Source organism: Gobio gobio, assembly GCF_949357685.1.
Source record: "Gobio gobio genome assembly, chromosome: 8".
Taxonomy (NCBI): domain Eukaryota; kingdom Metazoa; phylum Chordata; class Actinopteri; order Cypriniformes; family Gobionidae; genus Gobio; species Gobio gobio.
This window is the reverse complement of record NC_137114.1, coordinates 55,613,244-55,898,243: the sequence shown is the minus strand read 5'-3', so window position 1 is coordinate 55,898,243 and position 285,000 is coordinate 55,613,244. Positions and strand designations below refer to the sequence as shown.

At 40.7% G+C, this 285,000-nt stretch overlaps 4 protein-coding genes across 6 annotated transcripts; 1 reads left to right on the top strand and 3 right to left on the bottom strand.

Annotated features, from left to right (window-relative positions):
• Window positions 1-7,540: 7,540 nt before the first annotated feature.
• otx5 (orthodenticle homolog 5) lies at window positions 7,541-15,917 on the top strand. The gene is made up of 3 exons (XM_079823010.1): window positions 7,541-7,910; window positions 8,943-9,094; window positions 12,429-15,917. The coding sequence occupies exons 1-3, from the start codon at window positions 7,814-7,816 to the stop codon at window positions 13,071-13,073; spliced, it is 894 nt and encodes a 297-aa protein (XP_079679136.1). The 5' UTR covers window positions 7,541-7,813; the 3' UTR covers window positions 13,074-15,917.
• Window positions 15,918-32,930: 17,013 nt separating this feature from the next.
• Window positions 32,931-68,123, bottom strand: LOC307130042 (NLR family CARD domain-containing protein 3-like). 3 transcript variants are annotated; one of them, XM_079822903.1, is made up of 9 exons: window positions 67,833-68,123; window positions 66,576-66,672; window positions 55,635-55,730; window positions 53,777-55,504; window positions 52,717-52,788; window positions 51,037-51,210; window positions 36,733-36,906; window positions 36,030-36,203; window positions 32,931-33,545 (listed from the first exon to the last, which is right to left on the bottom strand). In XM_079822903.1, the coding sequence occupies exons 2-9, from the start codon at window positions 66,623-66,625 to the stop codon at window positions 33,527-33,529; spliced, it is 2,487 nt and encodes an 828-aa protein (XP_079679029.1). In that variant the 5' UTR covers window positions 66,626-66,672; window positions 67,833-68,123; the 3' UTR covers window positions 32,931-33,526. The 3 variants fall into 3 exon arrangements, with proteins under 3 accessions (XP_079679029.1, XP_079679028.1, XP_079679030.1); XM_079822902.1 differs by lacking the exon at window positions 67,833-68,123 and adding an exon at window positions 66,958-67,181 and having other exon boundaries at window positions 33,079-33,545; XM_079822904.1 differs by lacking the exon at window positions 67,833-68,123 and adding an exon at window positions 67,098-67,165 and having other exon boundaries at window positions 33,079-33,545.
• A 26,636-nt stretch (window positions 68,124-94,759) lies between these two features.
• LOC307130047 (NLR family CARD domain-containing protein 3-like) lies at window positions 94,760-111,916 on the bottom strand. Its single transcript, XM_079822909.1, has 6 exons — window positions 111,742-111,916; window positions 111,343-111,439; window positions 100,392-100,505; window positions 100,037-100,132; window positions 98,103-99,830; window positions 94,760-94,894 (listed from the first exon to the last, which is right to left on the bottom strand). The coding sequence occupies exons 2-6, from the start codon at window positions 111,390-111,392 to the stop codon at window positions 94,819-94,821; spliced, it is 2,064 nt and encodes a 687-aa protein (XP_079679035.1). The 5' UTR covers window positions 111,393-111,439; window positions 111,742-111,916; the 3' UTR covers window positions 94,760-94,818.
• Window positions 111,917-128,191: 16,275 nt separating this feature from the next.
• On the bottom strand, window positions 128,192-253,477 carry LOC307130416 (uncharacterized protein; the record flags this gene model as incomplete). The annotated part of the gene is made up of 13 exons (XM_079823380.1): window positions 128,192-128,637; window positions 128,957-129,130; window positions 171,130-171,303; window positions 216,289-216,462; window positions 227,171-227,242; window positions 227,991-228,911; window positions 228,944-229,441; window positions 229,804-229,917; window positions 233,575-234,435; window positions 234,661-234,757; window positions 245,892-245,949; window positions 246,208-246,334; window positions 253,338-253,477. 13 exons carry the CDS (start codon window positions 253,475-253,477, stop codon window positions 128,613-128,615), a joined length of 3,435 nt encoding a protein of 1,144 aa, XP_079679506.1. The 3' UTR covers window positions 128,192-128,612.
• Window positions 253,478-285,000: the final 31,523 nt, after the last annotated feature.

Sequence of the window (285,000 nt, the reverse complement as noted above, 5' to 3'; positions counted from 1 at the left end):
AGGACATGTGTCAATAATGATTTACTGGTAACAAATATTGTTTTACACACTGTAAAAAAAAAAAAAAAAGTTACCTGGTTGTCTTAAAATTTGAGTTAAATGAAATAAAAAATTTGAGTTAATACAATGAACATTTGAGACTCGACATCACCCTTTATTCAAATATTATGAAAAGATTTTGTAAGCATTGCGTAATTGTGTTTTATTTGTAAAAATGCAGTGAAACATGCCAAATTGTGCTATTTTCATGATTTATCACATTTTTATTTTATTTATGTGGTTCAGATACAATAATATTTTGAGTTTCTATTTATTAAACCAATTCCCTTCATTGTATTAACTCAAAATTTTAATTTAAATGAACTCAACATTAAGGCAACCAGGTTACTTACTTTTTAAGTTAAACCAACAATATTTCTTTGTTACACCTTACATGTAATTATTGCACTTAATTAGATGGATTTAAACCCTAGTAATAACAGTAATGCATACAACTAACCCTCAACCAAACCCTAACCCTATAGTAAGTACATGTAGTTAATTATTATTACTCCGTACTTAACTGCATAATTACACTGTAACACGGACACATTCAAATAAAGTATTACACTTTATTTGTGTTATTGTTACACTTGTTACATGTACTAACTGTAATTACTAAGTAAATTGTGCATAATTTCATTCACTATAGTAAGTAAATGTTAATTAATATCACTCAGTACTGTAAAAAAATAGGTTACACTTTATTTTAAGGTGTCCTAGTAATTTTAGATGTTAATACTGAGTAATATTAATGAACAACATGTACTTACTATAGGGTTAGGGTTTGTTTGAGGGTTAGCTGCATGCATTACTGTTATTACTATGGTAAATACATGTAATGTGTAACAAGAACACTGTAAAATAAAGTGTTACCAAAATTTATAACAACACACGTTACATGTAGTTACTTTAGTAATTACTATAAATTGTGCTTAATTATATGAAACTATTATTGTTACACTTGTTACATGGACTTACTGTAATAATTACAGTAAATTGTGCATAAATGCATGCACTATAGTAAGTAAATGTTGTTAATTTATATCACTCAGTACTGTAAAAAATTGGGTTACACTTTATTTTAAGGTGTCCTAGTACTGAGTAATATTAATGAACACCATTTACTTACTATAGGGTTAGGGTTTGTTTGAGGGTTAGTTGCATGCATTACTGTTATTACTATGGTAATTACGTGTAATATAGTAACACTGTAAAATAAAGTGTTACCAAATTTTGTAATAACACGTTACATGTAGTTACTTTAGTAATAACTATAAATTGTGCTTAATTACATTAATCTAACCCTATAGAAAGTACATTAATTGTTATTAATCAGTACTTAAATGTACAATTACACTGTAACACAGACTCCTTAAAATAATGTTACACTTTATTTTAGTGTTACATGCAGTTACTGTAATAATTACAGTAAATTGTGCATACTTTAATGCACTATAGTAAGTACATGTTGTTAATTAATATAACTCAGTACTGTAAAAAATTGGGTTACACTTTATTTTAAGGTGTCCTAGTAATTTTAGATGTAAGTACTGAGTAATATTAATGAACAACATGTACTTTCTATAGGGTTAGGGTTTGGTTGAGGGTTAGTTGCATGCATTACTGTTATTACTATGGTAAATACATGTAATGTGTAACAAGAACACTGTAAAAAAAGTGTTACCAAATTTTGTAACAACACACGTTACATCTAGTTAATTTAGTAATAACTATAAACTATGCTTAATTACATTAATCTAACCCTATAGAAAGTACATTCATTGTTATTAATCAGTACTTAAATGTATAATTACACCGTAACACAGACTCCTTAAAATAGTGTTACACTTTATTTTAGTGTTACATGTACTTACTATAATAATTACAGTAAATTGTGCATAACTTCATGCACTATAGTAAGTAAATATTGTTAATTAATATCACTCAGTACTGTAAAAAATTGGGTTACACATTATTTTAAGGTGTCCTAGTAATTTTAGATGTAAGTACTGAGTAATATTAATGAACAACATGCACTTACTATAGGGTTAGGGTTTGTTTGAGGGTTAGTTGCATGCATTACTGTTATTACTATGGTAAATACATGTAACAAGAACACTGTAAAAAAAGTGTTACCAAATTTTGTAACAACACACGTTACATATAGTTATTTTAGTAATAACTATAAATTGTGCTTAATTACATTAATCTAACCCTATAGAAAGTACATTAATTGTTATTAATCAGTACTTAAATGTATAATTACACCGTAACACAGACTCCTTAAAATAGTGTTACACTTTATTTTAAGGTGTCCTAGTAATTTTAGATGTAAGTACTGAGTAATATTAATGAACAACATGTACTTACTATAGGGTTAGGGTTTGTTTGAGGGTTAGTTGCATGCATTACTGTTATTACTATGGTAAATACATGTAACATGTAACAAGAACACTGTAAAAAAAAGTGTTACCAAATTTTGTAACAACACACGTTACATATAGTTACTTTAGTAATAACTATAAACTATGCGTAATTACATTAATCGAACCCTATAGAAAGTACATTAATTGTTATTAATCAGTACTTAAATGTATAATTACAATGTAACAGTGTCCGAGTAATTATAGATATATGAGTAATTGTGCTTAATTACATGAAACTAACCCTAAACAGTCCTAAATATAATCTTATAGTATGTACATTTAGTTAATTATTATTACTCAGTACTTAAATGTATAATTACACTGTAACACGGACACCTTAAAATAAAGTGTATCTGATTTAGGTTAGGGTTAGTTGCGTGTAATTATGCATAATTTACTGTATGTAACGGACGCATAAAATAAAGTGTAACTGATGTATTTATAATGCGTTAACCAACACTAGTCAAGAACTAACCTCAGCGTTAGTTCTTTAGCATTACACTGACCTGGATCACTAACAAACGCACATGTCAAGATGTCTAATAAACACACAAACCGCCACAAGCACAAAACATTGAGTTTGAGACGGTCAAACACGAGGTGAATAAGCCCCGCCCACCCTCTTCCTCTTCCTCCGCTCGGCCCTTTTCTTCCATCTCGACACACATACCTGTCAAGCTCATCATATCTGTCTCATGTGCATCTCCTCATGTTGTACCAACACTAAACTCCACACAAACGTCTCAGTCAGGTGTGTTTCTCGTCCCCTTTCATTCTCGCTGTCTGTCTGCGTCCTCTGCTCACAATCTCACTACAAATGCCTCTTTCCCCTCTTTATCCCGAGGTAAGATACTTACTTTTCAGATAAAGCATATTATGACAAATCGGCTGAACCGTGTGTGTGTGTGTGTGTGTGTGTGTGTTATGCGTGTGTATCCAGTGCGGTAAATACCATGATAGGGTGTTAGAGAGAGCAGATTTACACAGCTGATGCTTGAACATTTTGAAAATGTTCCTGTAGCTCAAACATGGCGCTCGCAACACCAAAGCCATGGGTTCGATTCCCAGGGAATGGGAAGTCGCTTTGGATATAAAATCTCTCTGACACATTTACAGTTATGCATTTGGCAGATGCTTTTATCCAATTGCATTCAAGAAATATGAGCATGAATTCCCTGGGAATCAAACCCATGATGTGAGAGGCAGAAACACTGCAAACCATTAAACATGTGCTACTGTAGCATCTTCACAGCCTTTTGCCATTATAATGACCATCATTTACTGGTCAGGTTTCCAGGGGGAAGTTCTGAGGGCTCCCGAGGGCCCTGAAAACACCAGGCCCGTATATGAGACGCGAGACAGGCTTTCACACACATCTACTGACTCACATTATAGAGAATCAGCATCAGAACCGATCAAAACACGACAAAACAACATGTGCCTCAGGAACTGGAGGATCTACACAACAATAACAAGAGTGACCGGACAATTTGGTCCAAGCATGTAGCATTAGGAGCTGTGTGTGTGTGTGTGTGTGTGTGTGTGTGTGTGTGTGTGTGTGTGTGTGTGTGTGTGTGTGTGTGTGTGTGTACGTACGTGTGTGTGTGTGTGTGTGTGTGAGTGGTGTTTTTTAGGACCTGCAGATTAAATACTGTAAGCTTCTTATGTGGTGGATGTGTCCTTAATTTCAGTCTCCACTGGGTCCTAGTGCCACACGCTCAGGAGACATGGAAAATTCCAGTACAAATAACCATACAGATAGACAGACAGACAGACAGACAGACAGACAGACAGACAGACAGATAGATAGATAGATAGATAGATAGATAGATAGATAGATAGATAGATAGATAGATAGATAGATAGATAGATAGATAGATAGATAGATAGATAGATAGATAGATAGATAGATAGATAGATAGATGGAAGATGGATGGATGGATGGATGGATGGAAGATGGATGGATGGATGATAGAAGATGGATGGATGGATGGATGGAAGATGGATGGATGGATAGAAGATGGATGGAGGGATGGATGGATGGATGGATAAATGGATGGATGGATAGGTAGGTAGGTAGGTAGGTAGGTAGGTAGGTAGGTAGGTGGGTGGATGGATAGATGGATGGATGGAGGGATGGATTGAAGGATAAATGGATGGATAGGTAGGTAGGTAGGTAGGTGGGTGGATGGATAGATAGATGATGGATGGAGGGGTAGGTGGATGGATGGTTGGATGGATGATGGATGGATGGATGGATGGATGGATGGATGGATGGATGGATGGATGGATGGATGGATGGTTGGTTGGATGGATGGATGGATGGTTGGATGGATGGATGGATGGATGGTTGGTTGGATGGATGGATGGATGGTTGGATGGATGGATGGATGGATGGATGGTTGGTTGGATGGATGGATGGATGGATGATGGATGATGGATGGTTGGTTGGATGGATGGATGGATTGAAGATGGATGATGGATGGATGGATGGATGGATGGATGGATGGATGGATGGATGGATGGTTGGATGGATGGATGGATGGATGGATGGATGGTTGGATGGATGATGGATGGATGGATGGATGGATGGATGGATGGATGGATGGATGGATGGTTGGATGGATGATGGATGGATGGATGGATGGATGGATGGATGGATGGATGGATGGATGGATGGATGGATGGATGGATGGATGGATGATGGATGATGGATGATGGTTGGATGGATGATGGATGGATGGTTGGATGGATGAATGGTTGGATGGATGGATGGAGGGTTGGATAAATAGATAGATAGATAGATAGATAGATAGATAGATAGATAGATAGATAGATAGATAGATAGATAGATAGATAGATAGATAGATAGATAGATAGATAGAGTTCCAGAAAGCATAACTTTGCAATAAAAATAACAAACATTACTTCAAGAAATCTATTTTTTTCGTCTTTTAAATTTGCTAAATAAATAACTTTTTAAAAGTAAAAAAGTTTTAACTGTGTGCATTTCTACAGGAGTTAATAGAACAGATTAAAAGAGGGCGTGTTATAAAGTTTGCGACAGAAAGTGTTGACTAATGCAGTGTTATCTATAGTTCACATACAGCGCGCGACAGGTGTCTGAGAGTGAGCGCGTGCGTGCGTGCGCGTGCATGCCCCCCAAATTAAAACTCACCAGTTTCCCGATGAAGATGCTGAAGACGCTGAAGACGCGGGTTTCCTCTGGTGTATTCCGCGGCCTGCTGCAGATATGACACAGATATGATGACACAGATATGACACAGATATGAACGGTCTGAACTCAGGCGGTTATACTGTCCGTGTGTCTTTATATCTGCAGATAAACCCCTTATAGAGTTTCTGTGGATTTGAAACTAGAAGAAATCCGATTCAATTAACAAGCGCAGAATCCGCTTTACACGCGCTCATTTACATCCTGACAATCATATGACAATAGTGGGAGATACACACACACACGAGTCTGAAATATAATAATGCTATAGCTTCACACACAGCAGGCGAAAGATCATCAGTTTTTGGATTGTGTTTAAAACACGCGCGCAGTTTTAAAATGTATCCAGTTGAAATGTTGCAGCTCGTTTTTCCGAACGTTCAAAGAAACATTCAAGAGTTCCGATAAAGTGTGAAGGATGACGAAATGGAACGTTCGCTTAACGTTCGAATAACCAAGAAAATCATAATAGCACAAACACACAAGACAAATGCGTTTTTAATTCTGGACATTTCTAAAGTGGATAGAAAACGCGCGCATTGCGTGACTGAACTCAAGTGTAAGGCGAATATAAAACAAAAAAATACACAAATGATGAATTAAAATGAACATTCATTAGAGGCTATAATTCTATATATATTGTGAGAGAGAGAGAGAGAGAGAGAGAGAGAGAGAGAGAGAGAGAGAGAGAGAGAGAGAGAGAGAGAGAGAGAGAGAGAGATGATGGTGGATATTTGTGGGATTTGTGAAACACTGGGTCCTTTTGTTTCTTTAATCCCGTTTGGACGCGCGCACCCAACACACACACACACACACACACACACACACACACACACACACACACACACACACACACACACACACACACACACACACACACACACACACACACACACACACACACACACACACACACACACACACACACACACACACACACACACACACACACACACACACACACACACACACACACACACACACACACACACACTCCAATTATTCCAGTATTCTGCAGCGATGTGAAATAATGAAATGTGTTTTTGCGCGGCTGTGACGCGTAATCTGCCCCGTGAGCTCTGAAACGGAGCCGTGAACGCGCATCACAGTTACGAACACACAGACCATCATTAAACTTCATTTTGCGCTCATGCGATGTGAATTTCGTTTTTTATTGAGAGGCTGAACGATTGAATAAAATGTGTCAGATAAACATCTTAACAGGTCAGACATATAAACAGGAGAAATCATTAAATAGCGAATAGGAAACGTTCTTCCTGTAAGGTTAATAGAACGTTCGTTCACAGTGATCTAACGTCATTCATGGAACACTGGAACACAAAAACGAACGTTTTTAAATGTTTTCGAACATTCAAAGAAAATTCAAAAATAACTGAATGTGTGAAGAATGACGAAATGGAATGTTCGCTTAAATCAAAGAAACAAACACGTTTTTAATTCTAGATAAAAATAAAAAAATTAAAAAAAAGAAATATTCCCTTACGGTTTTTTTTTTTTACAACGTTTTCACAACTTGCGTTTGCAAAAATGTAGGCATTTTTTTTTTTTTTTTTTTTTTACATTTATTGCGTCTTAATTCAAGCGAGTGTTCGTTTAAATAAATCTAAAACTAGCGCAAATAATGTGAGCAACAGCACATATTTTATTCAAACCAAATACAGTTTTTGTTTTGTGGTTTTCAACGCAAATATATAACTTATTAAATCTGAGCGAGAGAGAGAGAGAGAGAGAGAGAGAGAGGGAGGGAGGGAGGTTTGGAGGGAGGGGTTTGTTCAGGTCTTGTCCTTCTCTAATTAGCCGCCTCCTCCTCCTCCTCCTCACTTCAGCACTATCAGACGGAGACGGAGACACGCGCACCGACCGAGCGCAGCCCGAGCTCACCGAACACTCACACCGACCACCGACCGCCGAACGCCCGCCGGAGCCTTCGGAGACAGACCCTGTGTCACAGCATCCCAGAACAAAACCTTCAACTGACAGACACTCCGCGTGCGTAAAACTAAAGGTCCATTTCAGACAGAAACAGACAGAAGGAGAGAGAGAGAGTGTGAGAGAGTGAGAGAGAGGGAGAGAGAGAGAGTTTATAGTCATGATGTCCTACATGAAACAGCCTCATTACTCTGTCAACGGCCTGACCCTGTCCGGCACCGGGATGGACCTCCTGCACTCTGCCGTCGGATACCCCAGTAAGTGCTTATTATTTCACCCTCTTTGCATTTTTGAGTCATGTGTTTTCCATGTCATAGCGAGAATTTGAAGATGTGATGTTTAAACCGCGCGTAGAAATGATATTTAACCCGCGCGTAAAAGTGCCGATCGGCTTTCCCGTAATATTTATATTATTTCACTAATTTAAGAAACGACCTGAAACTGAGATGGCTAACAACTTAAGCATTTATGAATATAAATGTCATTATATTTTCACGTTATTTGTTAATTATAAATATGATTTACACTCCCTTTTGTTTTTCGGAATGATGCGAAAATATATTTGGCGTTTATTAAAAGAGTATCACGACTAAACACAGATACTGTGATCGAAAATATATAAAGTTGGTCGATTAGGCCTTTATATCGCGCATAATATTGCATGTAATTTTCGAATTAATTTGTTAAAGATCGAACGTTAAATCAAAGAAAGGAAAATCATTTTAAAATGAGCTTTTAAATTATGAGAATGAGAGCCAAACACAACCAATGTGAACATTTGTATTTTTCTAATAAAATAAATAAATTAAAAAGTATAAATATGCGATGGTTTATTTCGTCTGATAATCGGGGAGCCAAACGCGAAATAATTATCGCAAACTCGGATAAATATCATAATCAAAGCTGCTAATTGAGATTATTAATGCCCGTTTAATAAACTACATCTTTATTAATCCACATATTCAGAGAAATTAGACTATTTCGCGTTTATGGACTAAAAAAACAAACAAAAAAACACACATTCGGAGATATAATTATAATTTTACAAGTGTATAAAAGCTGATAAGAATAATACAAAAATAAGATTATAATTATATTTTCGAACATATTGTGGAACGATGGATAGAAAGATGGATAGAGAGATAGATAGATAGATATAGATAGATAGATAGATAGATAGATAGATAGATAGATAGATAGATAGATAGATAGATAGATAGATGCATGCACATTGAAGACGAGATGATGATGATGAAGATGATGATGAAGTGTATGTGGTTTATTTTCAGACACGCCACGCAAACAGCGGCGCGAGAGAACCACGTTCACGCGCGCGCAGCTCGACATCCTCGAGGCGTTGTTCGCCAAGACGCGCTACCCGGACATCTTCATGAGGGAGGAGGTCGCGCTCAAGATCAACCTGCCCGAGTCCAGAGTCCAGGTGAGGCGCGCGAGCACGCGCACACACGTGCACACGCACACACTGTATTACTAAATGTTGGAATTAACTAAGCTAAAGAGTTGCTTTAAATGTGTTGTTCATTGTTAGTTAATACACTCTAAAAAAGGCTGTGTTAAAAACAACCCAAGTTGGGTTGAAAATGGACTAACCCAGCAATTGGGTTGTTTTAACCAGTGAACAGGTTGTTAAAACCCAGCAATTGGGTCGTTTTAACCCTGCGGTTGGGTTCAATGTTTGCTTAAAACAACCCGATCGCTGGGTTAAAACAACCCAATTGCTGGGTTAGTCCATTTTCAACCCAACTTGGGTTGTTTTTAATCCAGCATTTTTTAGAGTTTATTAAGTAAAGTTAACAAAACAAACTTATTGTAGTGTCACTATATATCTATATATATGTCAAATCGATTAATCGTGATTAATCAATTCTATAACATAAAAGTTTGCTTATATAATATATGTGTGAGTAGATATATAATTATATATATTATATGCTTATGCCTGTTTATATATATATGTACACACACGTATCACTGAAAAAAATGATTATGGCCCGATTAAATTAAGCATAATTAATTTGTGCTCGTTTAAATCATTTAAATTTAGTTTTTTGATTTTAATAAAAAAAAAATGATTTGGTTCTATGGGAATTGCATGTGTATTTGTTTAAATTGAGATAAAATAAATTGATTGCAACCACTTACAACCACTTTTTTTGTAAATTCAACGAATAATTTTTTTAGTGTATAAACAAAACATTTATGTTAGATGCGATTAATCATGAGTAATACTCAAAAAATTGATACGTTGGATTTACTTAATTTTTTATGTCAACAGGTTCCATGTAATTAGGTTATGTTGAATTTAATCAACATTGTTTATTTCAGTAAACTTAAGTTTTTTTTACGTAAGTTTAATTCAATGGCATTTAGTTAAATCAGGTTAACTTTCATAATTTTTTCCAAAACTATTCAATTTAATTATTCTAAAATGAATATAAAAAACAAACCAAAACTAGTAATCCAGTTTAATTGATTATTTTTATTTAGTTAAATACTATTTTTACAACATTTACAAAACCTTTAAGCCAGAAGATGGTTTTGTTACATCCATGGCATGCTCAAAGTAGTTTATTATTATTAAAACAGCTTTAATTGTTATTCGCAGGTACTCAGCCCAAGCACATGCTAACATAAAAACACTAACATAACAAAAACTTTTAAATACCAACATAACAAAACATTAGGCATTAAAAAGTCTCTCCATTTTCTCATCAAATAGCACTTTATTTAAACATCTACTCTCCGATATCAAATAAGATGAATTGCTTAAATAAAGTGAAGAGCATCATAAAATAATTTTTTGAGTGTACTATATATATGTATTTCTTGTGTCCGAATTCATTATTTTCCTAAAAAGAATTGTAATAAACGCATGTCATATATCAAATTGATCTACAATATTTCCTTTATAAGAAACTCTTTTCATTTAAAAAAAAAATTCAATTGACTTTTTGAGTTGTGGTGTTTGAAAGACCAAAAATGTCTGGACCGTCCGAACGCACAAGCAGAAAACAAAACGATTTATTTTCTCAGTCAAATTCCTAATCAAATAGTTTGATATGATTTTACGTTAAATTCCTTATAAATGAGGGAAAATAGTGTATCAGTCCTATTTCAAAACTATTCTATTACTTAAAAAACTTTTGTCGAAAACTTTACTTATTGTCAGAGACCGACAAAAAAAGGCCATTTTATGCAATATTACTTTAAGAAACCCATGTGACAGGATATGACATCACGCAGAAGACCCCCTTTGATGCAATGTTAGTCACCCTCCAATAAATATCAGATAATTTTGAGTAATGATGAGGTTGAATCAACTTATCATGTCAGGTGGTGTGACCCCTGGAAAACTTTGAAAATGTGTTATTATAAAAAAAATTGTATTTGATTTTAAAAATGTATGAGCATATGGTCAAACATTTGTATAGGTGTCCTAGTTAATGCCGGTTAGATTTGAATTGATTTTGAAATGTCAGCAAATGTACATTTAAAACTACCAATTCCCAATGCAATTGCAAAATTAAGTAAGAAATATAACTGTAAACCGTTATGTAATGTATACAAATCATTTTTACAGTTAAAAACAAAAAATAAAAACTCCTTTTGGGTGTTTGTACACATAGAAAAGTGTCTAAAAGGGCAACACATAAAGAAATGGAAAGGGCATTACAATGATTCATATCTACAAGGTTTTAGCACATTAAATGAATATATGGTCGCACCACCTGACATTTTCTGGGTGGTTAAATCAGATATTGTGTTTAATAATGAATTAATGCTGTCTTACAAGCTGTATATGAATCAACACCATACATTTTTTGGACAAAAAAATGCATTTAAAAACGGTTTTGTTTAATATTATATTTAAAAAAAATCTTTAAAAAAAATATTTGTCATTGACCCATATATATATATAACGCATCACGTTTGCGCTTCTCAAGAACCGATGAGGTTCATTCTCGTGTTACGCATCACGTTTGCGCTTCTCAAGAACCAATGAGGTTCATTCTCGTGTTACGCATCACGTTTGAACTTCAGTGAGAGCCAATGAGGTTAATTTTCGTGTTCTTGAGAAGCGCAAACGTGATGCGTAACACTAGAACGAACCTCATTGGTTCTTGAGAAGCGCAAACGTGATGCGTAACACGAGAATGAACATCATTGGTTCTTGAGAAGCGCAAACGTGATGCGTAACATGAGAATGAACCTTATTGGTTCTTGAGAAGCTCAAACGTGATGCGTAACACGAGAATAAACCTCATTGGTTCTTGAGAAGCGCAAACGTGATGCGTAACACGAGAATGAACATCATTGGTTCTTGAGAAGCGCAAACGTGATGCGTAACACGAGAATGAACCTCATTGGTTCTTGAGAAGCGCAAACGTGATGCGTAACACGAGAACGAACCTCATTGGTTCTTGAGAAGCGCAAACGTGATGCGTAACATGAGAATGAACCTCATTGGTTCTTGAGAAGCGCAAACGTGATGCGTAACACGAGAATAAACCTCATTGGTTCTTGAGAAGCACAAACATGATGCGTAACACGAGAATGAACCTCATTGGTTCTTGAGAAGCGCAAACGTGATGCGTAACACGAGAATGAACCTCATTGGTTCTTGAGAAGCGCAAACGTGATGCGTAACACGAGAATGAACCTCATTGGTTCTTGAGAAGCGCAAATGCATCTTTCATGCTTCAGAGAGGCATTCTCGGCGTCCTGGTCCGTAACCCGACTGTGTTTTTTTGCAGGTGTGGTTTAAGAACCGCCGCGCCAAGTGCCGCCAACAGCAGCAGCAGCAGACCAGTGGCCAGACCAAACCCAGACCCCCGAAGAAGAAGTCCTCGCCCGCCCGTGAGCCCAGCGTCAGCGAGGCCAGCGCCAGCACCAACGGGCCCTACAGCCCTCCACCACCACCACCACCACCCGGCACATCCATCACCCCGAGCTCCAGCAGCGCCACCGTGTCCATCTGGAGCCCGGCCTCCATCTCTCCGCTGCCCGACCCGCTCTCGGTCTCTGGCACCCCCTGCCTGCAGCGCTCCAGCGCCTACCCCATGACCTACACACAGGCCCCGGCCTACGGGCAAGGCTATGCCACCTCCTCGTCATATTTCACTGGGCTGGACTGCAGCTCGTACCTGTCCCCCATGCACCCGCAGCTGTCGGCCACCGGGGGCGCTCTCAGCCCCATCACCGCCTCTTCCATGAGTGGTGCTCTCAGCCAGTCGCCCGCATCGCTGTCATCTCAGGGCTACACCGCCGCTTCGCTGGGCTTTGGCGCCGTCGACTGCTTAGACTACAAAGACCAAACGGCGTCCTGGAAACTGAACTTCAGCGCCGCGGACTGTCTGGACTACAAGGACCAAAACTCCTGGAAGTTCCAGGTCCTGTAGGGCGTTTAGAAGGGAAAGGCAGGGCACTCTTAAAAATAAAGGTTCCAAATGGGTTGCCATAAATGAACCATTTTTGTGAACGGTGCAAAAGAACATTTTAATAACATTTTGTGCAGTGGAAATGTTAAAGGTTCTTCATGGAGCCATCGATGAAGAACCTTTATTTTTAAGAATCGGGGTGATCACGTCATACCCATATTCATGCACAAATGAAGCGTTTGTGTTCTGGACAGAAGTAAAACTGACGGTAGGCCCGTTCACATCAAGGACAATAACTAATAAAGAAATGGCTTTATAGTTTATAGATAACGACGACACAGTGGAATAATATCATTGGAATCCTGATTTTTTTTTTCTTCAGATGATGAATGTTAAAAACATTGACAGCCAATCAGAATCCATCCTGCTTTCAAGGGTTAGTTCACCCCAAAATTCTGGCATTAATTACTCACCCTCATTGGTTCTTGAGAAGCTCAAACGTGATGCATAACACGAGAATGAACCTCATTGGTTCTTGAGAAGCGCAAACGTGATGCGTAATATGAGAATAAACCTCATTGGTTCTTGAGAAGCGCAAATGTGATGCGTAACACCAGAATTAACCTCATTGGTTCTTGAGAAGCTCAAACGTGATGCGTAACACGAGAATAAACCTCATTGGTACTTGAGAAGCGCAAATGTGATGTGTAATACGAGAATAAACCTCATTGGCTCTTGAGAAGCGCAAATGTGATGCGTAACACCAGAATAAACCTCATTGGTTCTTGAGAAGCGCAAATGTGATGCGTAACACCAGAATAAACCTTATCGGTTCTTGAGAAGCTCAAACGTGATGCGTAACACTAGAATGAACCTCATTGGTTCTTGAGAAGCGCAAACGTGATGCGTAACACTAGAATGAACCTCATTGGTTCTTGAGAAGCGCAAACGTGATGCGTAACACGAGAATGAACTTCATTGGTTCTTGAGAAGCGCAAAAGTGATGCGTAACACGAGAAGGAACATCATTGGTTCTTGAGAAGCGCAAACGTGATGCGTAACATGAGAATGAACCTCATTGGTTCTTGAGAAGCGCAAACGTGATGCGTAACACGAGAATGAACCTCATTGGTTCTTGAGAAGCGCAAACGTGATGCGTAACATGAGAATGAACCTCATTGGTTCTTGAGAAGCTCAAACGTGATTCGTAACACGAGAATAAATCTCATTGGTTCTTGAGAAGCTCAAACATGATGCGTAACACGAGAATAAATCTCATTGGTTCTTGAGAAGCGCAAACATGATGCGTAACACGAGAATTAACCTCATTGGTTCTTGAGAAGCGCAAATGTGATGCGTAACACGTAACGACACAAGGGTGAGTAATTATTGACAGAATTTTCGGGTAAGAGCGCGTGGACACTAATGTAGTTATCGTTACTGGTGTAAACAGACCTTTACTGTCTGTCTTGATGATTTCGAATGATGTGTAGCTATAGACGATAAATAAACAAGCAGGTTCTTGAAGATCAAGTGTTTAGTGCGTTCAGTTAAGCAGTGACTCGATCTGACAATCATCATCATCTGTACCGCAAAGGCTCGTTTTAGGAGGTGTATCATTATCATTAGACTAGATGATGTTTCATCCTTCAGAATCCCATGAAACATATTCTCATATGTTTATGAATAAGCTGCTTTTGATACTGAAGAACGAAGATGAAAGTGCTTTTGTGTCGGATAGATGAAACGCGCGTCCACGGACTCGTCTAGAGCCCATTTTGTGTTTTATATGTTTCTTTAATTGATATTATAATTAGATCACAGCATCTGTTGTTTCTTCTGTTCGAGACGTTCGCCACACGCTCTTTCTTTTAAATGTCAAACTTTACTTGAATGAAATCATGTGTCGAGTAACATGGACTCTTAACGTTTAGATTCTGCCAACATTCAGTGTTTGTTTTGTTCGTCAATCTCAGGGGTTTCGCAGGTTTTATAGGCTCCAACGCTCTTAATGTTTGTTTGTACAAATCTTTTTTTTTTTTAAACACTTTTCTTTTCTGTCTTTGTTTGTAATGTCCTGCTTTTTCATTGTGTTTGCTTCTAGAGTCTTTTAGTTTTGAGACTTTCAATGAGTTATAAATAAACATTTCTTTCCATAAACGCTGGACAAGTCCTTTGGGTTTTGTAATGAAAGTCTTTTTGTTTTAGAAAACAAAATTTGATCCTTTCAAAACAGTAAAACCAGTGAACATGTAAACGGTTAAATATCAAAACATTTTAGGACCATTGAGACTTTATTGGGACACTATATTCCCTGGTGGCTGTGGCTTTTTCATCAGAGCACAAATGCTTCAGGAATGGTTTGAGGAGCACAACAACGAGTTTAAAGCGTTGACTCTGCCTCCAAATTCCCCAGATCTCAATCCAATCGAGCATCTGTGGGATGTGCCGAACAAACAAGTCCGATCCATGGAGGCCCTGCCTCGCAACTTACAGGACTTAAAGGATCTGCTGCTAACATCTTGGTGCCAGATACCACAGCACACCTTCAGGGGTCTAGAGGAGTCCATGCCTCGACGGGTCAGGGGGACCAACACAATATTAGGAAGGTGGTCATAATGTTATGCCCGATTAGTGTATTAAATGAGTACGTACACACATACATAAACAAACAAATAAACAAACAAAAGTTGTATCTTTTAAAATTAAAGTTGTATAATTGATCAATAATAAAAAAATAATAATAAACGCAAACTATTTAAATGGCTAAATATCTCAATGGTCCTACAATAAACTCTATTTTCTTTATGCATAAATGGTTACTTTTGATTTTGTGATTAAATATGAGTTGGATATGTTTTTATGAGATTCGCCAATTAATACGTCTGCTGTATGCACACACACACACACACACACACACACACACACACACACACACACACACACACACACACACACACACACACACACACACACACACACACATACGTGTTTGTCCATCATGTGTTCTGAAAGAGAGATGCAAAAAGAAACAAGTTGAGATGGAAGAGTCACAGAAGTGTGTGTGTGTGTAATCTGGGTGGATGCAGCATATGGCGTGTTGCAGACGGGCTCAGAGACTCTCAGGACTTAAAATATGATTCATTTCTTTCCCTCTAATCCACGGACACATCAGAGCCAGAGTTCCTCCAATTTGCCTTTAATCGATTCCTAATCCCCCCACCCCCCTCCTCCACACACACACACACACACGCACGCACGCACGCACGCACACACACACACACACACACACACACACACACACACGTGGGGCAGAATGACAGTAAATTAAAAACAAATATGTACACAACATTCTTTTTTGTAATAATGCCATTGATAGAAGAACTCAAAAGAACCTTTCAGTGATTAGTTATCAAAATAATAGTTGTTTTCTTAGTGTGACACTTTGACATGATACTGTGTGTGTGTGTGTGTGTGTGTGTGTGTGTTAATTAAGACTGAAGAATATCTATTTATATTTAAACACAGATATAAACACACATAATACCTGACATTATAAAGCACTTCTTCACTCAGGCTTCAACTCATCTGGTAATCATTCTTCCCAGATCCCATGGAAATGAATCTGCAGACACACACTTTCATATTAACTTTATCACATCTAAACAATTTTTCATCAAAGCTAAAGCGTTTTTTTTTTTGGTTGGCTAATGTTAACAGTGATCAAATATCTCCATCAGTCTTATGATAATCAGTGTTAATTTCTGTATGTCTACAGTGTCTGTCTGTCTGTCTACAGTATCGGTCTGTCTGTCTGTCTACAGTATCTGTCTGTCTGTCTACAGTATCTGTCTGTCTGTCTACAGTGTCTATCTGTCTGTCTGTCTATAGCGGCTGTCTATCTGTCTACAGTATCTGTCTGTCTGCCTGTCTACAGTGTCTGTCTGTCTGTCTACAGTATCTGTCTGTCTGTCTACAGTATCTGTCTGTCTGTCTGTCTGTCTGTCTGTCTGTCTACAGTGTCTGTCTGTCTGTCTACAGTATCTGTCTGTCTGTCTACAGTGTCTGTCTGTCTGTCTACAGTGTCTGTCTGTCTGTCTACAGTATATGTCTGTCTGTCTACAGTGTCTGTCTGACTGTCTACAGTATCTGTCTGTCTGTCTGTCTGTCTACAGTATCTGTCTGTCTGTCTACAGTGTCTGTCTGTCTGTCTACAGTGTCTGTCTGTCTGTCTGTCTGTCTACAGTATCTGTCTGTCTAAAGTGGCTGTCTGTCTACAGTATCTGTCTGTCTGTCTGTCTGTCTACAGTGTCTGTCTGTCTACAGTGTCTGTCTATCTGTCTGTCTACAGTATCTGTCTGTCTGTCTGTCTACAGTGTCTGTCTGTCTGTCTACAGTATCTGTCTGTCTATAGTGGCTGTCTGTCTCTCTACAGTATCTGTCTGTCTGTCTGTCTGTCTACAGTGTCTGTCTGTCTGTCTACAGTATCTGTCTGTCTATAGTGGCTGTCTGTCTGTCTGTCTACAGTATCTGTCTGTTTGTCTGTCTACAGTGTCTGTCTATCTGTCTGTCTGTCAGTCTACAGTATCTGTCTGTCTATAGTGGCTGTCTGTCTGTCTGTCTGTCTACAGTATCTGTCTGTCTGTCTGTCTGTCTACAGAGTCTATCTGTCTGTCTGTCAGTCTACAGTATCTGTCTGTCTGTCTGTCTACAGTATCTGTCTGTCTGTCTGTCTACAGTATCTGTCTGTCTGTCTGTCTACAGTATCTGTCTGTCTGTCTGTCTACAGTGTCTGTCTGTCTGTCTACAGTATCTGTCTGTCTGTCTGTCTACAGTGTCTGTCTGTCTGTCTACAGTATCTGTCTGTCTGTCTACAGTGTCTGTCTGTCTGTCTACAGTATCTGTCTGTCTGTCTACAGTATCTGTCTGTCTGTCTATAGTGTCTGTCTGTCTGTCTGTCTACAGTGTCTGTCTGTCTGTCTCTGTGTTGGTTTGCAGTTTGTTATTTTTACTGATCTAATTTAGAAAATGTTTCAATCCTCTTACAGTCCAGTGCTGTACAAAGTGAATTAGTCTGGATTACTGTCTCTCTCTCTCTTCACTCTTTCTCAGGCTCTTTCACTCTCATGTTGTCTTTTCTTCAGTGTCTTCTGGAGAATCTGATTCAGAGCAGCTTTGTGTTGGTCAGTGAGTTTCACGAGTGTCTGACATAACGTCAAAATAAAAGTAAAATTAGTGTTGTCAAATCGCCAACCACCAATATATTACTATTGTATATAGCCAGAAGTATTGTGCCGCCCCCCCCCAAATCCCTGAGACAGCCACGAAGTGAAATCACAGAGCGGGGTCAGCGCATGCTGAGGGTCACAGAGCGGGGTCAGTGCATGCTGAGGGTCACAGAAGTCGTCAACTTTCTGCAGAGTCAAGAGCTCCAGACCAAACCATAAGTCGTAGAGACTTGAAACTTTGAGGGCTGGTAGTACCCTCATGTCTACATCATCACCAAAAGCTCGCCCCAAACGGCTTGACGGTGGCACTACAGCGATCAAAAGTATGTAATGGCTCATAAATCCTAAACCGTTTGTCACAGGCTCAAGTGTTTTATATAATTTGGCTCAATACCGACATTTTCTGGTATTTTGAATTTTTTGGCAAACTAGTCCTAGATTTTTCACTCGATCAGAACCAAACCAGTGCAGAACGACTCTTTGGAGTGTGATGTCCGCAATGGGACGCCAAAACGTAAGAAGTGGGCGTGGCTACTTTTACTATAACGACTATCCAGCAGTCGTTTGGCCAGCAGCCATATTGTAACGTACTGCTCCGAGACAGAGGTTGAGAATCCAAATGCAGCTTTATTTAGAGGGTAATCCACACTCGTAGTCAACAAACAGGCAACAGGTCATACACAGGCAAGCAGTCCAAACAGGCAAACAAGGCAGGAGAGACAGGCAAACGGGTAATCCGGGAGACAGGCAAGAAATCCAAAAACAAGAGACATGAAACCAGGGAAACGCTCAGAAATGCAGTAGTAACACTAAACAAGACTTGGCCATGACTGACAGAATGAACAGGCTTATATAGGGTGAGCTAACTAGGAAATGGGGTGCAGGTGGATGTAATCAATGGGTGTTGAAGAGTCCGGGCAAAGGATTATGGGTGATGTAGTCCTTGATGGAGTGACAGTCTGGAGTGCCCTCAGGTGCTTCTCATGGGCACTCACACAGGACGAATTGTGACATAGCCCCCCTCCTAAGGAGTGGCTTCCAGACACTCCTATAATAATACTCCCGGAGGGAGGTGGAGCGGAGGCGGACACGGGGGTGGGATGGAGGGCCAGGAAGGAGCAGGCTGAAAAGATGACCAGGGTGGTGCAGGTCAGACAGATGACCAGGGTGGCGTAGGCGGGACAGATGACCAGGCTGGCGTAGGCAGAGCAGGCAGCAGGGTGGAGCAGACGACCACCACAGCAGCGCAGACGGTCTTGAAGCCCCCCACGGCGGAGCAGACGACCACCACATCAGCGCAGACGAGGTTGAAGACCCCCACGGCGGAGCAGACGACCACCACATCAGCGCAGACGGGTTTGAAGACCCCCACGGCGGAGCAGACGACCACCACATCAGCGCAGACGAGGTTGAAGACCCCCACGGCGGAGCAGACGACCACCACATCAGCGCAGACGAGGTTGAAGACCCCCACGGCGGAGCAGACGACCACCACATCAGCGCAGACGGGTTTGAAGACCCCCACGGTGGAGTAGACTGAGCAGGTGGCCCGGTCGGAGTCCTTCCTGTATTCGGGACAGGAGATGGAGTCCTCTCTGGACTGGTGACTGGAGGCGGAGTCCTCTCTGGACTGGTGACTGGAGGCGGAGTCCTCTCTGGACTGGTGACTGGAGGCGGAGTCCTCTCTGGACTGGTGACTGGAGGCGGAGTCCTCTCTGGACTCGTGACACGGGCCGGAGCCCTCTCTGGACTCGGGACACGGGCCGGAGCCCTCTCTGGACTCGGGACACGGGCCGGAGCCCTCTCTGGACTCGGGACACGGGCCGGAGCCATCTCTGGACATTTTTCAGTGGCCGGAGCCATCTCTGGACGTTGGTCAGTGGCCGGAGCCATCTCTGGACGTTGGTCAGTGGCCGGAGCCATCTCTGGACGTTGGTCACTGGCGGGAGCCATCTCTGGACTCGGGACACGGGCCGGAGCCATCTCTGGACGTTGGTCAGTGGCCGGAGCCATCTCTGGACGTTGGTCAGTGGCCGGAGCCATCTCTGGACGTTGGTCAGTGGCGGGAGCCATCTCTGGACGCTGGTCAGTGGCGGGAGACATCTCTGGACGCTGGTCAGTGGCTGGAGCCATCTCTGGACGCTGGTCAGTGGCTGGAGCCATCTCTGGATGCTGGTCAGTGGCTGGAGCCATCTCTGGACGCTGGTCAGTGGCGGGAGCCATCTCAGGACGCTGGTCAGTGGCGGGAGCCATCTCTGGACGCTGGTCAGTGGCTGGAGCAGCCATCTCTGGACGCGGACGGAGACATGAGAAGTCACTGGGCTCTGGACGTTGACTGGAGATGAAGAAGAAACCCTGATGCAAGAAACCCTGGACATGGACAGATGTCGTCGCTGGACCCTGGATATGGACAGGAGATGTCGCTGGACCCTGGACGGCAGCCATGACAGGACGAGACTCTGGAATGGCGGCCATTATGCACGAAGACAAATGCATAGCAGATGCAGTGGGTATGTCACTATCCTCCTCCATGATACCCACTTTAAAAGCAGAACCGCTCAGTTGCAATGCAATGTCAATATACGTCTTTAGAGACCAATTAGGATCATGCAAAGGCATGATTGAACTGAGCGGCTCAGATAGTCCTCCTCTGAAAAATATCATGAGACATACCCCGTCCATCGAAGTCAAATGTGCCAGCTCAACGAAGTCCTCTACATAGTCCTCGATAGGACGATCTCCTTGACGGAGACACAAGATTTTTGCTGCTTGATTCATGGTGGCCAAGTCTTCTGTAACGTACTGCTCCGAGACAGAGGTTGAGAATCCAAATGCAGCTTTATTTAGAGGGCAATCCACACTCGTAGTCAACAAACAGGCAACAGGTCATACACAGGCAAGCAGTCCAAACAGGCAAACAAGGCAGGAGAGACAGGCAAACGGGTAATCCGGGAGACAGGCAAGAAATCCAAAAACAAGAGACATGAAACCAGGGAAACGCTCAGAAATGCAGTAGTAACACTAAACAAGACTTGGCCATGACTGACAGAATGAACAGGCTTATATAGGGTGAGCTAACTAGGAAATGGGGTGCAGGTGGATGTAATCAATGGGTGTTGAAGAGTCCGGGCAAAGGATTATGGGTGATGTAGTCATTGATGGAGTGACAGTCTGGAGTGGAGTGCCCTCAGGTGCTTCTCATGGGCATTCACACAGGACGAATTGTGACACATATCACCCTGTAGCCCAAGACTGGTTTCCCACTGAAGCTAAGCAGGGCTGAGCCTGGTCAGTACCTGGATGGGAGACCAACTGGGAAAACTAGGTAGTTGCTGGTAGAGGTGTTAGTGAGGTGTCCTTCGGATGAGACGTTAAACCGAGGTCCTGACTCTCTGTGGTCATTAAAAATCCCAGGATGTTCTTCGATAAAGAGTAGGGGTGTAACCCCGGCATCCTGGCCAAATTTACCCATTGGCCCCTGTCCATCATGGCCTCCTAATCATCCCCATATATATACTGATTGGCTTCATCACTCCGTCTCCTCTCCACCAATCAGCTGGTGTGTGGTGGGCGTTCTGCAATTGGCCACATGGTGATGCTATAAAAGGAAAACCCTCTCCCACAAAAACGACTGTAGCTAAGCAACAGCAGTGTTCATTTTGTTGACGAATAATTTTTGTCAACAACCTTTTTTCCCTGACGAAAACGAGACGATAACTAAATAAAAACTAGTGTTGGATGACAAAAACTATGACGAAAATCAACTGTCATTTTCGTCAACAAATAAAAACGAGACAAAAAAATGTTAGGGAGGGTGGATTAGGGAAGAGATCAGTGTTAATTTTGACAGCAAATTTTTATTTAGTTTTTAGTCATATTTTATTCACCTGAATTGTTTTTAGTTTTAGTCTAGTTTTAGTCTCCTAAAATCTAATGAGTTTAGTTAAATTGTAATACATTAAGCATTTAAGCGTTACATAACCGACTGTCACTTGAACTGACATTTGGACATTTTGTTTTTGACATTTTGACAGGGGATAGGGAGATTGATATTGACATAAGTTGAAATTGACATAAAAAGTCATAATTATGAAATAAAAGGTTGAATTTATGACTTAAAAAAGTCTTAATTATGATATTAAAATGTTGGAATTGACAAAAAAAATCATAATTATGACATGAAAAGTTGAAATTGACTTTATTTGAAATTTAATTATGACTTACTACGTCTGAATTTTAATTTAAAAAGTCGTATTTATGGAGTAAAAAATGTGAAATTATGATTTTTAAGTAAAAAAACTCCCAATTATGATATTAAAAAGTTGAAATTGACAAAAAGTCAAAATTCTGACTGAAATAAATCAGATTATGTAAAAAAGTCTAAATTATGATGTGCTAAATCAAAATTATGAGATGAAAAATCTAAATTTTGACTTAAAGTCCTAATTATGACATTAAAGTTGATATTCAGCCTAACTAAAACAGAAATACAAAGTTATAAAAACGATAAAGATGTTTAAAAAAAAAAAAAAAGTGAATTGAGCGCTTTTGTGTATTTTTTATGTCAGTTCAAGTGACAGTCGGTTATGTAATGCTTAAATGCTTAATGTATTACAATTGAACTAAACTCATTCGATTTTTGGAGACTAACACTAGACTAAAACTAAAAACAATTCAGGTGACTAAAATATGACTAAAACTAAATGGCATTTTAGTCAAAAGAATATGACTAAAACTAAATCAAAATTTGCTGTCAAAATTAACACTGTTAAAAAGTCATAGAATTTAGACTTACATCCTAATTATGATATTAAAAAGTGTAATTTGTCATAAAAAGGCATAATTATGACATAAAAAGGTGAAAATATGACTTAAAAAGTCATAGAATTTAGACTTACATCCTAATTATGATATTAAAAAGTTGAAATTGACATAATTTATGATTATTACGTAAAAAAGTTGAAATTATGACTTAACGTTTAGACTTAAGTCCTAATTATGATATAAAACTAAGTTGAAATTTTGACTTAAAAAGATTGATATTGACATAAGTCGAAATTAACATAAAAAGTCATAATTATGAAATAAAAGGTTGAAATTATGACTTAAAAAAGTCTTAATTATATGATATTAAAATGTTGGAATTGACAAAAAATATCATAATTATGACAAAGTTGAAATTGACTTTATTTGAAATTGAATTATGACTTACTACGTCTGAATTTTAACTTAAAAAGTCGTATTTATGGAGTAAAAATGTGAAATTATGACGTTTAAGTCGAAAAACTCCCAATTATGATATTAAAAAGTTGAAATTGACAAAAAGTCAAAATTCTGACAGAAAAAAACAAGATTATGTCAAAAAAGTCTAAATTATGATGTGCTAAATCAAAATTATGAGATGAAAAATAAAATTTTTGATTTAAAGTCCCCATTGTCTATGAGGACATTCATGCATCTGGAAAACATGGCCACCATCGGCCAATGAAGTTCGAGTACAAAACTCGCTGGGCCTGTTTGACTCCCGGCCCTAGAGACACAAACTAAACCGCTAAATCTGTTTGAGTGAGTTCATATGTTCAACGTGTCTCGCTGTCGTCTCACTCGTTCTCTTTTTCCTCTTTCCTTTCTCCTCCTGTTTTCTTTTTTTTTTGAGCACCAACAGCTCCTAATCTCTCCATTCTCGCTCGGTCTAATCCAGGCCTGACCTCAATCCAGTGATGTAATGCGTCATGTGACACGGACGGGCGGCGGTTTCCACCAATCGGAGCGCTCACAGCAAGACTACACGAGGAGACAAAACCTTCATACAGGGACGCTGGAAACTGAAAACACGCTTCATAGAGAATGATTTTACATGCATGTGTTTGGGTAACTCTATGATCGTTATAATTGACTTAATACAAAAACAACATGAACTAGTTCGCCACTGGATCGACCAATTAGAAAACAGCACTGGAGTATGAATAGGGACTTCTCATGTATCAGTGTTATTGCTAACATTTCCTTGGCAAATGACTGAAATCAAATAAGCTCTGAAGTCAAAATAAACTATATATTTAAAATAATACTAATGAAAATGACAAAAGCACTTAACAAAATGACTAAAATAAACTAAAAGACAATTAATATTCAGTAAAATTGATCTGAATAATGAGAAAAAGTCCTACACTGAAATGAAAAACTAAGTGGAGAGACTCCTCCATCTGTCTCTAGTGCTGAGTGACCTGTGACACACATGGAGCTTACACACACACACACACACACACACACACACACTGGTACCAGTCTCTCTCACTGAAGTTCTGTTGTAATATTGTGTGTGTGTGAACAAGGTTAATCTCTATCGTGCCCTACACACACACACACACACACACACACACACACACACACACACACACACACACACACACACACACACACACACACACACACACACACACACACACACACACACACACACACACACACACACACACACAGTGATGAGATCGTAATGTGTGTAACTATTAGTTTTCTTAAAGTCCCCATGAAATCAAAATGGACGTTTTTTTTGCCGTTTAGTAAGAATATGTTAGTCTATAAGCTAATGCGCTCCAAAACAATGACAAAATTCCCACTTGGAAGATATAAGCATTCAAAACTCACTGTCTCTCATGGATTGATGATTTTAATGACATCACTCAGCACTTCAGGTTCTCTTCAGATTTTCTGTCCAATCAAATGCTCTCTAGAATTCGAAGCCCCGCCCCCTACATTATAAACAGACACTGAAGGTGTTTCTCAATGTCAAGGATACTTCCTCTCATTACGTCAGTGAAAAGGTCCGTTAGCCATCAATAACGTAATTTGTTTAATATCAATACGGTAGTAATTTGTACTGGCATTTAAACGTTAAAATTTACTTATATTTACTACGGTTATAACTAATGTTTCGTAACGTAAATACTTACACTTGAAAGCATATTGCCCCGTTAACGCTCAGACTCCGGCAACGTCCGATATTTTGTATTTTTTGATTGCAAAGCTGCGCGCATAGGATTGTGGGTGATTTGAGAGCGTGAAGAGCGCAAAGTCTACTCATATGCATCCTTTCCTGTATATGGCATATTTTTCGAACAAAGAACTCAGACCTTGGTTGAAATTCCGAGGATCCTCAACATAGGAACAGCCCTTCAGCGGACGTCGATGACGTAGCATCCTCAGAATTCTAGCTTCCGAGGATCCTTCCTTGACATTGAGAAATGCCTTGAAACTGCGGCTGAATCGGTCACATGTTCACACATTTACTATTTTCTACATGGTGAATGACACAGTGCACTCTATAGGGGATAGGGAACGATCAGACAGTGCACTATATAGGGGATAGGGAATGATCAGACAGTGCACTATATAGGGGATAGGGAATGATCAGACAGTGCACTATATAGGAGATAGGGGAATGATCAGACAGTGCACTATATAGGAGATAGGGGAACGATCAGACAGTGCACTATATAGGAGATAGGGGAACGATCAGACAGTGCACTATATAGGAGATAGGGAATGATCAGATAGTGCACTATATAGGAGATAGGGGAATGATCAGACAGTGCACTATATAGGAGATAGGGGAACGATCAGACATTGCACTATATAGGAGATAGGGAACGATCAGACAGTGCACTATATAGGAGATAGGGAACGATCAGACAGTGCTCTATATAGGAGATAGGGAATGATCAGACATTGCACTATATAGGAGATAGGGAACGATCAGACAGTGCACTATATAGGAGATAGGGAACGATCAGACAGTGCACTATATAGGAGATAGGGAACGATCAGACAGTGCACTATATAGGAGATAGGGAATGATCAGACAGTGCACTATATAGGAGATAGGGAATGATCAGACAGTGGACTATATATGGGATATGGAACGATCAGACAGTGCACTATATAGGAGATAGGGAACGATCAGACAGTGCTCTATATAGGAGATAGGGAATGATCAGACATTGCACTATATAGGAGATAGGGAACGATCAGACAGTGCACTATATAGGAGATAGGGAACGATCAGACAGTGCACTATATAGGAGATAGGGAACGATCAGACAGTGCACTATATAGGAGATAGGGAATGATCAGACAGTGCACTATATAGGAGATAGGGAATGATCAGACAGTGCACTATATAGGAGATAGGGAGCGATTCAGACAGTGTAAATATGCTTTCCATTGGGGTGAATGAAGTATGGTTTCACGATAGTGTCAGTGAACTGCTGAAGGGGAGGAGCTGTTCAATATGTCCCGCCCTGTCTTCTTGTTTCAGTGGAAATTACATCAACACATTGAATAATGCCGTGTGTTTCAAAGCATTTCAGAGGGACTTTAAAGTATATCCATATATCCCAATTGAATGCGTTTCAAACAAGAACAAATGTAGGGCGGGGCTTAATTTAGTTTGTGGGGAACTGATTGTACGGTTGGGGTTTGCTGTTGGTGGAGCTCATGTGAGGGACAGGTTGCGCCTGAGAAGAGATGAGCTGTTATTCTGATTTAAGATTACCAGCAATATTAATTTAAAACAATCACAGATAAATCATTTATAATAAACACTGCAATACTCCATAAAAAAAAAAAAAAAACCTTCATGGGGACCAACTTCAGTGGTTTGTTGTAACTGGACAGTGGACAAAGGATGTGCATATGCATCTCTCTGTTCTTTTAAACACCTCAGTATCAGCGTGTGATCGTCTCGCCTGTCTGTCTCTCTGTTAATCTACCGTGTGTCTGTCAGCACTTTGCAGATGCAGACAGACGGATTGGACTTAAATCCCCCAGTATGACACAGATGGACAAACCACACAGACCTTGGAGAAGGTGAACACTCACTCACACACACACACACACACACACACACACACACACACACACACACACACACACACACACACACACACACCGAAAAGGTAAACTCAGTCCGCTTTTACAGCCTCATTATGCTCATACAGAGGTGGACAAAGTACACAACTCCATTACTTGAGTAAAAGTAAAAGTACTATTGATTAAATATTACTCCATTACAAGTGAAAGTTGTAAATATAGATTTTTACTTAAGTAAAAGTACAGAAGTACTTGCTTTTAAAAGTACTGAAGTATCAAAAGTAAAAGTAAACACGTTATTTTATTATCATTTCATTGTTGTATGAATGCACGCTGTTCCATCATGGTGGTTTAAGCCAGTCATGCTCCATCTGACATGCTAGCATACCTTGAACTCATTTAAATACTTGTTTAAAAGTTACAAAGCTCTTATCAAAGTCAAAATCATACTAGAAAAGAAAGGTTTCTACATTGCGTTTATTTGACAGGATTATGTAAAAAAACATTTCTGAAAGGACTTCAGTTAACATTATTAGCCCAACTACGTTTTTGCATGCTAACTAATATCATTGTCGAACGTTATGCGTTAGCGCTGTATCCACAAGGCTATCGCAACTTGGCGGGTAAATCTATAAAAATAATTTGACCGACCATATTTCATACCAGTGTTAATTTTGACAGCAAATTTTGATTTAGTTTTAGTCATAGTCTGCGCACTGCATCTGGGAACTGCCGCCTTCTATTTTGCCATCAATTGATTGGTGTTCAAAAACTGCTTAAATATCATTGAACTTCATGTGATCCTACAAGAGTGATTACTGATAGGCTGGCTGCAAAAAAAATCACATTTTAAAGAAGAAAACAAATCATCCACTGTCTTTCAAAGTGGCTACGACTTTCTACTTCGAAGGCCTTGATAGATATGTAGTGGAGTAAAAAGTACGATATTTCTCTTTCAAATGTAGTGAAGTAAAAGTCATAAGTTTCCAGAAAAAATACTACTCAAGGATACTCAAAAAGTGTACTTAAGTACAGTACTCAAGTAAATGTACTTAGTTACTGTCCACCTCTGTGCTCATAATTGTGCTCTTATAAACTATTCTAACTCAAACGTTCTGGGAAAATGTTTTGAGATAAAAACTGAATGAGTTGTTGGAAGTCCGTTTATAGCCTACCTTTAGCTTTTACTTCTGGCAAATGCATTTAGGCTTCACAATTCATAAAAGTTGTGTTAACACTATATTGCCAAACATATTGGGATACCCCTCCAAATCATTGAGTTCAGGTGTTCAATCCCTTCATGGCCACAGGTGTATAATTCAAGCACTAGTCATGCAGACGCTTCTACACACATTAGTGAGAGAATGGGCCGTTCTCAGGAGCTCAGAGAACTCAAGCGTGGTACCGTGATCGGTGGCCACCTGTGCAATAAGTCCATTCATAAAAGGAAATATTATAACAAAGTGGAAGCAATTGGGAACAACAGCAACTCGATGAAGCCATAAAGTGTTAGGCCATGTAAAATCACAGATCGGGGTCAGCGCATGCTGAGGTGCACAGTGCGCAGAAGTCACCAACTTTCTGCAGAGTCAAGAGCTCCAGACCTCCAAACTTCTGTGGCCTTCAGATGAGGTCAAGAACAGTGCGTAGAGCTTTTCAATGATTAGTTCCAGTGAAAGGAACTCTTAATGCTTCACCAAGACATTTTGGACAATTTAATTCTCCCAACTTTGTGGGACCAGTTTGGGGATGGCCCCTTCCTGTCCCAACATGACTGCGCTCCAGTGCACAAAGCGTCGCTCCATAAAGACATGGATGAGCGAGTTTGGTGTGGAGGAACTTGAGTCCTGACCTCAACCCGATAGAACAGCTTTGGGATGAATTAGAGTGGAGACTGAGAGCCAGGCCTTCTCGTCCAACATCAGTGCCTGACCTCACAAATGCACTTCTTGAAGAATCCCCATAAACACACTCCTAAACCTTGTGGAAAGCCTGCCTAGAAGAGCTGAAGCTGTTACTAACCCTAACTGCATATTAAACCCTACGGATTAGGAATGGGATGCTATCAAAGTTCATGTGCATGTAAAGGCAGGCGTCCCAAAACTTTTGGCAATATAGTGTGTCTTTATGGACAAAACGTGCAAGTATCATAAACTTTTGTTGATCACACAGCTTGTTTTTAGCGATAATCCAAAAGCCTATGGGAAAATCCTACTGGGTTTTTGTCGAAGGAACCAGTGTGATGCCGGCTGGCCAACAACGTGAAGTCATACCTGCACCACTCGGTAGAGCAAAATTAATTGTACTTTGGTAATTGTGGTTTTAATGTGCGCTTAAAACGGAGGAGGAAGTGAAAGAGGAGAATATGGACGAGGACATGGCTGGGGAAAATATGTGAACTTTGCATGCCAATTTTGCAAATGGAGCTCGAGGAAAGTGTCGCGTTTTCATGTTGCATTTGTATTGGCTAGTCAGTAGACATAGGTCATAGCAGCAAACACAGATGATCATGACACTGTCAGAAAATGATCGCAGGCTATCTTTGGTCACAAGACCGTGACAGCGGCCGTCTTTGAACCTCTCTCACTGTACGACGTTTAGGAACCACAACCACAGAAATCTCCACGATTGTTTCACAATGCTCATTTTTCGTCTGGGACAGCCCAGAATAGCACAGTGTGTACCGGCATTAGATAGAATAAATATTTTTGTGGGAGACTTTGAGCTTTGTAACTTTGCAGATCTTGTACATGCACAAACAGCTACATAACACACTAAAGAGAAATATGTCCTAACCCCTTTAATATATTAATACAAATGTAATACAACTATTATTATTATAAACATGATTATACACTCAAGCTTCCATTGTTTGTTTTCCAAAAGTGAGCTTGAACTGTTTTCTTCCCCATAATGATAAAAAAAAGAATCTTTCATTAGTCTTTGTCTCCCTCTGCTGGTACAACACAAACACATTCAGGCTCTATATTTTCTCTAACAAAACCTCCAACCTTTTTATTATGATGAATTTCATCATATTATCACCATTTTAACTGCAGAGAGGCACTAGGCAGGGATGCCCACTATCTCCGTTACTTTTTGCACTATTTATAGAACCATTGGCAATAGCTATCAGACAAAATAACAACATTAAAAGTTATAAATCAAACAATACTGAACATAAAATATCATTATATGCAGACAACATTATACTATACATACAGAAACCAGAAAAATCATTGTCAGAAATCATTAAACTACTACTCATCAACTACTCAAACATATCCGACTTCTCCATAAATTGGGATAAATCAGTAATACTCCCATTATATAAAGACTTCGGAAGCACCATTATTTAAAAAAAATAATCAGTCTAGGATAGGTAACATTACATATTTAGGAATACACTTCTCCCCAAATATATCAGATCTGTTTGATCTCAATTTCCCCCCAGCATTAAAAACGACAGAAAATGACCTACCGCTATCAATTATAGGAAGAATAGCCACAATCAAAATGTCTGTACTACCGAAAATAAACTATCTTTTTACACTGATTCCTATACAACCCTCTAAAAAATGGTTTAATACATTAGACAGCATAATAAACTATTTCTATTGAAAAAAATCAGAAACCTAGAATTGCATTACGAACATTGCTAAAATTTAAAGAACAAGGAGGATTATCAGCACCTAACTTTCAATACTACTATCTTTCAGCACAGTTACAACACCTAACCAAATGGATAAATAACGACCAACACCACAACCCATGGATACAATCCCAATATCCGAACATACCATTAAAAAACAGTCTATATCTAAACACCGCAATCCAGACTACACTAATGGCTTGGTGGAAAACTAATAAAATAACCGGTCAATCTCTATCACCGCACAATCTTTCACCAATCTGGAATAACCCAGACTTCACCATTAATAAAATCCCACTTGTCAATAAAAACTGGATGGAGAAGGACGTTATATATTTACATTATCTATTTAAGGACAATACATTTATACAATTTGCAGAGCTATCAAAAAACACAATCTAGATAAAAAACACCATTACTTTTATTTACAAATAAAGAGTGCAATCACTACTAAATTTGGTCACATACAACTACAACAGGCACCAGTACAAGACAAAATTGGCATGAATAGCCAATCATCGAAACTAATAAGGAAAATATATGATTTATTAACCTCTGCAGATAATACACACTCTGTACCAGTTAATAAATGGGAACAGGATCTCAATATACACACAGATATCAATTTCTGGAACACAATCTGTACAAATACATTTAGCTTCAGTGTAAATAAAAATATTCAATTAATCCAATACAAAGTAATACATAGAACACACTTAACTCAACATTTTTTTTTTTTTAATGGGTATAGCTGAAACAGAAAAATGCATAGACTGTACACTCTCTAAACACACCAGACACATATCTTCATGCGCTATGGATATGTCCGTCTGTCACCCTATTCTGGAAGGAAATTATCAAAACCATTTCAATAGTTTTTAACTGTAACATCCCTGTCTCCCCATCACTATGCCTGTTAGGTGATACATCAATAATACCCAATACAATAGAACAGGGGTTTTCAAACTTCAGGATGCCAAGGACCCCCAAATATGATGGACCTTTATGAGGGACCCCCTTCCTAAAATCCATCAATCTTTATGTACGAAAAAACATTTAAACTGTTACATAAATAGTAAGTGTGACATTATAAATACAACATATTGTTTCCCAACTTAAATTGGCTATACTTAATGTTGGATGTATAAACCCAAAGAAGAACATTTTCAATTCAAAATTATTTGTATAAGCACCTTTCACAATAAATGTAAGCAGCTTACGTACCGTGTTAAGAAAACTGCCTTAAAACCCCAGTGAGTGAGATAAAGGGGACTAGTGAGAAAAACTCACTAGAAAGATACAAAGCAAACATATACAATTCTGGAATGTATACGGCAAGAAAGGAGAGAAACATTTAGAAATGAAACCGTTAGAATATTCGGTAGATTTTATCCATTTTTGCTTTGTCTTTTTATTCTCTGAAATTTTCTGGGGACCCCTTAGAACCTTCTGGAGGACCCCTGGGGGTCCCCGGACCCCAGTTTGAAAACCCCTGCAATAGAAAACACTGCTCCACTACTCCTGTCTCTAACCATTGCTTAGAAAACAAATTCTCTTACACTGGAAAGACAAAACAAATATCTCTATTACACTGGAATAAATTATTAAGAAACATATAACCTATGAAAGACAAACTGCAATAGCAAAAAAACAATTGGACACATCCACAAAACAATTCACCCCCCCTTTTTTAAATCTAGATAAGTAGATAGTATCCAGGTTTTTTTCAATTATTATAATATATATATTTTTTTCAATTATTATATCTAAAATTACTTAATTATATAATTAGATGCTACAAATGAATTGATGCCCCAATAGTAATAGTAATAGGAATGTCATTGTCTTGTACCAAGGTACTATATAAATATTAGTTTAATACACTTCTACGTATACACTTCTACGCATATATATATATATATATATAGTTATGAACATTTATTAGGTATATATAATTATGAACATTTATTAGATGCACATAAGTAAAAAAAAAAGCGAGCGAGGGTTTGGTTAGTGGGGGCCCCTGGCGGAGGCGTGCTGTTCTACCCCTGGGGATGTGCGTGGATAGACATACAATATAAAAGGAGGTAATCATATTAACATCGATATTGTTGCTGTGTGAGGGACGAGAAATGAGAGATGAATGAGGGGGGGTAAAATTTATAAATTACTAAAAACCCTTTAAAATAACATCTAACTACTCCCTAAAGACATATTCTAATTACAAGATCTTTCTTTTCACTACCTTTTTGTTTGTTTGTTTGTTTTGTTTTTTCTCTCTCCTTCATCTCCCATTATATAACGGTTTGTCTATAATGTTGTTTTTTGTGTTATTTCTCAATATATGTATTGTGTACAATTACTGTATGTATTTTCATGAATTAATAAAAAAATAAAAAAAAATAAAACAGCATTACAATAAAATAAAAAAAATAAAACATAACAAAACCTGCAACCTTTTTGAGTTTATACTGTGCGTTTATACAAATATAATGGTTAATCTGTGAATGAGAAACTGTGATTTGCTGCTGTGAAATAAAAGGTGTTTCACTGCCGCCTCATCAGGTCTGTCAGAGAATCGTTGAAATCTAAATGAAGTCTTAATTTATAACAGTGAAGTACTGTATCTTCAGTCTCAGTTGATTCTGTTGACTGTAAGGATCCACTACAGAGACTCATTCACCATCAGATGATCAGCAGATGATCAGCAGAACATCAGACTGTCATCTGTAACTAGCAGGCCTAAAATAAAACACACACACAGTCACATATGCAGTATGAGACATTACGTCTGTCACATCTTTTCATAAGAAAACTGAGCACTAACTAGATAAGCTTTATTAATTCATTCTCAAACATGATAATATAGCTTCTATCTGATGCTCAAAGTCACTTGAGTGACTATGAGTAGAAGTAGTTGTTCAGCATCGCCCTCTGCTGGACACCATTTTCCATTTAACAACCATACAGGATCACGCAAACCGACAGCCAATCCAAACACAACATTGTTTGGGTGACCATGCACAGAACTGATTAGTTTAGTTTTTGCTCATCATAGAGAGATGGTCCGTGTGTGGTTCTCTCCTAATTCCTCTCAGTTATAATAATAATTTGTTCCATTTATAAAACGCTTTTCTGGATACTCAAAGTGCTTTACATATAGAAGGGGGGAATCTCCTCAACCACCACCAATGTGCAGAATCCACCTGGATGATTCGACGGCAGCCCTATTGTGCCAGAACGGCCACCACACACCAGCTGATTGGTGGAGAACAGACAGAGTGATGAAGCCAATCAGTATAGGGGGATGATTAGGAGGCTATGATGGACAGAGGCCAATAGGCAAATTTGGCCAGGTTGCCGGGGTTACACCCCTACTCTTTTTCCGAAGGACATCCTGGGTTTTTAATGACAGTCAGGACCTCGGTTTAACGTCTCATCCGAAGGACAGGACTCATGGCGTGAACTCACTAAAGACGGACATTGACATAATTTTTTGTATTTGACTGTTTAAGGAAACTTTGGAATGCGCAAGCTCTTTACGAGCTTGTCTGTGTGTTGTTGGAGCGCAAAGAAAATTCTCTCAAAGAGCTCCCCCATCCCATGTATTATGAAATGCTATAAAACCGCTTGCATGTTCAAATTTGCAAGGTTTAAAAAGACACGGGCAAGTGATTTCCGTCAGCTGTCCAGAAACGAACGTCAAAATGTTGAATCGGAACGCGCAGATTGCTTTTATAATGCAGGTGTGACGTCTTTTGAAGCCAGAAGCAATTTGCTTATTTTGAGAGATAGAGATGGGAGACGCACAGTATTGCTGAAATTTCTTCTCACAAGAAAGTTTTCAAATGACTGATTTGATGTGGTAATTTCCCAATTTTTTAAACCCAAAACTTGCAAGAATGTGTAAAATTATGCGCTAAAATCAGATGAAATTGAATCAGAATTGAAACCTGTAAGGTATCAATTTAATATTGATACTTCTATATTAGATTGTGGTACCGTACCAAAGCCAAAATTGTGATATTGAGCCATCCCGAGAAGGTTGTTCTTCTGGAAGGTTCTCCTCTCTCTTCAGAGAAACACTGGAGATCTGTCAGAGTGAGCATCGGGTTCTTGGTCACCTCCCTGACTAAGGCCCTTCTCACCCGATCGCTCACTTTGGCCGGGCAGCAGCTCTAGGAAGAGTCCTGGTGGTTCCAAACTTCTTCATGTACGGATGATGGAGGCCACTGTGCTCACTGTGACCTTCAATGTTGCAGAAATTTTTCTGTACCCTTCCCCAGATCTGAGCCTCCATACAATCCTGTCTCTGAGGCCTACAGACAATTTTTTGGACTTTATGGCTTGGTTTGTGCTCTGACGTGCACTGTTAACTGTGTGACCTTATATAGACAGGTGTGTGCCTTTCCAAATCATGCCCAATCAACTGACTTTACCACAGGTGGATTCCAATCAAGTTGTAGAAACATCTCAAGGATGATCAGTGGAAACGGGATGCACCTGAGCTCAGTTTTAAGTATCATGGTAAAGGTTGTGAATACTTAGGTACATTTTATTTTGAATAAATTTGCAAAGATTTCAAACAAACTACTTTCACGTTGTCATTATAGGGTATTGTTTGCAGAATTGAAGGAAAAAAATTATGAGTTTAATCCATTTTGGAATAATGCTGTAACATAACAAAATGTGGAAAAAGTGAAGCACTTTGAATATTTTCCAGATACACTGTACAAATGAACTCAAAATGACCGTAACAGGGGAGACAGACAAGTGGCGGGAAACTTAACAAAAATGAAACAAATTAAATGTGACAAATGAAAAGCAAACTGAAGGTCCAGGAACGAAACTAAACAGAACGTTAGAAAAAGGCTAATATAGGTTAATATATAAATTTCTTAATTTTGCCCTTATTTTGTCATTCTTAATTAAAAATAAATATTATATGCTTATCCATTTCTGATAATTCCAGGTTGCTATGGGTGTGCAGGCTGTTTACGCATTTAAATCGCGGCCACAAGAAAAAAACACATAATTCCCTCAACATAGGAACTTGAGACCAGTTTATATGTCACGGCCACTACAAAACTAAGTGAACCGAACATGTCCCCTTCTCAGTCACCGTAGTTACTGAACCTGGAACAATTTCCTTTTATTTCTAGTGAATAACAGCCATTAGAACTTTAAATGAAAATATAAATGATGAAAATTGTTAAAAACTATTACCAGAGTTTCTCCAGTTTATAACGTGGATCCTCCTTCAGATCAGAGAGCAGCTTCACTCCTCTGTCTCCTAGTTTATTCCCAGACAGATTCAGTTTGCTTAGGTGTGAGGGGTTTGATCTCAGAGCTGAAGCCAGAGTAGCACAACCTTCATCTGTGACACCACAATAAATCAACCTGTAGAGAAGAAGGACACACATTAAGTCTATCTCCAAAGCTAAACATGACCACTTAAACAGTAAATAACATAAAGCTGTCAATATGAAATACATACACATTAGTTCACATTGTTAAAATACATCAGTTAGGATTAAGGGACAGAATATACAGTTTGAACAGTATAAAAATCACATTTTAGGGTGAAAACATTTTAAACTCTAGACATTTTGAGGCAATGTTCATGCTTTAGCAAGGGTGGTTCTGTTTGCACAAGAATTACAAGGTTAGTTGATTTAAAAAAACAAAACTATTCACTGTAACCTGCATCGGTTGTCTGGATTGTAGTTTGTTTGGTTATTTAACAGTTAGTTTTACATTCTAATAATATATTTAGATCTAAATTTTCCTTTTCGGGTAGACTCCTCATCCCTGCCTTCTACCGCCGGCAGGACTGCCGGATGGGGCTAACACTAAAGGATATATTGTATGTACTATTTACATATGAATCCTTATTCACTACAAGTCTTTATGGTAGAGATAATCTTACCACAGTCTCTCCATTTTACAGTGAGGATTCTCCAGTATAGCAGAGAGCAGCTTCACTCCTGAGTCTCCTATATTATTCCCAGACAGATCCAGTTGTCTCAGGTATGAGGGGTTTGATCTCAGAGCTGAAGCCAGAGCAGCACAACCTTCATCTGTGACATCACAATCCCACAACCTGTAGAGAACAATGACACACTCTTCAAACTCTCAAAAAAGATCAACAAGGACTCTCATGATCACATTCAAACTAACAGTTTGATGTTAATGTGAGAGACAATGAGAAACAAATTAATACTTTTGAAGATTAATAAAATCAGATTTCAGTGGGAGTTCACATCAGCCAAAGCAACAGATTTGAGCTGCATTTTATTTATATTCAGCTAATTTCAAGATCAAAGACTGCAGAAGGAGAGAGAGCGGAATCAGCACTGGTTAGATCATTTAGTTTATACTTTTAATGAAGATGATTGAAACTGAAAGTAAGTATTAGACACTCAATTCCATTTGCGTTAATTTGTGCGTTGGCTTGAAGAGATTCTCAGCTATTAATCAGCAGCAATGTGTGTTGCAGTAGCGCTGACATATCTGGCCAAATTCTTAATGTTTCTTTCAAGGGACAGAGACTTGTGTTCTTATGATACATGATGTATTTAGCTGGTGGTGGTCTGAGGATTGCTTTTCATATCATTGTCTTCTCATGTTTGAAATGCTCCTTCTAATTCAATGCATATTTAAGGTCATTAACCCTTAAAGACCTAGAACATTTTTGGGGCCCCTGACTTGCCTCTAATTTTCTTTGATTTTCTCACCCATTCTAGCAGTTAGCATCAAGTTTCATATATAATTTTAAACAAGAGAACATGAAGTTTCCATCTAGCTAATTTGAAGTCCCAATTTTACATTTATTTAGTCTGAGAATGGATTAAATTAATACACTTTTAAGAAAAACGGCAGCAAAAATGTGGTATTTTTACTGTGAACTGATTTTTTTTTCCTTTAGAAAGTTCGACTTGGTTGTTTTAGACTTCCAGATTAAATGTTGTCTACATGTAACAATCCCTCAGCAAGTTATAGCCATTTATTATAATATTATTCTAGGCGTTTTTGAGTGAAAACAGGTGTATTTTATTTACTGACAATGTAGAAGTGTCCAAAAAAGTTGAGGGAGTAAAATAAATAGAAAGATTGTTATATAATAACAGAACACTGAAACAGTGTAAAACACAAACTACATACAAATAAAGAAATATACTGACTTTTGTGTGCTGTGCTATGTGAAAGAGTGCTCTGCATGCGTTTATTTCAGTATTTTTTCATGCACGCAAATACACACCCACTTTCATGTTGTGTCAGAGAAATGTGATTGGTGGTTCAAAAGAACAAACAATATGTTTATTGGTTGAGTTGATGACAGTTTCAACGAATCTGGCCATGAGGGGGGGTGGGACTAATGATCAACAATCGTTTCTGTTTGGCTCAGGGGAACAACCCACATGCATTTCCTTGATGAATCAATGCTGCAGATTACAGCATACAGATTGGATTATGAAGTTATTAAACATTTTAGAACGATAGTTATTTGTAGCCGTGGGCGGCTGTCTAGGTCTTTAAGGGTTAAAGAGCATGAAGTTGTTTATCAAGTCAAGTTGAGCTTTATTGTCATTCTGCTACATATAGTGACATACAGTCGAATTGTCGTGCCTCACAGGACCACGGTGGTACATAAATACAGACAGTAAAAACCTATACACAACTAACCTACTGAGAGAGTCAGACTATAAATATACTATATATAATATAAATTCCATAGCTCCACTATATGTATGAGGTCATATGGGGGCTTATATTCAGTGGTTAGTAGGGGTGTAACGGTACACGTATTCGTACCGAATTGTTTCGGTACAGGGCTTTCGGTTCGGTGCATGCGTATACCGAATGGTTTCCGAATCCAATCTTTAACAGTTAACAGACTGTACACACTTCCAATCCGAGTTCCCACCAGAACATATTATGTATTCAGTCCATTTTATCATGAAATTCAAACAATAAATGCTGTTTTGATGCTCTTTAATGTGGCGTGACTGATCACAGTTCAAGCAGCCGCGCGAGCGCGATCGATCATCTCTTCCTAAAGATTCATAAACATGAAAGAACATTCGAAGGTATGTTGAGGATACATTACAACTTACTGTCACATATTATATGTGGTGTAATCGCTCAATCAGTGTTTCAACGGCGGAAAGATGTCAATATAACTGCTTGTAAACTAAACAATGTCATGTAACGTTAGCATCACATTTACCTAGGGCAGTTATTCAGTGTCCACAGAATTTTATTCACTAGAGAAATCAACTCTTTCTCTAAATATATGTACTATATTAGCCTATATATTCATTATATTAGCCTATATTCTACTTAACCTGTTAGTGATGTCTTGATTATTTCATGTATGTTTAAATAAACCTGTCATGAAAATGACAGACACTATGTAGGCTATAAATTATTATATTATATATATAATTGGAGAAAAAACTATTTTACGATTCAATTTAGAAGTTATTGCAAAAACTGCCTTATGTGAAGTTTACATGTTTGCGAACTATGTTATTTGAGTGTTGATTATTATACCTAAAAATAAATAGCAACTGAATTTAGGCTAATAGTTTGGACTCTGTTGTTAACCTTTAATATTAATGTGCAAGTAAGGGCTCCCTATATAGTTTACAGCAATATCTTCAATAAACTTTTAGTTATAATTTAATTAATTTAAGAACAGACACTCCCCCCCCCCAGTAAACCACCGTTTAATAAAAATAAATAAAAAGCTATTTTGTAAAACTGCTGTACCGAACCTGTACCGAACGGTGACTTCAAAACCGAGGTACGTACCGAACCGTCAGTTTTGTGTACCGTTACACCCCTAGTGGTTAGAGAGAATTCATATTTAGTTTCTTTTCACTCAGCATTAATTTCATAAATTTGTAATAAATTACTCTTTATTATATGAGGACACTGGTATCTTCTTCGGCTTCAAGATATGTTACAGGTCTACCAAAGAAAGCCCAGAAGTTTGGGAATACAATCGTGGGTAATTCTCTTAAAATTTGGCATGATGTCTGCAATTTTATGGGAAGCTCTGTTTTTTTTTAAAGTTTACAATTGAATCCCCAATTTGGTATAATCATTACTTGCTATCTGGTAACAAACCTTTTGTTTTTAAGTCAACGGTCTGATCAAGGTGTACATGTTCTGGGTGATATATTTAACAATCAAGACTTAAGGTCCTTTCAAGATCTGAAAGAGTGCTGTAATCTTCCTGGTCATTCCTATCTTTTTTTTATTGAAGCACAATGCGTGCATATGGAACTGTAACCTGGACTGTTATCCTCTGATTTTTTTTCAGGCACGTGGAGCAATGTCATATATCTACAACAGATTACTCAAAACACTGCTGTGGCACATTCCCTATTACCACTATATGGGTACCACCATATTCTTTTTTGCACTTTTGTTTCGGCCATCGTCCTTTCAGCCATCACAGGACTTTCTAAAATGCTTAACATGAAAAACCCTTAACATGCCTTAATGCACTAAAACTGGGGTCACATTAACAACTAGCAGAACACACTTAAAGACTGTTACCATAAACTGGGGCAGATTTGAGTCTTTTACAGTCAGAGAGGCACAAACCTAACGACTGAGTCAGTCCTCTAACACAACACACTTAACGATTAGTGAGTCACGACGGGACATTCTGCCGAACTTAACTGTGCCGGATCAAACCATCAATGTCAACAGACAGTGGCCACTACTTATTTGCTGTGCAAATTGTGCTGACAAAAAAAAAAAAACAGGAAAAAAACCCTGCCAACACTGGTGGTTTTATTTATGAAACGTTGAACATAAAGATTTTTTTTATTCAAGTCTTTAATTTTCTCTTTCACGTTTTCTTTTTGCCATTATCGCCCGAGTAGACACATTTAGTTAACTACAACATTTCTAGTGCTATTTTTTAAACCTATACATCAAGCAATATGTAGACTGTTATTCTCAAATCAGGAATTAAAAACGAATTGGTTCGTTCAGAACAAAAACGCTGGGCTATTTTTTGGTTCCATTTACAGAGTTAACCATTACCGTTTAAGAACGAAATAAAATACTGCTTTATTTATTCCAAAACAGAGGTAATTCAAAATGTAATTTGTATATTTTCATTTGATCAGTCTAAAGTAAATGTTACTATTTACAGTTTTTTTCTGAATGCTTAAACCCTAACCATGATTCTTATAGCACAATTTCTAAAACTATTAAAACTTATAGCAAAACCACTTACTGAGTTTTTTGAGGAAGAGGACGTGGAGGTGAAGAAGTAGGAGGAAGAGGAGGAGGAAGAAGACGTGGAGATGAAGAAGTAGGAGGAAGAGGACGCGGAGGTGAAGAACCGAGAAGGAAAAGACGACAAGGACAATGAGGTGAAGTTAGAGAAAGAGGACAAGGAGGAGCAAGAGGAGGAGGAAGAGGAAGGCAAGGCAAGGCAAGTTTATTTGTATAGCACATTTCATACACAGTGGCAATTCAAAGTGCTTTACACAGAAATGAAGTTAAAATATTCATAAGTAAATAAAATAAAAATATATATAGTATAACAATTATAATAGGAATTAAAAATATATATATATATAAATAAAAAGTATAATTAAAAAAAAAACAGGTTAAATTGAAACACATAATTAAAGTGCAAGCAGTTCGGACAAAGCACAGAGCTCATTCAGTAAATGCATAAGATAAGGTGCAATCAGTCGGACGTACAGTGGCACAGCTCATTCAGTAAATGCACAGCTGAACAGATGTGTTTTTAATCTGGATTTGAAAGTGGCTACTGTTGTAGCACATCTGATCTGTTCAGGAAGCTGGTTCCAGCTACGGCTGGCATAATAGCTAAAATCAGACTCTCCTTGCTTTGAGTGAACCCTTGGTATTTCTAATTGACTTGATCCTGATGATCTGAGTGATCTGTTGGGTTTGTACTTTATCAGCATATCTGCAATGTATTTTGGTCCCAGGCAGGGACGTCACTAGGTTTGGAAGACAGGGGGGGGCTTAGCCCCCAGGGTATTTGTAACTTGCGTTTGCAAAATCTTTGCTACACTTATGAGTTACTAAGCAATGACTTAAATGCTATCTGTCTGCTAATGTAAATGTATGATAAAGTAATAGCATACTATTCCTCTCTATATAAGATAAGTTGTCCACATAATGCTATTTGATTACACAGAACAGCATGTATTCAACCCATTTTTGAGCTAAAATACAAATATACTGCTAAACCTAAATTGAGCTAAACCTATAGGCTACAAATACCACAGTTGTTCAATTTTCACACCCTATACTAAATTTACCCTATACAATAGCCTAATGACATAACATTATTTAATATTTTAATCACAGCTTCTATAGTGTTTTGACATCGACAACCTAAGTGCATTTTACCTCAAACTTGCGACGAGTTAAAGGGTTAGTTCACCCAAAAATGAAAATTCTGTCATTAATTACTCACCCTCATGTCGTTGGACACCCGTAAGACCTCCGTTCATATTCGGAACACAAATGAAGATATTTTAGTTGAAAGCTGATGGCTGAGAAAGGCTTCACACAGGCCTCCATTGGCATTCAGTACATTGACACTTCCAAGATCCATTAAAGGCACTTAAAACGTCGTTACAAAGTCTATCTCACCACAGTGGCTCTACAATAATCATACAATGCGACGACAATAGTTTTTGTGCGCAAAAAAAAATCAAAATAACACCTTTATCCAACTTGTTCTTGTCTTCCGTGTGCGCCTCCACGACGCATGCGCGAGAATATGAGGTAGCGCCGGTGTTCGGGAATCGATGAAATACACACTTAAGCTCCATTTTGAGCACTACGCCGAGACCTAAAGCACGATCAATGTAGAATCCAACAGCTTAGACACGCGCGTCTTCCTCTGCTCGTAAACAAATCGCTTCTGGGTCATATGTCCGAACGCCGGATCTGCGTCATATTCTCGCGCATGCGTCGTGGAGGCATACACGGAAGTCGAGAACAAGTTGGATAAAGGTGTTATTTTGATTTTTTTTTGCGCACAAAAACTATTGTCGTCGCATTGTATGATTATTGTAGAGCCATTGTGGTGAGATAGACTTTGTAACGACGTTTTAAGTGCCTTTCATGGATCTTGGAAGTGTCAATGTACTGAATGCCAATGGAGGCCTGTGTGAAGCCTTTCTCAGCCATCAGCTTTCAACTAAAATATCTTCATTTGTGTTCCGAATATGAACGGAGGTCTTACGGGTGTCCAACGACATGAGGGTGAGTAATTAATGACAGAATTTTCATTTTTGGGTGAACTAACCCTTTAACTTTCTAAAGTAGCAATCGTTTCTCGGTTCGACATTAACACACTGACAAAATTATATTCTGAATTAAAAATATTTTTATCCCACTTTTTAATGTGTGATTGTGTAAAGGTGTTCACGAGATACCAACCTTTCGCGAACTTGCTTTCAACGTCGAAGTCGAACACTCGTTCTCATGAAGACGGCGGTGTGTGTGTGTGTGTGTGTGTGTGTGTGTGCGCGCACGTGTATGCGCGTGTATGTGTGTGTGGCGCGCGTGTATGTGAGAGAGAGAGCTTGAGGGAACGGAAATGCATCTGAACGTTATTTGCTCTATGAAAGACATTGATAAAGACGAAAACTAAGTACATTTAATCTATAATTTTATTTTAGTTTTGCCAAACACACATTAGCTACAGATTTGGTTAGTTATCGTTTTTTTGTAATGCCTCGTTTTTATTTTTATTTCAGTTAACCACAACCCACCTAGTTTTCGTTCATTTTCGTTAACGATTATAACTGTGGTAAGGACGAGACGAGAGGAATCAGTTTCTTGCAATAGCGCTCCGGTCTGGAAAGCTCTGAAAGCTGCCACAGTTCACACCAATGCAACGAGACGCGGTGCATCATAGTATAGCACAACGACTCTTTGTTAGGCTACTTCTGTCCAACTTCCGACTTTTCGGCTATTTTTTGTAGCTGAATATATCATTTGTTGTGTCTAAATATGAATGAGGATACGGTTATTGATTAATCAAATTGTTATTGTTGTTCTTATTATCATTTAGGGGGGCTTAGGAGCATTTTGGGGTAGCTTCAGCCCCCCTAAAATAGGCCTAACGACGTCCCTGGTCCCAGGTCATTGAGTGATTTATATACAAGTTATAGTACTTTAAAATCGATACCTAAATGTAACTGGAAGCCAGTGTAAAGACCTGAGGACTGGTGTGATATGGTCATATTTTCTGGTTCTGCTCAGAATCCTGGCAGCAGCATTCTGTATGAGCTGCAGCTGTCTAATGGTCTTTTTGGGAAGGCCAGTGAGAAGACCATTACAATAGTCCAACCAGCTGGTGATAAAAGAATGAACGAGTTTCTCTAAGTCTTGCCTGGAAACAAAGCATCTAATTCTTGCAATATTTTTCAGATGATAGTAAGCTGATTAAGTTATTGCTTTGACATGACTACTGAAACGCAGGTCTGACTCCAAAATCACACCAAGATTCCTGACTTGATTTTTTGATTTTAGACCTTCAGCCTCAAGATATGCGTTCACCTTGAGTATTTCATCTTTGTTTCCAAATGTAGTGATTTCAGTTTTGTCTTTGTTTAACTGAAGAAAGTTTTGGCACATCCAACTGTTAAGTTCATCAATGCATTTACATAGGGAGTCAATGGGGCTGTAGTCATTAGGGTATAGGGCTAAGTAGATCTGGGTGTCGTCAGCATAGCTGTGGTAAGCCATTTTATGATTTTTCATTATTTGGCTCAGTGGGAGCATGTACAGGTTGAATAGGAGTGGTGCAAGAATTGACCCTTGTGGGACTCCGCATGTCATGGATGTCCACTCAGACTTATTGTCACCTATACTGACTATATAACCTCTCCCTTCTCAGTATGACCTGAACTATTTGAGGACCATTCCAGAAAGCCCAACCCAATTTTCTAGCCTGTCAAGAAGTATGTTGTGGTCAATAGTGTCGAATGCAGCACTGAGGTCGAGTAGTACCAGAATTGATGTTTTGCCTGTATCTGTATTGAGGCGAATATCATTTATTATATTTATAAGCGCTGTCTCTGTGCTGTGATGCGGTCGGAAACCAGATTGAAAAGTATCCGTTTGAGTTCAAGAATTTGTTCAGCTGACTGAAAACAACTTTTTCAAATGATCTTGCCTATGAAGGGGAGATTTGAGATTGGTCTGTAGTTGCTCAGTATGGCGTTATCCAGATTTCTCTTTTTCAGGAGAGGCTTAACTACTGCGGTTTTGAGGGAGTTTGGAAAAGTCCCAGAAAGAAGTGAGGCATTTACCACTTCTAGGTGATCTGCTTCTAAACAGTTAAACACACTTTTGAAAAAAGAAGTGGGGAGTGTGTCAAGGGCGCAGGTTGATGTTTTAAGGTGCTGTACCGTTCCTTCTAAAATTTTACCATCAATTGCTTCGAAATCAGTCATAGTAACTTTCTGAGGTTGTGGTCTGATCTGACTCACCCCAGAGACACTCAAGGATGTGCTGATCGCATTTCTGATATTATTGATTTTTTTCGGAGAACAAGAAAGCAAACTTACTACATTTGCTGTTTGAGAGCATTTCATTGGGAATGTGACTCGGAGGGTTTGTTAGTCTCTCTACAGTAGCAAAAAGCGTGTTGTTTATGTTTCTGTTTATAATATTTGAAATGAAGGTCTGTCTAGCTTTGCCTAGTTCCACATTGAAAGCACGAAGACTGTCTTTATAGATGTTGCATTGGACTACAAGTTTTGTCTTTCGCCACATGCGTTCAAATTTCCTGCATTGTCTTTTCATTAATTTCACTGCTGTTGAGTTTCTCCAAGGTGCTTTGTTTGCCACTCTTTTTTCTGACTTTCACAGGAGCAATATCATCAATTACACTCTTAACTTTTGAGTTAAAAGAGTCAAGGAGAAAATCAACAGAGTCTGCAGATATGCTTGGTGTTAGAGATATAGCCTTCATAAACAGCGCACTAGTGTTCTCATTTAAGCATCTCTTTTTGACAGAGACAGATCTAGTTTCAATGGCAGGAGAGATTGATATATCAAAGAAAATACAGAAATGATCATACAGTGCCACATCCTTAATAACTATCAATGAAATGTTTAGACCCTTACTAATACTAAATACTATTACTAATAAGTAAGTACTAATAAGTAAATCTAGAATGTGTCCACGATCATGTGTGGGTCCGTGTACATGTTGTGTCAAATCAAAAGTGTCAAGAACAGTCAGGAGATCTTTTGTTGTACTGGATTCAGCATTGTCAATGTGAATGTTAAAATCCCCAGCAATAGCAAAACAGTCATACTCAGATGTGATTGCTGATAGCAGCTCTGTAAAGTCATCAATAAAGGCTGGACAATATTTTGGAGGCCTGTAAATAATGATAAGCAGGATGCGTGGAGCACCTTTTAGCACAATGCCCAGATATTCTAGAGACAAATAGTCTCTAGGTAAGGAGAGTGAGAAATAGAAGTAAGAGTTAGAAGGGTAAGAAGAGTAAGAAATATAATTACTGATGACATCAGAGCTACAATTGTGGACCATGTAATCAACCATGGAATGACCCTGAGGGAAGCTGGCCAACGGGTTCAGCCTAACTAAAGCCACTGCCCCTCTGCCCTCGTCGGCTGATGTGCCCCTCTTGCCCCCCTTCCCTCCCTCACCCCCAGAGGATTCTCATAAAAGTGTTCTGTTCCGCTAAAGATCCTCTAAAATTCCGCTAATCCGCTCCGTGTTTTCCCGCTCGCTCCGCGGCGTCGCTCAGTCTGTGGCAGTGCCTGCTCTCTGTGGAGACGGCAGTTAGATTAAAGATTACAAACTAACGTACAATCCACATTACAGACAGTGGTCGATCCGCGGAATTAGTAGTTTGTTTTTGTATTTATGTTGGTAATGTTTTGCTCCTGGTCCTCTAATAGTGCTAACAACTTATGCAAAGTATTCACGTTCTTGGAAGATAATTAATTGTCAAATCAAATTATTATACCTGATCTGAGCTAAATAACACCAAATTTGCTGTTGTCGGCACACTTTGTAGACAAAAACTTCTCAAAAAAGAAGACCGTGAGGAAGAGCAAAGGGAGGCTAAAGTCAGTTTAACATTGCAAATATGGATTCAATGCTCCAGTATATCAGTGGGTGAATCATCATATAGAATATTTAACAGACAGTGTGTCAAACTTTAACTCCTGTAAAGTAAATTTCCCATTATAATCAATTGTGAGGTAATATAGTATCTGTAACATACATCATATTTATAATGTTTTATTAAGACCCTATTAATAAGTAGCCTATACACAATTAAAAGACAATATACTTTTAATGTTCTAAATGAGTTGTATCTTAGCATAGTAGGGCTTGGGGCTTAATGCACACCCTAAGAAAAAAAATATTTTCAAAAAATATATATGTTTGTATTAAACATTTCTGGAGCAACCGAGTTTCTGTGAAAATAAATCATAAAAATGGTTTGTTTGTTTAAAAATCTTATAAATGTGTATGGGGTGGTAAGGTGGGCCACAGACACAGGGTCAAATCAGCATGGGGCAAAAGACACAGTATTGATACAAATACTTGAGCTAAAATAATGTTTTAATCATGTCTTAGTTAATATCATTCAAAACAATCACTTTAGCAAAGTATGTACTATTTTCTGTCTATTTTGATAAATAATTAATTATTGTTCAATAAATATAGTACTGTCATTAAAATATGTTAGTATAGAAATATTTAAAAAATACAGAAACAAAAATTATTTCAAAAAGCAAAGATTCTGAAAGCATTGAATGATAATTCAATTAAATATATAATATTTTTTTATAAAGCTTTACAGAAGTAACAAATAATTAAAATGTGATATTTTATTATGATGATATGATTAATATTTAATTTTTAAATATGACAGTTTCATAAATATGATGATTATCTCTAAGGTGGACACCCAACTTAATATCTGATATTTCCCATCTAAATCTAGCCATGTCAACAAATGGAAAAGTCAACTGGCTGTTTATTATCATGTTAATAATTGTGTCCTTTACCCCAAATACTATACTTTTACATATTCTTCTTTTATTGAAAATAAACTGTTGCTAATTACCTTGAACAAAACTGAAAATCATTAACAAGACATTTGTTTCAAAATATATTCAATAGTTTTAGCAATTCTCATTTGCTACATAAATCTACAACATAAAAACATAAATATGAGATCAAATTAGCGCAGAATCAACTTTTTGGAGGAGTAATTACAACAACATAAATTGAATTAGCACTAAAACCTAACAACTGTTTTTACAATATGATTTAAAAAGGTTTGTTATTCATTCTCTATATTAAGCTCAACCCCCTTATAGTGCCCCTTTTTTGGTTTGGGCCACTGCCCCTCAAAATGTGCATGGCCCTGGTAGCAAGCATCATAAAGACATTTCGAAATGAAAATCGATTAGTACAACTTTGCACTAAGTTTTGTAGCACTGTCATACTCTGAGAAACACAACAATACCATACATGTAAAAATACTGAAATTGTTACTTTACAGAATTGCTAGACGCCCAGATGCTGGGGGCAGAGGAAGAATGTTCACTGCAGAACAAGAGACCCATATAGTCAATATGGTGATTGCAAATAATTCCATAAGAATCTGGAAGTGCATACTGTAGTGCTGTGCATGGGCCTGCTGTGCTGCATTTGTATTTTCCAGAGAGTGATGGAGCTACAGGAAGATGCCATGGGTCATGAGCAGCTTTTTGTGGATGAGGCAGGTTTTAACCTCACAAAAACAAGGAGACATGGCAGGAACATTATTGGACACCGTGCCATAATCAATGTCCCAGGACAAAGTGGTGGTAACATAACTATGTGTACAGCTATAAGTCAAAATGGTGTTGTTCACCATCATGCAACCCTAGGCCCATATAACACTGCACACATTATTACATTCCTGGACACCTTACATGACATGCTTAATGTTCAGAGACCAGAGCAGACCAGAAACGTCATCATATGGGACAATGTTAGTATCCATAGGGCAGCTTTGGTCCACAACTGGTTTACAGATCACCCACTCTTCACTGTACTCAACCTCCCCCCATACTCTCCATTCTTGAATCCAATTGAAGAGTTCTTCTCTGCCTGGCGCTGGAAGCCCTTTTACAGGCAATGGAGGAGGCATGTGGGGATATTGACCAGGCATCCTGTCAGGCCTGGATACGGCATTCCAGAATATATTTTCCACGGTATCTTGGACTAGAGGACATTGCATGTGATGTAGACAAAATTTTGTGGCCGGACCCAGAGAGACAACACGATGTAGACTGAAATGTTGTTTTTCTCAGTGAAATAACTATTTTGACTTGGAAAAATTTTGATGTTTTGATGTGTGTAAATTAACACCAGTATTTGAAGTTTGATTCCCTGTATGTTTACAGAACTATGACAAAAGTATGACCTCAAACTGACATAACCTTGTGCACAGAGAAAGCAAAAGCCAGATGTGTTTTTTATTCATACCATCAGTGTGTGTAGTTGGTGCATTGTGTGCTTATTAATGTGATGGCTTGTGTTAACTGTTTGATACGAAAAAAACATTTTTGAAGAGTTAAGCAAGGTTTATTAGCTTTTGCAAGAGAACTACAATGTTTTGCTGATTTGGTTAAGGGTTCTTATTTGTGCTTAGAGTTTAGCAAAAATAGCCAATAGTTACAAAAGAATGTGCTTAAGCCATCAGAAAAAACTGTAACAGGACTTCATTTGACAGAAGAGCTGCAGAGAGGAACTCCATTTCCTCATCATATTTCCTCATTTTTTTTTATTTACTAAGGTGATGTTCGTGATTTTTTTATCCATTAGATTTAAATTAACATATATTCAGATACAAGTGCAGTTATACAGTATATCATGACAGCAACTCTTGCACACTAGGAGTGTAATGATACACGTGTCATGATTCGATATGAATCGCAATACTGAACTCACGATACGATATGTATCCCGATATTTTAAGCCAAAATAAAGAAGATTTTTTTTATTTATTATTAAATAATATTATTATTATTAGTGTATTATTATCAGGACCCACAAATATTCCCCCATTGCATTATTATATTCAACATTATATATAGTCGTTTAATGTAATAATGTCACTAAAAACGCCGTAAACTTGAATTTTTTTCCCTCACGCATTACTCACACATTCAATGCAGGCAGAATTCTCTCCCCATGCTCGCAACTCTCCCGGTGCTCGCTATGTCCCGCCTCTCCCGCTATTAATGCACAATACATTTAAGAATAAACCATCTAAAATGCTTTGAATAAACACACTATTAAAACGAAATGTGATCTGATGATTTAAATGATGTTTGCGCTTTGACATTGAGGAGTGTCGCTTTAAATAATGTTTTCTCTCTCACTTTGAAGAGTGCTGTTCCGGCAGCGCTAGCACTTCAGATGATCATTGCAATCTATCACAGTTCTAAATCGCAAGAAAACGTGTCAAAATGACTAATTCTCAAACTATAAATGTTTAGCTCATCCAAAAATTAAAATTGTGCATTTATTCAAACTCATGTTGTTTTAGCGTGTCACACAATCAAGTGAACGTCCGTGTTTACTACAGTATGCGCGTCATTGTAAATCTGTTCATCATAAGCCATCGTTCGTGTCTCTTCAGAAGACTTGGATTTGAATTAGACCACTCAATTAGTTCTTTTACGATGCCTTTATGACATTTATTGGATCTTTTAAGTTTGAGAGGAATGGACTTTTAATGGAGGGACAGAAATGCCATCTTCATTTGTGTTTGGAAGTTAAACGAAAAACGACACAATGGTGAATACATGGTGACAGAGTTTTCATTTGTGGTAGCCTACATTTGTAAATTTGTGTTTGGGTGAATTATACCTTATAAATAGGCCTACTACAGCAAGTTGAGCCTTGGATAAAACAACTCTATATCGCAAATCATATCGTTTCCACCAACGATACATATAGTCACATTTTTATATTGCGATATATCGTTTAGCGTTAAGCGTTTTTCACATTAAGCATTTTAGAATGGCCCATCATCGCACATCATTCTCCTCACGTGACTTCTGTGGCTCTGCACTGCATGTGACTATGTTTACACCAAAGGATATATTGTATATGCACTAATCCTTTGAGACTTTATGGTAGAAATTATCTTACCCCAGTTCCTCCAGTTTACAGAAAGGATTCTCCAGTCCCGCAGAGAGTATCTTCACTCCTGAATCTCCTATATTATTATATGACAGATCCAGTTTTCTCAGGTGTGAGGAGTTTGATATTAGAACTGAAGCCAGATCAACACAACCTTCAACTGTGACACCACACTTACTCAACCTGTAGAGAAAAATGACAGATCAGATCAACAGACTTCATTATTTTAAAAAAGCACAGATCACCATGTTTGATGTAAATGAGATTTACCATGTTATTTCTGTTTGTGTGAGAGGGAAATCTTATATAAAACGTATATAACAAATTACTTATATCACATTAAATAATATAGAACAATAAATCACAAAAAAAGATGGATGTGATGGTCATTAAGGATGAACTTAATTAAAAGAAAGGAGTACTTAATAAAAAAAAAAAATCCTTGATTGCAATTTGCTTGTAACTGGCATAATACGGGAAATGGCGCATTCCACGGATGACAATCCATGAACTGCATTACTAGAGCATTTCTGCAGCACAAAATAACATAGCGGCATCCATCACACATTATAGATCAACTAACATGATCATTATAAAGGTTTTTAAACAACAAAACACGCTCCCTACATTTATTTGAAAATCAGAATATCAGGTAGTTGATGACATAGCCAAAAAAAATTGACATTTTTTTAATAAAAAAGGAACAATATGTTCACTCTTTTGGCGGTGTTGTGTCATGTGACAAGCATGTGTTGCCATGCAAATAAGGTGATACGTTCTTAAATAACGGTCTCCTTTAAAACCTAATTTTCAACTTACCTAACCCATACCCAATATTCCTGCTGTGCTGCTTAATGCAAACAAAACAAAAAAGACACAGCAGAGGTGGATCTCTGCGCCTCCCAACAGACAACACAATGCACCTTCTACCTCTCTCTGAGTCACCCAGCCCATGGCTTCAATAGATGTATTAAGTCATTTAAAGGCCATTGTTTGCTTAGGTCTATTTTTATTACCACAAAATATCTGATTACTCAATTAATCATCAAAATAATCGACCGATTACTCGATTACCAAAATAATCGTTAATGACAGCTCTAGATGTAATAATAGTTTGATTCCCCTATTCCTGTTACATGTGTGGTCATTTTTAGCTTCTTTGTGTATCCCCTGGGACCTAGTTTTGCTGTGTTCTGATTAGTTCATTATACCCACCTGTTGTCTCATTAATTATCTCATTAGTCCCAGTGTTTAAATACCCATGGTTTCCTTCTAGTCACTGTCGGTCTTCTTGTGGTCTGGTTGCTTTCTATGTGTTCCCTTAGAAGAATTCCATTAAAGTGTGTTCTTGTGTATATTCTTCGTGTAAGTCTTTTACAACATCCAGACATGTTACAATTCCATTTTGTTACTTTATGAATAAATTAAATTATCAAATTCTCTGAAATTTGGTCCCACTAATGTATTAATATTAATTTAAAATTAATATATATAAAAAAGTCTAAATATAAATATTTATATAAATACATTATAACTGCATTTATTTGAAAATAATTCTCACACATGTCCTAAAAACTTCTGTTGTAGATCACAAATCAGATCAGAGAGGTGGAGGGTTTAAAAGCTGAAGTGTGAAACTCACATTGTTATAATGTTTTAGCAGTGATGATTGTTCTCAGTGTTACTTACACAGCTGATCTAGTTGCTGTAACCACAGGCAGCAGCTTCTGAAGAACTTCATCTCCTGTGTTTTCTGTGACACTATTTGAAAAAATAAAATAAATTAATTAATCATTAATGCTAATAATAGTAATAATTAAGATAAGTAAATAATACATGAAATACCTCACTAAATACCCTCAAAATGCTTTCCCCCCCATCCGTTTGCTATGGTGATCACTATGTCAATCAACGCAATTTCAGGAGTGACTCAGATCAATAATTTAGCGGCCTCACTCCCATAATCAGACATTTCACCTCTCCAGACAATTCCAGGAGTCTCCCTCATATTGATATTGAGTGATTCTCAAATGGACGGCTGCATCCTAGTTAGGTTTTGTTTTTCCTAGTCCAGTCCTTCTGAGGACTCCAGTCCTCCTCATCATTACACTATGAGACGCTCTAGTAAATGCTCATGGTTACGTCACAAGTGTTCCCGACTCCACAGTCACGGCATAAAAATACTATTAAAACGTAATTTTGTAAACTAATATTTTGTATTAAAAATCTTTATATTAACTGGCTTTTTTAACTAATGCAATACAGTGATGGACAGCCGTCTGTGTCTCCAGTGGCTAATATTATTGGCAGTTTAGTGTTGAGGGATTAATTTACACCAAAACAAAAGATACAAGTGTGCCTTCATCTCTGAAAACATTATTTGTGTCTTACATTTCATAATGAGCTCAGTGCCGACTCTTTTTCCATCAGTTCTTTTTTATGAATTGGAAAGAGCAAAGGATTGTGGGTGATTAAAGGACACAAAGGATATATTTGATACATCCTTCAAAATAAGCTGAATTAAGGACATAAAGCGAAGGCTGCCTTCTAAGGATCCTTCAAACTGAGACGGCCTTCAGAGGCGCTTGATGACGTCGCCGTCGAGATATGCAGCCTTACTAGGACACAGAATCCGTTTGAGAAACACCCGCAAATTATGTTCAATGAACCAGAAATGTACCTTTGGTCTCTTTGTTTCTCTTTGTTCATAATGTTTTAGACTGTAATGATTGAACTCAGTGTTACTTACTGATCATTTTCAGCTCCAATTAAGTTCTTCAGCTTAAACTGCTGCATCGTCTTCTCTGAGGACAACAACACAAAAACTAAAGCTGACCACTGAGATGAGGAGAGTTTCACATCACGTAATCCTCCAGAGCTCATATGAGGTTGAGCTTCGTTCACTAGTGAAAGATCACCCAGTTCATTCAGACAGTGAAACAGATTGATGTATTTATCTGGAGAGGGATTCTCACTGATCTTTTCTTTAATATAGTCAACTGTTTCCTCATTGTTGTCAGAGCTGTTTCCTGTCTGTGTCTGTAGTTCTTGTAAGAGACTCTGATTAGACTCCACTGACAGACCCAGAAGGAAACGAAGGAAAAGGTCCAGATGCCCATTTTTACTGTCTAAAGCCTCATCCACAGCTCTCTGATGGAGATCAGATAGTGAAGCTGTGTCTCCATTAGTTGGTTTGGTAATCTGGTCAAACACATTGATGTTATTGTTTATAAAGGAGAGATGCACATATAGAGCCGCTAGATGTTCCTGAATGCTCAGATGAACAAAGCAGAAGACTTTCCCCTGATACAAGCCCAACTCCTCTCTGAAGATCTGAGTGCACAATCCTGAGTACACTGATGCTTCTGTCACATCAATGCCACACTCTCTCAGGTCTTCCTCATAGAAGATCAGGTTTCCTTTCACAAGCTGCTGATACGCCAGTTTCCCCAGTTTGACAATCATGTCTTCATCTTTCACTTTCTTCTCATAGTCCTTCTCATGTTTGATGTTGGTTTGAAGGACCAGGAAGTGTGTGTACATTTGAGTGAGAGTCTTGGGAATCTCTCCAGTCTCTGCTCCACTCAACATCTTCTCCAGAACAGTGGCTGAGATCCAGCAGAAAACTGGGATGTGACACATAATAAAGAGGCTCCTTGATGACTTCAGGTGTGAGATGATCATGTCGGCCAGACGCCGATCACTGATTCTCTTCCTGAAGTATTCCTCCTTCTGTGGGTCACTGAAGCCTCGTACCTCTGTCACTCGATGGAAACACTCAGAGGGGACAAGATCAGCTTCTGCGGGTCTGGAGGTGATCCAGATGAGAGCAGAGGGAAGCAGATTCCCCGCAATGAGGTTCGTCAGCAGCTCGTCCACTGAGGCTGATTCAGTCACATCACACAACCTCACATCGCTCTGAAAATCCAGAGACAGACGACACTCATCCAGACCATCAAAGATGAATGCAACTTTATACTTATCAATGGATATTTCCATTTCTTTGGTTTCAGGGAAAAAGACATGAAGAAGATCTGAAAGACTGAGTGTTTTGTCCTTCATCAAGTTGAGCTCTCTGAAAGGAAGTGGAAATATGAGCTGGACGTCCTGATTCTGTTTCCCTTCAGCCCAGTCCAGGATGAACTTCTGCACAGAGACTGTTTTTCCAATGCCAGCGACTCCCTTTGTCAGCACAGTTCTGATGGGTTTGTCTTGTCCAGGTAAAGGTCTAAAGATGTCACTGCATTTGATCGCCGTGTCCTCTGTTTCTGCTCTCCTGGACTGTGTCTCAATCTGTCTCACCTCATGCTCATTATTGATCTCTCCACTTTCACTCTCTGTGATGTAGAGCTCTGTGTAGATCTCATTCAGGAGTGTTGGGTTTCCCTGCTTTAATATTCCCTCATACAAACACTCACACTTCTTCCTCAGATTTGATCTCAATGTGTTGGGGACTTCAGCAAGTTTAGCATCATGACTGTAAGATTAAAATAACACATTATTACACAAGATAATGTAAAATAAACAGCCATAAAAGACAAAAAAAAGTTTGCTGTATGGAACACAATATAATAATTCAAAACAACAACAAAAGTCCCACATTTTACCTGAGACCAGGACACATGCTTTCATTAAAGTCTTGTGGTTGAATCGCAGGCGTGAACACAGTTTTGTTTTTAACTGGTCTGGATTGAAGATTTGACCTTAAATCAGAATGAAGAGGGTAAAGAATCAGACATACTGATATTGATGTAATTGTGTCTGTGGCGAGCAGCGAGGCCGAGGGACCGTGAGGGCGGGACGAGGCGGCGCTCATCAGAGAGGATGAGCGCCAGCTGCGCGCCGCAGCGATCTCGGCCCTTGCGGAGGAGTGAGGGAGTATAAAGGAGGAGTGACGACAGTGAGGGACGAGAGAGGACCAGGCCTGGATTTTGTGTTATGTTTTATTTTGTGTTCGCTGCAGTCGTCCGTGAGGGGCTGCAGCTTTTTATTTTCATTTTGTATTTGTTTGTATGTAGGCGGCAGTCGACCGTGAGGGGCTGTCGCCGCCATTTTATTTTGATTAAATGTTTTGATTGTTCGCCGGTTCCCGCCTCCTGCTTCCCGTACAAACAACATTTACTACAGTGTCATTAACTGAGTAACAGACCAACAGCTTTTACAGTGTGTGAATGTATTAACAATACAATACATAGAGCTTAGCACAATGATCATCATTAATAGACTGAAACTTACAGGATTTGAACTCATTACACTGATAATAACAACTTCATAAAAATCAAATACTATAAGCATAACTTTTAGAGAAATTATATACCGGAGATCAGGCAGTGTGTCTTCCAGACATGGGGACTTGTGACTTGGTGACTTGGACTCGAGTCGCTATTTTTATGACTTGTGACTTGACAAAAAATGAAATACTTGAGACTTGACTCGGACTTGGAAGTTAAAGACTCGGGACTTGACTTGACTTGAGACACGATGACTTGAATGACTTGAGTGTTAATCACATCATGTTTTCAGTTTGAATATAAAATATATAAATTATTTTTTTAAATAAAGTTGCCCCAGCTGGAGCGCAGGCTGAGAATAGCGTTGTCATGACTGGATCACGACACTATCATCAGTCATGCCCTCTCGTACGCACACCACGCCCACTTAGATCAGATATCACATCAACATGTCAGCCGGAGGGGTACCGAGGGTCATCGCTTTCGGCTTCAACAATTATTCGCAAGATGGCAAAAGACGAACAGCGTTGCAAGACATGCAACATAAAAATCACAGACAGCCAGACGACAACCTCCAATTTCGTCCGTCATTTGAAGAGCCATTCTGCCCAGTAAGCGCTTGTCAATTTGTTAATGTTATCTGGTTAGTTGGTAGTTAGCTAATGTAATAATAGCTAAAGTAGCCACTAGCCCAGGGGTCACCAACATGGTGCCCGCAAGGACCACATGAGTTGACCGCGGGTCTGTTCTAAAAATAGCTCACCGTAGCAGCTGCGTTCAGTCGCTTCCGTGTTTATTTAAACGCAGGGCTCCAGACTGAAGCCGAATATATACTAGTGTCTGTAAATATTAAACTGCAAAATGCTCCTGCATGTTCTGCGTCTGTGTGGATGACGGGCGCCGCGCGCGCGCACTCGCTCTTGTAGTCTCTGCCGATACGAACCCATAAACCGTCACTTCATGAGAATTTACCGTTTCATTTGAGAAAACTGGGTGCGTCTCATTCAGCTCCTGGTTCAGTAGTCAGGACACTGATCAGGACACAAGTCAATGGGACTGAACTAGGGAGCTGATTGAGACGTGCACCCACTGTCATATCATATGAACACAGACACTCAAAGGTATTGAATTCACGGCAACCCGTCAAAATAAAAGTTCGGTTTAACGTGAAGAAATTGCCTACATATTGTAGCCTAGAGTAAATTTAGCTACGTCTCTATGTAATAATAATACATCTCTACTAATAATAATAATTATGAAATAAATAATACTAATTATATAATTATTAATGGTTGCTTATTTTTCACTTGATCTTTCATTTATAAACCATGTTTACTTTTAAACAGCATACAGCCTTTACATGTTTATGTATTATTTACTTATGATTATCATCATAAATAATAAACATTGATTTTTAAAAAATAGTTAAATAAAATAATTTGCTGTGGTACCAAAATTGGTACAGAGTACCGTCAAATTTTTATGGTATTGGTACCGACTACTGGAACTACTACTACACTCTTTCAGGTGTAAAACAGTTCGGATAGTTGTTAATATGAGAATTATGATGCATTATTTAAGAGTTTTAAGTATTATATAACATGAGTAGCTCTCTGTGACTTTCATTTTTAAAAAGTAGCTCTCAAATTAAAAAAAGGTTGGAGACCCTTGCTGTTATTTGTTTTATGGACTTAATGTTGAAAATTTAAAACATTTTACATTTAAATTTAAAACACTGTTGGCAGAAGTGAAAAATAAATATTTTTATGAAGTTACAATTTAGTTTGATTCCATGATGTATTTTACTGAACATGAGTATTTACAATGCAAATCCAAATTATTGTAATTTACTGACAGTTACTTATATCTTGTCTTTTCACTTTATTAAGATCAGATTCTGCAGGTAAAATTACAATAATAAGCTGACTTGACTTGGACTTGACTTGACCTACTACAGGACTTGACTTGACTTGACTTGACTTGACATAGCCTGTGACTTGACTTGCCCAAGAAAAAAATACTTGGGACTTGCTTGAGACTTGAAGGTTCAGACTTGAGACTTACTTGAGACTTGCACATGTGTGACTTGGTCCCATCTCTGGTGTTTTCACTCTTAAACATTAATGGCAGCACCATAGAACGGTTACTTTTTATAGACACACAGCTGGACTCTGCGATTCTGTGCTATATGGTCCAATCGTCACGCTGTGACCCTACTGATCACACTATACTTGTGAAATACCCATGATAAACCCTGTGCTAGATTGCGGTGAGGTATTACAAGAGGTATTTAGTCAAGAACAGGGAGTGATTTCTTTGAATAACATTAAAACACAGCAGCAGGTTTATTAGGCTGCTCACCCTTTAAGACCGAATGCACAGGTTCAAAATGAACACTGTCTCTTGAGATATAACCGACTATATTTACTGACTAAACCAAGTCCTAACTTGCCAAGACGGGCGTTTTTAATTCTGTGTGAATTTGTCCGTTCAAGCGCAAGACGTGGAAGAGAATGCAATTCACCTTTGGATATTTGCGTTCATGAAACTTCTTGACTTGCAAACATCCTGTAATAATGTAGGGAACCACTCGTTATACATAAATCAGGTAACATTTCATGTTTTACTTATGATGTAGTTTTAATTCAAGTGACGCGTGTGCTCAGTGTAGGGCTGGGACGGTATGGATTTTTTCTTACCGCGGTTGAAAAGCAAGAAATTCCCGCGGTTCAGCGGTAAACCGCTTTAAATGGCTCCCGCTCGACTTTCGCGCACAGCCGCACACGCACACACCAGCGCAGGCAATTGAACATAATAAGGAACATGTTTATTTTACATTTATTTTTTCACGTTTAGAACAGGAACAATTAGAACAGAAATGGAATGATATCTGAAAAAAAAAGTGCTGGCAAAACGAAATCTAGACTAGACCATGGTTTACATCCCAGCCTTCATATTTTGCTGAGAGAGCAGATCAGATCCCGACTGACAGATCTGAAGATGGAACAGCATAAACAAAGACAAACAAACACATTTTTATTTATCGGTATTGATCAGTAATATATATTTATTTGTTTATTTATTTCCAATATTTTTAATTTCAGATTACAGTCGTCGTCATCAAACAATCACTTAAACTATAATGACTTTCGCGCACACCCGCCCATATAATATACTATATTATTTATATTTATATTTATATTTATAGTATTTATATTTTTATATTACATATTTTTAAATATTCAGGCTATTAATTAACATTTACAATTTACATCTTGTGTGCGCTTTTGTCTCAGTGGTTAATGAAGAATAACGAAGGCTCAAGGCTATTTAATTTAACAAAGTGTAGTCACTCGCTGCTCACACTACCTTGATTGTATATTATGCTACTTTTATTATTTATATTTATTTTTAATATTTTATAACATTTACATATATTATTTTACGTATCTCGTGTGGTGTGCGCTTTTGTGTCAGTGGTTCAAGGCTATTTAACGAATACTTTTTAGGCTAATGATTGTACATACATACATACATATATATACATATATATATATACATATATATATACACATATATATATATATATATATATATATATATATATATATATATATATATGTATATACATATACATATATATATACATATATATATATATATATATATATATATATATATATATATATATATATATATATATATATATATATATATATATATATATATATATATATATATATATATATAGGCCTATATATGTTATTTATATTACATAAATAATTATATAGGCTATATATATATATATATATATATATATAATTATTTATATTTGTTATTTATATTGCATAAATAATTTTTACATATTATATTATTATATTAGGCATATTTTACATATTTATATTAATTTATATATAGGCTATATGCCTCTCAAGTGCGCTTTTGTCTCAGTGGTGCTTAACGAAGGCTATTTAATTTAACAAAGTGTCGCTGCTCACACTAGCCTACCGTGATTGTATATTACTTATTATATATATTTATATTATATATGTTTACATATTCATATTAATTTATATATCTCGTGTGCGCTTTTGTCTCAGTGGTTCAAATATTTAACGAAGGCTATTTAATTTAACAAAGTGTCGCACACTACTGTGATTGTAAGCCTGCCAGACGGATATCTTTTTCGATAGCCTTTTAATGAAATTGGAATTTCAGAATCACATAGCCAACTTATATTTAATTGCCTACAATAGATTATTTATTGATTATATTGAATGAAATTTCGCAGGCACAGCTTATTTGTAGTCAATCTTTCTCAAACAGAGTTGGAAGAGAGTTAAAACTTACCAGTACTAAGGCAGGTCCAGCTCAGTTTGTTCTTTCTGAAGCTGTGTTTTTTTTTTTTTCGCCAGCTATGGGAGAAATCGGTCACCAGCGGTCGACGCAAACCCATGCGTTCTTCTTCTGCTTTCATGACTTCTATCTCCCTACCCGCTATTGTCGGCTGCGCAGCCATGAGAGAATTGTGTTAAGCACGTAAAATTAAAACGTGCACGTCCTGCTTATGCGCCTGTATTTTATGCTTTAGTAAAATGAAATGCAAATTATTGGCTAAAAGACATTACACAGGTACAAATGGAATGTTATAATGGAACATTGCGCTCCCCAACTCGCGAAAGGTCGGATTTGCTCCATCTTTTGATTAAGTTTTGTTTAGAAAACCTTGAATCCATATAAGACACACGTCATTAGACACAATCCATGTCATTAGAATCAATGAATCCATGGAATTAGACACAACGTGCACACGTGCAGGCCAATGTTTTTTTTTTTTTTGCGGTGATGGCGGTGACAATCTCAGACCCGCGGTAGGCGTCATGTGACCGCGGTATTGCGGTAATGCGGTAACCGGCCCAGCCCTAGCTCAGTGAGCGATTAGCAATCAAGTTTCTCTCTCCCTCGTCAGTTATCGTTAATACATGCCTTGTTTTACTTTCTTTGCCATTGATATCCGACTTAACTACAAACTTTTCACTGATGTCTGTGAAAAAGGGGGACAGGGGTCAGCAAGGGCACCCTGACTGGTAAGCGGCTATGCCGCCTCATACGCAACAAACTGAGATGCACTGTGTATTCTGAAACCTTTCTATCAGAACCAGCATTAACTTATTGAGCAATCCAGTAAAAAAATATGAGCTCCAGTAGCAGTAGCAGTAGTAGTTTTGGAGATGCTCTGACCCAGTCATCTAGCCATCACAATGTGTCCCTTGTCAATCAAGCATCAGACTATGTTATGATAATCAAGCACTATTTAATGATAGAACTTTAGTAATGAGAACTAAAACTGTTGGTAAACATATATGAATAAATATCATTTAAATGAACTTTGGACTGGTGGTGGTGCTTAAGATATTGTCGGTGTTTCTGTAAAAAAATGTATAATAGTTATTATATTATAATTTTAAAAGATAATAATAATACTACTAATTCTACTACAAATAACAATATACAACGCACTAAGGATTGATGAGCTGCTGGGCTCAGGAATATTAATCACGTTGACAGCATTCGCTCAAACTGATTTGCTGAAATCAAAACAGGGACAGGAAAATGTGAGCGCCAGCCAATGAGATTGCCGTTTGTGCATTAGCTCTGCCCACTACCGGAAAAAACGACTTATCTTCTGCTTGTTCTTAAAATCTGAATAATTCCAAATTAACTCCCGTTATTTTGACAGGAAAATTCAACAAAGAATATTGTTAACATGTAGCACGTCAATTTTGCGTGGTATGTAAGACTCTCGCGTGTGTGCGCGCGTGTGTGAGAAACGCGCTCAGCAAAGCGACAGAGTTCTTCACACTAGAGTTTACGGTACGTCAGATGAGCTGATTTGATTATTCTTAGCATCTAACACACACACTGGTGAGTCAAATCTGAGAATTTATTAGCCAATGGCTAATGATAGATATTATTTAATCGCCCAGAGTGGCGATTTACTTGCATATGCAAGTGTTTTACCCGCATTGTAGAGGGCTGATACCTTAAGATATGAATTCATGTTTATTCTTTAGGAGGAGATGATCGATCGTGTTCACAGATGACCGCGTTTACTAGTGTTTACTCGGCCGCTTGAACTGACGCGCCTATACAGTGCATTTATCGTTTGAATTTTGTGATAAAATGGACAGAATACTTAATAAGTTCGTATGGGAACTCGGATTGAAGTGTGTTCTGCACGTAAAACAAGCCGACTGTTAACTGTTAAAGATTGCATTCGGACACACGTGCACTGTACCGAAGCGGTTCGGTACGCATACGTGTACCGTTACACCCCTAGTAGATGCCTTGGAAGACCTGGTGGTATATCCATTTTGCAACACAAACTAGAGCAGGAGTGTCCAAAGTCTGGCCCGTGGGCCAAATGCGGCCCGGGGATGAATTTCAAACGGCCCGCAGCATGTCTATTAAAATATATTATATGCGGCCCACCACGCATTATATACAAATTAGGGGTGCACCGATCCGATATTAGGATCGGATATCGGCCGCGATACTGACAAAATAGCTGGATCGGGGATCGGAAAAATTAACAGATCCACAAGCCGATCCAGATGTTTTTTTCCGTCGCAGCAGAACCTACGTCATTCGTCAGCTTCACGTGTGTCGCATGCTAGAAGGGAGCGAGCCAGAGAGTCGGCTGTGTGGAGGAGATATTTCACGCTTGCCACGCCAACTAGTTCGTCGCTGTTTCGAGGGTATTACTGCAAAGTCAGGGTCTTTCCTGCATTGACATTTTTTTGACGGCCAAAGCCTAATTTGATGAGTTATTGTGATTTACGAGTGATGTAGAACAGATGCTGCGCTTGTGACTGAGTGACAGAGAGACCGATCTGAGAGCTCCTCCCCCGCGCGCGCTCTCTGGGTCTTCAAAATAATCAGTGTTCGCTCTCATATTTCACATATTAATCCAAATCAAAAGCTCGGAAGACCGAAACCATGTTGCACGTGACACATTCGGACAATTTTGTCCTTGAATTATCACTGGGTGTGAATTGCGCTCAAAAAACATTGACTCTTCTCTGACCAGCTGACATAAAGCATACTTTCAATAAGCGGGAGACAAATTATATCCAGTTATGAAGTGTTTTCTGTGTGTTGACATCTTTCGCGATGTTCTAACAGACGGGATTCGCACACAACGCATGCGAATCCCGTCTGTTAATCTGCTAATGTCCGATTCGTGACCTAATGACTCCTTTGAACCGAATCATTTTAACGACTGGCCAGAACAACTGATCTGTCCAACACTGAACTCATGAACTCAGTTTATTAATTTACTCAGAACGCAACTGAAATGAGAACACAAGTGTGCTTACCCAATTTAGCAAGAGTGGGTAGTAAGAATTATTTTTAATTATCAACAGTATTTCATCTTATTTCTGTTGACAATGTGTAGTAAAATAAATAGGCCTAGCCTACAATCATTTAATCTGGAGTGAGGTGAAACCAGAACAAAGTTGTTATTAGCTAGCTGAAAATTTTTATTAAATTGCATATGGCAGAAAATTAGACTATTTGTTAATTTGTAATGCTACTTTTTAATATTGATATGATTATATACCAAAACAATTATCTGTAGTGTAAAAAATGTTTGGTAACTGTCAGATTACTATTGTATGTTTGACCAATACACTGTTTTTTGTTTCCACTGCTACATTTTATTTATTTAAAGAAGTTAGATTACATTCTATTTTAGATTTGAATGCACAATTGTTTTTTAAATAAATAAGAATTCAACACCTTACATACATCTGTTATTTTGTCTTAGTTATGTTTAGTTAGTAAAGTGGAAGTAAATAAGGTGGAAGATATACAGTTTATTATTAATTCAACAATATATCGGATCGGTATCGGGTATCGACAGATACACAAAGCCCAGGCATCGGTATCGGTATCGGGACTGAAAAAGTCGGATCGGTGCACCCCTAATACAAATCGTGCAATTTCACAATATCAGCACAAGGTGGCAGGGTTAGATTCGAGGCCAGGGAAACATTAACGTGACAAAAGCAGAACAAAACAGCGCTACTTTTGCGCAGCACAGTGCAACTCGCGAGCTTGGAGTCTGAACAAATGTTTACTTGTTGAGTGTCTCGATCACGCGACCACTAAACAGCCCGTGAGAAGCGTTCGGATTCGGCGTAGAGGTCTCCAGTACAAGCTGTAAATCTCTCTTTTGATTTAATTTAGTTTAAAGCCAGCTAAAACAGCGCTGACTTAATCAACAACACTAACGTGCAAATTAGGAGAAACACTGAGCCGATCCGGTTAAAATACTTTTCAAACAACAATTCATCAACATTTATCATGGGTTTACTGTGGTAACACTAACTGTAATTGTGGTAATTTGTCAGAAAAGTAGGTTAATATCTAATTTTATAAATTTTTTAATGTAGACATATTAAATCAGTAATAAAGGCCAAATTACAAACTATTTTAATCATAAACTTACAGTTCTGTGCATTTGTATTTATATGTTTATAGACTAAATATCATAAAACCATTCTAGACATAGAAATAATATTTTTACTTTTTGCCATGTGTGCACTGCAAAAAATACATCAATGTAATAATCTTATTTTGTGTTTTTGTCTTGTTTCTAGTCTAAATGTATCTAAAAATCAAGATGCATTCACTAGATACGTTAAATGACATGAGATATTAATTTTCTTGTTTTCTGGAAAATAAATGAAATTTATGTGAGTTTTTATTTAAAAAAAACAAAATGATCTGCCAATGGGGTAAGAAAAATAATCTTGTTTCTTTTTGAAATCTTGTTTCAGTCCAGAAATCAAGAAAAAATATTGTATGTCATTTTACTTAGTAAAAGTAAAAAAAGCATCTTGATTTAAGAATTTTAGATATTTAAAAAAAAACAGAAATACTACGTAAGAAAAGCCTTTTTGCAGTGTGGTTTTACCTGTGGTGATCTAAATAGAGTAATCGTTAATTTAAATAATACTATCAGCTCAAGCTTTTGTCAAATCTGTCATGTTTCCAAGAAACAAAACATAAACATATAAATAAAAATAAATAAAAAAATAATATAAATTATATATATATATATATATATATATATATATATATATAAAACACAGTGAGGGAAAAACACTGCGTTTAGGGCAGTCGATTCATAGCTCTGCTTCAACTGTGCGATACTCTTGTTTCCCCTGTACACCGCATGAACACTGCACAACAAAATGACGAACTGCAAAGCTGAAATTCGGCCCAACTCAAAAAACAAAAAAAGAATAGCACAAGTCAGAATTTGGCTCAAAATTTGATGAAAATTGCAGTGTATGACCAGCTTTAGGAAAGACCAGAGAGTGTTGTAACACTTTTGCTTTAACGTCTGTAACTCAGTGGTGTTTTATGTCTCTACACAATATTCCCACATTTATCTGCTACAAATCATACTTGCATTAAAGTCTACTATACATCCCTAAACTCAGACCTACAAACTCCTTCTGAGCGTGACTTAAAGAGAATGACACATTTAATATTTTTTTTAATGATTTTATTTACAACACGAAAACGCCTGGAACTCAAGGAAGTGTTGTGACGCATGACACAAAAAATAAAAGACTGACAGTAGGGGTGTAACGGTACACAAAACTGACGGTTCGGTACAGCAGTTTTACAAAATTGCTTTATATTTATTTTTTATATTTAACAGTGGTTTACTGAAGAAGAAAAAAAGTGTCTGTCCTTGAATGAATTAAATTATATCTAAGTTTATTGAAGATATTTCTGTAAATTATATAGGGAGCCCTTACTTGCACATTAATATTAAAAGTTAACAACAGAGCCCAAACTATTAGGCTAAATTCAGTTGCTATTTATTTTTAGGTATAATAATCAACACTCAAATAACACATTGATGCAAACATGTAAACTTCACATAAGGCAGTTTTTGCATTAACTTCTAAATCTAATTATAAAAGTTTTTTTCTCCAATTCGTTGTTGAAATATAATAATTTATACACAGTGTCTGTCATTTTCATGACAGGTTTATTTAACATGAACCTTACCCAAATGGATGGGACCAAACTTCATTAATAAAACAACATTATGTATCACGATAATAATAATAATATAGAAACATGCATCTTTTATCAACAAGCACTTTGAGGAAAATGTATGATTGTTTTATTTAATATTTTATGTTAGTCTTAGAACAAAAACAGATATCTTTTTAATTTTTGATCTTAATGTGATGTAACACAATATTTAACAGTTTTTAATGAAAGTACCTGCTTCCTGGAGATAGATCTCCATCTGTGGATCCTTGAGAATTACCCATGATGAAGCTTCAGGAGAATCTGATGAGTTTGATTTCCTCCACTGACTCTGAATGAAAAAAAAAAAACATTCAACAAAATTAAAATAATTAAACAGCCTACATAATTTATCTGAACATATCTGTGAGAAAAAGGATCACTTGTCTGTGTGAACTCAAGCTCAGTCACACACTCACTCACTCATGTTTACACATATCCTGTTAAACCTCTGAAGAATCACAGACATCACCAAACACAAAAGAAACCATTTATTAAAGATTTTATATCAAACAATCACTCAAAATGTCCTCCAGAGATTCATATTAATATGAGGAAGTCACACACATGAACACACCTCGATCAAACTTTTACAAGATACAGCTTCTCAAACCCTCCAGCTTTAACATCATAAACATACACGGACATCCCTGATTAAACTTCGATAAACGTTTCTATTAAACACTTTGGTGCTCTCGTAGCGCATTGATATTTTACCTGCTTAAAATGGCGACAGTGAAACTCTTACTATCACTTTATTTGATATTTCACTGCGTGACTCAGACATAAACAGAGAGAAGTAGATCCGGCTACAATGTTCTTCCGCAAGACAGTTTGTTTATTAACCGTTAAAGTGCCAACAGTTAAATAGTATACATTTAAAAAGATCTTAGATAGACAAACGAATGTCTTACGGATTTGGAACGACATATGGATGAGTAATTAATGACAAAAATATAATTTCTGGCTGAACTAACCCTTTGAACTAATAAACTTTGTCATCAGAACTTTGAGAAAACCTTAAAGCTAAAGTTATTTTGTTAAATAGTTTTCTTTTGCTCTTTTTGTGTTATCATATATTATTGTTCTTTTGTTTATTCTTCAGTTTGTTCACTCTTTCATTTGGTCTCTTGCACTTTAATACTTTTTCCTGTTTTGTTTTTTTAGATCCACAGCACTCACACAGTGACGTGTATATGTACGTGTACGTATTACTAAATTTAGGTCCATTATCTTTTTTTATTTTATATTGTATGTTCTCGAAATCATGACACTAAACATGCAGTTAACAAATGATAGACACTCTCAGAGAATGATGTTAAGTCTATGTTAAATATATAATGTAATAATCTATAAGCCAAGGCATATTACATTTCACTCATTCCCTTCACCTTGAAAGCAAATATGATCCATGAGTCCCAGTGCACTGAAATATTTAATGAAAGTACTTACTATTTTGACGTTTGATCTTTGTTAATATATCGTGTTTTCTCCTTTATGTCGCAGCCTGAAAAACACTTACAGCTGAACTTTATGTAAAGAAAAGAGAGTGTGTCATCTAACAGGTTTTTCTGGATTCGGCACATGACCGACTCTGACTGGATAGAGAAAATAAATCACAGAACAGCAAAATCATATGAATCCAATGCACATATATGTTCTCAAACACACATATACTGTGTGAAATATACAGGGTAAGATTGAGTGAGATGAAGCTACTTTTAAAAGTTCCTCTTGGGCATTAGGGGTGTGACAAGCCTCGAGCCAAGAGATCTCGCGATACTAAAACGTGACGATATTTCTCCTCGAGGTTAAAAGCTGTCTCATGACATTAGCATGACGGAGTTGAGTTTGTCCTTTTACAGCGCTTGCATTATATTGTGCTGTCTTTACTGCATATGGTAATTCATACTCAGAAAGTAGAACTGAAGTGACATTCATTACAAGATGATTAGAGGTTAAAACATTACAACATGGACCTATGTTGTTGTTGTTGTTATGTTAGTCACTTTATTGTCCACAAGTGGAAATTTGTCTTTGGCTTCACCACAAAGAAACACATTCAATATCATCTCACAACTCACATAAAAAGACAACAAGTGACACAATTCCCCCTCACACTCAGATCCCAGTATTTAAAATTCTGACTGCAGACGACATTTGATACAGCTTTGTCCTTGCTTGAGGTTGCCTAAACCGTCTTTTTGATGGTAGAAGCTGAAATTTAATATTCAAGAGATGAGAACAATATTCAATAATAACCTGTGCTTTTTGTTTGACTATAGTTTGATACATTTCATTCAGTTGTCTTAGTGGTTGTCCTAAATTGCACTACTAATTTTAACTACTCGGCACAGTTTTTGCTTTTCTTTAACTGGCAATAGTCCATACCACAGTCATATTAAAACTAGGGCTGTCAAAAGATTAATCGCGATTAATCGCATCCAAAATAAAAGTTTGTGTTTACATAATATATGTGTGTGTACTCTGTTAATTATTATTTATATATAAATACACACACAAGCATGTATGTATTTAAGAAAAAAATATTATTTTTTATATATAAAACATTTATATTTATATATATTATAGATTATATAAATGTATATGCAGTATATACATGCAAATATTTCTTAAATATATACATGAATGTGTGTGTATTTATATATAAATAATAATTAACAGAGTACACGCGCATATATTATGTAAACACAAACTTTTATTTTGGATGCAATTAATCGCGATTAATCTTTTGACAGCCCTAAAACATATACAGTGGGGCAAAAAAAGTTTAGCCACCAATTGTGCAAGTTCTCCCACTTAAAAAGATGAGAGAGGCCTGTAATTTTCATCATAGGTACACTTCAACTATGAGAGACAGAATGAGGGAAAGAAATCCAGAAAATCACATTGTCTGATTTTTAAATAATTTATTTGCAAATTATGGTGGAACCATATTTACAGGAATTTTTTACAGAATTTTCCCATTTTGTCATTATACAATGAAAGGCCTGTTATTTTACAGATATTTGCTGTAATTTAAATTTCGACTATTACATTTACAGGGAATTGCTTGTATTTTGGTATTACATCAAATTTCTGCTTTTAAGAGGAAATTTCGTGTATTTTTACAGAATAATGTGTAAGTTTACATACAATTTTGATTAATATTTTACAGATTTTTTCAGTAAAAATAGAAAAAAGGAAACAAATGTATTATTAAAGAAATCAGCAGTCATTCAACATGTTTTTCTTCCCATTTAAGATAATGTGTTGGTTAAAGTGATTTTTTTAGGCTAAATAATAGTATTTGTACATATAGTAGGCTAGGCTTAAGTGTACAATACAATTATGTATTGTTTATTTTACTAATGTCTTGCAAAAAGATGCTCATTTTGATATTTTTTTTGCACAGACTAATTGTCCCCTAAATTTCCTAACCACATCTATTATTCATGTACATTTTATGGCTTTCCTAATCGAGTTGCAAATGCGTAGCTTTGTGTGTGAAATTTAATATGCCTTGGCTTATAGATTATTACATTATATATTTAACATAGACTTAACATCATTCTCTGAGAGAGTCTATCATTTGTTAACTGCATGTTTCGTGTCGCAGATTCAAATTTGCCGCCGGTTAATTTTCCGGTAGTCAGGCCCACAACAGTTCGCGGAGCCAGAGGTACAGTGATGTTAGGGCGGGAGATTTGAATTTATTTTAGGCTAACGTTACGCTCGTGAAGTGGACCGTGAGATTAACTGCGGTGTAGAGCAATTGTGAGGAAAAATAACGTGCCATTTCAACGAGAATGTTTCGTCAACTACAGCGACCTTTGACGAGCTGAGTCAGCGGACATCACACCAACCGGTCACTGGCTAAAGTAAGAGTCTCATTCTATTATATTTATATCGTGTGGCTGCACATTTGTGTTGTTGATTGTTTAAAAGCTATTGTTAGCATTTCCAATAGGTGTTCAGTCACATAACTGGCGTTGAGGGTAAAACACGGAAAATTGCAGCAGGCGTCTTTCAATTTTCCATCTGTTTTAAACCAAGAAAGATTAGCTATTCATAAAGTGTGAAAGGTTGTTTATATTTGGTAACTTAGTAGTGTTACCGCCATTATTTCAATCTCTTTGAAGCGATAAACTATCGATGAACTATAGGCCCAAGTTATACAGGAAAGCAGATGAGACTAAAATACGAACATAATAAAATGCATATTCTGAGCGCATCTGCGTACATACCTGTACAGTATGCATATATTAATCTTTTAATAAATAATATATATATATATATATATATATATATATAAAATTTTGATGCCCTGAGGAAATTGTCATTGCACATTGAATCATTGTCAGGTTTGCTGAATGACACAAACAGGTAAGTTGAAATGATATTTATTAAACACAACATATAATGGTCACGGCAGACAGGAAGAAGTGATGAGAAAACTGGAGCGGTAACTGATGAAGTGTTCTGAGTGAGTCTCTTATCTGATGCAGGATGGAAGTCGGGATGGTGATGGTACAAGGCAGGTGATCTGAAGAAGGCAGGCTGGTTGAGGAAGAATCGACGGATGAAGGAACACAGGTAAGTCTTTAGTAGGTAAGGATCGAGTGAGTGAGTCAGTATGGCGATGTAGCATCGACGAGACCTGACAATGACTGGAGAAACTGAAGGTGCTTATAACAGGAAGTGCAGTGATAGGAAATTAGGGACAGGTGATGAACACAGGTGCGATGAATCAGAACTCGGGTGAAGCGGAGCGGATGGGCGGAGTGTAGAGGTCTGACGCTGATGCATCTGTGACAATCATGGGATACCTTGGATAATGTTAGTTGGTTGTGAAAATTGCATCGATCCAGATGAATGGACAGTTACACCCCTAGATAGAAATATGATCCAGCTAACATTATATTTCTATGACTTAACTTTACTTTAATTATAAAAACTATAAATTTAGTTAAAACTACACGGCAGCCGAAAATATAACTGGCCTTTCCTGCTCAGCTTCCAGATCACTGTAGGTTGAGGTTTTGCATTGTCTCAGTAAAACATATGCTGGCATTTTTAATTAATGTAATATACATATTTTTTTATTTGTATTATTTATGTTTATTTTTTGTGATTTCAGGTCATGTGGAAAGACTGGAGATCTACAACAGATGAGCATTGAAATGCAGGTGTGGAATAGTGCACTGTTCTTCTCATTCAACAAATTAATTGTTAAAATCTAATCATGCAGCTGTTTTGTACAGTATTTTTGTTGTAATTGTAACTAGAATCATTCAGAAACATGGATTTTCCTATCACTGCTATCCTGACACATCTCTACCCTTCATTCCAGGCGGATGATCAGCCAGTAGCTGCTCAGTTCTCAGCCTGCTTGATAGAAATTTCCGACCTTCATCTGGATGACCTTTACCTTCAACTTAACCTTGCCAAGACGGAAGTGCTCATGGTTTCAGCCAGCCCATCCTTTGTGTTATAATTGGTCAGTTAAACTTCACAGACACTTAAATAATCGTCCTCATCAGTATCATCTGCTCAGCATCCCAGATAGTATAGAAGAACTCGATGTTGCAACAGAGACTATTCTCTATTCTCTCAACAGACTCTCTCTTTTCCAGTACTTTAGACACAGTTGCTCCTCTGTGCTTAAAGAAGATTAAAGAAAATAGTCCAACGCCGTGGTACAACGAGCACACCCGGGCCCTAAAAACAATAGCCAGAAAAATGGAGCGCAGCTGGAAGAAAACAAAATTAGAGGTATTTCGTCATTCGTGGAAAGAGCACATGATCACATACAGAAAGGCTGTAAAACTGCTAGATCTGCTTATTTCTCAACTCTCTTGGAAGAAAACAAACACAACCCAAGGTATTTATTCGATACAGTGGCTAAATTAACCAAAAATAAAAATGACTTTATGAACTTCTTCACATGTAAGATTGATAATATTAGGAAAAAAAATTTAACCATGCAGTCGTCTACTACAGTATCACATCAGACAGAGCATTGTAGTGTTACTGAGGAAAAATTACACTCATTCACTGCTATAGGAGAAGAAGAATTGGCTAAACTCGTTAAATCATCAAAATCGACAACATGTATGCTCGACCCTATACCAACTAGGCTATTCAAAGAGATGCTACCAGAGGTCATAGATCCTCTTCTTAATATCATTAATTCATCTTTGTCATTAGGATATGTACCGAAAACTTTTAAGTTGGCTATTATTAAACCACTTATTAAAAAATCGCAACTTGATCCTACAGAATTAGTCAATTATAGACCAATCTCAAATCTACCATTTCTGTCAAAAATACTTGAAAAGGCAGTGTCTTCACAATGATGTTCCTTTTTAGAAAGAAATGGTATCTGTGAGGATTTCCAGTCAGGATTTAGACCGTATCATAGCACTGAGACTGCTCTCATCAGAATTACAAATGATTTACTCTTATCATCCGATCGTGGCTGTATCTCTCTATTAGTGTTACTCGATCTTAGCGCTGCATTTGATACTATTGACCACAACATTCTTTTGAATAGACTCGAAAATTATGTAGGTATTAGTGGAATTGCTTTATCATGGTTTAAATCATACCTATGCGACCGTTATCAGTTTGTAGTAGTAAATGAAGATATGTCACACCGATCGCAAGTTCAGTATGGAGTACCACAAGGCTCAGTGCTAGGACCTCTACTCTTCACCCTGTACATGTTACCACTGGGAGATATCATTAGGAAGCGTGGCGTTAGTTTTCATTGTTATGCTGACGATACTCAGCTCTATATTTCCTCACGCCCTGAAGAAACTTATCAACTCACAAGATTAACGGAATGCATAGCTGATATAAAACATTGGATGACCGGTAATTTCCTGCAACTCAATTCAGAAAAAACTGAATTTTTAATTATTGGACAAAAAAGTAGAGAAAAAAAGTAGGTTACTACAAGTAGTAACCTAGAATACTGTCTAACACTTGATGGCTGTTCTGTCAAGTCCTCTTCGTCAGTGAGGAACCTGGGTGTGCTCTTTGATACCAATCTTTCGTTTGAAAGCCACGTTTCTAGCATCTGTAAAACTGCTTTCTACCATCTTAAAAATATATCTAAATTACGGCACATGCTCTCAATGCAAAATGCTGAACAGTTAGTTCATGCGTTCATGACCTCAAGGCTAGATTATTGTAATGCTCTACTGGGTGGTTGCCCTGCTCGCTTAATAAATAAACTCCAGCTGGTCCAAAACGCAGCAGCTCGAGTTCTTACTAGAACCAGGAAGTATGACCATATTAGCCCAGTTCTGTCAACACTGGACTGGCTGCCTATTAAACATTGCATACATTTTAAAATCTTACTTATTACTTACAAAGCACTAAATGGTTTAGCTCCCCAATACTTGAGCCAGCTCTTAACATATTATACTCCATCATGTCTACTGCGCTCTCTAAACTCTGGCCAGTTGATCATACAGAGAATATCCAAATCAACTGCAGGCGGTCGATCCTTTTCCTATTTAGCTCCGAAACTCTGGAACAGTCTTCCTAACATTGTTCGGGAAGCAGACACACTCTGTCAGTTTAAAACTAGACTAAAAACACATCTCTTTACTGTGGCATACACATAAAACCCTTTTTCAATTAAATGATTTTTAGGCTGCATTAACTAGGTCAGCTGGAACCGGGAACACTTCCCATAACACCTGATGTACTCGTTACATCATCAGAAGAATGGCATCTACGCTAATGATAGTCTCTCTGTTTTATCCCGAGGTTTACTGCAGTCAGCCGGATCCGGGCCGTATCCAGTTCAGATTGGGGACCTGCGCCCAGAGAAGACCAACACAGGACCCCGAAGTGTCTGTAGAGACCGTGATTAGACTCCCCCTGCAACCGCCTCATGGACACGGCATCTCAATAATCCCGTCTCCGGCGTGTTGACTCAGATTGTTCGAATATTACAATTAAATAATACTTAAATCGATGTCATCCTCAATAAACCCGTCTCCAGCGTGTTTCCTTCGATCATTCGAATATTGCACTTTAATAATTATTTAATCAACATCATCAACAGCATGTTGCCCCCGGTCCCTCGAATATTCTGATCTATTATGACCTCTGAGCTGTAAAGCTGCCAGAATAATAATAATAATAATAATAATAATAATAATAATAATAATAATAATAATAATAATAATAATACGCTGTTTGTTAATTGGCCAGAGGAGAACTGCCCCCCCCCCCCCCCCCCCCCCCGACTGAGCCTGGTTTCTCCCAAGGTTTATTTTTCTCCATTAGGTCACCTGATGGGGTTTTGGTTTCCTTGCCACTGTTGCCTCTGGCTTGGCGTGCTCAGTTGGGGACACTACATTTTTCAACTAAACATCGAAATAAATCTAATTAATAAACTAAATTAACCATTTAAACTAAATTACTGATCTAATTATTGATCTAAAGCCCACACTGTCACTGTATGATTTAATGTACGAAATACTTATTTTCCACCATAATTTGCAAATAAATCCTTTAAAAATCAGACAGTGTGATCAGACAATTTTCTCATTCTGTCTCTCATAGTTGAAGTGTACCTATGATGAAAATTACAGGCCACTCTCATCTTTTTAAGAGGGAGAACTTGCACAATTGGTGGCTGACTAAATATTTTTTTGCCCCACTGTAACACTCTCGACAAGGTTCTTATAAACCTCTCTAAAATATATTGACTCACACCAAAGTTTTGTAACCTCCTAAGAAGATATAATGATTAGCATGTTGTGAACTTGTTGCTTACAAAAAAGGTTTTCGGGTTTAGGTCTACTGAAAGAGGACAGCCAAGAGATATGTCTGAAGTGGTGTGCAGGATTTGTGCTCTTGTAATCCATGCAAAAGATGGACAGAAAATGAATTTACATGACCATTTGCATTTGCACCATCCCACAGAATACAGTTCTTTGCCAATTCCATCACGCACAACCGAACTTGGCAAAACAGTTAGGGACCAACCAACCATATCTGGGGCTTTTGCCAAAAGTATGAGCGTGACAGTGAAAGATGGAAGCAGTGTACTGATGCTGTAACTAGCAAAATAAATGGTTTCTTTTAATACGGTACAGAAGAGCGCTTTTAAGGCCTTGCTGCAAATATATGACAAGCAATATGAGCTGCCAGGTCAGAAATTCTTCTCGAAGACTGCAGTCCCAAAGTTGAACAACGTCATCAGAGCAAATATTTCAGCAGTGCTGGATGATGTGAAATAATTGGCCCTAATGACTGACATGTGGTCAAGCTGCAACATGATTACTTACACGTCAGTAACCGCACATTATGTTGGTAAAGAGTGGACATATGCTTTGTTAATACCTTTTAATGTTAGCCTACTGTACTAATGCATTAAGCATTTTCTTTAGAACAAGGAAAAATTCGATGTGAAACTTTTGAGTAAATTTTTTTCTGCTTGTCTGTACAAAGTAAGCTATGTTTTATTAATAAGGTGTGTACTGAATTTGGAGTTTCAATATCACTTTCCTAAGGATCTTATATGGGGAAGAACGCATTATTATGGTGCCGTTGTCTGATTTAGCAGAATACTGCCATCTAGTGGTAGTAGGTTTTCTTAGACAGCTGTGTGTGGATCGTGCAAGGCTAAATCTGTGAAATGAAAGTCAAAATCCAGATGAATTAAATGGCATTGACTCGAAATGAGTCAATGAATGCATGTGTGTCACCAGATCCACAAATGCACATCTTACTTGATGCATGCACAAATTATGACCTACATTAATACAAAATTAAAGTTTTGTATTCACATTTGGCAGTTGTTTTGACACATTAATAATTAACACTACGCTTATTCACTGGTAGTTGTTTATGTGTGGGTTGTGAAATGCTTGAAAATCGCAAAAAGAAAGTCTCAAAATCCAATTTAATCAAATGAGATAGACTCAGAAAAGACGTCAGTAAATGCACGCGTCACATTATCCACAACTGTACATCTTCTTTGTAGCATGTGCAAATTATGATACACTAATACAAAAGAAAACAAAAATGTCTCTTTTTACAAATTGCTGCACATTCATTTAATTCTTAATTTTGCGCACACAAGTTGAAAGGCATTTGTTTGTGGATAGTAAAACGTATCTGCAACATTTATCAAGTTCACAGATAAATGTGCATGCATTTATTAATCATTATAATACTAAATTAATTCTATAGAGAAGACATAGCACCGCTGAATCACTCACACTTTTTGTGAAATTGCGTCTCACAGAAAGTTATAAAATTACTGATTTGCTCTGATAATCTGGTAGAAAAACAAGTACTGTCAGGATTTTAAAATGTTAATACCAACTTGGTACCGAAGTATCGGTATGACATCCCTTCAGCAAACACTGTGAGACGATCATGACTGTCCGAAAATGATCGCAGGCTATCTTTGGTCACAAGACCGTGACAACGGCCGTCTTTGAACCTCTCTCACTGTAAGATGTTTAGGAGCCACGACCACAGAAATCTCCACAAATGTTTCACAATGCTCATCTTTCGTCTGGGACAGCCCAAAATCGCACAGTGTGTTCATGTATTAGACAGAATAAATACTATATATATATATATAATGAAAAAGGAATCTTTCATTAGTCTTTGTCTCCCTCTGCTGGTCCAACACAAACACATTCAGGCTCTATATTCTCTCTAAAAAGAACCCAACCTTTTTGAGTTTATACTGTGCGTTTATACAAATAAAATGGTTAATCTGTGAATGAGAAACTGTGATTTGCTGCTGTGAAATAAAAGGTGTTTCACTGCCGCCTCATCAGGTCTGTCAGAGGATCGTTGAAATCTAAATGAAATCTTAATTTATAACAGTGAAGTCACTGTATCTTCAGTCTCTGTTGATTCTGTTGACTGTGAGTCTCTGTAGTGGATCCTTATTCACCATCAGATGATCAGCAGAACATCAGACTCTCCTCTGACAGTCAATCCTAAAATAAAACACACACACAGTCACGCAGTATGAGACATTACGTCTGTCACATCTTTTCATAAGAAAACTTAACACTAACTAGATAACCTGTATCAATTAATTCTCAAAAATGATAATATAGCTTCTATCGGATGCTCAAAGTCACTTTACAAAATCAAAAGGTCATGAAAGGTCACTTTCACACAACGGACAGCTGATACAGGACCAGCAAAAATGATCATTACACTCCACTATAAATGTAATATCTGTTAAAAACAAACAACCCAAATCTCAGATTATCACACACACAGAGACAGTTAAAGGGGAAATAACATTGATATAATTATCACAATCAGTCACAACACTGTGAGCAGAATTAAACTCATATAAAACACAGATTAAAGTTCAGAGATTACAGAAACTGAAGATGAATTTAAGACTCATTATATGATTATATGATGATCTAAATATTCACACACACGTGGTGTTACTGAACCTGCTACAATTTACTTTTATTTCTAGTGAGTAAAACAGCCATTTTAACTTTAAATGAAAATATGATGATGGAAACTCTTAAAACTATTATTACCATAGTGACTCCAGTTTATAATGTGGATCCTCCTTCAGATCAGAGAGCATCGTCACTCCTGAGTCTCCTAGATTATTCTCAGACATATTCAGTTCTCTCAGGTGTGATGGGTTTGATCTCAGAGCTGAAGCCAGAGCAGTACAACCTTCATCTGTGACACCACAGCTCCTTAACCTTTGGAGAACAGTGACACACAGTCTTAGATCAAATTAAGTTGTTTAAATGAAGGAATAGGGCTTGGGCGTCGTGACGTCATTACTTGGCGTGGCGGCCATGTTGATGGCCTCCTTTACTGCTCCTCCGACTACTGCGCATTGTTTACAGACGTACTCCCTCTCAGTCGTGTGTCTTAATTTGGCGTCGAAAATGGATTAACTTTCCACCGCTTTCCTGCTTGGAGGCGCAACCACGCAGACCAAGTATCCGAGGTAACAAAGAGTCGTCGGCTTTCACAAAAGGACGCTGTCAGCTGGATGCAAGAGATGTGGAGAGCACAAGAAAAAATGCCCACCTCCGAATTCATGTGGAAAGGGACAAGTACACTATTTTGTCAGATAAAGTACCGATTCACATGGTGTTGCCATGCAAGGATGACGACATGGTACATTCCTCGATAAGATTGTGTCTGTATTTTGTGCTCTGACAAACATGAGCCCTAGTGTTGTCCTGAAATAAATGTGCATTAAATACAGCCATAAGTGTCTGTTGCATCCATACCCACAATCTTCACAATAAATATACTTAAATTAAATGCATGTGTCTTATAAACAAGACGCAATAACAGTATAATGTGCAAAAGCAAGTAGTGTCACACAATCAGATGTTTTTCAGTGTTTATTTGCAAGTAGTGCAACCTGAGAACACAGAAGAGAACACAGGTGCAGTGCAGTTGGAATGCTTCAAGGTAAAAGGTTAACGTTACATAGGCTTCATGATCTGCAGCTCCTGAACCCATCCATTTGTGAACTGCACATTGCATATGGAATCAAACCATTAATAGTTCCGATTTTGTCCATATACTGGTCCCTGGCTTCCCTATTTAATGTATCCCGGTAAATTCCACATCCTTTTCGGGAATTTAACGTAGTTTTTCTTTCTCCCAACTCTGCTTCTCCTCGTTCGATTTGCTGTATGTTTACATTCGCGAGGCCATCAACATGGCCGCCACGTCCCAGAATGCAACGCGACGCCCAAGCCCTATTCTTCCAGAGTTGATTATATTGAGCATATGGATTCGGATCGGATGACATTCAAATCAGAAGCGCGTTTAACCCTCTGGAGTCTGAGCTCTTTTGGGGCCCTTTAGAAGTTTTGACATGCTCTGACGTGTTTTTTTCAGTTGCTTAAAAAAACATTAATGGCAAAAGTGTAATTACACTATATTCAGCACAAACTGGGCTACCAGAATATGTGAGCAACATGTATGTACGTGCTTGTATTTTTGAGAGAAAAATGTTTATGCAAGGTTTAAAAAAAAACAATTTTTTTTTTAAATTAAGGCCCCAAAACACACAATAGATATCTGTTCCCAAGACTTTTGACTCCTGTCTGTATTTGTATAGAGTTTTTTCTTTAAACAGATGTGAGAATCATTGAGCCTACTCATTCACATAAAACAATATATTCATTTACAATTTGTAAGACAGTTTCTCTTCACAAAGTCAAATTACGAGGAGGCGTGATATCTAATGAATAATGATGAGATAACACCTGAGAGAACCAAAGGACATAATAGTCCGCATTAATGATTTGCATAATGAATGAGCCCAAGGGGAAATTCTGCTTAGGCACAGTGCAGAGTTGCTTCATAAAGGTAAACCAGATAACTTAAAACAATCTATATTATCTGCCACAAGAATTAATGATTTATTAAACTATAATTTATGATTTATTACACCAATTTATTAAAACACAACAATTAGCTAATGAGATTAAAACCATGTTTTTACTCCAAACTTATTTTATATCACAAGTCAAATATTTTAAATAACCTTGTTATCTCATTTGGCTTTGGATCAAAAAATCAGACAGAAAATATATTTTACAATATTCTGCATAATTATAAAAGCTTGAGTCGCATTGCATTATAAATATAATGTATTATGAAAACACCCAACATGGTATAAATAACACAGATAAGCCGTATATTGTCGCAATTGTGTGTTTATCTTCTATCTGCATGTTAGAGCGATTTCTGGAAGCTGTTTATGTCAATGTCACATGGTATCTTCTTCATGTGTGCTTTATATGGACTACATGTGCACGAAGCGCCCTCCGGCTGCCAGTATGAAGTATGAAGAGTTTTTTATGAATGAAAGCAGCTGACGCTCGTATTACAATCTTTAGAAGGTACCGACGGTTTTCAAATTCATAACTCCTGACACATATTAACAAATTACGGTCACTATAATTACGAGGTTAAGATGGCGGCTGCCACAGCAAGCTGTGAAACACTGCTGCAGATTAACACCAAATATCTGGTCCTACAGATGTCGTTGCGTGTCCGGGGCCGTGTCCGGGGCCGTGTCGGGTGCGCTCCGTCCTGCTGCTTCTGTGACGCGGACCGTGGATTGCGAAGGGTCTGCGACCGATCCAGGCGGGTTACAGTATGCGCCCAATGACCAGCGTGGAGAAGCCGTATCTGGAGAGCAAACCTGGCTTTGGTTTAGCCAGCCTTGCATTGTTCCAGCTCTGCAGTGCTCCTCCTTGTGTATGCGACCGGAGGATCATACAGGCTTTGTTTCTCGTCTCAACATCGCTCCCCAGTTTGAACAGACAATCGTTTCGGCCCGCGCTATCATCTTCCACCGTCGGGTAAATTACTTTAAGTTTAAACCTATGGGCACAAGAGACGCTACTGTAAATAAGCGCCGACAGTCCTCATCAAGACTCTTACTCTGTGTTCTTTTATTTATTGGAAATATTTAACTTAATCCTGGTCCTGGCAAAAATGCCTTTATGTCCACTTTTCTATATTTCCTGGGATTTTATACTCATGTTTTAAACAACACTCTGGGCCTGGGTCTACATGCAGGTGTCCCACACATGGACCGATCTCAATTGCAGTGAATTTAGGCAGCCTGTAGGTACACCGATTATACCTCAGTATCTATTTAAATATCCTCCAGGGGCGGTTCTAGGATTTCACCCTTAGGGGGGCTTAGCCCTCACTGCTAATAACACTACTGAGTGTTATGGCTGTGTTGCAGAATGTTGATAGCACAAATGTGCTCATAGCTGAATTACATTACTTTAAATAAACCTAAAACTACAAATTTTACAGTCTTTGCAAGAAAAAAAATTCTGGAATACAGCTGAATTGTGGGCACAGAAACACTACAAAATGTTCAGTGTACAGTGTTTCCCACAGATTAGAACCCAATTTGTGGTGGCGGGCGGGCGGGGGTTGAGGGGTATTTGGGGTTGCTGATTGGCACAAATATCGATTTCGATCTTGATTCAGTATCAATTAATATAGCCTATACTGGTACATATAAGGAAAAATAAGTTTGCCTTTTTAGCACCATTTTAAACTGTTCTTGGGTTAAATTATATTTGCTTGCATTCATTAATATTCACTTGTGTGTGCTTATATAAGTATCATTAAAAATATTAGGATGTGAGTCATTAACGTTTTTAATTTTTTTTCGGATGATCCCACAAATGTCTCCTACTACCGCCCAATTGCAATTCTCCCAACTGTTTCCAAGTTACTTGAAAAAACATTATATAATCAACTAATCAATTACCTTGAAAACAATAACCTACTCAGTGATTGCCAGCATGGCTTTCGCCCCTTGCGGTCAACCATGTCGGCTTTGCTGCTTTTCACTGAGCAGATACGTGCTTCTTTAAATAAGGGTCAGGTTACCGGAGTTATATACATATATTTTCGAAAAGCCTTCGATACAGTTAATCATCAAATTTTGTTAAATAAACTTCTTTCTTTTCATTTGTTCTCCTCTGCAATAGACATATTTATATCATATTTAAGTGATAGATCTCAGACTGTAAAAATCGGCTCAGTAACATCACAGCCACGAGTGTGTTCGATGGGAGTTCCACCGGGCAGCATTTTAGGTCCTTTACTTTTCCTTATGCATATTAATGATCTTCCTCATGTGTTTAATTTTTCTAGTTCTTTGTTATATGCTGATGACACTGTTATTTTTCTGTCCAGCCCAAACATTGATACAATTAATCACAAACTTCAAGAAAGCAGAATGTATGTACTTTTATTCATCTAGGAGACAGCTATCTATATCCAATCCCATCACCTTTTCCAATCAAAAGCTCTCAATTGTATCCACTTACAAGTATCTGGGAGTCTCTCTTGACTCACATCTCACTTATTGTGAGCATGTCCAAACCCTAACCAGAAAGTTAAACCAAAAGTTATTTGTTTATAGTAAAATTAGACCATATTTGTTGCTTTCTGTCTCTAAAACATATCTTCATGCCATCCATTATGTCCACTCTGTCGTATTGTTTAGCTGTTTGGTCACTCACAACAAATGAAATCCTTGAACCAGTAACAAGACTCTATAATAGAGCCTACAAGATCCACAACAGGCTTTCAGGTTGGACTCACCACTGTATTGCACTATCTTTGTCTAATGCCTTGACATTTCAGAACTATAAAATAAGCCATGGGATAAACTTGTATTATCAAATCTTAAATGGACACACCGCTGCAGCACTTACTGCGTTGGTTCCAAAATCCAGCTCAAGGTTCGAGCGCACTACGAGATCTGTTACAAATGGACTCTTGCCTTTACCGTCCTTTAGGAACTGCTATGGACAGAGATCTTTTTTTCATGTGCTTACTAAAGCTTGGAATGAGATCCCACAGCACATCAGAAATATAACATCAATAAGACTATTTAAAATAACATTTGCTCGCCATCTTATGGACAGGTATATCTGTGACCACTGAGGTGGCTCCATGGCATCCCCCTAATGCTCTCCCCCTAATGCTCTTTCTCTTGGTTTGTATGTTTGTTGTTGTCTTGTCTAGGAGTTTTGTTGTGTATGTGGTATTTATGTTCAGCAGAGCAGAAACCTGCTGAAAACCAGTTTTACAGGCCCGATTGTCTTTAATCCTTTCCTGCATAAAAATATAAATAAATAAATAAATAAATATATGACTTTGAGAATAAAACAGAGGTCAAAAATGGAAGCTTGAGTCTTAGATCTTTTAAATGATGTATAGTTTGTCAAGGTAATTACTTACATCTGACAGTAATTTTGAGCTAATTTAAACAAAGAAAACTTCAGTGCGCCCTCGTGCACGATGTGTTTTTCGATGTGTTTGTTTGAGTTGATGTGTGTGGGCGTTGCCTCCGGAGCCTCAGTATTTGAATCTCAATAGAATGCGCGCTTTGTGGGCGTGGTCGCATTAGTCTATAATGAGCCGCTCAGGAACGACTAACATCTCTCTGCTTTCAAACGGATTACATAAACACAGAAAATTTGTTTTTGATTTGGTTTACAGTGTTTAAAACCTGACATTTCATCGTTTATTTAAACATATGTCTCATGTTTGGGTGACAAGTATTCACTAAGCTAGAGTTCGTTTTCTGAAGACTATCTGAATGAACGTCTTTGACAGAGAGGCTGCAGATCGCGCATCATGTTTGATTTCTTTATTTTGCAAAAAGCACAACAATTTGTTTTTATTGTGAATGTACTAAAAAAAATAGAAATTTAACAGCTTATAATGATGTATAACACTTACCTGAATGATAAAAAAAAGACTCTTTGGCACTGATAAGAAAAAAAAAGCAAGCCAATCACGCCGGCGCGACGGCCGACTCGAGAGGGTTAAACTTGTCTTTTCAATGTGTATGTGGACAACCTCCGGATATAGGTCTGTAAGGATCGGTTTTGGTGCTAAGACAAAAGCTGAGATACACACCTCAGCAATTGAACAATAAAAGTCACTAATCTTGAGAGAAAGATCTCACAGAAACTGTGTGACACCACCCTGACAAACATTCCTCCCCCCTCCCCATTTTGCCCTTTCCTTGCCATGTCTTCAAGTCACCAAATCCAGATATACCAATGATGATGTATCTTGTAAATCTATTGTTTTATCCCTTTCATGTTTGATGTCTTTTTAAAGGTCTCAGTGCGAATGGTAAAATTGTCTCAGTTTCACTGCAGTCACTAGGAGTATTAGAAAGATTGGAAAACTAATGAGAATTCAGTCCTCCTTTTGAGGAATTTCTTCAAAGATATCTGATCCACTCCCCCAAAACCAGGTGGGGGTGTTGCAAATATTTGCAACCCTTTTGTTCTAGTTGAAGTATTTAAGGCTGGATAATCTAACTCTCAGGGGGAATATTCTGTAGTCAGAACCCCCCGTGTGGTGCAAACTGCATGTAGTATGCCAGACATGATGACTCTTTTCATATTGTAAATTCTTTTCATATTGCTTTGCAATTGTGTTTTATGTTTTTACGCTGATCAGTTGTGTACCATGGATTCTTGTTTACTTATTTACTTTTCCGGTCTGGCCAAAATAAATGTTAATCTTGATTTATTCATTACTGTATCTTTCTGAAATCATTATTTTAGTCGTGTCCTCACCCTATCTCTAAGGGAGCGCCCAGCCACCCTACGGAGAAAGCTCATTTCGGCCGAATGTATCCGGGATCTTGTCCTTTCGGTCATGACCCACAGCTCATGACCATAGGTGAGAGTAGGAACGTAGATTGACCGGTAAATCGAGAGCTCTGCCTTGCAGCTCAGCTCCTTCTTTACCACGACAGACCGGTACATCGACCGCATTACTGCAGAAGCTGCACCGATCCGTCTGTCAATCTCCCGTTCCATCCTTCCCTCACTCGTGAACAAGACCCCAAGATACCTGAACTCCTCCACTTGAGGCAGGAACTCTCCACCCACCTGAAGCGGGCAAGCCACCCTTTTCTGACTGAGAACCATGGCCTCGGACTTGGAGGTGCTGATTCTCATCCCAGCCGCTTCACAAACTGCCGCAAACCATCCCAGTGCACGCTGAAGGTCCTGGCTCGAGGAAGCCAACACGACAACATCATCCGCAAAAAGCAGTGACGAAATCGTGTGGTCCCCAAACCGGACACTCTCCGGCCCTTGGCTGCGCCTAGAAATTCTGTCCATAAAAATTATGAACAGAACCGGTGACAAAGGGCAGCCCTGCCGGAGTCCAACATGCACCAGGAACTAGTCTGACTTACTGCCGGCAATGCGGACCAAACTCCTGCTTTGGTCGTACAGGGACTGAACAGCCCTAAGCAGGGGGCCGCCGACCCCATACTCCCAGAGCACCCTCCACAGAATGCCACGGGGAACACAGTCGAATGCCTTCTCCAAATCCACAAAACACATGTGGACTGGTTGGGCAAACTGCCATGAACCCCCCAGCACCCCGGAAAGGGTATAGAGCTGGTCCAGTGTTCCACGACCGGGACGAAAACCACACTGTTCCTCCTGAATCCGAGGTTCCACTATCGGCCGAATTCTCCTCTCCAGTACCCTGGCATAGATTTTCCCGGGGAGGCTGAGAAGTGTGATCCCCCTATAGTTGGAACACACTCTCCGGTCCCCCTTCTTGAAAAGAGGGACCACCACCCCGGTCTGCCAGTCCAGAGGTACTGTTCCCGACCGCCATGCGATGTTGCAGAGGCGTGTCAGCCAAGACAGGCCCACAACATCCAGAGACTTGAGGTACTCAGGGCGGATCTCATCCAACCCCGGTGCCTTGCCACCGAGGAGCTTTTTAACCACCTTGATGACTTCAGCCCGGACTTCTGATGACTTCTGAGTCCCCAGCCACTGCTTCCTCAACGGAAGACATGTCGGTGGGATTGAGGAGATCCTCGAAGTATTCCTTCCACCGCCCGACGATATCCCCAGTTGAGGTCAACAGGTGCCCATCTCCACTGTAAACAGTGTTGGTAGGCACTGCTTCCCCCTCCTGAGGCGTCGAACAGTTTGCTAGAATCTCTTCAAGGCCGACCGATAGTCTTTCTCCATGGCCTCACCAAACTCCTCCCAGGCCCGATTTTTTGCCTCCACGACTACCCGGGCTGCAGTCCGCTTGGCCTGCCGGTACCGGTCAGCTGCCTCCGGAGTCCCACAAGCCATCCAGGCCCGATAGGACTCCTCCTTGCCGCCTCGACAGGCACCGGAAACCTTACGGCCACAGCTCCGAGCGGCCGCAGCAACAATGGAGGTGGAGAACATGGTCCACTCGGACTCAATATCTCCAGACTCCCTCGGGATCCGGTCGAAGTTCTGCCGGAGGTGGGAGTTGAAGATCTCTCTGACAGGGGGCTCAGCCAAACGTTCCCAACAGACCCTCACAGTACGTTTGGGTCTGCCGGGTCTGTCCAGCTTCCTCCCCCGCCATCGGATCCAACTCACCACCAGGTGGTGATCAGTTGACAGCTCCGCCCCTCTCTTCACCCGAGTGTCCAAGACATATGGCCGAAGGTCTGATGACACGACCACAAAGTCGATCATCGACCTCCAGCCTAGGGTGTCCTGGTGCCACGTGCACTGATGGACACCCTTATGCTTGAACATGCTGTTCGTTATGGACAAACCGTGGCTAGGCTGAAAAGGCCAATTGGATCTTGAAGGATCAAGATGGCGGCAGGCAGATGTGGAGTGTTAATCACGTTACTCCTCTTCTCACTATTTTACACGTTTTTATGGCATTTTAATGAGGTGGACAATATTAATTTTGATTTTAATATTGAAATTAAGCAACTTAGATGTGGATGTAAGCATCTCGGTTTTGGAAAGAATGTTATCTATTCGCTGATTTTTCGTCCATGGATTACATGTTCAAAGAAACAAAGAAGCGGCCAAAGACGCGGCCATAAAAGACATTTAAGTGACATATTAATCATATTAATGTGTCTTCTTGTGTCGGGAGACATACATCAATGTCCTGGGCCTGGTTCATGCAATGGTGGTGAAGGAGTTTGCCCAACTTTTGCCACGGATGGCAGTCGGGCTTTGGGTGCGGAGCGATGTCAGCGATTGGAAATTGGTGTCGAATGGAGCCTGATGGCGGATCAGTGGAGCAATTTACGTCCTTGTAATGAAACAAGAGACTTATGTCGAAAGGATTATGGTGTGTCGGATATGTTTTCTATGACGGATAATGGAGACAGGATGCTGAGGATTCGGTCGAGTAAATCTACTGTGAATGATGAACAGTTTCTTCCAAGCTTATCAAAGTTCAAAATCGGCGATCTTCGGTCTATTGGGTCAATGAAAGGTCTGCACATGGTTCATCTCAATGTCAGGAGTTTGCTTCCAAAGATAAGTGAACTTCGTTACTTATGTCATGAATCTAATGTGGCGTTGTTCAGCTGTAGCGAAACATGGCATGATGACTCGATACTGGATGCAGAGATTCATATAGACAATTATTGCTTACTGAGAAAAGATCGAAATCGAAAAGGAGGTGGTGTATGTGCATACATAAGGTCAGATTTAATGTTTAAAGAGAGAAAAGACTTTGTAAATACAGCAGTTGAGGCGGTTTGGCTGGATGTTCTGCTGCCAAAGAGTAAACCGATTTTGGTTGGTATTTGCTATCGTCCTCCTGATCAAAGTGATTTTTATGTGAATCTTGAAGAGATTTTAAATGTGTCAAATTATGTGTTTGGTCAAGAGTTAATCATTTTGGGTGACTTAAATACTGACATGCTGAAGAAGGATTCGTCAATGTTTAAATATTTTAGTTCATTTTGTAAGTCTTATGCATTGAAACAAATGATTGTTGATCCTACTAGAATTACTCCTAAAAGTAGAACAATTATTGATTGTATATTAGTTTCAGATAGTTGCAAGATTTTTAGAAGTGGTGTTTTGGAGGCTGGATTAAGTGATCATAATATGGTTTATGTAATTAGGAAATTAAAGAAAGAGGCCATAAGGCAACATAACACTTTAAACATTAGATCACTTAAAAGGTATAGTTCACAAATATTTGTTGAAGAACTTATGAAGATAAATTGGATCGAGGTTATGCAGTGTGAAGAGGTGGATATAGCTTGGGATAAGTTTAAGAACAATTTCTTCCAAGTTTTGAACAAAGTTGCGCCTTTCAAGGAGGTAAGAATAAAACAAAGAACAGAACCATGGATGACGGATAGTATTTTGAAGGATATTAAGGAACGCAATGATAGTCTAAGAGGATTTAGAAGGAATGGAAATAAGGATGACTATGAAAATTTTAAACACAAAAGAAATGAGATAAGATGTAAGATTAAAGATGCAAAAAAGGATTTTTTTAAATATAAGATTAGTGAGGTAAAACAGGATTCTCAAAAATTATGGCGAGTTCTAAATGATTTAGGATGTCGAAAAAGAGCTAAAAGTAAGGGTTCGAGAATTAGTCTTAAAGTTAATGATCAATTATTGACAGACCAGAAAGAAGTGGCCAATTGTTTTAATAGATTCTTTACTAGTGTTGCTGAAAATTTGATAAAGGAGTTACCAGTTCAGACCGGTTTAGGCAATGACAAATTAGTTAAGGACTATTATGCCAATTGTGGTGTCACTTTAGGAGGTTTTTCATTTAATAAGGTAAATGAGAATACAGTTTATAAGAAACTAATAGATTTGAAATGCAATAAAGCAACAGGTTTAGATAATATTCCAGTAAGGTTTATTAAAGACTCAGCTAATTTTATAACCCCTATGGTTACTCATATTTTAAATCTCTCTATAGGCAAATCTAATGTACCTGATGAATTAAAACAAGCAAGAGTTTTCCCCCTTTTTTAAAAAAGGGAGTAGGTTGGAATGTAACAATTATAGGCCTGTGTCTATTTTATCTTCCTTGTCCAAGGTGTTTGAAAAGATTTTATTTGACCAAATTGTAGAATATACTTCTAAATTTAATATTTTGTATGAATTTCAGTCTGGCTTTAGGAAGATTCACTCTACTGAGACAACAATTTTGTATTTGACAGATTTTATTAGGAAACAATTGGATAATGGTAAATTAAGTGGGATGGTATTGTTAGATTTACAGAAAGCCTTTGACACAGTTGACCATAATATTTTGTTATTAAAATTAAATGCTATGGGTTTTGACACTAAAGCATGTAAATGGATTAACTCATATCTTTCAACTAGGTGTCAAATGGTAGATTTAAATGGAGTGTTTTCAGATAATTTGCCCATCTCTTGTGGAGTACCACAAGGTAGTGTATTGGGACCCTTACTTTTTTTACTATATATAAATGATCTAAAAATGGCTTGTTCTAGCCACCTTCTATTATATGCTGATGATGCAGCAATAATTGCCACTGATGAGAAGAAGGAAATAATAGAAAGTGAATTAAGTAGAGTGATCGAGGAAGTATCCAATTGGTTTTTTCAAAATAAGCTGTTTTTACATTTGGGTAAAACAGAAGCTATTTTATTTGGTTCTGCGGCTTAATTGAGAAAATGTTCCAAATTAGAAGTGAGGGTAGGAGATTTGATGATTAATGCTAAGCAAGAAGTGAAATATTTAGGATGTACTTTAGATCAGCGGTTTTCAATAGGTGAGGCGCGCCTCCCCTGGGGGGCGCCAAAGAGCCTCAGGGGAGGCGCGACGTGAAGAAAAAATAAAAATAAACCATATACTCGCATCGCGGTATACTGGGTAAAAGCTAGGCGGGATACTCGCGTCGTGGTACAAACGAGTTGACTGATTACTGACAAGTAGTAATGCTGACAGATTAAGCAATGGCTCCTTCTGGCTCAACGTGTGCACAGGTGCTCGATAGGCCTACTCGAAAACTGAAGGATTTTATGAATGGCACCTGTTTTCAACACAAACACTCCACGCAGAAAGAGTGTTTCTTGTACTTAGAAAAAACTGCAATACAATTTTTTTTTAAGGGGTAGGCTATGTTTATTTTTTTCAATCATTTTAAAATTAATTGGAGAATTAACTTGAATGTGCCTAATAGCCTATGTGTTGTAGCCATTAAATAAACGCATTTAGTTTCATATGTTAAAATATTATATGTTATTTTTCCATCTATATGTTGATTATGAAAAGTGAACACCATGAGTAAGATAGGATACATCGGGGACATGGAGTGGGTCAGACATTATTGACCACTTCATTAAGTTTCGTTTTGTAGAAAGACTTTCTTTAGTTTAAAGTGAATTTCGTTTTGTATAAATTGTATCTTAATTTTAATAAATGTTTATTCAACAAATTGCCTGGATTTAATAAATAAGAAGCAAATATATCCGCGATCAATTGCATTGCACGCGTGAACTGGAGCGCATCATAAATTCATATCTCATATCTCTTTAATTTTTTATTATAAATTAATTGAAACTCAGTTTATGCCTCATATACATGAAAAATATTTAAGAAAGCTTTACATTTCTTTAAACGAAACCATTCAAAACGAAAAGAAATAGGCTAGCTAACGTTACTCAATGTAATCCATGATGTGCATTTCTCTCTGTAGGCTAGGCGTGTTCAATACGGAGATGGCGATCTTCAACTTAATTTTTGCAGCTGACACAGACAGAAAAGACTAGTGTAGGCCTACTAATACAAATCAATGCACGAAATCGAACTTTTTTATTTTACATTTTTATTAAGCTTTAACAAAAACTGGTCGATCTCAGCTCGAATATGGACTTGAAGCAGAGACAGAAATGCCGATCACGCGTTTCTGGTTGTCTGTGGAGAGCGAGTTCCCTCAGATCTCCACTAAGGCTATGCAAGTCCTAATCCCCTTCACCTCCACTTACTTGTGTGAGTGTGGGTTTTCCGCACTGACCATGATTAAAAATAACTACAGATCAAGGCTGCAGGTGGAGGATGACTTGCGTTTATTTCTCTCTGCAGTGCAGCCCCGCATCGAACACCTCTGCGCGTCAAAAGCGCGTCCTCATTGTTCCCACTGATATGGGCGGTTATTCAAAGTTCAAAATTAAAAATCAAATGACGTTAATGACACGTGCAAATGACGTGAATGACACGTGCAAATGACGTGAATGGTGCATTTTGTTTATTGTTAAAATCTGAATGTATGATTTTAAATCATTTTAGCCACATACAAATCTTGTATGTGGCTGAAAAAAAAATTGTAATGCAAATCTTTTTGATCTGATAACATGCCTTCAATGCAGTTGACTGTTATGTGTTATGCGCTCTGTGAACAAAAAGCGTTGTCATTCATTGATCAGAGAGCTGTCCATTGTGCTGATTTTGTTCTAGACGATGTGCATTAAAATGTGCGCTTAAAGGGATAGTTCACTTTAAAATGAAAATTCTGTCATCATATACTCACCCTCAATTTGTTTCAAGCCTGTATGAATTTCTTTCTTCTGCTAAACACAAAGCAAGATATTTTGAAGAATGTCAGTAACCAAACAGTTAATTGGTCCCATTGACCTCCATAGTATATATTTTTTTTCTTACTATGGAAGTCAATGGGACCAGTTAACTGTTTGGTTACTGACATTCTTCAAAATATCTTGCTTTGTGTTTAGCAGAAGAAATTCATACAGGCTTGAAACAAATTGAGGGTTAGTATATGATGACAGAATTTTCATTTTAAAGTGAACTATCCCTTTAAGACCCAGACACAAGTTTCACACTTGTAACATTCACATGTTAAGCATGTTTTGTTGACTTATGGTTAGGCCTACTGATGTTCTGTGATTTTTAAAAGTAGCCTCAAATAGGCCTGCATAAAGTTGGAAGTTATTTGCTGTTGCAAAGATTTATGAATGCACTTCTTAAAAAAAAAAGGAAATAAAAACAATATGAAAAAATATTTACATTTTATTAGTTGTTATTGAAACTCATCATTGCCAGGAACACACAGAAGATGGCATTTACTGCCGAGGCGTGTGTGGGTTAGAGCAGGCAGACAGGATTTTGGGGAAGGGGGGGCTCGGCTGTCCTTACCTACTCTAAGGGGAGGCTCAAATTCACCCAATTTGAAAACCCCTGCTTTAGATAATAAACTGACTGGGGATAGTATGGCTGTTCAAGTGCATTCTAACGTTTGTAAACGAATTAAATTCTTAGCAAGACAGGCTGCTTACCTAGATACACAAACCTTAAAAATGTTAGCTGGTGCATTAGTACAAAAACATTTTGATTATGCAGCAGCTTTTTGGTATAGTGGCTCTACCAAATGAGTGAAAATTAAATTACAGACTGCTCAGAACAAAATGTGTAGAATTATTTTAGGCCTTCATCCACTAATGCATTTAAATATTAATCATTTTAAGGAAATAGGGTTTTTAAAAGTGGACAAGAGGGTAATTTTTCTTAAGCTGATGATGGTGTATAAAATATTACAGAGAAATGTTCCTAAGTATTTGTGTGACTACTATGTTTTCATAAGAGATGTTCATTGTTTTTCTACAAGGTCAAGGATTAATAATATATATGTGTGTCGGTATAGGGGTATAAATGGGAAGAATTCGTTTTTATATTCCAGTGCAGTTGCTTGGAATAAATTGCCTGATTGCTTAAAACAAATTCAAGAAGAAGGTCCTTTTAGAAGTGAAGTCAAAAAATGTCTTTTTAATGATGTTTGAGGTATTATATGTGTGTGTGGTTGTGTGTTGTGTTGATCTCATTCCCATTATGAACTGCTCGTCTATCTTGAACTCTGAGGACCACAATGGAAATAAGCCTATGGCTTTTTGTGTATTTTATCCTCGACAATTTTGTTTTTTATATGTATGAAATGGTCTTTTGGGCCTGATTGTACTTGTTTTAAAATTTAATTGTTAAATAAATCAAATCAAATAAAAAAAAAGCACAGAAATCCAATAACAGAACACCGCTCGGGTTCAGATCAGGGGAGCCGTTCCTCCCAATCACACCCCTCCAGGTGTCACTGTCACTGCCCACGTGGGCGTTGAAGTCCCCCAGTAGAACGATGGAGTCTCCAGTCGGAGCACTTTCCAGCACCCCTCCCAGAGACTCCAAGAGGGCCGGGTACTCCGCACTGCCATTTGGGCCGTAGGCACAAACGACAGTGAGAGACCTATCCCTGACTCGAAGGCATAGGGAAGCGACCCTCTCGTTCACCGGGGTGAACTCCAACACATGGCGTCTGAGCTGGGGGGCTATAAGCAAACCCACTCCAGCCCTCCGCCTCTCACCATGGGCAACTCCAGAGTGGTAGAGAGTCCAGCCTCTCTCGAGAAGTGTGGTTCCAGAGCCCAAGCTGTGCGTGGAGGTGAGCCCGACTATCTCTAGTCGGTACCTCTCGACCTCCCGCACAAGCTCAGGCTCCTTCCCCGCCAATGAGGTGACATTCCACGTCCCTAAAGCCAGATTCCGTGTCCAGAGATCGGGTCGTCGGGGGCCTCGCCCTCGACTGCTGCCCGATTCACAATGCACCGGCCCCTTACGCTCCCTCCTGCAGGTGGTGAGCCCACAGGAGGGCGGCCCCACGTCACTCCTTCGGGCTGAGCCCGGCCGGACCCCATAGGGGGAGGCCCGGCCACCAGGCGCTCGCATACGAGCCCCAACCCCGGGCCTGGCTGCGCCATGCCGGGCGACGTCACGGTCCTTGGTGTGGTTGTGGACATAAGGGTTTGTGAACTGTTCTTGGTCTGGCCCATCACCAAGGATCTGTTTGCCTTGGGAGACCCTACCAGGGGCATATAGCCCCAGACAACATAGCTCCCAGGATCATTCGGGTACTCAAACCTCTCCACCACGATAAGGTGACAGTTCAAGGAGAGGTAATATCTACATATTAATCCTTATTAACTCCTGAGTCTTTATGGTAGAGAGGATCTTACCAGAGTTCCTCCAGTTTACAGTGAGGATTCGCCAGTCCAACAGAGATCAGCTTCACTCCTGAATCTCTTATATTATTCCCAGACAGATCCAGTACTCTCAGGTGTGAGGGGTTTGATCTCAGAGCTGAAGCCAGAGCAGCACAACCTTCATCTGTGACACCACACCTCATCAACCTGTAGAGAATAATGACACACTCTTCACTCTCTCAGATCAGACACACAGATCAGATCAACAGAGACTTCATTATTTTTTAAAAAACACAGATCACCATGTTTGATGTGAGTGAGATTTACCATGTTATATGTGTGTTTGTGTTTGTGTGAGATGGAAAGCTTATATAAAAACTGATATAACAAATGATTTATCACATTAAATATTATGTAAAGATGATCACAGAAACAAAATGGATGTGATGGTCACTAAGGATGAATTCATCTTGTTCTTCATGTATCAAAGTACTGACTGTGCTGAGATTGAGTGTGTTTAAAGTAAAGAGTGTTAAACGTTGATCATATCACTTTACTGAGGAGCAGCTCATGTGTTCAATCATTTACAAATCAATTATTGCCCCAGTGTTATTATGTATTTTAAGTAATTTAAAGGCCACCGTTTCCTATTTTTATGACCACAAAAAGATCAGATTAATTGATTAATCGTCAAAATAATCTACCGATTACTCGATTACCAAAATAATCGTTAGTGACAGCTTTAAATGTAGTAATAGTTTGATTCTCATATTCCATTTTGTAACTTTATGAATAAATGAAATGATTAAATTCTCTGAAACAATCTGATTTGGTCCCAGTAATGTATTAACATTTATTTAAAATTAAAATGAATATATAAAACGATCTAAATCAAATCTTTACATACATACATACATTATAAATGCATATATTTGAAAATACATTTCTCACAAAAATATCATAAAAAATGGTTACGTAGATCACAAATCAGGTCAGAGAGGTGGAGGGATTAAAAGCTGTGTGGCACTCATATTTGTTATTAAAGCATTAATTTATCATGTTAAAGTAAGAATAGTTATAATGTTTTAACTGAGATGATTGTTCTCAGTTACTTACAGAGCTGATCTAGTTGCTGTAACAACAGGCAGCAGCTTCTGAAGAACTTCATCTCCTGTGTTTTCTGTGCCACTATTTGAAGATAAAAAAATAAGTTAATAATTAATAATAATAATAATTATTATTATTATCATCATAAGTAAAAAATACAGGATATAAAATATGCATTGCTGTCACATACATATGATCTTTTCCACTAAATGGTGTCATAATAATGTAATCATTTTAATAACTTCTTTTCTTGTAATAACGAGATGTTATAAACAACATATTATAATGACATATTTATGTTGTTTTTCGTATATTTATGTTTTTGTCATTATAACAACATTTTTCTCATTAAAACAACATATTTTATCCTCTTAAGGACATATGTTGTATAGTGATGTGTACAAAATATGCCTTTATCCACATTAGATAATTTATATAGCTCATGTGCCTTTTTTACACTGATCTTCTACATGAAGTTCAGCATAAAATTGGCTCTTCTGCTGCCAGTATCTATGGCAGTGCCCATAGCATAACATTATTGTAATTTATTGACGCCTACAGTTCATAACAGATGGCCTTCATCTAAATCAAAATTTCTAAAACTTTTTGGGGCCATGGACCAATGTGTGGCATAATTTAACCTAGTAATGACCGACCCCGGTGCAGCCAAAAATATCATAACTATCTATAGGCCCACTGTTATTAAGACATATATTCAAGAAATGTATTAAAACAGAAAGACGCTATAGTTTCAGTATTACTGAAATACTACCGTAGAAACAGGCCAGTGGGTTCGATGTCAATCCATTCCCGACGTTCTTGGTTTGCTTCTTATTTATTAAATATACAGGCAATTAGTTGATGAAACGTTGATCAAAATTAAAATACAATTTATACAAAACAAAATTCACTCTAAATAAAGACTCTACAAAACAAAACTCAATGAAGTTTTCAAAATCATGTCTGACCCACTCCATGTCTTCCGACATATTGCAGATCTTATGATGTAGCCTATCTTACTCGTGCTATTCACTTTGCATAATCAACATGAAATTAAAAAAAATGATAGAATAAGATATAAAAAACACGGCAACTCGTTCTGATGGATTTTTTCCTCATGAGAGCGGAAACAACTCACAATACTCTGTCATTTTTGGCCATACAGATCAGTGCAAGAAAATACATGTATAAATACATATACATTTTCTACTTTTATTTGTGTACACCATGGGCGGCACTAGGCCCTTTTTAGGGGGGCTTTAGCCCCCCCTAAACTTCTGTCCAGCCCCCCTAAAAAAATGTGTGATTAACCTTTCAAACATATGAAACTGGCGGGAGGCTTCAGCTTCGTCCCGTCTTTTAATCTGCATTAATCAGCGTGTTCTTCAATCCGCTGTGGCGGCGAATAGAGCGCACATCAGAAGCAGAGGTGTGTGCATTCACCTGAGCCTCACTGGTCTGTCACCGTTCGTCAATGTCAAAATATTTGAGAAAACCAATCAAATCAAAGTAGGCGGGCTTTATGCTCACACAGAAGTTGCTGAGGCTGAGCGCGAATTTTAGCAGCAGGACTCGGCGTCAAGTGAGAGATATGTAATTAGCTAAACTAAACATTTCATATTTGACAGCAGCTTCTTTAAGTCAGAAATGTTAAACAAATGACAAAAATATTCAGGAAAATTTATAAACTTTTGTCTAATTTTGCCATTTTGATTTCAAAATAGGCCTATGTAATGTCATTTATAATTTAATTAACAAACAAGAAATATTAACTAAGTAATATTAGTAATAAAAGTGTGCATATTGTACATTTTATAATTCCATGTGTAGCTCTCAGTAAATAAAAAAATCTCAACTTTTTTCAGCCTGTATTGGGCATAAGATTAGTAATGAATGTGTGCATATTGTGAATTAATTTAATACATTTAGTTAGGCTACCTAGCTTTCCTGTTAGCCTTCAGTAAATTAATATGTCTACAAAAATGATTCATAAAACATATAAATATCAGTTAAACATATGTTTACTTTCTTCATTGAAAAAATGGAAAAACTTGACATGGCATGGTTTTCAAACTATTGTTATCTCATTTTTTGGCGTTCAGAACATTTTAAAATGCATATATGTAGATCATAGAAATAAAAATTTTCTCGAGGGGCCATGCCCCCCAAACCCCCTAACCTCACATTTGGGATCTCATTGATTATAAACCGGCCTACATTGTATGATTAAGGGATGTACAATATGGTCATGCAGAATGAGGCATTAAAGGGATAGTTCACCCAAAAACGAAAATTTGATGTTTTTCTGCTTACCCCTAAGGCATCCAAGATGTAGGTGTCTTCGTTTCTTCAGTAGAACACAAAAGAAGATTTTTAACTCCAACCGTTGCTGTGTGTCACTCATATAATGCTTGTCAATGGGGTCGAATTCTATTAGAGTAAAAAAAACATGGACAGACAACTTCAAATTAAACCCCGCGGCTCGTGGCGACACATTGATGTCTTAAGACACGAAACGATCGGTTTCTGAGAGAAACCGAACGGTATTTATTCAAATATATCACCTCATATCAGACGAACGCTTCAGCTCTGCAGACTGCCATCACTTCCCGAGTGTGAGGTCAAAATTCCAGCCGGGTCATTATATGAGTGACACACAGCAACGGTTGGAGTTAAAAATCTTAATTTGTGTTCTACTGAAGAAACGAAGACACCTACATCTTGGATGCATTAGGGGTAAGCAGAAAAACATCAACTTTTCATTTTTGGGTGAACTATCCCTTTAATATTTGCTTTATAGGTATAAGTAAGAATAAACAGCCAATATCCTTATATGCATACTAATAAGCTACTAGCTAATAGTGAAAATTGGACCCTAAACTAAAGTCTTAACAATTTTTTTTTTTTCATATCCTCACTGGGGGCTGAGCCCCCTAAAATGACTAGAAACACCCCTGGTGTACACTCACAATAATGTTGGTAAACATTTAGTTTTTACCACTATTTTACATTATTTTTTAATGTAATAATAAAATACGACTCACACTCCAGTGCGATTTATCTGGGTATTTTTTCTCAACAACTTAAGTCTTACCCAGTGCATTCTCTGGTGCGACTCAGTGTGACAAAGGCACATGAGCTATATAAATTCTCTAATGTGGATAAAGGCATATTTTGCTATGGTGATCACTATGTCAACGATCACAATTACAGGAGTGATTTAAATACCTCTAGTCTCTTTGTTTAGACTGTAATGATTGAACTGAATGATTGAATGAGTGTTACTTACTGATCATTTTCAGCACCGATTAATCCACTCAGGTTAAACTGCTGCATCGTCTCCTTTGAGGACAACAACACAAAAACTAAAGCTGACCACTGAGATGAGGAGAGTTTCATATAACGTAATCCTCCACGGCTCATATGAGGTTGAGCTTCGTTCACTAATGAAAGATCCCCCAGTTCATTCAGACAGTGAAACAGATTGATGTATTTATCTGGAGAGGGATTCTCACTGATCTTTTCTTTAATATAATCAACTGTTTTCTCATTGTTGTGAGAGCTGTTTCCTGTCTGTGTCTTTAGTTCTTGTAAGAGACTCTGATTAGACTTCACTGACAGACCCAGAAGGAAACTAAGGAAAAGGTCCAGATGCCCATTTTTACTGTCTAAAGCCTCATCCACAGCTCTCTGATGGAGATCAGATAGTAGAGCTGTGTCTCCATTAGTTGGTTTGGTAATCTGGTCAAACACATTGATGTTATTGTTTATAAAGGAGAGATGCACATATAGAGCCGCTAGATGTTCCTGAATGCTCAGATGAACAAAGCAGAAGACTTTCCCCTGATACAAGCCCAACTCCTCTCTGAAGATCTGAGTGCACAATCCTGAGTACACTGATGCTTCTGTCACATCAATGCCACACTCTCTCAGGTCTTCCTCATAGAAGATCAGGTTTCCTTTCACAAGCTGCTGATACGCCAGTTTCCCCAGTTTGACCATCATGTCTTCATCTTTCACTTTCTTCTCATAGTCCTTCTCATGTTTGATGTTGGTCTGAAGGATCAGGAAGTGTGTGTACATTTGAGTGAGAGTCTTGGGAATCTCTCCAGTCTTTGCTTCACTCAACATCTTCTCCAGAACAGTGGCTGAGATCCAGCAGAAAACTGGGATCTGACACATAATAAAGAGGCCCCTTGATGACTTCAGGTGTGAAATGATCCTGTAGGCCAGACTCTGATCACTGATTCTCTTCCTGAAGTATTCCTCCTTCTGTGGGTCACTGAAGCCTCGTACCTCTGTCACTCGATGGACACACTCAGAGGGGACGAGATCAGCTGCTGCGGGTCTGGAGGTGATCCAGATGAGAGCAGAGGGAAGCAGATTCCCCGCAATGAGGTTCGTCAGCAGCTCGTCCACTGAGGCTGATTCAGTCACATCACACAACCTCACATCGCTCTGAAAATCCAGAGACAGATGACACTCATCCAGACCATCAAAGATGAATGACACTTTATACTTATCACTGGATACTTCCAGTTCTTTTGTTTCAGGGAAAAAGACATGAAGAAGATCTGAAAGACTGAGTGTTTTGTCCTTCATCAAGTTGAGCTCTCTGAAAGGAAGTGGAAATATGAGCTGGACGTCCTGATTCTGTTTCCCTTCAGCCCAGTCCAGGATGAACTTCTGCACAGAGATTGTTTTTCCAATGCCAGCGATTCCCTTTGTCAGCACAGTTCTGATGGGTTTGTCTTGTCCAGATAAAGGTCTAAAGATGTCACTGCATTTGATCGGTGTGTCCTCAGTTTCTGCTCTCCTGGACTGTGTCTCAATCTGTCTCACCTCATGCTCATTATTGATCTCTCCACTTTCACTCTCTGTAATGTAGAGCTCTGTGTATATCTCATTCAGGAGTGTTGGGTTTCCCTGCTTTGATATTCCCTCACACAAACACTCAAACTTCTTCCTCAGATTTGATCTCAATGTGTCGAGGACTTCAGCAGGTTTAGAGTCATGGCTGTAAGATTAAAATAACACATTATTACACAAGTTAGAGAAGTAAATAGCAATAGATCACAAAATGTATGATTTGTTTGCTGTATTATGGGACACAGAACATCATACGGTTTCTGAAATGTTTCAATCATTAATCATGTGTTTGAGTGATGTGTGATGTCATTGCAGCTCCTAAAATTAAACAACAACCAAAGTCCCACATTTTACCTGAAACCAGGACACATGCTTTCATTTAAATCTTGTGGTTGAATCACAGGCGTGAACACAGTTTTGTTTTTAACTGGACTGTATTGAAGATTTGACCTTAAATCAGAATGAAGAGGGCAAAGAATCAGACACACTGATATTAATGTAATTGTGTCATTAAAAGAGTAACAGACCAACAGCTTTTACAGTGTGTGAATGTATTAACAATACAATACATAGAGCTTTACACAAGAGCACAATGATCATCATTAATAGACTGAAACTTACAGGATCTGAACTCATTACAATGCTGTATATTAATAATAACTTCATAAAATCAAATACTATAAGCATAACTTTTATAGAAGTGATATACCTGAGATCAGGCTGTGTGTCTCCACTCTTAAAATTTATTGGGTGATCCATAGAGTGGTCACTTTTTATAGACACACAGCTGGACTCCGGGTTTGAGCTCTTCTGCTGGACTGAACTGGAACAGAGAACAGATTCAGTTTAATCCTTTAGATTTCTGTGATCATTCTTTATGAGAGGAACACATTCATCTTTCATCAAAAACACTTTGAGGAAACTATGATCTTTTCATTTAATATTATTACAATTAATATTCATGTAAGTTTTAATAAGTAATAAGTTAAGTAAAATTATATTTTTTTTCTGTAAACTGTTTCTTTGATCTCTCTCTCTCTCACTCTCTCTCTCTCTCTCTCTGTGCGCATGTGCGGGCGTTTGTTGAGTCGAGTGAGTGGTGAGTGCATGGTCTTTTGTGCCCGCTGTGGCTTTAAAAGATGATCTCTTTCCCCCCTTTTTTCTGTTTTGTTGTTTGGTTAAAGTTTTTTGTGAATTTAATAGAGAAGCTTACTTATTAACTGAGCACCTAAACCAGTCTTCGAACTGGGAGGCATGGCGACTCAGGGAGCTAATGTTCTAGATTCACTCACGCGGTGCCACGGAGTGAAGGTGGTGGCTGCGGGGAGTGTGGAGGAGTGTAGTGTGGCGGTTGGTAATGTAGTGCGTCATGAATGTGTGTTAGCAGCGTCTAAAATGAATAACTCGATTGTGCTGTTTTTAAGTACAGTAGAGAAAGCGAATGAAGTGGTTGGAAAGGGAATAAACATGAGTGGTTTATTTACCCCAGTACTACCTCTTTCTACCTCCGCTAAAAAAGTCACCATTTCTAATGATTTCTAAAGATGCTGACTAAAGAATTGTCACGCTTTGGCAAACTGATTGCTCCCATAAAAAAGATCGCTATAGGGAGTAAATTGGGGTTGGTGAAACATGTCGTTCAGGCAAATTACGTATATGATACTGAACGGAAATAGAACTGATCTTGACTTGAATTTTTAATTTAAGGTGGAGGATTTTGATTACACAGTTTTTGTTACTACAAAAAGTCGGGACATTTGATTTGTGGGTGCCCGCTCATCAAAGTGACATCGCTCATCAAAGTGACCAGAATGATGGTGTAAATGATAACACTGCACAAAACGAAGATGGAGAAGTCGCCATTACTTCTAATTCGCAGAATTCTAATGATCCAAAATGTCTCGGTTACATATGGTAACCCTCGTTCCCTGAAGGTGGGAACGGAGACGTCCATCGGATGTCACCGACGAATTGGGATCACTTCTGGGAGCCCCTATCAGCTTCGAGCTATATAGAACCGGCTAATGAACATTGGATTTGCATCTCGTGCTCCGCCCGCTCTGCGGGTATAAACAGGAAGTGAGAGCGAATGCATGCTGTTTTTCACTGAGGAGCCGAAATTAGTGACTCGGCCATGCAGTGATGGTACAGCAACTGTGGTGACGGGACGTACGTCTCCGTTCCCTCCTTCAGGGAACGAGGGTTACCATACGTAACCGAGATGTTCCCTTTCAGTCGGTCACGTTCGACGTACGTCGGACATCACCGATGAATTGGGATCCTTTTGGAAAACGCCATAGTTACTACCACTTCCAGCGCCCAGTAATGAGCCCCTCAGACCCCGTCTATTAGCGGGCAGGGAAATTCTCGCAGGGAGAGTCAAAAAGCTGCTTTTCCGCAAGACCCATTCAGGTGACTGTATTGGATAACGCTGGGAAAGCGTGCCCGTGGAGGCCGCTGCGGAAGCCACATCATGCCTAGAGGGAGTTACCATGTGGAGAATACACGTATGGGCTGGCCGTGGGCAGCACAACATACGGAAGTCCCAGGGGTGGCCCCGGCTAATTAGAGGCGGGGGACAACACCTTACTGAGACGGCAGAGCGGACTCTGCCAAGGGAAAGACACGTGCTCGCCGTAGGGAGCCGTACCGTGGAAGAATACACACATGGGACCGCCGTGGGGGTCACAACATATGGAACCCAGCCTAACACCCGTTCCACCAATGCATACGAGTGTTATACCTGCAGGTAACGGAGGACTCAACAGGGTTCGCCGTACAGGGGAACTCATCTGGAGCGGTTAGCGCACGCATCCGGTCCCTAAGGAGGGGAATGGCGCAGCAAGCCGACACAATAACGGGCACTTCGGTGTTACTGACTATGGGAAGTGAGCACAGAGGAAGATACCGGCTCTACACGAAGGCTATAGAATCTAGCGAACGTGTTAGGTGTTGCCCAGCCCGCAGCTCTGCAAATATCTGTCAGCGAGGCGCCACGAGCCAGCGCCCAGGAAGAAGCAACACCCCTAGTGGAGTGGGCTCTTAACCCGAGCGGGCAGGGCATGTCTTGGGATTCATACGCCAAGACGATGGCATCCACTATCCAGTGGGCCATCCTCTGCTTGGAGACAGCCTTTCCCTTCTGCTGTCCTCCGTAACAGACGAAGAGCTGCTCTGAGGTCCTGAAGCTTTGTGTTCTGTCCACGTAAGTCCAGAGAGCATGGACGGGACAGAGAAAAGCTAGGGCTGGTTCTGCCTCCTCCGAAGGCAGCGCTTGCAGGCTCACCACTTGGTCCCGGAAGGGAGTAGTGGGAACCTTGGGCACATATCCAGGCCGGGGTCTCATGATCACATGAGAGTTACCAGGCCCGAATTCCAGGCACGATTCGTCGAAGGCTCACTGGGGGAAACGCATATTTGCGTAGGCCCCGGGGCCAGCTGTGTGCAAGGGCATCCGAGCCGAGGGTCCACTCGGTCCGGGAATAGAACCACTGGCAATGGGTCGTTTCCGGGGCGGCAAACAGGTCAACCTGTGCGGACCCGAAGCGACTCCAAATCAGCTGGACAACCTGGGGATGGAGTCTCCACTCTCCCGGAAGCACTGGCTGTCGTGAGAGCTTGTCGGCTGCACGATTGAGCAGGCCCGGAATGTGAATGACGTGAAGCGACCTCAGATGCTTCTGACTCCATAAGAGGAGATGGCGGGCGAGTTGTGACATGCGACGGGAGCGTAGACCACCCTGTTTGTTGATGTACGCAACGGCCGCAGTGTTGTCCTCTGAGCGGCACTTTGAAGCGGCTGAGTGCAAGACGAACTGCTAACAACTCGAGGCAATTGATATGCCATTGCAGTTGAGGCCCTGTCCACAGACCCGAAACTGCAAGCCCATTGTACGTGGCACCCCAGCCGGTGGATGCGGCATCCGTGGAGACAATAGCATGCCTGGACACTTGTTCTAGGGGAATTCCCGCCCATAGAAACTAAGGGTCCAACCACGGGTTGAAGGTTTGGCGGCACCTCAGAGTCACTTGGACACGGAGGGTTCCGCTGTGCCTCGCCCATCTCGGGACTCGGTTGTGTAGCCAGCGTTGAAGCAGTCTCATATGAAGCAATCCGAGCGGCGTTACTGCGGCTGTGGATGCCATATGCCCCTGGAGCCTCTGAAAGTGTTTCAGTGGTGCCGCTGTCCTGCCTTTGAACGAATTCAAGCAGTTCAACACTGACTGGACGCGCTCCTCGGTGAGGTGTGCTGTCATGGCGACCGAGTCTATCTCCATACAGAGAAAAGAGATACTCTGTGTGGGACAGAGTTTGCTCTTCTCCCAGTTGACCCAAAGCCCCAACTGGCTGAGGTGACTGAGCACCATGTCCCTGTGTTCGCACAACTGCTCCTGCGATTGCGCAAGGATCAGCCAGTCGTCGAGATAGTTGAGAATGCGAACACCACGCTCTCTCATGGGAGGCTGCCTCCGCGACCTTCGGAAAGACGCGGGTTGACAGGGACAGGCCGAAGGGTAAGACACGGTACTGATATGCCCGTCCCTCGAACGCGAAGCGCAGAAAGGGCCTGTGTCGAGGGAGAATCGAGACATGAAAGTACGTGTCCTTCAGGTCGATCGCTGCAAACCAATCTTGGGGACGGATGCACCTGAAGATGCGTTTCTGCGTTAGTCAAGTCAAGTCAACTTTATTTATATAGCGCTTTTAACAATGTAGATTGTTTCAAAGCAGCTTTACAGTGTTAAACAGGAAAATAATGCAGCATAATTTTATTCAGCTGTATAGCCATTCTGGGGAAAAACGCTGATGTCATCAGTTCATTTCAATTATCATACAGTGACAGTGTGGGCTTTAGATCAATAATTAGATCAGTAATTTAGTTTAAATGGTTAATTTAGTTTATTAATTAGATTTATTTCAATGTTTAGTTGAAAAATTTAGTGTCCCCAACTGAGCACGCCAAGCCAGAGGCAACAGAGGTTAGCATTCTGAATGGCAGCCTGTGAAGGGACCGGTTCAAGAACCACAGATCCAAGATCGGCCGTAACCCGCCACCTTTCTTGGGTACAATGAAGTACGGGCTGTAGAACCCAGACCTCATATCGGCTGGAGGGACCGGCTCTATCGCGTCCTTTGCCAGTAGGACTGCGATTTCCACCCGGAGCACGGGGGCGTTCTCCTTCGCTACTGTCGTGAAGTGAACGCCCCTGAACTTTGGGGGACGCCGGGCGAACTGAATCGCATAGCCGAGTCTGATTGTACGGAGGAGCCACCAAGACGGGCTGGGAAGCGCTAGCCAGGCTCCCAGACACCGAGCAAGGGGGATCAATGGCACCACAGACGTACCCGCAGCGGGGCAGCGAAGCGGCATGCAGGGATCAGACTCGGACGGCATGGGAGTGGCCCGAAGTGGGATTTGAGGGTGCTGTGCAACACTTACCTGCTTCCGCTGAGGGGGCGTGCGAGTGTGGGCAGGCCGTTTGAGTGCGTTCCCACAGCCGGCCCCCCCTTGCTGGTGAAGGGAGAGGTACCTGAGGGTGGCAAGGCATGGGAGCGTTGACCACCGCCAAGCGTGCTCTCTTGGCACCCAGAGATTTCGGAAACTGCTCTTTTATTGAAGTTTTGGGTACTTCTAATTTGCAGAATTCTATTGATCCAAAAATAGCGGTTTCAGCAGACGAAAATGTTGAATCTGATCTGACGAGACAAAGTGTTGAAATTGATGAAAGAAACGCCCAAAAATCCGATATTGTAACCTGTGAGAGTGTTGATTGCATTAGCAATGATTGTGGAGAGGCTCTGGGAACCAGCTTTCTGATACTGAATCACAAGTGGGGAGTGTAATTCAAAATGATATGTTAATGGACATGGATCAGGTTGTTTTTAAAACACCTCTGAAGAGGAAAAAAAATGACAAGAGCGTGGTTTTGAAACAGACCAGAAAGAATCAATTAGAGAATAAGGTGGACAATGAAAGCAGTGAGAGCGAGTGCTCTGATTCAAATGTCTCGGTTTGCTCTCAATCCAGTTGGTCATGTCTTGAATATGGAGTGGATGAGATTAAAAAGTTTTTGAAAGTGACCAAAAATATGAGAGGAGTGCAAATTGATAAATATTTTCCAGATCTCAGAAGACTTCTGGAAAATATTAAGTGTTCAATGTGTGAAGGAAGATTTACAGATAAAGAAGTATATTGTTTAAAGAAAATTGTCACAAAAATTCAACTCCAATTGAGTAATGATGATGAAATGGTTAAGTTGTTATGCCCTTATTGCATGTATTGTTCTCTGTAGTGTAGTTTCTTTTTCATTTTTAATGATGAGTGACATTCGCATTGCATCTCTAAATGTGAATGGGGCTAGAGACTGCAGAAAGAGAGCACAGATTTATAAAGTAATAAGTAAGAATAAAATTGCTGTCCTGTTTTTACAGGAGACACATAGTGATGGAAAAAATGCTACTGAATGGGCTAAGGAATGGGGAGGTCTTCTTTTTCTGAGCCATAATACCTCACTCAGTGGAGGGGTTGCAGTTTTGTTTAACAAAAATTTAGCTCCCTCATCTTTTTCAGTTGAGGAGATTGTAAAAGATAGATGTATGAAGATCAAAGCTACATTTGAAGAACATGTTTTTGATTTTATTTGTGTATATGCACCAACCTCACAGATAAAAAGAATGTTGTTTTTAGATAAACTGAATACAGTAATAGAAAAGTGTGATGATGAGTTTTTAGTTCTGGGAGGGGATTTTAATTATGTTGAAAGAAACATAGATAGGAATCATGTAGAGCCACATATGGCTTCACGTCGAAAATTGATACAAATGATCAAAATGAATGAGCTTTGTGATGTATGGAGAAATTTTAATCATGATGTTAAACAATATACATGGACACATGTTCGTGACAATTTGTTGTCAATGGCACGTTTAGATAGATTTTATGTCTTCAAGTATCATCTTAGTTCCTTTATAAATGGCTCAATTCTTCCAGTAGGTTTCTCTGACCATAGTTTGGCTGTGCGTCGAATGATTATCAGTTCTGTTAAGTTAAATAGTCCTTATTGGCATTTTAATGTGACATTGTTGTCAGATTTACAGTTTTAAGATATTTTTAAGTTTTATTGGGAGTCTTTTAGAGAACAAAAAGACCAATTTTCCTCTTTAAAAGAATGGTGGGACATTGGGAAAGTAAATATTAGGCAATTATGTCACCAATATCCTCTAAATGTCACAAGAAATTTAACTCAGTCTATAAAGAAGTTGGAAGATGAAATTTTAGGAATCCAGTTTTAATTCAAGAAACAGGAAATCAAGACTATTTAGATTCTCTATTTATGAAAAGATCAGCTTTGTCTGATTTTTATAAAAGAAAGGCACACGGGGCATTGGTCAGATCACGTTTCCAGAATGTGGAGCAGATGGATGTTCCATCAAAGTTTTTTGGGGGGGATTAGAAAAAAAGAATGGACAAAGACGGTACATACAGAATTTACACTCTGAAGCTGGGGTTCTGTTATCAGACCCAGTTGAAATGAGAAAAAGAGCAGTAACATTCTATTAAAATCTTTATAGTTCTGATCATAGGACAGATCAAGATGTCGATAGTTTCTTCTTTGAAGATTTGCCAAAAATCTCTGAAAGTGCCAATGAAAAACTCAGTAAAGCTATTACTTTGATAGAACTGTATGAAGCTCTCCAAAGTATGCACAATGGGAAAGTTCCAGGTATAGACAAGATTCCTTTTGAATTCCATAAAACATAATTAGATATTATAGGCGAAGACTTGTTTGCAGTTCTTAGTGATAGTTTAGTTTGTGGTTTGTTACCACTGAGTAGTCGGAGAGCAGTTCTTACTCTCATCCCAAAGAAAGGAGATTTGAGTGATATTAAAAACTGAGGCCTATTGCACAAAACTAGGATAAGGGATTAAGCCGGGATATCTTGGTGATCCTGGCTCAATTTATCCGTGATCCGGTTGCACTAAAGCTGGATAGGGTGGCAGTTGGATGTTATGGTATAAATTACCATGGAGATTTATTCTGTGGAGCTAGCCTGCTCCAGACCAGGCTAAATTCCAGGATCTATTTAATCTCATCCCTTATGTCAGTCAGCAGTCACCACAAACGGAAACCAATAGTTATTCTACTGCCCACTATACATTGTTATCACATATAACTAGACCCACTGTCATTATTTAAACGTTTGTGATCATAATTTCAAAATCATTTTGGATAAATTATGATTTTTAGATGATGTTGCTATCATTGGATAATTTACGGTTTCCTATAGACTATAAGGCTATATATAAACATGATAGAATATTAGGGCCACAGAGGAAAAAAAAGAAAAGTCACAGACTTCGATAAATTAAGTCATAAATTGTAACCCGTTGTTTTAGAGGAGGACGGTTGTTAAAATGACAGCTGTGGGGCATTTCGTGGAATTGTTCTTCAGTATGGTTTCACAAACAAGGACATACTTAATCTTTTGGCACATCAGCGTCACATTGTCATAAGTATCAGGACTGTAAAAAGAATATGCATCTTTTCCGCAGAAAGAACCAGCCTCATAAATGTATGACTTTTTCCTTCTTCCTCAGTGTGGCCCTAATACTCGGTCGTATAAAATACACATTCCATATAAATATAAAAACACAAAGTGTAACATTAGGTTCCTTTATTGAATAAGGATAAAACAAAGCAGGTAAACCATCAGCTCCTTTCCAAACTGAAGTCACACAGTGACTCAACAATACAACAAAAGGATTATACAACAAAAGGATAAATACACATTCAAAGATAGAGATTATATAATATATAGAGATTATATAACACACCCCGCTTGTCTGCACACTGAAATAAATGCAGGACAAATCCATACACATCAACTGAACAGACAAATGAATGGATGCAGTAGCCTCCCTGCAAGCTTGTATTACACACAGTATACAGCACAAACATCATAAGAGGCCAAAAAAAAAAAAAATCAGTGGATAGCATAAGAAGCAGAGTACAACGGCTAAGATTAAACTGTAGCCTACTACTAAGCGTAGTAATTATGTAAGCCTTTGATAATAATTTATCAAAGCCTTATACAGTGTGATGGGGTTACTTTACACAATTTCACTCATATCTGTTGTCCATTTCAATTAAAAGTTAAACTGTTTCATAATCAGTGTACAACTGCATTTTTGGAGATGTGAATTAACTATTTGGATTGTAATTGTGATGTTTCAGCGGAGCGGTGAGTGTGTAATTGTGCACTACTTTCGCATTCTGGAGGTCTGCAATACTTTGCCATGCTTTTTCTCTTTGCTTTATCACTGTGTCGGTGTTGCCTTTCTTCTTAATTATGTATTTTACCTCCTCGGAGTCGTATGCCTCCATGAGGATTTGTGCCTCCAACGGGGAAAAGTACGCCGCTCTAGTTGCCATGGTGAATCAGTGAATCTGTGATCGGCGGCGGGTCTATTTGAGTGAGCCGTGAGCGCGCACCTATCCAAGATTGGTTTAACCTGGCTTGATGAATCCGTGTCTGCTCATCCTGGCTTGGTCTTTGTGCAACCAATTAAGCCTGGATGCACTTGTTTTGGCTTCATTGAGCTCAGCTCAGTCATTTATCCTGGATGTCTTAATTCTACTTTTGTGCAATGGGCCTCTGGAGACCAGTGTCATTGTTGTGCTCCGATTATAAAATTCTGTCCAAAGTATTGGCGATTAGGATAGGGAAAGTTTTAGATGACATAATTAGTCCTGACCAATCCTACTATGTGCCTGGAAGATCTCTATATTTGATCATATTTTTTCAATTAGAGATTTTATGGATTTTTCAAAGATTTGCGGTGTACATTTTGGCTTGATTTCCATTGATCAAGAAAAGGCATTTGACCGCGTAGAGCATGATTATTTATGGAAGACTCTAGATGCTTTTGATTTTAATTCGGTTTTTAAAGGCTATATTAAATTATTATATAATGACATTGAGAGTATGTTGAAAATGAATGGTGGTTTGTGTGTTCCTTTTAAAATTCAGCGTGGAGTAAGGCAAGGATGTTCTTTATCAGGTATCCTCTACACATTGGCAAGAACCACTTTTGCACAGATTAAGAAGGGTCTTAAAAGGCCTCACATTGATGAACTGTGAAAGTACTTTTGTTTTATCAGCTTATGCTGATGACGTTATTGTAATTGTAAAAGAGGAAAATTATGTGAATATTTTAATGGAAACTTTGGAAGATTTTGAAATGATATCAGCTGCAAAAGTGAATTGGTTAAAAAGTGAAGCTGTTTTGGTGGGAGAGTGGACAACAGTGACTCCCAAACTCCCTGGTGGTCTGTTATGGAAAAAAGATAGTTTAAAGTATTTGGGAGTTTATGCAGTGCAAGACTGGGCATAACTAATGCATCAGTTTCATTGACTGAAGCCTTTATAAAGGCTAAAGTGGTGACTCTTCATCAACTAATAAGTCTGGCAGGACCAGATTTTATTGAGGGGGATGCGGTGGCAACACAGTTGGGGTTTAGATCCACTCGAACAGTTGAAAAATTATTACAAAAGTTACAGACTCTTCTTACAGTCGAAGAGATCGATCTACTCTGAAAATATTGTGAAGCAGAAATGATTCCCAATGATAAAGATCTTTTTCCAAAGTTGATGGTTTCACCTAATTTAGAGGAGGTTGGTGGAATTTTTCTGGAATCAGAAAAATTAATGGACATGGACTTTAAAGAAGTGAATGGCAAAAATTGTACAAGTCATGTGTGAAATGTTTTAATAAAAAAGCACTAAATGGGAAACACTAAACTGATACACCTTGGCGAAATGTTTTAGGTTTGGATGAAGTTTTTAAGCCAAATTGGAGAACATTTTACAAGCCACCATTAGTTAAAAAAATTGGAGATTTTCAGTGGAGGATTTTACATTGTATTGTTGCTGTAAATGCCTTTATATCTGTGTTGGATCCTAATGTAAGTCAAGAATGCCCTTTTTGCTCACAAAGGGAAACTGTTTTTCATGTTTTTATGTATTGTAATAGACTTAAACCTTTATTTGAGTTTTTAAAAAAAAATTTTTTAAGTCTTTTGATTAAGAATTTTCAATACAAATTTGTATTTGTGGTGTTTAGTATGCAAGGACAAGAGAGAGCGAGAGTGTAAGATGTTAAATTTTGTCTTGGGCAAAAGTAAAATGGCAATATACATGAGTAGGAAAGATAAAATTGAAAAAAAAAATCAGGAATTTAATCTTGTTTTGCCATGGTTAAATCAAGACTGCTGATTGATTTTAGTTTTTATAAAGCTACTTCATGTGTTGCAATGTTTGAGGATGTTTGGTGTTATGGAGGAGCATTGTGCTCTGTTGTAGATGACAATCTTCATTTTACTCAATTTAAGTAATATTCTTTTGTTCTCTTTTTTAAATAATCGTTTTTAATGTTTTTTTTTGGAACTTGTGTGGAACCTTTATAACTTGTAATAAAGGTGTTTTCAAATTCTAAATTCTCTCTCTCTCTCTCTCTCTCTCTCTCTCTCTCTCTCTCTCTCTCTCTCTCTCTCTCTCTGTGTGTGTGTGTGTGTGTGTGTGTGTGTGTGTGTGTGTGTGTGTGTGTGTGATCTTTTTCTGTGATGTAACACAATATCTTTATGTTTGTTGAAAGTACCTGCATCCTGGAGAGAAATCTCCATCTGTGGATCCTTGTGGATCAGCCATGATGAAGCTGCAGGATAATCTGATGAGTTTGAGCTCCTCCACTGACTCTGAATGAACAAACACCAGACACTAAATTAAATGATTACATTATTATTACATTAAACATAATTTATTTGAACACATCTGGAGTGTGTGAGGAAAAGATCAAGTGTGTGAACTCAAGCTCAGTTACTCATGTTTACACATATGCTGTTAAATCTCTGAAGAATCACAGACATCACCAAACACAAAAAAAACCTTGAAGTGAAAGAAACCCTTCATTAAAGATTTCATATCAAACAAACAATCACTCAAAATGTCCTCCAGAGATTCATATTAATATGAGGAAGTCACACACATGAAGACTCACCTCGATCAAACTTTTACAAGATACAGCTTCTCAAATCCTCCAGCTTTAACATCATAAACATACACGGACATTCCTGATTAAACTCTGAGAAACGTTAAACACTTTAAAGCTCTGTTTTTTCCATACAGTAATCGCATTTAACCTGCTTAAAATGGCGACAGGTGAACTTTAACTTACTTTCAGTTAATGTTTGATCAGAGAGAGAGAGAGAGAGAGAGAGAGAGAGAGAGAGAGAGAAAGAGACGCCGTTTCTCAATACCAAGTACGTGAACTTCGGACTTGCATCTTTGGTAGTTCAGACTTGCCAAGTTCGACTCAGGTGAATGAACTCCTGAGGACGGGAGGACACAAGTCCGGTGATTCTGCTAACGGAACAGTTCTTGATAGCGCCACTTTGCTCGCACTGGTTACTCCGGTTATCTATATTTTACAATAAAACAAAATGTCATAGCCTATGTCATAGGCTACAACACCACTCTGCCTCTTTTCATTTAAAAAAAAAAATCTTAAACATACTATAGGTTAAGACCTTGATTATCTTCACTGCATGTACAGTTTACTTAGGACCATGTGATATTTCAGTTTTCTTTTTGAATAAATCTGCAAAAATGTCAACAATTCTGTGTTTTTCTGTCAATATGGGGTGCTGTGTGTACATTAATGAGAAAAAAAACTTAAATGATTTTAGCAAATGGCTGCAATATAACAAAGAGTGAAAAATGTAAAGGGGTATGAATACTTTCCGTAGCCACTGTATATTTCAGAATCAGAATCAGAAAGAGCTTTATTGCCAAGTGTGCTTGCAAACACAAGGAATTTTTCTTGGTGCTGAAGCTTCAAGTGCACATATACAATACAAATACAACAATAACATAGTAATAAAAATATGAAAATAGTAGAAAAATATAAGGTCACAGTTACGTTGAGTCAGAATAAACATTTACAGATTATGAACATAGTTACAGTATTTGAATAGTATGGATAAATATAATATAAATATCACCTGAGTTTAGAGGGATTGCACTAAACAGTGGGAGTATTGCACTTAAAGGCATATGCCTTGGGGGATATTTAACAATTCAAGAGGGAAATGGCCTGTGAGAAGAAACTGTTCCTATGCCTAGATGTTCTAGTGGCCAGTAATCGGAGTCGCCGTCCTGAATGGTTCAAACAGGCGGTGTCCAAGATGGGTGGAGTCTGTGATGATTTTCCCTGCTCTCTTCCTCATTCTGGAAGAGTACAGGTCCTGGAGGGCTGGCAGGGGAGCACCAGTAATCCTCTCCGCAGTCCGGATTGTGCGTTGTAGCTGAACCAAACCAGACAGTGATGGAAGTGCATAAAACAGACTCAATGACAGCCGAGTAGAACTGAATAAGCAGCTCCTGTTGGAGGTTTAACTTCCTCAGCTGACAAAGGAAGTACAGTCTCTGCTGGGCCTTTTTCACAATGGAGGCAATGTTATTGTCCCACTTCAGGTCCTGAGAGATGGTAGTGCCCAGGAACCTGAATGACTCCACTGCTTCTACAGTGCTGTTCATGATGGTGAGTGGGGGGAGAGCTGGGCTGTTCCTCCTGAAGTCCACGATCATCTCCACCGTTTTGAGCGTATTGAGCTCAAGGTTGTTATAACTGCACCAGACAGCCAGCTGTTCAACCTCCAGTCTGTAAGCAGACTCATCACCTTTTTGGATGAGGCCGATGACAGTGGTGTCGTCTGCAAATTTCAGGAGCTTCACAGAGCCTACAGTTTAGAAGTGCAGTCTTTGGTGTACAGGGAGAAGAGCAGAGGGGAGAGAACACACCCTTGGGGGGCGCCAGTGCTGGTAGTGAGAGTCCTAGATGTGAGTTTGCCCAGTCTCACAAGCTGTTGTCGGTCTGTCAGGAAGCTTGAGATCCACTGACAGATTGAGGATGGCATGGAGAGCTGGGTCAATTTAGATGAGAGAAGATCAGGCATGATGGTATTGAAGGCCGAACTGAAGTCCACAAATAAGATCCTTGCATAAGTCCCAGGTCTGTCGAGATGTTGCAGGATATAATGCAGTCCCATGTTGACTGCATCATCCACAGACCTGTTTGCTCTGTAGGCAAATTGAAGAGGATCCAACAAGGGTCAAGTGATGTCCTTCAGGTGGGCCAGAACCAGTCTTTCAAACGACTTCATGACCACAGACGTGAGAGCGACAGGTCTGTAGTCATTAAGTCCAGTGATTTTGGGTTTTTTGGGGACGGGAATGATAGTGGAGCATTTGAAGCAGCAGGGAACTTCACACTGCTCCAATGATCTGTTGAAGATCTGCGTGAAGACTGGGGCCAGTTGGTCAGCGCAGGCTTTCAAACAGGCAGATGAGATGCCGTCTGGGCCTGAAGATTTCCTAGTCTTCTGTTTTTTGAAGACTCGGCTCACATCCTCCACACAGACCTTAAGCTCGGGTTGGACGACAGGAGGGGGGAGGAGAGGGGGTGAAGGAGGTGATGGGGGACGTGTAAAGTTCAGATCAGAGTGGGTGTGTGGTGTGAGACTGGGCTTCTCAAACCTGCAGTAGAATGCATTCAGATCATCAACCAGTTGTTGATTCTCCAGATCTGGGAGATGGTGACTTGTAGTTGGTGATGTTCTTCTGGCCTGTCCAGACTGATGCAGGGTCTTGGCAGAAAACTGGTTTCTCAGCTTTTCAGAGTAGTTCCTTTTAGCAACTCTGATTTGTCAGACGGTTTCTGGCCTGGTTATACAAGACTGTAAGCATCCTCTTTGGCATGACAGAGCTGTTTGAGTTTCCCAGTAAACCATGGTTTATCATTAGTGAATGATAAGAATGTCCTGGTAGGAATGCATGTATCCTCACAGAAACTGATGTATGATGTTACAGTGTCTGTGAGCTCATTCAGATCAGTGGTAGCAGCTTCAAAAACAGTCCAATCAGTGCAATTAAAGCAGGCTTGTAAGTCCAGCTCTGCTTCATTAGTCCATCTGCAGGTTGGACATACTGCAGGTTCCTCCCTCTTTTCCACAGAGCTCTGTCATTCGCGTATAATTTACCTGATTCAATTTTCCCAAAATGTATCATCATATTAAAAAGATTCAAGATTCAAGATTCAAGATTCAAGAGTTTTATTTGTCACATACACAGTTATATACACAATATACAACTGGCAGTGAAATGTAAACAGGTCCGCTCCATGGACAGTGCAAATAACAGTTACAAGAAATTAAAATAGAAATAGAATAAAATTAGAATAAAAAGTATTAACATAAGTAGAATTATAAATAAATCAAGTAAAAGATAAAAATAGGAAATAAGATAAAAATAAAAATATAAAAATTAAAATATAAAAATATAAAAAAATAAGTGGATATGATAAGTGAGATAAACTGTAGACTTAGAAATAAGTGGTTAACATAAATATATATATATGTATATATAAAGAAGTATAATGTGCAAGGTTTATTACAGGTTGTTACGCAGTAACAATAGGAAAGTAAAGTGCAGTGCAATGGCAGTATGTGGATGTTAATGTTTAAGCTGGATGTTTATGTGTGTGCAGGGGTGAAGTGAAGTCACGTGACTGAGTTCAGGAGTCTGATGGCCTGGGGGAAGAAACTCCTCCTGAGTCTTTCAGTCTTTGCCATCAGGCTACGGAAGCGCTTACCAGATGGCAGCAGGGTGAAGTGAGAGTTTGCAGGGTGATTAATGTCTCTGATGATTTTAGTAGCTCTACCTCTGTGTATGGGGCTACAAACACTACCTTGAGGGGTTTCATTGTCTATATGATAATACCAGAGTATTCAGTCCCTACTCTCACTAGAATAGTTCGTTCTTGCAGAAAATCCATAATCCAGTGATATAATCTCCCCTTGATGCCCATTCGCTCTGATTTAATTAACAGTTCTTCCTTCCACACCATGTCATTCGCTTTCTCAATGTCAGAAATACTCCTATTACCGCTTCTTTTTCCACAAGAGCTTTCCTGATCTCATTCTCCAAGCACACGACTGCATCTAGTGTATTACGCCCCTTTCTGAACACACTCTGATACGGATGCAGCAAATTCCTGGTTTCCAAATAAAATAATACTCGTGACACAACCATTCTTTCATTGCTTTGCATATGTTTGATGTTAACGCAATAGGTCTATAGTTCGTCTGAATCGAGTATCTTTCCCAGGCTTGGCCAGAGGAGCCACAACTCCTTGTTTCCATGAAGACAGATTTCCAGACTTCATTATAAAGTTAAGATTACACTTTTAGATGCTTGCAGTTCTCCTCATTTCTGATTCTCATATGTCATCCATCATCAGTGGTGGCACATGTTTTGCAGCAGAACTTCTGCTTTTCTTTCAGTTGCTTGAACCTCTGCTTCATTTTCACACGTCCTTTCTGTTTTGAACAAGATGGCGGTGAAGTGCGAAGGGCCCGATTCCTCAGCGCTTCAGCCGGAGCCGGACCACACTCTAATGGAGAGTTTCTGGGATTGAGCAAAGCAAGCTATGGATCAGACTTGCTGTCTGCAGCTTTCTTCAGAAGTCGCTTGAGAATATGAACACCCTTCTCAGCCTTGCCGTTTGACGGAGCATATTCTGGACTCCAGCTCACATGCTTGAAGTCATATTGCACTGAAAGATCTGGCCACTCTTTGCTGCTGAAACATGGGCCATTGTCACTGAGGACCGTTTGTGCTGTTCCATGTCTTGTGTTATCACACACTTTGTGGACATGTTAGGAAGTGAGGCTAATTCAGGGCAGTTTGAGTAATAGTCAATCACCACTAAATAATGATTGCCTTTCAGATGAAGAGATCCATTCCCACTTGCTCCCAGCCTGATGTTGGCCAGTCCAGAATTATCATTGGCTCTTTGATCGGCCTGCGTCTGAATCTCTGACATGTGCCACTGTCTCACCAGATGTTCAGTGTCTTAGTTAACTCCAGGCCAGAAGACGGTGTCTCTCGCTCTCCTCTTACATTTCTCTACACGAGATGACCTTCATGGATTCTGTGGAGTGTGTCTTGTCTCAAGCTTTGTGGAATGAAGAATCCGTTTTGTTTCAGGAGAATTTCATCCTCAACACTTAGATCCCGATATTTTGGAGAGGATCCTGTCGGCCTTCCATTATTCATGTTATTAATGTCAACTTGCAATCCAGTGTGTTTTTTGGTTGCTAGGGTACTCAGGTGGTTGCTATGCAGTTGCTAGGGCACTTGGGGTGGTTGCTAAGGTGTTGCTATGTGGTTACTAAGGTATTCTGGGTGGTTACTAGGGTACTCTGGGTGGTTGCTATGCAGTTGGTAAAGTACTTGGGGTGGTTGCTAGGGTGTTGCTATGTGGTTGCTGGGTACTCTGAGTGGTTGCTAGGGTCTTGCTATTCGGTTGCTAGGGTACTTGGGATGGTTGCTAAGGTGTTGCTATGCGGTTACTATGGTATTAAGGATGCTTGCTATGCAGTTGCTCAGGTACTTGGGGTGGTTGCCAGGGTACTCTGAGTGGCTGCTAGGGTCTTGCTATGCGGTTGCTAGGGTACTAGGGGTGGTTGCTAAGGTGTTGCCATGCGGTTGCTAAGGTATTGTGGGTGGTTGCTATGCGGTCGCTAGGGTACTTGGGGTGGTTGCTAAGGTGTTGCTATGCGGTTACAAAGATATTCTGGGTGCTTGCTAAGGTACTCATGGTGGTTGCTAGGGTCTTGATATGCGGTTGCTAGGGTACTTGGGTTGGTTGCTAAGGTGTTGCTATGCGGTTACTAAGGTATTCTGGGTGGTTGCTAGGGTACTCTGGGTGGTTGCTATGCAGTTGGTAAGGTACTTGCGGTGATTGCTAGGGTGTTTCTATGTGGTTGCTAGGGTACTCTGAGTGGCTGCTAGATTCTTGCTATGCGGTTGCTAGGGTACTTGGGATGGTTGCTAAGGTGTTGCTATGCGGTTGCAATGGTATTCAGGGTGGTTGCTAGGGTACTCTGGGTGGTTGGTTGCTAGGGTGTTGCTATGTGATTGCTAGGGTACTCTGAGTGGTTGCTAGGGTCTTGCTATGCGGTTGCTAGGGTACTTGGGGTGGTTGCTAAGGTGTTGCTATGCGGTTACTAAGGTATTATGGGTGGTTGCTAGGGTAGTCTTGGTGGTTGCTATGCAGTTGGTAAGGTACTTGCGGTGGTTGCTAGATTCTTGCTATGCGGTTGCTAGGGTACTTGGGATGGTTGCTAAGGTGTTGCTATGTGGTTACTATGGTATTCAGGGTGGTTGCTAGGGTACTCTGGGTGGTTGCTATGCAGTTGCTAAGGTACTCAGGTTGGTTGCTAGGGTCTTGCTATGCGGTTGCTAGGGTACTTGGGGTGGTTGCTAAGGTGTTGCTATGCGGTTACTAAGGTATTCTGGATGGTTGCTAGGGTACTCTGGGTGGTTGCTATGCGGTTGCTAGGGTAATTGGGGTGGTTGCTAAGGTGTTGCTATGCGGTTACTAAGGTATTTTGGGTGGTCGCTAAGGTACTTACGGTGGTTGCTAGGGTTATGCTATTTGGTTGCTAGGGTACTCTGAGTGGTTGCTAGAGTCTTGCTATGCGGTTGCTAGGGTACTTGGGGTGGTTGCTAAGGTGTTGCTATGCGATTACTAAGGTATTCTAGGTGGTTGCTAGGGTACTCTGGGTGGTTGCTATGCAGTTGGTAAGGTTCTTGGGGTGGTTGCTAGGGTGTTGCTATGTGATTGTTAGGGTACTCTGAGTGGTTGCTAGGGTCTTGCTATGCGTTTGCTAGGGTACTCAAGTGGTTGAAAGGGTGGTTGCTATGTGGTTGCTATGGTATTTGGGGTGGTTGCTAAGGTCTTGCTACATGGTTTAATCTTCTATTTTTCTGGCCCTTCCCCTTACCCCTACCACTCCAGCCAAAAGAGAATCGCCACACCTTCACATGAACGCGCAAAACTAAAGGTTGGGGGAAAGGGAAGGGCTAAGGGCTAGAAATGGGATTGGGCCGAAGTACAACCCCAAATCAGAAAAAGTTGGGACAGTATGGAAAACGCTAAAAAAAAAAAAAAAGAATTGATTTATAAATTAATTACTTTGACTTGTATTTCATTGCAGACAATATGAACACAACATATTTCATGTTTTGTCTGGTCAACTTCATGTCATTTGTAAATATGCATCCTTTCCTGTCATTCAGACATGCAACACATTTAAAAAAAAGTTGGGACAGGAGCAATTTAGGGCTAGTAATTAGGTAAAATGGTTAAATAATGATGTGATTTGAAACAGGTGATGTCAACAGGTGATTGTAATTATGATTTGGTACAAAAGCAGCATCCAAGAAAGGTCTAATCCTTTAGGAGCAAAGATGGGCAGAGGATCGCCAGTTTGCCAACAAATACTTATTTTAATGAGAAAATTATTGAAATGTTTAAAAACAATGCTCCTCAAAGAAAGATAGGAAGAGATTTGGATATCTCACATTCAACAGTGCATAACATAATTAAAAGATTCAAGGAATCTGGAGGAATTTCAGTGCGTAAAGGACAAGGGCGCAAGCCTAAGCTGAACAACCATGATCTCCGATCCCTCAGGCGGCACTGCATCAAGAATCATCATTCATCTAGAAGCGATATCACCACATGGGCTCAGGACTACTTTGGCAAACCTTTGTCAAGTACCACAATACGTAGTTACATCCACAAATGCCAGTTAAAACTGTACATAGGGGAAGCCCTATGTTAACAGTGTCCAGAAGCGCCGTCGACTTCTCTGGGCTCGGAGGCATCTGGGATGGACCATCACACAGTGGAAACGTGTACTGTGGTCAGATGAATCAGTATTTGAGGTATTTTTTGGGAGGAAGGGACACCGTGTACTCCGGACCAAAGAAGAAAAGGATCATCCAGACTGTTACCAGCAACAAGTCCAAAAGCCAGGGTCTGTCATGGTATGGGATTGTGTCAGTGCCCTTGGCAAAGGTAACTTGCACTTCTGTGAAGGCACCATTAATGCTGAAAAGTACATAGAGATTTTGGAGCATAATATGCTGCCTTCAAGAAGACATCTTTTCCAGGGACGTCCATGCATATTTCAACAAGACAATGCAAAACCACATTCTGCACACATTACAAAGTCCTGGCTATGGAGGAAGAGGGTACGGGTACTTGACTGGCCTGCCTGCAGTCCCGACCTGTCTCCAATAGAGAATGTGTGGCGCATTTTGAAGCGCAAAATGCGACAACGAAGACCCTGTACTGTTGCCCACCTTAAGACTTGTTTGCAGGAAGAATGGGACAAAATTACACCTGAAACACTTCATTACTTGGTGTCTTCAGTCCCTAAACGTCAAAGTGTTGTGAAAAGGAATGGCAACATTACAAAGTGGTAACATTTTTTGAAATGTGTTGCAGGTCTGAATGACAGGAAAGGATGCAAATTTACAAATGACATGAAGTTGACCAGACAAAACATGAAATATTTTTTGTTCATATTGTCTGCAATGAAATACAAGTCAAAGTAAATTTAAATAAAGTAAATTCTTTTTTTTTATTTGCGTTTTCCATACTGTCCCAACTTTTTCTAATTTGGGGTTGTACTTGCCAGGCGTACACACCCAATCGAAATCATACCTTTGCAATGTCATCATCAATCTAGGTGAGAAAGATTCGCCTTCGCTTTCACGATCGCAGAACTGAAGAACTATTAGAATAGCTAAAGAATAAAATCCGTTTTGTGTGTCTGTGGTAAAATCCGAGACTCACGCCAATAACATGAAAGCTGATTGGCTGCCATATAAGATGCATGTTGGGCTCATTTGTAGTCATAACACTGCGAAGAACTACAACACCCCGGAATAAAACACACACACATCACGCATGAGCATTAGCGGTAGCGTTACATGGACGTAAGAAAATGAAGACCCGTTTAAAATTATTTAAGACCTAGAACTCAATACTTCAGCGAATTTAAGACTTTTTAAGGCCTAAAATTTTGATTTTGAAATGTAAGACTTTTTTAGACTTTTTAAGACCCTGTGGAAACCCTGCTCCTGGCTTCTCATCATCAGGAGTAAAACCGCACCAACACCATTTTCTGACGCATCAGAGGCACTTTGGTTTTCTTTGTTGGATCACAGAATTGCAGTTCGGGTGCGGATGTCAACGCTATTTTCAACCACTGCCACTCAGTCTCATGTTTGTCTGTCGTCTCGAAGTCTGATGTGTTTTGTGCGAGTTGTCGTGTGTGTGATGTTCTTTCAGAAAGATCCGGAATGAACTTTCCTATGTAATTCACCAAACCCATTACTCTTTGTGCACCTTTTCTGTCAGTGGGACTTTCCATCTCTAGAATGGCATTGATCTTCTCGCTGTCTGACTGCATTCCTTGACTTGATCGTTTATCTCTGTAACCCTAGTACGGGTAAGTACACACTAGGTTAGTTTGAATGAATATACAGAAAACCCCAATCACAATTCTGTCAGGATACTGAGAGTGAGGACCCAGATGCAGAATGAGCAGGGGGTGAAATTTATTAACAATATTTGACACCGGACAAGACTGGTGAGACAGGAACAAAGTCCAAACAATAGGGGCAGGACACAATGGGAGAAGTGGCTGGTCAGGGTAGAGACAGCAGGGATGGGATGGCCAATGATGGAGACGAGGCAGCAGCTCGAGGAACCAGGATTGACAGTAGGTGATGTGACTTGCTGTGAAACCAGACTGGTTGCCAGGCCAGGAGAGTCCAGGGTGACCAGGGTGGAACAGGATGCAGGACGGGAAACACCACAGACAACACACAAGACTCAAGACGAGACAACAAGAGAAACAAACATGAGCAAAAAGCAAAAACTAAGAATAGGGATAAATGCCAACAAAGTAACTAGAATCCAAAAAAGAAAACAGAAGAAAGATTTCTCAAAAGAGAGAAAAGGCAAAATAAATAAAAACTAAAAATAAATAACTGGAACTAGAAACTAAATCTGTAACGTTGCAGGAAACTAGAGAGAGAAAATAAGGATAGGGAAAAAGTAACCAAAAACTATACTAGACGAGATAAACTACTATCACCAGGACAAGGTTAGCTAGACACGAGGCATACAACAAAAGCACACAACGAACCAGCAAGGACAAGAGGGAAATGAGCTCAATATAAAAGGGAAGAGCACATGAGGATCAGGTGAACACAATTAATCAAACAAGGACTAGACGAGGACTAAACAAGGGGGCGTGGTAAAGGGAAACAAGGAGGTGGGACGAGAGGAGCACATGGCCAACACAAACAAAGACAGAACCATGTGGTCAGACACAAGAGAAACAAAGAAACATTGAACAGACACAAGACAGACAAGACTGACAGGGCAGGACCCTGACAAATTCACCTTAGAAAAATTGAAATAACAACAACAAGGCTTGAATACAAAATTAAACTTGTATTAATTGAACAACAATTGAAATAAACAATTACAATAAACAAGGGTGTAGGTGCGTTATCAGTGTATGTGTAAGGATCACCAGTTCTGTTCACTTAGTTCACGTTGCTGAGCTCTGATTAGTTGCTCCAATTTACTGGGAGTAACATTTCCTTTGGTTCAATATCAAGGAAAATTTTCAGGCGGTGAAAATCCCTGGGTTGCGAGTTTATGCACAATCCTACCGCAGTGCTGGACGGCAAGGAGCTCTCCGCACAAATCACCTGCAGATCACAATCAAGCTGGGTGGCTCGCCACTTCCATCCGGAAGAAAGTATTCAAGGAGGAACCAAAAACCTGGCCTATACAGAAACAGGCACATAAATATCACTCAAATAGTCCGTCATGTGCATTAATACCAAATGCACAAACTCAGATTTACAATAAACTCAGTTCCTGAATTTACGTAACAATAACAGAAAATTATACACTTGCATATATATGTTCCCCATATATTAATTGACACAAATGACTCATTAGTAAGTCAAAATAGGTCACTACAATACCTTTCCAGATAATTGGAAACAAAAATGAACATGAATACGTCTTATAAGAACATACCATCAGCTAATCGCTGTGTTAACATGCATGTTTGTACTATAGCAATTAGCATCTTGCTCATTGCACACGTGTTAACAAAAATAGGCAAAAATAATACATTTATTACAAAAATAATACATCATTCCTCAGTAATCACACACAATTCGGTGAAATCAACCTTATATCAGTTAAGTATAGCACAAAACATTAAATAAAACATAAACTTTAGTCCACAATCTTATTTAAGATTTATGAGTCATAAATTAACACTCACCGAGATTCAATGAAAGTTCTTTCTTCCCGAAATCAACAGGAAATGAAAATAAATCTTCTGTACCTCTTCTGATACATATACTCTTTTCCACTCTCAATAAAGATTTAAAACAACAACCATTTCGCTGAGTTTATGCAGCTTATCTTCCTTTCCGCTCTGAATACACACTCGCATCTCCCGCTGCACTCACACACACACACACACCCGAACGTAGCAGGGTTGTTCATGCCTGCTCAACAATTGCTAGTCAGATTTACTAATCCATGTTATTGGTAGCATTATGATTAGATTAATAGTGATATAATATCACATAATAATAATATAATAATATAAGCTATTAACTTTAGAAGTTATAAGAATTACATCCCTATAAAGAACTTATGGGGGTTACATCTCCAAGAAACAAGTTCTTGCGCACCAAACGGACATTTGTCTTTGTTGAGTTTCACTCAGTTTGATCTTTGGTCCGTCTGCTATTGTGCTCTTGAAGCGAAGATCCCCAAATGATCATCAATGTCTGCTCTGACTCCTTCAAGTCCTTCGATGATGTTCTCCAATCGCTCTGTGCCTAAAATCACAATTTCCTCACGGTTTACAAATAGTTGGAAACATTTGGGATATTGTAAGTTCTCAACTGAACAAAATATATAACACTGGCCTAGTGTTGGAATATTTTACTGCAAAAATCTTAGACATTGCACCTTTAATCAGAGCTTTTTTCAGAATTTATACCATGAAAATTATTCTCTTCTCTCATTTTTTAGCGTCTATTGCATCTGATTTTTGTGATTAATCTACACTCAAAAAACTTTAAACTTCCTGTTCTTCGTGATCCCATTTTTCAAACTTTAGTTAGTGTGTAATGTTGCTGTTAGAGCATAAATAATACCTGTAAAATTATAAAGCTCAAAGTTCAATGCCAAGCGAGATATTTTATTTAACAGAAGTTGCCTTTCAAAGCCTACAGCGAACGGCCAGTTTGGACTACATCCTGGTATTTCCTGCTTTAATTACGTCAGTAGAACAGTTTGTTGACTAACCTCCGCCCACAAGAATACGCGAAAAAGGGGGCGTGGTCTGGTTGCTCCCTCGTGAAGAAGAGGAAGTGTTGCGTTCGGTTCGGTTCGGTTCGGTTCGGTTCGGTTCGGTTGCGTTTGTCGCCTTGTCGTCCAGACGCTGTTATTTTCATCCCGGAGTCAAATCACCTTTGTTTGGCCTTCAGGGGCTGTAGTTTGAGCGCGTTCATCTCCCCGTTATGGTAAGAGGCGTGACCTTCCTGGGCAACGTACGCTAAGCTGCTGTCGAATCACAACACAGGAACCGCTGGCACAATCAGAACTCGTTACGTATTTCTGAAGGATGTTATATTGCACACTGTAAACACAATCAAAGCTTCAAAAAAACACGAAAAACGGGACCTTTAAGCACATCAGATATGCAGGATCTTTTCAGATTCACACATTTCATTTAATAGTAAAATCCCATCAGATTGAAATTAATAATCATTATGTAAAAATATGTAAGGATTATTCAGCTTGATGGACTTTTGCTGTTAATTGAAATGTGTAAATCTTGAAAAAAGGCAGTCCTCCTGCATTTCTGATTTGCCATATGATATGTAATGCTGACTGAAAACTGAACGCATGTTTCCTTCTACAGACTTTTGCAACATCTCGCTCACATTCTGTCATGTTTCTTCTTCTCCCCTCGGCTTGTGTCTCAGCGGCCGCTTAATACACCCCAAAGGCTCTATAAGAGCCACTGCACAGAACGAATCTTTGACTTTGTAAGTGTATGTTCAGACTGTCAGCCCTTCTCAGTGTTTGAGTATAGATCAGCTCAGAGTCATCACTGTCTTATAATAAAGCCATTACATTTATGATCCTGTAACATCACTTCAAATGTAACGCTCTTTTGTAAATAATAATTGGCGGCCCGAGAAGGATGATGAGGTGACAGCTCGGGATGAGGAAGAGGAGGAACACGTAAGTTAGACATCATTTTCTCCAACCTTTCTAACAAAAAGCAACAAATCTGACTACAATAGTGGTCTTTTTATTTTTCAGCTTCCCGTTTGCAGATGAATATATGAGACCATCCTCCTGTCCTTGCCTCAGAAGACCCTGCCGTCCGCTGATGGGGTAAAGCCCTATTCGGCCGGTAATTGTTTCTCGTGGGGTCATAAGGTATTTTCATCATTGACAGGGGATAGTCTGTGATTTTATTGCCGTCTGAATCCAGAATGTCCATGTTTTTCCTCCCATCACCCGCGTAAAAATCCCCGGCTGAATTACCTCCTGTTTTTAGACAAACACAAGGTCGTGTGGTGATTTAATTGCCATCTGAATCCACATCTCAGAGTTTTCAAGAATATATCACTTCAGAATTCACTGTTTATATACTTTTTGACCCCTGCAGAGCACCGTACAGTTGCGCTTCACTGCCATTTGGATGCATTTTAAAGATCTAGACTTTTATTACTGAATTACTGGTAAGTACAAGAGGAATATAATTAATCACCGCTCAAAAAATAAAGAGAAGAAAAGCACGTAAACGTTTGAAATGGGCTGTTATTACGGCAGAGATTATATCTGTTAAAATAATCGCAGCTTTATGTTTACTCATGTAAATAAGAGGCTGTTTTCACTTATTTCCGCTCATTTCCATGTGGAATAAAGTGACATCCTTTATTTTGAGATAATATACAAGACAGAAAACCATTTTAACTATAATGTGCGTCTATATATTTTCCTATTTTTACACAGATTTAAATAATTAAATAATAACTAGGATATTATTTTCCTATTATTATATTAAATATGCATTTATTCTTATTATACCAAGCATAGGACATTTCATTTACAGCACAATCATGTTATTGAGCACATGATCAGCGTTCCCGATCACAAAACTCGCTCCTCCGCCGGGAATAAATCACATCCGAATGCTCGAGTTCATCTCTGAGGTGCTGCATATTTATTTTTACGGACGTCCACGTGAGACACAATCCCCGTCCGAATAGAGCTTAAGAAAGAGACTCTTCCTCTTCTCTCACAGCTCTCCATCATCTCCCTCTTCCTCCTCAACACTGTCTGAAAGAGTGTTTCCCACCGGGACACAGTCAGGAATGACAGATCCTGAGAAAGTCATCACCCTCATTCTCTTCAACAAAAAACTGCTGATGTATTTTTGGGTGGGCCAAATAATGCAGGAGAGATGCTAGAAATCTCTATATTGTGCTTTTTTACATATCTTTACTCTTTATTATGTGTTATAGCTCTGAGAAGCTCAAGGACTATATATCTTTGATAATTGTAATATTGTTTAGGTTTAGCAACTGGTAGCTAAGTGAATATAACTCATTAAAAATAATCATTGGTTACATTATACATGAATTATATTGTTTGATTAATTAATTGATGTGTCCCTATAACTTGGCAACACTTTACAAGGTTAAAAACAATCGGTAATGTTCAAAATGTGTTGGCTCAGTAATTGTACAAAGTCACACTGAATGAATGCGGATTCATTGAATGCAGTGTTTCTTGGCCATTGGTGTTTGTATTGGTCTCCATTACACACATGTATTCATCCCTAAAGGTATTAACTAAAAACAATACATTTCTCTATAATCATTAGAACTGAGAAGTTTTTACAGCAGAGAATGAAATGTTTATGACTTTATCAGTTCTCTATGGATTTCAAGGTTTATGGAGCGTAAACGTCTCCATTCCCCGGACTAAAGGTGACAAGGATATATAAATGTGAACGTGGTATTTTGGTCGTTAGGACGTACCTGCCATGATCCAGTAACGTGCCACTGTAACGCCGCTACGCCGAATATGGTCCGGTCTGGTTTCGTCTTCACAACATACCTGTGTTAGCTTGGTATGTTTGACACTGTGACGTTTCCTTTGCTCTCCCCTCAAACATGTCAAAGTGATCACGAAGCCCAGAGATGAAGTCTCTTAAGTCTCTCTAAATATGCCCCCTCTGTATGGATAGAAAATTGTTATATTAGGGCCAGGGCAGGACGTTTGGTCACCCATGAACACTTATGGCAAACACTTAGCCAGTTTGATTCTGTTCATTATTTCTGAGTAAACCTTTTCTCCCATTGTGTGTGAATGTGTGTGTGTGTGTGAGAGTCTCACCTGTGCTCCGGCCCGGCCAGTGGTTCTGCATTGAGTCTGTGTGCGAGTCCATTGGACAGTGAGGGGGAGGGGCTTACAGGCCACGCCCACCAGGGGGACAGGTGGTAGGGGTGTGGTCAGAGTGGGTGGAGCCTGTTTGGGGGTCAGTGAACCCAAAGCTCCAAACACAGAGTTCAGCTGACCTGAGATCAGCTGCAGAGAGTCGGCCACCTAACAACAAACAATGTGTTTCTCTACACTGCACAAAACTCCACAATTGAACAGTCAATGCTAATACTTTAACACATAATAAAACACACTTACATGCTCTGATTCAGAAGAGATTCACAGCTGGAATTGCCCCATTTTTTAGCAATAGTCTTTGTGCACAGCCGGTCTTGTGATCTCACAGGTTCAGGAAACTGTCCTCCGTAAAATACACTTCACACACACACACACACACACACACACACACACACACACACACACACACACACACACACACACACACACACACACACACACACACACACTTGGGTTGTGCTGTTCTGGGACAGTGTTGTAAATAAATCTGATCCACTGATTCCTGATTGTGTCCACTTTCAGAAGGCCAAATAAAGTGCTTTTGCTTTCACAGACACACACAGCGTCTCCACGACATGGGGCGACAACAACTGACAACTGAAGCCACGCCTTCTTTCTTTGCGTGTGCATTTGGGCGGCACTATGCTAATATTTCCCCCGAGTGACGTAGCTCTGTGAGGGAGAATCCGATTGAGGTGTTTCATCTGGTCTGGATCTGCCTTCTCTTTTATTCCTGCTACAGACTGTGTGACTTCACCAATCCTGTAAGATCATCACAAATCACACTGAACGACACGGATCTGATGAACTTGGGTACGGCGTGTGTGTAGACTGTACGATGATGACACCCATTGAATCTCAGGCTACGTCACACGTTAGTATAGAAGAATAAACGTCATCAGCATGAGCTAGTGCTGAACAAATAGATTGAGATGAACCGCACTTTGGTCATTGTGTTTTTTATAGGCTTCACTAAAGAGAAAGGAAAACATGAAAACGCATCACATGACCCCTTTAATACATTAATACAAATGTAACAACTATTATTATAAACATGATTTCATGACACGACACTCAAGCTTCCAGTGTTTGTAAATGAATCTTTCATTAGTCTTTGTCTCCCTCTGCTGGTCAAACACAAACACATTCAGGCTCTATATTCTCTCCGTAACAAAACACAGACCTTTTGAGTTTATACTCTGTGTTTATAGAAATAAAATGGTTAATATTTGTATGAGAAACTGTGAAATAAAAGTTTTTTCACTGCCGCCTCATCAGGTCTGTCAGAGGATTGTTGAAATCTAAATGAAGTCTTAATTTATAACAGTGAAGTCACTGTATCTTCAGTCTCTTTTGATTCTGTTGACTGTGAGTCTCTGTAGTGGATCCTTATTCACCATCAGATGATCAGAAGAACATCAGACTGTCCTCTGATAGTCAGTCCTAAAAAAAAACACACACACAGTCACATATGCAGTATGAGACATTACGCCTGTCACATCTTTTCATAAGAAAGCACTAACTAGATATGCTTTATTAATTCATTCTCAAACATGATAATATAGCTTCTATCTGATGCTCAGAGTCACTTTACAAAATCAAAAGGTCATGAAAGGTCACTTTCACACAATGGACAGCTGATACAGAACCAGCAAAAATTACATTACACTCCACTACACATTTCCTTTTATTTCTAGTGAGTAAAACAGCCATTTGAACTTTAAATGAAAATATGATGGAAACTGTTAAAAACTATTGTTACCCTAGTGTCTTCAGTTTATAATGTGGATCATCCCTCAGATCAGAGAGCAGCTTCACTCCTGAGTCTCCTAGATTATTCACAGACAGATGCAGTTTTCTCAGGTGTGAGGGGTTTGATCTCAGAGCTGAAGCCAGTGCAGCACAACCTTCATCTGTGACACCACAATCCCACAACCTGTAGAGAACAATGACACACATTAAGTCTATCTCCAAAGCTAAACATGACCACTTAAACAAAATAAATAAATAACATAATGCTGTCAATGTGAAATATATATATAAATACTCCTTAGTTCACATTTAAATACACCAGTTAGGATTAGAGAGAATATACAGTTTGAATAGTATAAAAACATTATTTCTGTGGAAAGTCCCATAAAACATGGAAACCCAATGTGTGCAACTGTGTGTGTGTGTGTGTGTGTGTGTGTGTGTGTGTGTGTGTGTGTGTGTGTGTGTGTGTGTGTGTGTGTGTGTGTGTGTGTGTGTGTGTGTGTGAAAGAGAGAGAGAGAGAGTGTGTGTGTGTGTGTGTGTGTGTGTGTATGTGAGAGTGTGTGTATGTGACTGTGTGTGTGTGTGAGAGAGAGAGAGAGAGAGAGAGAGAGTGTGTGTGTGTGTGTGTGTGTGTGTGTGTGTGTGTGTGTGTGTGTGTGTGTGTGTGTGTGTGTGTGAGCATGACAGTGTGTGTCCGTGTGTGTGACTGTGTGTGTGATTATGTATGTTTGTGTCTGTGTGTCAGTGTGTGTGTTTGTGTGTGTGTCTGGCGTATTCCATAGGCGTAATGGTTTTTATACTGTACAAACCGTATTTTCTATCCCCTAACACTGCCCCTGCCCCTAAACCTAGCCCTCACAGGAGACTGTGCAGTTCACTTTCTGTGAAAAAAAACTTGTTCTGTGTGATTTATAAGCATTTTGAAAAGTGAGGACATGGGGAACGTCCTCATATTTCACCCTCTTTTTGTAATACCTATGTCATACCCATGTCATTATACACATTTGTGTCCTGATATTTCACGAAAACATGCCCACACACACACACACACACACACACACTTATTCACACACTTATAAACACACACTCACGGACACACACACACACACACACACACACAAACACACATACTGACACAGACACAAACACACAATCACACACACAGTCACACACACGGACACACACTGTCACACTCCTGTCTGATCTGTCTGATCCTGTCTGATCAATTGCTCCTGTTTCCTGTTTGCCTCCTGCCTGTTGTAGCTCTGTACAGCATTACTTGCGTTTGAATCTCTATTTTGACATATCTTCTTTGTTCTACTGCTAAAAATAACTTACTCATCACCATAAATTGTTTAAATATTGCCTATCACGTTAAATTTTGACATCGCTAGCTTTTATTCTAAATCACCATCACACGTTAGCATTTCGTTAGCCTGTTAGCTTGTCATCTCTGCACCCGGGTCTCCTTCTCTCTGAGTTCATTAGTTGGATTAGTAAATAGTGTCCAGCAAACAATTGGGGTAAGTTGTATTAATCAACAAACACGGTAAGTCATGTCATCTCCTGTCATTGTCACTTGCACCACATGCTGCATGTTTAGTATAGGCTTCTCCGCTGGCGAACAGGGCTTCACATGTGATAAATGTAAGGAGATAGTTAGGCTGACGGAGAAGATTTCAGAATTAGAAACGCATCCTTACACTGCATGAAAAAAGGTGTATCCGGACCAGGATACTCCTGTATACACTGCTGAAATTCGGAAGAATCCAGGAGTATACTGGCCGGATAGGTCAAATTCCATGGATCCGTATATGTCCGTATTCATCCGAAATGGTACCAAATCGGATGTATGTTGTGGCCGTATACTCCCATGCTACAGCCATTTGTTGCCATGGCAAATAATCCCATCAAGTTTTTCCCAGGAGACATTTTCACACCTCTAAACAGCTTTGCCTTCCACCCCCTATTGGTCCTTCATCTCAAACTGGATTGGTTGTTTTTTTAAAAACCACTCCCAAAACCCAGACTGCTATTGGAGGACAGGACGCATTGAAAACCCAGTCAAGTGACTTTATTGGTTACTTCTAAGGCTAAGGGTGGGCTAGGTTTTGTAGCATAGGGACTTGATTGGTTATAGGCCAGCTATGCAGATTTTGCTCATTAATATATAATATATATAAAAAATAATCCCCTCTCCCTCCCAAAAGAAAAATACACACATAACAATTTGAGAAAGTCTGAAATATTTATTAAAAAGGTATAAAAAAAAAAAAAAAACATTCTTAACAGCATTATAAACGAACATTAAAACAATGGTGAAACAAAAACAAGTGAACTAAATGTATTTAAAAGGGATGAAAATGTAAAGGAACAAATGTAAAAATATAAACAGTCCAAAGAACATAAATATACGTTAAAATGAATTGGTAAAGAAACAAAAAGGGAAAAAAAATGAACAAAATGCATTTAAAAGATAGAGATGTAAAGGAATAAAATACACAGTGAACATAAAAAGGAAAATAATACATATACAAATTAAACAATATAAAATGAGAACAATAAATTTATAAGACAAAAAAAGTGTAAATAAAATACACATAAATATTCCAAGTAAACAATATAACCAAATAAAAAGAACAAAGAGCATTATAAACATACATTAAAATGAATGAGGGAAAAGATAAGTGAACAAAATGTTTCTAAAGGAAGGCGACGTAAGAGGAACAACAATACAAAACGTGGAGATCAAAAGCAACATGGACATCTAAAAAGGAACAAACATACAAAGTATACAATATAAAACAAGACAAAGAAATCTATAAATTAAAAAGTGTATATAAAATATATGTAAATGTTCTATACATGGGAACCAATAAAAGTATAAGTATATAAACATAGGAATAAAGAAAATATAAAATGGAACAATTGAATATTAAATTTATAATTATAAAATAATTGTGACCAACTCTAACACAATGTTGTTTGAGTTTTGAACATTTTTTCAAACTGCCGTGATGGGCTGGTGATGTGACACATAGTGTGGGTCAGTCTAGTCTGGTTTGTAGTAGCTAGCCTAACCATCCACACTGGCCTTCCATCAACAACAGCATCATCTTCATCTTCATCAGGTCTATAGTTGCGGTCTTCCACAGGTTCTGTGTTGGTTTGTGCAACCCTGGACCTGGTCTCCAGCAACTGCAAAACATGACAGTAAATTAACCACTAAAACTCAGAGAGGAGTATAGTAACATTCTGGGGGGAAAACTGCTTAACCACTTTCTTAACTTACCAGTCTCTTTCTCTGACGGTTCTGTGTGATGTTCTTCATAGTGTTTCTTTTCTGGGCCTTTTCAGACAGAGCCAAAGAATACTTCCTCAGCAAAGTCTCACAAAATAAAATACATCTTGCAACCTGCCAAATAAATCATGAATAATATATAGTTAATGCCAATAAAAGTAAGTAAAACAATTCAATTAAAATGTATTTGTATAGCGCTTTTCACAATACATATTCAGGGTTTTTCCTGGGTCAAAAATGGTCTTCGGTGGTGGCTGACAGACATGGTCATCCACACACACACACACACACACACACACGGTAAAAAAAAAATACCCTACCCACTTGATCTGCAAGCGCAATACTGACAATAAATTTGAAATAAATTCAAAGAAAGTTTGTAACTTTTGCTTATCTTATTTTGATACCTTGATGTCTGTTTTTGTTCCTCATTTTTACACTATTTACTGATAATTGTTTGTTTTGGTAATCATATCAATATTAAAAAATAGTATTAAAAAAATGAACAAATAGCCTAATTTTCTGCCATATACAATCAGCTAGCTAACAACAAATTTGTTCTGGGTTCACCTCACTCCAGTCTAAACTAAATGATTTTAGGCTATTTATTTTACTACACATTGTTGTCCACATAAATAAGCTGAAAGACTGTTGATAATTAAAAATAATTCTTACTATCCACTCTTGCTAAAGTGGGTAAGCACACTTGTGTTCTCATTTCAGGTGTTGTTCAGAGTAAATTATTAAACTAATTCTTTAGTTCAGTGTTGGACAGATCAGTTGTTCTAACCAGTCTTTAAAATGATTCAGTTCAAAGGAGTCATTAGGTGGCGAATCGGACATTAGCAGACGTGTTGTGTGTGAATCCCATCTTTAGAACATCCCGAAAGATTTGTCAACACACAGAAAACACTTCATAACCGGATAGGATTTGTTTCCTGTTTATTTAAAGTATGCTTTATGCAGCTGGTCAGAGAATCAGTCAATGTTTTTTGAGCGCATTTCACACCCAGCGGTAATTAAAGGAAGACATCGTCTGATAGCGCCACGTGCAACATGGATTCGGTCTTCCGACCTTTTGATTTTGATTAACGTAAAATGTGAAACATTAGAAAGCTAAGAATGCTTATTTTGAAGACAGAGAGAGTGCGAGCGAGGGATGAGCTCACTGGTCGTTCTCTCTGTCACTCAGTTAACGCAAGCGCAGCAGTTATCTGTTCTACATCAATCACAAATCACAATAACTCAACAAATAAGGCTTTGGCGGGACAAAAATTTGTTTTGGCGGCCGGCAAAACATTTTCAATGTAGAAAAAACCCTGATAGTGTTTCAAAGCAACTTCACAGAAAACGCATGTGTCTACATTACAGAAAAAAACAGAGAATATTAAAATAATGACAACATTTTTAAGATTACCTTTTACACATTCAGGGTCAACATCTGTAAAAGTTCTTCAGGATCATGGATCCAAAACTTCTGGATCATGAGGGGGGAAGAAACATGCACACACACAAATGAATATTAATTTGTTTGATAAAACATTAATATTAATTATCAACTTACGGACATGGACTTGCAAAACATACTCACCAGGCCCATACAAAAACTTCACAGTAGATCCAAAATCCTGGTTTGCCTATAATTCTTCAGAGTCCAAGGATGGTGGTTTCCTGTCCTCTCTGTTGAACAAGTGTACATGATCTCAGATTATTCATTCCAAAGCTCTGTTACATTTTATGACAAGCTTGATCTTAAAACTAGCTGACAGTAGGGATGGGCATTATGACCATATAATTATACATACATGAGAAATTTTATTTTACAATAACGATATCACCATATATATATATTTTGATGGATATTTTATTAAAATGCTACAGAATAATACTGCTTTAAAAGTCTTCACTGTATGATATTCAATTAATTAATATCACTTGATTCTAAAAGAAGCAGAAGGTCTTCTCTATTCTTTTGTTTTATTAAAATGATGACAAAGCTGCAGCCCCTTTAAGAACGGATGCACAGAATGACACGCATCCGGGTTTCCCCACGTTAACTTGAACTGTTTAACTTACTTAAGACATAACTGACTGTTTAAATCAAGTGAATACTCACATGACAAGGTTTCTGAGATAATTGTGTGCATTTTACAGAAAGATAATTGATTTCGGGATCGCCTGCTGTCTGAGAGAGGCTTATTTTAACACATGCATGTCCCGTTCATTATTCTACATTCATGCATGTTTCCTTGTCAAAATGTCAAAAAGTTTTAGTACAGTCAGTGCTGCGTTATATACGCTATATTCCCATTCCGCAATATAAAACGGTAATGTTAACGTTTACAGCAAAATCACTAACAATAGTCAGTATCATCAGATCGCCATAACACCCAGCCCTAGCTTAACAGTATTACAACAAAACACAGAAACAGAATATGTAAGTTAATCACGATTAGCATATGACTTTAATGCACTAACGTTATATCTTGATAAGCAGTAGAAAAAATATAAAGGGGTTTACGTTACCTTCTGCCGTCTGCTGTCCGCCATTGAAACCTTAGTCTGTTCGTATTCATGTTTTTTCGTTCTCAGTCGACATCCCACAATCAAAATTCGTCCAAAATAAGATTTTAACAGGTTTAAAATGATCCATGCAATGCCATTAATGGACAGAAGAAGCCGTCCTGTTGAAGATTAGACGCCGCGATCGCGTCGCGTCCCCGCGAGCCACGAGCAACGACAACGGGTGTATAATTCAAACGGAAGGCGCGCACTGTCATTGGCCAGATTTCTGGATGACGTTCAGATTGACCAATCACGCTCAAAAGAACACGGAAAGACAGCAAATAGCCTGGCAAATATAGAAAAAAACCTGTTTTAAACAACAGTTAGAAAATGTGTATATTTATTTTTATTTGCTGTTATATTTAATTAATTGGTCAAATGGTGTTTTGTGGTGTGGGCAGAGGCTTGAAAGTTTCAACCTGGAGAGCAGTGCAGATTTGTACTCTTTAAAAACAATTATTGTTTGATATTTAGTTTGCTATATATTTTGTTATATTTGTATCCAGAATTGAATGTAAAACCAGTTTGAATGTAAAAATACACCTTCACTGTAAAACAGAAAATTAAAGTAAAATATCTTAATTTAAATAAGGAAAAATCTGTAAACTAATAGTGTTTTCTCTAAAACGTTTAATGTAAATTTCTGTGAAGTTTTTTAACTTTATTTGACTTAAGATATTTGACTTATTTTACGGTTTTTGTTTTGCAGCTGTAGCTGCTGTTTTTTTTAAGGTTTTTATTCTTACAGTGTAAATATAAAACTAATAAGATTTACTTTAAAAAGACAAAGAATAATGTTAAATTGTTAGTATGGACATAAACATAAACCTTTTATATAATGAGCTAAATATTGTATTACAGTTGTTAATTTACAGATATTGTTTGTAATTTTGCATGAATTTGTTATTTATGAAAACAGAAAAATAATACAGTGATGTTCCTGTATAAAAAAATGAGAATTACTGTAATTTGTCATTAATTATATAATCCTTAAAATAACAGTCAAGTTGTTTATTTAGATATTGTTTGTAATTTTACATTGTTTTAAACATAATTCAAAATTACAAGAAAATACTGTAAAAAAACTGACGTTTTTTTCTGTAAAATTAGGATTATTTTTATTGGTTGCCTTATTTTTATTGGTAACCTTATTGGTTGCACCTACATCTATTGTGAGTGGTGGATTTCAAACCTCAAAATGCCCCTCTTTTGCAGCGTGTTAAAGTTAAGAATCTTGGAGTGACACTTTTTGTTAACAGTTGCAGAGCTGAAAGATCTGCTTGTGTTTCTGTGTTTCTTGAGCAAGTGAATCCCTGCTCTTTTTTATTCCATATTTTTATTTTGAGCATATCAGTTTTTGGTGTTTTTAAAACAAACTTTTTCATTTTCCACATTTCATCTCCTTTTTATTTAATTCTATTATTGCCTACAATTTGTAAAACTTTGCAAAAATTGTTTGGGGATAGTCTAAAATGTTTGGTTAATTATCCTTTGTTAATTCCATTACATTTCTTTGTTTATTTCATTACATATTCAGATTTTTTTGTGAACGTATATGTTCAGACAGGGTTTTTATTTTGTACTGTTTTTATAAAAAATATTTGATTTAGAGACTCTTTTCATGCAGTGGTTTTAAGGCCCTGACACACCATTCTGATGGTTTGGCTCAGACCCAGGCAACGTGAACCAACCCCACAGTCGGCTTTAGTCATTGCTAGTTCAGTTTAGTGTTTCAGGGCCTTAAGAATTATTTTTTCTGTGTAAAAAGCTTGTTTGCTGTAGCCTACAGTAGACCAGAGATAATTCTCAATCCTGAAGTGCTCCCCTGCCCCCCTCCTTCTGAGAACAGCCAGCACAAGTGTCAGTCATTAACATATGAAAGGTCTTCTTCACACCTAACAGTCTTCAGTCCTAGCACACCCAGCAGTGTTTCAGCTGTATATGTCCGTGAAATTTCACGGATTCCTGTATACGTCCGCATACGTGAGGTTTCCGGGTTTTTCTGGAAATATACTGTTCCGTGTTACTCTGATCCGCTTTTTCCCACATACATCCGGTAAACATCAAATTACACAGGAGTATACCATGCCCGGATAGTGCCGGATTTCAGTGTTTTCATGCAGTGTTACTTTATCTGAGATTAGTGAGGATGTAACAGCTTTAGACACTGATTTGGATGCGAAAAGCTTAGTGAACTCTGTACATTCTTCAGTTCCGGCTGCAGGGCCCCCGCAGCAGGGAAACTGGGTAACGGTGAGACGGCATAGTCGCGGTAAAAAAAAAAAACTTTTCCGTTCCGGTTAGAACATCAAACAGGTTCTCCCCTCTCAGTGAAGCACCCACTGAGTATCCTGTTGAAAGTGCCCTAGTCATTGGTGTAGTGTTAATTTTGTCCCCTTTTTTTAAAAAGTCCCCTGTCTTAGTCTTGTGCCAAATGTCCTTGTTAGTTTTAGTCATATTTAGTCATTCATATATCTTTTTTTGTTAGTCAAGTTTTAGTCGACTAAAAGTCTCGTCATTTTAGTGTGGTTTTAGTCAAAAGAGAACACAAGGTATCTTAGTCAAGTTTTAGTTGACTAAAAGTCTCGTCATTTTAGGCTAGTTTTAGTCAAAGGAAAACTCAATATATTTTGTGGCAAAATAAGTTACATAAAATATATATAACCTGCATAATGTATGTGCCACAACACCATAGCTAACTGGTTGATTTACAGCATAGATGCCTAAAATCAGCATTAGCTTATGAGACGATGGGCACAAATATTGATTTCGATCTTGATTCAGTATGAATTAATATGTATATAGCCTACTGTAAGGAATACAGTATACTACATATAAGGAAAAATAAGTTTGCCTTTTAACACTATTTTAAACTTTTTTGGGGTTAAATTATATTTGCTTGCATTCTTTACTATTCACTATTATTAACATTTCAAAATTTCACAAATAAGTAAGCAGTTATGATCTGCAATACTTTTTTTAACAACTAGACTACATGTATATTTATTAAAAAGCCATACAGACACCCAGTGGGTAATGGCATTACAAGTGGAAATTCTTATTTTTCCAGCCACAAAATAACTCTAATTTGCCTATATGCATTGGAATTCTCCATTTTAACCTTAATTAATGCACTAATTGTAATATAAATGATAAAAATATTAGAAGAAAATATTTGAAATGATCATTAATGGACCATAAGTATTGCACAAATAGTATTTAGTACCAAAAGATCTCCTCAAAATATTCAATAAATATTATTGAACTAAAATATAGGCTATTTATTTTAAAAAATAGTTAAGGTGTATGGTCACATTTGACCATCAATGAGTATAAGTGTGACTTAATTAGTAAGGAATACCTGACGGCTAAATACAAGAAAAACATTAACATTAATGTAAACAATGTTGCATCTCTATCACTCTCCATTATAAAATGATACTGTAAATGTGGCTGACGTAATAATCAATGCACACTATGCTGTGGGCTACTGTTTACCAAAAATTGCTGCAAACACCTGTATAGTGAAGCTGTATAGTGAAGCTGTATAGTGAAGCTGTTCTGTAACTTACGCGGAGTAAGCCATTCAAATGTATTGACACAGCGCTAGAAGTATTGAGTTGACCACCTGACCACGTGCGCCACCGCGAGATGACAGGCTTACAGCAACAGGAGGAGTATGAGAGAGACCTCTAGCCTACTCGAGCAACAGTGCCAACTCTTTCGGAATATTTTGAAAAGCTGAATATTCTCTCTCATGATAAAAAGTAGAGACGATTGTAGACGAAAATAAAGAGAGATTTTATCTTAGTTTTTATTTTATGCAAAACATTTTAGTCTCGTCCTTTTTCGTCAACAATAATGCTTGTTAATTTAGTCTTAGTCAGAGTTTTTGGTCATTGGTGCAGTCTCGTCATCGCCTCGTCTTCGTCATGGAAAAAAAGGTCGTCGACGAACATATTTAGTCTCGTCTCGTCTGACGAAATTAACACTACGTTGGTGATTCTATTACACGGAACGTGAAAATAGAGACACCAGCCACCATAGTCACATGTTTACCGGGGGCCAGAGCGCCTGACATCAAAGCAAATTTAAAAGTGCTGACTAAAGCTAATCGTAAATTCTCTAAGATTATTATTCACGTCGGCACTAATGATGTTCGACTTCGCCAGTCGGAGATCACCAAAATTAACATTAAAGAGGTGTGTGAACTCGCTAGTACAATGTCAGAAGCTGTTTATTGTTCTGGACCGCTCCCTGTTAAAGGAGTGATGAGATAGTTAGCAGACTATCATCACTCAATGGATAGTTGTCTAAGTGGTGTCCGCAACATAACATAGGGTTCATAGACAATTGGAAAAGTTTTTGGGGCAGACCTGACCTGTTGAAGAAGGATGGCATCCATCCCTCCTGGGGTGGTTCCGCTCTTCTCTCTAGTAATTTGGCACATAGTCTTAGAGCTAAACCTTGACTCACTAGGGCCCAGGTCAGGAAGCAGACAAACTGGCTAAACTGACCGTCTGCTAGCTGTCTCACGTCACCGGAGTCAGATAAATCCCAGCACATAGAGACTCTTTCACCTAGATATTATCATATAGAGACTGTGTCTGTTCCCCGAATTAGTAAATACAAAAAAACATCAAAACCATTCAACAGTAAAAATTGAATTGATGTCCAACAAATAAACAACAGATATAATACAGATGAACAATTGATAAAGCTTGGGTTGCTGAATATTCGATCCCTTTCCCCAAAAGCGCTTATTGTTAATGATATCATTACAGATAATAATCTAGATGTGCTGTGTTTGACAGAAACCTGGCTAAAACCTGACGACTACATTACTTTAAATGAGTCCACCCCCCAAGATTATTGTTATAAACATGAGCCGTGTCTGAAAGGTAAAGGGGGAGGGGTTGCTGTAATTTATATATCTTCAGTATTACTCAGAAGTCTAGTTTCAAATGTAATTCCTTCGAAGTTTTTGTGCTTTATGTAACGTTATATAGTGTACATGATAAAACCTGTTTAACATTTGTGTTAGCTACTGTTTACAGGCCACCAGGGCATAATACAGACTTTATCAAAGAATTTGCTGATTTTCTATCAGAGTTAGTACTGGCCGTAGATAAAGTACTAATTGTTGGTGATTTTAATATCCATGTAGACAACGAAAAAGACGCATTGGGATTAGCATTTAAAGACATTCTAAACTCTATTGGAGTTAGGCAACACGTGTCAGGACCCACTCATCGCCATAATCATACTTTAGACCTAATATTGTCACATGGAATAAATGTTGATACCGTTGAAATTCTGCAGCAGAGCGATGACATCTCTGATCATTACCTAGTATCATGTATACTTAATTTAGCTAAGGTTGCAAAGCCGCCCCCTCGCTTCAAAAATGGCAGGACAATCACAGCCACTACTAAAGATTGCTTTTTAAATAATCTTCCTCATCAGTATCATCTCCTCAACATTCCAGATAGCTTAGAAGAACTCGATGTTGCAACAGAAACTATTGACTCTCTCTTTTCCAGTACTTTAGACACAGTTGCTCCTCTGCGCTTAAAGAAGATTAATCTCTTTGAAATTAATCTCTTTAAATTTGTTTAAATTAGCTCAAATGACTGTCAGATGTAAGTAATTACCATGACAATTTATAAATAATTTAAAAGATCTAAGAGTCAAGCTTCCATTTTTTACCTCTGTTTTATTATCAAAGTCTTATAGTGACAGAATTTTTTTAATATGTGTCAGGAGTTATGAATATGAAAACCGCGTCGGTACCGTTTGATTGTAATATGAGCCTCAGCTGATTCATAAAAAAACTCCTCTATTCTCCTCACGAAGACTCGCGACAAATCAACATCCCTCAGAGCTTTTAGTTCAAAAGTGTGCAGATGAGGAGAAATATTGATAGATTCTCATATGTCTGTGTCAAATTTCTAAACAAAGGAGTATTTTTTATTCAATACTTCCTCAAAATGCGCAGATGTAGCCTATTCATGAGCGATGGAGACTCTTATGTGTTGTTTTCAATTCATACTGGCAGCCGGCGCTCTGTGCACATGTAGTCCATATATGGTACAGACAGACGAAGAAGATACCATGTGCCATAATAGAAGTTCACAATAAAAGCTTCCTGAGATCGCGAAACATGCAAATAGAGACATTTGAAGACTAATAAACACACAATCGCGACGATGTATGGTTTGTCTGTGTTCTTTATACCATGTTAGGTGTATTCATAATAGATTATATTTATAATGCAATGTTATTCGACATAGCTTTTATCAAAATGCAGAATATTGTAAAATGATATATTTTCTGTCTGATTTTTTGATCCGAAGCCAAATGAGACCACAGAAGGTTATTTAAAACATCCCACTTGTGATATAAAGTAATTTTGGAGAAAAAACATGGTTTTAATCTTTATTGTATTTTGATTGTGTGCTAAGCTAACATGCTAGCTAGCCAATGCACCTGCCACCTGGGCAAATACGTTATTTTTATTAATAATTTTGAATGGACTGAAATGAAAAACCAACTGAAATGTTTCTATTGTCAACAACGGCATTTGAGGCACTTTAGAAGGTGAAGTGAGAAGTTTGATCATAAATGAGGTTTGAATAGAACAGTTTGAATAGAGAGTCGTCAGTGATTACAATGAAGACAAAATAATTAAGATTATAAGAGCCATAACAAGACCAGAGAGGTGTGAAAGTGTTCTGGGGAGACTGAAACTGAATGGGCAGTTTGCACCTCAAAACAATAGAGACAATAAAACTGAATGATAGCTCAGAAGAGATGGCAATAAACATCAGTTAACATTTTAGAGAAAACTCAAAATAAAATCATATGACATGATCTTGAAAAACATTTAATAAAATTCAGAGTTTTAGACTTATCATCTTCAGATTTGAAATATAACATGGTCAGACATGTGGTTTCAGCTGTAGTGCACTTCTAGATTGCTAAAAGGCCAACTTAAATTGTATTTTCATAAAGATATTTCATACAAATATATTTCTAATAACTTTACAAAACTTTGAAGCTTATTAAAGCTATTTTTGATTATGAAAATAATTATAATTTAGAATTTACAGTAAACTGCCAAGTGTCTGCTTTCAAATGACGCCATACTTATGATATTAGTGCAAAGGAATTATTAACTGTAACAGTTTTAGTCTGATTATGCCATTTCTTAGGATTTTTTCAAAAGCGGCGGTGCAGGCTAACAGGTTAAAGAAAATAGTCCAACGCCGTGGTACAACGAGCACACCCGGGCCCTTAAAACAGCAGCCAGAAAAATGGAGCGCAGCTGGAAGAAAACAAAACTAGAGGTCTTTCGTAATTCGTGGAAAGAGCACATGATCGTATACAGAAAGGCTGTAAAAACTGCTAGATCTGCTTATTTCTCGACTCTCTTGGAAGAAAACAAACACAACCCTAGGTATTTATTCGATACAGTAGCTAAATTAACCAAGAATAAAGCTTCAACTTCTGATGTTTGTAAACAGCACAGAAGTAATAACTTTATGAACTTCTTTACATGTAAGATTGATAATATTAGGAAGAAAATTTTAACCATGTAGCCGTCTACTACAGTATCACATCAGACAGAGCATTGTAGTGTCACAGAGGAAAAATTACATTCATTCACTGCTATAGGAGAAGAAGAATTGGCTAAACTCGTTAAATCATCAAAATCAACAACATGTTTGCTTGACCCTGTACCGACTAGGCTATTAAAAGAGATGCTACCAGAGGTCATAAATCCTCTTCTTAATATCATTAATTCATCTTTGTCATTAGGATATGCACCGAAAACTTTTAAGTTGGCTATTATTAAACCACTTATTAAAAAAACGCAACTTGATCCTACAGAAATAGTCAATTATAGGCCAATCTCAAATCTACCCTTTCTGTAAAAAATACTTGAAAAGGCAGTGTCTTCACAATTATGTTCCTTTTTAGAAAGAAATGGTATCTGTGAGGATTTCCAGTCAGGATTTAGACTGTATCATAGTACTGAGACTGCTCTCACCAGAGTTACAAATGATTTACTCTTATCATCCGATCGTGGCTGTATCTCTCTATTAGTGTTACTCGATCTTAGCACTGCATTTGATACTATCGACCACAACATTCTTTTGAATAGACTCAAAAAGTATGTAGGCATTAGTGGAATTGCTTTATCATGGTTTAAATGGTACCTATGTGACCGTTATCAGTTTGTAGCAGTAAATGAAGAGATGTCACACCGATCACAAGTTCAGTATGGAGTATACCACTGGGAGATATCATTAGGAAGCATGGCGTTAGTTTTCATTGTTATGCTGACGATACTCAGCTCTATATTTCTTCGCGCCCTGACGAAACTTACCAATTCACAAGATTAGCGGAATGCATAACTGATATAAAACATTGGATGACCAGTAATTTCCTGCAACTCAATTCAGAAAAAACTGAATTTTTAATTATTGGACAAAAAAAGCTCCACATGTAGTAACCTAGAATACTGTCTAACACTTGATGGCTGCTCTGTCAAGTCTTCGTCGTCAGTGAGGAACTTGGGTGTGCTCTTTGACACCAATCTTTCGTTTGAAAGCCACGTTTCTAGCATCTGTAAAATTGCATTCTACCATCTTAAAAATAAATCTAAATTACGGCACATGCTCTCAATGCAAAATGCTGCACAGTTAGTTCATGCGTTCATAACCTCAAGGTTAGATTATTGTAATGCTCTACTGGGTGGTTGCCCTGCTCGCCTAATAAACAAACTCCAGCTGGTCCAAAACGCAGCAGCTCGAGTTCTTACTAGAACCAGGAAGTATGACCATATTAGCCCAGTTCTGTCAACACTGCACTGGCTGCCTATTAAACATCGCATACATTTTAAAATCTTGCTTATTACTTTCAAAGCACTAAATGGTTTAGCTCCCCAATACTTGAGCGAACTCTTAACATATTATACTCCATCACATCTACTGCGGTCTCAAAATTCTGGCCAGTTGATAATACAGAGAATATCCAAATCAACTGCAGGCGGTCGATCCTTTTCCTATTTAGCACCTAAACTCTGGAACAGTCTTCCTAACATTGTACGGGAAGCAGACACACTCTCTCAGTTTAAATCTAGACTAAAAACACATCTCTTTACTGTGGCATACACATAAAACACTTTTTCAATGAATTGATTGTTAGGCTGCATTAACTAGGTCAGCCGGAACCGGGAACACTTCCCATAACACCTGATGTACTCGTTACAACATCAGAAGAATGGCATCTACGCTAATGATAGTCTCTCTGTTTTATACCGAGGTTTACTGCAGTCAGCCGGATCCGGGCCGTATCCAGATCAGATGGTGGACCTGCGCCCAGAGAAGACCAACGCAGGACCCTGAAGTGCAGAGGCCGTGATTAGACTCCCCCTGAAATTGCATCGTCGACACGGCATCTCAATAAACCCGTCTCCGGCGTGATGACTCCGATTGTTCGAATATTACAGTTTAATAATTCTTAAATCGATATGTCATCCTCAATAAACCCGTCTCCAGCGTGTTGCCTCTAATCTTTCGAATATTGCGATCTATTAAGACCTCTTACCTGTAAAGTTGCCAGAATAGTAATCATACGCTGTTTGTTAATTGGCCAGAGGAGAACTGGCACCCCGACTGAGCCTGGTTTCTCCCAAGGTTTATTTTTCTCCATTAGGTCACCTGATGGGGTTTTGGTTTCCTTGCCACTGTTGCCTCTGGCTTGGCGTGCTCAGTTGGGGACACAAAATGTTTCTAATTTTTCAAGTAAATATCCAAATAAATCTAATTATTAAACTAAATTAACCATATAAACTAAATTACTGATCAAAAGCCCACACTGTCACTGTATGATAATTTAAATGAACTGATAACATCACCGTTTTCTCCAGAATGGCTATACGGCTGAATAAAATTATGTTGTATTATTTTCCTGTTTAACACTGTAAAGCTGCATTGAAACAATCTGCATTGTTAAAAGCACTATATAAATAAGGTTGACTTGACTTGACTTGACACTCACACACACATATGTATGTGTGTGAGTATGTGACTGTGTGCGTGAGAGTATGTGTTTGTGAGTGCGTATGTGTGTGTGACTGTGTTTAAGAGTTTGTGAGTGCGTATGTGTGACTGTATGTGTGTGTTTGTGTGTCTGTGTCCGTGAGTGTGTGTTTATGAGTGTGTGAATGAGTGTACGCACTCACAAACATACACACTCACACTCACACACACACACACACACACACACACACACACACACACACACACACACACACACACACACACACACACACACACACACTCATTCACGCACTCATAAACACATACACACACACACACACACACACACACACACACACACACACACACACACACACACTCATTCACGCACTCATAAACACATACACACACAAACACACAATCACACACACAGTCACACACATGGACACACACTGTCACACTCACACACACATATGTACTGTATGTGTGTGAGTATGTGACTGTGTGTGCGAGAGAGTGTATGTTCGTGAGTGAGTGCGTATGTGTGTGTTACTGTGTTTTAGAGTTTTTGAGTGTGTATGTGTGACTGTGTGTGTGTGTGTGTGTGTGTGTGTGTGTGTATGTGTGGCCATGTTTTTGTGAAATATCAGGACACAAATGTGTATAATGACATGGGTATGACATAGGTATTACAAAAAGATATATAGGTATTTCAAAAGGCTTATAAATCACAGAATGAGGTTTTTTCACAGAAAGTAAACTGTGCAGTTTCCTGTGATGGGTAGGTTTAGGGGTAGGGGCTTTCTGTATGTGTGTGTGTGTGTGTGTGTGTGTGTGTGTGTGTGTGTGTGTGATGGGTAGGTTTAGCGGTAGGGACAGTGTAGGGGGATAGTAAATACGGTTTGTACGGGATAAAAACCATTACGCCAATGGAATGTGTCCACTTAAACCCAAGATGGCAGCGCGAGTAGTTCGCGAGGCTCTGGGTCTCTCCAGATTCTGCAATTTTGCGGTATTTTTCTTGCTCATCTCGGGTCTGTTCGTTCAGAATAGTTGTGCCTTAACATCGTACACCCGTGGTGAGATTTTGGATATTGGTTTGCGAATTTCCGACAGTTTTATGGACAATCTTCGACTCCTTCCTGAGATCGCTAGGACACCCGAGGCTATGCACTCTACCCGGCCGGGCGGAAGTGCTCGCAGGCGGCGTCGGGACCGTAAACAAAGGTGGGGGAAGCGCGGTGGTCTGAACGCTAAGCTAAGGCTAAAGCTAAGGCTAACCCCACATCGGCTGTCTTTACCCAGTATTTTCCTTGCCAATGTACGGTCGCTAGTGAACAAAATGGAGGAGATTCGACTCAGCATCACACACAGCAAGAAACTTTTAAACTGTAACGTCCTAATCTTCACGGAAACCTGGCTAAACGGCGGAATACCGGACACCGCTATTGAGCTAGCGAGATGCCACACGCTCCGGGCGGATAGAACATTAGATGGCTCCGGTAAGACCAGAGGTGGTGGATTGTGCATTTACATTAACAAAGCCTGGTGCACAAACTCTGCTATTGTTGGGAGTCATTGTTCAGCTAACCTCGAGTTTCTCATGGTTAAATGTAGACTGTTTTATCTACCGCGGGAGTTCACTTCCACCATTATAACTGCAGCCTATATTCCCCCGGATGCTGATGCCAAGCTTGCTATGAAAGAACTTCATGCAGCCATCAGTAAACAACAGACTGATCACCCGGAAGCTGCTTTTATTGTTGCAGGTGACTTTAATCATTCAAACTTAAAGTCAGTGCTACCCAAGTTTCACCAGCATGCTTCCTGCCACACCAGAGGAAACAAAACCTTAGTCCATGTTTACACAAACATGGCTGGTGCTTACGTTGCCACACCCCTCCCCCACCTGGGACAGTCAGATCACCTCTCTTTGTTCCTCATCCCCAAATATGCACCCCTCATTAACCGTGTGAAGCCATCAGTGAAGACCATCAAGGTGTGGCCTGCAGGGGTTGATTCCACACTCCAGGAAAGGTTTCTACACACAGACTGGAGTGTGTTTGCTTCTCAAGCCACCAGTGGCGCTCACACGGACATTGACTCCTACACCTCCTCTGTATTGGATCATATCAATACCACCATTGACAGTGTTACAACCCAGAAACAGATCACCACATACCCAAATCAGAAGCCATGGATGAACAGGGAAGTGCGACTCCTGCTGAAGTCACGCAATGCTGCCTTCAGATCAGGAGATGCACAAGCCTACAGTACGTCCAGAGCAAACCTGAAGAGGGGGATCAAAAAGGCCAAGCACTGCTACAAGCTAAAGATAGAGGGACACTTTTCCAACTCTGACCCTCGACGCATGTGGCAGGGCATTCAGGCCATCAGTGACTACAAACCCCCCCCCCACTCCACCCCCGCAGCCACTGATGTCAACTTCCTGAACGAGCTAAATTACTTTTATGCTCGCTTTGAAAGAGACCACCAAAACGAAGGAGCTCATCGTGGACTTCAGGAAGGAGTCAAGAGGCACACACGACACAATCCACATCAATGGAATGGCTGTTGAACGTGTCTCCAGTTTCAAGTTCCTGGGGATCCACATCTCGGCGGACATGTTGTGGACGACCAACACCTCCAGCCTGGTCAAGAAGGCTCACCAGCGCCTCTTCTTCCTGAGGACACTGAGGAAGAATCAGCTCTCCTCGGCTATCCTGGTGAACTTCTATCGCTGCGCAATAGAAAGCATCCTGACCAACTGTGTGGCAGTATGGTATGGGAGCTGCTCTGTTGCGGAGCGCAAGGCACTGCAGCGGGTGGTGAAAACTGCCCAGCGCATCACAGGGACTCCACTACCTGCCATCGAGCACATCCAGAGGAAACGCTGCCTGCATCGAGCTCGCAGCATCCTTAAGGACTCCTCTCACCCAGCCCAAAGACTGTTTTCTCTCCTGCCCTCCGGCAGGCGTTTCAGGATCCACCGGACCAGGACCAGCAGACTAAAGAACAGTTTTTTCCCCAGAGCAGTCTCTTTACTGAACTCAAACCCCCGCTGATCCACTCCCCTCATATACTGATAACTCTCCTACCTCACATCCGCCTTCACTTTGTTATTTGCACTACCGACTGTTTATTACAGTCACAACTGTTTACTTATTCATTTTGCACTACCATACCTTAACTGTATTATGCTCATTTGCACTGCCAACTGTTATTTACAGTACCTACTGTTTACATTTGCATTTTGCACCGTACTTCTAACTGTAATATGCAATCACTTTCCACTGCACTTTTACACTTTTTTTCGGATAGCTTCTGTCCATAATTTATTGCACTACCTTAATCCACTGCCATATTCCTCATTTTAGCCTAACATATCATTGTATACCTCTATTTGTAAAATTCTGTTTATAGTAATAGCCATCTGTATATTATATTATATTCATAGTACATATCCACCTGTAAATTCTGTTTATAGTAATAACCATCTGTATATTATTCACTGTACATATTCACCTGTAAATTCTGTTTATAGTAATAACCATCTCTCTATTTATAGATATTTAAAGGTTTCTACACACAGACTGGAGTGTGTTTGCTTCTCAAGCCACCAGTGGCGCTCACACGGACATTGACTCCTACACCTCCTCTGTATTGGATCATATCAATACCACCATTGACAGTGTTACAACCCAGAAACAGATCACCACATACCCAAATCAGAAGCCATGGATGAACAGGGAAGTGCGACTCCTGCTGAAGTCACGCAATACTGCCTTCAGATCAGGAGATGCACAAGCCTACAGTATGTCCAGGGCAAACCTGAAGAGGGGGATCAAAAAGGCCAAGCACTGCTACAAGCTAAAGATAGAGGGACACTTTTCCAACTCTGACCTTCGACGCATGTGGCAGGGCATTCAGGCCATCAGTGACTACAAACCCCCCCACTCCACCCCCGCAGCCACTGATGTCAACTTCCTGAACGAGCTAAATTACTTTTATGCTCGCTTTGAAAGAGACAATAGAGAAACTGCCACCAAGCTCAAACCCTCAGCTGGCCCACCAATCACACTCTCCTCCACAGATGTCTGCCAGGCACTGAGCCGGATCAGCACGCACAAGGCTGCTGGACCAGACAACATCCCTGGTCGTGTTCTCAGGGCATGTGCGGAGCAGCTCGCTGAGGTTTTTACAGACATTTTCAACCTGTCTCTTGCCCAAGCAGCTGTACCTTCATGCTTTAAACGCACTTCCATTGTGCCAGTGCCAAAACACTCTAACCCGAGGTGCCCTAATGACTACCGCCCTGTAGCACTCACACCCATCGTCATGAAGTGCTTTGAGCGGCTGGTCCTGGAACACCTAAAAGACTCTCTACCATCCACATTGGACTCACACCAGTTTGCTTACTGCAGCAATAGGAGCACAGAGGATGCCGTTTCCATGGCACTGCACTCTGTGCTCACTCACCTGGACAATAAGAACACTTACGCACGCATACTGTTTGTTGACTTTAGCTCAGCATTCAACACTGTCATCCCAACCAAGTTAATAGCTAAACTTGGAGACCTGGGCATCAACACCTCAATGTGCAACTGGATTTTGGACTTCCTAACTGACAGACCCCAGAATGTTCGTTCAGGATTCACCTGCTCCACATCCATCACTCTTAACACAGGTGTACCACTGGGCTGTGTGCTAAGCCCGTTTCTCTACTCCCTCTTCACCGCCGACTGCAAGCCTGTGTATGGATCTAATTCTATCGTCAAGTTTGCGGACGACACTACGGTGATTGGTCTCATCAGCAACAACGATGAGACTGCCTATAGGGAGGAGATCCAGCACCTGGCCACATGGTGCACCGAAAATAACCTGCTCCTCAACACCACCAAAACGAAGGAGCTCATCGTGGACTTCAGGAAGGAGTCAAGAGGCACACACGACACAATCCACATCAATGGAATGGCTGTTGAATGTGTCTCCAGTTTCAAGTTCCTGGGGGCTCACCAGCACCTCTTCTTCCTGAGGACACTGAGGAAGAATCAGCTCTCCTCGGCTATCCTGGTGAACTTCTATCGTTGCACAATAGAAAGCATCCTGACCAACTGTGTGGTAGTATGGTATGGGAGCTGCTCTGTTGCGGAGCGCAAGGCACTGCAGCGGGTGGTGAAAACTGCCCAGCGCATCACAGGGACTCCACTACCTGCCATCGAGCAAATCCAGAGGAAACGCTGCCTGCATCGAGCTCGCAGTATCCTTAAGGACTCCTCTCACCCAGCCCAAAGACTGTATTCTCTCCTGCCCTCTGGCAGGCGTTTCAGGATCCACCGGACCAGGACCAGCAGACTAAAGAAAAAAATTTTCCCCAGAGCTGTCTCTTTACTGAACTCAAACCCCCGCTGATCCACTCCCCTCATATACTGATAACTCTCCTACCTCACATCCGCCTTCACTTTGTTATTTGCACTACCGACTGTTTATTACAGTCACAACTGTTTACTTATTCATTTTGCACTACCATACCTTAACTGTATTATTCTCACACTGCATGAAAAGTGGGATTTTCGTCAGTATGTGGCACTGTAGATTGCCGTGAAACTTCAGGTTTACGACTGTGCACGGCAATTTGCAGGCAACACCGAAAACTGCCGTAAATTGACGTGGGCCTTGCTTGGCAGTTGTCCCCCCATGACCCCCCCTCCCCTTAATTCTAGGGGAGGCTTTATCATGTAAATGAACATGCTGTGAGCTACACAAATGCAAATCAGAGTAGCAGCAGGGGGAGTTTTATCTAGGTTCTGAATTTTTTTAACTAAAACATTTTTCAGTTAAATGTACTCGTTTTAGTTCACATTACTAAAAAAATTTTTTTAGGGCAACCAGTTTGCTCCAATTTTTTAAGTAGATTCAACTTGTCCGGGCCAACAGAGTAGATTAATTACTCAGTATGTCATTAGCAATAACCATGTAAAAAAAAAAAAATACACACAAAATAAAAAGTTACGGTGTTATGCCTATATGTAATTGAAGCACTTTTGCCACACCCATTAACTTAAATAACGTGAAAATAAATATAATAGGTTTTTCTGGAGCTCCTTGGTGGTCTGAAACCTCAACGAGGTTGAAGAATATAGGGAGAAATTAAGCCCCTCTGTGGACTGATTTCCTGACTCTTGATCTCTCTCTCTCTCTCTCTCTCTCTCTCTCTCTCTCTCTCTCACACACACACATCTGTGCAGGCAGACACACACACACACACACACACACACACACACACACACACACACACACACACACACACAGGTCATGGCCATGACGCGTACAAAACTTGAAGACGAGCTTTAAACAGACGTGTTTTGGGCCATGTCCAAACGAAGCCAGAACTTTCCCTATCCAATCTTTTTTTTTCCCTCGTTTTAAGATATATCAGCGTACACACGAGAGCATGAAAACGGCTCAAAACGATGTAGTATACATGCCAGGCCAGTATGTGGCACTGTAATTCTGCCACAGAAATACACTAAAAACGGAGAAGAAGAGTTGTGGCTAGAAGGGGTACGGCAACAGTCGGAGGTGAGGTAAAATCTCACAATAAAATAACAATAAATAAGTTTGCTACTTACCAGATGTGTTTTATTAACACATACACCTATCCCAACCCTAAACATACCCTTATAATAATGCAAATACAGTAATTAAACAACGCAGTATTGATGTGCGCATGCCCAGTGCCCGTAGTTGTATCCCCTTTAAGTCTTCCCTGCGCAGGACGTGGTGTGATGACATCATCGTTTCACACACGAAACCGCAAGGGTGTCGTTTTCAGATGTATCCACTATAGGACCCGGTTTCAAAAAATTGCGGTTTCAGTCTCGCAAAACGCCGGATCCGTGTGGATGAAACGGCAATACGATAAAAAAATGTATACGTATACAGTGATACGCGTCTCCGTGTGGACGGACCCTTGGACTCTTTTTGCTTTGTGTTTTTGCTGCTTTGCTTTTTCGTGATCAACAATGACAGGACGCCATTTTGCCTTCAGCTCCCCTTCAACTCCTCTGCATGGACGCGGCTAACTTTTTCGACTAATTTTCAGCTGTCTTCGTCTTCACAACTCTGAGGCAAACTGCAGGCGCTATGAACCAGAGCATGGGTAATGTAACGTTACGATTTAAAGAATATGCTTTTATTCAGCTGTATAAGGAAATGGACACGTTAATAGATCCGAGCTCAAAACTGCAAAAAAAAATTTCACAGACTATCCTCGCCTCATAACGAAGCCGTGAGCTTTTATCTGCTCGGAGCGATTTCCACGAGTCCAGATTTAACCGCTGATCACGACGAAATTGTGTGTAAGTAACTTCTAATGTGTTTCTCATTTTTTGTTTAATTTTACCGTGACTGTTTTTATTAATACCAGTCTCATGTAATTGTTTTCCAGCTGCCTGTAAGACGTATTATGAATCGACACGCCGGAGCTTCAGATACAAACAACCTGAACTTACATCGCAGGCGGAAACTCGATCAAGAAGAAAAAGGGTAAGATTTATTATATTAGATCCTTTTTTTGTCAATGTGAGTATTTTTCAGGTTGCTTATTGTCTTTATGGATTGTATTACAGTTGCTGGAAGCGAGAGTGTGCTGGATGAGGTGGACATTTGGAAGTCCGCGACCACTGAACTCATATCTGACGAGGAAGACGGCTTTGTTGACGGGGTGTCTGGATGGATTGTGCGGCCACCGCCCTCTCGCAGCCTGGAGCACGCCGAACTTTACATTACATTACGAGACATTACTGCTGCACTGTACACGGTTGTGTGTTTAACAATAACGCTCTTTCTTTGAATAAACAGCTGTGTTTTATAAATGAAGCCCTTTCTTTGAATGAACAGCTGTATGCTTATAAATGAAGCTCTTTCTTTGAATAAACGGCACGGTCCATATAATTTTCCCATATATTCCTTGATGGTATGAATACTTCATAGCACAATAACATTAATATAAAACAAATTATTACAACATAAATTATATATTTATTATTATTATTGGGGTTTACATTTATAATGAGCCAGGGGGACCAATAATGATTGGTTTGCAGTGATCTGCCAACCAATCACGAGGGATATTTCTTTTTTAAATGTAGTGGCTTCAGCCAATAGTGAGTGAGTAAATTCAAGTCTGGCCGTTGACTCTCTGGTTTCGCTGCTATTCATATGCTAATTAGAGGCGTCGCACCTCCGCGCGGTCTCAGCGGGGGGCTCTCCACCTACGTAAATAACGTGGTTCGTTTACGACAATTTGTGGCACAGACGAACGCGACGTTCGCTGCCTCTAAATTGTCGAAAACTGACGAAAATTAGGGAGATTTCCGGGAGTATACAGGCGTTTACGGGGTCGAAAATCCCACTTTTCATGCAGTGTCATTTGCACTGCCGACTGTTATTTACAGTACCTACTGTTTACATTTGCATTTTGCACCGTACTTCTAACTGTAATATGCAATCACTTTCCACTGCACTTTTACACTTTTTTTCGGATAGCTTCTGTCCATAATTTATTGCACTACCTTAATCCACTGCCATATTCCTCATTTTAGCCTAACATATCATTGTATACCTCTATCTGTAAAATTCTGTTTATAGTAATAGCCATCTGTATATTATATTATATTCATAGTACATATCCACCTGTAAATTCTGTTTATAGTAATAACCATCTGTATATTATTCACTGTACATATTCACCTGTAAATTCTGTTTATAGTAATAACCATCTCTCTAGTTATAGATATATTTACATATACTCAGTACATATCCATGTCCTGCACTTATGCAAACGTTGTATATCCTTCACTTGCTGCTATTGCACTTCTGGTTAGACCTAAACTGCATTTCGTTGCCTTGTACTTGTGTAATGACAATAAAGTTGAATCTAATCTAATCTAATCTAACATTTCACAAAAACCCCACAGTGTGTGCGAGAGAGTGTGTGCGAGAGAGTGTATGTTCGTATGTGTGTGTGACTGTGTTTAAGAGTTTGTGTCTGTGTCCGTGAGTGCATATGTGTGTGTGACTGTGATTATGTGTGTGTTTTTTTTTGTCTGTTTCTGTGTGTCAGTGTGTCTGTTTGTTTGTTCATGAGTGTTTGTGTGTGTTTGTGAGTGTGTGAATGTGTGTGTGTGTGTGTGCACATATGTGACTGTGTGTGTGAGAGAGTGTGTGTGATTATGTGTCTGTGTCAGTGTGTGTGTCTGTGTCCGTGAGTGTGTGTTTATGAGTGTGTGTGAATGTGTCTGTGTGTGACTGTGTGTGTGAGACTGTATGTGGGCATGTTTTCGTGAAATATCAGGACACAAATGTGTATAATGACATGGGTATGACATAGGTATTACAAAAAGAGGGTGAAATATGAGTACGTTCCCCATGTCCTCACTTTTCAAAATGCTTATAAATCACACAGAATGAGGTTTTTTTCACAGAAAGTGAACTGCACAGTCTCCTGTGAGGGCTAGGTTTAGGGGCAGGGGCAGTGTAAGGGGATAGAAAATACGGTTTGTACGGTATAAAAACCATTACGCCTATGGAATGTCCTCACATTTCACAAAAACAAACATGTGTGTGTGTGTGTGTGTGTGTGAGTGTGTATGTTTGTGAGTGCGTATGTGTGACTGTGTGTGTATGTGTATGTAGGTGTGTGTATGTGTGTGAGTATGGGACTGTGTGTGCGAGAGAGTGTGTTCGTGAGTGCGTATGTGTGACTGTGTGTGTGTATGTAGGTGTGTGTATTTGTGTGAGTATGTGACTGTGTGTGCGAGAGAGTGTGAGTATGTGACTGTGTGTGCAAGAGAGTGTGTTCGTGAGTGCGTATGTGTGACTGTGTGTATGTGTGTGTGTGTATGTAGGTGTGTGTATGTGTGTGAGTATGGGACTGTGTGTGCGAGAGAGTGTGTTCGTGAGTGCGTATGTGTGTGTGACTGTGTTTAAGAGTTTGTGTGTGTGTGTGTGTATGTGTGAATGTGTGTGTGTGTGTGTGTGTGTGTGTCCGTGAGTGCGTATGTGTATGTGACTGTGTGTGTGATTGTGGCGGAGGGGGCGTGGTTCTGCGAAGTCTGTAGCGGGAGCGAGGAACTGCGGAGACGAGCGGTGAGTAAGTAGGTCAAGTGCAGATCACTAACACCTGTGTCTCGTTCCAGTGATTGGCGTGGAGAGACCATAAAAGCAGCTGTCTGGAGAGAGAGGGGAGAGAGAGCTTTGGACTGGGACGTCGCGAGTGCCTGCCTGCAGGAGTGAAGCAGAGAAATATTGAGTGATTAAGCTGAGAGAAACTGAGTATATTGTTGCCTTTGATGCGCCCGAGCGTCTGTTTTGTTGTTTACAAAAGTTCTGAGTAATAAAGCGACCGTCCCAGTCACGCCGACCCCGCCTTCTTCCTTCTCCACACACGAACATACAGCACACTGGTGCCGAAACCCGGGAAGGAAGAAGAGTGCCGCCGCCATGCAGACCCCGCCAAAGACGCCGCTTGCGGACCTGGTGTCATCGCTCGCCGGTCTTCACCAACAGACTCATGATGATCTGCTGGACGTGAGGGCCGAACAGGATAAACGTTTTGAGGCCCTCATTCGCGCCCAGCACGAAGACCGCGAGCTGTTCCGGAGCTGTTCCAGAGCTGGATGGTCCGGGAGATTCCGGCCACCCCCCCGTCTACCACCGACTCGGCCGCCACCATCCACCTCTCGAAGATGGGCTCCGAGGATGATCCGGAGGCATTCATCGACCTCTTCGAGAGGTCCGCCGAGTCCCGGGGGTGGCCCCGGTCGGACTGGCCAATGCGGCTCCTGCCGCTGTTGTCAGGAGAAGCGCAGGTAGCCGCACACCAACTGCCAGTCCAGAATCTCCTGGACTATGAAGACCTGAAGCGCGCCATCCTGCAGCGGGTCGGCCGGAGCCCAGAGCAACAGCGGCAGCGCTTCCGGAGCCTGACCCTCGGCGAATCCGGTCGACCCTTCACCTTCGCGCACCAGCTCCGGGACTCGTGCCGCAAGTGGCTGATGGCCGGCGGAGGCGACGTCGAGGGAATCATCGACCGTGTGGTACTGGAGCAGTTCATCGCGCGGCTTCCCCAGATGACCGCGCAGTGGGTCCAGTGCCACCGCCCGACGTCGCTAACCCAGGCCATCCAGTTGGCGGAGGACCACATGGTGGCGTGCCACGGGGTCGGTGAGCCCTTACCATCTGCGTCTCTCTCTCTCTCTCTCTCTCCCCCTCTGTTTCTTTCCCTTCTCTCCCCAAGCCTGTTCCCCTTCCCAGGTCGCGTGGGCTGTTGCCGCCCAGACCGGCCCCACGGTGGAGGACGGGCGGCCCCATCGATCAGCCAGCATCAGCCCGCCTGCTCCAGAGAGGAGGGGCGACAGTCGCGGAACCCCACGCCTCCCCATCTGCCTCAGCGTTCTGTCCACGTCAATCACAAGACCTACTTCCAGCCACTAGGGCGGCGGGGAAGTCTGGGCCGGCTTGCTGGCGCTGCGGGGATCCGGGGCATTTCATCGACCGCTGTCCCGTTATGGAGATCGGGACACTGGTCCGGGTCCCCGATGCTCCACAAGCCGCCCCCGATCAAGCTGGGCTGTACCTAATTCCTGTGAGTATCAAGGGGGGTACGTATCAGGCCTTGGTCGATTCGGGTTGTAACCAGACCTCTATCCACCAAAGCCTGATTCGCCCTGAGGCATTGGGTACCGGCCGCACGGTTACGGTGAGGTGTGTGCACGGGGAGGTGGTGAAATATCCGTTGCTGGCCGTGGATATTCTATTTAGGGGTCAAAAGTATAGTGTGGAGGTGGCAGTTAATCCGCACCTCCGGTATCCGCTAATTTTGGGGACCAATTGGACAGCCTTTAATGAATTGTTGGGACATTTGTGTGCGGGTGCTTCTTGGGATAAACAGGTAAACCGGAAAGAGTCGGTTGCTCAGGTGGGAGAGGTGGATTCGGGACCTCTGGGAGCTGTTCCGGGGGAACAGAGCGCTCGTGAGATGCCCATTCTCACAGACCGCGATGACTTTCCCCTGGAACAATCCCAGGATGAGTCGCTTAAAAATGCGTTCACGCAGGTCCGTTCCATCGACGGCCACCTCCTCCACCCTGACCAGCCGCTCTCTTATCCATATTTTTGTGTGTTAAAAGATAGGTTGTATCGGGTGACCCGAGACGCCCAGACAAAACAGAATTCAACCCAGTTGTTAGTACCTAGAAGCCACCGGGAAATGCTTTTCCAGGCGGCTCATTCTAATCCGATGGCCGGGCATTTAGGACAAACGGCCACGCTTAACCGTCTAATGGCCCGCTTCTTCTGGCCGGGCATTCACGAGAATGTACGTAGGTGGTGTGCGTCTTGTCGTGAATGTCAGTCGGTAAACCCACCGGCCACCCCAAAAGCACCATTGTGCCCACTCCCGCTAGTGCAGGTCCCCTTTGAGAGAATTGGTATGGACCTCATCGGGCCATTAGAACGGTCAGCACGCGGGCATTGCTTTGCATTGGTCTTGGTGGACTATGCAACGCGATACCCGGAAGCAGTCCCGCTCCGCACTATTTCGGCGAAAAGTGTTGCGAGCGCTCTGTTTTCCTTAATCTCCCGGGTGGGAATTCCGAAAGAGATTCTCACCGATCAAGGCACGGCGTTCATGTCACGAACGATTCGCGAACTGTACGAGTTGTTGGGCATTAAATCGATTCGCACCAGCGTCTATCACCCACAAACAGATGGTTTGGTGGAACGATTTAATCGCATGTTGAAATCCATGATTCGTAAGTTCGTTCACGAGGACGCCAAAAATTGGGAAAGGTGGCTAGAACCTCTGTTGTTTGCTGTTCGCGAGGTCCCGCAAGCCTCCACGGGGTTTTCCCCCTTCGAGCTTCTTTATGGGCGCCAGCCTCGGGGGGTGCTGGATGTCCTTAAGGAGGCTTGGGAGGACGGACCTTCTGCGAGTAAGAATGAAATTCAGTATGTCCTGGACCTGAGAACAAAACTCCACACTTTGGGGCGGCTATCAATGGAGAATTTGTTACAGGCTCAGGACAGACAACGACAGCTTTACAACAGAGGGGCTAGGCTTTGTCAATTTGCACCGGGAGAGAAGGTACTTGTATTACTCCCTACTTCCACTTCTAAATTACTCGCAAAGTGGCAAGGACACTTTGTGGTCACACGGCGAGTCTGGGATCTCAACTATGAGGTAGTGCACTCAGATAGGGACGGAGCACGTCAAATATACCACCTCAACCTTTTAAAAAAATGGTCGGAGGCGGAGTCAGTGTTGCTTGCGACGGTGGTGAGCGGAGAGGATGATCTCGGGCCAGAGGCGATTCAAAAGCCTCAATCACTCGCTCTGGCCCCGGGGGGGGGGATCATCTCTCACCGTCGCAACTCACTGACGTTAAAACATTACAAGCAGAGTTTGCTGACGTGTTCCAGAGTTCGCCCCTCCCTGGTCGCACGGACCTCATTCAACACCATGTTGAGACAGAGCCGGGCGTGGTGGTTCGCAGTCGGCCCTACCGGTTACCTGAACACAAGAAAAAGGTCGTTCAGGCGGAATTAGAGGCTATGCTGGATATGGGCGTAAAAGAAGAGTCCAGCAGCGACTGGGCGAGCCCGATAGTTTTGGTCCCAAAACCTGACGGCTTGGTTCGGTTCTGCGTGGACTATAGAAAAGTGAACGCGGTGTCGAAATTTGATGCGTACCCAATGCCAAGGGTGGACGAATTGCTTGATCGGCTAGGGACCGCTCGCTTTTATTCGACACTGGACTTGACCAAGGGATATTGGCAGATCCCCTTGTCACCAATGTCCAAAGAAAAGACCGCTTTCACTCTGCCGTTTGGATTACACCAATTTGTCACCCTTCCTTTCGCTTGTTCGGGGCTCCCGCGACCTTCCAGCGTCTGATGGACAGGATTCTCCGGCCGCATGCTGCATATGCTGCTGCGTACTTGGATGATATTATCATCTACAGTGCGGACTGGCAGCGGCATATAAAGCACCTGCGCGCTGTCCTGAAGTCGCTGAGAAGGGCGGGGCTCACGGCCAACCCGAAGAAGTGTGCAGTTGGGCGGGTGGAAGTAAGATATCTGGGCTTCCACTTGGGTCATGGACAGGTGCGTCCCCAAATTGACAAGACTACAGCCGTTGCAACCTGCCCACGGCCCAAGACCAAAAAGGAGGTTAGACAGTTCCTGGGGCTAGCCGGATGGCTCCCCGGCCTGGTGCGGGCGGTGGGGGTATGTGGCGGAGGGGGCGTGGTTCTGCGAAGTCTGTAGCGGGAGCGAGGAACTGCGGAGACGAGCGGTGAGTAAGTAGGTCAAGTGCAGATCACTAACACCTGTGTCTCGTTCCAGTGATTGGCGTGGAGAGACCATAAAAGCAGCTGTCTGGAGAGAGAGGGGAGAGAGAGCTTTGGACTGGGACGTCGCGAGTGCCTGCCTGCAGGAGTGAAGTAGAGAAATATTGAGTGATTAAGCTGAGAGAAACTGAGTATATTGTTGCCTTTGATGCGCCCGAGCATCTGTTTTGTTGTTTACAAAAGTTCTGAGTAATAAAGCGACCGTCCCAGTCACGCCGACCCCGCCTTCTTCCTTCTCCACACACGAACATACATCACAGTGATTATGTGTTTTTTCTGTCTGTTTCTGTGTGTCTGTTTGTTTGTGTGTGTGTGTGTGTGTGAGTGTGTGTGTGTGTGTGTTTGTCAGTGTGTGAATGTGTGTGTGTGCACATGTGTGATTGTGTGTGTGAGAGAGTGTGTGTTCATGAGTGTGTATGTGTGTGTGACTGTATGTGTGTGTGTGAGAGTGTGTGTCCTGAGTGTGTGTGTGTGTGTGTGTGTGTGTGTGTGTGTGTGTGTGTGTGTGTGTGTGAGAGAGTGTGTGTCCGTGAGTGTGTATGTGTGTGTGACTGTATGTGTGTGTGTGTGTGTGTGTGTGAGAGTGTGTGCGTGTCTGTGTGTGTGTGTGTGTGTGTGTCTGTTTTTTTGTCTGTGCTGATGCTGTCAATATGAAATATATATAAATACTCATTAGTTCACATTGTTAAAATACATCAGTTAGGATTAGAGGAGAGAATATACAGTTTGTACAGTATAAAAAGTACCAAGTGGAAAGTACCAAAAACATGGAAACCCTGTGTGTGTGTGTGTGTGTGTGTGTGTGTGTGTGTGTGTGTGTGTGTGTGTGTGTGTGTGTGTGTGAGCATCTGTGTATGCGCATCTCTGTGTGAGTGTGTCTGTGTGTGAGAGAGAGAGAGAGAGAGAGAGAGTGAGTGTGTGTGTGTGTGTGTGTGTGTGTCTGTATGTATGTGACTGTGTGTGTGTGTGTGTGCCAGAGTGTGTCCGTGAGTGCGTATGTGTGTGTGAATATGTGTGTGTGTCTGTTTTTGTGTCTGTGTGTCAGTGTGTGTGTGTGTGTGTGTTTGTTTGTGTGTATGTGTCCGTGAGTGTGTGTTTGTGAGTGTGTGAATGTATGTGTGTGACTGTGTGTGTATGTTTGTGACTGTGTGTGTTTGTTTGTGAGTGTGTATGCATGAGTGTGTCTGTCTGTGTGTGTGTGTGTGTTTGTGAGTGTGTGAGTATGTGTGACTGTGTGCGTTTGTTTGACTGTGTAACAGTAATGATTCAATCAGTCATGTGGCAGGATAGACCAAAGTCTGAACACCTCACAGCCCTCGTGACTTGTCTAATCAAATCATACTTAAACAAAGGGCCTGTGTGTTACGCTGATTAGATCCGAACCGCATCATGTAGCCGCAAGAGATTGGAGAGTAGAACTCTTTGGGCGTCGGCCTTCCCCTCTATAAAAACTGGAACCGACCGTCAGCTCTTTGCATTCTCGCCACCACAAGGAACGGACCTCTTGGCCTTTAGCCATGGAGGGGAAGACCATCCCTGGTCTTCCCAACCCTGAGAGAAGGCCTCCCCGCACAGAGAGAGAAACCGGCAGACTTCTGGAGTGACTTTCCTAAACTTCAAAGAAGTTCACCTGGGACTCACAAATCCTTAGCGAACTTCCCCGACGATTCGAACTCAGACACTTACACGAGAAGCCGTAGTAATGCAAGTATTCTATTTCACAATCAAACTGCTTGAAAAAGGTTGTCGGAATTATGAATTTATATGAATTTCTTGTGGGCTCTTACGAAAAGACTGAAGCTGTCTCTCTCTCTCTGTCTGTCTCTCTCTCTCTCTCTCTCTCTCTCTCTCTCTCTCTCTCGTTAATTCTTCTTCCCTTTTTATTATTCGTTAAGTTTCATGTTTCCTTGTTTGTACCATATTGTTTGTTTTCTCCTACATACATATGCATATTTCCCCGTATGAATCGTAGCTTTGTAGTTGTTTTATTAAAACCCAATGATTGCATTAAATTGAATCCGTATTGTTTTGCTCACAGATATCAAAGTCAATGAGACGTAAGATTTTAGCAACTCATTTAAGCTTGATTTTCTTGTATTACTCCTTCAGTGATACAAATGGTACAAACATAAGAGATATTATTTGTCCTGATCAAACAGATCAATGTTTCTTAAGGTTTGTAAGATTGATAATTGATGAAGAAATCAATTTGGATAAAGGTTACTTTTAAATGATTAAAGGTTCCGTTATACGTAAATTTTGTCTGTACAACAAGCAAAGAATATTCATAGACTCATGAATATTCATACCATTTGAGTTAATTATTCCCCGAAACTCATTGTTGCTACAGTGGTGGAGAATTATTGTGGCAGTTTCAAACTTTGTTTTTGTGAGCAATATTAATATTCATATTCATGTGTATTTTTGGGTATTAATATTATGCACGCGCGTTTTCGTTCGTTTGTTCGAACTGTGAGACAAATCGCTCAAAGCGAACTCACTCACTGACTAGGCACAATGCCGGGCTCAGCTTAAGCATATTAACAGATGCTAATTTAGCAATATTAGATGTCCTGCAGAGATAAAGAAATCTCTGTACAGTCCGTACATGCGTAATATTGTTTTATCCCGCTTGACTTGAACGAAGAAATCTTCTTTCAAGCGGAAGATTGAATTAGAGCGAGTTTCCTCTTTTCAATAATAGGCCTAATATAATATTAAATCGTTAAGATAAACGATAACTCCTGGTTTAACATTGGATTAGCTACCCAAATCGGAGACCTAAAACATTTGACTCATAAATGCTGACTGACCGTCAGCCAGTTTGATAAATGTCTATTGGAGTTCTTTTAAATGTGACGTAAGCAGATGTTTATTCCTGTATCCACATTTTCTTGTGCAGCGAATGAATCCTGCCAATTTGTTTGTGCCAATATAGCACGGAAAGATCCGACGTGGTCTAAAAAAGTAATTGTGATTTGTGTTAATCCTGTGTGCGGCCATTATTTGATTTTTGGTCTTCAAGTCACATGAGCAGGTGCAACTCTGCGTGCTAGACACCAGAGGGCGCGACCTAACAGCTCTCGAATTACACTTCACCAAAACTTTATCCCGAGCGGGCGCAACAGCGCCATCTGGTGAGCGTTCCTCCTAACTAACTCTAGTCTGGGTGGACTCGACTGCGCCATCTCGTGGGCATTTTCGGATAGTTCTACTCTCCGCTATAAATTTTGTTTTAACAAACTTAATTTCCTTCCTAAGAAGAGCATGTGAATTGTTTATTGATTACTTATTGAAAGGTTTTCATTTATGCAATTTTACTAGCATTAGGCAGCAACCAGGTCTCCGTTCTCGCTGATTAAACACACTTATTTGAATTTGAGTTTGAAAGGAAAAATGAATTTCCTCTAGCTTAAATTGAAATTAGGTTCTTAAAGTTACTGACAGTCCACTTGGAAGGAAGGACGCCACCGTGTGGCCATACCCTGCTAAGTCAGCTTACAGCTCTCTCTCTCTCTTTTCCCACTTCCTTTTCACCTGCAACCATAAATCACTTGATCCGGTAAACAAGCGAGTCTTAATTCATTTTTGATTTCACCTGTTTACCCTCTTTGTGTATTTATTGTAGGGCTCACAAGCATCGGTGGTGAATTGAGAATCGTCTCAACGTGGTCTCCACGAGCAAGGTTGTCCAACCGACGTGACCGGCATCGGCTGTGTGTGAATCTCGGTTTCTTTTACCTCTGTCCGCCGTTGCGGCCCGCAGTGGCGACATCAGCAATTTGACACTCCAAAGCCAGTCAACCAGTTCAGCTGACACACACAAGGCAATGTCTGGCACCTGTATCTAAACCATGGCTTAATAGGGAGCCACTCTTGAAAAAGAGGGTTCTAGGGAACGTGCCAACTTTGCTGTGCTGGCTGGCAGTTGACGGGTGGGTGCTGTCAGGTTGTGTTTAAAGTCTAAACTGTTTGAGTGGGCGTAACGCGATACAGAGTAACGAAGGACCGAGGACACGGCAGTTGGGTGTTTGGGAACGCCCGGAAGGCTGACTGTGCCGCTGGTTTTCCACCTGAGCGACCTCAACTCGCCCCGGATAAACTAAATGTGATAAAACCCACATTATAAGCCGAATATTAGATACTCCCCCGAGTATAGCCTAAACGTTTGGCCCACCTTTCCTCTCTAAGCCGCACCCTCTTCCTAGGTTTCCTAACCCGATAGCCACACATGCTGTAGGCCCCAGAAACCCTCACGAAAGGTAGCAGGCTTAGCCCCTTTAGTGTTTCTCTAACACTCCCAGCGTTCGCGCTTATTTTCCTTTTTATTGCAGACCAATTCATTTTTGTGTTTGTTTCTTTCCTACCTTCACTTTCCGGACTGTTGTAATCTTGTTTCTCTCAGTTCAACAAGAGACCCCAAGGAAAGCTAAGTAATAGAGTGACAACCAAGCAGCCGGCGTCACCAGGTGACCCACAGGGCTATCACCTGTCAAAGTCTCTATTTCAGGCCGACCCAAAAAATTGGCCCGCCTAATTGCCTAACTGTCTAACTGTTTACATCAGTTAGCCAAAATTCTTGTCGACGGCATAGTCCGCACAAGAGTTCGTTAACCTTAGAACAAACTTGCATTGGCCTCTTTGTGTGTGTGTGCTGTGTTTCTCTCGCCCACAGTGAACCAGTATGCCCCGTTCATCCAGTCCCACTGTCCCTTGGGATCGCCTAGCGGTATGGCTGGAAGCGATGACGAGCACTGTTCCGTCGGAGGACACCAGTGATCTGCAACAGCTGAGCCAGGAGGAACTGGACACAGAGCTAGACAAGCTGACGGCACACGACCCGACGCAGAGTTACTCTCACAAAGAACTGGCCAAGATCCTCGGGAGCCTCGCCCACAACCTTGTCGCCCAGGCACGGCTTAGAGAAAAGAGCCACACCGACCTGGAACAGGAAGCGGCAACATTAAAGCTCCAAGCCGAGGAGGCCCGGAGAAACCAGGCCCTCACCCAGCGTCATCTAGACCAGCTACTTCTAGAGACCGAGAAAAAGGGTGAAACGGACACAGAACGAGAGAAAGAAGTAAAAAGACTTCCAAAGGCCCTGAAAGATCTGCGTCTGGACACAGACCGTAGAGAGCAGTCAGAGAAAGACACCAGGGAAGAACTCAACGAACAGCTCCGGCGAGGCGAAGCTCTCCTAGAGAGAGCCAACACTGCACTCAAAGACAGAGATGCTAAAGCCAAAGCCTCCGAAAACCACTTGCAGGCTGCCCGAGCCGAGATCAATGAGCTGGTCCAGCAAAGACATGAGCTCAAAGATGAACTTGACCTTGTTCACAGAGAACTGAAACATTCATATAAACTGCAAAGTGACCGGGAAGGGGGAACGCACCACACAAAGTTTCCCCCGACCAGCTGGTCCGCACCTTTTTGCCAAGAACCAAGAGCTAGAAAGGGGGGTGACAACCCACTGCTAAGACTGTCACCCGCTAGCCTCCACGAACCCCCGCCAGCAGCGGAGGAAGGGAAGCACTTCCAGGAATTCAGGGCCAGCAGCCACGTAGCTCATAAAGACCTTGACAAGCTGGCCAGAAATATCCCTACGTTTAGCCCAGACCCTGCAGGAGGAGACGACGTTGACGCCTACTTGCAAGACATAGACTTTCACCTGCAGACTGTCGCTAACGCGAACACTTGGGACAGATTGTTCCTACTCAGAATCACTTCTAACCGGGACGTACGCAGCTTTCTAGACCGTCAACCAGAGACTGTCAAAGCAGACTACTGGCAGCTACGACGAGTTTTAATTCACGAACACTCTGATCCAGAATCAGACCAGGGGCTAATTGCTGCTGTGGACCTCAGGCAAGGTCGACTTGAAACCCCACTGACTTTACAGCCACACGTCTCCATCAGTCATGACAACCTCATGGCAGGACAGACCATCCCGAAGGTCTGCACCCTAGTCAACGAACAGGGAACGGTGATACCAGCATACACCAAAGGGGTCGCTGTTCGGCTCAACATGCGATGTTGCCAAACCTTAAACCACACGCTGGGCTTCTTCCAACCCTCACCTGAATGTGTGGAACTCGGACTCACACTTGAAGCCACACCCCTCACTGAAATGTCATCTTGTGTAGTCTACATCCTCTTCAACAACTGCACAGCAACTGACATCAACATTCCCAAGGCCTACCCGCTGGGATGGCTAGTGAGCCATGACTTTCATGATTTTGAACTTGAACCACCCATCATCGGGCCCATTCCACCTGCACTGATACCAGAAGGGAGTACAGATAACACGCTGTTCACTGCACCCTTCAAATTCATTGCCATCACGTCTGTCATGCCGATGACCAAAGACCAGGTGTGCCAAACGGAGCTGACTGAGGACAGTCACCTCGCAGTATACACAGTCTCCCACCAGCCTGTCGGTGAGACTGATGAACCTGCAACACCTCTCAAGACCAACCTGATCTATGTAGACGACGTTCTCATGAAGAGCACAACGGTGGCCGACCACCTGAAAGAAAGAGACTATGTTTTGAACCAACTATCCGCAGCCGGTGCCAAGATCGCCCTCCACAAAGGACTGTGGTGCCGGGCCAAGGTCAACTACGTGGGCCTGCTAATCGGATCCCAAGGCATTGAACCTCAGTCAAACTGTATTCATGCCATTCAAAACATCAAGCCTCCTACTAACACCTCTGAGCTGCGCAGTTTTCTAGGGGTATGCAATTACTCCCGACAGTTAATTGAAAACTACTCAGACATGGCCAGACCTCTAACAGCCCTGCTGAAGAAAGACTGCCCTTTTGTCTGGTCGGATGCACAAGAACCCCAACAACAACTGACCTGTCAAAGACACTTTGAACCGAATGCGTGCCAGGGCATGCCCACGGCCTACGTCGAGGGGTGCTCCTACAACCACGATGGCATCCTCAAGGCAGATGCAGGAGTGCTGTGGGTGAACGATCAGCCGTGCCCACCACAACACTTCAAGTTGGGTCCTCAGTCATCGCAATATGCAGAGATAGCAGCTATTCTCATAGCCCTACAGATTGCATCAGCACATGACATCAGAGAACTGCTCATCCGCTCAGACTCTAACCATGCCAGACTCAGTTTCGTGTGCCACCTTCCAAGCTGGAAACAGAATGGTTTCAAGACCGCTAACAACAAGCCAGTCAAACACCAACACCTGTTCCAGGAATGTGACAACATCACAAGAACACATGACCTGACAGTGTACTGGAAGAAGGTAAAAGCACACTCAAAGCTACCAGGTCTCGACAAAGACTTAAATGACCAAACCGACGCCCTCGCCAAGTCGGGCGCACTACACGGCGACATGTGGGTACCCCCAAGCCCCACATCCAGCCCCAAAGTTGCAGTGCTAACCCGCAGCAAGCGACCGGCCCCGGCTACAATGCCCGCCTCGCAGCCGCTATCGCTAACTCTGCAGATGTCCAACAACGACATTGCGGATATGCGAGCCTCTGACACTGCGCTATGTATCTCCATGATCATCAGCAATACCCTAACCCTAGGCATAGCCTTTCTCCTGTACAGGAAGTTCAACGAGATGAGAACCCGCTACAGCCAAACTCACGACAGCTGTGTCTGGAGGTCTCCGATGGAAACCCCGGAGGGAGGGTCCCATGCCAGAAGCAGTTGCGAACCTCATCGAGCTGGCTCCTCAGCCACAATGAACACCTGCTATCCAACCGTCCCGATTCACCTGCCATCCGACCATTGTGATGGGGGTTGTCCGATAATGACCATAGGACATCATCTGACAAAAAGGGGGACTGTAACAGTAATGATTCAATCAGTCATGTGGCAGGATAGACCAAAGTCTGAACACCTCACAGCCCTCGTGACTTGTCTAATCAAATCATACTTAAACAAAGGGCCTGTGTGTTACGCTGATTAGATCCGAACCGCATCATGTAGCCGCAAGAGATTGGAGAGTAGAACTCTTTGGGCGTCGGCCTTCCCCTCTATAAAAACTGGAACCGACCGTCAGCTCTTTGCATTCTCGCCACCACAAGGAACGGACCTCTTGGCCTTTAGCCATGGAGGGGAAGACCATCCCTGGTCTTCCCAACCCTGAGAGAAGGCCTCCCCGCACAGAGAGAGAAACCGGCAGACTTCTGGAGTGACTTTCCTAAACTTCAAAGAAGTTCACCTGGGACTCACAAATCCTTAGCGAACTTCCCCGACGATTCGAACTCAGACACTTACACGAGAAGCCGTAGTAATGCAAGTATTCTATTTCACAATCAAACTGCTTGAAAAAGGTTGTCGGAATTATGAATTTATATGAATTTCTTGTGGGCTCTTACGAAAAGACTGAAGCTGTCTCTCTCTCTCTGTCTGTCTCTCTCTCTCTCTGTCTGTCTCTCTCTCTCTCTCTCTCTCTCTCTCTCTCTCTCTCTCGTTAATTCTTCTTCCCTTTTTATTATTCGTTAAGTTTCATGTTTGCTTGTTTGTACCATATTGTTTGTTTTCTCCTACATACATATGCATATTTCCCCGTATGAATCGTAGCTTTGTAAACTGTAGTTGTTTTATTAAAACCCAATGATTGCATTAAATTGAATCCGTATTGTTTTGCTCACAGATATCAAAGTCAATGAGACGTAAGATTTTAGCAACTCATTTAAGCTTGATTTTCTTGTATTACTCCTTCAGTGATACAAATGGTACAAACATAAGAGATATTATTTGTCCTGATCAAACAGATCAATGTTTCTTACGGTTTGTAAGATTGATAATTGATGAAGAAATCAATTTGGATAAAGGTTACTTTTAAATGATTAAAGGTTCCGTTATACGTAAATTTTGTCTGTACAACAAGCAAAGAATATTCATAGACTCATGAATATTCATACCATTTGAGTTAATTATTCCCCGAAACTCATTGTTGCTACAACTGTGTGTGTGAGTGTGTGTGTCCGTGAATGCGTATGTGTGTGTGACTGTGTGTGTGTCTGTTTTTTTGTCAGTGTGTGTGTTTGTTTGTGAGTGTTTGTTTGTGTGTGTGTGAGTGTGTGTGTGTGTGTGTGTGTGTGTGTGTGTGTATGTAACTGTGTATGGGTGAGTGTGTCTGTGTGTGTTTTTGTGTGTGTGTGTGTGTGTGTATGTGTGACTGTGAGTGTGTATGGTTGAGTGTGTCTGTGTGTGTGACTGTTTGTGTGTGTCTGTGTGTGTGACTGTTTGTGTTTGTGTGTGTCTGTGTGTGTGACTGTTTGTGTTTGTGTGTGTGTGACTGTTTGTGTTTGTGTGTGACTGTTTGTGTTTGTGTTTGTGTGTGTGGGTGTGTGTGTGTGTGTGTGTGTGTGTGGGCATGTTTTTGTGAAATATCAGGACACAAATGTGTATAATGACATGGGTATTACAAAAAGAGGGTGAAATATGAGGACATTCCCCATGTCCTCACTTTTCAAAATGCTTATACATTTACATTTATGCATTTGGCAGACGCTTTTATCCAAAGCGACTTACATTGCATTCAAGGTACACATTTTAAATTTTTGGTCAGTTCTTGCTTTCCCTGGGAATCGAACCCATGACCTTGGCGTTGCTAGCGCCATGCTCTACTGTTTGAGCTACAGGAAAGCCTACATACTTATAAATCATACAGAATGAGTTTTTTTTCACAGAAAGTGAACTGCACAGTCTCCTGTGATGGGTAGGTTTAGGGGCAGCGGCAGTGTAAGTGGATAGAAAATATGGTTTGTACGGTATAAAAACCATTACGCCTATGGAATGGTGTGACTATGCGTGTGTGTTAGGGGTGGGAATCTTAAGGCACTTAACGATTCGATCCAATTCCGATTCTGGGAGTAACGATCCGATTCCCAAAACGATTCTTAACATACATTTTTGGTAACTAATTATCCTGCTGCATGTGCAAATACATTAACTTTACATTTTAACCAAAATTGGAGCTAATATGTGTTTTGTTTTTATTTAGAATATCTGTTTGACAGTATTGCCATATTAAAAATGATTATGAAGATTTCTTTCAATACTTTTATTTTATGAACAAAGTTATATTCAAGATTAACAAGCTCTAATGAAACATAGTAAGCCATACAATTGCAAAGAACAAACTTAAAAACATAGGCTAATGCAGAAAAAAAACAACTTTTTTTTTTAACGCTCGCTGGGCAGCCAAATTCAGTGTGTGCATCTCACATGAGAGAACTTGCCGAGCTGCAACAGTCATGTTAGAGACATTTAAACGAATCACTCACCAAAACAAAGTCTTTGTTCAGAATTTTCCATACGTTTTGAAACATTGTGCAGTAGTTCAGCAATATTCGATAAGTCATTCCAAAAATTATGCCACGGATTTGGCTAGGTTTATGTCCCGGCCACTGCATCGGAGACATAGGAGTGTTATTAAGCATTACTGGCAAGGAAAGCGCCTTATAGCCTACTTGAGCACCACTTCGTTATTTTGACTCAGAATTTCGTTTGATGGAAATATGAACTTAATTTAGAAATGCTTTTGAAATTAAAAACTTTGCATTTAATAAGCAAAATACATTTTTGAAATGGGGAGGCAGCCGCAGCGAGCGCAGACACAGCGGCCAGAGAAACGGAGGAGCGACTGCTGTAAGGCGTTTGTGCTGCGGAAAAACTGCATAAAACGTGTGTGTTGAACCCTCTCACTGGGAAAAGTTTCCCCACGGGTGCGACGCCCCTGAGCAGGTCGTGGTTTGTCCATTTTATCTTAAACGAAGCCAATTCACCAGCATACGAACGTTCGCCTATCAACGTTTGGCCGGTGACCGCGCATGGGCATTGAATTGAACACAGAATCGATTCTGTATTTTTGAGAATCGATTCTGAATCGTTGGATAACGAATCGCGATGCATCGACCTTTTCCCCACCCCTAGTGTGTGTGTAAACATTTTTACCAATACATTTCTTTTAGGCAAATATTCATGACCTTCCATGAAACGTCTGTGTATGTAAAATAAGAATAAAATCCATGTTCAAATGTCAAATCACAGCATATCTGAACTAATTAACAACAAGCTCTGTGATTTAATACAAAATAAACGCTGACACACCAGTAAGATGGTCAGATAAAACACTGACCCTAGCAATGGATTAACATACATCAATGGGAGGCAAGCTCTGAAACTTACAGGATATTCTTAAATCACAATTAATCTTTATATATCAAAGGCTCAAGGGAAAGTTGATTTCTCAATTCATCACCCCTTTAATGCTTTCTATGCATTAGAAAATTAAGCCTTCATATGATCTTAGCAGCATGATGAGTAAATTATATTAACTGGAAAAAACTGAACAGAAAGGGAGCAGAGAATGTGACCAATCGTGAGGCTGTCCATAACTTGGGTCTAGCGCGAGTGTAAGCAAACTTAAACATTTATTCTATTACATAAATATTTTGAAACACATTTCCATGACATTAGTCTCAATTGATTTCACTTCTTCCACCATTTAAATCTATTAATAAAATAATTATGAAATATATAAAATAAGTATATACCAACACTTTTATATGACCTAAAAAATTAATATAGACCGTAAGCATTGAAATAAATTATTGTGTGATTTTTTGAAATTATTATTTTGTTAATCTTAAATCTTCCAGAAAATAAGATTAAATATTTTTTTAAGGTGCAAAAACATAATTCATGCATTAGAGGGTTTAGAATTAATTAAATAAAAAAATTCACAGTGTGACATCTGCTCATTTGCAATCACGCCAATGGCCTCGCGCCGTTCTCACGGCTCTCGCCCGCCCTGCTCATCACACACAGAGACTCAGTTTCATGTCAGAGTCACGTATGATCTTACCACAGTGTCTCCAGTTTACAGTGAGGATTCTCCAGTACAGCAGAGAGTAGCTTCACTCCTGAGTCTCCTAGATTATTCCCAGACAGATTCAGTTCTCTCAGGTGTGAGGGGTTTGATCTCAGAGCTGAAGCCAGAGCAGCACAACCTTCATCTGTGACACCACAAACACTCAACCTGTAGAGAACAATGACACACATTAAGTCTATCTCCAAAGCTAAACATGACCACTTAAACAAATTAAATAAATAACATAATGCTGTCAATATGAAATATATAAAAATACTCATTAGTTCACATTGTTAAAATTAGGGATGCACCGAATCCAGATTTTTGGGGTTCGGCTGAATACCGAATCCACTGGTTAAGATTCGGCCGAATCCGAAACCGAATACTGAATCCTACTCCCATCCTCAGTCCATTATCACAGTAAACACATTAATGAAGTAAACAACATCCACAGCAGTGTAGGGATGCTATTGACCATTTAATCGTTAACCGAAAGTACTTTGACCGATTAATACTATCAGTTAAACGGTTTAAATGTTTTTTAACGTTTTTTTGTTTGTTTTTTTTGATGCATGGTTAAGAAAAATATGCTGTATAGCGTTATTTGTTCACTCACGGAGCGCGTCGACATGTGCAACCACAAACCAGATATATCTCGCAAAATGAAGCAATGGAAAAGCTTACTGTGTGGTGGGACAATTTAGACAGAAAAATACAGCAGTAGTAACAGCTCCTGACTGAAGGAAAGCAAATGAAGGGCGATTCTCTGTATTCCCGGGGCATCAGTACCATCTGAAGCCTTTGTAGTGTGGTTTTGGTCAAGTTTACTAAAGTAAACATTGTCGCGCATGTTCTTCTCGTCGCTGTTTCCTGATGGTTTACAGAAAAATTACAGATGTTTCATTCGCAAATGTTTTAACAGCGGCTGTTGTTTAGGGTCCTTGCCACCACGAGACAAATTGGCATTGCAAATTGAACATGTAGCTCGACTTGAATCGCCTTCTTTTGACTTAAAGTACTGCCATGTTTTCTGTTCATGAGTTCCATTTTCACTTTCAATGGCGGCATCATTACATTCAACCAGCTATGCGCATAGTGCAAGCCTAGGGTTCGGTTCGGTGGAAAAAAATTCTGGAGGTTTGGCAGAAACCCAACTCCGTCGAAAAGCCCAATATCCGACTGGATTCGGTGCATCCCGAGTTAAAATACATCAGTTAGGATTAGAGGAGAGAATATACAGTTTGTGCAGTATAAAAACATTATTTCTGTGGAAAGTCCCATAAAACATGGAAATCCAATGTGTGTATATATGTGTGAGTCTGTTTGCGAGTGTGTGTGTATGTGCGCATGTATGTATAGGTTTGTGCTTAATGTAATTTGTAAACATTTTAAGGAACTCTTAATACTAATGTAATTAATTTCCAATAAAGGCTATATAAAAGCACTTAATGACATTTTTCTATTTTCCGTGACCTAATCTAAAGTGAGAACTATTTATGGTTAGTAAGTTGTTAAAGCATCTAACTCTTTACATATGAGAGAATTAAACAATAACACTTCATTAATTATTCATTTTGTATGCGATGGTGTGATTCTTCTTCTTCACAAATAAATGAGTTATAAATATTAGTGCTGGGAATCGATTAAAACAAATCGATTAAAACAAAAAAAACGAACTAATCGCATTGTTTTGTCACAGGATGTTTTGGTGATGGTTCATGTTCCTTGTTCCTCGTTCATGTTTTTAGTTTATCATGTTCTTGCTTTGTTTTAGTGTCATGTTCACAGTCTTGTCATGCACTTCCTGGTCTTGTCATGTGATTCCCATGCCCTCATGTGTTGTCATGTCATTGGTTCATTGTCTCATCACTGTTCACAGGTGTCACTTGTCTTGTCATTAGTCTGTGTGTGTATTTAAGCCCTCATGTTTGCCATGTGTCTTTGTCAAGTATTGATTGTTGTAACCTGCTGTTGGTGAGTTTTTGTTTAGCCATGCCATGACTTTGTTTTATGTTTTGCCAAGTTAAGCCAAGTCTTTGTTTTAAGTTCTGTTTATTATAAATAAAGAACTGCACATGGGTTCAGCAACTTGCCTCCAGTGGATCCATGTTACAGAATACTTGACCAACAAAATGGACCCAGCAGTTGCCTTGCTTTGTCTACGCCAGGGGGATCGATCCATAGAGAACTATGTGGAGGAATTTTGTGGGCTCTGTCACGTAGTGGATTTTAATGATGCTGCCCTTAAGGGGATGTTTCTTAATGGACTCAACGACTTTATAATCTACTTGATGCCCGAAAGCAACTCCCCGGGGACTCTAGCAGAATATATTGACTTTGCTCTTCTGCTGGCTGGGTCTTCTTTTACAGTGGGGACTGTGGAGGAGGGGCCCCACAACCCCACAGTACCCACCATCACCCAGCCAGAGTCATCTGCTCCAGCCCACGTCCAGGCTCCAGCCCAGGCTCCTGCCCACGGCCCCGTCCAGGCTCCTGCCCACGGCCCCGTCCAGGCTCCAGCCCACGTCCAGGCTCCAGCCCACGGCCACGTCCAGGCTCCAGCCCACGGCCACGTCCAGGCTCCAGTCCACGGCCACGTCCAGGCTCCTGCCCACGGCCCCGTCCAGGCTCCAGCCCACGTCCAGGCTCCAGCCCACGGCCACGTCCAGGCTCCAGCCCACGGCCACGTCCAGGCTCCAGCCCACGGCCACGTCCAGGCTCCAGCCCACGGCCCCGTCCAGGCTCCTGCCCACGGCCCCGTCCAGGCTCCTGCCCACGGCCCCGTCCAGGCTCCAGCCCACGAGCCCGCTGTCCCGCCCAAGAAAATTTTGGGGGGGGGCAAGGGGTACATGGAGGCCATGAAGGCCACGCCTCTGTGGCCCCCTGAACCTCCGTTACCGCCATGGCCTGATGAACTCCCGTTACCGCCATGGCCTGATGAACTGCCGTTGCCGCCATGGCCGCCCATGCCTGAGGGTCCAGGTCCTCCCACGCCTGAGGGTCCAGGTCCTCCCACGCCTGAGGGTCCAGGTCCTCCCACGCCACAGGGTCCAGGTCCTCCCACGCCTGAGGGTCCAGGTCCTCCCACGCCTGAGGGTCCAGGTCCTCCCACGCCTGAGGGTCCAGGTCCTCCCACGCCTGAGGGTCCAGGTCCTCCCACGCCTGAGGGTCCAGGTCCTCCCACGCCTGAGGGTCCAGGTCCTCCCACGCCTGAGGGTCCAGGTCCGCCCACGCCTGAGGGTCCAGGTCCGCCCACGCCTGAGGGTCCAGGTCCGCCCACGCCACAGGGTCCAGGTCCGCCCACGCCTCAGGGTCCAGGTCCGCCCACGCCTCAGGGTCCAGGTCCGCCCACGCCTCAGGGTCCAGGTCCGCCCACGCCACAGGGTCCAGGTCCGCCCACGCCACAGGGTCCAGGTCCGCCCACGCCACAGGGTCCAGGTCCGCCCACGCTCCCAGGCCCGTCCAGGTCATGTCTGGGTCCGGTGCCCCTGCACGGGCCTGGCCCACCATCCCTCCCCCAAGACCGCCCCCCAAGACTTTTTGTTAAGACTCGTTGTTAGGCTAGGGTGTTTTGGTATTGTTTGGGCGTCAGGGGCCGCCCATAGAGGGGGGGATCTGTCACAGGGTGTTTTGGTGATGGTTCATGTTCCTTGTTCCTCGTTCATGTTTTTAGTTTATCATGTTCTTGCTTTGTTTTAGTGTCATGTTCACAGTCTTGTCATGCACTTCCTGGTCTTGTCATGTGATTCCCATGCCCTCATGTGTTGTCATGTCATTGGTTCATTGTCTCATCACTGTTCACAGGTGTCACTTGTCTTGTCATTAGTCTGTGTGTGTATTTAAGCCCTCATGTTTGCCATGTGTCTTTGTCAAGTATTGATTGTTGTAACCTGCTGTTGGTGAGTTTTTGTTTAGCCATACCATGACTTTGTTTTATGTTTTGCCAAGTCTTTGTTTTAAGTTCTGTTTATTATAAATAAAGAACTGCACATGGGTTCAGCAACTTGCCTCCAGTGGATCCATGTTACATGTTTTCAGTAATTATTTGCGATTAATCGCAAGTTTTTGATATTTTGATATTGTAATAATTTTAGCTACTTTCTGAATTAATGTAGAAATAATTTAAAGACAGCATATTTAAAATATGTGTTGTAATGGCATCTTTTTATAAATGAAGGCCAGTATCACTGATACTAATGTCTCTATGAAACATTAATGACGTTACATTACAGTATAACTGAAAGATACCAATTTCCACATTTATTAGGCTTTAAAAAAACAACTTTTAATTTAAGTGAACTTAAAACAATCTTTAAATAAACTCATTATAATAAATGTTATATTTACCCATGGCCTTCCCTGTTAGACATATACAGAAATGTAAGTGTAGCGTGTAACGGGTCTGACGTATCACACTTTTGAAATGTTCGATATGGGCCGGTGGATCAGAAGGCAGGTGTGACTACTGAGAGAGGAAGGCAGCACAGCAGGTAGGGGAAAAATCAACACAGAGTTGAGTTCAGTTCTTGATTTAGTTGTGAATTTGTATTAGAAAATATTATTTGTTCCTCTTTTGGTCTTTTTTTCTTTTGCCTGAAGCAAATGCAAGCAGTTATTTCAATATGTCACGAATCGAGTTTTTCCCCAATATTTATTTCCGCAAACATTGAACATAAGGTTAATGTAAATCTAATTACTAGTCTTCTCCGCTAGATGTCAGCCTCTTATTGGCCTTGCGCGATGTTACAAAGGAGCGAGAGGCGCGCAGCCTGTCATTCATTCATTCACTGGATAAATCGCAGCTTCCGGTGCGTTGTAATGCTGAGGTGAAATGCTACAAATCTGCAGAACCATTTAATGATGAGACATCACCCAGACGTTGCAAGAACAGCCGAGCGCACAACCGCTAAAAATAGATCACATACATGCGAATGCTTGTCTTGCATTATGATCAACTTGTGTTCACTTAAGCACGTACGTTAGCCATTATAGACATATTCAAATCAGTCGATAGACAGCGCAGGACTAATAATTCAAACCTAATAGCTTATGTTATAAACAGATTTCCTCAAATAAAAGTTAGTCCACATAAGTCAGTGTTAAGGTATTGTTCATTACCATGGCAACTAACTTCAGGTATGAACGCGCTTCTCGTGTATGAAAAGTAACGAGCGGTGACGGCGTGCGCAGAGGGAGGCTCGGACGCTGGGGACTCCGTCTCATCCCCCGGCGGAGAGATGACAGAGCAGCGCGCCCGCAAAGAAAGAAGCCATTCCCGGTTACGGCCTCAATCCTCGAAAGGCCTCGTAAGGCACTATGATCGACCCAAATTACAGACGGTTTCGTTGGCACGTTTCCGAGGTATAGCCGGTTAAAGTTTCAACTGGTCTCGTTTGATCCGTCCCCCCCGAGCACAATGCCAGCGCGTCGCGGTTCTCCGTCCCAGGGGTTTCCAGTCGATCCTGCCCGGTTTTGCATATGCTTGGCGCAAAGATAAAATTGAATGGCAATATCACATCAAAGTAAGGCACACTCGTGACAGATAGTGACGAAAATATAATGCACCATCCGGGGCACGAATCTAGGCTCAGACCGACTGGAGGAAAAAGCCTCCACAAAAATGGACAGAGTCTGAATGACGGTCTGCAAAATCGCAAGAAAAGCTTGTCCTTTACTGAAAATTGCTGAAAATCATCCAATATCCTTTTTATGTTTTAGAATAAATATATCAAAATATACATAAAAACAAAATTGTATAAAATACTTCAAGATACATTTTTTAGAATAAAGTTGCATCAAAATTGTGAAATTTGAAATTGAGATGGGTTCTGTTTAAATGTACCCAAGTGTACCGAAAATAAATAGAGTTTAATATACAATTGTGTGGCTCTTAATGTCTTTTTAATTACCCACTTGTAAACTTGTTCACTGTTCTTTTTTTTAAATACAGTATTTGTATTAAATCTATATTCATTGATTTGAATCGCGAATCAAAATCGAATCTGAATTGATACCCAGCCCTATAATGGGCTGTTTGAACAATTCAACTCAGTTGGTAATCAACTTTGACACTTTGTTCAATAAAAGAATAAAATAAAACGTTTGAATAAAATAAACACTGTGTCAGTTTGTTTGTGACCCAACAAAATTGACCAAAACTAAAAGAAAATATTCTCAAAACTCTTGAAAATGTGCACTCAATAACTTCAATGTAGGTTCAAACACTTAAGAAAACACTAAATGCACAGAATGTGGTTCTGATGTGGACAATTTCGAACAGAGCACAGAACACTCTTTATTTAGTCTTTTCAGACAGGTGAATCAATTACAAGATTCAGTGAATCGGTTCAGTTAAGAGTCCATGAATCAAGTGATTCAGATCGATTCCTTTCAAGTGATTCAGTTCAGAGTCAAATGTTCGTTGAAGATTCAGATGGAAAAATGAAGAAAAAACAAGCAGATTGCAACGAGTCCAGGTCCTAGTTGTTCAAAAGCAACAAAAAGGAATTATCCCACCAGTTTCGATGAGTTCTAGCCACTGATCTATATAAAGATCTATATAAATGACTGGATTGCTCATGGCGTTCTAAACTGCCATCAGGCGGTGAAGCCACCGGAAGGGCTCGAGCGGCCATCTTACTATTCCCTACCAGCAGAGGGCATCACTAACGTACAGCTAAAACGTTGAGCTAATATCACACGATTTGCAGCATCTCAGTCTCACAGGATTAGCTTTATGATATATGTATGTAAATTAATAGTTACTTCAGATGTTATCTGTAATGTTTATGGTCTTTTCGGAGAGGATGAGTCATATATTCCCACCCAGCACCAGACATTTTTGGATGTTGTTTTTTGGGCTAAATCAAGTCGGCCCGTCATAGCCTTCATTTAGCCCAAAAAAAAGACATTGAAAACTGGGCTCAGTTTGGTACGTCAGATTTGGTCCAAATTTAGCCCAAAACAAGACGTTGAAAACTGGGCTCTGTTTGGTCCGTCAGATTTGGTCCAAATTTAGCTCAAGATGCGCATTTGTTTCGGACCACATATAGTCCTAATATAGCCATAAACCTAATTAGTCCGTCTATTAAAGCAAGTGAAATAGATTGTTGTAGAAATAGTTTTAAGTTGCGTGCATGTCATTGCACAACCTACAGATAAATGATTTGTGTATAAGCAGTACGTTCGCAAATCATTTAGCCTACTGTATGATTTGGCATGGCAGAAATCCAGCAAGAATCACCCCTAGTGGGCCATATCTCGTTGAAAACGCTTGTGCTGTGTATTAGTACATCTATTTCTGAACATTTAACAATCACTACATTCAGTAATATGCCTAATGCATCGTTGCATTCATAAAATATCACAGTATTTTAAACACCATTAGACCATAATAAACCACAGCACTTATATAGCCTATGGAATTGTCAGTCAGCTGTCAATAAAGCTGACTTCATTCCTGCCTTTGCCACTCAATCCACTCTCAAAATCCTGGCCTTGACTGAGACCTGGATCCGTCCAGAAGACTCAGCAACACCTGCTGCTCTTTCTAATAACTTCTCTTTCTCCCACACCCCTCGCCAGACTGGGAGGGGTGGGGGCACTGGTCTTCTCATTTCTAACAATTGGAAATACTCATCTCTCACAGCTCTATGCAAAAACAACACATTTGAATATCATGCTATAACGCTTACAACTCCCACTAAATTACATATTGTAGTCATTTACCGCCCCCCAGGTCCACTGACCACCTTTGTTGATGAGCTAGATGTTCTGCTGTCCTCATTTCCAGAGGATGGCTGCCCACTCATAGTACTCGGCGACTTCAACATTCACCTGGACAAATCCTATGCCTCAGATTTCCACACCCTCCTAGCTTCATTCGACCTCAAACGCCTCATCACGTCACATACCCACAAATCTGGTAACCAGCTGGACCTCATTTACACACGCAACTGCTCTACAGACAATATCTTGGTCAAACCCCTACACATCTCGGATCACTTTTTCATCACATTTAATCTTCAACTTACTACTCACACACCACCAGTTCCTCCACCAGTTACTTTCAGACGAAACCTACGCTCACTCTCTCCTTCTCATCTTTCCTCTACTGTCTCTTCCTCCCTTCCCTCATCCACACAATTCTCTTCTATGGATGTTAACACTGCAACTGACACTCTATGCTCCACCTTAACTTCATGTCTAGACAATATCTGCCCTCTTTCTTTTAGGCCAGCACGAGCTACTCCCTCTAACCCTTGGTTATCTGATGTTATTCGTGAACACCTGACGATACTCAGGGCAGCAGAGAGGAAATGGCATAAATCAAAATCACCCATCTGATCTAGCTAAGTATCAGTCTTTGCTCTCGTCCTTCTCGAATGAAGTACACGCAGCTAAATATTCTTATTTCCAAAACAAATTCAGCAGCACTCCAAACTCACGCACACTATTCAGAACATTCAACTCTCTGCTCTGTCCTCCTCCACCACCTCCCACCACCTCCCCATCTCCAGACGACTTTGCACAATTCTTCACAAACAAAACAACAACTATTAGCAATCAGTTCTCACCCCCACACACTGTGGATTTTAGATCTGCCACTTCCACGACCGAACATACTCTCTCCTCATTTTCCACACTCACTGAGGCCGAAGTATCTAAACTTCTCCTCTCCAGCCATCCTACCACCTGTCCTCTCGATCCCATTCCCTCACACCTCCTTCAAGCCATCTCTCCTACTCTCCTTCCTGCACTCACACACATCATCAACACATCGCTCTGCACTGGCACTTTCCCTACCACTTTCAAGCAGGCTCGGGTAACTCCACTGCTTAAGAAACCCAATTTAAACGCATCACTCATAGATAACTACAGACCTGTCTCTCTCCTGCCATTCATAGCAAAAACTCTTGAACGAGTTGTTTTCAACCAGGTTTCATCCTTCCTCTCACAGAATAATCACCTGGACACTAACCAATCCGGTTTCAAAAGGGGCCACTCCACAGAGACTGCATTACTGTCGGTCACCGAAGCCCTGCGGATAGCTAAAGCTGAGTCCAAATCATCAGTCCTCATCCTCCTTGATCTATCTGCTGCCTTTGACACGGTCAATCATCAGATTCTTCTGTCCACCCTCTCATCACTGGGCATCACAGGGACTCCGCTCCTTTGGTTTGAATCTTATCTCACAGGTAGGTCCTTCAAGGTTGCCTGGAGAGGAGAGGAATCCCAAGCCCATCAACTGACCACGGGGGTTCCTCAGGGCTCAGTGCTTGGACCTCTCCTTTTCTCCATTTACACTACTTCATTAGGTCCCATCATACAGGCACATGGCTTCTCATATCACTGCTATGCTGATGACACTCAGCTCTACCTTTCATTCCAACCAGACGACACCACAGTAGCTGCACGAATCTCCAGCTGTCTGGCTGACATCTCAGCATGGATGAGTAAAAATCACCTACAGCTCAACCTGGCAAAGACTGAGTTCCTCATCTGTCCCGCCAGTCCCACTATGCAACATGACTTCACCATCCAGCTAGGTACATCCCTGATCTCCCCTTCAAAATCACTCAGAAATCTTGGAGTTACATTTGATGAGCAGTTGTCCTTCAGTGAACACATTGCTAAGACAGCTCGCTCGTGCAGGTTTGCGCTCTACAACATCAGGAAGATCAGACCGTTCCTAACAGAACACGCAACACAGCTTCTTGTCCAGGCCCTGGTTATTTCTAGACTTGACTACTGCAATGCGCTTCTGGCTGGACTCCCCTCTTGTGCGATCCAAACACTTCGAATGATCCAGAATGCAGCGGCACGTCTGGTCTTCAATGAGCCCAAAAGGACCCACGTCACACCACTCTTCATCTCACTGCACTGGCTACCTCTCGGTGCTCGCATCAAGTTTAAGGCGCTGACGCTTGCCTACAAAGCCACCACGCGCTCAGCTCCTGCATACTTTGACTCGATTCTACGACTCCACACCCCCACCAGAAGCCTTCGCTCAGCTAAGGAGCGAAGGCTTGTGGTACTTTCACAGAGAGGCAAAAAATCCCTTTCCAGAACATTTTCATTCAACGTTCCCAGCTGGTGGAACGATCTGCCCACCGCCATCTGAAATGCTGATTCATTGACAAGATTCAAAAGTCAACTAAAAACTCATCTCTTCCGTGAGCACTTAACCTCTTAAAAAAAAAAAAAAAAAAAAAAAAAACACTTTCCTTTCCTCTTTTCCTCCTCTTTCCCTCCCTACTCTAGCCTGTACTACACTGAGAACTGTACACGGACTAAGTATTTCAGGCACTTGTTGCACTCACTCGACGCTTCACGAACAATCGCTTATTGTACCCCCAAGTTGTAAGTCGCTTTGGATAAAAGCGTCTGCTAAATGCATAAATGTAAATGTAAATATAGCCTATTAATAAATTCATTTTAATTGCACCCATATGTAATATATTCACATTTAACTATATGTGAAGTGCACTGCTAAATATATTGAAATGCTTTTAAAAAATATATGTAAAAAATACATAGAACATAAGCTTCATGTTACTTCTGTAACTGTACATATACAGTATGAGAAAAAATATATTCCTGCCTTATGTATAGCCTATTATAACCTATATAATCTGACTTCAAAATTGTTTTACATTCTTAATGCAATTCAAATTCTTTATTCTCATTCAATTTACAGTTTGATGTAGGCTTAAAGGCCACTTAATGTATCAAGTTTCAGGACATTTGATCTGCTCCATCAATTTGACATTTATGTAAATGCTACGTGACTTATACGTGTTTTAATGGGCACGCGCGCTGAACATTCGCGTCACATTTTAACTGGTGCAGAGGGCGTTACCATGGAAACGGAGCGTCAACTCAACTCAACTGACAAGAAACAAGCAGCAAAACTCTGTCTATCATAGTTGTTTTTATAATTTCAGGCACGTTTAGTGACTAAAATTACACAAATAGTACATACAAATGTTACTGACACTGACACGCTTGCGTTGAATATTACTTTATTGAAATGGTTTAGTGTCTTCGGAAATTTTTATATATATATATATATATATATATATATATATATATATATATATATATATATATATATATATATATATATATATATATATATATATATATATATATATATATACATACACACACACACACATACACATTTTTTGTTCTTTTAAAAAGGCTTTTATGTCCAAACATAAGTGACGCTGTATTAGTATTACTAAATAAACCTAAAAATTTTAATTCTGTTATCGCCAATCATATAACTGCTCGAAGCAGCTCTGGGGTGTTAATAAAGGCCTTCTGAAGTGAATTGACGCGTTTGTGTAAGAAAAATATCCATATTTAAAACTTTATCAAGTAAAGTTTTGGCCGATCGCCTTCCCTGTTCAATTTATGGAAAAATTGTTGAAAGTTACCCTGCCAATCGAAAGTGGAACGCGACCAGGTCTGCTCGTCATGACGTCACGTGCGCACCTTGAGTTTCACTTTCAACTTTCCAAACTTTTCCACCGAAGGTGGTCGGCCGAAAGTTTACTTGATAAAGTTTTAAACATGGATATTTTTCTTACACAAACACGTCGATCCACTTCAGAAGGCCTTTATTAACACCCCGGAGCCGTCATTTGACGGACAGATGCACTTTTATGGACTTTAAAAACAGAGCAACTATTAATCCACTTCTAATGCTTGGATTAGCCTGGACTTTTGTAATATATCCGATTTTATTTGTCTGAAAGAAGAAAGAAGAATGTCATATACACCTAGGATGACTTGAGGGTGAGTAAATTATGGGCTAATTATAATTTTTGAGTGAACTATCCCCTTAAGACAAGTCATTTCACTCAGCGGCCATCTTTGAAATGCTTCACAGGTGTGCAAGAGCAGCTCCTATCTCTTTGAATAGGGGAAACATCAAATTCTCCAAAACTTTTCGCCAAGCTTACAAATCTTGCACGTATATGTAACAGTATTTATCAGAATGTACTATAAATAACATTAGAAATTATATCAGTATCACTGTTGTTCATTAATATCAGTAGTGATGTTGTACAATGAGGACGGAAATAGTCACCATTCTGTAGTGAGCCACTGTCCATACCAGTGCACAATATAATATAATATAAAAACACAATATACTAATTAACAACCTAGAAAATTATGAAGATGATTGAGACGCATCCTTTGTATGACACTGGACCTCGAGGGCCAGAGTTGAGAACCCCTGACATACTGATTAGTGGATAATCACTGATGAAGAATGAGTACACTTTAACTTGTGCAGAAATATGAAATATTTGACTCATATTCAGTGATTTTATTATCTTTTTTTCCCTTTTGTTTGTCAAATACAGCTAAATAAACCCAAAGGCCACTCAGCCACAGGCCACTGCATCTACTACAGCAGGGATTCCCAAAGTGTGGTACGCGAGCTGCAACCAGGGGGTGCGCGAGAGGAAAAATGTAATGGCGGCCTGTTTTTTTAATGGGATTTTCCATATAATAAAAAAACATGAACAGTAAACATTTCCCTTGTAATCGCTTTTATTTTAAATAAAAAACTATAATTTATTAGTTTTTGATAGAAACGTAGAAGACAGCTGCTATCTTCTTCTACGCACTGCTCTTCTTTTATGCACTGCAGGCTAGGCTATATTATGGAAGCCCTGAACCGCAAAGTAAAAAAAAAAAAATCTGTAAAAATCTGGGACGTCTTATGATAAAGTTGTTAATCACGAAGGAGGACAGGGACCAAGAGAGAGTGAGGATTTGCAGGCAACAGAAGCCGCGTTTCCATTACCCTTCAAATTGCGAATTGAAAATTTGCCCAATGGAAACTCATATATATCGCAAAAAAGTTTTTACGCTCGCATGAGGGGGTTTTTCAGGCAATTCGAAAAAGGAAATCTTCGCAAAACTGCAATGGAAAACGTTTTTCCGCATTGACAGGTCACCTGGTATATGGTCACGCATTGCTCCCACACAGGGCCTACATATTTTTTTCCACTCAAGTATGTCGTAATAATGAGATCTTATGTTGTTAAAACGACATATATTTTCTCCTAATAAGGAAAGTGGCATAACTTTATAATGATAGACCCCGGTGCCGCCATAAATATCATAACTATCTATAGGCCTACTGTAATTAAGAGATATATTCAAGAAATGTATTAAAACAGAAAGACGCTAGTTTCAGCATTACTCAGAGGCAGCGGAAACAGGCCAGTTACGCACGTCAATCCATTCCCGACGATCTTGGTTTGCTTCATATTTATTAAATATACAGCCAAATAGTTGATTAAACATTGATCAAAATTAAAATAAAATGTATACAAAACGAAATTAACTTTAAAGAAAGACTTTCTAGAAAACACAATTCAACAAAATGCTCAAAATCCATGTCCCCAGACATGTGCGCATCTGATTATGTGCCTTAGATATCTGCGGGAGCTACAAGGGCTTTGGGTATCTATACAGCACTCTGGAAGAGCGACTATAGCTACCCCGAGTGGCCTCGGAAGCCTGCGGATGGAACTTACGACTCCTGGCCCTCCTAGAGTATCCACAACGACAACCAGGTCACCGACACAGCCAAGGCCGCAGATACATCGAGCAGAGACACCGGTGCCAGTCCTACAGCCGGGAGAGGACATCGAGAGCTATCTGCGACGATTCGAGTGACTGGCCCGAACATGCCAATGGCCAAGAGAGGAGTGGAGCTGTCAGTTGGTGCCATTACTAACAGGACAAGCGTTGGAGGCATATCTTGCCATGGATGAGGACCTCGTAGATGATTACGACCACCTGAGGGATGCCTTGCTGCAAAAATTCAATATCTCTGCTGAGACCTACCGCCAGCGGTTCCGGGCAGCAACAGTACCAGAAGGTGGATCACCAACAGAGACATACCACCGTCTGCGTAATCTCTACCAGCGATGGGTATGTCCTGATCTAGATTCCAAGGAGGAGATCATGTCATATGATTTTATTTTGAGATTTCTCTAAAATGTTAACTGATGTTTATTGCCATCTCTTCTGAGCTACCATTCAGTTTATTGTCTCTATTGTTTTGAGGTGCAAACTGCCCATTCAGTTTCAGTCTCCCCAGCACACTTTCACACCTCTCTGGTCTGGTTATGGCTCTAGTTATCTTTTGTCTTCATTGTAATCACTGACGACTCTCTATTCAAAGTGTTCTATTCAAACCTCATTTCTTTGATCAAACTTCTCACTTCACCTTCTTAAGTGCCTCAAATGCCGTTGTTGACAATAGAAACATTTCAGTTGGTTTTTCATTTCAGTCTATTAAAAATTATTAATAAAAATAACGTATTTGCCCAGGTGGCAGGTGCATTGGCTAGCTAGCTGTCAGGGTTGGTGAAGGGAAAGGAGCGAGGACTCAGAGATGCAGAGGAATGGGCTTTTTAATGATAATAATAAAACAAAAAACAAGACAAAACAAAAACTACCCAGAGGGGTTAAAACAGACTTGACTTGACTTGACTTGACTTGAGCAGGGAAACATGAGGTAAAGACGACGACGATTCCGCACTGGACTGCAAACACAAGGAGATTAAATCGGGAACAAACAAAAGAGGGTAACGAGGGAAGACAGGTGGGGCAAATGAACCAATAATCAGGAAACAAGGTGGGCGGGGTTAGACAATAGACATGAGCACATGGCACAAAGAAACACTTAACAAGACATGTGCTCACACCAAACATGACATGAACATGCAGCTAATGAGAACTCATCAGCTGCATGTTCACACAAAACATGACAACATGACGTAGCACGTAGCCAGTGAAAAAACACCAACCACGTGCTACACAACATAAGACAAAACATGATTATTATGAATACACCCAACATGGTATAAGGAACACAGGCAAACCATACATCGTCGCAATTGTGTATTTATTGTCTTCAAATGTCTCTATTTGCATCTTTAGCGATCTTGTTGTTTTATTCCCTGACCGAGGGGACCCTCGGCTCGGATGCTCTGGCACACAGCTGGCCCCGGGACCTACGCAAATATGCGTTTCCCCCAGTGAGCCTTCTTGCACAGTTCCTGTGCAAGGTCAGGGAGGACGAGGAGCAGGTCCTGGTGGTGGCTCCGTATTGGCCCAACCGGACTTGGTTCCCGGAACTGATGCTCCTCGCGAAAGTACCTCCTTGGCTCATTCCTCTGAGGAAGGACCTCCTGAATCAGAGACGGGGCACCCTCTGGCACCCGCATCCGGACCTCTGGAGACTCCATGTCTGGTCCCTGGACGGGACGCGGAGGTTCTAGGTAGCCTGCCACAGAACATGGTAGACACCATCTCTTCCACTAGAATTCCCTCTACGAGACGGCTCTATGCGTTGAAGTGGAACCTGTTCGTCAACTGGTGCTCTTCTCGCCGAGAAGATCGCGAAGGTGTACGATCAGCTCGGCGCTTTCCTTTCTACAGAGCGGGTTGGAGCGAAGGCTGTCTACCTCCACCCTCAAGGTATATGTTGCCACTATTGCTGCTAATCATGACTTGGTAGATGGAAAGTCCTTAGGTAAGCACGACCTGATCGTCAGGTTCCTGAGGGGGGGCGAGGAGACTAAATCCGCCTCGCCCTCCCTCTATACCCTCTTGGGACTTAACTCTGGTGCTTACCACACTGCAGAGGGCGCCCTTTGAGCCTTTGCTGTCAGCTGAGTTAAAAGTCCTGTCACTAAAGACAGTACTCCTGACTGCATTGGCCTCTATCAAGAGGGTAGGGGACCTCCAGGCATTTTCGGTCGACGAATCGTGCCTGGAATTCGGGCCTGGTAACTCTCATGTAATCCTGAGACTCTGGCCTGGATATGTGCCCAAGGTTCCCACCACTCCCTTCTGGGACCAGGTGGTGAGCCTGCAAGTGCTGCCTTCAGAGGAGGCAGACCCAGCCCTAGCTTTTCTCTGTCCGGTCCACACCCTGCGGACCTATGTAGACAGAACGCAAAGCTTCAGGACCTCAGAGCAGCTCTTCGTCTGTTACGGAGGACAGCAGAAGGGAAAGGCTGTATCCAAGCAGAGGATGGCCCACTGTATAGTGGATGCCATCGTTTTGGCATATGAAACCCAAGACGTGCCCTGCCCACTCGGGTTAAGAGCCCACTCCACTAGGAGTGTTGCTTCTTCCTGGGCGTTGGCTCGTGGCGCCTCGCTGACAGATATTGTAGAGCTGCGGGCTGGGCGACACCTAACACGTTCGGTAGATTCTATAGCCTACGTGTAGAGCCGGTAGCTTCCCGTGTGCTCGCTTCCCATAGTCAGTAACACCGGAGTGCCCGTTCTAGTGTCGGCTTGCTGTGCCATTCCCTTCCCCATGGAACAGATACATGCGCTTATTTCTGCTCCATAAGATAGACGAACCCCGTCGAGTCCTCCGCAACCCGCAGCAGTCGGATGTGGCGGAGCATCCGACGCCAGGTCTAACACTCGTATGCATTGGTGGAACCTGTGTTAGGCTGGGTTCTGTATATTGTGACCCTCACGGCGGTCCCATATGTGTATAATTTACATACATTTAATTATTTATCTAAAGAATACAGGGTTAATAAAGAACTTTTTATATTTCCCCTACCGATCAAATGCGCCACAATCCAATCCAGTAGGTGGCGGTAATGCACCTTCAGATCAAAGCCCAGTTTAACAGACTTCAAGCGTGAGACAGATACAGGACAGCTGCAGTGTTTTTTTAGAGGTAAGTACACAAAGATTAATACAATTCATCTCAATTTTCATTTTGTGTTTTTATTTATCTTTATTTCTTACAACTTGTGAGCTTCTCCTGGGCGAGTCAGAGTGAACTGCGATGTTAATAAAGTCATGTGAATGCCCTCCGTGCACAACCAACGGCCAGGATATTCTTTAATACATTGCATTTCAGTTTGTTTTTCACCAAACCCGATCATATTTTTATTAAACTTTATTTCTTAAGCTGGGTATACCAGTGCGATTTTCGTCCGATTTCGAGCCAAATTCTGACTCGTGCAACTCTTCTTTAGGTCGGGCCGATTTTCAGTTTTGTCGTGCGTCATTTGTTGTGAGGTGTTTGTCTATGAGAGGAATTTAGTATCAAAATGATTAATCTGTGCGTGCAACGAGTAAGATGTGCATTTGTGGATCCAGTGCCGCGCATGCATTCATTGACTCGTTTGTGAGTCAATCCTATTTGATTCATTTGGATTGAGACAATAGGATCGACTCACAAACGAGTCAATGAATGCATGCGCGGCACTGGATCCACAAATGCACATCTTAATCGTTGCACGCAAAGATTCTGACCAACACTAATACAAAATCGCATTCACAATTATGTCTCTATTTGTACAAAATGCTGCACATTCATGTAATTCTGTTATCAATCATTTTATTAGTAAAATCATCCCATATTTGTCCAGTGTACAGGGAGAAACGAGAGGCAGTCGGATGAATTTCTGGCATTTCAGTTCTTCTGGTCGGACCTCGTGCAGGTATCTTACAGCTGAAGCAGATCTAGAACTGATCGCCCTGTTAGCGGTGAGGGGAAATAGGACAATCAGTAGCTCTGCTTCAGTGTGATTAGCTCACGAGGGCCGGCCACAATTACAGAATTCCAATTTAATCTTTAATGCAACAAGAAAGAAAACGAAAGAAGAGTGAGATCTTCTGTAGGCAGCTAATTTTATATCAAACTGCAGAAATTTAGCAAACTGCTGCACCTCCAGATCGTATTGTAAAAAGGATAATCTCTTCCAAACCACAGTGTGGCCTATCCAGCTCCTCTTTTATTAATTTAGCTCTTTGATTATTAATTTACTTGTTTCACTTTCACACTTTATTTGTTTATTTACTATTATTTACTATTAAATACAGTATTAATATTAGATAAAATAAGATAGATATTTGAAGATATTTTCACCTTGCTTTTCCATTAATTCCTCCTGTGTGTCTGCAGGTGCTTTAAAGGGAAAAGTTTATACTAAAATTAATTAAATAGTCTTGAATTTAAATTCAGCGTGTTTTAACTGGAATGTAAATATTTTGATCACATTTCAAGTTTAACTTCATTTTGTAGTACATTTGTAATGTATAATTAGTCACATTTCCAAATATTTACTAACATCTTGTTGTTTTAGGTGCATTACAAGTGAATGCTGATAAAAAGGAGGCATCAGAGTTTATCTTTTTTGGGATGGTGCAAAAATGGCTCCGTTACGCCCCTGAAAGGCTTGGGGGCACTGGTCGTGGTGGAAACCCCTGAGTTTAGAGTATTTAATTCTTTCTTCTACCTTTTTTCTTTCAGTAGTACTGTCCCATTTCTGTCTTTATTGGCGAGTTTCCATTTGTATTTACTTCCATTTTGCAGATGCAGGTTGTCATGTTTTTCACTTGTGTTATAAATTCTGATGTAATTGTTTTAAGTCAATGTGAGATTTCCTGTTGAAACTGTGGGGGCATAAATAAATACATTTGCATATAAACTGAAGGATGTTGTTTACTTTGAGTGACTTTTTGATACAAAATCATATCAATTGCAGCCATACATGAAAATGAGCTGGCATAGAATCCTGCTGTACATAAAGCAAGATTGATTTTATAGTGTTTCTATGTTGATTCAGAGTTAAATAAGTGATTTAATTAAAGTTGAAAAAATATAGATTTTATGGCCATCTTGATCTATTTTTCATCGTTGAAGTAACATTATTTCAAGGTGCAAACCTGATGAAAAATCAATGTTAAATATCAACATTGTTTCAATGATAATTTGATTAATGCATTAATATTGATTCAATGTTGATTCAGTGTTAAATAAGTGATTTAATTGTAGTTGAAAAAATATTGATTTTAAGCCCATCTTCATCTATTTTTCATCATTGAAATAACATTATTTCAGGGTGCAAACCTGACGTAAAATCAATGTTAAATTTCAACATTGATTCAATGATATTTTAGTTGATGCATTAACATTGATTCAACAATGATTCAGTGTTGGTCTGCTATCTGGGTTCTTCCATGGTACAGCTCCCTACGGCGAGCTTGTGTCTTTCCCTCGGCAGAGTTTCCTCTGCCGTCCCAGTACGGTGTTGTTCCCCTGCCGCAAATTGGCCGGGGCCACCCCTGGGACTTCCATATGTTGCACTGCCTAAGGCCAGTCCATATGTGTATTCTCCACATGGTAACTCCCTCCGGGCATGATGTGGTTTCCGCAGCGGCCCTCCGGGCACGCTTTCCCAGTGTTATCCAATAAAGTTCTGCTGAATGGGTCTTGCGGAACAGCAGTGTGACTCTTCCTGCGTGAGTTTTCCCGCCCGATACAGACGGGGTCTGAGGGGATCTTCGCTGGGCGCTGGAAGTGGTAGTAACTGTGGCGTTTTCCAACGGGTCCCAATTCGTACGTCGAACGTGACCGACTGAAAGGGAACGTCTCGGTTACGTATGGTAACCCTCGTTCCCTGAAGGAGGGAACGGAGACGTACGTCCCGTCGCCACAGTTGCTGTACCATCACTGCAGTCCTGAGCCACTAGGTTTGGCTGCTCAGTGAAAAAAAAAAGTGCGCTGCTCTCGCTTCCTGTTTATACCTGCGGTGCGGGGCGGAGCGCGAGATGCAAATCACGCACGCCAATGGCCATTGACCCGTTCTCTATTTCTCGAAGCTGATAGGGGCTCCCTGAAGTGATCCCAATTCGTCGGTGACGTCCGACGTACATCTCTGTTCCCTCCTTCAGGGAACGAGGGTTACCATACTTAACCGAGACGTATTCCTTGTGGTTAGTTCATGTTAGTTATACATTAACTAATGTTAACAAATGAAAACTTGTTGTAAAGTGTTACCACTCCCTCTGTTCAGTTGTATAGCCAATGCTAAGTGATGTTCATTCAATTCAATCCTAATCAAGCACTTCTGTAGTGTGTGTGTTTGTGTGTGGAGAGAGAGAGAGAGAGAGAGAGAGAGAGAGAGAGAGAGAGAGAGAGAGAGAGATGAGGATTATAGATTAAATGAACTAATAATATCTTTAATAATAAATTTGTCAACAGAAAAAAGTGTGAAAGACCCCTGAATTGACCGTGCTGTTGCCTTAGGCAAGAGGATGTGAGTGCCTTTTCACACTCTTGGAAAAGAAGAAAAGAGTTGAAGAAAGCCCAGGCAGAGCACCATCTTCCCTTTCATCGGCTCATAACAGAAACGCCAACAAGGTGGGGGTCACATCAGGTGATGATCCAGAGGGTGCTTGAACAAGAGAAGGCCCTATCACAGGTACTGAAAACAAACAGGAAAACCAGACCCCTGGTACCCATTTGGCAAGATACAGATGTATTAGAATCTATATGCAAGACCCTCGGCCCACTGCTGGAATTCACAGATGCGCTGTCTGGAGAAGATTATGTCAGTGTGTCGTACATCAAACCTGTTCTCCATCTTTTTAATAACACTGTTCTTGCCACAGCTGATGATGACACAGAGCTGACCAAGTACATGAAAAGAGTTATCCTAGAGTACTTAAACAAGAAGTACTCAGACCCAGAAACAGTTAATCTGCTGGATATGGCCTCCTTGGTCGACCCACGGTTTAAAGATGCATATATAGCTGGTGACCGCCAGGAGTTCATCAAGACCAGAGCAGTCGCAGAAATTCTGTCACTGTTGGAGGTGAAAGCTGCAACGGTCACAGAGCCACACACAAGCACAGAAGCTACAGCTGAAGGTGCTGAAGCTGCTGAAGTAGCTGAAGGAGCTGTTGAGAAGCAATCCAAGAAAGTGAAACGGAGCCTGGGAAGCTTTTTCAAAAAGGCCTCTGATGGCACAGCCCTTCTCGCTGACAGAGAGGCCATTTTTTACTGTCTATGGCAGTGGTTCCCAACCACGTTCCTGGAGGACCCCCAACAGTGCACATTTTGGATGTGTCCTTTGTCTGACACACCCACATCAGGTCTTGGAGTAGCTACTAATGAGCTGATGACCTGAATCAGGTGTGTTTGATTGAGGAGACATGCAAAATGTGCACTGTTGGGGGTCCTCCAGGAACGTGGTTGGGAACCACTGGTCTATGGCATCATGGCACTAATGTAAAGAAACTTTTATACTTGAAAACATTTTAGTGGACGTTTACTTGATGTTTTATAAACAAATTTCGGGAGAAGCACATTCAGAAAATTAAAACAAATTAAAGCATTAAGTGGAGCACCCTCAGATAATTATTCCTAATTAAACACATGTGGAGCACATCAAGCTAATCGCTTTAATCAATGATAAGAGGTGTATATATATACACAGCATATTTACCTTCTTTCGTTGACCGTTTTTATTTTAGCATGGACGGCTTTTCCGGCAGGTCGCCCCACCCGCCCACGCTGTATAGCCTACATAGCTCAAACAGCTTGAAGCAATTCTACAAGCTAAAAACTTTTCCTTACAGATTTCTAAACCATTTCGGCCGCTTCCATCAGCATTCACGGTAAAATAAATCCTGTTTTTTCCGGATGTAATTGTGCTTGCCACAATTCACAATTGCGATTCTAACTTCTAAATTCTAATCGTTGTTCTAAATGCATGTTAATAGCGTGTTGTTTTAGAAAAATTACGACAGTCACGAAGTGCTCGGACAGTGTAAAGAGTACACACCGCAGACTTGCAACAGGGGAAACTACAACAGAAATAGAAAATTATCTTAAATAATTTGTTACAGGCACACATCAAGCTTTTCTTGCAATCTTGCCGCCTCTGTGTACTACAGACATAATTTTCACACGCGAGAAGTGCATTCATCATAGACATGCACGCGATAATGAACTCACCAAAATGATGACAGTACAAAACCGCATATTATGCCAAACAATCAGCCTTGTTGGAACCAGCTGATAATCACTGCCTTTGATTCAAAACTACTCAACTTGATGTTCACATAAGCTCGGTCACACAGGGCTCGACAGTGCGACTATAGGCTACTCACATTTGCGACAAAAAAATAGACGTATGCGAACTGTACAATGTATTTTGGAGCACCCATTTCATTAAATGTAGCATCAATACCTTACAGTAGGCTATGTATACCATGCTATTAACGATTATTTTAAGGCATCTTATATATTTGGGGATAGAAAAACATATCACGATACTGCAAACTTCAAAGGCTATTTAATTAAATAAACGTGAAACTCACGTTTCAGATTCTGAGCGTTGTACGGGCTTGTACAACAATGCTTCAGTTCAGAGCAGTTCACAATCAATGAATGGTGTACTTTTATGCCAAGCGAATATTTATGAACAAATGATAATGTTTTCTCTGTTGTCATTTAATATTGTATGTTGTATACAGGCATAGCGCTTCACACAGAGAGGCCGGAGAGCTGGCTTGAATGGTCCTTGCCAAGTGTAAGCAATCTCAGGTATCTGACATTCCATGGGGTTTATAATCCGCGTCGATCCCACGCACACATGGGGCAGTTCGCATACACTGCACTGACAACTGCGTTACTGAACAGAAAAAATAAACGGCAAAGAGCAACGGGAATTTAGAACGCATGCAACGTTCACAGCTCGCACTCCATCTACGGACTGCCCACTCATCAGCGAGTAAATGAGAGAGAACGTGTTCCGCCTTAAAGGAGCAGGTAAAGGGTGCATTCCATTCGACAGGGTCCCTACGCACTGTTCACTGCTCCCTACTCCCTGAGCAGGGTATATCAGTTGAAGTGGACTTCGCTGACAATAATCGCTCATTGGAACGCCCTGCAACGTCATCAAAGAAAGGCAACGAAGGGTGCAGATTATGATATAGCCTAACATAAATTAATATTGTAATTTACTTTACTTTCAAATTGAAAACCATATAATAAGCATATACATTTACAAAACACACAGTATAGGCTATCTAAAACATATAATCAAAACTTTGTCCATTAGTTTTATTAGTTTACTTATAACCTGTATTGACTATGAACAGATTTGAAGCTGCACCTGTCATTCAATATGAAAATACTTTGATTTGGTTAACTATGTTTGTAGGCTATCCTTAATGGTCTTTGTAGCGTCTCATCTTGTGCGCTTTCTTTCCCAAGTGCAGCTGCACAGTAAACATTCCTGAGGTAAATAAAGTAAAATATAAAACATGACAGCCCTCAGGTGCTTCTCAACACTTTTAATTTGTTTACATATTCATAAAATATAATATACAAATGTAACAGTTATTGCCATAACCATTCATAAATACTCTAGTTTGTATAAAAACTAATATTCAAATGCATATATAAACTCCTCAATCGCAGAGCTGTTTAAAAAACTCTTCCAAACCAACGGCTCTGCACCATCGTTAGTTCAAACAGGTGATGCACGCGACGCGCAAAGATAGTTGGGTGATTTTCACTCACTACTTCCTGTGAAGTGATGTATCGATGTTCCCTTCCTCACTGCGCCGTTCCCAGTACCCTTCGGACTGAACATGTTCGCTCCCTTTGGATTGGAATCTCACTTGAGATGGCGGAATACCCTCTGAAGTCCACTCCGCAGTCCACTTACGGTCGAACGGAACGCACCCAAAGTATCCGCCGCCTAGGTTGATTTAGGGACCGTCTGCAAATTCACCACAGTGCAAATCGAATCTCAATAAACCATTCAAATTAATTTTACAGGGCCATGGTAAATGCCTAGCGGGCGAAATTATTTGGCTTTCATGATCCAAAGGTTGTACATTCTTACTGGCCAGACTGACCTACCACAGGTGAAATTAACTGGAGTTAAATTAAAGCTGGCTTGACATTGGACATTCGATATCCGCGATTTTAGGGACTGTCTCTAAAGTTACAACATTGGTATACATGTTTCTAACTTCAATAGCATTTGAAGAGAATGGTTTAGTCATAAAACCAACTGTTAAAGTGTTCATCTAGGTGTCAGGTTGATGCACACCTTTTAGATTATTATTTTTAGATTTAATAAAACAAACTGTCAAATTACATGAAAATATGGATATTTATTTCACCAGGCTACCGTATGGGCTCATAAACAAAATATGCAAGATTTAAATGTCATAGCTGTTTTCCCTCATACGAATGTGGTTCTCCATTTGTCCGTCTAACCTTTTCTCCGTTACAGCAGTGGTGCTGTGCTGTTCCCTCTGCCCCCCCAGGAGCTCTCTGGCTAATTTCTCCACCGGCACAGCAGTGCTGTTCCCTCCGCTCTCCCAGGAGCTCAGTTTCTCTGGCTAATTTCTCCACTGCCGCAGCAGTGCTGTTCCCTCTGCTCCCGCAGGAGCTGAGTTTCTCTGGCTATTTTTCTCCACTGCCGCAGCAGTGCTGCTCCCTCTGCTCCCGCAGGAGCTCAGTTTCTCTTGTTAATTTCTCCACTGCCGCAGCAGTGCTGTTCCCTCTGCTCCCGCAGGAGTTTAGTTTCTCTGGCTATTTTCTCCACTGTCACAGCAGTGCTGTTCCCTCTGCTCCCCCAGGAGCTCAGTTTCTCTGGCTAATTTCTCCACTGTCACAGCAGTGCTGTTCCCTCTGCTCCCGCAGGAGCTCAGTTTCTCTGGCTATTTTTCTCCACTGTCACAGCAGTGCTGTTCCCTATGCTCCCGCAGGAGCTCAGTTTCTCTGGCTAATTTCTCCACTGCCGCAGCAGTGCTGTTCCCTCTGCTCCCGCAGGAGCTCAGTTTCTCTGGCTAATTCCTCCACTGCCACACAGTGCTTCTCCCTCTGCTCCCGCAGGAGCTTAGTTCTCTGAATACAATTTTCTCCACTGCCGCAGCAGTGCTGTTCCCTCTGCTCCCGCAGGAGCTCATGTTCTCCGGCTAATTTCTCACCTGCCGCAGCAGTGCTTTTCCTTCCGTTCCCGCAGGAGCTCAGTTTCTCTCGAAAAAGCATTCCACTTCTCTTATAACATGAATACCCTCGTATTTTCTCCCTTTCCAACCAACTCGTTTCCTACCTTAATACCGTTAAGGGCCTCCAAGTTGGGCCCATCAAATGCTACCTGAGCGGCATAACTTTTTTCCGCAACTGTTGTATGGGGCTCCCTCCCCAGAAAATTCACAAACCTCCCTCCTGATCAAGGGTTCAGCGATCACAATGCTAAATGTCTTTTCAAAATATATCTTCGTACAGGTTACCAGCCCCTCAGTGCAGCCTGCACACTCAACACCGCTTATTTTAGCCTTTTCGTTTTCTTAGGATGCTGAAATTGCGATCACTTCCAAATTCGACCCTAACATCCCATCCCACAATGGTCTTCTCACGCTTTTCAAAGCTAAATCAGGACCGACCAATACCACATCAGGAAAGCTCACCAAACCCTTATTAATTAATAACCCTTATATAAAAAAGATTAAATAAAAAACCTTATCCTATCTTTTCTCTTTTTTTTCTATCTAGCGAGGCTCACCCATTCAATACAGCGAGTCTTGATCTCCTGTCGGATGCTGCAAGAGCTCCCCTGGACAGCGGCTATTCCTTTTTTCCTCTTTTTCGTCTGGCGAGGCTCACTCATCCGACGCCTTGAGCTGATTTCCTGTCGGATGCCGTGAAAGCCCTCTAGGCCAGAATCCATCTTTTTCTTTCTCTGACCAGCGAGGATTCCCTTTCCGATGCCTTGAGAATTGTTCTCCCATCGGATGCCGCGAGGGCCCTCCAGGTTTCTATCAATCTTTTTCTTTTTCCATCCTGCGAGGCTTGCTCGCCCGATACCGCGAGTCTTGATCTCCTTTCGGACACCACAGAGCTCTCCAGGTCTATGCCTATCCCTTCTCTTTCTCCGTCCAGTGAGGCTTACCCGATACCGCGAGTATTGATCTCCTTTCGGATGCTGCAAGAGCTCTCCTGGACGAACATCTATGCTTTGCCTTCCACCCGTCCGCCAGCAAAGCTGATACAGCGAGTATTGATCTCCCATCAGATGTCGGCGAGAGCTTCCTAGTTGGGTGTTTCACTTCTCCTTCACCGTGCCGTTGGCCGATAGGACCCACTCACCTGACACCAGAAACTGCTCCTGAACGCGCCCCCCGTTCACCAGCCAGTAGGGGGCCCCTCTGGTTGGGCGGATTAAATCATGTGCTCCCCATTCTTTCGACTGGTAGGGTTTTTTCCCCGTCCGATGCAGCGAGCCTTGGCCTCCCATTGGATGTTGCAAAAGCCTTCCCAATCGGTCACCCCAAATTCTGACTGCTCCACACTTATCAGCCAGTAGGGCCTGTTCCGCCAGGTGTTATGAGCTCCCGTCAGAGGCAACACGGGTCCTCCCGGCCAGGTAGTTCCAAACCATGCTGCTTCTCATTTATCGGTAGGGTTTTTCCATCTGATACAGTGAGCATTGGCCTCCCATTGGATGTTGCAAGAGCCTTCCCGACCGGTTGTTCTCATTTTTCGGCCGGTAGGGTTTTTTCCATCTGATACAGTGAGCATTGGCCTCCCATTGGATGTTGCAAGAGCCTTCCCGACCGGTTGTTCTCATTTTTCAGCTGGTAGGGTTTTTTCCATCTGATACAGTGAGCATTGGCCTCCCATTGGATGTTGCAAGAGCCTTCCCGACCGGTTGTTCTAAACTAAGGCTGCTTCCAGCCATCAGCCAGTAAGGCTCGTCCGCCCGATGCCGTGAGCTGCTCCCATCAGAGGCAACACGGGCCCTCCTGGTCAAGTAACCAGGCTTATCAAAACGCCAGCCCACCAATTATCTGCGTATTTGGGGGGTTTTCTGGTGGCTGCCCTCTGTTCTTGCATTTTGGGGGATACTCTGGGTTCGGGCCAAAATTCAGAGCCCGGAGCCCTCCCCCGGACAGCACGCCAAATACGCATAATCTTTACTCTATTTAATTTGATGTAAGTGTGAACTCGTGAATTGATGTTTTATAAACAAATTTCGGGAGAAGCACATTCAGAAAATGTAAACTAATTAAACACAAGTGGAGCACCCTCAGATAATTATACCTAATTAAACACATGTGGAGCTCATCAAGCTAATCGCTTTAATCAATGATAAGAGGTGTATATATATACAGCATATTTACCTTCTATCGTTGACCGTTTTTATTTTAGCATCCCTCCACCACCCCATCTCCTCACTTTGATTTCAATAAACTCTTATTAGACATCAACACAATCCAAAATAAAATACAGTCTAGTTATAGACTATCTCTATCACGGGGGGGATACTCTGGGTTCGGGCCAAAATTCCAAGCCCCGAGCCCTCCCCCGGACAGCACGCCAAATACGCATAATCTTTACTCTATTTAATTTGATGTAAGTGTGAACTCGTGAAGTGCCTATTCGAGGTAGTATTTTCTTTATTAAAAAAAATTGTGCTTTCATTTTGCACTTTATTCTTTTCATTTGAGGTATCTGTGCACTATTCTTTGAAGATTTTTTTACATTTAAAATAGCCATGCCATGCCATTTTATTTAATTTTTATTTTATAAATAACATTTGCCTAACTGAAAGTTTTGCACAATAAATGTTCTCAACTACATGCAATGTTTCTTTCTTTCTTTAAAAAAAAAGATTTTACATATCGCAATATATATCGTTATCGCAAGAGGCTGCAATGTATATCGCAATATGGATTTTAGGTCATATTGCCCATCCCTAGTGAGAACTATTTATGGTTAATAAGTTGTTAAAGCATCATCTAACTCTTTACATATGAGCTAATTAAACAATAACACTTCATTAATTATTAATTTTGTATGCGATGGTGTGATTCTTCTTCTTCTTCAAAAAGAAAAAATCGATTAAAACAAAAAAAATTATTAATCGCATAGTTTTCAGTAATTAATCACAAGTTTTTAATATTTTGATATTGTAATAATTTCAGTAACTCTCCAAATTAATGTAGAAACTATTTAAAGACAGCATATTTTATATATGTGTTGTAATGGCATCTTTTTATGAATGAAGGCCAGTATCACTGATACTAATGTCTCTCTGAAACATTAATGACAATACATTACAGTAAAACTGAAAGCTGCCAATTTCAACATTTATTAGGCTTTAAAAAACAACTTTTAATTTAAGTGAACTTAAAATAATCTTTACATAAACTCATTATAATAAATGTTATATTTACCCATGGCCTTCCCTGTTAGACATATACAGAAATGTAAGTGTAGCGTGTAACGGGTCTGACGTATCACATTTTTGTAATGTTCGATATGGGCCGGTGGATCAGAAGGCAGGTGCGACTACTGTGAGAAGATAGCACAGCAGGTAAGGGAAAAATCAACACAGAGGCTTGTTCTTGATTTTTGAAAATATTATTTTTTCCTTTTTTTCTTTTTCCTGAAGCAAATGCAAGCAGTTATTTCAATATGGCACAATAAAATGTCAACATTTGTAAAATCACTTTTTGGATTTTTCAGGTAATGGATTAGGGCTGGGCAAAACATTTTTTTTTCTCGATTAATAGTTTTTTAAAATGTGGTCGATTCAAAATCGATTCTCAAAGGCCCCGAATCGGTTTTTTCCTGCAATATTTATTTCCGCAAACATTGAACATAAGATTAACGTAAATCTAATTACTAGTCTTCTCCGCTAGATGTCAGCCTCTTATTGGCCTTGCGCGATGTTACAAAGGAGCAAGAGGCGCGCAGCCTGTCAGTCATTCATTCATTCATTCATTCATTCATTCATTCACTGGGCGGCTTCCGGTGCGTTGTAATGCTGAGGTGAAATGCTACAAATCTGCAGAACCATTTGATGATAAGACATCACCCAGACGTTGCAAGAACAGCCGAGTGCACAACCGCACAACCTAAAAATAGATCACATACATGCGAATGCTTGTCTTGCATTATGATCATTAAACTTGCATATTAAACATATTAAAATCAGTCAATAGACAGTGCAGGACCAATAATTCAAACCTAATAGCTTATATTATAAACAGATTTCCTCAAATAAAAGTTAGTCCACATAAGTCAGCGTTAAGGTATTTTTCATTACCATGGCAACTAACTTGTGTCCAGGTATGAACGCGCTTCTCGTGTATGAAAAGTTACGAGCGGTGACGGCACACGCAGAGGGAGGCTCGGATGCTGGGGGCTCTGTCTCATCTAGAATGTACATTTCCTGAAGAAAATGTGAGTGGTGCTTGCCGTGGCAAAAAAAAAAATCCTCTCGGATGCTACTGTGATGCAAAAAAGCCAAGCAACATGCCTTTATGATGTTCTGAGGCAGAGATATAGGTCTTGGTAAACGGTTGCTAGGGTACTCTGTTTGGTTGCTATAGAGTGGCGTGGCAGCATCCAATGATGATACTCCAAAGGCTGCTTGTCAGTATGAATGATATAAACCAACCCCCATGCCTCTATGACATTCAGATGTGAAGATATCCCTCTGTGGATTTGGGTTGCTAGGGTGCTTTATAATGGTTGCTAGGGCGTGGCTAGGAAGTGTTTAAGGTGATTTGTGATTGGCTGTCGATGCCCCGAGTCAAACAAACCCACCCTCGTGTTTCTATGACACTTCTATCAAAAGATATCCCTTTGATCTCTTTCAATGGAAGTCTATGGGATCAGTTGCTAGGGAGCTCCAAATGGTTGCTAGGGCATGGCTTGATAGGCTCACAATGATCCTGAGATAGTGATTAGTTGTCTGATTGTAGCCTCTTTTTCCTATTTGTAGTGGAGATGAGTGGTACCCGGTGGGGTCTTCTGCTGTTGTAGCCCATCCGCCTCAAGGTTGTGCGTGTTGTGGCTTCACAAATGCTTTGTTGCAGACCTCGGTTGTAACGAGTGGTTATTTCAGTCAAAGTTGCTCTTCTAATAGCTTGAATCAGTCGGCCCATTCTCCTCTGACCTCTAGCATCAACAAGGCATTTTCTCCCACAGGACTGCCGCATACTGGATGTTTTTCCCTTTTCACACCATTCTTTTAAACCCTAGAAATGGTTGTGCGTGAAAATCCCAGTAACTGAGCAGATTGTGAAATACTCAGACCGGCCCGTCTGGCACCAACAACCATGCCACGCTCAAAATTGCTTAAATCACCTTTCTTTCCCATTCTGACATTCAATTTGGAGTTCAGGAGATTGTCTTGACCAGGACCACACCCCTAAATGCATTGAAGCAACTGCCATGTGATTGGGTGATTAGATAATTGCATAAATGAGAAATTGAACAGGTGTTCCTAATAATCCTTTAGGTAAGTGTATGTTCTTACAGGGCCTGCCAGCCTCTTCAAATGTGGTAACCCACACGTTTCTACGAAAATGTTTTAAATTTAAACATTTTTATTTTAAACGTAACCTTCCTCTGATTTTAATCCCCTCAGTTATAAAGGCATAAATGTCAACACAACCATGGAAAACACTCAAATAATTAAAATATAAACAAGTCTAAAATCACAATGAACACTTAACAATTATCTCTTAACATTAAGGTACAGTGCCTCTGTTATTTCTTTGTTTCTGTTACGGTTTAGATGCTTTGTCATAAGGCACTGATGCAGATTAACATTAGCTCTCCATGTCGTTTCAAAGGCTGAATCCGAAATCGCCTCCTATACTCTTAAATAGGGCACTATTTGAGGGGACAGCCATTTATAGTGGTGTCCGAAACCATAGTGGACGTTATTGAGTGCACTCATTAGCCAATCTATCTGCTCCCCATTCCTGACATGAAATACATCTCATTACATTCACTACTCGCTTACATCTTCCCACTATCTTTTCAATATGCTCTCTCCAAGTTAATCTACTATCAAACCAAACTCCTAGAAATCTTACTATACATACACGCTCTAGTTCTTTTCCATATAATTTTAACTTAACATCCACATTCCTCTTCATTTTTGTAAAAAGTATTATTTTTGTCTTTTCCACTGAAAACTTAAAACCATTTTCCCCTGACCACTTTTCTACTTCATTTAACACACATTGCATTTTCTTCATGTTATACTCTACATTCTTTGCTCTAAACCAGAGAGCCCCATCATCAGCAAACAATGATTTCCCCATACTTCTATCAATCCTTGAGAAAACATAATTAATCATGATAATAAATAAAAGTGGACTTATTACACTGCCCTGGGGACCTGGGGAGTTCCATTATCAATTATTCCACTTAAAGATATAGCTCCACCCACCTTTACTCTAATACTTCTTACAATTAAAAACTATTTAATCCAGTTATAAATTCTTCCTTTTATATTCATCTTCTGTAACTTTATTAGTAACCCCTCTTTCCACAACATATCATAGGCCTTTTCTATATCAAAGAAAACAGCAATGACACTTTCCTTATTTATAAATGCCTTTCTTATTTCATCTTCTAAAGATACTATTAGATCCATAGTCCCTCTACCACTCCTAAACCCACTTTGATATGGCGAAAACCAGTTCATTTTTTCCAAATGATATGTCAATCTATCAGTAATCATTCTCTCCATTACCTTATATAAATGAGAAGTTAAAGCTATTGGACGATAATTTATAGGATTACTTGGATCTTTTTAATCGGAATAATTAATGCTTCCTTCCAACTTTGAGGAATTATACCTTCTATCCATATTCTATTATAAAATGTTAAAATCACTTCCATAGAGGTTTCACTAAAATGCTTCATCATACAATAACTAACTCCATCCACTCCTGGAGTAGATGGTTTCATTCTTCTTACTGCATTCTTTAACTCACTCATAGAAAATGGTACATCTAAAAAATTATCTTCAGTCTCTTTTTCCTTCTTTATATCAGGATATTCCTTCATCACACTCTCTCTCATTTCCTTACTATGTTCAGTCACATTTTCTGAACTATTTACTTTTATTTATGCCTTTAAAAACATTTCCACTTTATCTCCATCCTCCACAGCTATTTCTCCCTCCATACTTAGAACTGGATACCCATTACTCTTTTGAATCCCTTTCATTTTTTTAATCATGCCCCATACTTCCTCTACTGGTGTATTCTTCCCTATTTCATCACAATAAGCCATCCAATGCTCTTTTTTGGCTTTCCTTATTATTTTCCTTACCCCAGCCTGTGCTTTATTATACTCTATTAAATCTTGAAAATTATGTGTTTTCCTAACTATCCTAAATGCTTTCCTTTTCCTTCTTATTGCATTTGCACATTCTTCAGTCCACCATGGAACTATCTTATTCTTCCTACCTCCTTTCCTCTTTGGAATACATTTATTGCTGCTACTTGAATGGCATATACAATATCATCACTAATCCTTTCTACAGATCTATCTGATTCTATTAAAATATTCTTTAATCCCTCTTCACTCAAACTCATGAATTCTTCCCCATTCGCTTTATCAAAATTCCAGCTACCTATTTTTCCTTGACTCACCTTACTTCCTCTCACATTTACACTAACAGATATCATTATTAGATAATGATTACTTCCAATAGTATCTTGTCGCAATATTTCCCACTCAGCACTCCCTGCAATTGAACCATTGTCTCTTCTGTAATCTTACCTTCCATCTTTGAAGTTTCCTCAATTATCCTCTCCTTTTGCACATCCCTCTCTTTCTCTTTCTCTTTATTCCTCGTATCAACCACTTTAACAGCTTCTGCATACATTATATTCCTCTTAGCTCTCTCATTTTGTACTTCAATTGCTCTCTCCTCACTTCACATCCTCCAAACGCAACACTATGATCCCCTCCACAATTACAAAATTCTGGTCCAGCTCCTTCACATTTGTCATAATCATGTCCCCCCCCCACACACATCTTGCACATCGTTTCTTAGCCATACACACCATAGCCACATGCCCATATTTTTGACAATTATAACATCTTAAAGGAGGAGGCACAAAAGGCCTCACTGAGTAACTGATAAATCCAAACCTAAGTTCAACAGAAAGACTCTCCATTCTACTCCCATCTCTATTCATAAACAATCGCCTAGCACCAACTATTTTCCCTCCGTTGATGTTGCTTTTAAGCTCTTCCATATTCACTCCTAATGGCACTCCAGCTATTACTCCACTTACCTCTGTCCTACAATCTTACTACTTACACATTACTTTAATCTTCATCACTTTCCTTCTTTGCTCATCACTATTACAAACGATCATCAAATCTCCATTATTTAACACTTTTGGAATCTTAATTTCTCCAACTACCTTCCTCAACTCTTTTATTGATACAATTGGACGTACCTTTTGTATTCCACCTTCCTCTTTAAATTTCAATATTACCTTCAACTCATCCAAATTTAAATTCCTCTCCTCCTGGTCATTTCCACTCTCTCCTGAACTTCCCTCCTGAACTCCTGTCTGTTGTTTTTTCTTTCTTTTCTTTGTACCTACATCTTCCCTAATGTCTACATTCCACTCTTCTCCTGTCTTTCCTAATTCCATTTGATCATCTTCCACATCCGTATCATCAACACTAACTAGTGTCTCTGGTCCATTTCCATTATAATTTTTCTTATATTCAGACATAATCAACTTCTCTGCGTTTGCCGCCATTCACCAAACACTCCCTGAACATCTGAACATCCGGTAGAGATCCAAAACTTCCTCCCATCCAGCTGCTTCCTCTGACTCGCTCTCTCTCATCTGCTGCACTGGCAGAGGTGTGGGCGAGAACTAGATGTGCTGCTGCAATTGGCCCATTCAATTGTTTGTCACTGCAGCACAATCGGTGAGAGAGAGCTCAGATTGTGTTCACACTGCCCTGATGGAGTCGAGGTTGTGTGTGTGTGTGTGTGTGTGTGTGTGTGTGTGTGTGTGTGTGTGTGTGTGTGTGTGTGTGTGTGAGAGAGAGCCAGAGAGCTCAGACTGTGTTCACACTGCCCTGATGGAGCCGAGTGTGTGTGTGTTTGTGTGTGTGTGTGAGCCAGAGAGCTCAGACTGTGTTCACACTGCCCTGATGGAGTCGTAGAGGACGAGCTGCACTTCCTCACACAGTGCAGCAAATATAACAACATTAGAGAAACATATTTCACCCAAATTAATCAAATTTTACCTGAATTCCAACAAGCAAGCCACATCAACAAACTCTTATATTTTAGGAGAAAAAGAGAAATGTATCCACTTGGCAGCTCAGTTTGTGTCCTCCTGCCATATTATGAGTGTCAGCATTTGGGACTGCTGTTCCTAAGTCCTGCCACTAGATGTCATGTTACTCACCTGTTGTCTCTCGTTTGTGTAATCATCTTCACATGCACCTTGTTTCCCCCTGTGTATTTAAGCTTTGTTTTTGTTCTCCCTTGTGACTTGGTCTTTGTATGAGATGTCTGCCTGGCACCATGAGTTTCTTTGGATCTTTTGAGACCTTGTGACATTGTAAGGATTTTTTTGTTTAAGTTATTTTAAGTAGTCCTCTTGCTTCTGTCTTTTTTTTCTCCCCTCGTGGAGTGTTTGTTTTCTCCCTTTTGCTTTCATTCCTCCATGTTGAGAAGAACTTTTGTTGGAATTTTTTGTCATTATCTTTTGTTCATTAAACCTTCTTACCTGAGACCTCGTACTCTGACCTGTGTTTCAATTGGATCCAACTCCTGCTGGCTGGTGGCTCAGTGGTATTACCGCCAAGCTCTTACACTAGAGACCCGAGTTCTAGGACAAGTCCTGACAATGAGGGACAAAGGCTGAACCCTATTCCCCTTTTTATTTTATTGTGTTGCTCTTTCCAGTCTCACCACTGCTCTCAGTGTGGAGTTCACTTGTGGAGTTATGTGATAACATATGTACAATGTAGTACAATGTACATGTGTTTTTTTTTCTTTTCTCTTTTTAACTATTTATCTACACCTGTATAACTTGTTACATGTTTATTGCTTTGGCAACATTGTACTATCCCACAGTCATGCCAATAAAGCTGAATTGAATTGAATTGAATTGTGTGTGTGAGTGTGTGTGTGTGTGTGTGTGTGTGTGTGTGTGTGTGTGTGTGTGTGTGTGTGTGTGTGTGTGAGTGTGAGACTGAGTGGGCATCTTTTTGTGAAATATCAGGACACAAATGTGTATAATGACATGGTTATGACATAGGTATTACAAAAAGAGGGTGAAATATGAGGACGTTCCCCATGTCCTCACTTTTCAAAATGCTTATAAATCACAGAATGAGTTTTTTTCACAGAAAGTAAACTGTGCAGTTTCCTGTGATGGGTAGGTTTAGGGGCAGGGGCAGTGTAAGGGGATAGAAAATATGGTTTGTACGGTATAAAAACCATTACGCCTATGGAATGTCCCCACATTTCACTAAAACCCCACTGTGTGTGTGTGTGAGAGAGACAGTGTGTGTGTGTGTGTGTGTGTGTGTGTGTGTGTGTGTGTGTGTGTGTGTGTGTGTGTGTGTGTGTGTGTGTGTGTGTGTGTGTGTGTGACTGTTTTTGTTTGTGTGTGTGTGACTGTTTGTGTGACTGTTTGTTTTTGTGTGTGTGTGTGTGTGTGTGTGTGTGACTGTTTTTGTTTGTGTGTGTGTGACTGTTTGTGTGACTGTTTGTTTTTGTGTGTGTGTGTGTGTGTGTGTGTCTGTCTGTTTGTTTGTGTGTGTCTGTGTCTGTGTGTGTGTGTGTGACCATGTTTGTGTGTGTGTGTGTGTGTGTGTGCGTGTGTGCGTGTATGTGACTGTGTGTGTGTGACTGTGTGTGTGGAAAGAGCACAATACAGAAAGGCCGTAAAAACTGCTAGATCTGCTTATTTCTCAACTCTCTTGGAAGAAATCAAACACAACCCTAGGTATTCATTCGATACAGTGGCTAAATAACCAAAAACAAAGCTTCAACTTCTGCTGATTGTCAACAGCACAGCAGTAATGACTTTATGAACTTCTTTACATGTAAGATATTAGGAAGAACATTTTAACCATGCAGCCGTCTACTACAGTATCACATCAGACAGAGCATTGTAGTGTCACTGAGGAAAAATTACATTCATTCACTGCTATAAGAGAAGAAGAATTGGCTAAACTCGTTAAATCATCAAAATCAACAACATGTATGCTCGACCCTATACTGACTAGGCTATTAAAAGAGATGCTACCAGAGGTCATAGATCCTCTTCTTAATATCATTAATTCATCTTTGTCATTAGGATGTGTACCGAAAACTTTTAAGTTGGCTATTATTAAACCACTTATTAAAAAAACGCAACTTGATCCTACAGAATTAGTCGATTATAGACCAATCTAAAAAAAAATACTTGAAAAGGCAGTGTCTTCACAATTATGTTCCTTTTTAGAAAGAAATGGTATCTGTGAGGATTTTCAGTCAGGATTTAGACTGTATCATAGTACTGAGACTGCTCTCATCAGAGTTACAAATGATTTACTCTTATCATCCGATCGTGGCTGTATCTCTCTAATAGTGTTACTCGATCTTAGCGCTGCATTTGGTACTATCGACCACAACATTCTTTTGAATAGACTCGAAATTGATGTAGGTACTAGTGGAATTGCTTTGTCATGGTTTAAATCATACCTATGTGACTGTTATCAGTTTGTAGCAGTAAATGAAGAGATGTCACACCGATCGCAAGTTCAGTATGGAGTACCACAAGGCTCAGTGCTAGGACCGCTGCTCTTCACCCTGTACATGCTACCACTGGGAAATATCATTAGGAAGCATGGCGTTAGTTTTCATTGTTATACTGACGATACTCAGCTCTATATTTCTTCACGCCCTGAAGAAACTTACCAATTCACAAGATTAACGGAATGCATAGCTGATATAAAACATTGGATGACCGGTAATTTCCTGCAACTCAATTCAGAAAAAAATAAATTTTTAATTATTGGACAAAAAAGCTCCACAAGTAGTAACCTAGAAAACTGTCTAACACTTGATGGCTGCTCTGTCAAGTCCTCGTCGTCAGTGAGGAACCTAGGTGTGCTCTTTGATACCAATATTTCGTTTGAAAGCCACGTTTCTAGCATCTGTAAAACTGCATTCTACCATCTTAAAAATGTATCTAAATTACGGCACATGCTCTCTAAATGGTTTAGCTCCCCAATACTTGAGCGAGCTCTTAACACATTATACTCCATCACGTCTACTGTGGTCTCAAAATTCTGGCCAGTTGATAATACCGAGAATATCCAAATCAACTGCAGGCAGTCGATCCTTTTCCTATTTAGCACCTAAACTCTGGAACAGTCTTCCTAACATTGTTCGGGAAGCAGACACACTCTGTCAGTTTAAATCTAGACTAAAAACACATCTCTTTACTATGGCATACACATAAAACACTTTTTCAATGAAATGATTGTTAGGCTGCATTAACTAGGTCAGATGGAACCGGGAACACTTCCCATAACACCTGATGTACTCGTTACATCATCAGAAGAATGGCATCTACACTAATGATAGTCTCTCTGTTTTATCCTGAGGTTTACTGCAGTCAGCCGGATCCGGGCCGTGTCCAGATCAGATGGTGGACCTGCGCCCAGAGAAGACCAACGCAGGACCCTGAAGTGTCTGCAGAGGCTGTGTCAAATAGACTCCCCTGAAATTGCATCCTCAATAAACCCGTCTCCGGCGTGATGACTCCGATTGTTCAAATATTACAATTTAATAATTCTTAAATCGATATGTCATCCTCAATAAACCCGTCTCCGCCGTGATGATTCCGATTGTTCGAATATTACAATTTAATAATTCTTAAATCGATATGTCATCCTCAATAAACCCGTCTCCAGCGTGTTGCCTCCGATCCTTCGAATATTCCGATCTATTATGACCTCTGATCTATAAAGTTTCCAGAATAATAATCATACGCTGTTTGTTAACTGGCCAGAGGAGAACTGGCACCCCGACTGAGCCTGGTTTCTCCCAAGGTTTATTTTTCTCCATTAGGTCACCTGATGGGATTTTGCTTTCCTTGCCACTGTTGCCTCTGGCTTGGCGTGCTCAGTTGGGGACACTAAATTTTTCTAAATTTTTCAACTAAATATCCAAATAAATCGAATTATTAAACTAAATTAACCATATAAACTAAATTACTGATCTAAAGCCCACACTGTCACTGTATGATAATTGAAATGAACTGATGACATAACTGTTTTCTCCAGAATGGCTAGACGGCTGAAAAAAATTATTATTTTCCTGTTTAACACTGTAAAGCTGTATAAATAAAGTTGACTTGACTTGACTTGACTTGTGTCTGTCTGTCTGTCTGTTTGTGTGTGTCTGTGTGTGTGTGTGTGTGTGTGTGTGTGTGTGTGTGTGTGTGTGTGTGTGTGTGTGTGTGTGTGTGTGTGTGTGTGTGTGTGACTGTGTGTGTGTGTGTGTGTGTGTGTGTGTGTGTGTGTGTGTGGGCATGTTTTTGTGAAATATCAGGACACAAATGTGTATAATGAAATGGGTATGACATAGGTATTACAAAAAGAGGGTGAAATATGAGGACGTTCCCCATGTCCTCACTTTTCAAAATGCTTATAAATCATACAGAACAAGTTTTTTTTTTCACAGAAAGTGAACTGCACAGTCTCCTGTGAGGGTTAGGTTTAGGTTTAGGGCCAGTGTAAGGGGATAGAAAATACGGTTTGTACGGTATAAAAACCATTACGCCTATGGAATGTCCTCACATTTCACAAAAACAAACGTGTGTGTGTGTGTGTGTGTGTGTGTGTGTGTGTGTGTGTGTGTGTGTGTGTGTGTGTGTCTGTGTGTGTGTCTGTGTGTGTGACTGTGTGTGTGTGTGTCTGTGTGTCAAATACATGTGCGCACACACACACACACACACACACACACACACACACACACACACACACAATTCTAAATTGTTCCTAGAATTGTAAATGTTTATGGATTGTTCAACTTAGAATTCTGCGCATGCGCGGGTTGTGAGCGCGTTGTTTGTGTTTGAGCTCCGTCAAATTGATTCATAATCCTTGATTTTCTTCTTAATACTCGCTTACAAACGAATACTTTCTATTATTTACAGCGTGTGAACATATCTCCGATACGATTCTCTATAAAAAAACAATCGGATTGCTTTGATATCGCTACTTATATCCGAACTTCCGCTACTAGCCGTAGCCCGCTAGCCTTGCAAGCGTGGTAACTTGTTTAACGTTACACCCGGTAAACACTGATAGCTACAATTCGCCATCGTAGCACTTCTGCTACAATGGCGAATAACTCGGATGTGTGTCTAATGTTACCTTTGAGTGCAGGTGAGGACACGTTCGAGCTGCATTCGGTGCAGTTGGAGTTGGAGTCGTTGGTGAGGCAGATTCGCAGCCTTCTAGACAGACAAGCTGTGCTGAGAGAGCGGCGAACGGCGCTTGAAACATCACGCGCCGATGCGCACAAGTCAGTGGATACTAACATTTTGACTCCGACCTCGTCTACTCCGCGTGTTTCTCTGCACAGGACCCAAGCACCCAGGACGCGATCATCATCCCTGGTTTCGTTCACTCCGGCACCGACACAGCGCCATGGACCCTGGGTGTTTCCACAGCGGAAGACGCGAGCCAGGACCAGAGCGAGGACCTCTCCGCCCCTCCCGGTCTTCGAGATCTCCACCCGGAACCGCTTCTCCCCTCTTCGCGAGACGGAACGCGACGCTGTGGTCATCGGTACTTCCATCGTCCGGCATGTCCACGCTACCTCAGGTAAAGGCAAGGTTATCACTCACTGCTTTCCTGGTGCTCGAGTTCTCGATGTCGCTGCGCAGGTTCCCGAGATCCTGAACGGTGACGAGCGCATCAGAGCTGTCGTGCTGCACGCGGGGACGAACGACACCAGGCTGCGGCAGACGGAGGTTCTGAAGAGGGACTACAGGAGCCTGATCGAGACGGTGCGCAGAACATCGCCTGAAGCAACGATCATCGTGTCCGGACCGCTTCCCACGTACCGACTAGGACATGAAAAGTTCAGTAGATTATTTGCTCTAAATGAATGGTTAATGTCATGGTGTAATGAACAGAAGCTGCTCTTTGTAAATAATTGGAATCTGTTTTGGGAGCGACCTAGGCTCTTCCGTCCTGATGGTCTTCACCCCAGCAGAATCGGAGCGGCTCTTCTGTCGGACAACATCTCCAGAGCGCTGCACACCGCCATCATATGACTAGTAAGTCAAAGTCCAAATAACAGTATTTGCTGTTCTAACTTAATTGACATAAGTACCAATGTAGAACATTATATAGAAACTGTGTCTGAACATAACTGTGTAGAACATTATATAGAAACTGTGTCTATTCCTCGTTTAGTGAGGTCAAACATTAAATCTACTGTAAGATCTAGGAAAAATCTAATTGTGATTAAACCAGAAAATCTCAATATTAGTGAACAAAAACAATGCTGTCCAAACTTAATTGACATAAGTACCAATGTAGAACATTATATAGAAACTGTGTCTGAACATAACTGTGTAGAACATTATATAGAAACTGTGTCTATTCCTCGTTTAGTGAGGTCAAACATTAAATCTATTGTAAGATCTAGGAAAAATCTAATTGTGATTAAACCAGAAAATCTCAATATTAGTGAACAAAACCAATTTTGTACTAACTTAATTGACATAAGTACCAATGTAGAACATTATATAGAAACTGTGTCTATTCCTCGTTTAGTGAGGTCAAACATTAAATCTACTGTAGGATCTAGGAAAAATCTAATTGTGATTAAACCAGAAAATCGCAATATTAGTGAACAAAAACAATTTCTAAAACTAGGTCTTCTAAACATTAGATCGCTCACACCTAAGGTGGTTATTGTAAATGAAATGGTCACAGATAATAGTTTCGATGTACTTTGCCTTACTGAAACCTGGCTTAAGCCAAATGATTATTTCGGTCTTAATGAGTCTACTCCACCAGGATACTGTTATAAGCATGAGCCCCGTCTGATTGGTCGTGGCGGCGGTGTTGCAACAATATATAGAGATATTCTTAATGTTACCCAGAAAACAGGTCACAGGTTTAATTCATTTGAAGTACTAGTGCTAAATGTCACGCTATTAGATGTAAGAAAGAAATCTGTATTATCTCTAGCCTTAGCTACTGTATATAGACCTCCAGGGCCCTATGCTGATTTCCTAAAAGAGTTTGCAGACTTTCTCTCAGATCTATTGGTCAACGTCGATAAAGCATTAATTGTTGGAGATTTTAACATACACGTAGATAACACAAATGACGCGTTAGGGGCTGCGTTTACAGATCTATTAAATTCCTTTGGGGTCAAGCAAAACGTCACTGGTCCCACTCATCGTCTTAATCACACACTAGATTTAATTATATCACATGGAACCAACCCAACCGATATAGATATTATACCACAAAGTGATGATGTCACTGACCATTACATGGTAACTTGCATACTGCGTACTGCTGAAATCTGTCATGTTGCGCCACGTTATCGACCAGGCAGAACAATCCTTCCAACCACTATAGATAGATTCTCAAATAGCTTACCGGATCTGTCTCAGCTGCTAAGTGAACCCAAACAAACAGATGAACTAGAGGAAATGGCTAGCAGTATGAGCACCATTTTCTCTAGTACATTAGAAATTGTAGCACCAATTAGATTAAAAAAGGTTAGAGAGAAAACTAAAGCACCATGGTACAACAGTGCTACACATGTTATCAAGAGAGAAACTCGTAACTTCGAGCGTAAATGGAAACAAACTAATTTAGAGGTCTTTAGAATCGCATGGAAAGAAAGTATGTCACGTTATAAAAAGGCCCTAAAAGCAGCCAGAGCTGAGCATCTCCGCAAACTAATAGAAAATAACCAAAATAATCCAAGGTTTTTATTTAACACTGTGGCTAGACTAACAAATAAACAAGCATCGCCTGAACAAAATATTCCGTTACAGTTTAGTAGTAATGATTTTATGAACTTCTTCGCTGACAAAATAGAAAGCATCAGAAACAAAATTGTAAATGTACAATCATTAATGATGTCTTATGATTCAACCGCAATTATCGCCCCTCAAGAACTACTACACCGCTTTACAACTATAGGACAGGAAGAGCTAAATAAACTTATCATTGCATCTAAACCAACAACATGTTTATTAGATCCAATACCCACTAAACTACTGAAAGAGTTGTTACCTGTAGTGGAAGAGCCTCTTCTCAATATTATTAACTCGTCTTTATCTTTAGGTCATGTTCCAAGAATATTCAAGTTGGCAGTCATAAAGCCTCTCATTAAGAAGCCACAATTAGATCATAATAACCTAGCAAATTACAGACCAATATCAAATCTTCCATTCATGTCTAAAATACTAGAAAAAGTTGTGTCCGCTCAATTGTGCTCTTTCTTGCAAGAAAATGATATCTATGAAAAATTTCAATCAGGATTCAGGCCGCATCACAGCACAAAAACCGCACTCGTTAAAATCACAAATGATTTACTTCTAGCTTCTGACCAAGGCTGTATCTCAATACTAGTTCTACTTGATCTTAGTGCTGCGTTCGATACTATAGATCATAAAATACTATTAGATCGACTTCAAAATTACACTGGTGTTCAGGGACAGGCATTAAACTGGTTTAGATCGTATTTATCAGACCGCTACCATTTTGTCTGTCTAAATGGGGAAAAATCAAAGATAACATCAGTAGACTATGGGGTGCTGCAAGGATCCGTGCTAGGCCCTCTGCTATTCTCTATACATATGCTGCCACTTGGTAATATTATAAGAAAACATGGAATTAATTTCCACTGTTATGCTGATGACACTCAATTATATATTTCATCACGACCAGATGAAAACGCTAAATTATCTAAACTGACAGCGTGTGTTGATGATATTAAACACTGGATGACGTGTAATTTTCTGCTATTAAATTCAGATAAAACGGAGGTGTTACTTATTGGTCCAAAAAATTGCCCACAAAACCTCTCACAATACAACTTTAACTTGGAAGGATGTCCTGTCGCTTTATCCACTACAGTAAGAGACCTGGGTGTTATATTAGACCGCAACTTGTCTTTCGAAAGTCATATTTCATATGTTACAAGAACGGCATTTTTCCACCTTAGAAACATTGCCAAGCTACGTAACATGCTATCTATTTCTGATGCAGAAAAGTTAGTTCATGCATTCATGACCTCGAGACTAGATTACTGTAATGCTTTATTAGCTGGTTGTCCTGCATCATCGATAAACAAACTACAGTTAGTCCAAAACGCAGCTGCTAGAGTTCTTACTAGGTCAAGAAAATATGATCATATAACACCAATTTTATCATCCCTACACTGGTTACCTATTAAGTTCCGTATCAATTACAAAGTATTGCTACTGACCTATAAAGCCCTAAATGGGTTAGCTCCAGTGTATTTAACTGATCTTTTATCGCCCTACAATCCATCGCGCTCTTTAAGATCACTAAACTCGAGGCTTCTGGTCATTCCTAGGATATCTAAGTCCACTAAAGGAGGGAGGGCATTTTCACATTTAGCTCCTAAACTCTGGAATAGTCTTCCGGATATTGTTTGAGGTTCAGACTCGCTGTCCCAGTTTAAAACTAGATTAAAGACGCATCTCTTTAGCCAAGCATTCACATTATAAATAAGTTTTATACTACAGTTAAATCGCACCAACAGCATTAATATTCTGAACAGCAGCTATGCTAATTATTTCCCATCTGCTTTTCTGTTGTTATCTCGGGACACTAGTCCCGAGGTAACTAGTTCGTCAGCTCCAGTTTGTATCCAGCCTCTGATGGAGACTTCAGATGCCCCTGTGATGAGACGACTCGACGCCTGTGAAGAGACGACTCAACGCCAGCGTTGTTATGGCCTAAAATAATACATGATTGATTAACTTATCCTAACATTTTTTTAACATTCTCTTTTCTAACATTTTTCAATGTACATTTATGAAATGCACTTTCTGTGAAGCTGCTTTGAAACAATGTGTATTGTGAAAAGCGCTATACAAATAAATTTGAATTGAATTGAATTGAATTATTACTATTATTATTTTTATTAGATTTTTGATTAGATTTTTATAATTATTTTATTTAATGTATGTACATGCATGTTGATTATTTGTAAAATTAGAAATGCTTTGGCAATACATTGTAAAAATTGTCATGCCAATAAAGCAGAATTGAATTGACTGTACTCCAAACCGGCGCACGGCAGAGAGAGAGGGAGAGACCTTGTGTGTGTGTGTGCCTCATGAAGCGCATGTAAGACAGAGAGCATCCTGATTGGCCTGTTTCGGAAAGTCAACCAATCAATTGTCAGTGTGGGCGGGCTTTTATCTCTTCTCCCAAAACAAATGAATCAGTTCAGTGTATCTAGAAACTTGAGTGCCATGACTACGTGAAAGTGTATACTACCCCTGTCTTATAAGCCATTCAGGTCAAACACACACATACACACACACACACACACACACACACACACACACACACACACACACACACACACACACACAGAATGGCCGTTAATGGAGTCTAATGAGCCTCTCCAACTGTCAACATTTGAATTTTGTCAGTTTGTCACTCTCTTACTTTAGTCCGATGCAATCTCCAGTCTTAGATCAAATTAAGTTGTTTAAATGAAGGAATTCTCCCAGAGTTGATCATACAGAAATAACAGGGGCTGATCATGTTAAACAAGTCACACCATCCGGGTTTAAGTTTATAGCGTGCAGTGACTAGGCTATATTGAAAGAAATGGGAGAGTAATAAACATGCAAAAACATACAGCGAGCAGCTCTTCATTAAGATCTCATGATTGTACAGGCGATCGCATCGCTCAGATAATGTTGCACAATTAAAATAAAACATGACACACACTTGTTGTCTAAATAATAATGTGTCTAATTAAACTGTTATAAAGATTGACGTCTATTGTAAAGCTCAAATAAGTTTAATTGCTTGTCAAAACTGCGTCTGTCCATTATTTTCTGACAGTCACGTTGAGAGACTGGGTGGGGATTTATATGACGCCGCCTCGGAGTGTAGATCCGATGCTGGATTGAGTTTACATTACAATGAGATCCGATCACAATGTGTCCTCGACTACCTCTGGACCAGGACACGCTAATCGGATAACATGTGGACAACATCCGGATATAGGTCACATGTTAATGCCAAGTGTAACCGCAGCCTTAGATTGCCATAAACACAGAGGGAGAATTATAATAAGCCATCTCTCCCAACCTTGCACCCTGAACACAGATTTGCTTTCTTTCATACGGGCTCATCTGCTTTCATGTACAATATCTACATATTAATCCTTATTCACTCCAGGGTCTTTATGGTAGAGATGATCTTACCTCAGGGTCTCCAGTTTACAGTGAGGATTCTCCAGTCCAGCAGAGAGCAGCTTCACTCCTGAGTCTTGTAGTTTATTCCCAGTCAGGTGCAGTTCTCTCAGGTGTGAGGGGTTTGATCTCAGAGCTGAAGCCAGAGCAGCACAACCTTCATCTGTTACACCACAACCAATCAACCTGTAGAGAACAATGACACATTTTTTTGTTTCATGTAAGTGAGATTTGCCATGTTATTTGCCATGTTATTTGCCATGTTATATAATTGCCAGATGAGCAATTAAGGACAATTAACGTGAGTATAAGTGAGCGGTTCTCCGCGGCAGCGGAAGCGGCAGCCCTCGTGTGAAGCCCTCATCGTGTGAAGACCGAGGAGTGTAAAGACCATTCGACTCTACTCTGCGCGACTCCACTCAAGCAAGGACACGACAAGGCACTTGAGTATAGCTATCCTTCTACTTTGTCCACTTTTGTGTTTTGCTTGTTGTTATCTGTTTGGTTCTCGGACCCGTATTCACGATGTGCTTCCAAATCGCTACTATTACCACAAACACCCACAAGTCACGCTCAGCACGTTCTAGACACCGTAATCCTAATAATCTGCGTAGTGTACCTTTTTCCTCTACTACATTAATGTCCATTCCAATTGGTCTGTGGAATTGCCAGTCTGCTGTAAACAAAGCAGACTTTATTTCATCTTTTTCCACTCATTCACATCTCAGTCTCATGGCTCTAACTGAAACCTGGATCAAACCAGAAGACACTGCCACTCCTGCAGCTCTCTCAAATAATTTCACTTTTTCACACACCCCTCGCCCGATTGGGAGGGGTGGAGGTACTGGTTTGCTCATCTCAAATGATTGGAAATTTGAGCCCATTACATCTCTATCTGGCAACCGCTCTTTTGAATCACACTCAATCACTATCACTCATCCTGCTAAAATCCATGTTGTAGTTATTTATCGCCCTCCAGGTGAACTGGGTAACTTCTTGGAGGAATTGGATATTTTCCTCTCTCACTTCCCTGAGGATGGCACTCCTCTGGTACTGCTTGGTGACTTCAACATCCACCTTGATAAACCCCAGGCTGCTGACTTCACCACTCTTCTGACCTCATTTGACCTCATGCGAGTATCTACTACAGCTACTCACAAATCAGGTAACCATCTGGACCTGATCTACACGCGCTATTGCTCCACAGACAACACTTTAGTTACTCCACTGCACACCTCAGATCACTTTCTCATCACTCTTAACCTCATACTGACTCCTGACACAACACACACTCCCCCACAGATCACCTTTCGGCGTAATCTACGCTCGCTCTCTCCCTCCCGTCTATCCACTATGGTTTCATCCTCACTCCCTCCACCTGCTCAGTTCTCAGCACTAGACACTAACAGTGCTACTGACACTATTTGCTCCACTCTAACATCCTGCTTAGACAACCTCTGTCCCCTTACATCCAGGCCAGCCCGCACCACCCCCTCTGCCCCCTGGCTGTCTGATGTTCTCCGCGAACATCGCTCTGGACTCCGGGCGGCAGAGAGGAAGTGGCGCAAAACTAAAAACGCTACTGACCTAACCCTGTATCAGTCTCTTCTTGCTTCATTCTCTACTAATGTCTCCACTGCTAAAACTACATACTACCACAACAAAATCAACAACTGCTCTGACTCTCGTGCACTTTACAAAACATTCTCTTCGCTCCTTTGTCCTCCTCCTCCCCCTCCTTCATCAACTCTTACAGCTGATGACTTTGCATCATTTTTCACAAACAAAACCTCCTTCATCAGCAGTCAATTCTCCACACCACAAACTGACACACACACATCTCAACAACCATCACACACACGCTCCCCTCCTTCTCTCTGCTCTCTGAAGCAGATGTCTCCAAACTCATCCTATCCAATCATCCCACTACCTGTCCGCTTGATCCCACCTCCTTCAGGCCATTTCTTCTTCTGTTACTCCTTCACTCACTCACATTGTCAACACCTCTCTTCACACCGGGACCTTCCCCACAGCATTTAAGCAGGCTCGGGTAACCCCACTGCTTAAGAAACCCTCTCTAAACCCAGCACTTTTAGAAAACTACAGACCGGTATCCCTTCTTCCTTTCATTGCAAAGACACTTGAGCGAGTGGTGTTTAACCAGCTGTCTACGTTTCTTGAACAGAACAACCTCCTGGACATCAACCAATCCGGCTTCAAAAGCGGCCACTCAACTGAGACTGCCCTGCTCTCGGTTACGGAAGCACTCAGACAGGCAAGAGCAGCTTCCAAATCCACAGTACTTATCTTACTGGATTTGTCTGCTGCTTTTGACACAGTTAATCACCAGATCCTCCTGTCAACTCTCATGAAGATGGGCATCTCAGGAACTGCTCTCCAGTGGTTCAAGTCTTACCTCTCAGGTAGGTCATTCAGGGTGTCATGGAGAGGTGAAGTGTCTAAGTCACATCATCTAGCTACTGGAGTTCCCCAGGGCTCAGTGCTTGGACCACTTCTCTTCTCAATCTACATGTCATCATTGGGATCTATCATTCAGAAACATGGCTTTTCCTATCACTGCTATGCCGACGACAATCAACTCTACTTCTCATTTCAACCAGATGATCCATCGGTTGGTGTTCGTATCGCTGCCTGCCTAACAGACATTTCTGCCTGGATGAAGGAACATCACCTTCAACTTAACCTTGCAAAGATAGAACTTCTTGTTGTCTCTGCCAACCCAGCACTTCACCACAATCTCTCCATTCAGCTAGGTTCATCAACCATAACTCCGTCCAGGACAGCCAGGAACCTTGGAGTTGTGATTGATGATCAGCTAAAATTCACTGACCACATTACTGCAACAACCCGATCCTGTAGATTTGCATTATACAACATTAGGAAGATTAGACCCTTCCTATAAGAGCATGCCACACAACTACTGGTCCAAGCTCTTGTTCTCTCCAGACTGGACTACTGTAATGCTCTTCTAGCGGGCCTTCCGGCATGCACTATCAAACCCTTGCAACTGATCCAGAATGCAGCAGCGATGTTGGTCTTTAATGAGCCGAAGAGGGCGCACGTCACGCCTCTCTTCATCAGTCTGCACTGGCTGCCAATAGCTGCTCGCATCAAATTCAAGGCACTGGTGCTCGCCTTCAAAGCAACCACTGGCTCTGCACCAATATACCTAAACTCGCTCGTTCAGACCTACACACCCTCCAGGAACTTACGTTCTGCTAGTGAACGACGCCTTGTGGTGCCATACCAGAAAGGCATGAAATCGCTCTCACGGACCTTTTCCTGGACCGTTCCCACCTGGTGGAATGACCTGCCTATCTCAATTCGTGCGGCCGAGTCTGTAGCCATTTTCAAAAAACACCTAAAGACACATCTCTTCCAGCAGCACCTGACCAATCAAGAATAGCACTTATCATTCTATTCATTTTCTGTCTGTCTAATTTATTTAAAAAAATTAAAAAAAAAAAAAAAAAAACTGTCCTGTGTCTTCTGAGCTAGATTAACTGAGACTTGCTACAGCACTTGCATACTGTTGCCCTTGACTGTTCTAGTTGCTTCTTTTGCTCTCATTTGTAAGTCGCTTTGGATAAAAGCGTCTGCTAAATGACTAAATGTAAATGTAAATGTATTGTGTGTGTGTGTGTGTGTGTGTGTGTGTGTGTGTGTGTGTGTGTGTGTGTGTGTGTGTGTGTGTGTGTGTGTGTGTGTGTGTGTGTGTGTGTGTGTGTGTGTGTCAGAGTGTGTGTGTGTGTGTGTGTGTGTGTGTGTGTGTGTGTGTGTGTGTGTCAGAGTGGGCATGTTTTTGTGAAATATCAGGACACAAATGTGTATAATGACCTGGGTATGACATAGGTATTACAAAAAGAGGTTGAAATATGAGGACGTTCCCCATGTTCTCACTTTTCGAAATGCTTATAAATCATACAGGATGAGGTTTTTTTCACAGAAAGTAAACTGCACAGTCTCCTGTGATGGGCAGGTTTAGGGGCAGGGGCAGTGTGTGTGTGTGTGTGTGTGTGTGTGTGTGTGTGTGTGTGTGTGTGTGTGTGTGTGTGTGTGTGTGTGTGTGTGTGTGTGTGTGTGTGTGTGTGTGTGTGTGTGTGATGGGTAGGTTTAGGGGCAGTGTAAGGGGATATAAAATACGGTTTGTACGGTATAAAAACGATTACGCCTATGGAATGTCCCCACATTTCACACCCCCCCCCCCGTGTGTGTGTGTGTGTGTGTGTGTGTGTGTGTCAGAGTGTGTGTGTGTGTGTGTGAGAGAGAGAGAGAGAGAGAGAGAGAGATAGGGGGAGGGTAAAGATGATCACAGAAACAAAATGGATGTGGTCATTAAGTATGAATTAATCTTGTTCTTCATGTGTTGAAGTCCTGACTGTGCTGAAATTGAGTGTGTTTAAAGTATAGAGTGTTAAATGTTGATCGTATCACTTTACTGAGGAGGAGCTCATGTGTTCAATCATTTACAGATCAATCACTCAATCACCTCAACTCAAGAAAGAGAGACTGAACACTTGAACACAGAAAAATATTATTAACACAGTGCTGACATGATTCCTCAATTACATTTGAGTACTCAATTAAAAAAATCCTCAATTCTGGGAGCCCCTATCAGCTTCGAGATATTGAGAACGGGCCAATGGCCATTGGCATGCGAAATTTGCATCTCACGCTCCGCGAGCATTGCGGGTATAAACAGGACGTAGATGCAGCGCTCCATTGTTTTTCACTGAGGAGCCGAACTAGTGACTCGGCCATGCAGTGATGGTACAGCAACTGTGGCGACGGGACATACGCCTCCGTTTCCTCCTTCAGGATTCACAGACGAGAATCCACGAACCGCATTATTAGATTTTCTAAGGCTGCACAATATATTAAAGGGAACTTTAGCTAGTGTGTAATGTTGCTGTTTGAGCATAAATAACATCTGCAAAGTTACAGCGTTCAAAGTTTAAAGCAAAAGGAGATATTTGCTTTTAAAGAAATCAATTTCTAAGGACTACAGCAAACGGCCGGTAGGGACTACAGACATTCCTCCAGGGTTGCTGACATCACAGCTCCAATATTTACATAAACCCCTCCTCCGAGAATAAGGGGGGATGAGGCCATTTTTTTTTGCTGTGGAGAAGAGTTTTGTGACGTCACACAGTGGCATTTGTAGGACTGAATTGCAACCTGCCGTCTATCTGCTGTGCTGTGGGCTGTGAACAGCAAATCTGGTTAGTAGGCTGGAGTGTTGTTGCTGCAATGCAATGTTATTTTCATCCGGATTGCATGTCCACTTTGTTTAGCCTTCCTAGGGACGGGGGAGTTAGGGATCAATGGTTATCAATGGCTTTTTTTAAATCTCAATAGCGAACTCGGAATTAGTGTAAATTATTCTTTGATTAGAGCTTTTATGTATTGTTTATCTACATGCATGCTAAACATGGTTCTGTGTTTGATTTGGCTACTATAGTAAAGCCAATGTTTAGTGTTCGTTTTGGGTTAATAGTTCTTGCAACAGATATTTGGCTATAATCGTTCTAAACATACAAAAGTAACAGTGACATTCAGTAGCGATCACTATAGATCCGCAGTCTTTACTCAAAAAAATCTCTTTGAGGACTGTAGTAAGCTATACAACAACAACAAAAAACGTCCTGGTTACATATGTAACCTTAGTTCCCTGAGAACAGGGAACGAGACGCTGCGTCAGAAAGTTGCTACGGGGAACGCCTCCAGCGTGACAGGTGTCTGAATCACAATCGAACCACATCAATCCTATTGACCGGCGACAGCCCATGACGTCATCAATGTGCAACCAGGAAGTATATAAGGGCGGCTTGCAAACTTGACACCGCTTCTCGTCTGAAGGGACTGTTTGGCAGGCAGGCCCCGAGGCATGGCAATGAGACGCAGCGTCTCGTTCCCTGTTCTCAGGGAACTAAGGTTACAAACGTAACCGGGACGTTCCCTTTCGCAAGGGAACTCGCGCTGCGTCAGAAAGACGCTACGGGGAATGATATATACTCACAACGCCATGCCGAGGGGAGTGCATGCCCACTGGCAGTGACAACTGTCAGGACAAGCAAATTCAACTGAAATGCCTGAACCACTCCCCTTCTGGTCACACAAGGCTGTCAGTGACAGCATTCCCTACGGTCATAGCCCGAGCTGTAAGCCTTATGAGAACCTTAGTGCGCCCGCACAAGGTCCTATTCAGGCTGCTCAAAGGCCTGGATCCAACCAATTCAACAGAAGGGGCTCCTTTAAGGGAATTTGGCTAGGGGGCCCTAAGGTGCCCCAGCCAGCCACTATTCGGGAAGAATTCACTGAATGCCACCAGAGAGGCCTGACCTAGTGACCTCAATGTGGGACACATAGGTTTGGCCATCCTAGTCTGTTTGAGAACATAGCCTCTGGACATTCGCCTCCTGGAGAGGCATCCAGCCCAAGGTACTGCAAACTGGCAGTGTCCTCCTCAGACCGGATCTCAGAGACAGGCATCCTGGAAAGCAGTACTCAGCATAGCGCTTTCAACCAATGGTTCTTCCATTTCAGCATGAAGAACTGGCTGCTATAATCCCGGACTGACAGTAGCTTCTCCGCTGGCTGACAAAGGTAACATCCAACTACTATGTAGGGTTATTAGTTGGGAATTCTGCTACTTGAGGCCGACATCAATGGGGAGTAAACACATATAGCAATACTCAAGGGGCCGACTTTGCAAAAGGCCTACCAAGGCTGACTACCCATTCCAGGTTACAGCATTAATTTGCTAACCTCCCCAGACGTCGGGACTCGCTTGCAAGGAGGCCTGCTGAGGCCTACCACCTGACCCGGAGTCTACTGCCCAGACTGCCCAAGCTGGCTGCTCACAGACTGATCCATCCCAGAGGTCTCCTTTTGGGCCTACTGTATGACAGTGCAGTCTAACCTACAAGCTCTGGAACCTAATTACATTGCTCATGGCAGGGTACTCGGCAAAGAATGCCCTGGACCCCCTAAGCGGGGGGAGTACCACATACGCCACCCACCTCCATGGAGGTCCTACATTATTAGCAGCCTACCATTCCGAGCGAGGGCGTCAGCCATGGCAATGCTCTGGCTTCAAGGGAGTACACTACCAAACCAACATATAACAAAGGTTGCGAAGTGCTGCTCAACCCGAGCCATGGGTGAGGCAGAATGATACAGGGCTAGGAGTGGGATACTCAAATCTACCCTGCCTTATCAGAGGAGTACTGCCACCTGGCCAGGACACATAAACAGGGCCAGAGCCTGCCAAAACCTGGCGGCTTTAGGAAACTAGCTCTGGAGGGCAGGGTTGAGCTACGCATACACTCTCTTCGTATTTGAACGAAAGATGGCCTTAACCCTGCCCCACGACCACTGGCTAAGTCGCTATCAATTCTGCACAGCACCAACCTGCATTACTAGTAAAAACCCCAGAACACAGAGAAGGGGGCGGGCCTTGGCCGGACGACTCTACATGAGAGGAGGATAACATTAGGGATATTAAAAAACTACATTCACTTAATGCTTTTTAGCGGACGCCTCCGTAATCCCTAGAAAGCCTAGGCCAATCTAGATTTATACCCGAGAAAGATACCCGCAACACTTCTATTGCACCAGACAGAGGCACAGGCAGAAGTGCCAGTTATATAGTAGATCTGGCTCTAGATCTAACTGTAGTTCTGGCGTAGTCTGATCTTGCATTCTCAAAAGACTTATACTGAGGGGGATACAAACCGCCTTACCCCGAGACGGCTAACAGTTACCAGCTTGAAACTAGGAGAAATACAAGCCTAGCAATACGCTGCATACCCGCAGGAATGAGCGATGCCTTCCCAGAGATACTCTTTTTATACCTGGGAGGTCTAAAAAACTGTTTTTCCATCCACAGCGAGCGGAACAGCTCTTAAATATAACTCTCATATCCTTTGCTGGCTGATGATCGTTCTAGCCATCCTATCAGGGGAACTACAGGCCCTACAGAAATATCCAACGATCCACAGCGATCCCCGAAGCCCTCTGCAGGGAGCATAAGTCAGAAAATATATTAATATTTTTCCATCTTATAGGGGACTTACCCGCTTGCCTGCGGCGCGCCATGATATCCACCCATAAGCTCTATTCACAATATGTATGCTTAGGTGCAACACTACCACGGGTCCAAGGGGGGCGCTCTCACAAACCAAGCCAGGCGGGCGGTCAGAGACTGACGTATTTCTTCCTTCTCCTGCTCATCACAGGCCCCCACCTGGCCTGGTGTAAGAAGCGCCGGGGGAAAAAGGGAATTAAATTGGAGGAAAGACTAGGTATTGAAGTCTAACGCCTCCTCGGAGGCGGAGACTGATCCCAGCGCGGTCCTCCGCGGCGCTGGTTCCAGGCCACCTGTCTGGTGTCCTTCCTCTTCCGGGTGCGGGAGTCACGCCTCTTCCACACCCTACTCCGACCAGGAGGGGGCACATGAGAAGCGACACTAGCTCACTGGTCCTGCCGCCAGTCCTCAGACCGTGACGGACCAGGGCCTCCCGCCTGTCTGAGTGCAGCCCCGGATCTCTGCAAAATGCAAAATCTGAATGCTGCCGAGCGCGCCCTCGCCTCTCTGAACCTTCCCATCACCGCCTCGACGGAGGTGCCGAAAAGCTCAGAGGGCGAGACCGGGGCATCTAGGAGAAAGGATTTTTCTTTCCCCCCGATGTCCGCCAGGTTAAGCCACAGATGTCTCTCCATGGCAACCATTGCCGCCATCGAGCGACCGATGGCGACCGCTGTTTGTTTGGTAGCCCGGAGAGCAAAATCTGTAGTGCGGCGCAACTCTGCCATCGCATCAGGGGGTAGGCCCTCCCCCTGATCTAGATCCTTCAGGAAATCAGCCTGGTAGGCCTGTAACACCGCCGTGTTAACACTGTAACACCGGTGTGCAGTGCCGCCGCAGCCTGATCTGCTGACGTGTATGCCCTGCCATTAAGGCGAGAGGTGGTTTTAAGCGCATTGGAGGGCAGGGTGGGAGTTCTCAGTGTCGATGGCCTCCCAGACGCGAGATAGTTCGCGAATGTCTCATCGATTGGTGGCATCGACACATACCCGACTCAGCGGATCCTTTATCATCAGCGAAATTCCCCCGCTGATATTTAGGAAAATCCGAGCCGAGTACGGGTTCTTCCGTGCCCCCGAGATCTGATCATGAAGATCCGGGAGGAATGGAAGACTCCCAGGAGCCGCTGGGTTATGATCGGAGAGAAACCGATCGTCGAGACGACTCGCACGCGCGGGCTCTCTCCTAACGCGCCGCCACTGCAGCTAAAGTCTGGCGGTGACGCGTTCCATAACCTCCAGGAGCTCCTCAAACACGGAGCAGGGCGGCTGAGAGGGTTTGGCCTCAGCCGATTCATCACCACCCTGCTCAAACATCCTTTGCTCATCCGGAAGAGCACCAGCTGACGAAGAGGAGGAAAAATCTCCTCTGGGTTCGGGCCAAATTCCGAGCTCGAAGCCCTCCCCGTGGACAGCACACCAAATAAGCATTTAAATTACTCTCCATACATTTTTTGTAAGTTTGAACTTGTGAAACACACAGAGCAGAGAGTGCAACACACACACACACCTTGAGCGGAAAGTACAGCAAACACACACACACACACACACACACACACACACTTACTGAGGAGAGAGTGCAGCAAACAAACAAACACACACACACACACACACACACACACTGAGCGGAGAGCGCAGCACACACACAAACACACACAGAACAGAGAGTGCAACACACACACACCTTGAGCGGAAAGTACAGCAAACACACACACACACACACACACACACATTGAGGAGAGAGTGCAGCAAACAAACAAACACACACACACATACATACAGAGCAGAGAGTGCAGCAAACACACATACACATTGAGCAGAGAGTGCAGCAAACATATACACAATACACAAACACACACAAAGAGCAGAGAGTGCAGCAAACCCACACACACTGAGCAGAGAGCACAACAAACACACACACACACTGAGCAGAAAGTGCAGCAAACACACACACACACACAGAGCAGAGAACGCAACACACACACACACACACACAGCAGAAAGTGCAGCAAACACACACACAGACACACACACTGAGCAGAGAGTGCAGCGCGCACACACACACACACACACACACACTGAGCGGAGAGCACAGCGCACGCACACACTGAGCGGAGAGTGCAGCGCGGCGCGCACACACACACACTCACACACTGAGCGGAGAGCGCAGCCCGCACACACACACACACACACACTGAGCAGAGAGCGCAGCACACACACACACACACTGAGTGGAGCACACACACACTGAGCGGAGAGCGCAGCGCACACACACACACACTGAGTGGAGAGCGCAGTGCACACACACACACACTGAGCGGAGAGTGCAGCGCACACACACACTGAGCAGAGAGCGCAGCGCACACACACACTGAGCCGAGAGCACAGCGCACACACACAGAGTTTTTTTTATTTTTGGAAGTGGCCGCTCGTAAAGTTACAAAACATGAGAGAGAGATGATCACTGAACACGGAGGGCGGGTCATATTATAATTTCAGTGCATCTCTAATCGCATCATTACTTGTTTATAACTTATTCAAATATTTTCATAGTTATAGCAAACACATGAACTGACATCATTCAATCACACTTTTAACAAACCTGATTAAAACAAATTAAACATAATCTCCTTATTTGTTGCATTATAATTTTTTTCCGTAACTCTGACTATATGTGCTGAACAAATGAGAAATAATAATATTCTTAATAAGCATTAATTTCTCGTGTTTAAGTGAGAATTGTTATAAAGTTTTAGCAGTGATGATTGTTCTCAGTGTTACTTACACAGCTGATCTAGTTGCTGTAACCACAGGCAGCAGCTTCTGAAGAACTTCATCTGCTGTGTTTACTGAGCCACTGTTTGAACATAAAACAATAAGTTCATTATTAATGATGATAATATTAATATCAGGAGTAAATAATACATTAAATACCCTCAAATATTGTTTTAATTAAACTGGTTTATAACTGACACAGATCTGTTGTTTCTTTCTCTGGTCAGTGTTTCTGTCGGTCTATTAGTCTGTATTTACACTACAACACTCAGTGCACAGATCTATGATGACATCATATTTACTGTCCCGTCCGTTGCTATGGTGATCACTGTGTCAATCATCACAATCTCAGGAGTGACTCAGATCAATAGTTTAGCGGATTCACTCCCATAATCAGACATCCCAGCTCTCCGGGAAGTTCCAGGAGTCTCCCTCATATTGATATTGGGAGCGTCTCAAACGGATATGCCTTCACCTCTGAAAACATTATTTGTGCTTTTCATTTCATATGCTTAGCTCATTTTCCAGCAGGTCTTTTTCATGAATGTGAATGTGTGCAAAGGATTGTGGGTGATTGAGCTGAATTAAAGATGTGAAACGAAGGCCGTCAAAGGATCCTTCAAACTGAGACGGCCTTCAGAGGCGCTTGATGACGTGGCCATCGAGATATGCAGCCTTACTAGGACACAGCCTCCATTTGAGAAACACCCGCAAATTATGTACAATATCCCAGAAATCAATCTGTGCCCCGTGATTTAAACACCTCTGATCTCTGTGTGTCTCTGTTCATAATGTTTTAGACTGTAATGATTGAACTCAGTGTTACTTACTCATCATTTCCATCTCCAATTAAGTTAATCAGGATAAACTCCTGCATCGTCTCCTCTGAGGACAACAACACAAAAACTAAAGCTGACCACTGAGATGAGGAGAGTTTCACAGCACGTAATCCTCCAGAGCGCATATGAGGTTGAGCTTCGTTCACTAGTGAAAGATCACCCAGTTCATTCAGACAGTGAAACAGATTGATGTATTTATCTGGAGAGGGATTCTCACTGATCTTTTCTTTAATATAGTCGACTGTTTTCTCATTATTGTCAGAGCTGTTTCCTGTCTGTGTCTTTAGTTCTTGTAAGAGACTCTGATTAGACTTCACTGACAGACCCAGAAGGAAACGAAGGAAAAGGTCCAGATGCCCATTTTTACTGTCTAAAGCCTCATCCACAGCTCTCTGATGGAGATCAGACAGTGAAGCTGTGTCTCCATTAGTTGGTTTGGTAATCTGGTCAAGCACATTGATGTTCTTGTTTATAAAGGAGAGATGCACATATAGAGCCGCTAGATGTTCCTGAATGCTCAGATGAACAAAGCAGAAGACTTTCCCCTGATGCAAGCCCAACTCCTCTCTGAAGATCTGAGTGCACAATCCTGAGTACACTGATGCTTCTGTCACATCAATGCCACACTCTCTCAGGTCTTCCTCATTGAAGATCAGGTTTCCTTTCACAAGCTGCTGATATGCCAGTTTCCCCAGTTTGACAATCATGCCTTCATCTTTCACTTTCTTCTCATAGTCCTTTTCATGTTTGATGTTGGTCTGAATGATCAGGAAGTGTGTGTACATTTGAGTGAGAGTCTTGGGAATCTCTCCAGTCTCTGCTCCACTCAACATCTTCTCCAGAACAGTGGCTGAGATCCAGCAGAAAACTGGGATGTGACACATAATAAAGAGGCTCCTTGATGACTTCAGGTGTGACCATCAAAGATGAATGACACTTTATACTTATCACTGGATATTTCCATTTCTTTGGTTTCAGGGAAAAATACATGAAGAAGATCTGAAAGACTGAGTGTTTTGTCCTTCATCAAGTTGAGCTCTCTGAAAGGAAGTGGAAATATGAGCTGGACGTCCTGATTCTGTTTCCCTTCAGCCCAGTCCAGGATAAACTTCTGCACAGAGACTGTTTTTCCAATGCCAGCGACTCCCTTTGTCAGCACAGTTCTGATGGGTTTGTCTTGTCCAGGTAAAGGTCTAAAGATGTCACTGCATTTGATCGGTGTGTCCTCTGTTTCTGCTCTCCTGGACTGTGTCTCAATCTGTCTCACCTCATGTTCATTATTGATCTCTCCACTTTCACTCTCTGTGATGTAGAGCTCTGTGTAGATCTCATTCAGGAGTGTTGGGTTTCCCTGCTTTGATATTCCCTCACACAAACACTCAAACTTCTTCCTCAGATTTGATCTCAATGTGTCGAGGACTTCAGCAGGTTTAGAGTCATGGCTGTAAGATTAAAATACCACATTATTACACAAGTTAGAGAAGTAAATAGCCATAGATCACAAAATGGATGATTTGTTTGCTGTATTATGGGACACATAACATCATACGGTTTCTGAAATATTTCAATCATTAATCATGTGTTTGAGTTATGTGTGATGTCATTGCAGCTCCTAAAATTAAACAACAACAAAAGTCCCACATTTTACCTGAAACCAGGACACATGATTTCATTAGAGTCTTGTGGTTGAATCACATTAATAGACTGAAACGTACAGGATCTGAACTCATTACAATGATGTATATTAATAACAACTTCATAAAAATCAAATACTATAAGAATAACTTTTATAGAGTTGATATACCCGAGATCAGGGCGTGTGTCTTCACTCTTAAACTCTGGTGGCGGACCCATAGACTGGTCACTCTTCATAGACACACAGCTGGACTCTGGGTTTGAGCTCTTCTGCTGGACTGAACTGGAACAGAGAACAGATTCAGTTTAATCCTTTGAATGAATGAGTTCATCCAATATGATCAGAGCCATTAATTATCCAAGTTAAAACTAAATCAAATAAAAAATTTGAAGTTTCCAGTAAAAGTGCATAACATATGTCTTAAGCCACACACTGAGCGATTCCTCTGTGATTCTGTGCTATACGGTCCGATCGTCCAGCTGTGATAAACCTGTGCAGGGTTACACCGATAGACCAGGATATCGTGTATCCAGAGATATTGTCAAATGCATCAGCTATCGTTATCAAGAGGATTTAGCATTTCCAATTTATGTATTAAATTATTATTATATATTTTATTTAAATAAAATTCATATTACAATAAATTTGCCCCACAGTAACTTCATAGCACATGCATAACTGATGCTCTGGGAGGATAATAAAAGATTAGATAAATTAGCTTAGCCATTTAAAAAGATTTGAAACATTTAGGTCTATTATACAATGAATTTTAGGCCAATAATTAAAATTATTAAGTCTATAATATGTCTGATAAATATGTCAAATAAATACAAAGCAGTATCAAGATTCATGTTGACTAAATTCAAGCATTAAAGAGAAAACAATGTCTTCATTTCTATCTTTTTACACATTCATTTCCCACATATAATTGAATGAGGAAAGGAAAAACAAAAGAAAACAGCCACAACAGACTAGCATGTTGACTACTTGAACAAATTTTGCTCTCCTTTCTTTCTGGCCAGCAAATTTCTCAATGACTCTCTGATTAAAGTCAGTCATCTCAGTAGTTTCATGATGTTTGCATATTTCAGTTAGATATTTGAGGTCTCTTACCCACGTTGTTGTCCACAGAACTTCAGTACCGACACTTTGATATAAAAGACAGGGAAAGCAATAAAGGGCATTGCTAACAACACCAGCCAGCCAGCCTACGTTTCTCATAAGCGTATGAAGCTCTGAGTGTAGCTTCATCCTCTGTCACTGGCCTGCTGCTGGATTTGTAAATCGCGTTGGTCCGGCTAGGGATCCTTTTTTTTCTTCCAACGAACGCCTTGTGAAAGAATTTGGTTTAACTGCTGCCATCTCTACGAAAGTGATCATCCTAACAAGGTTTTGGCGGAGTCGGAGTGACTGTGCTGCCCGCGCACTTTTGCTTTAGTGGCCAAGTGCGTAAAGTTTAATGACAGGCGACGAGAACCAATCAGATTGGATAAAATAACACGCATCCAATTCTGATTTGCCAGGGACGCAGCGACCTGTGTCCGGAGGAGGATCTTTAAGAAACCCATTAGAGACCAGCCGATAGACATCCATTTGTCCGGCGTCCCTCGCCCATGAAACCACATGAAACATATTGAAAAACATATAAAATAGTTAACCGATCAAAGCCAGTTTTATTAAATGCTGAGGCTCTTACTAATAGCCGGCACATCTTATGAGTAAACAATTTTATTTTTATTACATTTTTATCATTTTTGTATACATGTATATTTCTGGAATTTTGATGGGGACGGCGCCCCAGCGCCCTCTATTGACCAGCCGCCACTGGTTATCACGTGCGCTGTTTGTGTTGTAAACTCAATGTGTGCAGACTCATTAGAGGGTGAGAATAACACAACAGAAGCGTGTTGGAGGCATGTTCTGAACGTGTAAGGTCTCTGATTTTGTATGCAGAAAGAATTATTGTGCTAACTACTTGGTTTCAGTTACTATTGGCTATTAAAGCGAGACACACAAACGGGAGTCCTTAGCAACACATATTACTTACAAAAATACATTTGATATATTTATGGTAGAAAACTGACAAAATATCTTCATGGAACGTGATCTTTACTTAATACCCTAATGAGTTCTGGCATAAAAAAAATCTATAGCCCTGGTGTTCCTGTCCAGGAAGATTTGTCTGTAAGGGTAATGTTTAAATGCACAGTTACCTGACAAATATTTTTTGAGTACTCGCTCTGGTGCGAGGAAGACCCGTTTAGATCTGCTCTGGCGGGTAAAACATCTAGAGAACACCCTCAAGTTAGGCCAAGAAGATTTGTCTGTAAGGGTACTGTCTAAACGCACAGTTACCTGACAAATATTTTTAAAGTCCTGACTCTCCATTTTCTTCCACCCCAGATAGGGGATTTCATCTTTATTTTTATTTCCTTTTAATTCCTATTATAGCTATTATACTATATATAGTTTTATTTTATTCACTTATGACTATTTTAACTTCATTTCTGTGTAAAGCACTTTGAATTGCCACTGTGTATGAAATGTGCTATACAAATAAACTTGCCTTGCCTATAATTTTGACCCATACAATGTATTGTTGGCTACTGCTACAAATTAGCAAGTCGCCATGTGACTTATAACTGTTTTTTTGCTCCAGCGTGACATATTAGGACAGGGCTATTCAATTACAAATTCAGTTGGCCCAGATTTTCAAACCAAGAAGGTTAGCTGGGCCAGTCATTTCAGTGGCGAAGCAGCTCGTAATGACACATTTTAAAACCAACACAAACAAATTTATTGAAAAATATAAGGTTGTTTCTCCTTTAACTTTGGTCAGTTTGCACAGCAAAAGGTGCATAAAAACAATAAAAGAGCTAATTGAACAGAATCTGAGGTAGTCCCTACTTAGGCACCTCTTGCCTAGGCTACATATCTGACCTATCTGATCAGAAGGTGCATAAAACAAACTAGTGTACAGTACAGTAGTAGGGTATTAGAAATAACTATGTTTCCTTTCAAAACAAAATAAACATCTTGCACACATTTGACCCAGGAACATCTCAAAGTGCATAAAATACACACTGAGGGAACATTTTAAATCACCAGATGTGTGATTAGGCATCCCTGCTGACATAGTGGGAGAAGTGACATTTTTTGTTTTGAACAAGAGCAGTGACTTTAGGCTCGTAAGTTGTCAATGCAATCCGAAGGCATTGATGGAGAGTACGGTCAGTCAGGGAGCAACGAGAGTTGCTTTTTACATTGCAATTTTACGTTTCAGTGTTGAGAAAGACATTGATAGTAATCTAGGCTACTACCGGCACGCTCTGCATTGTTTGCGTGTTGCTAGGCTACGTGGTCTGTATTACTGTATGAATTTACGTAGGAATGTGTGTTTTTGGTTGGACCGTAGTGGCTGGGCCACTCGGAGGTTGCTTCTGGGCCACATGTGGCCCGTGGGCCGCCAATTAAATAGCCCTGTATTAGGATATTAATTATTAGGAACTAAGAATTCAAAACAAACAAATTGAAAAAAATATATATATATAAAATTATAGAACAATTCAACTCAGGTGAACATCAACCGTGATCACATGACTCTTTTCAATGGCACAATGGAGGACGAAGGCTCAACCGACTTAAGAGAGCAATGATTTGCTGATCTTTACAGATAAACCACATTATTGTACTCTAGTAACGGTACTCTTGCTGTGAAACATCCCAGCTTTGACAGACACTGTGAAGCTTTCAATCAATCTGAACCAGCGATTAGAAAAATTAGCTCAATTTTACACTTATTCTATTATATAAAGGGGGAAAAATCTCAGATTACATTGACTTGATATCATTGATAGTATTAGACTGACTGATTGATACATTTTGCTTCTAATTAAAAAAATTCATACTATAAGCATAACTTTTATAGAGATGATATACCTGAGATCAGGCTGTTTGTCTCCACTCTTAAACTTCATTCGTGGATCCATAGAGTGGTCACTCTTCATAGACACACAGCTGAATCCTGAAGATGGTCCATTACTGAGATCAGGGGGGTATCCCATAGACTGGTCACTCTTCATATACACACAGCTAAATCCTGAAGATGGTCCATTACTGAGATCAGGGTATCCCATAGACTGGTCACTCTTCATATGCACACAGCTGAATCCTGAAGATGGTCCATTACTGAGATCAGGGGGGTATCCCATAGACTGGTCACTCTTCATATGCACACAGCTGAATCCTGAAGATGGTCCATTACTGAGATCAGGGGGGTATCCCATAGACTGGTCACTCTTTATAGACACACAGCTGAATCCTGAAGATGGTCCATTACTGAGATCAGGGGGGTATCCCATAGACTGGTCACTCTTCATATACACACAGCTGAATCCTGAAGATGGTCCATTACTGAGATCAGGGGGGTATCCCATAGACTGGTCACTCTTCATAGACACACAGCTGAATCCTGAAGATGGTCCATTACTGAGATAAGGGGGGTAAACCATAGACTGGTCACTCTTCATAGACACACAGCTGAATCCTGAAGATGGTCCATTACTGAGATAAGGGGGGTAAACCATAGACTGGTCACTCTTCATATACACACTGCTGAATCCTGAAGTTGGTCCATTACTGAGATAAGCGGGGTAAACCATAGGCTGGTCACTCTTCATAGACACACAGCCGAATCCTGAAGATTGTCCATTACTGAGATCAGGGGGGTAAACCATAGACTGGTCACTCTTCATAGACACACAGCTGGACTCTGGGTTTGAGCTCTTCTGCTGGACTGAACTGGAACAGAGAACAGATTCAGTTTAATTCTTTAGATTACTGTGATCATTCTTTAGGAGAGGAACCAAAAAAATCTGTGTGTGTGTGTGTGTGATCTTTTTCTGTGATGTGACACAATATTACTCTTGTTGCTTCTTTTGCTCTCATTTGTAAGTCGCTTTGGATAAAAGCGTCTGCTAAATGACTAAATGTAAATGTAAATGTATCAGTGTGTGTTGAAAGTACCTGCATCCTGGAGAGAAATCTCCATCTGTGGATCCTTGTGGATCAGCCATGATGAAGCTGCAGGAGAATCTGATGAGTTTGATCTCCTCCACTGACTCTGAATGAACAAACATCAGACACTAAATTAAAAGATTAAATTAAACAACCTTCATTATTTATCTGAACACATCTGGAGTGAGTGAGGAAAGGATCATGTTACTCAGTCATAGAGCCTATTCAAGAACAAACGGTGTTGTGCCGAAATTCGACTGCCTGCCAGAATCAGACTGCCCTCCGCGTGAGCGCGCATGACGTCATTCGTTGACGTCGGTGCAGCCAATGAATTTAATATTTTTCTGTCGCCCTTTCATTTTTATTTGATTTTATTTATTGTATGTAGTTATTGCATCCTTGTGCTGATAAACATTGTTTGTTAAATGTCTTGAGAACATACTGAATTGTTTAGTATTTTTTAAATCCAATTAAAAAAATGACGAATAAATAAAATAAATAAAGTTACACACTGTTTGCTATTCAAAGCTTTTTGTAACCCAATCATTTCCTCCCAAGTTACACCACGTCACGACAAACTTTCAAATCTAATTTTTTTATATACAAATGTTATCTTGTAAGGCCTATTTGGCTGTAAATAACAGAAAACATGTGTAGGCCTATTCAATATAAGTAAAATTAACAGAACACAGTGAAGAAAAGTCATCTTTAAAACTTGAGTAATGGGACTAAAGTATTTCATGTGATATGTTTGTTATACACATTAAAATAAATATTACATTGCTGCCATACATTACATTGATCATAAGTGACAGCTGTTACATTAACATTCTTTAAAAAAAGAGAAATTTCTATTTCTATTAAAAGAGTCATGGAAGACAAATGTAATATGGTTTCCACAAAAATACATTAATAATGATAATACATGTTTGTTGATCATCAAATCCTCATATGAGAATGATTTCTGAAGAATCATGTGACACTGAAGAGTGGGGTAATGATGATAAATTCAGTTTTGATCACAGGAATAATTGACATCTGAAGTATATTAAAATATGATATTTTGAATTGTAATAATATTTTACAATATTTCTTATTTTGTAAATATATTTAGACACAATCTTCTCATCAAACACACTTCCCAGCCAGACATTTCTATAGGTGTAGAGGGCAGAATCATTTTGGCAGGTCCATTTCTGTAATACTGACAAAATAATACTGGACCACTGGAAACCTCTTGCCTTCTATAGTCACAGTCTTCTCAGCAAACACACTCCATTGCAGAAATCACCAGCATGAGTGTGATGCTTGTGTACTGTTGTAAAATGATATTATATTTGATATACTAAGGCAGGGGAATAGGCAGCAGAAATTAGAATAATTTATGTAAAGAACTAAGCAGAATTGATTGCACATGGGATTATATTGCACTAATAGAAATCGAAAAGCTTATGAAAATTGTTTATGAACAATTTTTTATATAAAATATGTACTTTAGAAAACATGCTGAACTCAAAAACTGCTAGAAAATCAAAGCCATACATCTAAACAAATTGTGCTATACATTTGAGGTTGATATCTCAAAAAGTGCACTTTCAGTAAGATTTTATTTGGGCACAGTACCAAACCTTTTCCATTAGATGCCAGCAAAGCTCCACTGGTACACATTTGAGATTAGTTATTTGCAGTACAGTATTATTTCTCAAAATTACATGCACACAATTTTTAGTACACACATAACCACACTCTGACATCTGCACCAACAAAGCCTATCCACACAATTATAGCTGCATAATTTAATGAAGCTACAGTATATAACATTTGATTTTGAAGTTCAAAGACTGCATAATTTTATAGTTAAATGGCCTTTGGTTAAAAATTGCCGTTTTAAGGGTTTCAATGGGGACTTTTGTCATTAAGGCCCTACTAGTGTAACTGTGTTTCCCATTCAGTGGTGACGACCAGTGGTGACGAATTGGGATCACTTCTGGGAGCCCCTATCAGCTTCGAGCTATCTAGAACCGGCCAATGAACAATTGGCGTGCGAGATTTGCATCTCGTGCTCCGCCCCGCGCCGCGGGTATAAACAGGAAGCGAGAGCGAATGCACGCTGTCATTCACTTCGGAGCCAAACGGCAGATGAAGACGACTCTCAACGCATCGCTTGAGTTTACCGCTGCTATCAGCAAGAGTTTACTAACCGGAGAATCCAGAGGAGACGAGTGTTGGAGGAACGGCAGACTTCAGCGGGATCCGCGCTGACTCATCGGCTGCCTCTGCAAACAGAGAAAAACTGCTGTTTTCACAGCAACAGCACTGTTGGTCTGGTTGGGCGTTTTTCCTGTTGAGTACAGGCACGGGCTGCACACAATCCCGTGCGCTGTCGCGTTTCCCCCTGAGTGCTTCAGCACAGAGCGTTTCCTCACAAAAGAGTTCACGGGTGACGTGCCGTCCTTTTCAGGATGTCTTACCACCTGTGGGTTTCTGGATGCGGTCGTTCCCTGTCCCCTGCTGACGGTCACAATCGCTGTCTCACGTGTTTGGGCACACAGCACGCTGAGGCGGCGTTTGTGGAAAGTTCATGTTCCCACTGCGGGAACATGACTATCTCGGAGCTAAGATCGAGACTCTCCTACCTCCGGGCTGGGGGAGTCCCCTTACCCATCCCACGAACCAGGGCTGCCCCTAACCCGGGCGGACCTGCTTCTTTGGATGGCCAGGGTGATCTGAGGATTACGTTTAGGGCAAACCCGCCGAGCGACCCTCCGCAGGCCCCTAATCCCTCAGCTCCGCAGCCGGTAGAGCCTCCAAGAGAACCCGCTGGACCCTCCCACGGGAGACCAGTGGTGACTTTTGGAGCTCCAGCGGACGAACAGATGTCGGTCCAACAGTTCTCGGCCGCCCAGAAGCAGACGGAGGCGATCAAGCACATCCTGCCCCGGCGGCCCGCTGCTGCCTCCACCCCGCCGCCGGCGGCAGCGCCTCCGACTACTCGTCGCCGAGGACGTCCACCCGCCGCCGCCTCCGCCCCCGCCAAGGCACCGCAGCAGCCTTCCACCAGCCGACGGCGTGGGGCCGGCCGTGGGAAGGATGTCCAGCCCGCTCAGGCCGCTGCCAAGCCAGGTGGCAAGCGTCGTCGCAAGCGACCCTGAGACGGGCCGCCCAGAGATGGAGGAGACCGCTCTGAGGGAGATGGCTGCAGCACCACTCCTTCCCCCGGAGGAGGGCCGGGGGAAAATCTTTTGTTTTTCTGTTCCGCCGCTGGCCCCAGTGCCAGCGGCACCCAAAACATCAATAAAAGAGCAGTTTCCAATATCTCTGAGTGCCAAGAGAGCGCGCTTGGCGGTGGTCGGCGCTCCCATGCCTCGCCACCCTCAAGTACCTCTCCCTTCGCCAGCAGGGGACGCCGGCTGTCGGGACGCACACAAGCGGCCTCCCCACACTCGCACGTCCCCTCCGCGGATGCAGGTAAGTGTTGCACAGCACACTCAGATCCCGCTGCGGGCCGCTCCTATGCCGTCCGAGCCGGATCCCTGCGTTCCGCCTCGCTGCCCTGCTGCGGGTACGTCTGTGGTGCCGATGGTCCCCCTTGCTCGGAGTCTGGGAGCCTGGCTAGCGCTTCCCAGCCCGTCTCGGTGGCTCATCCGTACCATCAGACTCGGCTATGCGATTCAGTTCGCCCGGCGTCCCCCCAAGTTCAGGGGCGTTCACTTCACGACTGTAGTGGAGGCGAACGCCCCCGTGCTCAGGGCGGAGATTGCTGTCCTACTGGCGAAGGACGCGATAGAGCCGGTCCCTCAAGCCGATATGAGGTCCGGGTTCTACAGCCCGTACTTCATTGTACCCAAGAAAGGCGGCGGGTTACGACCGATCTTGGACCTGCGATTCCTGAACCGGTCCCTTCACAGGCTGCCGTTCACGATGTTAACGCAGAAGCGCATCTTCAGGTGCATCCTCCCAGAGATTGGTTTGCAGCGATCGACCTGAAGGACACGTACTTTCATGTCTCGATTCTCCCTCGACACCGGCCCTTTCTGCGCTTCGCGTTCGAGGGACGGGCATATCAGTACCGCGTCTTACCCTTCGGCCTGTCCCTGCCGCCCCGCGTCTTTACGAAGGTTGCGGAGGCGGCCATTGCTCCCATGAGAGAGCATGGTGTTCGCATCCTCAACTACCTCGACGACTTCTCGGTATGGAGATAGACTCGGTCGCCATGACTGCGCGCCTCACCGAGGAGCGCGTCCAGTCGGTGTTGAACTGTCTGAATTCGTTCAAAGGCAGGACAGCGGTTCCACTGAAACATTTTCAGAGGCTCCTGGGGCATATGGCATCCGCAGCCGCAGTAACGCCGCTCGGATTGCTTCATATGAGACCGCTTCAACGCTGGCTACACGATCGAGTCCCGAGATGGGCGTGGCACAGCAGTTCCCTCCACGTGAAAGCGACTCCGAGGTGCCGCCAAACCTTCGGCCCGTGGTCGGACCCTCTGTTTCTCCGGGCGGGAGTTTCCCTAGAACAAGTGTCCAGGCACTCTGTTGTCTCCACGGATGCCTCATCCACGGGTTGGGGTGCCACGTACAACGGGCTTGCAGTTTCGGGTCTGTGGACGGGGCCTCAACTGCAATGGCATATCAATTGCCTCGAGTTGTTAGCAGTTCGTCTTGCACTCAGCCGCTTCAAAGTGCCGCTCAGAGGCAAGCACGTTCTAGTCCGGACGGACAACACTGCGGCCGTAGCGTACATCAACAAACAGGGTGGTCTACGCTCCCGTCGCATGTCGCAACTCGCCCGCCATCTCCTCTTATGGTGTCAGAAGCATCTGAGGTTGCTTCGTGCCGTTCACATTCTGGGCCTGCTCAATCGTGCGGCCGACGAGCTGTCACGTCAGCAGGTACTTCCGGGAGAATGGCGACTCCATCCCCAGGCGGTCCAGCTAATCTGGAGTCGTTTCGGGGCCGCACAGGTAGACCTGTTTGCCTCCCCAGAGACGACCCACTGTCAGTGGTTCTATTCCTTGACCGAGGGGACCCTCGGGTCGGATGCCCTGGCCCACAGCTGGCCCCGGGAAGAACGCAAGTATGCGTTTCCCCCAGTGAGCCTTCTTGCGCAGACTCTGTGCAAAGTTAGGGAGGACGAGGAGCAGGTCCTGTTGGTCGCTCCGTATTGGCCCAACCGGACTTGGTTCCCGGAACTAGTGCTCCTTGCGACAGCACCTCCCTGGCCCATTCCTCTGAGACAGGACCTCCTGACTCAGAGACGGGGCACCCTATGGCACCCGCGTCCGGACCTCTGGAAACTCCATGTTTGGTCCCTGGACGGGACGCGGAGGTTCTAGGTGACCTACCGCAAGCGGTAGTTGACACCATCACTTCTGCTAGAGCCCCCTCTACGAAGCGCCTCTATGCGTTGAAGTGGAACCTGTTCGTCGACTGGTGCTCTTCTCGCCGAGAAGACCCCCGAAGATGTTCGGTCGCATCTGTGCTTACCTTTCTACAGGATGGGTTGGAGCGAAGGCTGTCTCCCTCCACCCTCAAAGTCTATGTCGCCGCTATCGCCGCTAATCATGAGCTCGTAGATGCAAAATCTCTAGGTAAGCACGATCTGATCGTCAGGTTCCTTAGGGGAGCGAGGAGATTAAATCCGCCTCATCCTCCCTCCATACCCTCTTGGGACTTAACTCTGGTGCTAACTGCACTACAGAGAGAACCTTTTGAGCCTCTGCAGTCAGCTGAGTTGAAAGTTCTGTCGTTAAAGACAATACTCCTGACTGCGTTGGCCTCCATCAAGAGGGTAGGGGACCTGCAGGCATTTTCGGTTGACGAATCGTGCCTGGAATTCGGGCCCGGTAACTCTCATGTGATCATGAGACCCCGTGCCCAAGGTTCCCACTACTCCCTTCCGGGACCAAGTGGTGAGCCTGCAAGCGCTGCCTTCGGAGGAGGCAGACCCAGCCCTAGCTTTTCTCTGTCCCGTCCGTGCTCTCCGGACTTACGTGGACAGAACGCAAAGCTTCAGGACCTCAGAGCAGCTCTTCGTCTGTTACGGAGGACAGCAGAAGGCAAAGGCTGTCTCCAAGCAGAGGATGGCCCACTGGATAGTGGATGCCATCGTCTTGGCTTATCAGTCCCAAGACGTGCCCTGCCCGCTCGGGTTAAGAGCCCACTCCACTAGGGGTGTTGCCTCTTCCTGGGCGCTGGCTCGTGGCGCCTCGCTGACAGATATTTGTAGAGCTGCGGGCTGGGCGACACCTAACATGTTCGCTAGATTCTATAGCCTCCGTGTAGAGCCGGTGTCTTCCTGTGTGCTCACTTCCCATTGTCAGTAATACCGAAGTACCCGTTCTAGTGTCGGCTTGCTGCGCCATTCCCTCCCCTATGGTAGACGGATGCGTGCGCTTATTCTGCTCCAGTCGAGTTCCCCGGAACGGCGAACCCTGTTGAGTCCTCCGCAACCCGCGGCAGTCGGACGTGGCGGAGCGTTCGACGCCAGGTCTAACACTCGTATGCATTGGTGGAACTTGTGTTAGGCTGGGTTCCGTATGTAGTGACCCCCACGGCGGTCCCATATGTGTATTCTTCCACGGTACGGCTCCCTACGGCGAGCCCGTGTCTTTCCCTCGGCAGAGCTCCTCTGCCGTCTCAGGTACGTGTTGTCTCCCTCCTAATTGGCCGGGGCCACCCCTGGGACTTCCGTATGTTGTGCTGCCCACGGCCAGCCCATACGTGTATTCTCCACATGTTAACTCCCTCTGGGCATGATGTGGCTTCCGCAGCTGCCTTCACAGGCACGCTTTCCCAGCGTTATCCAATACAGTCAGCTGAGTGGGTCTTGCGGAACAGCAGCTTTGACTCTCCCTGCGTGAACCTACCCGCCCGCATCAGATCGGGGTCCGTGGGGCTCATCGTTGGGCGCTGGAAGTGGTAGTAACTATGGCGTTTTCCATAGGGGATCCCAATTCGTCGGTACGTCCGACGTACGTCGAACGTGACCGACTGAATGGGAACGTCTCGGTTCCGTATGGTAACCCTCGTTCCCTGAAGGAGGGAACGGAGACGTACGTCCCGTCGCCACAGTTGCTGTACCATCACTGCAGGTCGAGCCACTACGTTTGGCTCCTCAGTGAAAAACAGCGTGCATTCGCTCTCGCTTCCTGTTTATACCCGCGGCGCGGGGCGGAGCGCGAGATGCAAATCTCGCACGCCAATTGTTCATTGGCCGGTTCTAGATAGCTCGAAGCTGATAGGGGCTCCCAGAAGTGATCCCAATTCGTCGGTACGTCCGACGTACGTCTCCGTTCCCTCCTTCAGGGAACGAGGGTTACCATACGTAACCGAGACGTTACATAGCGTCAAATATGTGGGAAAGGATATAAGGGTGAAATATTAAAATTCCAATAAAAATACACACTTCTGCCAAAATGTATGCAGTTTGCACTAACATGGGGAAAATAAAAAATAAAAGAAAACACAAAAATGTCTGAAAGATTTAGGGTTAATTCACACATTCCCTTATACTTTGTGTTGATAAACCCAATACAACTACAACAACAACACCATACCCCAAGTGGAGTATTCATTTCAGTTCAACTTTACTTTTCACTATTTCTTAATGATTTGTTTGAACGTTTGATGTTGATTGTGTAATTTGGGTGGAACATTTTGGTTACAACAAGCTTTGAAGAGGAAACTCATTAATTTTTACAGTATTTTAATTGGATTTTAAAAATACAAAACAATTCAATATGTTCTCAAGACATTTAACAAACAATTTTTATCAGCACAAGGACGCAATAACTACATACAATAAATTAAATTAAATGAAAATGAAAGGGCAACACAAACATTAAATTCATTGGCTGCTCCGATGTCGACGAATGACGCCATGCGCGCGCACGCGGAGGGCAGCCTAATTCTGGCAGGCAGTCGAATTATGGCACAACACCGCCACCGGATAAGAGACACCATCTCAAAGTACAAAGGAAAAGCACAACGAAATGAAATCAATGTATACCACCAGTTGAAGTTTGCTTATCCTAACATTAAGTGAATGGCTGCATTCAGTCAGGGACGACTGCACAAAACGTGCAAATAATAATAAAAAAACCAGTATAAAATTATGAAATGAAAATAGCTGTAGTTTAGGCATAAACTCGCGCTGAAACAATTAGATAATCCATTAAACCTGCTGAGTAACAAAGATTCACAGACATCACCAAACACTGAAGAAACCTTGAAGTGAAAGAAACCCTTCATTAAAGATTTCATATCAAACAAACAATCACTCAAAATGTCCTCCAGAGATTCATATTAATATGAGGAAGTCACACACATGAACACTCACCTCGATCAAACTTTTACAAGATACAGCTTCTCAAATCCTCCAGCTTTAACATCATAAACATACACGGACATTCCTGATTAAACTTTGAGAAACCTTTCTATGAAACACTTTAAAGCTCTGTTTTCCGTGTCGTATTCATGTTTTCCATCTTAAAAGGAGAAGAAAACTCTTACTTTCACTTTCACAGAGACCCCATGCGTGTTGTCTTCTTCTTCTTCTTCTTTTCAAGTTTAATGGCGGTTGGCAAACCAAACTTAAATGGTGCATTCCCGCCACCTACTGGATTGGAGTGTGGATAACGTTATGGTAGTAGTGACCTAAATCCTGTTACTTAAATGAGTGTCTTTTAAGAAATTAAATACTTCTTCATATATTTTAAGTTGCTTTGGGCCATTACCTAATAATGCTTTGATAGAAAAAACTTCCATTTCCATTTCTCTTAATGCTTGAAATAATTTAAATCTTTCTCTTGCATAAGCCTCACATTTTAATAATACATGTTCTACTGTTTCCATATTTTCCGAACTACATTTTTCACAATAACCAGTCTGGTGTTTCCCAATCCTGACCAAACTTTGATTTAGTAGACAATGGCCTATGCGCATTCTTGAAATTATAACATCCATCCTCCTATTTCCAATGTTTCTTCTTTCTAAACCAACTGTTCCATGTATGTTGTATAAATGTCGACCCTTATTTCCACTGTCCCACACTTTAATCTCAGTCTTACTCAATGCAATTTTGATATCAACTTCTTGAAATTTTATGGCCTGTTTGGCTAATCTATCCACCTCTTCATTACCTGCCACCCCCATATGAGCTGGTATCCAAAGAAAATTAACAATCCCAATTGTCTGGTTCTAAAAAGACTTTGCAATATTTCATAAATTAAGTCCTGTCTAGCTGTAGATATACCACTTGCTAGACTTTCAATTGTAGATAGAGAATCTGTGCATATAACTGATCTGATTGGTTGAACTTCTTCGACCCACTGTAATGCTAATATAATTGCTATTAATTCTGATGTAATTACTGAAATGTGATCTGATGTTCTTTTCAAAATGTTAACTTTAAATTGAGGTATAAATACTGCTGCAGATGTTATACCAGAATCCGGATCTTTTGAGCCATCCGTATATATCTGGATGGCACCAAAATATATATGATCTATATAATCTTGTATTTTTACGCTATCCAGGATATTCTCCTTATTATGTTTGTCTTTATGTAACTGGATATCAATATAAGGCATTGGAAAAAACCAAGGAGGAATTGCTGGCAGAACCACACAGCTGGCAATATTAACATCCTTAATCATTTCTCTTGCCTCCTCATTAATAAACCAACCAAAACTTGTTAATTTTTTATAGTTATATTCCCAACAGTCACTTAAAACATTCTTAACTGGATGATTTTCCGATTGACCTTTTATGTTTGCCCAGTATCTCATTCTTAACTTAATCCTTCTCATTCCTAGTGGCATTACTCCCGTCTCAACATTAAGTGATGAAACTGGTGATGATCTCCTTGCTCCACAACATATCCTTAACGCTTGATTTTGAATTGTCTCAATCTTAGCAAGTTGGGTTTTTGAGGCAGAACTATACACCAAGTTCAAGTTCAAGTTCAATTTTATTTGTATAGCACATTTCCAACAGCCCCCAGGCTGACCAAAGTGCTTTACAGAAGAGCAAGAATATCACACATACAGAAAAATTAAAATAAAAAAACCACATAAGAATATAAAAACCACCTATAAAAAAGTTTAACAAATCACCATAATCAGTACACTAAGGAAAATAAAAAAGTTTTTGGCAGGGACTTGAAAATAGACAAGGAAGGGGCCAGCCTAATCTCTAAAGGCAGGGTATTCCAAAGTCGTGGCCCTGCCACCGCAAATGCACGCTCACCTCTACGCTTTAGTCTAGCGCGAGGAACAACCAACAAAGCCTGATCACAAGAACGGAGGCTTCTGGGTGGAGTATAGGAGTGAAGGAGTTCAGATAAATAGACAAGAGCTTTGTTATGTAGGGATTTATACACGAAGAGTAGAATTTTGAAGTCTATTCTCTGACAAATCGGCAACCAGTGAAGGGATCTAAGAATCGGAGTGATGTGATCATGTTTACGACACTTTGAAAGCAGTCTGGCAGCAGCATTTTGGACAAGCTGAAGTCGCGCAATTTGAGATTTAGATATACCGCAATATAGGGAATTGCAATAATCTAAACGCGACGTAACAAACGCATGAACAGCCATTTCGAGTGTTTTTGGGGAGAGAAAGTTTTTAATTTTTGACAGTAGACGAAGCTGATAAAAACTGGATCCAACAACAGATGAGATATGTCTGTCAAATTTTAAAAGCTGGTCAAAAATAATACCCAAGTTCGTCACCCGTGTCGATCTAAAAGCGGATAAACTTTCTAGCTCAGGACCTATACACTGAGAGTTTTCATTTGGACTGAATACAATCACCTCTGTCTTGTCCTCGTTTAAGAAGAGGAAGTTCTGGGCTACCATACACCATGCTACCATAATCTATAGTTGCTCCAATTAGTGCCACATAAATATTTTTGAGCGATTGCCGATATGCTCCCCATTCAGCTCCAGCTAGACATCTCATTATATTTATCACTTATTTAATTTAATATTATTTTCTGTATATGTACTCTGAAATTTAATTTTGAGTCCATCCATACTCCTAAAAACCTAACAACTAATGTCTGCTCCAATGTTTCTCTATACATTTTAATATTTATAGTAGGATTCTTCTTCTTTTTTGAAAAACAAATTACTTGAGTTTTTGCCATAGATATCCTAAAGCCCCATTTTATTAGCCCAGCTTTCTATCGAGTTGACAGCATTTTGAACCTTTTCCTGTACAAACTTAACATTCCTACCTCTTTTCCATATTGCAGCATCATCAGCATATAAGGATTTCCCTATCCCAGGTTCTATCTGAGAAAAGATGTCATTGATCATTAAATTAAACAAAATAGGACTGTCACAACTGTCACTTCCTTGAGGAGTTCCATTGTCGATTGAATAAATCTGAGAATACTCACATCCCACTCTTACTTGAATAGTTCTATTTAACATAAAGTTCATAACCCAATTATACATTTTTCCTTTTATTCCCATCATATCCAGCTTAATTAAAAGTCCCTCCCTCCACAACATAGCATATGCCTTTTCAACATCCAGAAAGACACCTACCAAAACTTCTTTATTAATCTGAGCCTTTCTTATGTCAGCTTCCAAACACAGCACAGAATCTCCATGTTTCCATTCCATTGGAAGCTTTCCTGAAATCCATACCTTATTATCAGGGATGTAGTGGAGGCTAAACGCACGTAAACGCCGTTTACGCACCTCTCAAAATTCGGTAATAGCGTTTACCCACCTCCAAAGTGCGTTTATCCACCTCTAAATTGAGTTTATCCACCTCTAAATAGCCTACAGTTCCTAAGCCATTTTAAATTAAGCTTATGTCGTTTTAGTTTCATATTGTTCATTTTCATTGGTTGTTTGTTGTACAATTAGACGAAGTCTTTCATATTGCGCTGCAACTGTCAGTGTGAGTAGTGGGAAGTTCGGATCATTTTACTGACTCGGATCTTTGAGTCTCGTTCAGCAAAATGAACTAATCTTTTCTCTTTCCGTCTATGGGACGGACATGAAGAGCAAAAGACTCGGATCTCACCTGTCGATTCAGAATCAGAATTTTATTTTTTTACGGTCTATAATCAGAACCCATATGTTGCGTAATGCGCACACGCGGTCAACACAAAATTAACGAATCAATCTCTGAGACAACTCGGTAGTCCCGAGTCATATTAAAGATTCGTTCAAAATGAACGAATCATTCATGAACGACACGCAACCAAGATTCAAACATAGATATCCGGCAATTTTTTTAGCTCCGTCAAGACAGCAGCCCTCCTCCTAATGCCAGCAAACGGGCTCGGCTACAAGCCCAAAGTGAGTGAGCTCGGGAAAACAGTACTAAACTTTATGTTTTTGGGGTTAATTTGGTTCACGGTTAGATTCATGCCACTGACTCAACAAGTCACCTCTTCCTTTTCCCATTAGCCAATGTAGGCCTACAAGTAAAATTCAGGATACATTATTATCAGATAAATAACTGGATGTAATTAAATGCATTCTCTGGAACTGAAAGTTTCACTGAAAGTTTGTGACAACAAGCTCCCTTTGCTAGTCAGCTAGCTAGTTATTGTTATCGCTACAGCCGTTAGCGGGTACAGTAAACGTTTATATGGTAATAACAGCGAGTTGGACCAATCAGAGGCGTCGCTGTTAAGCTAGGGCTGTGGGTAGTGTAGTTTTTCTTACAGACCTCTAGCTACAGAAGCAGAAACTTTCGTTTCACAACTCGTGGTCAGTCTACCTCAGATGTTTTAGACATTATGGCTGATAATCTAAATCCTTATGGAGAAAAATCAATGGGAGTTTTACTTCCTGTTTGCGTCTGTAGATTTCTCATAAATTCATCAAAAGTTTACATTCTAAATGCAATCGCAAGCGATCGCTGTCTGCACCCTGTCATCATCAACACAAAGCTCTCGCTCTTCTTCACCAAATTCATCCTTCTGTCGTTAATCTGCACCTGCCTCATTAGCAATGGGCAAAAACTGTAATCGACAACTATTTTGATAATCGATTTGTCGGCTTGAGTATTTTTTTAAGACAAAAGTAAAATTCTTTGATTCCAGCTTGTTTAACGTGAATATGTTCTAGTGTGTTCTCTCATATGTGACAGTAAACTGAGTTGTGGACAAAACGAGTCATCCTGGGCTTTTGGGAAACACTGATCCACATTTTTTCGGACATATTATAGACCAAACAACTAATCGATTAATTGAGAAAATATTCAACAGATTAATCGACTATGAAAAAAATCCCAAATCTAATCATTATGTACAAGTGCATTGCATTGGAACCCCTGGATATAAGCCTCCCCTCTCTATCTCTCTTAAATATTTTTGTTCTCTCTGAGAACAATAGCTATCATCAGGATACGTTATACACCGGTAGGCAGTGGCCCACCTTACCGTGACCACGATGCGGTCACCCAGAATTTATAGTTTACCCACCTCTTTTTTTACCACTACACCTCTGCTTATTATAAAGACTTAAAATTACATTTAATGAAGGATCTGATAAATGCTTAATCATTTCATAGCATATCTCATCCCTACCTGGAGAAGTTTGTTTTGTCCCAGCAATTGCTCTCTTTAACTCATTCAAAGTTAAATCATAGTCCAATGAATCTCCAGTTGACTCCTTAACTTCCAATATATGAGGATTCTTCCTCACACTCTGTTCCCTTATCTTCATCATGTCATTTGATATATTTTTATTACTATGCACTTCCACAAATGTTTTTGCTAGTATCTCTGCCTTCCTGCTATCAGACGCAATTACTCCCTCATTATTAATTATCGCTGGAATACTATTAATTCTTTGTTTTCCTCCCATCTTTTTAATCATATTCCAAATCTCGTTGATTTGAATGTTTCCCCCAATATTATTGCAATACTCTCTCCAATAATTTCTTTTTGCTGTCCTGATAACCCTCCTCACTATTGCCTGAGCTTTTTTATAACCAATAAAGTTCCATCCATCCATCCATCTTCTTCCGCTTATCCGGGGCCGGGTCGCGGGGGCAGCAGTCTAAGCAGAGATGCCCAGACTTCCCGCTCCCTAGACACTTCCTCTAGCTCTTCCGGGGGGACACCGAGGCGTTCCAAGGCCAGCCGGGAGACATAGTCCCTCCAGCGTGTCCTTGGTCTTCCCCGGGGCCTCCTCCCGGTTGGACATGCCCGAAACACCTTCCCGGGAAGGCGTTCAGGAGGCATCCGGAACAGATGCCCGAGCCACCTCAGCTGTCCCCTCTCGATGTGGAGGAGCAGCGGCTCTACTCCGAGTTCCTCCCGAGTGACTGAGCTTCTCACCCTATCTCTAAGGGAGCGCCCAGCCACCCTGCGGAGAAAGCTCATTTCGGCCGCCTGTATCCGGGATCTTGTCCTTTCGGTCATGACCCAAAGCTCATGACCATAGGTGAGAGTAGGAACGTAGATTGACCGGTAAATCGAGAGCTTCGCCTTACGGCTTAGCTCTTTCTTCACCACGACAGACCGGTACATCGACCGCATTACTGCAGAAGCTGCACCGATCCGTCTGTCAATCTCCCGTTCCATCCTCCCCTCACTCGTGAACAAGACCCCTAGATACTTGAACTCCTCCACTTGAGGCAGGAACTCTCCACCAACCTGAAGTGGGCAAGCCACCCTTTTCCGACTGAGGACCATGGCCTCGGATTTGGAGGTGCTGATCCCCATCCCAGCCGCTTCACACTCGGCTGCAAACCGTCCCAGTGCATGCTGAAGGTCCTGGTTAGAAGGGGCCAACACGACAACGTCATCCGCAAAGAGCAGAGACGAAACCGTGTGGTCCCCAAACCTGACACCCTCCGGCCCTTGGCTGCGCCTAGAAATTCTGTCCATAAAAATTATGAACAGAACCGGCGACAAAGGGCAGCCCTGCCGGAGTCCAACATGCACCGGGAACAAGTCTGACTTACTGCTGGCAATGCGGACCAAACTCTTGCTCCGGTCATACAGGGACCGGACAGCCCTCAGCAAAGGACCCCGGACCCCATATTCCCCCAGCACCCTCCACAGGACGCCGCGAGGGACACAGTCGAATGCCTTCTCCAAATCCACAAAACAAATGTGGACTGGTTGGGCAAACTCCCATGAACCCTCCAGCACCCTGTAGAGGGTATAGAGCTGGTCCAGTGTTCCACGACCAGAACGAAAACCACACTGTTCCTCCTGAATCCGAGGTTCAACTATCGGCCGAATTCTCCTCTCCAGTACCCTGGCATAGACTTTCCCGGGGAGGCTGAGAAGTGTGATCCCCCTATAGTTGGAACACACCCTCCGGTCCCCCTTTTTAAAAAGAGGAACCACCACCCCGGTCTGCCATCCCAGAGGCACTGTCCCCGACCGCCACGCGATGCTGCAGAGGCGTGTCAGCCAAGACAGCCCCACAACATCCAGAGACTTGAGGTACTCAGGGCGGATCTCATCCACCCCCGGTGCCTTGCCACCGAGGAGTTTCTTGACCACCTCGGTGACTTCAGCTTGGGTGATGGACGAGTCCTCCTCTGAGCCCCCAGCCTCTGCTTCCTCAATGGAAGACGTGACGGCGGGATTGAGGAGATCCTCGAAGTATTCCTTCCACCGTCCGACAACATCCCCAGTCGAGGTCAACAGCCGCCCATCGCCACTGTAAACAGCGTTGGTAGGGCACTGCTTCCCCCTCCTGAGGCGCCGGACGGTTTGCCAGAATCTCTTCGAGGCCAGCCGATAGTCCTTTTCCATGGCCTCACCGAACTCCTCCCAGGCCCGAGTTTTTGCCTCCACAACCACCCGGGCTGCAGTCCGTTTAGCCTGCCGGTACCTGTCAGCTGCCTCAGGAGTCCCACAAGCCAGCCAGGCCCGATAGGACTCCTTCTTCAGCTTGACGGCATCCCTTACTTCCGGTGTCCACCACCGGGTTCGGGGATTGCCGCCTCGACAGGCACCGGAGACCTTGCGTCCACAGCTCCGAGCAGCCGCTTTGACAATGGAGGTGGAGAACATGGTCCACTCGGACTCAATATCTCCAGCCTCCCTCGGGATCCGGTCGAAGCTCTGCCGGAGGCAGGAGTTGAAGATCTCTCTGACAGGAGACTCGGCCAAACGTTCCCAGCAGACCCTCACAGTACGTTTGGGTCTACCGAGTCTATCCAGCTTCCTCCCCCGCCATCGGATCCAACTCACCACCAGGTGGTGATCAGTTGACAGCTCCGCCCCTCTCTTCACCCGAGTGTCCAAGACATACGGCCGCAGGTCAGATGAAACGACCACGAAGTCGATCATTGACCTACGACCTAGGGTGTCCTGGTGCCATGTGCACTGATGGACACCCTTATGCTTGAACATGGTGTTCGTTATGGACAAACTGTAACTAGCACAGAAGTCCAATAACTGAACACCACTCGGGTTCAGATCAGGGGGGCCGTTCCTCCCAATCACGCCCCTCCAGGTTTCACTGTCATTGCCCACGTGGGCGTTGAAGTCCCCCAGTAGAACGACGGAGTCCCCAGTCGGAGCACTCTCCAGCACCCCTCCCAGGGACACCAAGAAGGTCGGGTACTCTGCACTGCCGTTCGGCCCGTAGGCACACACAACAGTGAGAGACCTATCCCCGAGCCGAAGCCGCAGGGAAACGACCCTCTCGTTCACCGGGGTAAACTCCAACACATGGCGGCAGAGCTGGGGGGCTATAAGCAAACCCACACCAGCCCGCCGCCTCTCACCATGGGCAACTCCAGAGTGGTGAAGAGTCCATCCCCTCTCGAGAAGTGTGGTTCCAGAGCCCAAGCCGTGCGTGGAGGTGATTCCGACTATCTCTAGTCGGAACCTCTCAACCTCACGCACAAGCTCAGGCTCTTTCCCCGCCAGCGAGGTGACATTCCATGTCCCAAGAGCCAGTTTCCGTGTCCAGGGATCGGGTCGTCTAGGCCCCCGCCTTCGACTGCTGCCCGATTCGCTTTGCACCGGCCCCTTACGGTCCCTCCCGTGAGTGGTGGGCCCACGGGAAGGTGTCCCCACGTCGCTCCTTTGGGCTGAGCCCGGCCGGACCCCGTGGGGGAAGGCCCGGCCACCAGGCGCTCGCATACGAGCCCCAACCCCAGGCCTGGCTCCAGGGTGGGGCCCCGGCTGCGCCATACCGGGCGACGTCACGGTCCTCCTTTTATTTGGCATCATAAGGGTTTTTTAACTGCTCTTAGTCTGACCCGTCACCTAGGACCTGTTTGCCTTGGGAGACCCTACCAGGGGCATATAGCCCCGGACAACGTAGCTCCTAGGGTCATTCGGGTACTCAAACCCCTCCACCACGTTAAGGTGGCAGTTCATGGAGGAGACCAATAAAGTTATCATAGCTAAAAGATCTTCTTACTTTTTTAAGTGTTTTATTTCTTTCTTTAATTGCCACATTGCATTCATCATTCCACCATGGAACAATTTTCCTCCTGCTACATGCCTTCTTTCTACCAAATACTTCTTCTGCAGTGCTCCTAAGAACCGCACAGATTTTTGAATTTAAAACATCGATATTTTCCACAACATCATCATTAATTTCAGCCATTTTGTTATGACATATCTCTTGGTACATCTCCCAATCCCCTGATTCAAAATTCCATTTAGGAATTCTTTCCATACCTGTTTTTATTAAGTCTACTCCAATTGTACTGCAAACAGGAAAATGATCACTACCAATAGTATTTTCGTTCAATACTTTCCAATCACATCTTCAAGCTAAGTTTTCTGACACTATTGTCAAATCTAACACAGAATATTAGCTTTGAGAAAGATTAACTCTTGTGTAGCTTCCGTCATTAATACATACTAACTCACCCCAGTCCAGCATATCTTCTATGATCAATCCATTATAATCAGTGTTTGAACTCCCCCATAAAGTACTGTGTGCATTGAAATCGCCACACCACACCTTTTTAAAATCCCCAATTCCTCCAATATTTTCCATCATATCCTTATTTAGCTTGTCACATGGATTATAAAAATGTATTACCCTAATACTCTGATTTCCTTCCCATACCTCCACTACCACAGCCTCATACTCATCATTATCTTCAACTTTCCTAAACCCTATACCTTGTTTAATAAAAGTTGCTACTCCCCCACCATTTCCTTTATTCCTGTCTTTCCTAATAGTCTCATACCCACTAATCATAAAATGTAACTGTGGTTTAAGCCACGTTTCCTGAATACAAATAACATCTGGGTAAACATCACAATTTGCTATAAAATGCTTACATTCTTGCCCATTTGAAATTAAACTTCTTGCATTCCACTGCAAGATTACAAAAACCATTATGAGCCCCCACATGCTGTCTGACTGTTTGTTGCTTGTGTCACAAGTCTTTCATTTATCATGTCAACTGATATGTTCTTCATTTCCAAATAGTTTTCGGCAGCTCTAATGATAATCTTAATCCTTTCAGATCTACTTTCAGTCTGCGCTGAACAATTCACCACTTCAGCCATAAAAGCAATGAATGAAACTTTGTCTTCAATCACTTCAATTTTTTTCCTTGGTGTTGCCATCTTACTAGGTTGTGGTTGTATCATAACAGGGGCCTCCTCTACTATGCTTACTTTGGGGGTTTGTTTTACTTTTTTAAGTGCTTCAGCATATGATATTCCTTCTTCCGTTCTCACATTTTGAACCTTAATTGCATCTTTCCTTACTTCACAACCTCCATACGCTGCACTGTGCTCACCCCCACAATTACAACATTTTGGGGTTTTATCTTGTCCACATTTGCCATCCTCATGATCGCCTCCACATTTTGCACACCTTTGTTTGCCTCTACATACCGCAGCCACATGTCCGTATTTTTGGCATTTGAAACACCTTATTGGAGGAGGAATGTATAATCTAACTCCATAGCTGACAAATCCCAAAAATACTCTTTCCGGTATTTTGACCTCATCAAAGACCAACATAACTGAAAGACTGTCCGTTTTCTCATTGTTTCTGAAACATTTCAAACGTCTTACTTCCTTAACTGCAGCTCCCTTTACATTACTTTTAATCATCTCATCTGAAACATCCAGAGGAATTCCAGATATTACACCTCTAATCCAGTTTCTCTCTTCTGGAATTGAGCATTCTATTTTCTGTCCGATCATTGATTTAATTCTCAAAGTTTCTTTTTGTTGCCTACTATCTTTACAAAACAACAACAGTCTTCCATCCTTCAGGGTTTTAATTTTCTCTACAACCCCTACACTTTCTTTGATTGCTTTTGTAAGTTTCAACGGGTTGATGTTACTCACAGAGTCGGCAACAAACTTTATCATTACTTTATGCTCCTTCTTCTTTCTTTGTGCCTGTTTACTTCCCTTGTCACTTTCCGTGTCTGAAATTAAATCACGACTTTTCTTCCTTTTCTTTGTTTTAACTACGTTCCACCCTAAACTTGAATTTCCCCCACTATCTTCCTCAATCCTTTCTTTCTCCATTTCCGGATCGCTTCCGGAATCTACGTCAGTTCCTACCATCCATACACCAGTCACAATCCAGCCGTTTTGCCAACCGTCTCAGATCAGAAATCCCACACTCCACACTCCGCTCTTTCCCGGTCACTTCCTGTCCTCTCGCTCTCTCTCCCTGCTGTCGCATGCGTGTTGTGTTCTTCTTCTTCTTCTTTTGATATTTTATGGCGGTTGGCGAACCAGCTTATGGTGCATATTCCGCCACCTACTGGGATGGAGTGTAAGGCGATGAAGTCGCTTGAGAATATGAACACCCTTCTCAGCCTTGCCGTTTGACGGAGCATATTCTGGACTCCAGGTCACATGCTTGAAGTCATATTGCACTGAAAGATCTGGCCACTCTTTGCTGCTGAAACATGGGCCGTTGTCACTGAGGACCGTTTGTGCTGTTCCATGTCTTGTGTTATCACACACTTTGTGGACATGTTAGGAAGTGAGGCTAATTCAGGGCAGTTTGAGTAATAGTCAATCACCACTAAATAATGATTGCCTTTCAGATGAAGAGATCCATTCCCACTTTCTCCCAGGCTGATGTTGGCCAGCCAAGAATTATCATTGGCTCTTTGATCGGCCTGCGTCTGAATCTCTGACATGAGCCACTGTCTCACCAGATGTTCAATGTCTTTGTTAACTCCAGGCCAGAAGACGGTGTCTCTCGCTCTCCTCTTACATTTCTCTACACCGAGATGACCTTCATGGATTCTGTGTAGTGTGTCTTGCTCCAAGCTTTGTGAAATGAAGAATCCATTTTGTTTCAGGAGAATTTCATCCACAACTCTAATGTGGCGTTCACACCGGACGCGATTCGCGAGCGAAGGTGGACGCGTGTACATTTTGAGTTTACTCGCGCGTGAAATTTGCGTGTGACAACTACACAACAGACGCGAATTCGCGTCATGGGAGGGGCTTCTGCCCTATATGAGCCTATGAGCCAGCCCGTCTCGGTCACTTGACGTCTTTTTTGTAAAAAATACTACTATTAATGTGTGACAAAACATAGTTTAAAGACTTTTCCAGTCGATAATATAGTTGTTTAAAGTTTAAATCTGTGATTCATTTATAAAAAGAGTGCCTATTTGAGCATTTTGCCTAGCGTTTTCAGAGTTGTGAGATCCAGGCAATCAGCGGCGTTCCACGCGTGTTTACCCGGCGAGACCAGCCTTTCCTCGGCTAGTCTTTCTCACATTTGCCGCTGGCTCCTGCTCTTTTTTTTCTGCTCCAGTCTCGTTGTGAAATGGCTGACATAGATTTTGTTGAGAGGGTAGCTGCGCTTTATTTGCTGTGGAAGGCTGAAAAGCGGCGTAGACTCGTTCGGCGCCGTGTCTGGGTCCATCAGATCCTCCAGAAGCGCACCCAGCTCGGTGAGTTTCATCAACTCCTCCAGGAGCTGCACCTGGATGACGGCCGCTTTCAGCAGTACTTCCGACTGAGCCGGTCCCAGTTTGATGACCTGTTGTTCCGTGTTGGTGAGAGGATTTCCCTCCAGGATACCAACTACAGGCGCTGCATTCCACCTGCAGAGCGCCTGTCCATCTGTCTCCGGTCAGTAAATCATTCAATATTCTGTGTGATTACAAGTAACGTTAATTAATGACTGATGAGAACATATAGTTATACATGTCATATGTTATATAACAGATTATATAGTCTCTCATATATTCTGAACACACAGTTCTCAATATAGCACTTTAATGAAAATGGGTGTTTAAATATTATGATTATGAAAAAATACTGTAGTATATTATAGTAAAATTACTCTAGTAAATACTAGTGTTTTTGAATCGTGTAGTAAATACTATAATATACTACAATTTACTGTAGTATCTTTACTATAGGATGGTTCAAAAACACAATAGTATTTACTAGAGTAATTTTACTATAGTATACTATAGTATTTTTTCATGGTTATTGAAATGAGAAATTTTATTAAATTTTGAAATGTTGAAATACAACAGTCAAAGTGAGTTTTGAATTATGCAGGTAATTGCTATATTATAATATTGAATAATAGTTTTTTTTTGCAATGTAGCAAGCAAATCAGAATAAATGCAAAGTTAAGGCCATTTATCAAGCTTGTTTAAAGCAGCACTAGGTAGTTTTTGATCTCGAGGTCCCCCTACAGTTGGGAAACAGTATTGTCCTCTACTTCTGTCGTAAACTGTCATTCTACATCAGGGGATGCATCGCACGTGCATTTATTGACATGACAACCATGATAGCCCTGAACACTGCAGGAGTTCACATGCAGGTGTTCTGCTTGCGTCGTGTGTGAAATGTCTTCATCCCAGGTACAGTGGCATATGTTTCAGCATGTCATATGAATATAATTCCATGGGTTTTATTTTTTTTCAAACGCCAAATGTTCACGATGCTCACGTTTACAAGCCAGCGTCATTATAGTAGCCTAGTCTATTGGTTAGCGTTTTACAGAATCTATATGATACTTCAATTCAATGTTTGAGTGGTAGGTAATAACCATATATCGTCAATATTATAATATCAAGCTACCCTAGATGAATCTGCAAATTTGAAAAATTGATTTGCATTATAGCTTGAGGCAAGACAAATAAACCAATAATCACAGACATGTTAGGTATCCTAAAATGTGATTTTGTACGTCTTACCTATTTACTTGCAAGAATGTAGCCCCTCTTCCTTCAGCTCACGCCAACGAGCAAACGCTGGCCCAATGTTGATCCTTTAATCCGATCACTTTCTCGTTTCCTCTTTTTGCTTTCCTCCGACAAAACTTTTGCTTTCTTATTTTTCTGTGCTGCTTCGGCCATTACTATAACATTCGGCAAACAAATGATAGTTTGGCTCGCACGTCCGAATTTAAGGAAGTGGGGGTGGTGGTGGAAGTGACGTATATGCCGTAAAGCAGTCGAATTTTGTAGTTCTTTTTCTTCTCGAGTTACTACCCGAAACCCGAAGTTTAAAAGTACGATTAAAAATGATACAGACCCCGTCAGGCTATGGCAGACGTGTCATTCAACCTATTGTAAGTCGATGTATCATCACAAGAGGTTTGAAAATATATTTTAAAGGTTGAAAAGTTACCTAGTGCTGCTTTAACTGTAAAAAAACCCTCAAAAACACCAGTATTGTACCAGTATTATATTTGCTAATATGGAATTGCAATTTTCATTTATAACAATGTTTATTTTTTGTATTTTTTTCTCTCTCTCTCAGATATCTTGCCACTGGAGACTCCTTCCGGACCTTTGCCAGCAGCTTCCGCGTTGGTGTCTCCACTGTCTGCCAGATTGTCCCAGATGTGGTGACTGCAATCAGGGACTGCTTGGTGGACAAGTTCATGGCTGTGCCCTCCACGGATGAATGGAGGTCAATCGCAGAGGGCTTCGAGGAGAGGTGGAACTTCCCCCTCTGCTGTGGAGCACTGGATGGCAAGCACGTCCTCATCAAGACCCCCCCCCCCCCAACACCGGCTCCCAGTTCCACAACTACAAAGGAACTTTTTCTTTAGTTCTCCTTGCAGTTGTGGATTCAAAGTACTGCTTCAGGGTCATTGATGTCGGGGGATATGGGCGGACGAGTGATGGTGGAACTCTGGCCAACTCCGCCTTTGGCCAGGCACTCCGTGGTGGCACCCTCCATCTGCCACCTGACCATCCTCTTCCAGGAGCGGACCACAGAGGACCCCAGCCCCATGTCTTTGTGGCAGATGAGGCCTTTCCCCTCAGGAAAAACCTCATGAGGCCATTCCCTGGGCGCACCCTTCCCCGAGAGAAACGGGTTTTTAACTACCGTCTCTCCAGAGCCCGGCTGGTGGTGGAGAACGCCTTCGGGATCCTGTCCTCTCAGTGGAGGATGTATCGTCGCCTCATAGAGGTTCAGCCTGATGTTGTGGAGCGCTGTGTGAAGGCCACGTGCGTCCTCCACAATTTCATGCGGCGATCTACTGAGGCACCTGCTGTGTGTGTGGTGGTGCAAGGTCAGGAGGACTCGCTGCAGAGTCTTGGTCGGGTTGCCGCAAACTATTCTGCCAGAGAGGCCATCCGGGTCAGGGACAACTTCATGGCTCACTTTTCAGCCGAGGGAGCAGTCGCATGGCAACCAACTGAATAGTTGTGTACATATTTATTTTTTCTTTTGTTCTATATTTTAAATCACATCTTTTCAACCTCCCTTGTAAATATTGTTATCTTTTTTCTTTTATCTTGTAAATCACCCATCAGTTTGTTATTCGTTTTCAAATGATAAATGGAGCCAGCCTCCAAAAATCATACGTGTCTTGTTGCTGCATTCTCGTTACACTACACCACAACACTGTTCCAATAACAAATAACTAATTTTTACTATACTACTGTGAGTGTATTTGCAATAGGATATAATTAGAATTAATGTACAAATGTTTGCCATACGTATTTTAGTCTAAACATAGTAAATCATAATGTATAGTTGTTACATAAATATTATTTCTATGTTGTGCACAAAGTAACACCCCAAAACCTTTGTTCATTATATAAAACATTTATTTATACAAAATTAATCAGATAAAATAAACAATATATTAAAAAAATATACAAAGAACATGTAAAACTATTTACAATTAACATGCAGGAATAAAAAGGATTTTGCTTGGAAGAGGGAAGAGTGAGGGACAAAGTGAAGAAGAGGAGAAAGGAGAGAACGTCCTGTTCATTCCCTGCAGAGATTTCTGCCTCTTAAAAATTACTGTGTGGGTCCCAAATGTTCCAAATTAAGCAGAACTGTGCTGCTTTCATAAATTAATTTATGAATTTGAAATTTGACGAAGTCTTTCGTCTGAGGCGGTAACCTCTGCAGGGAAGGGACCAGACTTAAGAGGAAGAGCTCATCCTCTGAGCGTGGAGGCGGCGCTGGAGCCACAGGACGGGTCCTGAGGGCTTCCAGGAGCTGCCGCTCCACCTCTGAAGGCTGCTCCCTGCGCCTTCACTGGGCTCTTCCTCTTGGTGGCACTGTATCAAATGATAACATTTTGTACATTGAGAAGGCAGAAAATGATTAAACTACGAGTGCTTACAGTAGATATAATATGCATCTAAACATGGTCATTATTGCCTGTACACACCTGTGGGTACAGCAGCAGATGCTGAAGGGCCAGCAGGGGAAGCAGCAGCAGCAGGTTCTGGCAGAGGGGACCCAGCCTCACTGCCATCAAAAGAACCCATCGGCTCTGTTATGACAAATATTAAATATTTTTTACAACATTACACACATTGCACGTTACACGAGTTAGAGAAAAAAATAATTTAGACTTTTCATCATAAAAATACAACAACATATATGCCCTGCTGTGTTGCTTCACTTGTCAACACACCTGTCTCTGAGTACCCTGCTGCTGCTGCTGCTGTCTCGCCCTGGTTCTCATCAGGGTGGTCGTACCCTGCGGCCTGATTCTCCTCATCCCCCTCTCCATATTTCCACTTGTCTCCCGTGGAGAGACGAAGGGGTCGAGGAAAGACAGGAGTACTTCCACTTTTTCCCTGACCCTGCTGCTGACCCACTCCTCTTATCCATGTCTTTTCTCCTCTCCTTCAAATATGTGTTCCTCAGACCCTTCCCCCTCTTTCTGCACAATTCATCTGAATAAAGCAAATCAACTCAGTGGGAAAGTATTTGTAAAGTACGGCGAATTTGACTGCTTTATCTAGCTTGTAGTCTCGATGTATAGCTCAAATTGAGTAAAGGACATTTTTTTTACAACTTACCAGACTGTCCAACCTCCTCACTCACTTTCTTCCAAGCAAGATCCTTTTTATTCCTGTTCCTGTAATGATAAGAGGACGTATCGTACAGCTCCGGGTATCCACACACGGCCACGATAATCTTGTCCTCCATTGTTGTTCGGATTTCTGCCTCCGCTTGTAAATGCGTCACTACTAGAGCAAGCTCGTGATTGGTTAACGCAGCGCGAATTTCCGCCAAAGTTCAGATTTTTCAACTTGAGCAATTCACGCGAATCGCGCGTTCAAAACGCTCAATTCACGTCCTTTGCGCTGCCTCAATCGCGCGAATCGCGCCGCAGAATGCCATTTCGTGTCTCAGTATTGACTTAACATGTAAATCACTCGCGCGAATCGCGTCCGGTGTGAACGCACCATTAGACTTACATAGTGATGACGATTTCAAAACACGGCCTCATGTAGCTTCGAAGCGTTATGAATCAGCGAGTCGAATCAGCGGTTTGAATCGCCAAATTTCAGCAGTTTGGCGGTTTGACACGCGATCCGAATCATCATTCGGCTCACTGATTCATAACGCTTCGAAGCTTCATGATGCCGTGTTTTGAAATCGTCATCACTATGTAAGTCGTTATTTAGGGTTTTGTCTATTGTCGCCGATTCAGAAAGTCATTTTAGAACCACTGTAGTGAGATGGACTTTGTAACGACGTCTTTAGTAGCTTAAGGGTCTTGAGAGTGAACCGTGCCATTGAGCCAATGGAGGCCTTTCAGAGCCATCAGATTTACACTAAAATATCTTCATTTCTGTTCCGAAGATGAACGGAGTACTTCAGGGTGTCGAATGACATGAGGGTAAGTAATTAATGACAGAATTTTCATTTTTGGGTGAACTAACCCTTTAATGTTTGATGTGTTTGAAGTCAATACAGTCTATCAGAAGATATCAGAAAACAGCTATGTGGTTGCTAGGGTACTCAGGTGGTTGCTATGGGGTTGCTAGGGTACTCAGGTGGTTGCTATGCTGTTGCTAGGGTACTTGGGGCGGATGCTAATCAGAAAACAGCTATGTGGTTGCTAGGGTACTCAGGTGGTTGCTATGCGGTTACTAGGGTACTTGGGTTGGTTGATAAGGTGTTTCAATGCGGTTACTAAGGTATTCTGTGTCGTTGCTAGGATACTAAGGTGATTGCTATGAGGTTGCTAGGGTACTTGGGCTGGTTGCTAAGGTCTTGCAACATGGTTGCTAGGGTGATTGCTATGCTGTTGCTAGGGTACTTGGGGTGGATGCTAATCAGAAAACAGCTATGTGGTTGCTAGGGTACTGAGGTGGTTGCTATGCGGTTGCTAGGGTACTTGAGTTGGTTGCTAAGGTGTTGCTATGCGGTTACTAAGGTATTCTGTGTCGTTGCTAGGATACTAAGGTGGTTGCTATGCGGTTGCTAGGGTACTTGGGCTGGTTGCTAAGGTCTTGCAACATGGTTGCTAGGGTGGTTGCTATGCAGTTAGTAAGGTACTTGGGGTGGTTGCTAGGGTGTTGCTATGTGGTTGCTAGGGTACTCTGAGTGGTTGCTAGGGTGTTGCTATGTGGTTACTAAGGTATTCTGGGGGGTTGCTAGGGTACTCTGGGTGGTTGCTATGCAGTTAGTAAGGTACTTGGGGTGGTTGCTAGGGTGTTGCTATGTGGTTGCTAGGGTACTCTGAGTTGTTGCTAGGGTGTTGTTATGCGGTTGCTAGGGTACTTGGGTTGGTTTCTAAGGTGTTGCTATGCGGTTACTAAGGTATTCTGGGTGGTTGCCATGCGGTTGCTAGGGTACTTGGGGTGGTTGCTAAGGTGTTCCTATGCGGTTACAAAGATATTCTGGGTGGTTGCTTGGGCACTCTGGGTGATTGCTATGCAGTTGGTAAGGTACTTGGGGTGGTTGCTAGGGTGTTGCTATGGGGTTGCTAGGGTACTTGGGCTGGTTTGCTAAGGTCTTGCAATGGGGTTGCTAGGGTACTCAGGTGGTTGCTAGGGTGTTGCTATGCAGTTGCTAGGGTACTTGGAGTGGTTGCTAAGGTATTGCTATGTGGTTTCTAAGGTATTCTGAGGGTTGCTAGGGTACTCTGGGTGGTTGCTATGCAGTTGCTAAGGTACTTCGGGTGGTTGCTAGGGTGTTGCTTTGTTTTTGCTAGGGTACTCTGAGTGGTTGCTAGGGTGTTGCTATGCGGTTGCTAAGGTACTTGGGGTGGTTGCTAAGGTGTTGCTATGTGGTTACTAAGGTATTCTGGGGGGTTGCTAGGGTACTCTGGGTGGTTGCTATGCAGCTGGTAAGGTACTTGGGGTGGTTGCTAGGGTGTTGCTATGTGATTGCTATGGTACTCTGAGTGGTTTCTAGGGTCTTGCTATGCGGTTGCTAGGGTACTTGAGGTGGTTGCTAAGGTGTTGCTATGCGATTACTAAGGTATTCAAGGTGGTTGCTAGGGTACTCTGGGTGGTTGCTATGCAGTTGGTAAGGTACTTGGGGTGGTTGCTAGGTTGTTGCTATGTGGTTTCTAGGGTACTCTGAGTGGTTGCTAGGGTACTTGGGGTGGTTGCTAAGGTGTTGCTATGCGATTACTAAGGTATTCTAGGTGGTTGCTAGGGTACTCTGGGTGGTTGCTATGCAGTTGGTACGGTACTTGGGGTGGTTGCTAGGGTGTTTTGCTATGTGATTGCTAGGGTACTCTGAGTGGTTGCTAGGGTCTTGCTATGTGGTTTCTAGGGTACTCTGAGTGGTTGCTAGGTTCTTACTATGAGGTTGCTAGGGTACTTGGGGTGGTTGCTAAGGTGTTGCTATGCGATTAATAAGGTATTCTAGGTGGTTGCTAGGGTACTCTGGGTGGTTACTATGCAGTTGGTAAGGTACTTGGGGTGGTTGCTAGGGTGTTGCTATGTGATTACTAGGGTACTCTGAGTGGTTGCTAGGGTACTCATGTGGTTGCAAGGGTGGTTGCTATGATATTTGGGGGGGGGGGGTTGCTAAGGTCTTGCTACGTGGTTTAAACTTCTATTTTTCTGTCCCTTCCCCTTACCCCTACCACTCCAGCAAATCATACCTTTGCAATGTTATCATCAATCTAGGTGAGAAAGATTCGCCTTCGCTTTCACGATCGCAGAACTGAAGAACTATTCGAATAGCTAAAGAATAAAATCCGTTTTGTGTGTCTGTGGTACAATCCGAGACTCACGCCAATAACATGAAAGCTGATTGGCTGCCATATAAGATGCATGTTGGGCTCATTTGTAGTCATAATACTGTGAAGAACTACAACACCCCGGAATAAAACACACACACACACACACACATCACGCATGAGCATGAGCATCAGAGGTAGCGTTACATGGACGTAGGAAAATTAAGACCTGTTGAAAATTATTTAAGACCTAGAACTCACTACTACAGCGAACTTAAGACTTTTTAAGGCTTTAAAAATTTTATTTTGAAATTGAAGACTTTTTAAGACCTTGTGGAAACCCTGCTCCTGGCTTCTCATCATCAGCAGTAAAACCGCACCAACACCATTTTCTGACGCTTCCGAGACACTTTGGTTTTCTTTGTTGAATCACAGAATTGCAGTTCGGGTGCGGATGTCAACGCTATTTTCAACCGCTGCCACTCAGTCTCATGTTTGTCTGTCGTCTCGAAGTCTGATGTGTTTTGTGTGAGTTGTCGTGTGTGTGATGTTCTTTCAGAAAGATCCGGAATGAACTTGCCTATGTAATTCACCAAACCCATTACTCTTTGTGCACCTTTTCTGTCAGTGGGACTTTCCATCTCTAGAATGGCATTGATCTTCTCACTGTCTGACTGAATTCCTTGACTTGATCGTTAATCTCCAAGAAACACAAGTTCTTGCGCACCAAACGGACATTTGTCTTTGTTGAGTTTCACTCAGTTTGATCTTTGGTCCGTTTGCTATTGTGCTCTTGAAGCGAAGATCCCCAAATGATCATCAATGTCTGCTCTGACTCCAAGTCCTTCGATGATGTTCTCCAATCGCTCTGTGCCTAAAATCACAATTTCCTCACGGTTTACAAATAGTTGGAAACATTTGGGATATTGTAAGTTCTCAACTGAACAAAATATATAACACTGGCCTAGTGTTGGGATATTTTACTGCAAAAATCTTACATATTGCACCTTTAATCAGAGCTTTTTTCAAAATTTATACCATGAAAATGATTCTCTTCTCTCATTTTTAGCGTCTATTGCATCTGATTTTTGTGATCAATCTACACTCTAAAAACTTTAAGCACATCAGAAATGCAGGATCTTTTCAGATTTACATTACATACATTTCATTTAATAGTAAAATCCCATCAGATTGAAATTAATAATCATTATGTAAAAATATGTAAGGATTATTCAATTTGATGGACTTTTGCTATTAATTAAAATGTGTAAATCTTGAAAAAAGGCAGTTCTCCTGCATTTCTGATTTGCCATATGATCAGTAATGCTGACTGAAAACTGAACGCATGTTTCCTTCTGCAGACTTTTGCAACATCTCGCTCACATTCTGTCATGTTTCTTCTTCTCCCCTCGGCTTGTGTCTCAGCGGCCGCTTAATACACCCCAAAGGCTCTTTAAGAGCCACTGCACAGAACGAATCTTTGACTTTGTAAGTGTATGTTCAGACTGTCAGCCCTTCTCAGTGTTTGAGTATAGCCATTACATTTATGATCCTGTAACATCATTTCAAATGTAACGCTCTTTTGTAAATAATAATTGTTCTTTAAAGGGGCTATATGCAACTTTTTCCACAAAATAAACGTAACAATAGCCTTTTTATTTTACCATTTATGACTCAAACATCTCCTGATGAGCATACTGACACCTTGTCCGCTCACAGTGGGTGCACCTATAAGCCTGTATCCTATTTTTCCTATTTTCTGGCGGGTCGTTTTTTTCCCGCGCTGTCTGCAGATGTGACGTCACCACCGCTGCGGGAGCGAGCAGAAAATAAGAGCAGTTCTGTTTTTTGGCCACAGGTGTCAGTCGCGAGTTTAAATTTCAGAAAAACGCATATAGCCCCTTTAAAGACTAGTTATTATTCACATATATATCACAGACCTATTTAATATCTTTACCCCCTTCTGCAAACACATCATTGACAATCGGCCATCTTCCAGTTTCCAAGACATCCAGAGTTTAAGAAGTGTTTGCAGAAGAAGACAGAAGACAGAGAGTCATCCCACAGCGAAACACTGCACCAGCCCTCCATGAGATGATCAAGAGTGAAGTGTCCATCTACAGAGCCTCAGAAGAGCCGTCCTCTCGTGGTGGGGTCAGACACACACTCTCACAGCTCTCACCATCCACCTCAACACTGCCAGCTGCTTTACACACTATATGAAACAGCACAACTGTTCTCAACACTGATAATAATCAGAAATGTTTCTTGAGCAGCTCCTCCGTTTCAGCGGCCCGAGAAGGATGATGAGGTGACAGCTCGGGATGAGGAAGAGGAGAGGAGGAAGAGGAGAGGAGGAACACGCAAGCTAGACATCATTTTCTCCTACCTTTCTAAATAAAAAGCAATAAACCTGACTACAATAGTGGTCTTTTTATTTTTCAGCTTCCCGTTTGCAAAGTGAATATATGAGACCATCCTCCTGACCTTGCCTCAGAAGACCCTGCCGTCCGCTGGTGGGGTAAAGCCCTATTCGGCCGCTAATAGTTTCTCGTGGGGTCATAAGGTATTTTCATCATTGACAGGGGATAGTCTGTGATTTTATTGCCGTCTGAATCCAGAATGTTCGTGTTTTTCTCCCATCACCCGCGTACAAATCCCCGGCTGAATAACCTCCTGTTTTTAGACAAACACAAGGTTGTGTGGTGATTTAATTGCCGTCCGAATCCACATCTCTGAGTTTTCAAGAATATATCACTTCAGAATTCACTGTTTATATCCTTTTTGACCCCTGCAGAGCCCCGTACGGCTGCGCTTCACTGTCATTTGGATGCATTTTAAAGATCTAGACTTTTATTACTGAAATGCTGGCAAGTACAAGAGCAATATATTTCATCACCGCTCAAAAAATAAAGAGAAGAAAAGCACGTAAACATTTGAGATGGGCTGTTATTACGGCAGAGATTATATCTGTTAAAATAACCACAGCTTTATGTTTACTCATGTAAATAAGAGGCTGTATTCACTTAATCTGCTCATTTCCATGTAGAATAAAATCACATCCTTTATTTTGAAATAAAATACAAGACAGAAAACCATTTTAACTATAATGTGCATCTATATATTTTCCTATTTTTAAACAGATTTAAATAATTAAATAATAATTAGGATATTATTTTCCTATTATTAAATTAGATATGCATTTATTCTTATTATACCAAGCATATGACATTTTATTTACAGCACAATCATGTTATTGAGCACATGATCAGCGTTCCCGATCACAAAACTCGCTCCTCCGCCGGGAATAAATCACATCCGAATGCTCGAGTTCATCACTGAGGTACTGCACATTTATTTTTACGGACGTCCACGTGAGACACAATCCCCGTCCGAATAGAGCTTAAGAAAGAGACTCTTCCTCTTCTCTCACAGCTCTCCATCATCTCCCTCTTCCTCCTCAACACTGTCTGAAAGAGTGTTTTCCACCAGGACACAGTCAGGAATGACAGATCCTGAGAAAGACATCACCCTCATTCTCTTCAACAAAAAACTGCTGATGTATTTTGGGTGGGCCAAATAATGCAGGAGAGATGCTAGAGATCTATATATTGTGCTTTTTTACATATCTTTACTCTTTATTATGTGTTATAGCTCTGAGAAGCTCAAGGACTATATATCTTTGGTAATTGTAATATTGTTTAGGTTTAGCAACTGGTAGCTAAGTGAATATAACTCAATAAAAATAATCATTGGTTACATTATACATTAATTATATTGTTTTATTAATTAATTGATGTGTCCCCATAACATGGCAACACTTTACGAGGTGAAAAACAATCGGTAATGTTCAAAATGTGTTGGCTCAGTAATTGTACAAAGTCACACTGAATGAATGCGTTTCTGTGTTTCTTGGCCATTGGTGTTTGTATTGGTTTCCATTACACACATGTATTGATCCCTAAAGGTATTAACTAAAAACAATACATTTCTCTATAATCATTAGAACTGAGAAGTTTTTACAGCAGAGAATGAAATGTTTATGACTTTATCAGTTCTCTATGGATTTCAAGGTTTATGGAGCGTGCTCGTCCCATTCCCCGGACTAAAGGTGACGAGGATATATAAATATGAACGTGGTATTTTGGTGGTTAGGACGTACCTGCCATGATCCAGTAACGTGCCACTGTAACGCCGCTACGCCGAATATGGTCCGGTCCGGTTTCGTCTTCACAACATAACTGTGTTAGCTTGGTATGTTTGAGACTTTGTGACGTTTCCTTTGCTCTCCCCTCAAACATGTCAAAGCGATCACGAAGCTCAGAGATGAAGTCTCTTAAGTCTCTCTAAATATGCCCCCTCTGTATGGATAGAAAATTGTTATATTAGGGCCAGGGCAGGACATTTGGTCACCCATGAACACTTATGACAAAACACTTAGCCAGTTTGATTCTGTTCATTATTGAAGAACTGACAAAATGTAAAATGTATACCTTGAATGCAATGTAAGTCGCTTTGGATAAAAGCGTCTGCCAAATGCATAAATGTAAATGTATTTCTGAGTATATCTTTTCTCCCATTGTGTGTGTTTGTGAGTGTGTGTGAGTCTCACCTGTGCTCCGGCCCGGCCAGCGGTTCTGCAGTGAGTCTGTCTGCAAGCCCATTGGACAGTGAGGGGAAGGGGCTTACAGGCCACGCCCACCAGGGATGGTTGTTAGGGGTGTGGTCAGAGGGGGCGGAGCATGTTTATGGGTCAGTGAACCCAAAGCTCCAAACACAGAGTTCAGCTGACCTGAGATCAGCTGCAGAGAGTCGGCCAACTGCTGCACCTTCACTGGAACTGACAGACGATCAGACACTCCAACAACAAACAATGTGTTTCTCTACACTGCACAAAACTCCACATTTGAACAGTCAATGCTAATACTTTAACAAATAATAAAACACACTTACAGGCTCTGATTCAGAAGAGATTCAAAGTTGGAATTGCCCCATTTTTTAGCAATAGTCTTTATGCACAGCCGGTCTTGTGCTCTCACAGGTTCAGGAAACTGTTCTCCGTAAAATACACTTCACACACACACACACACACACACACATACACGTCTATATTACCAACAGGGGACCATCACTCCACACTGACCAAGAGGGGACCTGTGTTTCTAGTAATTTTGAAGAAACAAAACTTAGATACAAAATTTTGTTTTAAGGTCTTTTTTCATAATATAACTTCAAATAAGCATTTTTTTTTTTTTTTAAACATGCCAAGAGGGGACCTGACCGATGTCTACCTATCCAACAGGGGACCTCCATAGCCTGCAATGGAGCTGTGTGTGTGAAAGGGAAGAGAGCTGGCAGTCAAGTCTGTCTTCATTATTTAATATATATATATAATTATATAATGTTCACACAGGCATCAGGGAACACAATGAGCACACAACGGAGAAAAAGCCATGTTGTGGACATTACAGAAAATAATTTAAGAAATTAAAAAATTCTTAAAATTAAGAATTATCTTTAAGAAATTCATTCTCTGTTGTGTCTTCATACTTACAGTATATGATCCGTCCACATCTCTCATTTAAGCTTATTTTCAAGAACACCAACACTGTAAAAAAAATCAGGTCTCCAATTGAAAATTTTCTAGTGAGCGATCTCATCTACATTTTTTAGTTGGCCAAATTGAATTTCTTGAATTTTAATTGAATTAAAGTGCATCAATTTACAGAAATTAAATTTGGCCAACTGAAAAATTTAGATGTGACCGGTCACTAGAACATTTTCAATTGGAGACCTGAATTTTTTTTACAGTAAAGGTATTTCAATGTGTGATTTATTTTTTATTAATGCATAGTTTCTGCTCTCTAAAATCCCCAAAAATGTCCTTTGTTTTTGAGATTTTTAGAGTGAGATTTGATTTCTTGCACCAATAAAAAAATAAATAAATATAGGACTGGACAAGCAGAAATTGTTCTTTAAGGTAATAATCACAGGTCATCACTTTATATATAAATAGTGAAAATGTTAAACACAATGACTCGGTCCCCTGTTAGATAGTAAATCACGACACCAGTGTGTTTGCTTTGTCATTTCTTCATCTCAAACACACTGTAGATATTTAGAGTTTTTATAGCAATAACTGAGATTTAAGAGTTAAATCAAGCAGAAATATTTCTCTAATGTATTAATTGCAGATCCTCTTTGAATAATGATTATGTTAAACACAATGACTCGGTCCCCTGTTAGATAGTAAATCACGACACCAGTGTGTTTGCTTTGTCATTTCTTGCCATCTCAAACACACTGTAGATATTTAGAGTTTTTATAGCAATAACTGAGTTTTAAGAGTTAAATCAAGCAGAAATATTTCTCTAATGTATTAATTGCAGATCATCTTTGAATAATGATTATGTTAAACACAATGACTCGGTCCCCTGTTAGATAGTAAATCACGACACCAGTGTGTTTGCGTTGTCATTTCTTGCCATCATAAACACACTGTAGATATTTAGAGTTTTTATAGCAATAACTGAGTTTTAAGAGTTAAATCAAGCAGAAATATTTCTCTAATGTATTAATTGCAGATCATCTTTGAATAATGATTATGTTAAACACAATGACTCGGTCCCCTGTTAGATAGTAAATCACGACACCAGTGTGTTAGCGTTGTCATTTCTTGCCATCATAAACACACTGTAGATATTTAGAGTTTTTATAGCAATAACTGAGTTTTAAGAGTTAAATCAAGCAGAAATAGTTCTCTAATGTATTAATTGCAGATCATCTTTGAATAATGATTATGTTAAACACAATGACTCGGTCCCCTGTTAGATAGTAAATCACGACACCAGTGTGTTAGCGTTGTCATTTCTTGCCATCATAAACACACTGTAGATATTTAGAGTTTTTATAGCAATAACTGAGTTTTAAGAGTTAAATCAAGCAGAAATAGTTCTCTAATGTATTAATTGCAGATCATCTTTGAATAATGATTATGTTAAACACAATGACTCGGTCCCCTGTTAGATAGTAAATCACGACACCAGTGTGTTTGCTTTGTCATTTCTTGCCATCATAAACACACTGTAGATATTTAGAGTTTTTATAGCAATAACTGAGTTTTAAGAGTTAAATCAAGCAGAAATATTTCTCTAATGTATTAATTGCAGATCCTCTTTGAATAATGATTATGTTAAACACAATGACTCGGTCCCCTGTTAGATAGTAAATCACGACACCAGTGTGTTTGCTTTGTCATTTCTTGCCATCATAAACACACTGTAGATATTTAGAGTTTTTATAGCAATAACTGAGTTTTAAGAGTTAAATCAAGCAGAAATATTTCTCTAATGTATTAATTGCAGATCATCTTTGAATAATGATTATGTTAAACACAATGACTCGGTCCCCTGTTAGATAGTAAATCACGACACCAGTGTGTTTGCGTTGTCATTTCTTGCCATCATAAACACACTGTAGATATTTAGAGTTTTTATAGCAATAACTGAGTTTTAAGAGTTAAATCAAGCAGAAATATTTCTCTAATGTATTAATTGCAGATCCTCTTTGAATAATGATTATGTTAAACACAATGACTCGGTCCCCTGTTAGATAGTAAATCACGACACCAGTGTGTTTGCTTTGTCATTTCTTGCCATCTCAAACACACTGTAGATATTTAGAGTTTTTATAGCAATAACTGCGTTTTAAGAGTTAAATCAAGCAGAAATATTTCTCTAATGTATAAATTGCAGATCATCTTTGAATAATGATTATGTTAAACACAATGACTCGGTCCCCTGTTAGATAGTAAATCACGACACCAGTGTGTTTGCTTTGTCATTTCTTGCCATCATAAACACACTGTAGATATTTAGAGTTTTTATAGCAATAACTGAGTTTTAAGAGTTAAATCAAGCAGAAATATTTCTCTAATGTATTAATTGCAGATCCTCTTTGAATAATGATTATGTTAAACACAATGGCTCGGTCCCCTGTTAGATAGTAAATCACGACACCAGTGTGTTTGCTTTGTCATTTCTTGCCATCATAAACACACTGTAGATATTTAGAGTTTTTATAGCAATAACTGAGTTTTAAGAGTTAAATCAAGCAGAAATATTTCTCTAATGTATTAATTGCAGATCCTCTTTGAATAATGATTATGTTAAACACAATGACTCGGTCCCCTGTTAGATAGTAAATCACGACACCAGTGTGTTTGCGTTGTCATTTCTTGCCATCATAAAAACACTGTAGATATTTAGAGTTTTTATAGCAATAACTGAGTTTTAAGAGTTAAATCAAGCAGAAATATTTCTCTAATGTATTAATTGCAGATCCTCTTTGAATAATGATTATGTTAAACACAATGACTCGGTCCCCTGTTAGATAGTAAATCACGACACCAGTGTGTTTGCTTTGTCATTTCTTGCCATCTCAAACACACTGTAGAGATTTAGAGTTTTTATAGCAATAACTGCGTTTTAAGAGTTAAATCAAGCAGAAATATTTCTCTAATGTATAAATTGCAGATCATCTTTGAATAATGATTATGTTAAACACAATGACTCGGTCCCCTGTTAGATAGTAAATCACGACACCAGTGTGTTTAATTTGTCATTTCTTGCCATCATAAACACACTGTAGAGATTTAGAGTTTTTATAGCAATAACTGAGTTTTAAGAGTTAAACAGAGGTGCCAAAAGTATTCGCATTCATAGGGTTTACAAATACTTTTGTAGAAGTTGAAGTATCAACTCAAGCTTTTTACTCAAGTAAAAGTGTAAAAGTACTGGTTTCAAAACTACTTAAAGTATAAAAGTAAAAGTAATGTAAGGGGAAAAAAATGCCATTAAAGGGGTAGTTCACCCAAAAATGAAAATTCTGTCATAATTTACTCACCCTCAAGTACTTCCAACAGGTATGAGTTTCTGTGTTCTGAAGATATTTTGAAGAATGTTTGTAACCAAGCAGACAGAGAAACCATTGACTGCCATAGTAGGGGCAAAATGCTATGGCAGTCAATGGTTGCTCTATCTGCTTGGTTACAAACATTTTTCAAAATATCTTCAGAACAATGAAACTCATACAGGTTTGGAACAACTTGAGTGTGAGTAAATGACGACAGAATTTTCATTTTTGGGTGAAGTATCCCTTTAAGGACAAAATATTAGGCCGCGCCACAGTGTATACCCCACCTCCTCAAAAAAAAAAATGTTTCTAAAGGCCATAATGACTATAATGTTATATTAAAAAGTTAATGTTGAAATGTTTTAGATGTATAGGCTACCTGTTTCAGCTGCATATATTCCCATTGAAAATGAACGCATTTTAGGACAATGCAAATACATTAAAGAACCATATGTGTACTGAGCAAAAAATCTAAATTCAGAGACATGTTATCAATAACCATTATTTGAATGTGTGATCAGTGTGGCCAGATTGGGTCGACAATTTCCAGCCCAAAAACTCACCAAATGTACATTTATATGCAAAAAATGGTTATTGATAACATGCCTCTGAATTTTGACTTTTTGCACCTTTACAATACTTATAAGCAACTAGTCACTCCAAGAAAAATCCCAAAACTTTAACTGCCAAAATAATGTGATATTATTATTTTATTGCCATACCAATCAATGTTGATAAGTTACCATTTTATCTCCTTAAAACATAACATTGATGATAAAAAAATCTATTTCCCAGTAAAACGGATCAAATATGACTATATGTCCAAGTAGAAACTGTCAAAACGGCATTCCCTCAGAAAAAACACAATTTATGTGCAAAAAGTGCCCAATATAGAGATTGTAAAAAGCAATGTAATAAACAGGCATTTCACACGTTAATGCTCACACCACTTTCAAAATGCGTAATTCATTGATACTATACAATAATCCGCCAACAAAAAATAACAATGCGTTTACCATTGTGTTGCACTTTGCGTTCACAAAACTACAGTATGTCTTTCGTGAAGTACATGGCACACGCACAGTCAGAACGGATTAATGGTTGATTTAAACCTCTTTCAGCAGCTGTCGGGGTTGAGTTGCAGATGTCCTAAGTGTGTGTATATATGATGATGGACTGGAGTCATGGTTATATTTATAAAGAGTCTTCGAGTCACAGGTGTAATTCACGTTTGAGAGTTGAGTCACTCTCCCACTCTTTACTGTAGATACAACTTACTGTATATTTATGCCTCTGGCATAGCGATCACTGGAATATACAGCTACGAGTCATTGCGCTAAAAACCCGGCTAAAGTCATGAATGAGCACGTCTGCCTGCTGATCGCTGATTGGCTGAAAGTGCGGGCTCGTCGGCGAGAACCCGCCCTATCTGGCAGCATGGTGTGTGATTTGTGCAGGCGTGATTGATCGCGTACAACCCAATAGGGTGTCGGAATGGTTTGTGTTTATCCTTCTCATCCAACCACAATCAAATTCACTCTGTCCGGATGGCACGATTTATCTGGATAGTTTTTTTTTTAAGACAAGCCGGAATAGAAAAATGCCGAAATGGAATAGGAGTAACGAGACTATTATAAAAATCTAAGGAGTAGAAAGTACAGATAATTGCTTGAAAATGTAAGGAGTAGAAGTATAAAGTAGGCTGAAAAATAATTGCTCCAGTAAAGTATAGATACTCAAAATTCCTACTTAAGTAAGGTAACGAAGTATTTGTACTACGTTACTTGACACCTCTGGAGTTAAATCAAGCAGAAATAGTTCTCGAATGTATTAATTGCAGATCCTCTTTGAATAATGATTATGTTAAACACAATGACTCGGTCCCCTGTTAGATAGTAAATCACGACACCAGTGTGTTTGCGTTGTCATTTCTTGCCATCTCAAACACACTGTAGAGATTTAGAGTTTTTATAGCAATAACTGAGTTTTAAGAGTTAAATCAAGCAGAAATAATTCTCTAATGTATTAATTGCAGATCATCAGATCAATGATTATGTTAAACACAATGACTCGGTCCCCTGTTAGATAGTAAATCACGACACCAGTGTGTTTGCTTTGTCATTTCTTCATCTCAAACACACTGTGGAGATTTAGAGTTTTTATAGCAATAACTGAGTTTTAAGAGTTAAATCAAGCAGAAATATTTCTCTAATGTATAAATTGCAGATCCTCTTTGAATAATGATTATGTTAAACACAATGACTCGGTCCCCTGTTAGATAGTAAATCACGACACCAGTGTGTTTGCTTTGTCATTTCTTCATCTCAAACACACTGTAGATATTCACTGTATATATTGAGATAACTCAATTTTATGGTGACTTGCATTAAAATGTTTATCCGTCTCAATTAAATTATGTGAACTGAATGACTTTTAACATTGACACTTTAGTTATTTAACCAAATGATGATTTTCAAGTCAGCAATCAACACACAACTGAGTTTTGACCTCCAAAATCTTATTATAGTGTATTTTTATTGTAAGTATTGGTGTTTTATGTTTTAAATCAAGCAGAAATCACTCTTTAAGGAAACAATTGCAGGTCACACTTTATACAGTGAACATTGGATGGTAAAACACAACGCCTGTTTGATTGCTTTGCCATTTCTTGCCATCACAAACACACTGGAGAGATTTTGAAGGTCAGAACTAAATTTTTTGGTGACTTGCATGAAAATGTTCATCCGTCTCACTTAAATTATGTGAACTGAATGTCTTTTAACATTGACACTTTAGTCGAAGATTTTCAACTCAACAATCAACACACAACTGAGTTTTGACCTCCAAAATCATTATACAGTGTATATTAAATTTAAATAAAAAATATAAAATTTCTTTACAAAACAAGTTTGACTCAAGTTTGACTCTCTACTGCTTATTCATTATTGTTTATGTTACATGGTCCATGTTTACATTACAGTATAAAATTGTTCCTAAGTTTTCCCCTTTTATATAGATGGTAATGACTAAATATCCTCGCACACCGAAATTTTCACACGTAAAAAAAAAGATCAAGCACGTTTACACACAGCCTCTGAAACTTTCCTTCATCAAAAAAAAAAAATCTGATCAGGTTCAGTTTTCTGCATTTTTCGCATCCATAGCAAGCATTTAAAGAGGGGTTTCAAATTTCTGTGTTATTCATTTTTGTGTTAAAATTTTGAACATAAGTTGAACAGTTTAAAAAAGAAAGTGTGAACCTTCAAATTAGCAATTATAGTTCATAAAGTTTTGCTGGCGTTTGTATCTAATTGAGAAAAGAATGAATGTAAATTGAAAGATGTCGTCATTGAACGCATTTTGTGCCAAAGCAAATAAATGATCCACAGTTTAGCCACATAGGCTGATGTGATCCCTGAGTGAAGAGTTTTGAAAAAGTGATGAGTATTCAGAAATGTGTCCTAGCAGATGTTTAAAAAACCCTGTAATATCACTATTAGTAAGGGATCACATTATAATATCAGTCTATAAATGTGAGATATTTAAAGTGAACCTAAAGTATACTTGCAATAGTGTGATTTTAGCACAATTAAATATACTTAATGGATGTTTCGCAAAAGCGTTGTTTAGTGATATTGCGTCCTTGTGTTTCTGCTGTACGTCATCAGCAACTGTCGAAGTTCAATTACAATACTCAAAATCACATGTACAGAGGATGCACAAAAGTAGATCACATAGCAAGACTGGTCTCCACGAAAACACAAGTCCCTTCTTTGCATTCCCAGAATTGCGAAACAGCCATCATTAAGAAATGTGCATTGTGCAATAAAGGAGTACTCCAAGAATAATTATAATATTTATACCAGTACGTCTCACGCAGGACACGAGGGTTTACAATATTTGATGCTTTAATACTATCCAAAAAAAATTGTTACGGCCATTTCACACTGAACGCGACAAAGCTAGGTGAATCATTGATGAATGAAGGTTTAACACCGAACGCCACTCAAACCATCATCGAGGACTTGCTATAATTATATAATAGGCAGACATGCATTATTTCTAGTGATTTATGATTGTAATATAATTGACCGATCCAGAGCGAATGCGATCTCTGACTCATAACACTCACACACGTGGAAGAAAACAGACAGTTCTCTTCTGATAGCATATAATTCAGTGGAAAAAGAAGTAAACTTGAGAATTACATATGGCATATCTTGCTTTATTATGCTGAGATTGATCGAGCCTGGTATAAATAAATCCATACAGATCTATTGTTTTACAAAAATAATCTATTGTTTACAAAAGGAGAAAACGTGTGTACTTTAATGTAAACTTGGACCATGTGACATAAACTGAAGTTAACAGCAAAAAAATATACTATAATGCTGACTGTTGTTAGTGTTTTTTGTTGTAGGAGTTAAAAGTGTATATGTTGGGTGAATCCTCATTGTGTTCTGGAAGAATGAGTTGATTTAAGACATCAATGAAGTGTTTTGGTAGTTTTAGCACATTTTGAACGTGAAATTAACTGCTTTGCTTTGAAAGGTGTCCTAGCGATTGTAGCTGAGAGATAGACGTCAAACAGACTCAAACAAAGACCCAGAATTCTGTGGTGTTACAGCACTGTGGCTGCTGTAAATGGCTGCTGTAAGGTTTCTTTATGAAATAACAGGCACAATGGCAAAGATATTTCTGCAAAAACTCCAAAGTAATGTTCGGTTGCAGTGAGAAAGTCACAAGAGACAACTGAAAAAACTCATGCGTGTATTTAGCCTAGTGTAGATCAGCTTGCTTACACATCCCCCAAACTCCATTTACATATGAATACAGGAAAGGCCAAAGCCATTGTCTCACAGGTGAGGAACAAGCCTTACAGAGCTGTGAGACCCATGTCACAGACACAAACTTCTCAAACAAACTAGAGAAAACGCTGGGATTTACCTGGGAAAATTAAATCAATGTACACTTTTTCCAATCCCTACGACACATTTTTCAAAACTTGGGTCACTTTTTTAAAACTCTTCACACACTTTTTCACACAAATTCACACAACTGAATTTCAGCTTGGCACAGCAGTTATTTTAGTGTTCAAAATGCACTAAAACCAGAGGTGTAGTGGTAAAAAAAAGAGGTGGGTAAACTATCAATTCTGGGTGACCGCATCGTGGTCACGGTAAGGTGGGCCACTGCCTACCAGTGTATAGCGTATCCTGATGATAGCTATTGTTCTCAGAGAGAACAAAAATATTTAAGAGAGATAGAGAGGGGAGGCTTATATCCAGGGGTTCCAATGCAATGCACTTGTACATAATGATTAGATTTGGGATTATTTTCATAGTCGATTAATCTGTTGAATATTTTCTCAAGTAATCGATTAGTTGTTTGGTCTATAATATGTCCGAAAAATGTGGATCAGTGTTTCCCAAAAGCCCAGGATGACGTCCTCGAATGTCTCATTTTGTCCACAACTCAGTTTACTGTCACATATGAGAGAACACACTAGAACATATTCACATTAAACAAGCTGGAATCAAAGAATTTTACTTTTGTCTTAAAAAATTACTCAAGCCGACAAATCGATTATCAAAATAGTTGTCGATTACAGTTTTTGCCAATTGCTAATGAGGCAGAATTTGGTGAAGAAGAGCGAGAGCTTTGTGTTGATGATGACAGGGTGCAGACAGCGATCGCTTGCGATTGCATTTATAATGTAAACTTTTGATGAATTTATGAGAAATCTACAGACGCAAACAGGAAGTAAAACTCCCATTGATTTTTCTCCATAAGGATTTAGATTATCAGCCATAATGTCTAAAACATCTGGGGTAGACTGACCACGAGTTGTGAAACGAAAGTTTCTGCTTCTGTAGCTGCTTTCAGAACTGATCAAACACATTCAAGTCAGAACGATGATCAACTCATTTCTGCAGGAATTATACTGAAATATAAAATCTTAAAATCCAAAGGGACCCACTTTATATTAGGTGGCCTTAACTACTATGTACTAACATTTTAATTATCCATTTGATACAATGCACTTATTGTGTACATACATGTCTTTACATTGTACTTACATTTTTAAATATACCGGCATGTAATTACATCTGTAATTAATTTCTGTAGTTACATTTGTAATTACACTGTTGACACTTCCCTTACATCTAACCCTACCTTTAAACTTACCAATACAACCACACATGTCCCTAACCCTACCCGTATCCCACCTCAATATCAGCAAAAGTGTTTTGCAACACAATATGAACACAATAAGTACATTGTACCTATTTAAGTACATAGTAGTTAAGGCCCCCTAATATAAAGTGGGGCCATCTAAAGTCATAATTTATCATTGATTTGGCATAAAATACATTCAATGGCGACATCTTTCGATTTATAAGAATTATTTTCTCACTTCAACACAAACACCACCAAAACATTATGAACTGTATAGGCCAATTTGAAAAATTTTTGATTCTCTTTTCAAAACTCCCTAACTTATGTTCAAAACTTAACTAAAATTAATAAATAAAAAAAAACAATTTGCTACATTTCGGCAGTATTACCATATTGAAATTTTGGGTGATTCCTTTGAATCCTCAGAATCCTTTTTGGTAGTTTTAGTGCATTTTGAACACTAAAATAACTGCTGTGCCAAGCTGAAATTCAGTTGTGTGAATTTGTGTGAAAAAGTGTGTGAAGAGTTTTAAAAAAGTGACCCAAGTATTGAAAAATGTGTCGTAGGGATTGGAAAAAGTGTACATTGATTTAATTTTCCCAGGTAAATCCCAGCGTTTTCTCTAGTTTGTTTGAGAAGTTTGTGTCTGTGACATGGGTCTCACAGCTCTGTAAGGCTTGTTCCTCACCTGTGAGACAATGGCTTTGGCCTTTCCTGTATTCATATGTAAATGGTGTTTGGGGGATGTGTAAGCAAGCTGATCTACACTAGGCTAAATACACGCATGAGTTTTTTCAGTTGTCTCTTGTGACTTTCTCACTGCAACCGAACATTACTTTGGAGTTTTTGCAGAAATATCTTTGCCATTGTGCCTGTTATTTCATAAAGAAACCTTACAGCAGCCATTTACAGCAGCCACAGTGCTGTAACACCACAGAATTCTGGGTCTTTGTTTGAGTCTGTTTGACGTCTATCTCTCAGCTACAATCGCTAGGACACCTTTCAAAGCAAAGCAGTTAATTTCACGTTCAAAATGTGCTAAAACTACCAAAACACTTCATTGATGTCTTAAATCAACTCATTCTTCCAGAACACAATGAGGATTCACCCAACATATACACTTTTAACTCCTACAACAAAAAACACTAACAACAGTCAGCATTATAGTATATTTTTTTGCTGTTAACTTCAGTTTATGTCACATGGTCCAAGTTTACATTAAAGTACACACGTTTTCTCCTTTTGTAAACAATAGATTATTTTTGTAAAACAATAGATCTGTATGGATTTATTTATACCAGGCTCGATCAATCTCAGCATAATAAAGCAAGATATGCCATATGTAATTCTCAAGTTTACTTCTTTTTCCACTGAATTATATGCTATCAGAAGAGAACTGTCTGTTTTCTTCCACGTGTGTGAGTGTTATGAGTCAGAGATCGCATTCGCTCTGGATCGGTCAATTATATTACAATCATAAATCACTAGAAATAATGCATGTCTGCCTATTATATAATTATAGCAAGTCCTCGATGATGGTTTGAGTGGCGTTCGGTGTTAAACCTTCATTCATCAATGATTCACCTAGCTTTGTCGCGTTCAGTGTGAAATGGCCGTAACAATTTTTTTTGGATAGTATTAAAGCATCAAATATTGTAAACCCTCGTGTCCTGCGTGAGACGTACTGGTATAAATATTATAATTATTCTTGGAGTACTCCTTTATTGCACAATGCACATTTCTTAATGATGGCTGTTTCGCAATTCTGGGAATGCAAAGAAGGGACTTGTGTTTTCGTGGAGACCAGTCTTGCTATGTGATCTACTTTTGTGCATCCTCTGTACATGTGATTTTGAGTATTGTAATTGAACTTCGACAGTTGCTGATGACGTACAGCAGAAACACAAGGACGCAATATCACTAAACAACGCTTTTGCGAAACATCCATTAAGTATATTTAATTGTGCTAAAATCACACTATTGCAAGTATACTTTAGGTTCACTTTAAATATCTCACATTTATAGACTGATATTATAATGTGATCCCTTACTAATAGTGATATTACAGGGTTTTTTAAACATCTGCTAGGACACATTTCTGAATACTCATCACTTTTTCAAAACTCTTCACTCAGGGATCACATCAGCCTATGTGGCTAAACTGTGGATCATTTATTTGCTTTGGCACAAAATGCGTTCAATGACGACATCTTTCAATTTACATTCATTCTTTTCTCAATTAGATACAAACGCCAGCAAAACTTTATGAACTATAATTGCTAATTTGAAGGTTCACACTTTCTTTTTTAAACTGTTCAACTTATGTTCAAAATTTTAACACAAAAATGAATAACACAGAAATTTGAAACCCCTCTTTAAATGCTTGCTATGGATGCGAAAAATGCAGAAAACTGAACCTGATCAGATTTTTTTTTTTTGATGAAGGAAAGTTTCAGAGGCTGTGTGTAAACGTGCTTGATCTTTTTTTTTACGTGTGAAAATTTCGGTGTGCGAGGATATTTAGTCATTACCATCTATATAAAAGGGGAAAACTTAGGAACAATTTTATACTGTAATGTAAACATGGACCATGTAACATAAACAATAATGAATAAGCAGTAGAGAGTCAAACTTGAGTCAAACTTGTTTTGTAAAGAAATTTTATATTTTTTATTTAAATTTAATATACACTGTATAATGATTTTGGAGGTCAAAACTCAGTTGTGTGTTGATTGTTGAGTTGAAAATCTTCGACTAAAGTGTCAATGTTAAAAGACATTCAGTTCACATAATTTAAGTGAGACGGATGAACATTTTCATGCAAGTCACCAAAAAATTTAGTTCTGACCTTCAAAATCTCTCCAGTGTGTTTGTGATGGCAAGAAATGGCAAAGCAATCAAACAGGCGTTGTGTTTTACCATCCAATGTTCACTGTATAAAGTGTGACCTGCAATTGTTTCCTTAAAGAGTGATTTCTGCTTGATTTAAAACATAAAACACCAATACTTACCATAAAAATACACTATAATAAGATTTTGGAGGTCAAAACTCAGTTGTGTGTTGATTGCTGACTTGAAAATCATCATTTGGTTAAATAACTAAAGTGTCAATGTTAAAAGTCATTCAGTTCACATAATTTAATTGAGACGGATAAACATTTTAATGCAAGTCACCATAAAATTGAGTTATCTCAATATATACAGTGAATATCTACAGTGTGTTTGAGATGAAGAAATGACAAAGCAAACACACTGGTGTCGTGATTTACTATCTAACAGGGGACCGAGTCATTGTGTTTAACATAATCATTATTCAAAGAGGATCTGCAATTTATACATTAGAGAAATATTTCTGCTTGATTTAACTCTTAAAACTCAGTTATTGCTATAAAAACTCTAAATCTCCACAGTGTGTTTGAGATGAAGAAATGACAAAGCAAACACACTGGTGTCGTGATTTACTATCTAACAGGGGACCGAGTCATTGTGTTTAACATAATCATTATTCAAAGAGGATCTGCAATTAATACATTAGAGAAATATTTCTGCTTGATTTAACTCTTAAAACTCAGTTATTGCTATAAAAACTCTAAATCTCTACAGTGTGTTTGAGATGAAGAAATGACAAAGTAAACACACTGGTGTCGTGATTTACTATCTAACAGGGGACCGAGTCATTGTGTTTAACATAATCATTATTCAAAGAGGATCTGCAATTTATACATTAGAGAAATATTTCTGCTTGATTTAACTCTTAAAACTCAGTTATTGCTATAAAAACTCTAAATATCTACAGTGTGTTTGAGATGGCAAGAAATGACAACGCAAACACACTGGTGTCGTGATTTACTATCTAACAGGGGACCGAGTCATTGTGTTTAACATAATCATTATTCAAAGAGGATCTGCAATTAATACATTAGAGAAATATTTCTGCTTGATTTAACTCTTAAAACTCAGTTATTGCTATAAAAACTCTAAATCTCTACAGTGTGTTTGAGATGGCAAGAAATGACAACGCTAACACACTGGTGTCGTGATTTACTATCTAACAGGGGACTGAGTCATTGTGTTTAACATAATCATTATTCAAAGATAATCTGCAATTTATACATTAGAGAAATATTTCTGCTTGATTTAACTCTTAAAACTCAGTTATTGCTATAAAAACTCTAAATCTCCACAGTGTGTTTGAGATGAAGAAATGACAAAGCAAACACACTGGTGTCGTGATTTACTATCTAACAGGGGACCGAGTCATTGTGTTTAACATAATCATTATTCAAAGAGGATCTGCAATTAATACATTAGAGAAATATTTCTGCTTGATTTAACTCTTAAAACTCAGTTATTGCTATAAAAACTCTAAATCTCTACAGTGTGTTTGAGATGGCAAGAAATGACAAATTAAACACACTGGTGTCGTGATTTACTATCTAACAGGGGACCGAGTCATTGTGTAAATCATAAATAAATCAAAAGTGGTTTGTTTAAAAAAACTCAAAAATGTATAAGGTGGTAAGTTGGGCCTTTTACACCCCATTTTACATGGGGCAAAAGTCACTCATTATTTATACAAATACTTGAGCTAAAATGTTTTTTTTTTAATAATGTCTTAACACTTGTTTAAAAGAATAGTAAAGTTTGTACTATTTTCTGTTTATTTTGATAAATACAATAATATTCAATGAATATAGGCTACTGTCATTAAAATGTTAAAATAAAAAATACAAAAACAAAACTTCTAATTACATTCTGGTTGTTTAGATTTTTAAATCCTTTTTTCTTGGATTCTGTGTAGAATTTAATTGTAATGTAATGCAAATTTTGAAACTAGTCAGGGTATCTAGTAAAGCGATGTAATGCTTGTTCCTTTAGTAAGCAGCCTGTTAAACAGCAGAGTCTCTCTGGGACAGCAGGCCATTCAAACAATAGAGGAGTGTGTGTGAACGACGTGTGTTTAAGAGCCCTTACAGTTCCTGCTCCAGCCTACAGGGGAGCTGCTGAGTATGACCTTAAACACACACACACACTTAGGTCCCCACTTGGTCATAAGTTTTAAAAAAATTACCAGAGTGTTTTTACTTAATTTTCACATGATTTAAACACACACACTTGTAGGTCCCCACTTGGTCAAAAGTAAAAAAAATCACCAGAGCGTTTTTTTAGTGTTTTTACTTGATTTTAACATGATTTAAAGCATGACCAACAGGGGACCTGAAAAATGTCCCCTCTTGGCTCAGAGGTCCCCTGTTAGTGAGTGTGTTACGACACCAAGGTCCCCTGTTAGATAGGTAGACAAGTACACACACACACACACACACACACACACACACACACACACACACACGTTTGTTTTTGTGAAATGTGAGGACATTCCATAGGCGTAATGGTTTTTATACCGTACAAACCGTATTTTCTATCCCCTTACACTGCCCCTGTCCCTAAACCTAACCCTCACAGGAGACTGTGCAGTTCACTTTCTGTGAAAACAGAAAACTTGTTCTGTATGATTTATAAGCATTTTGAAAAGTGAGGACATGGGGAACGTCCTCATATTTCACCCTCTTTTTGTAATACCTATGTCATACCCATGTCATTATACACATTTGTGTCCTGATATTTCACGAAAACATGCCCACACACACACACACACACACACACACACACACACACACACACACACACACACACACACACACACACACACACACACACACACACTTGGGTTGTGCTGTTCTGGGACAGTGTTGTAAATAAATCTGATCCACTGATTCCTGATTGTGTCCACTTTCAGAAGGCCAAATAAAGTGCTTTTGCTTTCACAGACACACACAGCGTCTCCAGGACATGGCGGCGACAACAACTGACAACTGAAGCCACGCCTTCTTTCTTTGCGTGTGCATTTGGGCGGCATTATGCTAATATTTCCACAGAGGGACGTAGCTCTGTGAGGGAGAATCCGATCGAGGTGTTTTATCTGGTCTGGATCTGCCTTCTCTTTTATTCCTGCTACAGACGGTGAGATTTCACCAATAAGATCATCACAAATCACACAGAACGACACGGATCTGATGAACTTGTGTACGGCGTGTGTGTGTAGACTGTACGATGATGACACCTATTGAATCTCAGGCTACGACACACGTTAGCATAGAAGAATAAACATCATCAGCATGAGCTAGTGCTGAACAAATAGAGCGAGATGAGCCGCACTTTGGTCATTGTGGTTTTTATAGGCTAAACTAAAGAGAAAGGAAAACATGAAAATGCGTCACATGACCCCTTAAATACATTACTACAAATGTAATACAACTATTATTATAAACATGATTATACACTTGAGCTTCCATTGTTTGTAAATTAATCTTTCATTAGTCTTTGTCTCCCTCTGCTGGTCCAACACAAACACATTCAGGCTCTATATTCTCTCTGTAACAAAACACACACCTTTTGAGTTTATACTGTGTGTTTATAGAAATAAAATGGTTAATCTGTGAATGAGAAACTGTGATTTGCTGCTGTGAAATAAAAGGTGTTTCACTGCCGCCTCATCAGGTCTGTCAGAGGATCGTTGAAATCTAAATGAAGTCTTAATTTATAACAGTGAAGTCACTGTATCTTCAGTCTCTGTTGATTCTGTTGACTGTGAGTCTCTGTAGTGGATCCTTATTCACCATCAGATGATCAGCAGAACATCAGACTGGCATCTGATCGTCAATCCTCTCCTCTGATTATAAGTCCTAAAATAAAACACACACACATACACACACACACACACACACACACACACACACACACACACACACACACACACACACACATATGCATTCACCATCAGATGATCAGCAGAACATCAGACTCTCCTCTAATTCCTAAAATAAAACACACACAGTCACATATGCAGTATGAGACAT

Excerpts from the sequence above, each read along its gene's own strand:
- otx5 (XM_079823010.1), top strand. The coding sequence starts at position 7,814 with ATGATGTCCTACATGAAACAGCCTCATTACTCTGTCAACGGCCTGACC. Across the intron at positions 7,911-8,942 it reads CTCTGCCGTCGGATACCCCA|ACACGCCACGCAAACAGCGG; the intron begins GTAAGTGCTTAT and ends GTTTATTTTCAG. Across the intron at positions 9,095-12,428 it reads TGCCCGAGTCCAGAGTCCAG|GTGTGGTTTAAGAACCGCCG; the intron begins GTGAGGCGCGCG and ends GTTTTTTTGCAG.
- LOC307130042 (XM_079822903.1), bottom strand. The coding sequence starts at position 66,625 with ATGGGTAATTCTCAAGGATCCACAGATGGAGATCTATCTCCAGGAAGC. Across the intron at positions 55,505-55,634 it reads AGCATGTGTCCTGGTCTCAG|TCATGATGCTAAACTTGCTG; the intron begins GTAAAATGTGGG and ends TTAATCTTACAG. Across the intron at positions 52,789-53,776 it reads ATTGGAGCTGAAAATGATCA|TGTCACAGAAAACACAGGAG; the intron begins GTAAGTAACACT and ends TTTTTCAAATAG.
- LOC307130047 (XM_079822909.1), bottom strand. The coding sequence starts at position 111,392 with ATGGCTGATCCACAAGGATCCACAGATGGAGATTTCTCTCCAGGATGC. Across the intron at positions 100,133-100,391 it reads GACACACAGCCTGATCTCAG|GTCAAATCTTCAATACAGTC; the intron begins GTATATCACTTC and ends TTCTGATTTAAG. Across the intron at positions 94,895-98,102 it reads ATCGGTGCTGAAAATGATCA|TGGCACAGAAAACACAGGAG; the intron begins GTAAGTAACACT and ends ATCTTCAAATAG.